The 288,358-nt window shown below is 47.1% G+C and overlaps 5 protein-coding genes and 1 non-coding gene across 19 annotated transcripts in view; 4 read left to right on the top strand and 2 right to left on the bottom strand.

Moving 5' to 3' along the window:
* The first annotated feature begins 4,379 nt into the window (after positions 1–4,379).
* Positions 4,380–39,275, top strand: ARFGAP2 (ADP ribosylation factor GTPase activating protein 2). Of its 2 annotated transcripts, XM_029582802.1 has the most exons (17): positions 4,380–4,528; positions 10,019–10,137; positions 10,661–10,733; positions 10,936–11,067; positions 11,557–11,637; positions 18,111–18,216; positions 18,586–18,642; positions 26,149–26,193; positions 27,019–27,071; positions 27,356–27,486; positions 28,440–28,571; positions 28,781–28,906; positions 29,879–30,019; positions 33,056–33,182; positions 34,866–34,956; positions 35,160–35,278; positions 35,459–39,275. In XM_029582802.1, the coding sequence occupies exons 1-17, from the start codon at positions 4,457–4,459 to the stop codon at positions 35,477–35,479; spliced, it is 1,626 nt and encodes a 541-aa protein (XP_029438662.1). In that variant the 5' UTR covers positions 4,380–4,456; the 3' UTR covers positions 35,480–39,275. The 2 variants fall into 2 exon arrangements, with proteins under 2 accessions (XP_029438662.1, XP_029438663.1); XM_029582803.1 differs by lacking the exon at positions 26,149–26,193.
* Positions 39,276–40,111: 836 nt separating this feature from the next.
* Positions 40,112–66,702, bottom strand: LOC115079332 (para-nitrobenzyl esterase-like). The gene is made up of 9 exons (XM_029582801.1): positions 66,514–66,702; positions 57,883–58,558; positions 51,056–51,163; positions 42,622–42,818; positions 42,103–42,302; positions 41,673–41,731; positions 41,418–41,585; positions 40,876–41,097; positions 40,112–40,258 (listed from the first exon to the last, which is right to left on the bottom strand). Exons 1-9 carry the CDS (start codon positions 66,517–66,519, stop codon positions 40,116–40,118), a joined length of 1,779 nt encoding a protein of 592 aa, XP_029438661.1. The 5' UTR covers positions 66,520–66,702; the 3' UTR covers positions 40,112–40,115.
* A 9,010-nt stretch (positions 66,703–75,712) lies between these two features.
* On the bottom strand, positions 75,713–142,106 carry C17H11orf49 (chromosome 17 C11orf49 homolog). The gene is made up of 9 exons (XM_029582588.1): positions 141,846–142,106; positions 128,414–128,516; positions 109,586–109,716; positions 94,761–94,845; positions 86,591–86,676; positions 86,180–86,375; positions 84,902–85,011; positions 79,904–79,967; positions 75,713–77,941 (listed from the first exon to the last, which is right to left on the bottom strand). Exons 1-9 carry the CDS (start codon positions 141,886–141,888, stop codon positions 77,770–77,772), a joined length of 990 nt encoding a protein of 329 aa, XP_029438448.1. The 5' UTR covers positions 141,889–142,106; the 3' UTR covers positions 75,713–77,769.
* TRNAS-AGA lies at positions 100,586–100,667 on the top strand. The gene has a single exon. It is a non-coding gene; the product is annotated as a tRNA-Ser (tRNA).
* Positions 142,107–142,130: 24 nt separating the features above from the next.
* On the top strand, positions 142,131–266,378 carry LRP4 (LDL receptor related protein 4). Of its 11 annotated transcripts, none has more exons than XM_029582582.1 (39): positions 162,935–163,326; positions 209,227–209,373; positions 214,490–214,606; positions 214,943–215,056; positions 216,087–216,203; positions 217,759–217,887; positions 218,280–218,399; positions 218,922–219,047; positions 219,174–219,299; positions 219,801–219,935; positions 221,690–221,815; positions 222,243–222,473; positions 224,955–225,111; positions 225,458–225,675; positions 227,145–227,321; positions 228,044–228,169; positions 228,722–228,930; positions 229,072–229,153; positions 230,952–231,057; positions 231,302–231,503; positions 231,662–231,851; positions 232,599–232,730; positions 232,904–233,044; positions 234,271–234,357; positions 236,442–236,613; positions 246,459–246,621; positions 248,430–248,655; positions 248,838–249,141; positions 251,482–251,700; positions 252,958–253,092; positions 253,364–253,472; positions 253,755–253,899; positions 254,380–254,493; positions 255,545–255,650; positions 257,470–257,537; positions 257,699–257,786; positions 262,849–262,987; positions 263,755–263,829; positions 264,368–264,503. In XM_029582582.1, exons 1-38 carry the CDS (start codon positions 163,263–163,265, stop codon positions 263,797–263,799), a joined length of 5,412 nt encoding a protein of 1,803 aa, XP_029438442.1. In that variant the 5' UTR covers positions 162,935–163,262; the 3' UTR covers positions 263,800–263,829; positions 264,368–264,503. The 11 variants fall into 11 exon arrangements, 8 of the variants coding, with proteins under 8 accessions (XP_029438441.1, XP_029438442.1, XP_029438444.1 ...); XM_029582584.1 differs by having other exon boundaries at positions 162,936–163,326; positions 263,758–263,829; XM_029582581.1 differs by lacking the exons at positions 162,935–163,326; positions 263,755–263,829 and adding an exon at positions 142,131–142,278 and having other exon boundaries at positions 264,368–266,378.
* Positions 266,379–282,927: 16,549 nt separating this feature from the next.
* Positions 282,928–288,358, top strand: part of SYT9 (synaptotagmin 9) — a 50,975-nt gene continuing 45,544 nt past the window's right edge. The window contains exon 1 of one of the 3 annotated variants that reach the window (XM_029582587.1): positions 282,928–283,364. In XM_029582587.1, the coding sequence (XP_029438447.1) occupies positions 283,217–283,364 (148 nt within the window). In that variant the 5' untranslated portion in view covers positions 282,928–283,216. Of the gene's footprint in view, positions 283,365–285,322; positions 285,797–288,358 lie in introns of those variants that run through there. The other 2 variants (XR_003853239.1, XM_029582586.1) reach the window with 2 other exon arrangements.

Here is a 288,358-nt window from a genome sequence, read left to right as displayed (position 1 = left end):
CTACTGGAGCCACTCCCATGATGCAATAAGGTTCTTACCTTCTGATTTTTCTTTCCTTGAGTCCTGAGAGACTGTACTGGAGTACAGTCTGGGTAAAACAAATAAACATGGGTGTAGCTTGCTTATTGCGGCGGTTACTACCCCTACTACCCCTAACTAATCAAGCTTGATATTTCACTTGGTTGCAGCTCCATCACTGCTCTCTACATTAATGGTGGGGGTGGAAGGGAAATAGAACCAAAGAGCTAAGAGAAACAGATAAGTATGAGAAAAAAATGTGAAGCTTGCTGGGCAGACTGGATGGGCCGTTTGGTCTTCTTCTGCCGTCATTTCTATGTTTCTATAAGTCCAGCCAAGTGCGATTTATCACCCCCCACGCCAGCAGATGGAGGCAGAATGCAAGCGCTTTGTCCTGATGTCCCTCCCTATATAGCAGGGGTGGCCAATTCTGGTCCTCGAGAACCACAAACAGGCCAATTTGTCAGGATATCTACAATGAATATCCATGAGACTGAGTTGCTTACAATGGAGGCTGTGCATGCAGTTCTAGCTCATGCATGTTCATATTGGATATTCTGAAAAGCAGGCCTGTTTGTGTCACTTGAGGACAGGAGTTGGCCACCCCTTGTAGATAGGCTGGGACGGTATGAAGGGCAGCAGTAGGCCTGCCTAAGCTGATCTGTAAATTCCAAACTGGCTTTTCCCCTCTTTTTTTTTTTGTAACTCCAAGCTCTCAGTGGTGTGGTGTCTGGACTGGTCTATCAGGAAAGAAAATTAGCAGGTATAACCTAATTGTATCTTGCCTCTCATCCTGCCAGAGTAGTCCGGGTAAGAGTAATGTATCTAAGCCTTGCAGTTGTCGACTGGTGCTACTGCCCTATATTCTGACCTGTATTCCCTCGTGCACTGTGTCCTTAATCCCGGCGGTACTGGCCTACCTTTCATCAAGTAGGCTGTTGCTATTGCTTCTTTAATTTAGCAATGGATGCCTTAGAAGCCGCTTCTTTTCAACCAACTGTAAATAATATGAATATCCAACTTCTGGAACTTATCTGTAACCTTCAAGTATCTCAATAATGCCCTTTGGTCATCCAGGAATTGTAGCTTCTTCTCTTCCCTACACAGGAAGTCGCCTGATTCAGGTGAAATACTGATACAATCTGGTAAAAATGATGGTTACCTAATAGTTGGCCTTCTCTTTTGAAAAGGATAGGTAGGAATTTCTCCAAGACAAGGCTTGCAACTCTGCCATTCTTGCTGAATAGATTGCCACTAACAGAACCATTTTTTGTGTCTGATCCTTTATCGTGATCTGCCCAAGGGGCTCAAACAGAGTCCTAGCTAATGACTTCAGAACCAAATTTAGGTCCCATGGAGGGACTAGCGGCTTTACTGGTGGATGTACATGTCTTGCGCTCCCCCCGCCCACCAAGAAGTGGACTACATCCGGCTGTGCTGCTATAGAGGACCTTTTCACTTACCATATAATGAGAAATAGCTAATGCTTGGACCCTTATGGAATTTACTGCTAGGCCCTTGTCCAGCCCATTCTGGAGAAATTGCAGAACAGTGGCTACCTCTGCTTTGAGTGGTAGCACCTTCCTCTATTTACCATCCCTCCAATGTTCTCCGGATTCTGATGTGTTAGTGAGACCTCAGCTTCTTCCTCGCAGTAGCCAAGCCGTAAGACAGAACCGTGCTGGATGTTCTCTCACAACCTACTACCAGATCAAATGGTGCCTTCTGTCTGGCCAGGTCCGCATGCCATGGATATCTTGGCCAATCTGGCTTAAGCAGGATCACTAGCCCTGCATAGTCCGTGATTCTCCTCTGCAGCTTTGCTACCATTGGCGGTGGTACAACGTGTTTTTGGGGGGGCACCTTTGAGAGAGTGCATCTCTCCTCTTGCTTCTCCATACTCTTTGTTGCAATGCTGCTGATAGTGCTTTAAGCATCTGTCTCTTCAACTCCCCGGCTCAAGCAAGGCAGGAAACGTGGCTGGTGAGAGAACGCGCTGATCTGAGGAGGCTGCACCACCTCCCTCTACTTCCAACGCGGCTCCACACCTGCCACAATTTCATCCCCTTTCCATACCTGCTGCTCAGACGATGCTCTGGGGAACGATATGAGCCAAGCCTGCATTTAGGGCCTACTGTCTTGCTGGTGACTCTGCAGCCCTGCTATGTACAACTTCCCTTTCTCTCCTTTTTTTTTTTTTTTTTAAGATAGAGCTCCTTTTCTGAAGAGGGAAGTGCAAGCAGTCTCAAGCCTGATTGCTCTGGGGAAGGAAGATCAGCCCATTCTAGGCCTGTGAAGGGTCCACCTTGCCCAGCCCTGGCTAACACTTGCTGCACCAGCTGACTCCTGCCATCTGCTGGAGGTAGAGAATTGGCACCTCTACTGATGTACCAATCTATATAGGAAGGGACGTCAGGACAAAGCAGTTACACTCTGCCTCCATCTACTGGTGGGGGGAGACAAATCCCCTTTGGCTGGACTGGGCTGACAGGAAGATGAGTAACTGAGGAATTCTTCCACAATGGTTTTCCTTTTCTATCCACTGAGGCTGGAAATGGTAACATGCCCTTAGTGGATGGACTCTGCTTTTCTGTTCCTTTTTCGGTTCCTCCGACTTAATATCGTTGCGATATTTAAATCGGAGGAACCGAAATAGGAGAATTCAAAAAAAAGAAAAGTGTGCAGCTGGTCAGGATAGGAAAAGAGATGCTCAATTAACAAGAATCCATTTTCCTAACACGTGGCTGTGCACAGGTTAGGAAAACGAATGCTAATAAAACTGAGCGTTCATTTTCCTAAACTGACCACCACCTCTCCTGGATGCCCACTGCCGCGGAGGCACTAGGGGCGCACAATTTCCCCTAGTGCCTCCTTTTTATTTTGGCACCTTATTTAAATATTAAATAGGGTGCCTGGGAGAGGTGGATTGGCGCATGTTAAGGCAGTGGGTGTCCATTTAATGCGCTCCAAAATTGAATCAGCCTGTTTCTGTAGCTGGGTTGAAAAAAGGTTTGGATAAGTTCCTGCCCGAAAAGTCTATAAACTGTTATTTACATAGACCTGGGGAAAGCTGCTGCTGATCCCTGCCTGTAAACTGCATGGACTCTAGCTCGTAGTTGGGATTCTGCTAAGTACTTGTGAGCTGGATTAGCCATCGTTAGAAACAGCTTACTAGGCTAGAGGGCCCCTTGGTCTAACCCAGTATGGCGGTATTTTAAATTTATGGCTGTACCTCTTTTGAACTGCCACGGGTCATATGATAGTGTGATATATAAAAATCTTAAATAAATATGTACTATGATTATTGGCCCCTTCTGAATAGCAGACATGGTTCTTGCACATGGGAGGTGCCACTGGTTATTTTATTTAAAAGATTTTATATACCGTCATTCATGGTTACATCACAACAATTCACAAGGTATTAACATCTAGAAACACAACATTTTCAATAATCACAATAAAATACAATTGTAAAAACATAAAAAATTAATAAAAGAGAGAGAAAAATAACAGTAAGTATAATACTCAAAAGGCGTAAGCTCAAGATGTATAGGCTTGCTAAAAAAGCCACGTCTTTAGACCTTTCTTACAATCCCTTTCGAGCCGTAGTTCAGTTGGTTATCAGCAGAGTTAGTCATAGATCTGGGCTTTGCATGCGGTATCCTTGCTAGAGCCATGCTGTACGGCAGGGCATGGCGATGGCTGTGCATAGCAGCTAAATCAGGGAGCCTAGTGCAATCTGGCATTTCCATAGAATTAACATCTCAAGGACCGAGGTACTTGGTGTTATTAACATTGATATGGGAGTAGAGACATTTCTGAATGCTAAGGGGTTTTTGGAAACGCAAAAGAAGGGGAGCATGAGAACCGAAATAAAACATCCTGATGGATTCTAAAAAATAAGGGACCTGTTCGGCACCAGAATTCATAACCCAGGGGTAATTTATAATGTCATATGAACCTAAAGGGAGGGACGCTCAAAAGAAAGGTGAGAATACTTTTAATTAGAACACTAATGCTGCTATAGCAGGCTCCAGGTATCTATCCTATTGCCCTTGGGCTTCTAGTTCCAGCCATTGCCCCCTGCATGCTGTGCTGCTGCCCCCGGCTCCCGTTCGGGTCATTTAAGAGTAGACATTCCATCAGGTTCTAAGCAGTAGAGAGGATGAGAAAAGAGCCCCACACACGCTTCATGGTCATACAACTTTCTCCATCCATCCATCCTTCTTACCCCTCTTCTGCCTCCGCCTTCTTTTTACGCCCCCCCAGGGGGGGGGGTGTGTGTTTCTCAGTGGGGGAGCAAGCAGCTCGTGCAGCAACGAAAGTTTGAGCCTGCCTCCCACCCGTACCTGGAAGTCCCGCCCTAACCGGTCGCTGCTGCTCTCTGATTGGTCGAAGCGGGCCTGGCTGCCCAGCTGCTTGCCGGGAAGGAGAGGAGATGGCGGCGGAGCCCACCAAGACGGAGATTCAGACGATATTCCGGCGGCTGCGCGGGGTCCCGGCCAACCGAGTGAGAGAAGGGGGGTAGAGGGTCGGGTAGCGGGGGAGGAAGAGCAGCGCCAGGCGATCTGCGAAGGCTGGGAAGCGAGAATCGCGCCTTGGAGGCAGCGATCAGGTGGTAGGAGGCAGCGTCCGTATGGGAGACCGGGGGGAGAGGGTGAAGCATCACCCAAAAAAACCTGGACCCGGATGCTATTTCCTCTGGTCTTCTGAGTTCTCGTAGGTCTTTTGCAGCTTTGAGAGAGGAGGCTGATTTTTGTTCTTGGTGTTATTAACATTGATATGGGAGTAGAGACATTTCTGAATGCTAAGGGGGTTTTGGAAACGCAAAAGAAGGGGAGCATGAGAACCGAAATAAAACATCCTGATGGATTCTAAAAAATAAGGGACCTGTTCGGCACCAGAATTCATGACACAGGGGTAATTTATAATGTGGAATAGCAAGGGTTTGCCAGCCTTAATGTAATTCTTGAAAATTAGTCTTGCAAGCATAAGGCTCAATGTGGGATTTATGTTTTTATTTTATTTATTTTATTTTATTTAAAAAACTTTTATATACCGGTATTAGTATGCATACATCATACCGGTTTACAATGTAACTTTAAAGGTAGAAATTACAATGAACAGGGAGGGCGAACAAGGAGGAGTATACAAAGAGCAGGAGGTGGAGGAATTAAAGCAATAAATAAAAACTGCAACGGACTATTTACAGGAATATACACTTTTACGGGCCCATGTTATGCAACATTTTATAAGCCAAAGGTAGTGACTGGATTCCAGCGGGAGCTTAGCCAGGGCTGGAGAGAGAAGTTCTCTTCAATTCGCAATCAAGCAGCTGAACACTGAGAATCTTCTTCAGTATCCCAAGGAGCAAATTTGTAGTGACCATGACCTAAAATTGTTGTGATAGGAAACTCTACCATTTACACCTCAACCTCCAAGCGCATACCATAATCTATCCCCTTTTTAGCAAAAAAAAAAAAAAAAAGCCTATTTAAAAACTACTCTGGCTATTTACTCCCCTCACCTAAATTCTGTAGCTCATAGAACCTAACACCACAAGAACTCTCAAAACACCCATAAATTGAAACAAGCATATATAAAGTAAAACAAGTGCAGGCATCAGTGACAAGGCACAGAACCCCAAAATACTTGCCCTCCTCGTATTTTGAATCTGACATCTGAAGAAGGATCTTAGGAGGTCTGGAAGGTTAACATAATATAACATGTAAGTTTTCCTAGCGTGTAACCAGATGGACTCAGGACCAATGGGTTTATGCTCCCCTGCCAGCAGATGAAGATGAAGTCAGGTTTCAAAGCTGACATCACCCTAGCTACACCCCTGCGGTGACCTCAGCTCTTCAGTATTTCTCTGTCTCCAGCAGATGTAGACATGCTTTCCCTATGGGGATCGCTGTACCTTTTGGAAGAAGAAATTCTACTTTTAAATTGGAGAAATGATTGAGCCCCACTCCTGCTGTGATACCTAAAAGTCCCTTCCCCAGTTGAGAATTCCTGAGGTGATTTCCGAGATCCCTCAGAGGTGTGCCTTGGTCCAGTAGATGGTTTCCGGCATGGACTTTGCTGCTCAAGCAGCTGAAAGGCAGTGGGTACAGGAAGCTGAGCACAGCGGTGTCAGCCAAAGCCCTCTCCCTTGCAGCCTGAGACCATCTCTGTACTCAGCCGGTAAGCGCTGAGCCCAAGTAAGTTTAAAAAAAAAAAAAGAGAGAATATTTATTTACCTTCAGAGAAGAGGGGTTTTGGTTGGACTTCCTCCAGTGTCCTTGTCCGTTGTGCTGTACCGACGTCATTCCCGATCCTGTTGAGGCATAGGGAAGTGGGCTTTCGAACGGGTTGGGGATATATTCATGATGTTTCCTTGCCACTCCCAGGACAAAAAGCAGGCAGTGATTACTCTTTTAAGGCTCCTGAGGACGAGGGCTGTAATCCCAGTACCTATGCCCCAGGAAACTATGGGGTGTTTATCCATCTATTTCATCATACCCAAGAAGGAAGTTTCCTTTCGCCCCATCCTGGACCTCAAAAGTGTCAACCACCTACAAGAGAGTAATTTCCGCATGGAACCCTTATGTTTCGTTTTAATGGCCTTACAAATGGGAGAGTTCCTAACCTCCCTGCACCTATCCGAGGCTTACCTACATATTCTAATCCATAAGAATACCAATGCTTCCTACATTTTCCCATACTTGGTCGCCATTATCAGTTCTGGGCACTGCCCTTTGGTCTAGCCACCCCCCCAAGAACATTTTCCAAGATTATGGTGGTCGTAGTGGCAGTGTTGAGAAGGAATCCTGGTACACCCATACTTGGGCGACTGGTTGATCTGAGCCAAGTCCATGGCAGAAAGACTCCGGGTGACTTTCTTGCTTCAGGAACTCGGTTGAGTAGTAAACCTGGACAAAAGCAGTCTCAAGCCTTCCCAGTCGTTGGGATATCTTGAGTCTGGTTCCCGACCACACGGATACGGAAGTTGATGTCCCAGGTGCATCAGTTGATGAACACGATACGCCTGTCGGTGTGGAGCTATCTTCAAGTTCTCGGTTTGATGGCAGCAACCTTGAAAGTAGTGCTGAGGGCAAGAGCACACATGCGCCCACTTCAGCGCGAGCTGAAGTGGGCGCATGTGTGCTCTTGCTATCACGTTGGAACCCATAGTCTCAAGACTATTCAATTCAACTCCACTTACCAATGGGAGTCTGCTCTCACCTCAAGTAGTGGTTGCAGGAGGGAGGGGTGTCCCTGTCCTTCCCAAATTGGCTGGTTCTTACAACGGATGCAAGTCTCCGGGGCTTGGGAGCTCACTGTTAGGAACTCGCAGCCCAGGGATATTGGTCGGAGGAAAAGGCCTTCTGGAACATCACTCACCTGGAAGCCCTGGCATGCTTGCAATTCAGCCACAGAATCCAGGGTCCAGCAGTCAGCATAATGTCGGACAATGCCACGATGGTGGCCTACATCACCCGCCAGGGAGGAACCAAGAGACAGCAGATGTTTCGGAGATAGATTTCCTTATGGAATGGGTGGAAATACATTTACTGATGATCTCAGCCTCATACATTGCAGGAAAAGACAATGTCAGAGCAGACTTTCTAAGCAAGGAGAGTCTGGATCTAGGAGAGTGGATGTCAGCTGAAGCCTTTCAACTGATGATAGATTGCTGGGAGCCTCCATCCATCAACCTGCTGGCTGCATCTCACGATGCGAAGATTCCCCGGTTCTTCAGTCGCAGAAGAGATCCATGGTCCCTGGGGATTGACGCTCTCGTTCAGACCTGGCCAGAAGAAGAGCTGCTATACGCTTTCCCTCCATGGCCCCTGCTGGGCAGGATCATTCACAGAATCGAGCATCACAGGGGGACTAGTCCTACTAGTAGCTCCATATTGGCCCAGGTGTCCATGGTGTGCACATGCGGAGACTCCTATTGGAGACCCCCCTATGCCTCCCACCGCACAGGGACCTCAATTCTGTGTTAGGGTCTGGCCCTTGAGAGGGCTCGCCTGATGAAGCATGGATATTCTGTAGTGGTAATTGCCAGCTTACTCTGCGCTCGGAAGTTCTCTATCTGCGGGTCTGGAGGGTATTTGAGCCCTGGTGCGAGGAACGCAATATCCCCCCTTGGGCAGTCAAAATCCCACTTATTCTGCAAATTTTGCAGGATGTCTTGAATAAAGGTTTGGCCCTTTTCTCCTTGAATGTTCAGGTAGCAGATCTCTCCTGTTTCAGGGGCGTGGTGAACGGAACCTTCCTGTCGGCTCAACCGGATGTGGCCCATTTTCTGAAAGAGGTAAATCACCTTTGGCCACCCTTTCAGTGGCCGGTTCCCTTGTGGAATCGTAATCTAGTATTGGAATTTTTGGCAGGGCCTTCCTTTCGGCCGCTGCTTGGTCTTTCCTTGCGTTTATTAACCTTGAAAATAGTGTTCCTGGTGGCTGTATGCTCGGCATGTTGCATTTCTGAACTGCAGGCATTGTCGTGTTGGGAACTGTTCCTCTGGATGACTTCAAGAGCATTACAACTTCTTACCGTTCCATCCTCCTAGTCTCGGAGTTTCTTCTTACCGTTCCATCCTCCTAGTCTCGGAGTTTCATTTGAATCAGTCTGTTTCGTTGCTATCCCTAGATAAGCACAGGGGCGTTGAGGAATACTGCCGCCTCCGTCACTTGAATGTCAATAGACTTTTGGTGCGGTATCTGGTTCTGGAAGTTTCAGAACAGGTCCGAAAGACCTGTTTGTACTTCACGGTGGAAAGACAAAGGGCGAACCAGCTTTGTGGGCTACCATAGCTCGCTGGATTAAGGAGGTGGTCACAGGAGCCTATGTGGAGGCAGTAAACCCATTACCTTCTCAGGTTAAAGCTCATTTCACAAGGGCTCAGGCAGTCTCATGGGTGGAAGTTAGACTGCTGTCACCCGTTGATATCTGCTGAGCGGCGATGTGGTCCTCCTTGCATATCTCCAGGTTCTTTTGCCTGAACGTTTAGGCCCGAGAAGATGCAGCCTTTGCAAGGGCGGTATTCACCGGACCGCGGGCAGCCTCCAGTCCCAATTGGGAGTAGCTTTTGTACATCCCATTGGTCCTGAGTCCAACTGTCTACACACTAGGAAATGGTGAAATTACTTACCTTATAATTTCGTTTTCCTTAGTGTAGACAGATGGACTCAGGATCCCACCCTTGGCTGCCCAAGAACGGTGCCAAGTATTTGCCCGTGGAGTGGAGATCGAATCTAAGAGATTTCGGGTAAGCCATCATCCAGTCCCTTGATCAGGGCATCTATAATCTTACTGGGGTTTAGTGTTTGTTTGTTTGAGTTCAGTTACAGTTATCCATTTTAATCAAGTTTTCTCGATAGTATGTCCACATTGGCTTTTGAAGAGAATACTGATGGACTGAGGTCACTGCAGGGGTGCATCTAAGGTGACGTCAGCTTTGAAATCTAAGTCTGTCTCCATCTGCTGGCAGGGGAGCAAACCATTGGTCCTGAGTCCATCTGTCTAAGGAAAAAGAAATTATGAGGTAAGTATTTTCTCCAATAATGTCTATTGTTGGTGCAATAAGATACTTCTAGAAGTTGTGGTAAGAGGGGAGTGATGCACATGTAGGAGGGAAGAAGCTGGATGGCTCTCCTTCCTTGTAAGCAGTCAGATGCAGCTTTCACTTACTCAGGACAAGAAGGGTTTTGTGTTTCCCGTCGATGCATTCCCCAGCCCACCTTCCACTATCATTGGGATGCAACAATGAGATAGCAGTTACCAAAAACACATTAATTACTGGAGACAGGAGGAAACAAATGATTGTATCCAGTGTTCCCCAAACGGTGCATTATATTCTCTGCATGACTAGTGTTTTACTTAGTTAACAGCTGAAAAAAGAATTTTGAAACCGCTCTGCTGTTAGATCTTATGCTTTGTATTGGCAGTGTTGCTTACTGATGTCCTGTGGCTTCTTGCTTTCCCCTTCCTTCCATCTGTTTTTCACCAGTCCTGTTTTGACTGTGGTGCGAAGAACCCCAGCTGGGCCAGTATTTCTTATGGCGTCTTTTTATGTATTGACTGCTCTGGAATCCATCGGTCCTTGGGTGTTCATCTCAGCTTCATCAGGTTGGTAGATGTTGGCTTGGGGATTGCTTGAGCTCAGACCTGAGCCTTTGTGTGAAGGGATGTCTGCAAAGAATAGACAGCAGGACTTCAAGAAGAGTATATAGCATGGCGGATAGATTCGGGGACCTATATTAAGAATTCATCGCGCACTTGTCATTCCAAAGCCTTGTTGCTGTCAAGTGTAAAGACAGTTGCAGGTCCTGCCAGAAAAAATAATTTCTGAAATCAAAAGCCTAAGTTTTTATGCATGGTCTGGTTGTGATAAAACTGAAATGCCTTTGAGTTTGTTCTGTCAGGTGGAGGTAGCAGTGACTCTTCATGTTTCTCACTGTGGCACTATCATGCCACAGAATGTCACCAAGTCAAAGGACGCTTTGGGTTTGACCTTTTGAGGCTTGTCTTGTTGCTTGAATGGTCCAGAATGAATGGCACTTCCCCATTTCTAGCAGAAATGTGTTTTACGCACCTCGCCCTCCGGGTACTGCTCTGCACCCAGCTTGCTCTGTTTCCTTTCTTTGTACAGGTCCACGGAGTTGGATTGCAACTGGAGTTGGTTTCAGTTGAGGTGCATGCAGGTGGGAGGTAATGCCATTGCGGTAAGTGTGAACCTGCAGCCAAGCTGGTAGTTCAGGCTGCTCCCAGCTTGTGACTAAACTCCTGCTAGGAGAGAGATCGTCTTGGGCTGCGTGAGAAGCGTGCTTGGGTGTACGTGTGCTTCTTTCCATGCCGGCTGTAGGGGAGAGAGGAATGAGGGCATGTTCCCTCCCCTCAGATTAAATTTGCCCCATTTTCTGCTAGACTGCCTTCTTCCGCCAACACGGCTGCACAACCAGCGATGCCAACGCGAAGTACACGAGCCAGGCAGCCCAGCTGTATCGGGAGAGGATCAGGGAACAGGCCAGCACAGCCACCTCCAAGCATGGGACCGAGGCGAGTACTGCCCCCCCCCCCCCCCCCCGGCTTCTGAGGGGTGGACGGGAAGGGGATAGTAGGCGAGTTGGCTCTGCAGGAGGGGAGAGAGAATCTGGGAGACATTGGGGGGGGGAGAGGAAGGATAGACAATGGGACGAGCTATGTGGTGGAGGGTGGATGAGAGGGTAGTAGGAGTCTGCATAGGGGCCATCTGTTTGAGGAAGGAGGGGAACGTCTTTAGAGCCAAAGTCCTGGGACATAGAGAAAATGAATATTAGATTGTAAGCTCTACTGAGCAGGGACTGTCTCTTTTTTTGTGTTTGTGTTTCTACAGCGCTGTGCTATAAAAATATTTAGTAGTAGAAGAGATTTGAGAGGAAGAGGCTTTCTGACCTCCTGTGTCTGTTGGCCCCATTAGCTCTAGGTGAGGGTTTGGGAGGGGCAGCTGGCAGAGTCCAGGGTGACACCTGTATGACCTGAGGGTCTTCCATGTATATCACCTTACAGTTATGGATAGATGGCATGAATGGCTCCACTGTGCATATGCTGGAGAAGAAAGAGTCCGACTTCTTCAGGGAGATCACCCAGGTAACAGCTGCAGGCGTCGGGGGGTGTGTGTGTATATACACAGACATCTTGATGAATAGCCATTGCTGATATCTTCAGACCCAGACTCGCTGGCAGCCCCTGAAGGCTGGGCATGAATACTCCAGCCCTAGTGTACAAGCACCCCCCCTCACTCATCACAGTACACGTGTATGCATGCTCACTCACCTGTATGTGCTCCACCACTTGCCTGGATACACATCCTTCACCCACCATTCACTTGTCCCAGCCTGAACAGCTCCTGTGTGTGTGCATGTATGTATATATCATGCAGAAAAAAATGTTTGGTTCCCTGTACGTACCAGGATCAGTCCAGGACACCTGGGTTGTGACTCCGCACCAGTAGATGGAGACAGACTAAAACTTGTGGGCTGAGCCATATAGGACCCTGTGCCAATCACAGCCCCTCAGTCTTACTCTGTCTCCAGTAGATGGTGCAGGTGCAGTCACAGCCCCTGCCTGGCATGATTCTGTTAGTCGGTCAGGTCCGGTTAGTTTTTATGTAACTTGGTGTTTTTGAGGTAAGCTTCGGTGAGCTTCTCAAAGTAGGTGTTTTCTTTTGGTTAGTAAAGCTGTCTGCCCTGCCTCCCAGGGGGGTTGAGAGGTCCTGAGGGGACTACCCCCCCCTGGTCGAGGCCGCTGCTAGGGTCGAGGACCCGGCTTACCTAGTAGCAGCGTCAGGGGTGACACCGGGGAGCCCGGTTCACTCACCCCTGCAGGAAAAGGGCTCCAGAACCAAGGACAGCTGCAAGCTTTGTAAAAAAAAAAAAAAAAAAAAAAAAAGGGTTTTTTGTTTTCGTTGTGCCGGCTCTCCGTTTTCCTCGCGTCTCCGCTCCGTGTTTAGGGGGGGGGGGGCGCCGGTAGCAGGAGGGAGGTCGCCGGTTTTGAGTTTTTAATTTTATTTGGAATTTCGCCGCGTTTCCCGCCCGTTTTGCGCCGCGATCGCCAGCATGCCTCGAGGGTCGGCCTGCGGCTCGGCACGTTAAAAAAAAAAAAAAAAAAAAAAAAAAATCGCGGCAACGTCTCCACAGCTCCTGGCTCACGGGCGGAGAAGGAGTGTCCGGATCGCCTCGGGGGGCCCGGTCCTGAACCGCGCGATCACCGCCGCGCGGGGGGGGGGGAGGCTCGGCTGATAGGCCCAAGAATTTTTCCCGCGCTGTGCGAGTGCGGCGGCCATTTTAGATTCCAGCCACAATTTTGCTCGGTTCACAGCAGGGGATACAGCTCCGCCCCCTGCGTTTTCGCTGCAGCGGGGTCCGGCGGGGGGGGGGTCCCCACGGAGGGGCCTCGATCCCCGGTGGCTACCGCGGATGTTTCTTCAGATTCGGGTTCTTTTTTCATCTGTTTTGCGCTTCTGTTGTGCAGGGTTTTCAAATATAAGCATAGTAAGCGCAGCCGGAGGGGCGTCGCGGGGGGGGCCACCCGCTGGTCTGCTCCAAAGAAGAAGAACACTATGGATGTTGCGGAGGGCTCTCGGGAGCCCTCGCGGTGGAAGCATCCGCCGCGTGCCGTCCCTCAGGAGTCTGAGAAGGAATCTTCATCGGCCGTTGACTCAGAGTCTCCAGAGGAGCCCCTGATGGGGGCCTAGGAGGCGGCTGCGGACGGCCCCGTCCAGCCCAGCGCGGGCAAGTGGACACTAGCCATGGAGGGGGATGACCCCAAGGTGGTGCGGCTATTTCGCAGGGAAAGCACTGTCCCCGCTGCTTCCAGCAATCCTTCAAGAATTGGCAATAGAGGCTCCGCCGGTGGTGGCACGTCCAGAGACAAGCATGGATCCGGTGCTCTTAGGTCTCACGGGGCCAGCAGTAGCATTTCCTTTTCACTTTTCATCGACAGATATCCTGTTCAGTGAATGGGATACGCCGGAGTTACGCTTGCAGGTCAGTAAGGCCATGGACAAGCTTTACCCGCTACCCGAGGATGCGCTGGAACTCCTTCGACTGCCGCAGGTGGATTCCGCAGTCCCTGCGGTGATGAAGAGGTCGACCATTCCGGTTACGGGAGCCACGGCTCTCCGGGATCTACAGGATAGGAAGCTGGAAGTGCAACTCCAGAAGATTTGTGAAGTGTCTGCCCTGGGTGTGCGGGCTGCCATCTGTACCGTCTTCGCTATCCGAGTGAGTCTGCGCTGGGCCCAAGTTCTTCAGGCGAACGCAGGTCTGTCGGCGGCAGAAGCATCTCAGGCAGATAGGTGGAGGCAGCAATTGCGTATGGGGCAGATGCTCTCCACGGTTTTCTGCGCTCATCCGCTAGGTCCGGGATGGCGGCTGTATCGGCGCGTCGCCTGCTGTGGCTGCGCAACTGGGCGGCAGATGGTTCGTCCACACCGGCTGCCCGAGGGCAGATTCAGGGCGCGCTCCTCCTTTTCGGCATCCCGTTTCCGAGGGCCCAGGAATTCGCGTCCTCAAAGGTCTGCCGGTCCTTCTTATGGGTCAGCTTCCTCCCGAATCCCTCAATGGCAGCAGTCTTTTCGGGGTACACGCTTCGGTGGACAGGGAGGAGCCCAAGTCTTCACAATGTTACGCGGCCGGCCCATCCCTCACCTCAGCCCCAGCACGTCGTTTCCAATGTAGGGGCGCGGTTAACCTTGTTGGTCGAGGAAGGGGCCAGGATAACGTCGGGCCAGTGGGTCCTCAACGTGATAAAGCAAGGCTACGCATTAGATTTTGTTCGTTCCCCAGCAGTCAAATTCCTGGTCTCGCCGTGCAAGGCTCCCGAAAAGAAGGCAGCAGTGCTAGACACCATCCGGCGCTTGGAAAATCTGGGAGTCATTTTCCCTGTTCCGATCTGTCAGCACGGCAAAGGGCGTTACTCCAATTACTTCATTGTTCCAAAGAAAGACGGCTCTTCAAGACCAATCCTGGAACTAAAAGGGGTGAACGGAGGCCTGCGGGTGCCTCACTTCAAAATGGAAAGTATTTGGTCGGTGATCGCCTCGGTGCGTACAGGAGAGTTCCTGGCCTCACTAGATCTCACGAAGGCGTACCTTCACGTAGGCATTCAACTGTCGTTTCAGCGATCCCTACGGTTCTGCGTCCTAGGGCGGCTTTCTCTATTCAGGGCTCTCCCGTTTGGGCTCGCAACTACGCCGGGAGGGTTTCTGGTTCAACCTTACCTGGACGATTGGTTGATTGGTTCATCCTTACCTGGACGATTGGTTGATTCGGGCGAAGTCCGAGGATCAGTGTCGGCTGGCGGTGGCCAGGGGCCTACAACTCTTGCAGTCTCTAGGCTGGGTAGTCAATTTCAACAAGAGTCAAGTGGTACCCACGCAGACCTTGGAATACCTTCGACGACACGGTGCTGCGTGTTCCTATCGCAGGAACGAAGGTGCAAACTGCAGTCTCAAGTGAGGCGCTTGCTGTTGCTACGCCTACCACGGGTCGGCGATTACCTGATGGTCCTGGGTACTATGGCCTCCACTCTCGCGTTGGTCCCCTGGTCGTTCACTCATCTACGGCCATTGCGGTCGTCCTTACTATCCCGCTGGAAGCCGTTTTCGGGGGAATTCTACCGTCCACTTCCACTTGTAGGCCGGGCGAGATCCAGCCTGTCCTGGTGGCTTGATTCCAGTCATCTGACCTCTGGAGTGTCCCTCCTAGTGCCCAACTGGACAGTGGTGACCATGGACGCCAGTCTCTCCGGATAGGGAGCAGTCTGTCTAGGAAAGTCAGTTCAAGGCCTATGGTCAGCGTATCAGGCCCAATGGGCTATCTATCAACTGACTGGAGAACAGAGCGGTCCGTTTGACGCTGCACTCGTTCCTACCTCTGCTGAGGGGACGGGCAGTCCGTGTTTTGTCGGACAACGCAACCACAGTGGCCTACATCATTCTCCAAGGTGGGACGAGAAGCCCACGTCAATCGCCAAGGCGGGACGAGAAGTCCACAGGTAGCAGAGGAGGCGCGGCTCTTGATGGCTTGGTCGGAACTAATTCTCGACAACGTCGCAGCCTCTCACATCGACGGGGTCGACGACTTCCAGGCGGATTTCTCAGCCGTCATCGTCAGGATCCCGGGGAATGGGAGCTGGCGGACGAAGCGGTTCGCCTCATCGGCAAGACGTGGGGTATCCCCATATGGACTGGATGGCCGGAGGCCACAATGCGTAGGTTCCGCGATTCTTCAATTCGCTTCGAGAAAGGGGAGCAGAAGGAGTCGACGCATTGGTGCTTCCCTGGCCGACGGATGTCCGACTGTACGTTTTTTCCTCCGTGGTCGATGTTCGGCAAGATTCTGCGCCGCATAGAATTGCACCCGTTCAACGTGATCATGGTGGCTTCGGAATGGCCTCGCCGTCCGTGGTTCACGGACCTCATTCAGTTGGCCGGGGACGGCTACCATGCGTCCCATGCGTCTCCAGGGGCTCGCGGGGCTCCTCCGTCAGGGCCCCGTCTGGTTGGCGGATGCGGATCCCTCCTGTCTCGCGGCATGGCGTTTGAGAGGACTCGGCTACAGAGGAAATGTTACTCTGCCACGGTGATGGCTATGCTGCTGAGGTCCGGGAAGCAGTCTACGTCCTTGGCGTACGTCCGGGTCTCCGTAGTCTTTGAGGAATGGTGCGTGCAGCGGAGGGTGGTTTCTGCTGGTCTGGCCAAAGGCTTGGCATGCAGTTCCCTGCGGGTCCAGGTGGCGGCGCTTGGTTGCTGGCGGGTCCTGTTGTCTCCCGTTTTCTCTGAGGGGGCTAAGCATTTCCGTCCTCCATTGCGTTTCCCCTGCCCGTCCCGGAACCTTAATTGGGTTTTTTTTTCCACCTTGTGCACGGCACCGTTTGAACCTTGAATCGTACGAATCTTAAGGTTTTCACATTGTAGACTGTATTCTTGGTGGCGATTGCCTCAGCGCGGCACTTCTCCGAGTTGCAGGCTCTCTCCTGTAGAGATCCCTTTTTGCGTATTTCCGCCTCGGGGGTATCCTTGCGGTCGATCCCTTCCTCTCTACCTAAGGTCGTTTTTTCTTCTGAATCAGTCAGTTGAGCTGTCCGCTTTGCGGCCGGGAGCTCCTCTGATCCCCTAGTGAGGGACTTAAAGAGGCTTGCTGTGCGAAGATCCCTTCTATCACGAATTCTTTCGGATAGCAAATCTTTTGTTTGTTTCCTTTTCGGGTCCAAAGAACAGGGGCCGCAGCATTCCACACGACGATTGCCCGTTTGGCTAAAAGAAACCATTGGTTTGGCATACCTCGTGTGGGGAAAACCGGTTCCTGGGGGCCTCCTCAGGGCTCACTCGACACGGTCTCCAGCTGCGTCTGGGGCGGAGTCTTCGCATGTGTCGCCTCCGGAGATTTGCAGGGCGGCTACCTGGAAGTTGTTCCATACCTTCATTAGACATTACCGGTTGGAGGTTCAGGCTACTGATTCTGGGGGTTTTGGAGAGTAGGTACTCCGAGCGGGACTCTCTGCTCTGCTCCCACCCTTGGTAATTTAGCTCTGGTACATCCCAGGTGTCCTGGACTGATCCTGGTACGTACAGGGAAAGGAAAATTAGTTTCTTACCTGATAATTTTCGTTCCTGTAGTACCAAGGATCAGTCCAGGATCCCGCCCGCAGCACTGCGTAGTAGTATTAGAGAGTCCGCTCAGTGTTTTCTTAGCTAACCTGGTCGCTTGTTTGCGCTCTGCTGGTTGCGGAGTCCAGTTCGGAAGGGGTTTGCGTTATGTTCGGTTTCCTTAAAGGTAGTTGGTAGCTAGTTCTAGTTGCATTTCTACTTTGACATTACGTAAGACTGAGGGGCTGTGATTGGCACAGGGTCCTATATGGCTCAGCCCACAAGTTTTAGTCTGTCTCCATCTACTGGTGCGGAGTCACAACCCAGGTGTCCTGGACTGATCCTTGGTACTACAGGAACGAAAATTATCAGGTAAGAAACTAATTTTCCTTTATAAATGTGAACAGACGATGGATAGTTATTGGAAAGCTGGGGGCTCACTTTTGCCATCCAAAACACTATAAGCACTCAGAGGATGCGCTCTGAGGCACGTGAGCCAAGGCAATGGCTCAGAGTTACCATAAAAGCCACACTAACATCTGAGTCAGAAATAAATGAGAAATATATTGTTAACATGTGGCTGAAAATTGAAAACAGGAGGGTAGTCGTTGCTGTATAACTGCATAAGTATGAAGGTCTCCATTGAATGAAATCTTAATGTACCACTTGTGGGTTGTGCTGTTTCTTTTAGAGTTTAAAAAGTGATAGGATTTGCAGAGCAAACCTCTGCTATTCAACTGTCTATTGGTAGTAATAAGGCAATATTTTTTAAAATACCAACTGACCTTTATTTAAAAAAAACAAAACCCAAAGAAAAGAGCGAGAGTGTAAGAGATACCCTTTGGGCATCTGACTTTAACAGCCCTCTCTCCGAAGCAGCAAAGATAACAGCACCGGTCTCTTTAGACAAAACAGCGAACAGACTGCCCTCCGTGTTTGCAGCGCTGTGATTTCAAAGTTTGCTTTTAAGCCCTCAGGTGTCTGGGACACGACGTCTGGTACTGCTGAGGCCTCGGAGCTCTGCCCTTCACAGTTACAGGCCCCGGTGAAGCTCTCTGACGGCAAAGAGCCTTCGGGTGAGTACCCAGGGCACGGGATAGAATGAGGGAGATCCCGGCAGGCTGTGCACCTAGTGAGGGGGAGGCGTCATGCATGCTGCAGAGGGCAGGGGAGTAGAGAAGGTGGTGATGTGATGGAGAAAGGACTGACCTAGGTCCTTGCACACATGGTGAGGAGCTGGTAGGGAGGTGGTTATTGTTTAATAGATTAAATGTGCTTACTGTAACCTGCTTTGGAGGTGAGAGGGTAATGAAATGTAAAGAAGGTGTTAATGAGGAGGAGGGACAGGTCCTTGCACACACTCTAGGGAAGGTGTTAATGAGCCAGGTCACAGTATTCTTCCTATTTTTGTGCATTGTTTGACTGACTGCTTTTTATGCTCACAGAACCAGAACTAGGTCCCACCATAGATAGCCTCAGTACCTCTCCCAAAGCTGTTTTAGGTAAGTTGATTTTGTTTCTTCATGTGCTCATAGTCGGTGCAACTGATACAGTAAATGATGATCACACGCCAGATCAGTACTTGGCAGTGAGGGGCATGGAAACAAATGGTGCAAATGATGACGCACACGGCATTTAGGCTGGTGTGCTTGACTGGTAAATGTAGGGCTATGGTGGTTGGTTAGGGGAGGGAGGGAATTTTGAGACTGTGTGGTGAGGATGACTGTCAGACAGCCTTTGCTGAAGCCTAAAATAATTTTTCTGAAACATACAGCTTTGGAACACCTCACACGTACATACACACAGCTGCTACATGCCCCACATACTCAGAGACCATCACTATGTTTACCTCTCTCACACAGCATCTTAACACCCCATCCGTGCACGCACACAGCCTCTGTATGCAACTCATGCTTTCCTACCTTGTAGCCAGATGGACTCAGGACCTATGGGTTTATGATCCCCTGCCAGCAGATGGAGACAGGTTTCAAAGCTGACGTCACCCTAGATACACCCCTCCAGTGAAGTCAGCCCTTCAGTTATCTCTCCGTCTCCTAGCAGATGTGGATGTGCTTTCCCTATTGGGATTGCCGTACCTTTTAGAAGAAGAAATGTTACTTTTAAATTGGAGAAAGATTGAGCCCCGCTCTCCTGCGGTGATACCTAAAGGTCTCTCCCCAGCTGAGAATTCCTGAGGTGATTTCCGAGATCCCTCAGAGATGTAGCTGGTTCCTGGCATAGACTTTGCTGCTGAAGTAGATGAAAGGCAGCGGGTACAGAAAGCCGAGCGCAGCGGTGATGGACAAACACCTCTCACCCAGCTGCTGGAAGACCGTCTCTGTACTCAGCCGGTAAGCGCTGAGCCCAGGTAAGTAAAAAGAAAAAAAAAGATTTCCTCCCGATTCAGAGATGATGGAGGAGTTTCGGTAACTTCCTCTGGTCTCCTTGCTCAGCGCGCCGTACTGAATTCGTTCCCGATCCCGTTGGGGTAAGGGGAAGTGGGCTTTCGAGTGGGTTGAGCGGCCCCCTGGTGGACTAGGCCCCGCTTCAGGCTTGGTCGGCACACCGCGTGGTAGGCTGGCGGCGCCATCTTGCGCACGTTTTTGTGCCTGTATTGCCCACCATAGAGCTTTGGTACACGCTGTGTGCATAACGTTGCGCACATCCATCACACACAACTTAGTAGGCGCAGACTACAAGTAAAGCCGGGCGCTCAAGCTGTGCATGCACCTCTCTGCAGCCCGCATAGGCACCCGAAATCTGTGTGCATACAATTTTAAGCACGAGCTGTCTGAATATGCAGTTATCATCGCCAATGGCTCCGGCAGCAAAGAAACATAAGCGCCTTTCTCTCTGCACTGCTTGTCATATTGGGGCTGCACAATCTAATCTGGATTCTTGCTTATGTCTGCACTGTGGGGAAGCCTAGGGAGAGTTGGACTCCCCGGACTTTGCTAAGCCCAGCTCCTCCCATTCAGAGGATGGGTCAGCCACAGCCTTAACTGGATCTGAGGTAACCCCGGGACTGGGTCATCCATGCGAGAGGGAAATTTAGCTGCACCTATCCCAGTACCTCCTCGGCTAGGCATGGACCCGGCTGCCTTCTCTTGGGTGGAATTCTTTCAAGGCTTCAAGCCTTCTTACAGGCACAGTCTGCTATCTCACTTGTTCCTATCTGGATGGAACCTCAGCCAGTAAGCCCTCCCTCTCGCGGTTTGGCAGACCTCAAGACATGCCTCCACTCACCAAGGGTATCCCTGGCAGGGACCCGAACGGCATGGCCGAAGAAAAGGATCCAGATTCCTTGGAAGATGGGAAAATCCCCCCTGGTTTAGAATCGTATTGGACCATGTTTCGGTTTTTCCATAGAGACGAATTGCAGGCCTTGGTTTCCCAAACCCTGAAGATGCTGGGAGAGCCTGGGGCAGACTCTTATGACGGAACCAATGACGAATCCCATTCTGATTTCAAGCCTCTTGCTACTTTCCAGTACTGGAAGCCATCCAGGAGTTGATTCACCTGGAATGGGATGCCCCAGAAGCAAGTTTTAAAGATGGATGAGCTTTAGAAGCTCTATACCCACTGGATCCAGCAGCGAGAGAATGTTTACTTTTCCCTAAAGTGGATGCGCTGGGAGGAGCGGCCTTAAAGGATGCACAGGATAGGCGGATGGAGTCCATCCTTAAACAGGCCTTTGAAGCAATAGCAATGACCTTACAGATTGCTTCTTGTGCTTGCTCCTCTCTCAGGAAGTGGATGACTCAGGGAGTGAATTCCAGAGCGGTTATGGAACCTGCCACCGCCTTTTTAGCTGATGTGGGCTCAGACTTAGTTATACTTTGGCCAGAGAAGTGGCCTCAGTGGTGGCAGCCAGAAGACAGTTAAGGCTGTGGAATTGGTCAGCAAACACAACCTCTATGGCAAATCTCACAAAGTCCCTTTAAAGGATCATTCCTCTTCAGAAGCAAATTGGAAAAGCTGGCCAGTAAATGGGGTGAATCTCCAGTACCCCGACTACCAGAAGATGAGAGAGCAATTACAGCGCCTCTCGCCCATGAGGAGTCAATCCAGGGGCTTCCAATGCTTTCGCCCTTACAAAAACTCGACATTTCAGAGGTCTCTGCCCTTTTGGAGTCGGCAGCCCAAGAGAGGGTCAGCCTCGGGTTCAGGTTCTCCCCGAATCCCTCAATGACGTTTTGACAACCCACCCTCGGAATGAGGAGATAAGGGGTCGACTGTCTCTCTTCTACCAATGGTGTGTCGAGATCACTTTGAACAAATGGATACTGGAGGTCATATGAGAAGGATATGCACTAGAATTTCGCAGTGCTCATCGGGAAACATACATTGTATCTCCTCGCCACTCCCAGCACAAGAAGCAGGCAGTGGAGTCTACCCTGTTAAGGCTCCTCAGAATGAAGGCTATAATCCCAGTACCTGCACCCCAAGAAAATACGGAGTGTTATTCCATCTATTTCAGCGTACCCAAGAATGAAGGTTCCTTTCGCCCCATCATGGATCTCAAGAGCATCAACAGACATCTACGAGTGATTCATTTCTGTCCATGATAATGAACATACAATCAGGAGAAATCTTAACCTCCCTGGACGTATCCAAGGCCACCTACGTATTCCAATCCGGCAAGAACATAGTTTCCTGTGCTTTGCGATACTGAGTTGCCATTATCATTTCCGGGCACTGCCCTTTGGCCTCACCACTGCTCTCAGGACATTTTCCAAGATCATGTTGTCATTGCGGCAGCATTGAGAAAGAGGGAATCCTGGTGCACTCGTACTTGGACGAGTGGCTGATCTGAGCAAAGTCTGTGGATGAAAGTCTCCAGGTGACCAAGAGGGTGACCTCCTTGCTTCAGGAACTCTGGTCTTAAACCTGGACAAAAGCAGTCTCAAACACTCCCAGTCCTTGGAATATCTGGGAATCCAGTTTGACACCAAACAGGGAAGGTCTTCCAACCGACCACGCGGATAAGGAAGTTGATGTCTCAAGTGCGTCTGTTGATGAACACGATAGCTCCACGCCATTGGGTGTATCTTGAAGTCCTCGTTTTGATTGTGGCAACCCTGGAGATAGTGCCATGGGCAACGGCACACATGAGACCACTTCAGCGCTTCCTGCTGTCACGTTGGAACCCACTATCTCAAGACTATTCGATTCGCCTCCACTTACTGATGGAAGTATGCTCTCAGCTCCAGTTGTGGCTACAGGAAGCTCATCTGGGCAAGGGTGTACCCCGTCCCCTCCGAACTGGCTGGTCCTCACAACAGATGTGAGCCTCAAGGGCTGGGGAGCTCACTGTGAGGAACTGACTGCCCAGGGGTGTTGGACCAAGGAAGAGGCCTTCTGGAACCCCAGGCAGTCAGATTGGTGTGTCTGCAATTCAGCCACATACTTCAGGGTCAAGCGGGTCCACAAAATATCGGACTACACAACAACAGTAGCCTATATCAACCACCAAGGTGGAACGAAAGCCAGCAAGTGTCACAGGAGATAGATCTCCTTGTGGAATGGGTGGAAATACACCTACAGATGATCTCAGCCTCCCACATCGCAGGAAAAGACAGTCAGTGTGGAATTTCTAAGCAGGGAGAGTCTGGATCCAGGAGAGTGGGCGTTGTTGGCCAAAGCATTTCAGCTGGTAGTAGATCGCTGGGGTTTCCTGTCCATCAACCTGCTGGCCACATCGCACAGTGCGAAGGTTCCCCGATGTTTCAGTTGCAGAAGAGATGAGTTGCCCCTGGGGATTGCTCTCATTCAGACCTGGCCGGAAGAGTAGCTGCTATACACCTTGCCTCCTTGGTCCCTCCTGGGCAGGGTCATTTGCAGAATTGAGCGCCACAGGGATTAGTCCTACTAGTAGCTCCAGATTGGCCCAGGCATCCGGATTTGCAGACATGTGGAGACTCCTGGTGTACATTGCCTGTCCATTTTTAATCAAGTTTTTTGAATAATACGTCCACAGTGGCTTTTGAAGAGAATACTGAAGGGCTGAGGTCACCTCAGGGGTGTATCTAGGTGATGTCAGCTTTGAAACCTGACTCTGTCTCCAGCTGCTGGCAGGGGAGCATATAACCCATTGGTCCTGAGTCCATCTGTCTACACTAAGGAAAACAAAATTATCAGGTAAGTAATTTCTCCATTCTTGCACTTACTTTTACCTGAGTAAGGACTGGATAAGTTCGCAAATGGCTAATTTATCCTAGTAAATAGTGTTTGAAAATGTGCTTCCCTGTGCACACAAGGCTCACTATTGCGCACCTAAGATGTGCGCACACAGCCTCTGTACACCTCTGTCATGGGCACATACACAGCCTACCATGGTATACTTTTCTTGTACTTCCTACACTTTTGCAACCCTCTACTATATACACATCTTCCTGATACACAGCTCAGCATTGTACACCTCTTAAATGCACACACAACCTCTTAATTCACAACCTACCATTGTACACTTCTCATGCACACATATTGCTGTTATTTGGAGGTATGATGAGAAAATGCAAACATAAGAAGTGCCGTTCTGGGTCAGAACAATGGCTCATCGAGCCACTGTGGCCAGACTGGGTCACTTGGAAGTATCTGGCAGTACCGAATGGGGAAGCCCATTTTTTTATTGCTTACTGACAGAGGTGAAGAATGGGGATTCCCCGGGTCTGCCTGGCTAATAATTAATGAATCTGTCCTTTGGAAACTTGTCAAAACCTTTTTAAAATCCTGTTCTGCTGTTATTCTTGACTACATCTTCAAGCAGCAAGTTCCACAGTTTAATTGTGCATTGACTGAAACAATACTTCCTTTGGTTTGTTTTAAATCTGCTTTTCCAGTTGGTGTTCCCTAGGCTAAACAGCAGTTCCACACCACTTATGCTTATATAAACTTCCATCATATCTTCTCTGTCGTCTTTATTCATAAGGGAGCTGCCCCATCTCCTTTTATCATTTGTGTTGTCATTGTGTTGCTCTTCTCTGAACCTTTTCTAGTTCTTCCATATCTTTTTTTGAGATGAAGTTATCCAGAAGTGCACACGGTATGCTAGGTGTGGTCCACCATAGGTTTATATCCTCACTTTTCCTAGCGTGTAGCCAGATGGACTCAGTACCACTGGGTCATGTGCTCCCCCGTCCAAATAATCCCTAGTATTGTTTGCTTTTTTGGTCGCTGCTGCATATTGATCTGACGTTTTCAATGTATTGTTCACACTGATTCCAAGGTCTTTTTTTTCCCTGGGTGGTGACTCCCTAATACGGAGCCCACCAGTGTGTACATTTATTTATAATTTTTTCCTATGTGGCATCACTTTTCACTTGTGCAGGTTAAATTTCATCTGGCATTTAGATGCCCAGTTTCTTCAGTCTGTGTGTGTTTTAATAACTGATCACCTCTTTTCCAGATCATAGAAAAATGAGTCTGAATATGTTGAACAGCACAGGTCCCAGTACAGATCCTTGGGGCACTCCACTACTTACCTCTCACCACTAGGAAATCTAACTACACTTTGCTTCCTGTCCTTAATCAGCTACTAGTCCACAGTGAGACACTGATGCCTATCTCATAACTTTTTAAATTTCCCATGAGGGACTTTATCAAATGCTTTCTGAAAATCTAAATACACTCTGGGGGCAATTTTCAAAACGATGCAGGTACTCGCAAAGTCCACAGTTATTTTAATCCGCAGACTTTGCATCAGTTCTCAAAGGGAATGTGCATGAATGGCCTGGAGGAAAAGTCTCCGCATACATTTGCACCTGCTTTTTCTGCAAATGCATTTTCCCTTCCAAACAATGTGCATAGTTTGGAAAATGCAAAGCTACGTGCCTTTTAGCATTCACCCCCCTCCCTCGAAGATCGCTGCCACTTAATGTGGATAAACGTGCATGTATTGTGGTACATTGCATGTACTTTTTCAGATCTCTGATTTACATGGGTAAATAGCTTTTAAAAATTGCCCTGCCTGTCAGCCAGCTCACCCTTACCTGCATGTTTTATGTAGACCATCAAAAAATTGTACTAAATTGGTAAGACATGATTGCTCTCTGCTGAATCCATTTTGGCTCTTTCTCATTATGTCGTGTTTATCCATATGCTCAGTAATAATGTTCGTAACAATAGCGTCTACCATTTTACCTGGTATCCATGTCAGGCTTGCTGGTGTTTTTAATTTCCTGGATCTCCAGAAGTCTGGAGTGAATACCATCAGGTGCTGGTGATTTGCTACTTTTTATGTTATTAGTCTGCTCTAATGCTTCTTCCAGCTTCACAGCAATGATTTGCTTAGGTTCCTCTGAATCACCTATGAAGGATGGTGCCGATGTAGATCTTGTCCCAGCATCCTCTGCCATGAAGATCAAAACAAAGAATTTATATAGTTTTCCTGCTATGGCTTTATTTTCTCTGAGCGCCCCTTTGCCCCTAGTCATCTAATGATCCAGCTGACTCCCTCACAGGCTTCTTATTTTATTTTCAGTGTTTGCCTCTTTGGCAGTTCTCTCCTGGGCCACCTTATTAGTATTGAACATCCCATCTGCCAGTGCTTATGTTCATTCCCATGCCTTTTTTGGCTTTAATAGCATTTCGCAGTACCATTTAGCCATGTTGGAAGAGATTTTGTCGTCTTTTAACCTTTAACTTGTGGTATATATTTTATTTGATAGTATTTTTAAACAATCTCCATGCTTCATGCAGACTTATAACCCTTCTAGCTACTTTTCTCATAGTCTCCCCTTTTAAAGTAAAATGCTCCGCAGTAGTTTTATTTCTTTTTCCCTCTAATGCTCATGTCAGATTTGATTGTATTATGATCACTGTTACCAAGTAGCTCCATCGCCATTGCCCCTAGCATCAGGTCCTTGTGGATTTTTCTTCTGAAGTGACTTGAAAGTATCCCCAGTTTGGGATGGTCCTGAAATCCCCAGCCCCCAAAAACTGTCTGCTCAGCTGTCCCGTCTCTCTACCTTGTGACAGGAATAAAGCAGTGTCTGTCTCTTTCTCAGAGGAGTCCATGCGCCTGTCTGCCCAGGAGTCTGCACCTCACACAGGTGACTGGGAAACCGTGAGCTCTCCGCTTCAGGTGGCTGATAGTTTCTGTTCTGTGCTTGCCTGACTCCTTTCGAACCTTCCTGCCGCAGGTTCACGTTAATCACATTCCCAGCTTGAACGTGCGAGAGTCTTGATTCTAGCTGAGAGCTCGGACCCTGCTGTTTTGGAAAACAGAGTGCTCAAGCATGTGTTTGACACAATGTGGCTACGCTGTTGCTGTACCAAGAAACCTCAAACTACTCTGCGGCTTCCATCTGTTTCTCTTCGACCCTCTCCTGCCTTCTTTTCTTGTCTTTTTCTAGCCCTGCTTGGTTTTTATATCGTGTGTGTGTGTGTGTGAGGTGGATAGAATGTTAATTGGTATCCTTTGCTATTAACCTACTATTCCTTATTTTAACATGGCTGCAGTGCTTCTCTGTGCTATGGCTGGGTTTGGTGAACATGCTACAGCGGCATGATCTGCACTGAAGCGACTAAGTGCCGGAGGGCCAGCGGGCCTGGCAGGAGTAGCACTGGAGGCCCTGGCTGCCTCGCATCACCCCGATGCGGGAAGCGTTTAGGCTGTGGGTGGGGTAGCCCTGGCTGCTTAGCGTAGCCCGGATGTGGGGAATTTCAGAGCTCCAGGCTGTCTGGCTGGCACTGCCCTGATGCAAGCGGCGTCAGGGGCCCTGGCGTTGTCGTGAGGGGGCGTTCTCGTCAGAAGGCCTGGCATTGAGGCTTCAGTGGCCTGGCACTGTCCTAAGAGGAGCGCCTTCTGAATGCTGTCACCTGTTCTTTCCTGGTTTCATCTTTCTCAGTCTAATGCTTCTTTCTCCCTGTTACAGACCCGAAACCTTCCATTATTGGGAAGAGGAGGCTGACTGCTGCCAAGAAAGGGGTACATTCCGTAGGACCCGTTTGTTTTGGGGGATGGGGGTGCAAAGAGGGTTTCGGAGCTTCTCTGAGACAGGGGACGAGGAGACCCTGCAGCTAATGCGTGGGCTTCTCTTTCAGCCGGGAGTTCAGGTTCGGACGCTTGAGTATGAGAGAGTGGGGAGTTCCTGGGAAGGAGGTCAAGTTTTAGGCTGCAGCGAGCCGAAGGCAGATCAGCCGAGTTCTGTCGGGGAGCCATTGGTAGGCTGATCCCTGTTTTTTGGTTTTTTTTTTTTCTTCTCTCACTAGTTGGGTTCAAAGAGGGGGCTTGGAGCTCAGAAGGTGAGCAGCCAGAGGTTCAGCGAGATTGAGCATCGGGCCCAAGCCGCTGAAAAACTGCGAGAACAGCAGGCAGCCAGGAGTGAATCGGACGAGTCGCTGTGAGTGCTGGAAGGTTGCCTTCCCTCCTGTCTCTGTGCGGGCCGCTCTGTCTTGTTTGGGCTGAGCTGCGGCGTAGAGGCCTGGAGGCTCAGTGTCATGCAGCCTCTGGGAGGAGGGGGTCGCTGTCATCGCACAGATTGATAGTCCACGATTGCTGCATAGGCTGTCACTGGGATGCCTGGACTGGCTGAGTTGGGAAGGGGAGATAAAAAATCCCTGGGGTGTTGTAGTAAGGGCTCCCGGTGCCTGGCCTCAGCTCTGCTTCCAGGTAGGCTGGAAGCCTAAAGATACATAAATGAGGGAGAGTGATGAAGAGAGGCAGGAGAGGAGGAGGTAGTGTGAGAGGCTGAAGGGACCAAGGGATAGAAGGGAGGGAGTTAGGAAAGAGACTAGCGATGGATGAATGGATAGCGGAAGCAGTGCAAGGTAAGGGAGAGAGGGCCGCTATGAATAGAGGATGGGAGACGAGCAGGACCTTGTCATGCAAACCCCAAACACCCACTGACCAGACCCACCTGCACGTGTGCCCCTACACTGGGTTCCTGCTTTCCTCTGGGCAGATTCCCCGCCTGTAAGCCATCTCCTGCTGGCTTCCAGGGACACAGATCCCACACAAACCAGGAGGGTCACAAGTCCTAGAAATACCCAAGATGAGTTTTACTAACACAAAGCAGGAAGAATGAATGGAAAAAGATTTAAAAGTAAAGCAACAGGTATTAAACATTTTCCGCACTACTTATCCTAGTGCCTGGGGAGGTCAGGAGAAGTCCAGTCCTATTCTCTGTCTGAAGGGCCAGTCGGCACAGATTTACTAGCATTAGCTCTCTGACCAATGGCCTTTTGACTAGCAGTAGTGACTAACGGCACTGCAGGATGTTTCAGTAAGTAAACCACAGTGCATGCAAAATTCCTGTTTTGCCACACGTGTTCCTGATTTTAGCTTTCTCTTTAGAGTGTCAGCTATGAGGCTGGCCTATCAGGAGCTGCAGATTGATCGCAAAAAGGACGAGAAGAGGCTGCAAACCCTCGATGGGCAGAAGCTGCAGCAAGCGGAGAGGCTGGGCATGGGTTTGGCAGCCCGGAGGTGCGACGTTCTAGATCAGGGCCTCTGGAAAGAAGGGTGCATGAGAGAATTTAGGGCATAGCCGCTGAAGAGGGAGGGGAGGTGCAAAAGCAGCTGTACTGTTTGATGGGACATAGCAGACTGCTCACTAAGCGATGCCTTTAAGATGTCTGAACCTCTTCTACCGCGCTCTAACCCCCTGCCTCTTTGTCTCACGCTGTCTCTTGTAGCTCAGTATCACACTCTGTGCTTTCAGAGATGCACGTTATTGAACAAGAAACTCCGGTCGCCGTAAAGTCATCTCGCACTCATCTCGACCTCTTTGAAGACTCGAGCTTCACATCTGGGCCACCTAAGTAACACAGTCTTGAGAGATTTTCTTTTCTGGTGCCATAAATTTACACTGCTGCATAGGGTATCCCACAGGTATCCCACAAATAGGAAACCCAAACTGCTGGCCTTTGGGTCTGGCACAACAGCAGTGCTAGGTGCTGGCAGAGGATGGGGGACCCTCCAGAGGCAGCGCCCTCGGCTCCTGGAGCAGGGGTGACATAATGTAGTGAAGGTTGGTGGAGAGAGACTTCAGTCTGCCCTGTCTGTGTTCCTCTTCTCTGGTTCTCTACCACTTTGGGTAGAGGAGCAGAGAAGTTCCCGTGGTTAAACCAACACCAGCTCTCCCCATGTCTTTTATTCAACCTCTCAACCATGTTTCTACCACTGGTCGGTTCTTTCAGGTATTATCTTCCTCTTTGATTCTCACAAGACCAGTACTTAATCCAGCATCCATTTCCCATACTCTGACATACAACCAAGTTTCATAACCATCCACGCATAAATTTGTGACTGGCGTCCAAAAACAGCTCGACTTTGCCGTGCTCCTTGATGTTTGGGTTTAATCATGGCCACTCTGTGTGGGCTGTAACTGCTGCCTCGTGCAGGTTACCCCAGTGCTGTTATCGTTCTGATCCAGCCTGATGCAGTTGCCCTCTGAAGTTTCAGATGATTGAGCATTTGGAAATAAAGATCAAAGAAGTTGTAGATGATCCCTTTTTATTGTACAAACTCATATCTGTGACTAGCTTCTGAGAGCGCTACCTTCCTGCAGCCGATCAAGGAATAACCCTGCAGCATGACATTTAGAAGAGAGATGCATAGACCATGGGGCTGAGCCAGTGCCCTGCTGAACTGTGCTTACGAAAGGAATAAAATCTGTCCCGAACCTATACCACTGAATGGGGGTGGCTGGCCTGCTGCACTGTACCTGGGGTGGGGGAAAAGCACGTAGTTAAGCCCACTATGTGTGATATAACACTGCCTTCCCTCTGCAGGTACAAGGATAACCCTTTCACACTGGGAGATAGCTATGGCTCTCGGTGGGATGCAGGCAGCTCCTCGTGGGAGACTGTAGAGAAAGGGGAGCAGGAGGAGACGGAGGTCACAATCTCTAATGTTCAGCCAGTCAGAGACAGGTAATGTCTGTATTCATGCAGTGGCAAATGTGGGAGGCAGAGAGATACAGGACTGGAAAGATGGCCAAGAAGTCAAGGCCATCCCTTCCACTGTATTTGAACCATCCCAAATAGATGTTATTTAATCTGTTCTTCCTTGTCATCCCACCACACCAGTCCAGACGCTTGGGTTTTGTACAGGGTGCCATGCCACCTGCAGTCTTCTCCAGCAGATGGTAGAGGTGCAAGACTGTTCTCCTGGGGCTTTTGGGCCTAGTGGTTGGCCTGCCAGTCAAGTAGGGCCGAGCAGGGTCAGTGTCGCCTAACTGTTCTGGTCAGGGTATGGGGAGCAGATAAAGACAGTTTTCAAAGCTGACATCACCCTGAATCCACCCTTGCAGTGACCTCAACCCCCGTCAGTATTTCTCAGTCTCCAACAGATGCAGACTTTCTTTCCCTATGGGGATTGCTGTAGCTTTTGGAAGAAGAAATTCTACTTTTAAAATTGGAGAAATAATTGAGCCCCGTTTCCTGCAGTGATACCTAAAGGTCCCTCCCCCAGCTGAGAATTCCTCAGGTGATTTCCGAGATCCCTCAGAGGTGTGCCTTGGTCATGTTGGAATCCGATGTCTCAAGGCTATTTGGTTCATCTTCAATTACCGAAGGAAGTATGCTCTCTGCTCCAGAGGTGACTGCAGAAATATGGGAAAGGGTGTAACCGTGCCCCCTGCCGAACTGGCTGGTCCTCACAACAGACGGGAGCTTCCGGGGCTGGGGAGCTTACTGTCAGGAACTGACGGCCCGGGGGCATTGGGCCAAGGAAAGAGGCCCTCTGGAACATAAACCGCCTGGAAGCCCGGGCAATCAGATTGGCGTGTCTACAGGTCAGCCACATACTCCAGGGTCAGGTGGTCCTCGTGATGTCGGACAATGCAACAACGGTAGCCTACATTAACCGCTAGGGGGGGAACCAAGAGCCAGCAAGTGTCACAGGAGATAGATCTCCTTATGGAATGGGCAGAAACACATCTACAGATGATCTCGGCCTCCCACATTGCAGGAAAAGAGGAAAAGACAATGTCAGAGCAGACTTTCAAAGCAGGGAGAGTCTGGATGCAGGAGCGTGGGCGTTGTTGGCCAAAACCTTTCAGCTGGTGGTAGATCGCTGGGGCCTCCCGTCCATCGACTTGCTGGCCGCATCTCACAATGCGAAGGTTCCCTGATTCTTCAGTCGCAGAAGAGATCAGCGGTCCCTGGAGAGAGACGCTCTTGTTCAGACCTGGTGGGAAGAGAACTTGCTATACAACTTCCCTGGGCAGGGTCATTCGCAGAATCGAGCGCCACAGGGAGGGGTTAGTTCTCTTAGTAGCTCCACATTGGCCCAGGCATCTGTGGTATGCGGACAGACGGAGACTCCTGGTGGAGACCCTGTGCCTCCTACCACACAGGGACCTGCTTCAGCAGGGACCAGTCCTTCACGAGGATCCAACTCGATTCTGTCTTACGGTTTGGCCCTTGAGAGCACTCGCCTGATGAAGCGTGACTATTCGGTGGCTGTAATTGCCACCTTACTCCGCGAATGGAAGTTCTCTATGTCCTTATCATGTGTGTGGGTCTGGAGAGTATTCGAGGCCTGCTATGAGGAACACGGTTTCCCCTCAAAGTCAACATACCACTAATTCTGGAATTTTTACAGGATGGCTTGAATAAAGGGCTGACCCTTAACTCCTTGAAGGTCCAGGCAGCTGCTCTCCGGTTTCAGGGGCGAGGTGAACGGAACCCACCTGTCGGCTCATCCGGACATGGCCCGTTTTCTGAAATGGGTGGAGCAACTCTGGCTACTCCTACGGTGGCTGCTTCCTTGGTGGAATCTTAATCTAGTATTGGAGTTTTTGGCAGGACCCTCCTTTCAGCCGCTTCGCAGTTTCTTCTTGTGTTTATTAACCATGAATATGGTATTCCTTGTGGCTATATGATGGGCACATCACATCTCTGAACTAAAGGCATTGTCGTATCGGGAACCGTTCCTCCAGGAGCATTACAACTTAGTATCATTCCATCCTTCTTGCCCAAAGTAGTCTTGGAGTTTCATTTGAATCAGTCCATTTCGTCACCATCCCTAGATAGGCACAAGGACGTGGAAGAATACAGTCTCCTTCATCATTTAAACATCAGTAGGCTTTTGGTACGCTTTCTGGACGTTTCAGAACTGGTGCGCAAGACGGACCGCTTGTTTGTTCTTCACGGTGGAAGGAGACAGGGCAAACCAGCTTTGTGAGATGCCGTAGCTCGCTGGATCAAGGAGGTGGAAAGCCATTATCTTTTCAGGTTAAAACCCATTCCATTAGGGCTCAGGCAGTATCCTGGGACGAAGCTAAACTGCTGTCGCCTGTCGACATCTGCCGAGCTGTGAGGGTGGTCCTCCTTACACACCTTCCCCAGATTCTGTCGCCTGGACGTTCAGGCCCAAGAGGACGCAGCCTTTGCAAGGGCGGGTGCTAACAGGCTACGGCCAGCTTCCTGCCCTGATCGGCGTAGCTTTTGTACATCCCATTAGTCCTGAGTCCATCTGGCTACGTGCTAGGAAATGGAGAAATTACTTACCTGATAATTTTGTTTTCCTTAGTGTGGACAGGTGGACTCGGCGTCCTGCCCAGGGCTGCCCAAGAATGTTGCCAAGGAATCGTCCATGAAGTGAATATCGATTCCAAGTAGTTATGGGTAAGCCGTCGCCCAAGCCCTAGATCATCAGGGCATTTATAATCTTGCTGGGATTCAGCATTTGGTTGAGTACACTTATGGTTATCCGTTTTTAGTCAAGTTGATTTTAATCAAGCTTTTTCAATAGTATGTCCGCATGGCTTTTGAAGAGAGTACTGAAGGGCTGAGGTCACTGCAGGGGTGTATCTAGGATGACAGCTTTGATCCTGACTCTGTCTCCATCTGCTGGCAAGGGAGCATATAACCCATTGATCCTGAGTCCATCTGTCTACACTAAGGAAAATGAAATTATTAGATAAGTAATTTCTCCGTTTCTCCTCACTGCCTCCTTCCCAGGCCCACAAACAGAAGGAAGCTAGAGAGCAGCTCATCCGTCGCAGAATCGAATGAAGCTCGGCAGAAGTTTGCCAGTGCTAAAGCTATCTCATCAGACATGTTCTTTGGGAGGGAGGCAGATGCAGAGGTGAGTGTGCGTTGTGTAACGGTCTTTTCGTCCTCTTCACGCTGACCCCTCTATGCCCCCTTTAGCACCGCTGATCACTTTCTGGGTTGTGTTTACCCTGTGACTGCTTGAGTACCCGCTGTTTTACAGCCGGCCTGGTACACTGCCGCGTGGAAGATCTGGCCTTGATTGCCAGCTTGGGTCTTCCATTCTCATCCCATAGCGGGAGAGAGTGCCAGTGCCCATGCAGTAGGGATCAGATCTGGGGCCTGTGATTGCAGGGCAGCTGGCCATGACGGTCATTGACATAATTGGCCTTGGTACGCAGGGAGGGGGGAAAAGCCCCAGGTATCTGCGAGCGGAGGCTCCTGGTGCTGGATTCCCAGCCTTGGTTCTGATTGAGATGGAAACTCCAAGAAGCAGGAGGAGGTTGTCAGTCATTTCCCCCCCCACTGATTACCAATAAACATTTATTCCCTGTTTCATAATAGACTTACAGACTAAAGTGTCATGAAACGAAAAGCAGCCTTCATGGAAACGTCCTCCGTAGCACCCGTTTGGATGGTGAATTCCCAGTGCAACCATCTGTTTCCTTGCTGCTGGGTTCCCTCCTCTTTCGTTGCAAATCCATTGTAGTCACAGCCCCTGGTTTGCTCCATTAAGGGCTGCAGAATTTGGTGTCTTGCATGGAATCATGGGAAAAGCAGTAAGCCAAAGAGCTGGCCAGGAGAGGAAGGAGCCGGGCTTGGGGGCCCACGAGGGCCGCACATGGATCCTTGCTCTACCTTCTATCCTGCCCCCACTTCCCTCATCCCCTGCCAGTCTCCCTCTCACCGGCAGCACTTCAGGCCTCCCCAGCCCAGACTCAAGCCCGGGCTATCTGAGGCCCCTCCCTGTAATAAAAATAAAAAATGACATAATATATTAGCAAATGCCCATGCATCAGTTTACAGCACGACTGGCTCAGGAGGCGGCAGCTATGAAAGGGAGGGGGAGGGGAGGATTGGGTGGAGTAAGGAAGACGATTGGGAGACAGGAAAGAGAATGGAGGAGAGAAAGTAAGGGAGGAGGCGAGAATTGAGGAATGGAAGACCAGGGTGTGGAGAAAAAGGGAGTCGAGGCGGTGGGAAGAGATGCCCAGGGCGGGAGAGAGATTGGGTGGTATGGGCTGCACGGGGGTCTGCAACTGGGAGACCCAGGGGTGAGAGCCTGGAAGGAGGGAAAAACAGTAGAACCAGGGGGAAGAAGAGAGAATGGAGGTGTGGAGAGGGAGAGAGAAGGGGAGAAGTCAAAAAGGAGACAATATCCAGGCATAAAGGTTGGAAACTATTTCTATAACGTGCCCTATACATTTTATGCAGTTTTATGCCAGATACACTGCAGAATTTCAAAAACTTTGCCAGAAAATGTTCCAAATCCTAGCACAGGAAACCCAAGGCCCTGCTTATAGTCACTTACCGCAGAGGTTTACCGGCCTTGGTAAATAATTGGATGTTCCTGTTTCCCAAGTGTAAGTCCCTGAACTTGTCTAATTAGGGTGTTCTTGATTGGTAGCAACTTGTCCTCAAGGCCCTGCCTTTCCTTCATTACCTCTGAACCTCTCCCCGGGTCCTGTTCTCTCTCTCAGCAATGCCCGGCCCTAGATTCAGCATGTGTGGCTGTGCTGTGGAGACGCTCCCACAAACCTCCTAATCTCTCTTGCAGTATGAAGCCAGGTCACTCCTTCAGCAGTTATCGGGCAGTAACGCCATCAGCTCTGCCGATCTGTTTGGAGACATGGATCCAGCACACTCGGGTTGGTATACTGGAGGGCACTGGGGCCTGTGCGAGGGGGAAACGGCTGGGTATGCACAGGGGGCTGTATGCAGGAGGGGGGAGACAGAGCGGGCACAAAGCTGTTTGTTGCATTGGGAGATAACTGGGCATGCAGAAGGTTGTGCGCTGGTAGAGCAAGATGATGGCATTCCAGTTTGATGCCCTTACCTTTGTCTCTTCCAGCTGGAGTGTCCCTTGGGAATGTGCTGCCTACTCCAGATATTGCTCAGTTCAAGCAGGGGGTGAAATCTGTAGCTGGTAAAATGGCTGTTCTCGCCAACGGAGTCATGAACTCTCTTCAGGTGAGCAGATTGGGAGAAGTAACTGCTGTGAAGGATGGGCCTGCATCCTAGGGCGAGTGCAGAGATCCTGACCCCAGGCTGCAGCCCTCTTGAGATTACACTGAATGGTCAGAGCAATAGCCATCCACAATCCTGAATGATTCTCTACTTTATTCGTCTCTGCTGCCTTTCTTTCCGCAGGATCGATATGGGTCTTACTGAGAAGCTTCTCGATGTGGAATTGAGCACGTGAGGAGAGGTGCGGGAGCCCTAAGATGCTTGTCACCCGTTTGCAGTGTTATCAGATGCTGGAGGACTGATTGTTTTTGACAATTTTGTGGGTGAGACTGGTGCAGGATGTGTGCAGTCCTGTTGATTACCTGGTCTTCCTGTGGCTTGGCTGTCTTTGCATTTCTCAGCCTTGCTGAGGGACTGGATGCTTTTTTCCTTATGTGGTGTTCTTTGCTCACCTCCTGCTACTGAAGATACCCAATGGATGCTGTATGCTTAGGGATTTTATTTCTCCCTAATTTGTGACATTAATACTGGTTTTAAGTATTAGAAATGTGGATGGGACAGGGGAATAGTGAGCGCCCCAAAAGGCGTATGTAGAAAGGACTCCAGGCTTGTGAGGTTTAACACGCACTCTCCTGATATAAATCCCCCCTCTTGTTCTCGTCCTCAGCATGCTGTATATTCTCTCCGCCACATTTGTTCCCAAACCTGTCCTGCATGCAAATATATTTCATGCATATTCATTGGTTTAAGACTGAAAATCCAGCCAGCTTGGGGGATAAGTTTGTGAACTGTCACTTCTACTGTGTTCTCTCATGAGACTGCTGTGTTTCTCTATTGCACTATTTTCCTCCTCTTGAGACTTCTTCATACTCTTCTGGGCTTTCACAAGTCTGCTGCTTGATTTCTCCTGCTCTCTCTCTCCAAAAATACTGTTTCTTGCACCCGCCCCCCCCCCCAAGATCACTGCATATTCTTCTTCTGCAATCTCTCCTGACTGCTATTTTCTTCCTGCACTCTACAGCGACTGCTGCATAATAGAAAAATTGGTTCTTACCTGCTAATTTTCATTCCTGTAGTACCACAGATCAGTCCAGATTCGTAGGTTTTGCCTCCCTGCCATCAGGAGACAGAGAACGTTTTTCTGACACTATCCATAACCCAGTGTGCAACCTGTAGTCCCTTAGTATTGACCTGTACCCAAGCCAAGATGATGAGCACTCTAGCCAACTTCAACAACCAAAACTCCCCCGCATGAACAAGAGGATGGTGACAAAATCCACTGTAAAAGTCGATCCAAAATTTAAAGGCAAGAAATAGAGTAGAATTTAACCCCCTGGCAACTCTGCTTTACGCACAAACCATCAGAACGAGCGGCTGACTCTCCAACCCTAAACAGGCAACTTCCTGGACTAATCTGTGATACTACAGGAATGAAAATTAGCAAGTTGGAACCAATTTTCCTTTCCAGTACGTACCCAGATCAGTCCAGACTCCTGGGATGTACTTAAGCACCTCTAGCCTGTGTGGGATTCCTGCTTGCAGAACATTCTCACCAAAATCCATGGAGGTTGGAGCCTCTACATCCAAACAATAGCGTCTGGCGAAAGTGTGCAGCGCCTTCCAAGTTGTCACCCTGCAAATCTCCAGTGGAGAAACTTGCTGAGCCTTGGCCAAAGAGAAGATGCCTGAGCCCACGTCGAATATACTCTCAATCCTTCAGGCACTACTCGACCCTTGCAGATAGATGTGGACCCAATCGCTTCTTTAAGCCAACAAGCGATTGAAGCTTTTGACACTTGACAACCCTTCTTTGGACCGCTCCCCAGAACAAAAAGGTGATCTGACTTCCAGAACTCATTAGTAACGTTCAGATACCTCCATAGGGCTCGCCTTACTTCCAGAAGCCTAAACTCCCTTGCATGAGGTGTGGAAGAGTCCAAATCTGGAAAGGCCAGAAGTTCCACTGACTGGTTGATATGGAACGCTGAAACCACCTTAGGTAAAAAGAAAAAAGAAGGCACTACACAAAGAGACTACTGACTCCAAAATCTGCAAAAATGGATCCCAACATGATTGCCTGGAGATTTGAAATCCTTCCAGCCGAACAGATAGGAAAACCACCTTAAGAGTCAAATCTCTTAGGGTTGCTCTTCTCAGAAGTTCGGTTGGAGTCTCACACAAACCTTTAAGCACCAGATTCAGATTCCAAGACTGGCAGGTCTTCTGTACTGGAGGCTGCAAATTCTTTGCCGCCCCTGGAGAAAGCATACGACATTTGGATGACCCAACAGAGAAGAACCCTGTACCTTTCCAAGGAGACTGCCCAGGGCTGCTACTTGCACCCTAAGAGAGTTTAAAGCCATACCTTTGACCAAACCCTCCTGAAGAAAAGTTAAAATATGTGGCATAGAAACCTGAAGAGACTGTATCCTGTTGGCAACACACCAGGAATCAAACACCTTCCAAACTCGGACACACGCCAAAGTCGTGGAAGTTCGTCTGGCCTGTTCAAGGTAGTAATAACTGCTTCAGGATATCCTCTCTTCCTTACCCATCTCCTCTCAAAAACCTTACATCAAACAAGGTTACAGGAACTGGGATCAAAAAATGACATATGTATGGTATGGGCTTCCTGTTATAGATCAGCCTTACATTAAACAAGTATAAAGGACCTGCGGTCAGGTCTAAACATATAAATACTCTGATATTAAGATACTTGAATTAAAAAAAAAAAAAATTCACCTGGTCTAGGGTGGGCTCTACTTAGTTATTTAGGCAAACATGTGAAATTGACGTAAGAGATATTTTGGTTCCAGGTCACATGATGGACTTCTGAAGGGTTGGCTTGACGTGCTTTTGGGAGCTGTTGAAACATGCGCTGAACAGAAAACTCACAAGGGTTTCAGACATGTAATCTGTGGGCCTGTTTTGAAAAAAAATTCCCCTGAGCCAATATTTTCTTACAATCCACCCCTGCAGCCTGGGTTATGTATAGCATTAGTAAAACTTTGTCTCCATCTGCTGGCAGGGGTGCAAAATGTAGATGTCTGGACTGACCTGGGTATGTACTAGAATCACTTATACTCCTCCTGTCCTCTCCTCTGAGCCCCATCTGATTTATCTCATAAGAACATAAGAAATTGCCATGCTGGGTCAGACCAAGGGTCCATCAAGCCCAGCATCCTGTTTCCAACAGAGGCCAAACCAGGCCACAAGAACCTGGCAATTACCCAAACATTAAGAAGATCCCATGCTACTGATGCAATTAATAGCAGTGGCTATTCCCTAAGTAAAATTGATTAATAGCCATTAATGGACTTCTTCTTGGCAGATGGCTTGTTCCAAGTCTGTTTTCTGCTGGAACTGTCTGTAGTGTGGGATAGTACAAATCCTATCATGCTGTCTCTTTCTTTATATCTGGAAGAGAGTCTTAGCTGTTTATTTCTAGGTCCATCACCTACTGATGGTCTGTGCTTAATATTAGAGTGTACTCTGTTACAAAAATAACTCTACAAATCAAGAATGACTTGAAAGAGAGCATTTTTAAAGATTTGACAGTATTTTATTTATTTTGGATGCTGTACAGTTGTGTTTGGAAGGGGACAGTAAGAGGACATTTTGAATATAGAGCTGTACTGGTCACCATCTCTCTAGCAATGAGAGCCTGGAACAAGTTCATCCTCTCACTATGTTCTCTTACCTTAGACTCAAACTAAAGCAGTAATCTGGTGGCAGGGTAAGAAAAGCAATTCTGCAGACATTTCCTAAGTTTGTGAAAGCATGGCTCACAGTGACTCTGTTCCCCTCTGGCGTATGGATAGGGCTCCAGCCTCATCTGCTCCTGGTTCTCTCGCTTTGTGCCCGTGAGAGGACAGTGCCATGGGGGTGCGGAATGCCTTGTGATCTTGATTCCATAGGAGTTTGAAAAATTGTCTCTTTTTCTTCTGTACAATTTAAGAAAGATAATGTGTTAATAAAAAAATAAAAGTTGAACAGCTGGTTTGTTTTAGTGACAGAGTGGGATACTTGATGTCTCTTTCCAAGAGGAAAGGTAGGGCCCCTGCCAAGCCTATCTGCTCTTGTTCATCAGGGATGGGGAAGGTGCACATGTGTATAAGTAGGCAGCAGTATACAACATCTGGCTGCTCGATTCTTTGGTTGCCACTGGTCACCTGCAGGTGACTCCATTAACAGTACTGGAGCTGTTGCAGTTTACCTATGAGGTCAGTGTGTAGTTGCAGCCTCAGGTTTACCAAGAACAGACCCCCCCCCCCCCCCCCCCCCTATACAGCCACATGCATTTCTATATAGTTATGCATTTTCTGCCACTGCTGAGGTGGTACATTTCGGACAGTAGCAGGACCAAACTCAGAATACTGGCCGTCTGGTGTCGGGCTGGGACTATATGGCCATGATGTCAGCTTTTGGTTCATCTCTATCTATCTGCTGGCAGAGGTGCATAACCCACCCTAAGGGAAAGCCACCATACAGAAGGAGCTGGAGGCAGAGCAGTAGCGAGGTAATGAAAACAGGAGTTAAGCCAGGGCACCTTCCCTGCATTGGTGGCTAATAGCTAATGCCTTCATTAGCATGGAATTTGAATGCAAGGACGTTAACCAATGCAACAAGTGTGGGTTTGATTAAGTACTCTGCCATGCGCACCTTAAGACATCAGGCCCTAAGAATCTGATTCCCTAAGCTTTTTTTCCCCCACCATAGACACAAGTGTCCAAAGATGTGGCCATGAGCTGAGTATGCAGCCTCCCTGAGCAATGTTCTCCCTGCATGCCCCCTAGACTTCTCACACCAACCTCTGCCCCTTTGACTCCATGTCACCTGTTTAATTGATCCAGGCATAGTCAAAGAGCCCATTGTCTTTCCACAGTGCACAGCGGTCCGAGGAGTAGTTGGTAACAACAGACAAGGGACTGGATAGCATGGCAATCCCCTCTGGGTAGCGTGGCCACGACTCTGGCATCTCACCTGCAGGAATACAAATTTGCTTCAGTTTATATATAGCAAGGAGATTATTTTTCCTGGAGCTCCTTGCACGGCTCTTATTTGTGCACCTGAAACTAACCTTGTCCACGGCCAGACCGTACTATTGGAATCTCCTTCCCCCGGAACTTCGACAGGATCAAGGCCCGCTTTCTTTCAGAAAGAAATTAAAAACGTGGCTGTTCACCCAAGCCTTCCCTGAATGGACACCATCCGAACAGCACAGCTATGCAATCCATTCTCACAGATCCCCTCCCTCCCCCGCGCCGGCAACTTTATAGACCTAAAGACTAATCTATTGTCTAAGCCTGCTACATTCGTTTATATGTTAAACTCCGTTATTTTAAACTTAGTGATGCATAACTTCTTATACTAATCGTGTGCTTTCGCTCTCTACTCTCCCATCCTGTAAACCCCTTGTTCTTTGTAACTTTATTTTCATAGTTAATTGGTTACCCCTTGTTTCAGTGTAAAGCGGTATGATAAGACACCAGTCTTGAGTGTCGGTATATCAAAAGTATTTAAATAAAATAAATACACAGGACCCAGCTTGTGAGAAACAGACCAGTATGGAGCCTTTAAGGAGACGCTGCAGGACTTACCGTGGTTTGCAAAATATACTAGGTGCTTCTGCATCAGCCTCTCAAAGTCTCGATCAGCCTTGGTGGTGGCTCCCAAGACAAAGTCCAGGCTTCCAAAGAAACCAAATATGTCCAGCATGTGAAATGCAAACCAGCTGTCATAGGGCAAGAGGTCAGAAATCAAGGCAGGTCGAGAGGCCGTGTAATTTACCACGTAGCGATACACTGGGCTGGACAATGCCTCTGTGCAAACAGAAAACAAAGCAATCTGACATGTTTAGTGCAGAACCACCCATTCCCCTAGGACCAGAGCAGCAGTCCCAGTGGCCTGAGTGATGACCTTGGGATCCCACTGCCCACACTAACACCAGAGCAGTACCCCCTGCCCGTGACTGACCTAGAACTACAGCAACACCCAAGTAATGCCCCAGTGACTCACCCTATCCTCTGGCCGACATAACTGGAAAGAGGCATGGGGGAAACAAGGTGGGCCCCAGAGAGACTACAGGCTCCTCCTTTTAAACAGTTGTCATGGAAACAGATCCATGGTCCCGTCACTGTACCTGAGGCAGCTTTGGCTAGCTCGTTGTTGGGACAGGTGACCCTCAAGTCTGACACCATTGTCATGTAAGCCTTCTCCACGCAGCGCTCCGAGCGGTCGCAGAACTTGGAGACGGGGTAGAGGTGAAGGGCATCGTGAGCGAGGGTGCCCCCAAACGTAGCCAGGTTGCCTGCAGAGGAAGCAGACGCTGCAGGATGAGCAGGGCCTTGAATGGCTCAGCCTGCAGAGGGGCAGGGGTAGGGGAGAAGCTGCTTACTTTTCACCCGCCACTCGTAGTCCTCTTCGGTCCAGGACGAGATGTTGGGATACAGGGGGCTGGAAAAAGAGAAAGTTCAGGTTTCCAAAGCTGGATTCATTTTTTTTCAGGCTCTTAAATTCAGAACGCGAAGCATGCTCCATGTCGTCCCCAAGCCTAGGGCAGGCGTGAGCTTCCGCTTATGCAGAAACTTTCAAGAATCTGGCAGATCCTAACGTGCGCATCACTGTCCCCTCTCCCCACACAGCCAGGATGAGCAGCACTCCCCATCCCACTCCATGACACGACTTGTGTCTGTCACCCCTCCTCGCACCCAAGGATCCCGATTCCCTGTCTGTCACGGAGAAGCCAGCTGTCGAGCCCCCCATTCTCGTTAGGATAATCTGATAGTACCAGGTTATCTGTTTTCCCCCAGCCCCGTATCCCTCACCTAAACTCTGCCTCCTGCATGGTTGTTCCAATCATCAAGGGAACGTCACTGTAACCAGTCCTCTCCTTCCACATCTCCAGTGGTGGTTCGGGCACCACGTACCCATCCACCACAGCCACAGCTCCATTCAGCCTGCCCTTAACAGGGAGGTCAGTGAGGTCGTCAGCGGCCCAGTATGGGAATTCAAACCATGGGACGCTCTGTAGGGGATAAAGGAAGGGGGAATAGGTGCAATGTGAATCTGTACCATAAGCAACACATTTCCTCCCCAAATCCGTTCCACAATGGTATCACTCTGCCTATGGGCATCACCTATAGTACTGTCTTTGTGGGGGTTACCTGTTGGATTTTTCTCTCTGCAAGGTTACCTGTAGGATAGTCACTGACGGGATTACCTGTGGTTCTGCCTATATGCAGGTCATCTGTAGGGTTCTCTCTTTGCAGGGATTACCTATCAGATTCTCTCTCTGTGGGACTGTCCCTGCAGGAGGTACCTGTTAGACTTTCTGAGGAGGTTACCTTTAGGAGTGTCTCTACAGGAAGTTCTTGTAGACACTTAATGTCTTTGCAGCTTGTCTTTTCCAAGAACACAAGGTTGTCATGCTCCGCCTCTGGCAGTCGTTTGGTATAAACATAAGAGCCACTCATGTCAATTGCTCGGTGGAAATGATTTTTTGCAAGTGGTGACATCATCAGAGTCCAGACCGAAGTTCCTCCTGAATTAAACAGCAGAGACAACAGTGGAAATGGCAATTGAGTTCTGCTAACTCACACTCACCCATATGTGCTTCCAAATCACGCCAACTGTCACAGGAGTCCCAATCAGAGCCCGACTCGCAGCTAACCTCCACTCCATTCACTCTCAGACAATGATTCACACACCCTGACACACTCACACCAACCCCCTTCTGATTCTCGCGCACACCCTCGTATGTGCTAAGGCACTTGTACCTAGTCCCACACAATTGCAAACAATCACATGCTGACTCACTAACTCCCATACACACTCATTACTTCCCTCAAGATGACTCACATTCACACTCGCAAACTGGCACACAATTAAAATGATACACATACACAGACTCCCACTAACACACATGCAAATTGACACTTATTGACAGACTTACACCAACACACACAGACACATTCACATTAACACACTGGCACACTTACACTGATTAAAACACAGTGACAAACACTCGCAAAGATTCACACTGGCATCATGGCACACAGTGATACATTCACAGACATAATTCACATGCAACATATTCATTTATTCTAACATGTTCATACTGACTTGCACTGAAACAATCATTCACACTCATTCACTCATGCGTTCACACATTCATTCACCTACTGATTCACTCATGCTGAGATAGGAAAATTTGGTTCTTACCTGCTAATTTTCGTTCCATACCACAAATCAGTCCAGACTCCTGAGTTTTGCCTCCCCTCCAGCAGGTGGAGACAGAGAAATTTTTACTGCCACTGCCACACAACACGAGGTGCCCATCTGCAGTCCCTCGGTATTGATCTGTACCCAAGCCAAAAACAGAACAACTACCAATACAATACGTAACTAACACCCCATGAACGAGCAGTGAGAAGTGGCAAACCTGGAACAGATAACGGCTCCCACACACAAAACCCATGTTAGGACTGTACCATTCTTCAGAGTAATTACAATAACAGATCGAGCAGACTCTCCAAATTTCCCTTTCCTCCAGTGGATGGGACTCTGGACTAATCTGTGGTACTACAGGAACGAAAATTAGCAGGTAAGAACCAATTTTCCATTCCCTGTACGTACCCAGAGCAATCCAGACTCCTGGGATGTACCAAAGCTTCTCTAAATGGGGTGGGCCCGTGAAAGTCCCGCTGGAAGTACACTCTCACCAAAACCCATGGCCTCTGGGGCCTGGACATCCAAACTGTAACGCATGGCAAAAGTGTACAAAGATTTCCAAGTAGCCGCCCTACAGATTTCTTGCAGTGAAACTTGCTGACACTTGGCCCAGGTGGCCACCTGAGAATGGGTAGAATGAGCCCTTAAGCCCTCCGGGACAGGGCAACCCTGACAGATGTACACGGGGTCAATAGCCTGTTTCAACCACCGTGAGATTGTGGCTTTTGACACCTTATGACCCTTTTTTGTACCACTCCATAGCTCAAAAGATGATCTGACAAGCGGAAGCTGTTAGTGATTGTAAGGTACTGCAACAATGCACGCTTCACATCCAAACACCGCAACTCTTTGGCCTGAGGCGCTGTAGGATCCAAACTGGGAAGGACGGGAGCTCCAGTGACTGATTTAAGTGGAACGATGATACTACCTTCAGCAGAGAAGGAACCATCCTCAAGGAGACCCCAGAATCCAAAAACCTTAAAAAAGGTTCTCTGCATGACAAGGCCTGAAGCTCCGAAATCCGACTTGCCAAACAAATTGCCACCAAGAAAACCACCTTCAAAGTGAGGTCTTTCATAGTAACCCATTTCAAAGGTTCAAACGGAGCTGTACACATGCTCTGAAGGACTACATTAAAGCTCCAAGAAGGACAAGTTTTCTGAACTAGAGAACGAAAATGCTTTGCTCCCTGGAGAAAATGCACAACATCCGGTTGTGCAGCTAGAGACGCTCCTCGAACCTTCCCTCGAAGACAGCCCAAAGTCGCCACCTGAACCCTGAGGGAATTAAAGGATAAACCCTTTACCAGACCATTTTGCAGAAAGGCCAGAACGTGTGCAACTGAAGCCTGCATAGGATCAACACCTTGCTCCATACACCAGGCCTCAAAAACTCTCCATACCCTCACACAGGCCAAAAGAGGTAGAAGTCTTTCTAGACTGCAAAGGAGTAGCGATGACCCCCTCAGAATAACCCTTATTCCTTAATCGCTTCCTCTCAAAAGCCAAGCCGCTAGACAAAAGCGAGTCGCCTGATCTGAAAATATGGGTCTTTGACATAGTAGATTACGCAGATGAGCTAGCCTCAATGAACCGTCCACTGCTAGGTTGATCAAGTCTGCAAACCAAGGATGCCTCAGCCACTCCGGCGCTACGAGGATCATGTTGCCTGGATGGACCTCTATGCAACGCAAGACTTTGCTCACTAGTGGCCAAGGCAGAAACACATTCAGCAGGACATCTTTCGGCCAAAGCAGAACTAGGGCATTGACTCCTTCTGCTCCTTGTTCTCTTCTTTGACTGAAGAACCACAGGGCCTTGGCATTACAGAAAGTTGCCATCAGATCCATGTAAGGCCCGCCCCATCTGTGACTGATGAGACGTATCGCTTCCTTTGTCAGTTCCCATTCTCCAGAATCCAGCTGCTGCCGGCTCAGAAAATCCACCTGCATGTTGTCTGTGCTGGCTATGTAAGAGGCCGTTAACAGCAGTAGATGCTGCTCTGCCCAGCTGATTAATTCCTGGGCTTCCTGCTCAACTCTTGGTGCCTCCTTGTCAATTGATGTAAGCTACCATCGTTATATCGTCCAACAAGACTCTCACTGGCTTCCCCCTCAACAGGGTCAGAAATGCCTGTAGTGTCTCTAAGCGACTGAGGGACCACGAGGCTTCCTCCATTGACCACTGCCCCTTTTCGGACTGGTCTTAACACCATGCTCCCCCCCATCCAGAAAGACTGGCATCGGTGGTAATGATTGTCCAGACCGGGACCTCTAGGTCCACCCCTCGTCTCAACTTGTCAGGAATGAGCTACCATGATAAACTGGACCTGGAAAACTCTGTAAAAGGAAGTGGCAGGTGAAACTGCTCTGACAATGGGTCTCAGCAAGATAGTAAAACAGACTGTAGAGGGCTCAACACCCATGGAACCAACTCCAAAATGGAAGCCATAGATCCAAGAACCTGCAAATAATCCCAAACCTTGGGCACCTGCTTCTTCAACAATCTGCGAACTTGAGCTTGTAATTTGGAAATCTGCTCTTCAGTGAGAAAAATCTTCCCCACCTTGGTATCGAAATGCGCCCTCAGAAATTCCAAAACCTGTGAAGGGGAAAGATGACTTTTGGACAGATTGAATATCCATCCCAACCATCTTAGACACCAGAGGACTAAGTCCACTGCCGCCAACAAAGGAACTCTGACCACTTGAATCAGCCAGTCATCCAGATAGGAGTGAACCAAGACCCCGTCTCTCCGGAGAACCGCAGCCACCACAACCATCACCCTTGGTGAAGGTCCTGGGCACTGTCGCCAGACCAAAGGGCAGGGTAAAAAATTGAAAATGCTCTCCCATAAATCTTAAATAGTTGGGCTGGATTCCTATGTGCAAGTACGCTTTGATCAAATCCAGAGACACCAGGTATTCATTGAACACAGAGTTTCCATCCAAAACCGAGGAACCTTCAGAACCACGTTCACTCTTTTTAGATTGAGTATTGGGCAGAATGTGCCCTCCTTTTTTGGGGACTATGAAATAAATGGAATAGTGACCTGTCCCCTGTTCCATCCAGAGAACAGGAACAATGGCTCCCATCATACAGAGACGACAGACGGTTTCCCACACTGCTAACTTCTTTTCTTTGTAAGTACACGGGGAGACCATGAACAAATCTTAGTGGCCGAGCAAATTCTAAAGCGTAACCTTGTTTTATCACGCTTAAGACCCACTGAGCTGATGTGATCTTGGTCCACTCCTCATAGAACAGAGCCAATCGACCCCCTATTACTGGAACCGAGGAGTGGACCGGCTTCGTCTCATTGGGCAGATTTGGCTCCACCGCCACCCTGGGAGGAGCCATCCCTGCCCGGTTTTCACCCTCGAAAGGACTGGTTCCAGGATGGTTGCTTTCCCAAGGACTGTCTCTGGGTACCCCAAAGCTCTGAGAGGCTGAAACTGCCTATTCCCTCTGAAGCAGGAACATGGAGGGAAGGACCCTTTCCCTTTCAGCTTATCTTTATTTATTTATTTTTAATTTATTTATTTAAGGCTTTTCTTTACCGACATTCGTCAGGGACATCATGCCGGTTTACATTGCAACAGGGAGAACAACATAGAGAAATCAGGCAATTTGTGACCCTTATTCTTCCCGAGAAGCTTGATCATCTCCTCCAAGTCCTGACCAAATAGCAACTTCCCTTTGAAGGGTAAGGCCCCCAACTGAGACTTGGATGAAACATTCGCCAACCAGTTCCTCAACCAGAGGAGCCTTTGGGCTGAAACCGCCGACATAATGGTCCTGGACGAGGTCATATAATGTATCAGCCCATAACAGCTTCCAGCCACTCTGCCTGCTTCGCCTCAGAGTCAGATAAGGACTTCTCCGCGTGCAACTGCTGCACCCAGCGCAGGCCCGCCCTCAGCATAAAACTGCTACACACAGCCACTTGAATGCCGACACCTCAAAGATCTTCCTAAGGTGACCTTCCAGCTTCCTATCCTGATGGTCTTTCAGAGCTGTAGAACTGGCCATTGGAATTGTCATTTTCTTAGTAACGGACCGAAACAGATGCACCCACTTTTAGGACTTTTAGGAGCTCAAGGGTATCCTCTGATAACAGATACAATTTATCTATGGCTCTGCCAACCTTCAAGCCAGTCTTGGGAGTATCCTATTCCCCAAAAACCAACTTGATGACCAATTTGTGGAACAGAAAGGATCTAGTTAGACCCTGAAGTCCGTCGATGAGCAGGTCCACTTCTTCATGATCTGATTCCTCTTGTGGATCTTTATACCCGGTTCTTCCAGAATCGTGGGTATCAGGGGATCCAGTTTCTCCTTGTGAAACAACTGTACCACCTTGGGATCATCTCCTTCCACAGCTGGGATCTTCGCCCACGCCTGGTCCAAATCCTGGTCTGACAATACTGGATCCGACTCTGGGTCCTGTGCCTGCAGATTCTCCGCTCCTGAACCGTCAGAGGAGCTCTCCACTGCGGTCGTTGGTGACAGGGCCCCTCTGGACCCTCATAGCACCCATTGCCCAAGAAGGTTTAGCCCTTTTTACTGGCCTTTGGCGCGCCAAAGTCTTCTGTTCAGATTTACGCCGCCCCGCAGCTTTCCTGGCCTTGTCACGATTTGAAGCTCCAGGGAGGAAGATTCAGAACCAATGTCAGGAAGTATTTCTTCACGGAGAGGGTGGTGGATGCCTGGAATGCCCTTCCGGAGGATGTGGTGAAGACCAGAACTGTGAAGGACTTCAAAGTGGCGTGGGATAAACACTGTGGATCCATAAAGTTAAGAGGCTGCCAATGAAGAGTGGGTGACTCGCCAGAATGATGGCTACTGCCTGGAGTCAATACCCTTATTAAATAAACATACACAGGCTTACGGTGACTCCAACATCGCTCTAAGCTTCAACAGCAAGAGGAAATGTGGAAAAAGGATTCACACTCACAAAGAGGGGAGTAGCTGGCTTGTTACGGCGGTTACTACCCCAAATCAAATAAGCCTGATACTTCACTTTCAATGCATATACAGCAAAGTTCTCTGATTCAACGGCAGGGGAGAAGAAAAACTGATACTTCACACATCCAGCAGAGCTCTCTGCTTCAACGGCAGGGGAGAAGAAAAGAGGGTTCGCACTCACAAAGCGGGGAGTAGCTGGCTTGTTACGGCGGTTACTACCCCAAACCAAATGTGCCTGATACTTCACTTTCGATGCACATCCAGCATGGCTCTCTGCTTCAACGGCATGGGAGAAGACTTATACGTCACACATATCCAGCATAGCTCCCTGCTTCAACGGCAGGGGAGAAGAAAAACAACCAATAAGGGCTAATAACATAGTCTGGGTAAAACAAATAAGCATGGGTGCAGCTTGCTTATTGCGGCGGCTACTACCCCTAACGAATCAAGCTAGATATTTCACTTGGATGCAGCTCCATCACTGCTCTCTACATTAAAGGTGGGGGTGGAAGGGAAATAGAACCAAGAGCTAAGAGAAACAGATAAGTATGAGAGAAAATATGTGTGAAGCTTGCTGGGCAGACTAGATGGGCCATTTGGTCTTCTTCTGCCGTCATTTCTATGTAAGCCCTGTGCAACAGAACAAAATTGGAAGAAAATGTGGAGGAGGCAACCAAGTCCTCCAGATCCTCCTCACCCCCTGAGAGAGGGCCCTCAGCATCCTGACCTCCCCCAGAGTTCCTAACTACTGGGGATAAAGGAGGAGGGAAATCCCCCTCCCCCTCCATGGCCTGCAATGCAGCCACGAATGTAGACAAAATGGTCACCGTTCCCGCGCTTAGTGGGAAGGGGTCATCTACAGGCTGTGTCGCCGGAGAGAGCCTCCCAAGCTCCCAGCACAAGGTTGAGATCGCTGTGAACGTCCCTGAAGAGCCCTCTCCGCCGGGAATGCACCGGGAACATCGGACGTTGCACGCGTGCCTCTGCACGCTTTGCAGCACCACCCTTGTGGCATCAAAAACGGGTGCCGAGCCTTGCAACTAAAAAGCCACAGATAAATATACAAAGGAAATCCAGAGCCGCCCAATCAGAGAAGTACAGCAAGGGTAAGGTGAAGCAAGGTTTGCCACTCCACAGCAAAGCCCTAACTGATTTATACTTTTCTCTTCTCTTCTTTTTTTTTTTTTTTTTTAATAAACTTCAATCAGGCCACACAAATTACTTCCCTGAAGAAGAGTGGCATCAGGCTCCGTCCGTCCGTCCTTCAGGGCGAGGGACTGGCACCACCAGTTTTCTGCCCTGTCTGGCGTTAAAGGACCAAGTGATTAAGGGTCCCCAACCCCTGCTCGTCCACCACAAAAACCAGGGGGGGGTGGCCCCACCAGGACCTACCAACCCCCCCTGGGAGGCAATCCCTCCTTCTCTTTAAATCTCTATGTTTTGGTTTTTCTTTCAATCTCAGACTGCAGGCTTTGCACCTCCACCATCTGCTGGAGACAGAGAAATGCTGCGGGACTGCAGGTGGCAGCTCATGTTATGTGGCAGTGGCAGTAAAACTTTCTCTGTCTCTATCTGCTGACAGGAAGGCAAAACCCAGAAGTCTGGACTGATCTGGGTACTGAGGGACTGCAGGTGGCACCTCATGTTATGTGGCAGTGGCAGTAAAACTTTCTCTGTCTCCATCTGCTGGCAGGAAGGCAAAACCCAGAAGTCTGGACTGATCTGGGTACTGAGGGACTGCAGGTGGCAGCTCATGTTATGTGGCAGTGGCAGTAAAACTTTCTCTGTCTCCATCTGCTGACAGGAAGGCAAAACCCAGAAGTCTGGACTGATCTGGGTACTGAGGGACTGCAGGTGGCACCTCATGTTATGTGGCAGTGGCAGTAAAACTTTCTCTGTCTCCATCTGCTGACAGGAAGGCAAAACCCAGAAGTCTGGACTGATCTGGGTACTGAGGGACTGCAGGTGGCACCTCATGTTATGTGGCAGTGGCAGTAAAACTTTCTCTGTCTCCATCTGCTGACAGGAAGGCAAAACCCAGAAGTCTGGACTGATCTGGGTACGTACAGGGAAACACATTTACATTCACGGGCGGACATTGACTGCTTCAGTATTTATGGTGATAATGTCATAGCCCAGCAAAGGTCTGAGTGATGTGTGCATGCACGTTCATGCGTAAAGGGGATTTGTGTGTGAATGCATACGTGAGTAGGAGTTTGTCTGTGCACACGTGTGTATATGTATAATAATAGTGTATCTGTATACGAATGCATGTATTCTGCATGTGAATATGTTATGGGGTGTATCTGTATGTGTTTAGGTAACAGCTGCATGAGTGTATATGCAGAGGTGCATTTGTATGTAAGCTTAAATAAGGTGCAGATGTATGCACAAGTGCATATAGGGCCGAATCTATGTGGAAGGGCGTAGCTGTGTAAGTTTGTCTATAAGTGTACAGGTGTATTTGTCTATGTGTGTATTTAAGACTCTGTGTGCATGAGTGGAAATTTGCATAGAAAGAGAGCTAGATCTGTGTGCACGCTCCTGCGCAGGTGGGTCAGCTGTGGTGGCCTGGAAGTTACCTGAGCTCTGGCCATAGATGGTGACTTTTTCAGGATCGCCTCCAAAGGACTGAATGTTGTTCTTGACCCACTGTAAGGCGGCAATTTGATCCAGGAAGCCATAGTTACCTAAGAAAGAATCAAAACGTGAAAAAGAAAAAAGGGGATCAGAGCTCTCTTTCCCTCTGCAAGAGGGCAGGAAGAGGGAGAAGTGGAGAATCTCACTAAGACAGGAGCTGCCAGCTTTCCACAGACTGGAAAGGACATTCTGTCATGAGGCTCCAACCCCTCCATGCCTCAGCCCCTCTAGATCAGGCAGATGCACCTGAGGGGGACAAACACCTCATGGCCTGCATCCCTGCCAGTCAGGAGTTTAGGACAGAAACTCTGCACAAACCATATCTGAATGCAAGCAGCCAGAGGCTGTGTTAGAGGCGTCTGTTGCATTTGAGACCGTGGAGCTTGAGCTGCTGCTAGAAAGGCTATCAGAAGTAGGGTTTAAAGGGCCAGTTTTCAGACGGTTTGACTCCTTCCTGAGTGGTCAGACCCATCAGGTATTCTGGGGTTTGGAAAAATCTACAAGTAGGCAATTGCCCTGTGGAATTCCAGAAGGATCAGTTCTGTCAATATTCACTTTTTTTTTTTTTTTTTATAAACACTTATGTACCGCATAATTTGTCGAAAGACAGCCAAAGTGGTTCACACGGTTTCACATACATAATTTCCAGAAAACCCCAAGTAATACAAACAATTAAATTAATATAACAAAATACAATTAGATAATAATGAAAACTGATAGGTCACCGCCGCTCCCCTCCTATGCATGGGAATAAATGCGCTTTCTGAATTTCAGGTCATTACCCTCATTCCTGATTGTCATAGGAGGCCATTCCATAGCAGTGGGGGCCGCGGACACGAAAGCTCTGTTGATGTAAACTTGAAAGCTTGGTATTTCTTTGCGATGGGAATGGTTCCATTTGCCTTGACGTGAGACAGTTGGGGGTAAATAGGGGAGGAGGGTTCAGGGGCGGGGGCAGTAGCTCCCGATGCACTTGAGCAGGGTCCACCCCTCTTAAAGGAACGTGTCTGACACTGGAAGGGGACAGAGGGTTAAGGCTGGCTTTGGGGGGTCAGCTGCTTTGACTGGCGAGAGAACTGAATTCAAAGCCCATTCAGTGCTGTGAGACGGTGACATGGGTGGGAACCTTAACAGATGTAGTTTCATTGCTTAGACAGAATAAGGAGCAAGGGACTAAAATTCACCTCCTGGAAGGTAGGAAGGGTCAACTCGGCAATGAAAAGTGCCTTGAGGAATCAATCTTCAGACTCGGTGCCTTTGGAGGGGACATCTGAATGAGAGCGAACACATAAAATCAAAGCACTGGGGAGGGGGAAGATGTGCATTTTGCTTTGGCATTCACCAGAGTTGCCATTTTAATTCCTAAAATTTACCTCTGGATGTCAGGCAGGAAATTAAGGATTCGGGGGTGGGGGGAATAATGTCTGATCTTGACAGCCGAGCTGTTCCACCCACCAATAATTTTATGTAATTTATAGGGCCCTGATACTTAGGATCATTCTTTTTTTTTTTTCTTTGCCAAAATCAGGAAGGTGGTGATTAATCGTATGAATGATTGCCTGGCAGTAGGGGGGGGGGATGGGGTCACATTGACAGCATCCATGCTCCTCCTTTGGATGAATCTAGCAGCCCACCTTCACGGCATGAATGCCAAGAAAGGGATTCCTGCTCTGAATGATAATTTGCATCCTTTTCAAAATGATTTTACGCATCTGCCTAGAGCTCATTCTGCTTTCTCTGGAATTATATACCGAGCACTTTTTCTAATCTTGTTCACAGTTTTCTTTCATTTCTATCTGGCCGCGTTGGCACAGCTTATTCGGGGTTTTGATGTCAGTGTTGCTACTGATAATTTCCTGCAGCAATGTTTGTGAACTATGCCCAATTAATAGTTTATATGTATAACAATCGGTCCTCAACAATTCCTAACTTGAACTCCTATTTAAGAGCAGTAGCTAAATGGTTACAGGCTCATAAACTCAAAAGTGAACCCAGGAAAATCAGAGAGGTTATGGGTCAGTACAACAAGTAAATAATGACATCGCTTCCTCTGCTTATAGGAGCAGAGCTCTTAAGAAAAGATGTAATGCATAGTTTAGGTGTTTTATTAGATTCCAAACTGTCAATGTAGAATTAAGTTGTCGGTGATACTGCAACGTGCACTAGACCAGTGGTTCTCAATCTTTATTCTATCAGGACACACCTGAGAGACGACGCTCACATGCGCGACACCAGGAGCGGATTCCCGATGATGACTGGCCTGCGGATTCGCCGTCCAGGCCGGCCCAAAGGATACCATGTGGTCTGCCGAGCGAGGCTCTATCACAGCTGCGCTCAGCAGACCACGTGACTAGAGCGACCGGCCCACTGGGGGATGCCCGATCCCCCCGATAGGGCAATCCGCCCCTGCGTGACACACTGACCAACCTGGCACTAAATATAAACCTATACACTGCATCCACAGGAATCCCCTGCTTCCTAACAATGAGTGCAGGGCAGAACTAAGACATTTCCCTGTACAACTCGCCATACAAAAAGATGCTCCGATTCTGGTGTCATCTCAATAACAGCACCACAAACTCCCTCTACTGCCAGGTGCACTGTAAAATAATACAAACAAACCCCACTCTGTACGTCTATCAAACCTGCTGTACTGAAGCAGCACTAACTCCCAGAAATGAAACAGCAATAGCCCTGCCATGAAAGGCAGCAGTTCACCACCAGTGCAATATAATATTGAGAAAATACAACAAATAAGGCTGATACAAACCTTTAGTAAAGTCCCTCATCTCAGTCACATACACACAGGACACAGACAGACCTGCCTTGCCTTCCCCTAATATAGAATAAAAGACCACAAATTAGAAATGTGGAAATAAAACTTGGAATGGAAACTCCAAGACCTTCTGCATGCAGTGCAAACCTGGAGACTAGAAACAGAAATCTATTTCCTCCTACACCAAGCAAAGTTCAAGAGAGTAGAAATGCCTCTCCTCAAAACTGACACAGGATGATCCATGTACCCACTCACTCCCCTCCATGCCCCCATCACCCCTCACTTCTCCCAACTACCCAATCATCCCTTCACCTGCTCATATCCCTGTCCAACATTCCCGACACCCCCCCACCCCTCATCCTATTCCCCTCTCCCCTGCTCAACTTTCTGCCCTTCTCTCTCCCTTTCCCTACCCAAAATACATCTGACCACCTCTTTCCTACCCCGTCCTGCTCAGCAGCCCCTCACCTCCATCTCTTCCACTTCCATCTCTCTTCCCTACCCAGCAGCCCCAATCCCTCCCTCCATCACCTCTCCCTACCCAGCAACCCCAATCATTCTGACTCCCTATCTTCCTACGCCTTCCTGACCAGCACATTTCCTCCTCCTAGCTCCCAGCCAGCAGAAAAGACTTCAGTCCAGTCCAGAATCTCCTTCCCTCTTTATCAGCAGCAGATGAGAGAGAGAGAAGCGTTGAGGAGAGGAAGATGAGGCAGAAGCAGCAGTGGATCTACAGAGCACGCACATTTCTCCCTCATGCTCCTGCTTTCACACCCAGGTCCCATGGGGTGAAGCGAGCATCAGCAGCCTCACTGCCAGGCCAGGCAGCGGAAGATAAAGTTTTGGTGTCCTGCCGGGCCCATATGAACAGGAGTTAGTGATATCGCACTCTGATCTGGGTGAAGGAGGAGGGTACAACCTCCCACTGGCCAGGCAGAGGAGAAGGAAGCAAGAGCAGTGTCCTGTCATACCCAGTAAAAGAGAAGTCAGCCAACTCCCGCCCAGACAGACGAGGAAAGGTCGGTTTTCTGCTGGCTCTGCGACGCACGTCCCGGGACTTCACGACACACTAGGTCCTGACACATCTGTTCAGAATAACTGCCCTAGAACACCAATACACCTCCTATAGGGAGAAGCAAACTGGAAAACAGAACAAACTGAACTGCTACAGATCCCTACACACGTTAGCAGAATTACCTTACCATGGTCACATGCAAAACACAGACAGAGACCCTCACCAAATACAGAATAAGTAATCACAGAATATAAATAGAAAGAGGCAGACAAAAACTAAACTGGAAACTCCTAGAAGACAGATTCTATATGTAGTGCAACACTGGAGAAATAGAAAGAGAAATGCATTTCCTCCTGAGCTGTGCAAAATATAGAGATCAGAGATGCACATTTCCCAAGACTGACAGACAAAAATCCAAAAGAATAAGCTAGAAAAACTCTGTATAATCCTGAGGGAAGAGGAGAAAAAGTGGCTACAGCAGCAAAATATATGGGTATCCTGCCACCAGGCCAGAAGTGAAACCTGACCAGGGCCGATACGGGGCAGCACCAGACCCTGAGGCCTGCCCCTGATGCTGGACTTTGCTTAACTGATTACCATTTTGCAATTTTTCCCTTCTTTTCCTACCTTTTTTTAAATCATTCTGCATATTACTTTGGCGACACATGCAAAATTGCCCTGTCGATAAAGTTATCTGAATCTGATAACTTTTTTTTTTTAATCGGAGGAGCTTTAAAAAGAGTTATCCTCGCTTCATCAGGCCTGTGAAGGAACAATGAGCTCAAACTGGATTTAAATAGCACAGAGTCATCTAGGTCTTAAGTTTCCTGCAGGTGTTATTAAATCTCGGTAAGGGACAGGGAGGAGGTGGGACTTGATAGAGGTGACAAGACAGTAAAACTTTACAGTTGAAAGAGCTTTCATCTGATAATGGGTGAGAAAGCCAAGGTCTTTATTAAGTCCTTTTGTGTTTGCTCATCCCAGTTTCTGGGATTATAACTGTATTAAATTAGTCCAATAAAAAGGAATCACCTTACTCTTGTTTGTTGACCTTTAATTCCACATAACCAACTAGACTAACAAGGCAAGCCCAACTCTTTGCTGGAACTGTCAGTGCAGTTTCACGCGTCCTCTTTGGTTTGCCTTGTTTTCCTGTTTGCATGTGTTATATCAATTGCAAAACCGTTTGGAAGCTTTTGAAATCTGATTTTACAGGACCTGATTGTGGCCAGACTGGATTACTGTGATGCTCGCTAGCAGGGCTTTGCCGGTTCAGATTCCCGAGATTGCAAAGGATACAAAACACGACAGCTCGACTGTTGTTAAGACCCGAAACAAAGAAGATCAATTTATTAAAAAAAAAAAAAAATGTATAAACCACTAACCTCAACTCTGTTGTGCTAAGCGGTGATCATGTTACTTCTGCATTAAGCTTGCTTCAGGGATTGTCAGCAGCAGAGCATGTTAAATTCAAGCTGCCGTTGACGATGTTTGTCATCCATGGGCAGAGGCCTAACTATCTTTCTGATCGGTTAGATCTCCACACCCCCTGCCAAAGACCTAAGTTACCTTTTGAGAATTCCATCCTTACACGATGTAGATCGGCTTTCAAATGTATCCCTCCTTTGTGGTGGCACAAGCTTCCCATAGAGGTGAAGTGAGAAAGTGAGAAAGTAATAAAGTAATAGAGGCATTCACGGAGCGGGATGCCAGTGGCCAGTGGTAGGTGTCCACCTTCACGGAGCGGAAGGATGGAGGGCTGTCATCTCCCAATTAAATAAATAATAATTAAAAAAAAAACAGGGATGGGATCCATCAGTTCTAGAGGACGCATATAAAGAACAGGTAGTAAAACACTGCATGGAGCGGCAGTAGCCACAGAGGCATTCACGGAGCGGGATGCCAGTGGCCAGTGGTAGGTGTCCACCTTCACAGAGTAGAAGGATGAAGGGCATCCATCTCCCAATTAAAAAAAAAAGAAAAAAAGAAAAAAACAGGGATGGGTTCATGGGCTATAGGTATTACCAATTATTAGGCTTTTCAATATTTGATGATAGTTAATGTGACTTTCAAGGCATGCTTCACTTTCGGTGCATGTCCGGCATGACTCCCTGCTTCAATGACAGGGGAAAAGAAAAACTGATACTTCACACATTTCCAGCATTGCCCTCTGCTTCATGGCAGAGAGTTATGCTGCCGCTTACCCAACTAATCAAACTTAATATTTCACTTGGAAGCAGCTCCATCACTGCTCTCTACATTAATAGTGGGGGTGAAAGGGAATTAGAACATAAGGTCACTAAGAGCCAAGAGAAACAGATAAGTATGAGAAAAAATAAGTGTGAAGCTTGCTGGGCAGACTGGATGGACCAGTTGGTCTTCTTCTGCCGTCATTTCTATGTTTCTATTTCTATAATTATATAAAGTTCTAGAAACAAACAAAATCTTGTCTATTTATTGAGGCTTTTGACAATCTGGATGGGTTGAGTTTGCTGTTCCTGTAATGCTTGATGATGGTAAACAGGATGGGTTGCAATGTATTAGGCTTCATACATGAGAGCCAATATATTGGGTTGGCCATATATTTTGAATAGGATTGGTGGATTAGTGGGAGTTTTATTTTAAACCACCCCGTGAGAAATTTGGATTGGGCAGTATATCAAGTTTTATAAATAAATACAGCAGAATGGGAAGGGGTGCAGAGTTGGAATGGAGACCCTCAGAAATCAGTGAGGGGGGGGGGGGTGGAGAGGAGAGGATTATAGAACCTGTTCTGGGAGATATTTCCTGGCTGTATCCCCGGGACAGGGAGTCCTTCCGCTCCTGATTGTATCCCCAGCACAGAGAGTCTTTGAATTATCAGCTATGAGAGACTCCCTGTGACAGGGATACAGGCAGAGAGCTGGAAAAGTCCCTGTTGAGGGGGAGGAGGGGGGGGGGGGAGGGCAGAATCAGGGAGATGCAAGACTGTTCCCTACCAGAGGTATTTGAAGGTGAATCCTCTCGGAGTATGTTCAGGGCCATGAAACCTAAGACGTTGAGGCGATAGTTAAAGCTGACATGGACGACTTGCGTTTTATCTGCCAGGCTCTCGGTGGGGCGGTAACCAGTCTCCGAGCCACTGAACACGTGTAAATACCCTCCGTGGATCCAGACCATCACCGGTAACTTGGCATCCTGCTCAATGGTCGGTGTAAAAACGTTTAGGTGCAAGCAATCCTCTGAGCCCATGACTGTCCCGTTGTCGCCGAGTGGGCGCAGCTGAGGGCACATGGACTTGAACTCCGTGGCCAGAAGTGTCCCATTCCAGGAAGTGCGCTGGGGAGGCTTCCACCTCAAGGCTCCCACAGGAGGCCTGGCATAGGGAATACCTTTAAATGAATAGGCGATGCTGCTGTGGGAGCCACGCACCACCCCACAGTTTGTGGTCACGTCCACCAACGAGCTGCTGGAGACGCCCGACATGTATGCAATCGCAGCCACTAGGCAACAGAACCCCAGGGTGCCACAGCCAATGAAAGCCATCGTCCGAGCGTTTAAAGTTAGGAAGGGTTTCTCTGCTTCTGTCCTCCTCCTAACACGAGCCCTTCGCCCATCTTCCTCCTCCTCCTCGTCCTCCTCCTCCGGCTGCACCAAGTGCTGATATTCAACGCCCTGAAGTGAAAGAGAAAAATGGGTCACTCCTGGCCACGAGCAGCTCATTACCTGGACAAAAGGATGCAGCAGGAAACAACTGAAGTAAGTTAGGTGCAAGGACTTGATGACTTTCTCCTGGATTCATTCTCCCCTTTGTTTACCCAGCTCCCTTGGGGCCCTCTGTTTCCCCCTCCCCCCCCCCCCTCATACCTGCAAAGCAGCAGCACCGGTGGCAGCACTGGCACCAGCTCTCTGAGTGTCTGAGCGCTCCCAGGATTGTGAATCAGGAGCTGAGGGCTCCATGCTGCAGGCATGGGAGGGAGAGGGGCAGGCAATGAAGAGGTGCTTTCGTCTCCAGGCTACTGCTCCCGCCTCTCCTGGCGGCCCATTGGCTATGGAACGTCTGACCGATGGGCTTTGAGGAGGGCAGGCACTGCCAGTCTGCCTGAAATGCTCCCTGTTCCACGCGCAGGTCACCAGAGGCAGGCAGAGCTCCGGAGTCTCAATGCGTGGATGAGACGATGGTGCAAGGAAGAGGGATTCAGTTTTGTTAGGAACTGGGGAACCTTTTGGGGAAGGGGGAGTCTCTTCCGAAGGGATGGGCTCCACCTTAACCAGGATGGAACCAGACTGCTGGCGCTAACCCTTAAAAAGGAGATAGAGCAGCTTTTAAACTAGAACAAAGGGGAAAGCCGACAGTCGCTCAGCAGCGCATGGTTCGGAGAGATGTATCTTTAAAGGATACTAATGATGCACTAGAATTAGGGCATCCCGACAGTGAGGTTCCAATAATTAGAAAAGTAGTCCAAATGCCTGTAACTAAAAACTCACCTGAGCTAAAAAATTCTAACTTATCCCTATCAATTAAAAAGCAGAATAAAAATACAATCAAAAAACAAACTTTGAAATGTTTGTATGCTAATGCCAGAAGTCTAAGAAGTAAGATGGGAGAATTAGAATGTATAGCAGTAAATGATGACATAGACTTAATTGGCATCTCAGAGACATGGTGGAAAGAGGATAACCAATGGGACAGTGCTATACCGGGGTACAAATTATATCGCAATGACAGAGAGGAGCAGTCGGGAGGAGGTGTGGCGCTTTATGTCCGGGATGGCATAGAGTCCAACAGGATAAACATCCTGCATGAGACTAAATACAAAATTGAATCTTTATGGGTAGAAATCCCTTGTGTATCAGGGAAGACTACAGTGATAGGGGTATACTACCGTCCACCTGGTCAAGATGGTGAGATGGACAGTGAAATGCTAAGAGAAATTAGGGAAGCCAACCAAATTGGTAGTGCAGTAATAATGGGAGACTTCAATTACCCCAATATAGACTGGGTAAATGTATCATCGGGTCACGCTAGAGAGATAACGTTCCTGGATGGAATAAATGATAGCTTTATGGAGCAAATGGTTCAGGAACCGACGAGAGAGGGAGCAATTTTAGATCTAATTCTCAGTGGAGCACAGGACTTGGTGAGAGAGGTAACGGTGGTGGGGCCGCTTGGCAATAGTGATCATAATATGATCAGATTTGATTTAATGACTGGAAAAGGAACAGTGTGCAAATCCAAAGCTCTCGTGCTAAACTTTCAAAAGGGAAACTTTGATAAAATGAGAAAAATTGTTAGAAAAAACTGAAAGGAGCAGCTACAAAAGTAAAAAATGTCCAAGAGGCGTGGTCATTGTTAAAAAATACCATTCTAGAAGCACAGTCCAGATGTATTCCACACATTAAGAAAGGTGGAAAGAAGGCAAAACGATTACCGGCATGGTTAAAAGGGGAGGTGAAAGAAGCTATTTTAGCCAAAAGATCTTCATTCAAAAAATTGGAAGAAGGATCCAACAGAAGAAAATAGGATAAAGCATAAACATTGGCAAGTTAAATGTAAGACATTGATAAGACAGGCTAAGAGAGAATTTGAAAAGAAGTTGGCTGTAGAGGCAAAAACTCACAGTAAAAACTTTTTTAAATATATCCGAAGCAGAAAGCCTGTGAGGGAGTCAGTTGGACCTTTAGATGATCGAGGGGTTAAAGGGGCACTTAGAGAAGATAAGGCCATCGCGGAAAGATTAAATGATTTCTTTGCTTCGGTGTTTACTGAAGAGGATGTTGGGGAGGTACCCGTAATGGAGAAGGTTTTCATGGGTAATGATTCAGATGGACTGAATCAAATCACGGTGAACCTAGAAGATGTGGTAGGCCTGATTGACAAACTGAAGAGTAGTAAATCACCTGGACCGGATGGTATACACCCCAGAGTTCTGAAGGAACTAAAAAATGAAATTTCAGACCTATTAGTAAAAATTTGTAACTTATCATTAAAATCATCCATTGTACCTGAAGACTGGAGGATAGCAAATGTAACCCCAATATTTAAAAAGGGCTCCAGGGGCGATCCGGGAAACTACAGACCGGTTAGCCTGACTTCAGTGCCAGGAAAAATAGTGGAAAGTGTTCTAAACATCAAAATCACAGAACATATAGAAAGACATGGTTTAATGGAACAAAGTCAGCATGGCTTTACCCAGGGCAAGTCTTGCCTCACAAATCTGCTTCACTTTTTTGAAGGAGTTAATAAACATGTGGATAAAGGTGAACCGGGTAGATATAGTATACTTGGATTTTCAGAAGGCGTTTGACAAAGTTCCTCATGAGAGGCTTCTAGGAAAAGTAAAAAGTCATGGGATAGGTGGCGATGTCCTTTCGTGGATTGCAAACTGGCTAAAAGACAGGAAACAGAGAGTAGGATTAAATGGGCAATTTTCTCAGTGGAAGGGAGTGGACAGTGGAGTGCCTCAGGGATCTGTATTGGGACCCTTACTGTTCAATATATTTATAAATGATCTGGAAAGAAATACGACGAGTGAGATAATCAAATTTGCAGATGACACAAAATTGTGCAGAGTAGTTAAATCACAAGCAGATTGTGATAAATTGCAGGAAGACCTTGTGAGACTGGAAATTGGGCATCCAAATGGCAGATGAAATTTAATGTGGAAAAGTGCAAGGTGATGCATATAGGGAAAAATAACCCATGCTATAATTACACGATGTTGGGTTCCATATTAGGTGCTACAACCCAAGAAAGAGATCTAGGTGTCATAGTGGATAACACATTGAAATCGTCGGTTCAGTGTGCTGCGGCAGTCAAAAAAGCAAACAGAATGTTGGGAATTATTAGAAAAGGAATGATGAATAAAACGGAAAATGTCATAATGCCTCTGTATCGCTCCATGGTGAGACCGCACCTTGAATACTGTGTACAATTCTGGTCGCCGCATCTCAAAAAAGATATAATTGCGATGGAGAAGGTACAGAGAAGGGCTACCAAAATGATAAGGGGAATGGAACAACTCCCCTATGAGGAAAGACTAAAGAGATTAGGACTTTTCAGCTTGGAGAAGAGACGACTGAGGGGGGATATGATAGAGGTGTTTAAAATCATGAGAGGTCTAGAACGGGTAGATGTGAATCGGTTATTTACTCTTTCAGATAGTAGAAGGACTAGGGGACACTCCATGAAGTTAGCATGGGGCACATTTAAAACTAATCGGAGAAAGTTCTTTTTTACTCAACGCACAATTAAACTCTGGAATTTGTTGCCAGAGAATGTGGTTCGTGCAGGTAGTATAGCTGTGTTTAAAAAAGGATTGGATAAGTTCTTGGAGGAGAAGTCCATTACCTGCTATTAGGTTCACTTAGAGAATAGCCACTGCCATTAGCAATGGTTACATGGAATAGACTTAGTTTTTGGGTACTTGCCAGGTTCTTATGGCCTGGATTGGCCACTGTTGGAAACAGGATGCTGGGCTTGATGGACCCTTGGTCTGACCCAGTATGGCATTTTCTTATGTTCTTATGTTCTTATGGGCTACCATTTCCCCCTGCTGACTATGGAATGTCTGACACTTGGAGGACCAGAGAGGGTAGCACAGTGGAGAGGAGGAGAGCTGCTGCTGACAGAAGGGACAGAAATGGAAAGAGGGACAGGGTGAGAGAGGCATACCCGGGAACTTCTGATTTCCAGTCACCCTGAGGACGTGGCGGATTAGTGTGTGTGTGAGCGGCGCCCGCACAAGCTCTCACATACACACACACATAGCACACCGACATGTTCACTCTCACTCTTTCACACGCACATACATGCTCGTCCTCCTACTCTCGCACCTCGCATTCACTCACAGGCACACACGTGCTCACTCAGTTCTCCCATACACAGCACTCCCCTCAGTAACAGCAAACCAAACACCCTCCACTGCCAAGCGCTTTGTGAATTGCTCTGGAGATATACTTGCACACAGTGGAGGCAGTGCAGGCAAATCTCATGCATACTCATTGTGGAGAACCTGAGGACTAGATTTGTTTCTGGCTCCTGAGGACCAGCGTTGGCTGTCCCTGTTGTATGATGTTAGGCCTACAATAACACTCACTGGGTATGGGCAGGCCCTCAGAAAGCCATGAGTAAACTCAAATAGTAAGCATCCTGTACCAAACTGGCACGACCTGCGGGCAGTCAGGCTCGCTCAGGTGCTGGCACTCACACGTACGCTCACTGACATGAGGGAAAAAAATAACATGTTTTTACTTACATTGGTGGTTGTGGGAGGTGGGGGCCCCGGGAGAACATGGACTGGGTGGGCTGCCAGTTAATGCTCCAGGAGAAAGTGTTCTTTAGCTCTGAAAGGGGCCGGGCTGCAAGGCCCCTATAATGTTTGTTTATTTATTTATTTATTTTTACAGCCTGAGGATGAGGGGGACCAACATCACTCCCCTCACTCTCTCTCCCCCATCCCACCTCAGCATCTCCCTGGATTGTTTCCACCCCACCCACTCTCTCCCCTTACGCTCCCCCTCATCCAGCCCAGCCTCCCCCTGCACTGTCTCGCCCCCCCCCCCTCACCCTCGTTCAGCCCAGTATCTCCCCTGACTCTCTCTCACCTCAGCATCTCCCCAGGTTTCCCCCCCTCTTTCATTCCCGGGGGGGGGGGGGAGGTCTTCCTCACCTGATTTGACTCGTTTTATCCAGGGGGGGGGGAGTTTGTTAAACACGGCTTGTAGAGTGATTTGAAAGCAACCGCGGGGCCCAGCCGTGAGCCTGCAGCACTAAAGCCAACCCCATCCTCTCCTGTCGCAGGGGTTTCCGGTTACCGTGGCAACCTGTGAGAGGGGCGGGGCTTACCCACAGGACCTTAGCGCTGCTGGCTCACAGCCTCCCGCGCTTACTTAAAAATGTCTGGTGTTTCAAGCCATGGATTGGCGTGGTAGGGAGTGCCCAGCGTCCTCTCTCTACGTGACCCAGAATCCTCTCTCTCTCTTTCTTCACCCCACTCTCGCCTGCCCAGCTCTCGCTATCTCTCGCTATCTCTCGCTCTCCACCCACCCAGTATTTTCTTGCCAAAACTCCCCCATTCACCGAGCTTCCTCTTCACCCCCCCCCCCCCAATCTACCCAGCATCTGTTACCTTCTCTCTTGTGGTGCCATGTCTTACAAGTGGGTAGGCGGTACCTGGAGGTTTTTTGCCATCCACCAAAATTTTGGTACCCTAGGTGACCACCTAATGAGAGAACCAGCCCTGTTTCTCAGTGCAGGGAGGGCACGGAGAGTGCCCTGGGAGTACTGCTGTGGGTAGGAACAGCACTGAGAGTCCCTCAGGGAATGTGGTTGTGTGCAGGGACAGCACCGAGAGTCCTCCAGGTGAAATGTTGCTGTGTGCAGAGGTGGAACCTGGATTACGAGAAACGGAATAGAAATAGTTCAATCTGCATTGATACAAACAAGTTCTCTGCAGGCATCAAATAGGAGCCTGTAGCTTTAAGGCCTTACCCGGGAACTCTCCGAATTTCCCCCAGAGACTCTGGAATTCTACAGGAATTGCTGAGTCTCCAGGCCAACATCAGAGCAATCTGGGCGGGCTACAGAAGTGGACCCACACTGCCCCAGAAGTCTTCACCTGGGCTATGCAGGAAGGAAGGAGGCAAAGAGTCAGCTGCCCAGCTGGAAGGAGGAGGAAAGTCAGCTGCGTGACCAGAAGGAAGAAGAGTGTCCGGTTGCACGACAGAAACAAAAGAAGCTGGTCGCCCGTTGGCCTGCATGGACCTGACCTAAGAAGGAGGGCTTCTGTTGGTCACACAGGCTCAAAGAAGATGGAGGCTGCTGCTACCACCCCCAGGACCCAAAGAAAAAGAAAGAGGAGGAGGAAGTTGGTGGGTTTAAGGTGGGGGGAGAATGAGTTAGTAAATGTGTGCGTGTGTAAATGGGAGATAGACAAAAGTAAGAGTGAGTAAGCATGAGTGTAAGAGAGAGGTGACTGTGCACGGACATGTGAGAGTGAGTGGTTATATGTAAGTGTGTGTGGAAGAGGGAAAGAAGTGAGTGAGCATGTGTGTGAGTGTGTCTATGTGGCAGAATGAGCAGGAATGTGAGTGAGAATGAGCATGCGAGTGTGTGTGTGGGAGAATGAGCATGTATGTGTATGAGAGTGAACATATGAGTGTGTGGGAGAATGAGCATGTATGTGTATGAGAGTGAACATATGAGTGTGTGTGTGGGAGAATGAGCATGTATGTGTATGAGAGTGAACATATGAGTGTGTGTGTGTGTGTGTGAGGGAGAATGAACATGTATGTGTATGAGAGTGAACATATGAGTGTGTGTGTGTGTGGGAGAATGAGCATGTATGTGAATGAGAGTGAACATATGAGTGTGTGTGTGTGTGTGTGTGTGTGTGTGCACATGCACCCACCCCGCTAATCCACGACAATCTCAGGGGTCAGCTACATGCGCCCACTGCTGATGACTTGAGGGCAGAGGCCGGGGTACTGCTGGATCTGTGACTGAACTGTTGCTGCCCTTGCTCTGGGCGTAGCTCACTGCACTTGCCAGGAATGACAGGGTGCAGTATCACTCCCTGCACTCGCTAGATTTGGTTTATGTTAAACAAGAAGCCAGAGTGTGGGTTTACTTTAATGCGTACATGCCCTTGTTGGCTTCTGCTGCTGCTGCTGCTGCTGTGGCTCTTTCCTGACAGATTCCTCCCTCCTTGCAAGGTTTCTGTGCTTTTGCTGAGGATTAATTAATAAAGGGTAAATTGTGCTTTAGCTTTTGCAGCAGATGTGAATACCAAACTAGGGCATAGCAGAAGAGGGCACTGAGTGTTGGCTTTCTTTTCTGTACTGACTCCCGGGTGGTTCAGGGCATGTCCCAGAATTCTGCTTGGCACTTGGAATATCTTTATTTCTGTCTGCTGCCAATTGTAAGAGGTCAGCACCCTGTATAACTCACTGCTCCACAGGACAGAGTCCCTCCCCGCTGAGCTCTGACAGTCCCATCAATGAGTGCTGCTGTGTGCAGGAATAGCTCCCGATACCTGCTCTGCATCTCACTTTAGGGGACCCCCCTCACTCTGACACTCACCGATACCCTCAGGGGATCTCCCTCAGCCTGGCACCTCACCCATCCCCTCAGGGGACCCCCTCACCCTGGCACCTCACTGATACCCTCAGGGGCCCCCCCTCACCCTGGCACCTCACCCATCCCCTCAGGGGACCCCCTCACCCTGGCACCTCACTGATACCCTCAGGGGACCCCCTCACCCTGGTACCTCACTGATTCCCTCAGGGGATCCCCCTCACTCTGACACTCACTGATACCCTCAGGGGACCCCCCTCACCCTGGCACCTCACTGATACCCTCAGGGGACCCCCTCACCCTGGTACCTCACTGATACCCTCAGGGGATCCCCCTCACTCTGACACTCACTGATACCCTCAGGGGACCCCCTCACCCTGGCACCTCACCCATCCCCTCAGGGGACCCCCTCACCCTGGCACCTCACTGATACCCTCAGGGCCCCCCCCCCCTCACTCTGACACTCACTGATACCCTCAGGGGATCCCCCTCACCCGGGCACTTTCTCTGTTTTACTGAATGAAGCAGACAGAAATCATTTCACACGTCCTACCTTCATTGGTTGGAGAGTGGAGCTTCCTACCAGAAAAGCTGAAAGGACGTAGACTGGAGGAGGATTAATCCAGCAGCGCCAGTGCTGAACAGTCTCGGGAGAGGAGAAGAGCAGAGGCTTTTCTGAAAAATCTTTCACCCCAAAAGGCTAGAAACTCATAGACATGTGACCTGCTGTGTACGAGAAAGGGAGTGTCCCAGCAAAGAATGCGTTGAGGAAGCAGCCAGGGCTCTGCTCACCTTTGTCCTGTGCAGCAGGGGAAGCTGGGGCATGACTCACTCCCAGCCAGAGAGCAAAGACCTAGAGGAGGGGGTTACAGGTCTGGCATTAGGAACACGGAGCCCAGGGCAGAAATCAGGGATTAGGACCCCCACCCCATAACAGGAAAGAGCCTTTCACACCTGCGTCGACCACCTCCATTGGGGAGGTTCAGTCCTGCAGATGGACTGATCCAGCAAGGCTATAGGGGGCGCGGCGCGGTTCTGGTCGCAAGACTGAGCCCTACCAGCAGAGGGGGCTGATGTGCTCTGAAGCACTGCTGTTCTCCTGCCTGCTGGGGAGGAGTAGGGGAAAGAGGGAAAAGAAGGCAGGAGAAGCAGCAGCAGAGGGAAAGGGGAGAGGAGGCAGGAAAAGCAGAAGCAGAGCTGAGCAGCTGCATTGGGTGGGATGGTGGTAGATATCCCCCTGGGAGCTCTGGGATTTCACCCCAAAACTCAGGGAATTTGCAGCCTCTGGGAAAACTTTAGAAAGCTTGGGGCTTCTCTGTTTACAGCTCCAGCCCCTCCCTTTCCTCACGTAGCCTGCAGGCAACAGGAGGGCAGGTAGCATGCGGGGAGAAACTGGAAAGGGGCTGCAACACTCACAGCTCAGTCTGCGATTCCAGCACAAGTCAGGAGGAGCTGTGAGCAAAGAGAGAGAGCTGAGGTCAGAAAGAGAGGAAGGGGAAGAATGCTGGCATGTCATCCCTGGAGGGGGGAAATAGTGGTGGTGGGGCAGAGAGACAAAGAGTGGATAAGTGGGGGGTGATGCTTGAAGACAGCTGATAGACATTATTCCTTCCCACCTTTCCCTGCTAATAGGGGGACCACAACTCAAAAGCTGGCAGGTAGGGTGGCAGATAAGAGCTGAGTGGCAGCAATAGTGGGAGAGAAGGCAGATGGAGATTTCGTACTGATTGTAGGTATTTCAGTGTGATTGCCCTCTCCTTTATGAGGGATGTACCAAAAGACCAATTCGTACTCATTTAATTGAACATCGGAGCTGTGCAGTATTAAGAAGACTCAAGCAATTTAAAGATATTTTATAGCCTTCCCCTGCTTTGTATGGGTAATTTATAGTATCTTCTTTTTCAAATGCTCAGCCAGCTGCTTAGGAGAAAGCCATAGCTGCTAACAGTACAGGCCGATACAGTAAAGTGCAGCCGCAGTTACCCTGTTTTTAACCCGCTTTGTACCCAACATTTTGGACGTGTATGTCTAACCCGCGATTCAGTATCCGGTTTTACGCGTCCTTACCGCTTACTGAAATCGACGCGTATCCCTTTCTGCCCGCCGCACGTATATGATATGTTAATGATCGGATTTAGCTATTCCCTCCGATACAGTAACGTGCGCCCAGATTATCGCCTTTTTAACCAGCTCTTTTGCCGTGTCTTTAACCTGCAAATTTACCGCCTACCCTGACCCTGGCGTTAGTGTGGTGTTCAGTCAGCTTCCCGCTGCCTTGAGCGCCCGGCTGAAGCCCAGCAGCAGTTCTCTGAATCTGAATCCGTTCTGTCGCGCTGCAGTTTATGCCACCGCTGGCTCCGGCCGAAGAGTCATCACTGACTGCTGGTTGAGTTGCCCGCAGCAAAGAAAAAAAAAGCACCACATGCCAGCAACAAAGAGGACTGCTAGAACTTAGCTGCCCAGTCCCAAACCAACCCAATCCACAGAAAAAAAATGCTTCTCGCACAAGGGGGGGAAAAAAGTAACCCAACCTGGCACCACCGCGCTTAACGTCAGAGTACTTCGGTTCCGTAGGGAACAACGGACACCGTTTCCGGGGGCTCCTCTGGCTTTCTCGTGGGTCTGGGCTCCTTGTCGCCGCTGACTTGCAGTGGGCACCAGCTCCTGTATCAGGCCCTATCCCAACACACCCTACGCCGTGACCTCGGACGTCCAGCCGGGCGCTCAGGTCGCGGCGTGCGTTCACGCACCTTCCCGCTGCCTTGAGCGCCCAACTTGGATGAGCAGGCGGGCGCTCAAGGCAGTGGGAAGGTGTGTAAGGATAGGGCCTGACTCGTTAGGTTTTCAATCAACCTTTGGGGCCTTATTCACAATTTTTTTTTTTTAATGTAGTAATGAATCAACTGGAAGGGTGTCCAAACGTTTGCACATGCCAAATTTATTTTTAAAAAGTGATTTTCAAGCTGCTAAAATCAGCCAATAACAATTTTGCATTAAAAATTGCAGAAAGCTGTCATGTTTACCTGTGTACCAGGTAGAGGGTGTCAGGATTCAATGAAACATATAATTTGACTAAGGATGCCTAAACCAGGGGTGAGCAAACTTTTTCAGCCTCGGTGCTCCCCTCCCTTTCCATCCATAATATTTGTTGCGCCCTCCCCACCTACCAAAGTCAGGTTACATTGTGTAATTATTACTCAGTTCTGTAATATGTTTTGATTAATCTATAAACCTAGTTCATAAATGATATCATCTACGTTTAGCAACCATATGAACCGTTTTGGAAACGCTGTTAAACATCATAACTTTGTAAACCATTGTGATGGTGAAACCGAACGACGGTATATAAAAAAATAAAATCGATAAATAAATAATAAAGAAATATATCAATAACATATGTGATACAGAACACTAATGAAAATATTAAAGACAAAAATGAATGAAAACATTATTTGTAATATAATCATTGAAAAGATGTTGATCATTAAAAAGCAACCACAATAAAGAATAAAGTTTACATCAATAATGAATATTGTACAGAAAATTCACAAATGTGACACACAAGAATACATGAAATTATACCCAAACTATTATTAATGAATGAAAATGTGTTATAAAAATGTCTTTTATAATTCCTTATAAACCAGTGGGATTATATGCAGACCAGTGGGCTTCTGTATAATCCAATCAGTTTGTATACAACTTCAAACAAAATGGAATCCCATTGGAGTCAAGAAGCAATCACAGAAGATTAAAGCCCCGCACATGGAACCCTTGACAAAAGGCCTTATGTTTCGCCAAACAAGGCTTCTTCAGGGGGCATCTGCAGCTTTTGGTGAGACAAATATAGATTCAAATACAAAAAGCATAATTGTCACGGAAAGCCCGAAAACAGGATGAGAGTTTAAATTGAAACACAGTTCACATAGACATCTTATCTGAGCCTTCCTACTGCTGTCACGAGTGCAGGAACCAAAAGCAAGGTTGCTTTTTAATGATCAACATTTTTTCAATTTTTATATTTTATATATAAAAAATTGTTCATTAGTTTTTGTCTTTAATATTTTCATTAGTGTTCTGTATCACATATGTTATCATTTTTTGGAACACTTTATTCTTTGAGTGCCTGTCTTTCCATTTTCACACACATATATGTATGCATGTGTGTGTATATATACATACATACATACATCTTTGTAATGCTCTTTGCAACCTTTGTTTCACTGTAAACCAATATGATATGTAATCTACCACATGAATGTCAGTATATAAAAATCCTAAATAAATAAACGTGTGTGTGTATATATATATATATATATATATATATATATACACATACACACACACACACAGCCAGAAGCTCAAAATTCTAGTTTTCATTCTCTTCAGGTTGCTCATAGGAGCAATTAGATACACACAAACACAGAGAGGCAAATACCACACCACATCCAGACAGGCACCTTACATTAACAGCAGCACAAACTCCTTCCACAAAAGCCTACAAAAAGAGACACTCAAAATCTATGAAGCAAACATTACGAAACATAAAAGAATACATATTTCAAAACTATTGACAAATAGAATGTCTATTAAAGTCATATACATTTTTTTAAATTTTCCATTCACCCATAAAATATTTCAAAACAGCACACATCAAATAACACCCAATAATGAAAACTAATGAGGATTAAAAAAAGCCCCTGCTGTCTATATCTGGGAACTTGATTTCTAGTCACTCTGAGATTGTAAAGGATTAGGGGGCCACTCAAACTTTATCCTCTTTTGCTCACACACACACACTCGCATGTTCATTCTCTCACATACACATACATACAAGCTTTCATACATACACACACACTCTCATACACAGGCTCTAAGTCCCTCCCCATGCACACAAAAACTCTTACTCCCCAATTCCCTCACACACACACACACACACACACACACCAACAGGCAGGCATCCATTCTCTCTCACACACAGATCCCAGGCAGGTATCCATTCTCTCACACTCACCCACACACACAGACCCTAGGCAGACACCTGCGACTGGCCAAACACATCTCTTCTAAAACTGCTTCTGCTAAAGACGTGCATATTGCCCTTTAGCGTGTATGTTTACGGACTCCAAAACATTCTTATGCACAATCTTGTATGCTTCAAAAAATGCAGCTTTTCTGTTTTAATCTCTGTTTTTCCCTGACAGCATGCCTGGGTTACATGTGCCCTTGCTGGCCAAGAAGGCTGGAGGGACATCGCCTCTGAGACTTACCTCAGTACTGGCTGGCAGCGGTCACTGCAGTAGTGATGGCATCTTCTGTCCACGGGTCGGTCCCACTGTGTTCAAATCAGAGGCAGTGGCAACACCTTTTTGGTTTGGGGGAGCAAATAAGCTAACCTGCACTCCTGACCCCCAAATGCCAATCCCATGTGGGGCAAAACATTGGTAGGGATGTGGCTCTGGTGTCCCACCCTATTCTTTGCTGGCCATTTCAGAAAAGGGACTCAGACACAGACTCCATATACAGGTCTGTAGTACCATCTCAAGACGGATGATTTTAATATACGGAATACTTCAAATAATCCAAACATTTGCTTTGTCTTGCAAAACTGCCATTTTTCTAACCACGTAACACTTCAGTGCTCTCCTGGCCTGCAAACCCCTTTTGAGTTCTTAGTAGGAGGCCATAGCACAGGTAAAAAGGCTCGAGAAGCAGAGAGAGGCGGTCTCTCTCCTAAGAGCGTCCATTAGCAGTGTAACTGCTAATAAGGGATAACTGGTGACATTGCCCACCCCATATGTCCCCGTGCACATTAAATGATATGTATGTATGGAAAGTGTCCGAGAGACTTTGATGTCTGTCTTTAGCAGTTTCACTGTACTTTAACAGTAGTGTTCTTGAGCTTGTAACATCTTTAATTAATTCCCTGAGGCGGGGTGGGAATATGACAGCAGAGTAGGAGATGATATAATTAAGCTTCTTTACCTGGATTCACATCAATAAGTTTTTATTCAGTTCTGTGCCATCTCAGATTTTAATCACTTGTTTATATATGTGGGAAAGGATTTAAAAAAAAAAAAAATATATATATATATATATATAAATAAAAAGTTCCACCCAATGCAATTAACTTAGACAAACTGGTTCCACAGCAGCCTCGCTTCAGCCCACTAGCTAGAGCGACTGCAACAAATATGTACCTGGAATGTGAGCCACCGCCCTTCCAGAAATACTGCAGAGGGATCTGCAGCCCAACGCAGCAGTGTCAGAACCCATGCTCCCAACTTCGGAGCACAGGATTTATACAGCAGCGCATCAGGAGCAGGCTTCACAGGCCCATGCACACCAGCACTTATTTATTTAAAAAATATAGAAACTGCTTTAGCCCACGTTCAAGGCTCTTAAAGTAAAAAAAACACAAAAACTTAATTCCTTCTCCATACCATTACATGTTTGTTGAATTGGTTTTGCGATTTTTTTTGTGCTTGGGTACAGGTCAATACTGAGGAACTGCAGGTGGCACCAGCGATTATGTGGCAGGGGTCAGTAAAACTTTCTCTGTCTCTATCTGCTGGCAGGGAGGCATAAACCCAGGAGTCTGGACTGATCCGGGTCCGTACAGGGAAAGAGGGAGAGATCCTGACCCTCCCAACTATTGGCAATGGAGGAATGCAGGCCACCATTTCATGCAAATGGAGAATGTGGAATCTGCTCAATCACCTAAGGACAAGAGAAGAGTTTTAGCTATTTGGGAAGTCTATATTCACTCACTCTCACCTCGAGCCAGTAGGTAAAGGTCTAATTTGTGTATGGAAGGTTGAGTTATACTTTACAGATGTATTCAAGTTTTGTTTAGAGTGTTTTTTGGGTGGAGGCTATGATCCTCTCTCTAGAATTTTTACTGTTATATTTTGGGTGGCTGATGGGACTGGTTTCTACATGTCTATATTTTATATTTAGGATTCTTTGAGGGTTAAAGATTGCAATGTACACACAGCTGTTTGTATTTTGCTTTGGTGTACACAAGGAAAAAGGCACACCAGTCGTACGTAATTTCCCCATCTTCTAATTTTAATAACTTGTTTAAACATTAAATAACACTCCCTTAAGTGAGGGGAAAACCAAAAGAAAACTCATCCAAGAGTGCACTGCTCGCCCATGGCCAGCTTTATACAAAAACTTAAAAATCAAGCATAACATTTTAAAGTAAATATGGCAACCAACCAGCCAATGGAACGGCTTTAAAACAGGACACAATCTGTCCCCATATTTAGTGCCCATAATGACATGCATTTCAGCATTTTGAACCAATTGTAAACATAGTAACGCAGTAAATGACGGTAGAAAAAGACAGAGATGGCCCATCCAGACTGGCGAACAAGGTTTTTAGGGCCGTAATTGCCGCAGTATGCAGTGTGCTTTCTGTTAAGGGTTGTAACTGCCGCTCCATGCAGGTTACCCCCGTGCTTTCTGTTTAGGATTGTAACTGCCGCTCCATGCAAGTTACACCTAGGGTTGTAACTGCCGCTCCATGCAGGTTACCCCCATGCTTTCTGTTTAGGATTGTAACTGCCGCTCCATGCAAGTTACCCCTGTACTGTTTAGGGTTGTAACTGCCGCTCCATGCGGGTTACCCCCGTGCTTTCTGTTTAGGGTTGTAATTGCCGCTCCATGCGGATTACCCCTGTGCTTTCTGTTTAGGGTTGTAACTGCCACTCCATGCAGGTTACTCCCGTGCTTTCTGTTTAGGGTTGTAACTGCCGCTCCATGCAAGTTACCCCTATACTGTTTAGGGTTGTAACTGCCGCTCCATGCAGGTTACCCCCGTGCTTTCTGTTTAGGGTTGTAACCTTCGCTCTTGCTTGGAAACACAATACAACAGTATGCATGCTGATTCACAGTGAGGCAGCTGGGTTTAGTTCTGATGAATTATACCTAATACATTTCCAGGTACAATTCTAAAGGCCAAAGACAATTCTCGTAAACTAGTTTCTGTGAACCGAGATGGATTATTATAAAATGGTAATGCTAGTGAAAAAGCTACAATCAACATATTTGCTGAAAGTGCTGTGAGCATGCAGACATTGCAAGGCCACTCTCCTGTTATTCCTGTTTTACCAAAAGAATTGCAGATACATCTCTTTTCAAAGCCACAACAATAAATTCAGGGTGGAAGTCTCAGAAACTCTTGTCAGAGTGCAAGCAACATGAGCCATGATTGATGGGTAACATCATCTGCACACTGCTGAAAAGAAATGAACTAAGACAAAGGAACTTTGCAGATATCATCATCATCATCATGGGCGCAGATCTCCCCACCCATCTTATCTACAAGAAGCAGTTTTGGCCACACTGCCAGAGGGAGTCCTACTGTATTGTAAAGATAATTTAGCAGAACATAATCTGCTTACAAATTCAGAGATCCCAAGCAAATATGTACATTTCTGCAGATAATTTTATTGCTATTGTAATTGTAATAAAATATTAGGTGATTTGGGTGACTTTCTGGTCTCCAAGAATTATTTGCTTTTAGTATTTTCTATTTTCGACAGTTCCCATTGTTCTCGTTATTTTGCCTGCTAAATTGGTAACAGAATTTTCTAGAATACTGTTTACAGAAAACTATGTTAATACTAAGAAGCATTAGGAACAGTGTCCTTCTGCGTAGTAGCAGTTTTATTTTTAGCTCATGGTACATTTTTTTTTGTTTGGCTATTTTGAAAATGGTTTCCTCTATTCTTTCCACATCCTGCCCTGTCACAGTGCAATGGCATTGGCAGAGAACTCGGTGTTCTACAAAAAGCATGCCCCAGTAAGAAGACTGCTCTTTCACTGTTAATGTTATTATTTGTCCGCCATCTACTGGTGCGGAGTCACAACCCAGGTGTCCTGGACTGATCCTGGTACGTAGAGGGAATGTTATTATTTGTCCGCCAGGTAAAACTCCCTTGGAGAAGGTTTGTTTTTTTTCCCCTGACGATTTTGGAGCTGGACAGCAGGTGGCAGCATAACAATGCAGTGCTCCACTGTCACCAGCAACTGAGGCTGAATCCCAGACTTCCGCCGAAGTCCAACACTCAACAGGTAGACTGCTGCAATAATCACAACGCGTTAATACAAGAGCCAGGGTTACAGCAGTCAGAAAAGATCCTGCCTGCCTAATAAGATGGGGATACATAAAATGAGATTTACAAATAGATTTTTAATCTAAGGGATCATATCTGGAGGAGTAGCCTAGTGGGTTCGAGTCCTGCTGTTGCTCCTTGTGACCTTGGGCAAATCACTTTACCCTTCATTGCCTTAAGTACAAACTTAGATTGTGAGCCTTCTGGGGATAGGGAAATGCCTGCAGTACCTGAATGTGCTGAATATAAATCTAAATAAATCACACCAGTGACATGTGCAAGCGGCACCGTTGCCACCTTCCTCCTGCTTGCACAAGTGAGCACGCTGCTAGGATTTCTCTCTTGCCCTCCCTCACATAGGGAGGGCACTTTGCCCAAGGCATTTCAGTGGATGAAGCAGTGCTTGTTCTACAGACGCCCGCCCGATATGCAGGGAAAGTTACGAGCGCCATGTCCTGTGTGCGCGGACGTTTACCCGACTAAGCAGAGGCGCGCCCGCTTTGCACGTCTCCTGGAAAGGTTTCCGTGCGCACGTTAGCAGGTGTACACTTATGGGCAGGTAGTTTTTCATCTGATGGTTTTTAAAGGAAGCACAAGTTTGTTTTCGCGAGCCCCTTACTGGCTGTCTTGAGGTCTTCTGAGATATCACACAGAGATCTCTTTTTTTTTTTTTGTCAGTTTTCAGCCCTTCTCCTGACTGACATGTGGCAAATAGATGTTTGTGCTCCAGACGCACAAATTTTACCCTCCGTAACAGTGAAGCGTATTTTCCAAACCCTTCAGCCACTCTTCCAGTTTTTAACAGTCCTCTTTCATCTCTGCCACACTGTAACAGGATTTCGTGTCATGGGTTTTCACCTCACCTGTCTCTGCAGTTTTACCAAGGAAGAGAACGAAAAGAGCCAATCTCAGTACGGAGCACCAGAGAGAACTCCACCCCTCTCTGCAAGTAGTTCCTCACTCAATGCGCTCCACACCATCCAGCCTGTTAACCAGTCTTCCTTGCAAAACTGGTGTCCGAAGCCTTACTGCACCTTCCTGATCCAGCACTTTTAATACGTCATGAAAGAAAGCAACCAAGTCTGTCCGACAGGATCTCTGTGTCTGCTGTCCTGTAAGCTACATGGTTCAAAGTGTTGCTTTTGCTTTAATATTCTTTCCACAGTTTTGCCCACTAGAGATGCTAGATGAAAACGTCTATAGTTTCCCAACTCCTCCCTGGTCCCACTTCTGCGCACCAGGCCTATATCTACTCTTCTCCAGCCCCCCACAGCCTTCCCCCATCTTCAAGGACAGGTGCAACCCAGTCAGAAGGGGCTCTGTAAGCACATGCTTGAGCTCCACCAGTATCATGGGGTGCGTGCCGTTGCCACTCTCATTTGTGTAAGGTCTCTGCAATTTGGTTTACAGTAATGTCACATTTATCAGTGCCATGTCCCACCTTCTTTAAATACCGAGCAAAAGAATTTATTGAAGATTTTTGCCTTTTGCAATTCCTCCCTCTTGCCTATTGCCCCTTTGGTTTTTCACTTCTCCCTTATAGCTTTAACCTCCTCCTCCTGGTGAGGGGGCAGCTTTCTTTTCTATTGAGGACTTTGCTCGTCTAATCAGATCTCCTGCCTCCCTTTGCTTTTCCTGATAATTCTGCCTGCCTTCTTCTGCTCGTTTTTTGGGGTTTTTTTTACATTTTTTGAATGCTAATTCTCTGCTCTTACCTTTTCTGATAACTCCTCAGAGAACTGTATGGGTCTTATTCTCTGTTGTTAACCTGCCTTCTTTAGCAAGATGCTCCTCTAATTTTAATTCAATTTTCAATTTCATTTTACACTTTGTCTGCCTATTCAACATTTGGCTATAGTTTCTACTTTTTCCGTGCCTAAGCTTTCCAGTGTCACCTTTAAATGCAGCCTTCGCCCGGAGCTCTGCGCTGACGTGGCCTGAATACCTACCGCACGGTGGCTAAAGTGAATCTTAACTTTCCCCCTTCCTAGACGCTGGAGGACTTGCATTTTGCTGCCAGCAGAGGGCACCAGAGCACTGTCCGTGGCAGGAGGTCTGCTTTTTCACAGCAGTGCAATGGAACTTGCTCTAAGAACTTTTTCTCTATCTGTCAGGCCGATACAGTTAAGTTCTGCGGGAAAAACGGGTGCTCAGTGTTGAGCGCCCGCTCTCCCACCGTGCGACCCTGTATTTAAATGAGGGGGTTGCGCCACAAGGAGGCGCTAGGGACGATCATGCGCCCCTAACGCCTCCTTGGTCCAGGAGAGATGGGCTGTCAGCGGGTTCAGAAAACAGATGCTGACAGCCATGGGTTAGGAAAACGGGATGCAGGTGAAACTGAGTGTCCATGCTAACTGGCCGGCACACTTTACAGAATCGGCCTGTTTGAGAGGGTGATAACTGTGATCTTTATTATACCACATTCACTATTCACATTGCAGCGTAAGATAATTCACGCGGTTACCAGATCTCTCCCCCCAAAGAGCTTTCCATTTAATGATGCGATTTTCTCTTCACTAACAGAATAGTTGCAGAGCACAAGCAGCAGACTTTACCCAAACTCCTGCCGAATGCAATATGAATGTGTGTATATCTGTGAGAGTGAGTATTTACATGTGTGTGTGTGTGTGCATGCGCTATGAATATGGACACACACACACACGCATGGAGGGGGCAGATTATGTTTAGTTTTCAGAGGAATCCGTTTCTTCAGGGGAACCATCGCTCTCGAGGTCCGTTCTTGGCCGGTGGTGGAGAGATTTCCGAGCGGAGCTGATGCGTGGCAGCTCTCGAGGCTGAACGGTCAGCGGGCCCGCTGCAGGACCGGAGATGGAGTTCTCAGACATCTGAGCAACGCTGAGAGATAAAAGTAAGAAAAAAAAAAAAAGAACAGCGGTCGGGTTATGGAACTGAGGAAGAGCCGGGGCTTGTGCATGCAGGAGAAGCAGCAGACGCATCTCTGTTCCCAGCCCCCGAGAGACCTATGTTCTGCCAATGAATGAGAGAACCCAGGCCTGGATTTAGGCATCGGCAACATACCTGGGGTGCCAAATATCCAGGCCAGAGGAACCAGCTTGTTTGTTTTAGATCCATGTGCCAGCACAGCTGCAAAGGGGTGAGGCCTTTGCCTATGGGTGCCCAAATCTTAAATCTGGCCCTGAGATCACCCAGAGAGCATCTTCATCCTACAGTCAGTACACATTGCACGTTTACCTCAGAGAGTATGTGTCACACTTCCAGCTTCCCTGGCACCGCTGTCAGGACAGGACAGGACACTCCTCACCCTAGCCCACCCTGCACATCCCTCCCCAGACCTTACAATATGTTGCTGGTAGTCTAGTGGGGCCTGGAGCGTCCCTCAGGCTCTGGGCCAGTTGGCACCATTTTCCAAAATGGTGTTGGCCGAACTTGATAGGGGCAAAAGGTCAGCTGGTGCCACTTTGGAAAATGGCAGCGACCAGCCCGGAGCTTAGACTACCAGGGACATATTGTAAGGTATGGGGAGGGGGTGGGGAGGGGGTGGGGAGGGGTGTCATCGTGTGATTGTATCCATTTTTTTTTATTTTTGAGACGCTTCTAGAGGCAGTGGGGGTGGGTAGCCAGGGGTCTTTTACACATTGGGGGGAGGGGGGACCCTTTAAAATCTCAGCACGGAGGCACTGGGATGCGCATTAAGAGTTCCAAAGCCTCTGAGCAAAGCTAGCGACAACTCCTGAGTTGCAGCTAATGCTTGTGGCGTGCACTATACGAGGCTAGTCCTGTGATTTTCTTTGCATTAGATTCCATATGCAGGAGCTGCTCTGCATGCACTTGCCAATGTCATGCATGCAAAGCAGCTCATTTAAATACAGGGCAGGGTTTGTGCTTGGGAAAATATTGCGCGATAAATGCCGTTTTTACTACTTAACGTTTCTATAGTGCTACTCGATGTTAAACGCTCATCGCAGCTGACTAAATCTATCCCTAAGTTAGCTAATATTCAGCCAGGTAACTCTGCTGCAGAGTTAAATACTAACACTGAGCAATGCTGAAGGTGGGTATGGCAGTCCCGCGCTCTCGGCTGGGGGGGTGGGCGGCCTCAGGGCCCACGCGCCCACTGCGTTTTCTTTGGTGGACTGGGTGGCGTGGGGGGAACCGAGCGCCTTGCCTGCACTTATTTTAAAGTGTTTTGGGGCAGGGGGCTGGAGAATTGGTTCTGAAGTCCCCAAAGAGTTTTTTTTGCTTTGTTTTATTTTGCGGCCACTTAAACCGGTTACATTGTGAATGTAGCTGGCCGTTTATACTGAAGCATGGCCTGCCATATTAGAACAGTAACCAGCTACAGGATTATCTATCCCCTTCTCGCACGACTGCTTAATCAGCTCCACACTGGACCATTCGCTCTTCTGCACTGATGCCACTCCATCTCATGTGTGTGGAAGTGTAACATACGGTGTGACATGCAACCCTTAGCAAACCTACGTAAATCACCCAATAACCCTGTACCCCCGCCGAGTACCGTGGGACTGGATCCTTCAAACAACTAACTAAAGGCAGGACATTTATGCAGCTGAATCCTTGTAATAACTTTAGCCGGATAACTTGCCCCCTCATTGCTTTCTGAATCTTGTTATGCTTGTTACATATGTTTACACATATATAACAAGATATGTGTATATGTATATACCTGTTGCTAATTTATTGTTTCACTGTAAACCAAGGTGATGTATAGCTATACGTACCACGGTATAGAAGAATCTATAAATAAATAAATATATATATATATACACACACACATACAGTTTCTTCCATGTCTCGGTCAGAGAAAGTCACACTTACATATTTTCCAGTGCCTTGTCCATAGTTGTGTCCTCCAGTAATTTCCCCTTCTCTGGCAAAGCTCCTGAAAGGGTCGACAGCAGGGATTGACATCAGCACAGACACATAAACAAGACAAGCTTACACGCACGCACACACAGAGTTAGGTTCGAGCACAGGCAGCATGGGAACGTGCCCAGGGTGCCAAATTCTGAAGGCGTCCAAAAACTGGGACTCTCTGATTTCTGGGGGCAAAAGCTCCCAGCACATGTCCTCTACCTATAGGTGCCATAAACTTAAATCCAGCCTTGAACAATCACACATGGCCTGGTTTGGCCTCTGTTGGAAACAGGATGCTGGGCTTGATGGACCCTTGGTCTGACCCAGTATGGCAGGTTCTTATGTTCCTACACACACACACAGACACACTAAACAGGCTACATCACACACATACATATTTATCAATTCATTTCTTTACCCATACTTAATTATCCACCTTTCGATTAAACATCAAAGCAGAATACAACCAAAATCAAGACCCATTTTGTTAGTCCATCATAACAATTACTAACTCATTTGATTGTAAATTAAAACTGCCCCACTGAAAACAAGATTTTATATATTTGTAAATACTTGCTCACATGCAATCTTGCACATATATACAAATCAGACATATACAAATATCTTAATGTGCAACTTCACATGAGTGCGCATGCCTGTGTACAACTGTGCAACTAGCTTACACGTGCAATCACACATGCAAAGAATCACCCACATACAATTACACAGAAACAAATCTCACATGCACACACACATTTACAAATAAATACTGGCATGTGTACATGGTAAATTTCTTAAAGGCACACACAAATGCGAGTTACAAAGTCTTACCCACATGCTCAGTCACACAGAGATATGCACACTTACACTCGTATCACATAGTCTGAAACAGTCTTGCAGGAAGACTGTTAGGCTCATGAAATTTCATAAATTGGCATTCACATGCACACACACACACACACAGAATACAGTGTAACACACACACATGCAACATGACATGATCTGGCAGTCTTCTACACACGTGCACTGTTACACATGCATTATTACAATCTGGCACACACATACTTTGTCACTCAAGCAGTATAACACAATCTGGCACAGTCTTGCACACGCATGTACTGTTACACTCACGCAACACTACAAACATACAGCTGTAGGGGACAGACTATAGTTTGCATTTATGAAATATTTGAAATGTCATCACTATGCAAACAAATAAAAAACAGATTAAATCAATAATTATTTGACCTAACAGACAATATAAAATACATTTTCAACAACGTGTGTAAGCCAGCACTTACACGTCTAAGTGTGTGCACATAAAGTTACGCCTGGATTTTATAAACTGTAGGGAGGAGCTGCAGAGTTTATAAAATACTGCGTATCTCGGTCACAAAAGTATGTGCATGTGTGTCAGTACACAGTGTACTCTAATGCAGGGAGCTGCGTACTTCCTATACATATTTTATAATACACCCACATTTTGTGTGTGCAATAATTGTAACACGTGCCTGCATTTCCCATGGTTTATGCACACAGGCCGATACTGCATATAGTATGCACATACTCTGCTTATGAAAATACTTACTTGTGCATGTACTGAACTTTTATAATCACCAGTTCACTGACCACCTCCACCACTTCATCCTCACCGGCCCCCCCACCAATGAACCCAGACCTCTCACCCAAAAACTGCAGGCAAGGGCGATTTCACTTCCGTGACTCGTTTGGCAGGTGCATGCGCTCAGTAATGTTTGCACGAACACTGACTTGTGAGCCAACTCCCAACCCCCTTCCCCCGAATGCTCCTACACTGCCCCTTCTTTTTCAGCTACATTTACGCCCAACATCGCTGGCACGCGGAGCTTTCACAAAATACCACTTGTGGTACACGCAGGTGCAACTTCCAATTTTAAGCACTGAAACCCTTTGAAAACTGACCCACTAAATACAAAGACAGGGAACGCTGATTCCCACCGACAGCTCCCTGAAAATTTCTGTGCCTCACTAATGCCTCTTGGTCTCACCTCTCCTGTCTTATCCCTCTCTCTCCTTTTCTTGCTCCTCTCTTTCTTTCTTCTACCCCACTGACTTCGGTCCAGCCCAGAATCTCTCCTCCTTTACCTTCTCCCAACATCACCTTTCAGGGTCCCCCTTGCACTAATGGGTGCAACGCTGGGCCTTTCTTGCACTTGTGGAAGACAGCGAGCACGTTGAAGTAGTCGCCCTAACACTAAGCGAGCAAAGGCGCGTGCGCGTGTGGAACTTGGCGAGTATAATCGTTAAGGGCGAGCGAGCAGAGCCAGGCACCCCAAAATCAAGCAAAGCGCCCTAAACCATTCATCCCAGAACGAAGCGAGCAGAGCGAAGCGAGCAAGAGCAACTACCGGGGGGGGGGGGGGGGGAAAGGAGCAGGCAGCACGGCGCCTCCCCCAGATACGGAATGGGCTGGGGGGAGAACGAGGTACAGCGGAAGCCGAGTGTGGGCGCCCGACAGGAGCGGGATTTAAACTTGCGGCGTGCTGCAGGATTGCCCTCTCACATCCCGCGGGAGGGAAATGGCCGGGCTAGCCCTCCTCTTCCGCCCCCTTCCCCCGCTTCTGCACCTACGTGCGCCTGTGAGGGGCCTGGCGGCCTGCCAGAGAGACAAACCTGGCAAAGAATGACACTGGCGTGGAGGCTGCGCTCTGCTCCAGCTGCTTCCTCTGCTCTTCGGGGCATGGCTACGTTAGAAAGCTTCACAGAAAAGCTCGTCATGTGCCTCAGCTACGGGGGCCCTTTTCATATTCTTTGCTCCACTCCTAAGCCTGTTTGCCAAAGGAATTCTCTTGCCTTTCATTTCTATCCCTTTGATATATTATCTTTATGGCTGCTGGGTAAACAGCCCTGCCCTAACCCAGTCATGCTGGGGCTTTAATAGACCACAGGGAGGCTGAGGCTTTGAAAAGGAGGTAAGACAGAGGAAGAGAGAGTGAGGATGGAGAGCTCGTCTCTGTGAGGGAGGAAGAAAGCGAGGGTAGGAAAGGAAGAGTCGATTAGAGGCAGCCTGGGTGTGATGGCAACAGGCGGCGAGAGTGCAGGAAAGGCAGCGGGCATGTTGCACAATAAACAGTACCGGGTCAGGGCCAGCAGCAGCCTTTTTCCCCCCAATAGAGTAAGTTCAGAAAGGCTGCAGGTCTGTAACCTGGCGGAAGATCGCCACGAGGGAAAGGAGAGGCATTCGGTTTATGCTCCTGTGAGGGAATAGCCTGACGTTATACACGAGTCCAGAGCTGCTTTATAGTGCACACAGCCAACGTAAGAGGGCCACACCTGCAATCTTGTCTTCATTTAGAGCGTAAGCCCTTTGGTTTAGGAACCTATAAGCATCCTTCGGCAAGGCTGACTCTGGTGTCACCTTTGATGCGGCAAAGCCAAGGCTTAACCCAGAGGGGGCTTTAGTTCCAGCATTTGCACCAACACAACAGGGAGCCTGAGTCCTGCATAAAGATCCCTGGAGCAACCAGTGGCCCGGACACAGACGTACCTGCATCCACACCCAATGCCAAGACACCTAAGGCACCACCTTGAGGCCAGCTCAGCTGATGCAAAGAGGTTGTTGGGACAGTGGACTTCTTCAAAATCTGGATGTCAGAACTAGGAGTTTGGAGCGGCTCAAACTGCCGAGGAAGTAGTGGTTGCTTTAGGGTGTGGAAAACTGGCACCACAACTGAGCTCTTTGAACTGTGCAACAAAGGGATTTGGATGCCAAGGCCTTGCTTGGCACCTTCACCCCTTGTGCACCGAGTACTTCTAGTCCTTTGAAGCACTCAGTTGCATAGAAGGAGACAAGCCCTCACCTCACATTAAAATGCAGAAACGACTGAGCAGTGCTTAGACTGCCAATCAGTTGTGTCACATTAGCCCAGGCCATTTTCCCAGGCTTAAGGGACATCTTAGAGCTGGGCTTACCCTAATCAGAAAGGACCCCGAGAACTGCAGGCCCTATCCCCCCATCGAGATGCGTCATAGCCTGCTCCCAGGGCCTGCTGCAGATGCCGTCATATCAACATGGGATATCTGGCCTGCTCAGCAGTAGCAGGTTTTGAGGCTACTGACCCATTTTGATGCCTTGCTGCTATGTCCATGAAAAGCAGTGAGAGCAAAATAAAAATCTTTAGCGAAATGTGTCAACAAGAAACCGTATGCAATCACTTGATGCTCTCAGCACGTCTAGACACAAATGACCTGTGGAGGAGTCAATGTAAACAAACTCTATTATAATAGAAATTAAACTTTATAGGACAACAAGACCTAACTGAACAAAACTAACAAAGCCTGGCGAGATTAAGAGGTAAGAGAAAAGAACAGCGAAGACAACAACAGTCAAACAGGAAGATTGAGCTCATGAACTTCAAGGCATTTCTAGAGCTTAGGAGAAGCTCTGTCTGGCCACGAATACAAGAAGTTCCAGGATCCATCAGTGTTTCTAGGACACGCTTATGTTTGGACAGCAAATACACAGAAAGTCTAATTTATTTAAAATAATTTGTAACCCGCACCCTGCACACAAAGGAGAGCTATCATACCATCCAAGCCATAAGCATACGACACATAGAGACACACACACACACACACACACACACACACACACACACACGTTGATTTTCAAAGGCCTTCTCTGGGTAACTTTTGGAATTAGTCAGACATAAACCAAGAGTTGAAAAATGTGAACTTTGATTCCTGCCCAAAATGTACCCAGCCTCAGAGGGTGCTGGGGATGTTCCCGGGCCATGGTTTCACTTAGTCCACGTAGCACTGATGTTCAGCACCACCCAAAGTTAGTCTGGAAATTCTGGTGAGAAAAGTACCTGAGAACTTTAGGGGTAGATTGAGTGGAACTGGAAAAGTTACCGGCCTGAGGAATATTGACCTCCTAGTCCTTCTGGGCTGTATCACATGCTTCCAGTCTTTTCTTACCAATGGTTTTGTTGAGTCCCTGATGCTTTGAAAGGATCATGAGAAACCCATAGAAGGTCAGTCTGTGAACACCGGTCAGAACCTCTCCAATGAGAGCTGGAGGAGGGCAGCTGTGGAGAGAGAATTATTTTCATTAAGAGGGTGGTGACTTGCCTCTCAGGTCTCATCCTCCTTCTCTACTCCAACCCTGGCTCTTGTCCTCTTTACTGCCTTTTCTCTGCATTGTATGGGCACTAATACTGCCCCCATGCCCTTCTCCGAATCATTCAGAAATGCAAAGCAGCAGGAACCTGGCATATTAGGAGGGAATGCGTGTTCATACACCGGTCCAGCTCCTGGAAAGGAAACCTACCGGACAATGAATTCTCCAGCAGCAGTAAACAGCTGCCATGTGGTGTGTGGACTTTAACTGCACCCGGGTTAAAGTGCTGTAAATCCAGCTTGTTTCCTAACCAAGGACTGTAACTGCTCCCTGTCCCTACATACGTACATGCTCCCTGGACAAACAGACACACAGCCCCGCACCATACCTCCATATACACACGGGCAACCTGTCTTCTACTACATCCGCATTTAATCTGCCTCTACAGGCAGACTTGATGGGCCTTTTAGTCTTTTATCGGTCATCATGTTCTATGTTTACACTTAAACTCCATCTTCCCCACACATAAAACATAATCCAGCTCCCATATGAATCCGCCACACTCTCCCCTAAACAGCCACACGTGATCCTTTCCCACAAACACAACCAGCCTTCCACACGTATGTATACAATCAATGCTATATATAAAAGCTATGAATAACCCGCTCTTGATACAGTCTGCTGTGCGTATTTGGAAGCCAGGTGCAGCCTGGAAGGCAGAGGTGGTTGCTAGAATTGTGGCTGCGTGAGCGAGATGCACAGAACTCGTACACAGAAAGGACACCTCCCATCTTTCATTCTATCACGTCATACATTCATCTAAGCCATAAGCATGCCACGCTTATACCAAGTGATGATAAGGGAGCAAAGACGGGAACAGGAGCCGACCCGTCTCAGGCACATTTAACAAGCAAGCTCAGGTCTTCAAAGAATGCTTTCAGTACAGAGCCAATAAAAACATGTTTTCCTCTTACTTTTGTCTCCCAAGACACAAAGTTGATCTGTTCATGTATGGCAGTTAACACTTAATTAAAACAAAAGCAATCAGCAAGGCGGCCAACCTTGTCATCACTAACAGCAGAGTCCTGTGCCCCAGTGCTTCCCCAAGACAAGGAAACCGTCCCTCCCTGGCTCACCTCTGTTTGTACCTATCGCACAGGCTCTCTAAGCACTGGTAGAACAATGGAGTCTCCACGCCATCGTGCGGGCTGCACTCATTCAGGGCTGACCGCTGGCGGTGCTGCCCAGAGGAGGACGTTGGCACCACTACGGTGTTAGGGTTTTTGCCGTTCAGTAGATCTTGATAAATGGCAGCTGCGCTCTCCAAGAATTCTGCAAAAACAAAAAAAAAAGGGACGGGACGTGGTGATGGTGAAAATGAGAACTTAAGATGGGAGTACAGGAGATTTACCAGTAACAATCAGATCGCATGCAATGACCCATCTGGACAAGCAGCCAGCAAGAGTCCAGTGCACCAAATCCATAACAGGAGGAGGGAAGGAGAGAGAGCCTGTTTCTCCAGTGACCACAGCCTCTCCTGTACTCACCGGAGTAGTAAAACTGAAGCTGAAAGGCGAAGAGGAAGTCTGCGAAGGACATTAAGCAGTCCATAGCATCATCCATCAGGACAATCCTAAGGAGGCAGAGAGAGAAGGGACACCTGAATCAGCAGAGAGCACTTCCACCACAGCCAGACGTCTCCCGGACTTTTATGTTTATGCAAAGGGCCTGATTTATGAAGCTTTATCTTCCCATTGACACATAATGGAATTATATTTATGACATAGTTTAGAAATAATACAAGGATTATATACAGAACGCAAAGTCTAAATTCTGTCCAGATGCAATGCAATACTTATCCCCACTATAGAGGCTGGAATAGCCCATGCACAGGTTGGTGTTTGAGCTGGATAGGCCCATAAAGGATGAAGGTTCAAGTAAAACTGGAACAGTAAGGATTTAGAGGCGATTTTCAGCAGCCTGGTGACAACAGTCTTTGCTGACTTTGCCACCTTCTTTTTCTGCGCAGAAGAAAGCGGGGAAAAGTCCATGGACAGATTTCAAAACTTCCATTACTGCCCCTGTCTACCGGCTCTGCCAGAAAGGCCCCTTTTAAACATGGTTAAAAGTGCACCCGTTGGGAGCCCGGGTACTTTTAGCCATTCCGAGAAGGGCGGTGTTCAGACGGGTCGGTCCGCCCAGGCACAAGGCTTTGAAAATCGCCCTCCACGTGAAAACGTCCCGCAATACTGACCCCTAGCATCAAAACACAGCTGTGCCAGATTTTTAAAAAGAAGATATTTGGAAGCACGTTTGCCCTTTATTTTAAAGAGCTGAGCATGTGATTATTAGAGAAGAAATTAAACTATCTATTTTAGAACGAGTAGAATAAAATCCCAGATCGTGCTGGCCCATGACTGCCCATTTAATGAGCATTTTGTCAGTGTCACATTGCTTTTGCCATACGTGTTGGTGTGAACCATCCCATTTTTGAAGATTGCCTATTTGCTTAGAAGTTGCTTATTTGCTACTTAGCTGGATAAGACTTACCTGGCAACTTTTGGGGGGACACTCAGAAGCATTACCATGACGCTGAGTATCCTGTGAGAGTTAACCGGAGAAATCTTTTCCGGCTAACTCACCCAACCAGATGTGCTTGAATGTAATACAGCCTTTGAACTGTATTTGAAATCAGGGAGGCATAAGGTCAACCCCTTCAGCCCGTTTCCAATCAGCAATCATAGCTGGCAGCAATGGGAACCAAGTCTGGTAGCCAAATCCAACCAGCTGACCGTTTCGTCCATCTACCCCTGCACCCCAAAACAAAGCCAGAAGCAGAGGGAAGTTTATTCCTCTTCACACTGCCAGCCAGAAAGCACGACCCCCTGCAGGATTCTCTCTCTCCTTATATCCCATCCTGGCTAGAGAGGAGCATACAAGATCCCCCTCCTTCCCAAATCTTTGCAATAATCTAAACGGTGATCAAAACTAGTGAGGCTGTTGCCTGAACATCCAGCGTCTTCGGCTCCTGTGGCTGTGCTGGATGGCACAGACCCATGTAGTTTCTGGGACGTTGGAGTCTGCAGTACCAGGTCAGCTGCCCTACGGCCTGTGGTGTTGCTAGCCTGGGTTTCTTGTTTTCGTGTTCCCATCTTGCTGCACAGTACCTGGCCAGGGGCCACCACCAGTCTGCTGGCACGGACCCGGGTTGGTTTCTGGGGCGTTGTAGCCTGCTGGTACCAAGCTGGTCACTCCATGGCTTGCTCTGCCATATTTTGTGTTCCTTGTTTTCTTTGCGTCGCCTTGCTGGACAATGCTCAGCCACCACCAATCTGCTGACGCTAACCTGTTTGGCCTCCTTTATCTGCCCTTTGCATTCTCTTATTGCCTCTTCCCAAGGAACTGCAGGGTAGGCTGGTGGTTTCCTATAATGTGACAGCGCTGTGGTCTTAAGATCCGGGTGGTGTCACTTGTCTTGGATTAAGCCGATGTGCACCTGTAGGCAATGGGGGCAGGGGGAGTTTTCCTCCCCCTCCTAGGATGTGATCTCTCCACCCTGCTCCCCCCTCACCATGCAGTTGTGGCACCAATTCCGATGGCAGCAGGAACAAAATATGAGAAAGCAGGGCAGCCTGGGGCCTTCCGTAGCCCTTTCGTGCGGACGGGACCCTGCAGTACTCCCAGCCCTCCTCCTGTTACCAGGGAAGCCCGTGCGAGGGGTGCACTGCCGCAGGGTCCCGTCAGCACGAAAGGGCTACGGAAGGCCCCAGGCTGCCCTGCTTTCTCATATTTTGTTCCTGCTGCCCTCGGAGTCGGTGCTGAAAGAGAAGCGCAGCAGCGGAGTTCAGTTTAGACGTAGGCAGCGGTGGTAACACTTTGGCACCTAGAAAAAGGTTGGGCCTACATTACCCTAAATCCCAGGCCTGACGAGGACTCGTTCACAAGGGCCAACCTTCAGTTGTTTTAAGGAGAAGGAAGGGCTAAGGATAATAAGAGGTAAACAGGAAGCAAAGTCAGACACCTCGCCTTCCTACTAGTCTTTGACTTTTACAGCCCACCTCAAAGATGAGAGGTGGGAGGAGATCCTGTGAAAATGGGGCTGGACAAGACACAAGTGGTGGTGAAAGACAGGGTGGAGTGGCAGGACCAAGACGATCGATATGAGTTGTCCATGGATTTCTGTCTCAAACTATCCATGCGTTCCAGTGGGCTCAGCTTATTCCAGGACAGTCGAATGCGTAAGTAAATGCGGTCCCTTATTCTTTGCCTCCGTTGGCGCGGACGGAGGCGGTGGATGGCGGGGTGCCCAGCTGAAGACCCCTGCACTGCCCGGTTCAGAGGAGCTCTCACCTCTGCAGCACAGCGCGTCCCAGCTCTGCTCGCTGCTCGGGTCAGCTTGTCCCGCTTTCACCGTACGTCTCCCTTCCACAAGATGCATGCACACCCCTGGACCTTACGTTCCGTTCTTTAATAAACAGAAGCCAGCAATTCCCTTTTCAGTACTAAATCACCACTTCTCTCCCTGGTCCGCAGGGCACTGCCTTGGCAGCACGAGTGGGAGAATGAAAGGGTTACACTAGCACATGGACCGCACCTGTACTTGCTGCACTATCGCCTGAATGGGGGGGTACAAATGGCTTTCAGGGGCCTATCTGTTTATTGGGAGAGGCGGCTGGTGGGGGGTGGGGTGAGGGCACTGAATTCTTTGCAATGAGATGCTTTTCAGCACACAGATCTGATCAGCAAATCCCTTCCCTTTGCGAGACACCACTCAGGAGCAAAACAAACACAGCTGAAACAAACCAGGAGGAAAACAGACAAAAGGGATTTTTTTTTCTTTTTTTGTGGGTTTTACAAGCATTTTTCTTTGTGTTAGAAACTAAGGATGGGACATCAAAGACAGGCCCAGGCCCGGGCTCCCTCTCCCCCCTCATCTGGCTATGTGTTTCCTCTTTTTCTGAGTTTCTCTATCTCTCTCTGCATAAAGCAGTGTGGCTGCCATGTTAACCTTTATTTCCCTGCATTCAAGTGGACTAACAAATAAAATTTAAAACACATATATAATCAAACGATGCCTTTTTATTGGACGTTTCTTGATGAGCTTTCGAGAGCTAATATGCCTGTCTTCAGGTCGTAACAGAATCTAGTTCCCGACAGCTCATCAAGAAATGTATTGCCCAATAAAAAGATATCACCTGACATATGTTAAGTTGCTCTGCATGCACGGCTATCTGCCCACATCTCACAGGATTACCTCTTCCCTCTGTCTCCCTCAGTCTGTTTGTGGGACTGTCTCGGTCTCTTTCTCGCTGTGTTTATCCCGCTCTGTTTTGGGTGTATGCCTGTCTCTATCTCGCCAGTAAGGCATATTTCAGCCTATTTCTAGAACAGGCAAACACAGAAGGGCAAGAAGAAGGTCAGGGATATGAAACAGCTTTCATAGGAGGAGAAACTAACAAAAAAGACCCTTTAGCTTGGAGGGGAAATACGAGAGATCTAGAGAGAGGCAGGGCACTTCACAATGGGATTTACCTGGGGAAGCAGAGAACTGGGTAAATCCCTGGGGCTGAAATTACGTCCCTCGACCATCCTCCAGAGGCTAAAGTGAGCCAGCGCGTTTAGCTGCAGGAAAAAGGGGTGACCCTGTGGGGTAAGAGGCCATTGAAGAAGGGACGGTCTGTGCGGGGCTTTGATTCAAATTCCTGTGACGACACGGATGATGCCAGCAGTTAAAAGTATCCGTGGCCCTTTCCAAAGTGAATTTTCAAAGAGAACCCCCCCTTGGGTCCTGCCAAAGTACCTGCAGACAACCCAGGCTTTGAAAACTGCCCCCAGGAAATCATGAAAGGTGAAGAGAAAGTAAATATTCTTCAACCTGCTTCATAACAGAAGAGGGTGGCTGGTGAGAGTATCAGGCCGCGGGTATAAAACAAACAAAAAAAAGAGTTAACATTTCTACAGGACATGTAGAGGCAGATGGTACCACTGGCTTCAAAAAGGGATTAGATGGGTTTTGGCAAGCTATGTGAAATCACCTGGGACTGATCTAACAGTCAGGGATCTCCTCCCGGGTCCCTAGAAACCGGAAGGGTATGATGGCAGACGAGTGAATACCTCTGTGCTGACCTCCTCCAAGCACCTGTGCTGTATGTATGAACCTCTGTTCTCGCCTAGTTAGGCAAGTCCCTTCTCCTTTCACTGCTTTATTGACAAGGTAATTAGCAACAATTACAACACTGGGCGACCAAATACCACAAGTTTCAAGAACCCTGTTTAAACCATTCACACAGCAGCTTCTCAAACACTCCCAGCAGCTAAGGCCTAAGTCTGACCATTCTTGTGTTTAGGTTTATCCCTTCCTGTCCCGCTCTTTGGCTCCGCATCCGCCTCTCCACTCCTTCGTTTTATGTCTGCCCTCCCACTCCCTAGCTGGGAATTGGACCCATATCCTACTGCATTAGTTCAGGTCGCTAGGGAAGGACTTTTGAGTCTAGAGAACGTGGTTAATGCCTCGTTATCTGAGGCAATTTTTCCTGATGATCTCAAGAGAGCACCGATCAGCCCAGAGGTTCACAAGCAATGCGCCACAAACTTCTGGCCGCCTGCAGAGGAGACACAGGGGGTATCACAGGTTACAGCCACCACTGCCAGCCGCAACGTTTTGCTCTCTCTTCCCCCCTGCCAGTCCCCTCCGCCATGGCCTCTCGCCGGCAGGAGGAGTCAGTGAGCAGCGCTGCTTACGTGCTGCTGCCGCCGCCGCCTCCTCTGCAGTCAGATCTGCGCAGGGCCTCGTATTCTCGCAAGACCTGTTGGCCCGACTTCGCTCCAGATTCAGAGGGAGGCCGGCAGAGGATTCAGCGGCAGCAAGGAAGAAGCGCTGCTCGCCCCATTCCTCTTGCTAGCTGGAGGCTATCCAGAGGGGGGGAGGGAAGGGAAGAAGGTGGTAACTCCAGGGAGGGTAAGGAGGAAGAAAGGAAGATGGTAGGGATGCTAAGGGTGTGGGGGAAGGAAGGAAGGAAAGAAGGAAAGGTGGTGATGCCAGGGATAATGGGGGGGGGGGGGGGGGGAAGGTGGTGATGTCAGGGGCCTGGGAGAGTAGGAAGATAGCGCGGATGCCAAAAGGTTGGGAAGGAGGGAAGAGAAGATAAAGTGAGGGAAGGAAGGAAGGAAGGAAGGTATACTGGTGATGAGAGCGGGCTTGGAGGGAAAGGAACATTGTACTGATAGCAGGGCATAGGAAGGAAGGGAAGAGGTGAGAGCAGGAGAATGGGAGGGATGGTGAGGAGGAGGGAGTGGGAAGCTGACTGTGTGCCCTAAAAAAGGCCCTTGTTAAAAAAGAATGACTACACGCCGGTTTCAAACTTGCATGAGGCATGTCAGTTAAGATTATCTGGATGATGCCTAACTAACTGAAAAAGTATCAGCCAGGGTTCAGAAAGCCCTTCAGTACAGAGCCGACTGGTACCAGGAGAAGACAGTGGGACTCAGAGGAATACTGTGGTGGCTTTTCTTGAATTTGGCCGCTGCCTTTGAAACCAGATGACCCGAGGTGTAGAAGGCTCAATCTGAACTGGAGGCCTTTCACATGGCCCTCTCTCTGTTTCCTGCTCTCGTTCATGCCTCCAAAAAGAACTCTTCTCTTTGAAGGCAAAGGTTTATATTACATTTACTTTACTTACTTACATGTTTTTATATACCGACTTTCCTCAAAAAAGCCTTCAGCAGCTCTGAAAAAACTGCCTGAATAGCAAAGCAGAAGGAAACAGGACCAGAGAGCGGAGGGTAAGAAAAGGAGAGAGAATGGCGGGGAAAGTAAGGAGGTGAGAGAGAATAAGGGGAAAGAATAAAGAGAGCAGAGGAGAAATGTGATGGGGATATAAAAGGAAGAGAGCGAGGAGAGGCCTTTTGGTGATATAATCCCCATCAGAAACTTGACGCCACTGACAGCGCTGTGCTTTTATCTTCGTAACACCTGCTGCACCGAGCCTAGCGCTATCACTCAGGCAGACCGCAGGGCCGCCATTTCACATCAGGCCCCTGGATTAGAGTCTGTCAGACACACAGCTTGACATAGTTATACTCTTTAAAGCAGGATTTCCAGGCACAGCCTCTAAGTGCCCTTCCTTTTACTCTGAACAGCACATAAACCAATGCCCAGGGAGCATCGTGTAGCCTACGGGAGGGATATAGCGTGGTGTTCTCTCTCTGCCATTTTATTGTTGGAAACGTGGAAATCAGAGGCACATGCCATTCTCTCCAGCTAACTCTAGTCTTGCCGTAGAGTAGTCCTAAAAACAGGCAGATATCTGACTATCTTAAGATAGCCACCTATAGTCAATAGTGTTCCTGCACCACTGAACATCCTTCTAAAACTAGCCAGATACTCTTTTCTGCCTAATTTGCAATCCAGCCAGTGATTGAATATTACCCCCTGAATAATTAGGTGGGATTTACTTGAGGACAAGTCCCATTTAATCTAAGTAAAGCGACAAGAAATCGGGACACTGTCTCACAAATAATCTATACAAATATTCCAGTGCTGTGTAGCTAATAGATTATGCCTCCACATTAATTTAACACATGGCATGTGCTTTTAAACAGTAGGAGCCCGACACAGACACAGAATATGGTAGCAGACCTTCCACCACATCCACTGGAGAAGCTGTTCCACGATTCCATCACCCTTTCTACGACAAAACGTTTTCATAACTGGAACTTTAAAAGTGTTGAGACTGTGAAGATCTAGGCAGATGTATGTAGAGTTTATTCCAGAAATACGGAATCTGATGATCACAGACAAAGACCGCCAGGGCCATGCAATCTGTCCAGTTTCCCTACTGGCTGCAATATTGCAGACGCCACCTGATCTCAGACTTCACAATTGCTTCCTGCCTCTCCCCACTAAGTAGCCTCTGTGCCTTTCCTATGTGCCCAGACACTTCCAGTAAAGGCTGTTCCACAGAGATGTGCATGTTACACGTATAACTCCCAGGCTTTATAGTACCCACATAAAAAGTGGATAGTGCGTGCATAATTCCAGTTATTAAAAGTGCGTGCATACTATTCATTATGCATGCACTTAACTCCAAAACAAATTAAACAAGTGCACATCCCTGTTGTTCCGTGCATTCCCCATCTCTTCCGTGAAGAAATATTTCTTGACGATACTTGCTTATATCCTCATCTTTCAACCCTAGAGTCACCTCCCGGACCTTATGATGCAGACTCTGCACCATGTTTCTTCTAAAACCTGTAAAGGTTAATTTTCAATACATTGCTGGAATGGAAGAAATGAATCACTTGTGCCAGCAGTGTTGGGTCTAACCAGAATAATGAGGCCTATGCAAGAGAAACAAACTCCCCTAATGCCTCCATTCTCTTCGAGCTTCCTCTTTCCCTTCATTGTCCTCCACCCTCCTCACCTCAGCGACGGCGGGCCTGGGTGGCTCTAGCACCCTTCGCCGGTATGAGAGCTGGAGAGGCGCCTCTTCAGTGCTAATTATTGGCCATCCCTAAATTTCAGCACATCGCCTTTGTGGCATGCCCAAACCTGAGCTGACCCGAAACTGGATCCCTCGTGCTCTAGCGCTGAGGCCTAAGCCATGGGACTGGAGCAATGCTCACATTGTTTTCTATTCCTATAGGCAGATCTGTCCAGTGCCCAACAAGAACTGACCCTTCTACCCATCAATGGGTGGTGGGCAGATTGTGACCCACCTTGCTGCCTTCTGAGTAAGATCCATTGGAAAGTCGGGGCACAGCATTTGCAGCAAGCAATGATACTCCTTCACCGTCAGCAAATCTAGAAGACACAAAGAGCAGAAAGAGGGTTTTCAGAGACTTTCAGAACGGATAAAAAAAAGAGATGTTCATGATTTCTTGGGGAGTTCCCTCTCACCCGGCCATTTTTTTTTTTTTACAAGTAGCCTCATTAAAGATATATTTAGGGCCTCATCAAACTGTTTCCTTTTTCACAAGCCGGATCAGGTCCAGTTTTGACCTCAGTGGCCTGGCATGCTGCATTCACAGTTAGAAAACCTTTTGCCGTCGTGCCCTCACATTGCATTATCTTGGTTAGTTTAACTTTGGCTGCAGGACCCTGGTATTATTTCCCTCATGAATGGAAGAGCTTTGACTGCAGCATTCAAACATTGTACACTTGTGGTTCATGGTAGCTTTCAACCAGCCCGGCAGGGTGCAATAACTGAGACTATAGCTTTGGCTGCAGCAAACTGGCTTTTTGTGCTTAGTGCAGTTTGGCAAGTACCACAGGCAGGACTTGTAAAGCAGAAGGGAATTTCAGGCGGCTCTAATATGAAGGTACTGCATCTCAGTAGGCAGCACTGCTAAAGAGACAGAGGACTAAAGGTAGGACTGGTAAGAACAGTGCTAAGCGGAGTGCCACAAGGATTGGTAGGGAGACTGGTTCTGTTCAATATCTTTGTGAGTGACATTGCGGAAGGGATAGAAGGTAAAGTTTGTCTATTTGCGCATGATACTAAGATCTGCGATAGAGTGGACACGCCAGAAGGAGTAGAGAGAATGAGACGTGATTTAAGGAAGCTTGAACTGTGGTCGATGAAATGGCAGCTGGGATTCAATGCCAAGAAGTGCAGAGTCATGCATCTGGGGTGCGATAATCCAAAAAAACTGTATGTCATGGGAGGTGAAGGTCTATTGTGCAGGGAGCAAAGAGAGGGACCTTGGGGTGATAGTGTCTAGCGATCTGAAGACGGTGAAGCAATGTGACATGGTGTAAGCTAAAGCCAGAACAATACTGGGCTGCATAGAGAGAGCACTAACTAGTAAGAAAAAGGAAGTGATGATCCCCTTGTACAGGTCCTTGGTGAGGCCTCACCTGGAGTATTGTGTTCAGTTCTGGAGACCGTATCTCAAAAGGGACAGAGATAGGATGGAAGCGGTCCAGAGAAGGGCAACCAAAATGGTGTGGAGTCTCCATCAAATGACTTATGAGGAGAGGAGAGGAGGTGCAGGGGAGATAGGATACAGACCTATGATGCCCAATTGACAAACCTTTTCCGATGGAAAGAAATCAGCAGAACTAGGGGTCACTCAGGGAGGACGACTCAAAACCACCATCAGTAAATATTTCTTCACGGAGAGGGTGGTGGATGCCTGGAATGCCCTTCCAGAGGAGGTGTGAAGACAAAAACAGTGAAAGATTTCAAAGGGGCATGGGATAAACACTGTGGATCCCTAAAGGTTAGAGGATGGGAATGAAGAAAAGAGTGCATGGGAGTAACTTGCTCGTGTGGCGGTTACTACCCTTAACTAATAAGCCTTCACATTGTTGATGCAACTCCATCATTGCTCTTTGCTTCAATGGAGGGGGAAAAGAGGAAAAGGGGAATTAGATTCAGACAGCAACCAACAAGGACATTGGATTTTATGATCTGGGAAAACAAATAAGCATGGGGGTTACTTTTACAAATAAGCATGGGGGATACTTTTGAAACAACTCTAACATTGCTCTCTGCTTCAACAGCAAGAGGTAACAGGGACTTAGACTCAAACAGCAACCAACAAGGGCCCTGACTTTGACAGTTTGGGAACTGATAAATATGGGGATGACTTGTATGGTGCAGGAGATACTACCATAAGCTTGCTGGGCAGACTGGATGGTCCTTTTCTGCCGTCATTTCTATGTTATGTTTTACGTTTCTGTGTTGGGCACAGTAAGCAATGGTAAGTAGGCAGGAGATCGCAGTCAGGTAAGACTGATACATAGACTGGGGGGAGGGTTGTAGGCAGCACTGATAAGAAGTAAGGGTTACAGACAGCACAGGTAAAGAAGCAAGGGATCATATGCAGACAACACTAGTACAGAGGCAAAGGCTAAGAAGATAGGCATCCCAGGGAGACAATACCGGTAAAGACGTAAGGATCAACGGCAGCACTGGTAAGAGCAAGGGATGACATGCAAACAGCACAGGAGACAGGGATCACAGCAGCCAATACTGGTAAAGAGGCAAGGGATCATGGGCAGACAGCACTGGTAGGGAGGCAAGGGGTAAGGAGATGTGAATCACAAGTAGACGATACTGGTAAGGAGGCAGGAAACTGAAGGCAGTACTGGTAATGAGGCTTGGGGCTGCCGGCAGGAGACTTGAACAAGCAGCACTATTAAGAAGGCCAAGGCTCAAGGTCAGCACTGTTAAGAAAACAGGGGGTAACAACAGGCAGCACATTTGTTTAACTTGTGTAAAAATATTTGCAAAAGGGCATAATTTGAAAGCTGGTTCTCTTTATGGAAATCACTGACTATTTAGCATTTACCACAACATGTCTCTAAACCAACCTCATAATATTTAGCAGTAGTTACCAAAGGCTTATGCTGTTTGCACAGGGGTTACTATGAAAAACACCGCCACTGGTCTAGCATTAGTTAAAGGGCCAGCGTCACGGTACAGAGTCGGGACATGAGGAAGCACAGGACAGAGACAGCAGGAAAAGTTGCTAGCATTTATGGAATGGATTTAGGACAGGAAGATTAGTTCTACATGGCTTCTACAACTGGAAAAAAGAGGAACCCAAGGGAGGTGCTTTCTGGCTAACTGTAAAATTCATTGTAAACAAATTAAAAGGAAAGAGAACCTGAGGACCCTATACTGTTTTCCAATTTAAGGGCTAGCGAAGAAAGGAGAGAGAGAGAGAGAGAGAGAGAAAACGCAGAGAGGCTATGGGGACTGGGAGGTTAATAAGTTTACCCCATACTCATTCTGATCACATCAGACACAAATTATGTCTTTACCTTACAAAAAATAGAAGCATCCCATGTATCGGAATGTTTTTCTAGAGTTTCAGATGTGGGTAGGGAGAACTATGTCATTGCAGTTATAAATACAAGATCAACAAACACTGAACGCTGCGACAGCAGAACGTCTGCACTGGAGAGGACCATTGCTGAGCTTGCTCCCAGGGTACCCTGGGTATGATCTCAATCCAGCAATGCATCTGAAAGACTGAGATTTACGGGCGAGACTGATGCCTGCCATGGCAAGATTTCTCTGTTCTTGCTCGTGAAATTCCATTTCCTGACAACAAGGGGCTACAACTCTGTATCGCAGGCACAGGGAAACGGTATGAAAACTCCCCATCACTGAATGTGGCCCTCAGGAGACACGCGGATAGAGCAGGAGCACAAAACAGAGCACTGAAGCCTCCTCTGACCAGGAGAGCTGCATTACTAGTTTCTGGTTATTGGGATTGGTGGAGAACGGGAAGCAGGATAATTGCCTGACTCTGGTTGGAGTGAGTCACTGCAAATCAGTTCATGCCTAAATTGTGGTGCCCAGGCATGCGTAAGTAAGGATGCCAGCTCAGAATGGTTACTTTACATCTACACCCACATGCACAACAGTGACCCAGGAGGCCTTCAGGGGGCATCCACAGGTCAGTTACTGCTCTCTCTCTCCCTGCTAAAAAGGGTCAGTGAGGTCCGTATGGAAAATGACACATGTCCAAGCAACAGCCCAGCCTGCCAGCAGCTGCTGGAATAAACATGGGTATGACCACAACACTCCTTCCTGTCTCCAGGGCCACTAGGGCTCCAGTCCAGACCACACTTGAGCAAATAAAGTGCTTTAGTGTGGTAGAGCAGGAGAGGCGGGGGGAGCATGGACTCTGGAAATAATGGGGCAAGAAGTTCTGCTTACTTGAGTGAGGTAAGAAGGAAGAGAGAGAGAGAGGAGCAAGGGGTGCTAGGGCGGAAGAATGTATACGGCACGAGAAGCAAGATTCTGGAGAACAGACTAAATCCCTTAGGTTAGGGAGCTGAGGAGGAGAGGGGACTGCAATCATGGTACATGCGTCCTATGGAGGACCAAGGTGAGTGGTAAGCCAGAGTCACAGAGCAGGCGAATAAAGAGAGAGATTCAAGGTGAGGACAGGAAGGAATGGGACTGAAGCAGCAGGGTGAGCAAGCCATTCTGGATAATTTAGTTGCCTTTTATCAGAACAAATGGATCCATTTTCCAAAGATTTACCCGGATAACTAGGAACGTAGCTGGGTTAAACCCTTCACTTTGACAATTTTCCCCACTGACCAGCTACATTTATCCATCCAGATTCATGGGGCACACAACTTTAGCCGGTCAGAAAAGGGGCAGCTCTAGAGGTGTTCCTGGAGTGGGTATCAGCACAGATTTTAAGCATCTGCCGGCTAAACTTCGTAGTTCTGAGGCCTGCATTTTACAACACTCAACGTGTTTATCTGTTGACTTGGTTGCTTCTCATTTGGATATTGTTCCCCTGCCTCTCATCTTTTTTTTGTTGTAATATCTTTTACACTCTGACGTTTGGGATAAAAGACGTACGTCTTTCATCAGGGTCACACACGCTGTTTGACAAGAAGTCTCAGTAGAGTTCACCTTGGAGTTGTTTGTATGCTGTGTATGCGTTCCAAGTGCCTACGTGATGGCTGTGTGAAGCACTAATGAGGATCAGTACGGAAATACCCGGTTTCTTTAGATTCATAATGGTGGGAATAGCTAAGCAGGAGAAGGTTTCAGAAACATTGACGTCCATATTCAAAAGTGGCAAAACCGGCATATTAAAAGGCTTATGTGCCTAAAGTGCAGCCAGATAACTAAATATGCGGCTCAAATTTAGACACATACGTTGCCAGCGGTCCAGGGGCAGGCAGAAGATGTTTCGGGGAGGAGCAGAGTTAGCCACATATTCAGAGCTAACCCTGGTCAGAACACTGATCTGTCCTAAAGTTAACCTTAAGATAGCCGGATACGTTCAGGGGTGCAAACTCGCTTCTGAATATAGAAACATAGACACACAGAAATGACGGCAGAAAAGGACCAAATGGTCCATCCAGTCTGCCCAGCAAGCTTATGGAAGCATCAGCTGCTCCATACAGGTCCCCCCCCCCCCCCATAATGGTAGCATCTGCCGCGCCATACAGGTCACCCCCATACTTAGTATCCCAAACTGTCAAAGTCAGGGCCCCTTGTCGGTTGCTGTCCGAGTCCAATTCCCTGTTACCTCTTGCCACTGAAGCAGAGAGCAATGTTGGAGTTGCATCAAAAGTATCAGGCTTAATGGTTAAGGGTAGAAACAGCAACATCAGCAAGTTACCCCCATGCTTATTTGTTTTCCCAAACCATAAAATTCAATGTCCTTGTTGGCTCCTGTCTGAATCTAATTCCCGTTTTCCCCCTGTCATTCAATAGATGCAAAGAGCAATGATGGAGTTGCATCAACAATATGAAGGCTTATTGGTAAAAGAGTAGTAAGTGCCACACCACAGCAGGTTATCCCCATGCACTCTTTTCTTCATTTCCATCCTCTAGCCTTTAGGGATCCACAGTGTTTATCCCATGCCCCTTTGAGGGCCAGCGAGTGAAAGCCTTGCTGGCCCAAGGGCTGGGAGCTGGGTTAGTAACGTTGAGGCTGTGGGTTCGAAGCCCCACCAGCTCAGTAACACCCTGGATTGTAACATCCTCTCCGCGACAGAGGATGTTACTGATCACAAGGACTAGAAAGGGGTAGTTTTTTCTTTTACAGAGAATGTAGTTGTGGCCGAGTGATTAAGGCGGTGGACTAGAAATCCACAGGGGGCTCCCCGCGCAGGTTCGAGTCCTGCTGACTACGTATCTTCATCCCATACCCAGATTTACAGTTGAATACATACTTTTAAACAAATAAGTATGGGTGTAGCTTGCTTATTGCGGCGGTTACTACCCCTAACTAATTAAGCTAGATATTTCACTTAGATGCAGCTCCAACACTGCTCTTTGCATTAATGGTGGGGGTGGAAGGGAAATAGAACCAAAAGGTTACTAAGAGCCAAGAGTAACAGATAAGGATGAGAAAAAAAAAAAAATGCGAAGCTTGCTGGGCAGACTGGATGGGCCGTTTGGTCTTCTTCTGCCGTCATTTCTATGTTTCTATATGAAATCTTTCACCGTTTTGTCTTCACCACCTCCTCTGGAAGGGCATTCCAGGCATCCACCACCCTCTCCATGAAGAAATATTTCCTGACATTGGTTCTGAGTCATCCTCCCTGGAGTTTTATTTCATGACCCCTAGTTCTACTGATTTCTTTCCAACGGAGAAGGTTTGTCGATGACTGTGCATCATTAAACCCTTTCAGGTATCTGAAGGTCTGTGTCATATCTCCCCTGCACCTTCTCTCCTCCAGGGTATACATATTTAGGTCATTCAACCTCTCCTCATACGTCATTTTGGTCGCCCTTCTCTGGACCATCTCCATCCTGTCTCTGACCCGAACACAGTGCTCCGGGTGAGAATATACTCTGCTAGTTAGCTGGTTAGGTTTATCCGGCTAACTAGCCGAGCTGCTCAGCAGCTGAATTTTTCCCCCTTTAAATACAAGTCACTTCTTAGGAATTAAATACAATTCGAGTAAAGAAGGAAAATCTGTTAAAAGAAATCCAAAAAGTAGCTCTGTTTTAAAGAATCAGAGTAGTACTTCTGTTGAATGGAAGAAATGAGAGAGAGGAGGACGACTGGATTAATAAACAAACAGAAAGAGAAAAGCAAAGGGATCATGTGTGTAAATGGCAGACCGAACTAGGTAGTTGCTCTATAAATGGCACAAAGAACCTTTGCATCCTTAAACCTCAAAGAAACCAAGGTAAAGTGGAGAGGAGAGCAAAGGAGGATATGACAGGCATTCAAACTAAAAATGAAGCTCCAGAGCAAGAGATCATGGCATGAGGCTAGACTTGGGAGTAACTGGAAATGTTCATAAAAGGGGCAGTGGATGTATGGAGCAGCCTCCCAGTGCAGGCGAAGGAGGCAAAAATGGTATCAGAGACAAGCACAGAGGGTAAAGAGATCCTTGAGCAGGATCTGCAGTTCTGGCAGACCAAACAGGTCTTGTCTGCAGTCACAGCTTGGTTTTCAATGCAAAAAAGGTTAGCAATGTTTGAAAAATGTTAAAGCTATAAGTTGTCCCCTCTACAACTGAGTTATTACATTTCTATTTTTTTTTTTTTTTTATTACGGCTCTGATAAGAGATTGTTTAAATAGAAATCTACATGAAAATAAACTGGAAGGATTATTTCCCGGGCATGTGGAGCTCCTTCTTGGCCTCACAGAAAATTAGAAACCCATTCTTTCTGCTGGAAAGTCCTGACAGGAGGAGCTGCTCTGATTTTGAAAAAGGATCTCATTTGCCTGCTGCACTGCCTGAAGGATGCAGGCTTTATCCCATAAATAATGGCTGATGACAGCACTCAGCGTGCCTGATCTATTTTAATTAAGTTGTTTTTTTTAACTTCCATACCTAGAACTGGGGGAATCCATGCAGATTCTCAGTCTTCTACCTTCTCAGGAGCTCCATTAATACAAAGATTGTTCCTCCTGTTCTGGTTCTGTGCATCAGTGTGGCTCGCCAAGAAAGGAACTGGTTTTCTTTCTAGGGTCTCAAGTCTTTGACTGTTTACTGTTGAGGTGTTTACCATCTCTCCAGTACATCCTTAGGCCTCATCCAGCCTCTCAAATACTCATGGAAGGAAGGCACAAGTTGCAACACGTTGCCCATTACAGTCTGAGGTTTGGAGGCCAGGCTGGGAGTTGCTTTGGTAGTCAGCTCATCCAAAACAAGAGGAATTGATTTGGCTGCATCTGATATTTCTACTCAGCCTTTGTCGCTTGAGTCAGGGTCATCTGCCAGGCTTGCGTTCCCAGCCACCGTATTTCTTCCCTTGCTCTGCTAACACTGACAGATTAGCTTTTTTTGTCTAGGTCCTTGGACACTGTAGCAAATTCTTGATTAAAAAAATCAGCTAAAAATTAGAAACAAGCTAGGTAGGAAGCAGAAGCTTCATGGCAACCGCCTGTAACTGTTTATTTTTTCATCTCTAAATTCTTTCCTTCAGCAATGGCTTTTCCGCAGCTCTTGGCCTTGGTGGAGCACTTAAGAATTTCCCTCTGGTATCTGCAGTATTGCTGTCCTGCTGCCTGACGACCTTGAAGACTATTCTCGGGGGGGTCTTTTGAGGCTGAGGTGTCGGTCTTCCTCTAAGCCAGACTAGAGCATGTAGAAGTTCTTTTCCAGTCCCACAGTGCGCTCTCATCTTTAAAGGCTCTTCCAACAGGCGGTAGCTTTTTCAAAATGTCTGCCGGCCATAGAGACCACAACATCTGCAAATCTGGAAAGCAACTTTGCTAAACAGCCCTGGGGCTCCCTTTGATTTTTCCTGCTCTCAGTGAGTTTCCCTTCGTTGCTGTTGCCTTGTGCTGACCTCAAGAACATGACTGTGGTATAGTACCAAAGTTAAACTTTATCATCATTTTCTTTGCTTTTCTTTTCTTGGGCTCTCAAAATAACATTTAAGGATTAAACAACCACATCAGTGTGGACATGCTTTAGAGCTTTTTCATGTTAGTATAGTTAGCTAAAGTGAGCTCTCCCCAACCTCTTAGAAGTGTCCTCTCCCTGTCCCTCACCCCACCCACCTCCTAACCCTTTGCTCCACAGGCACTAATTGTCCAAAATATGTATTTAAATCTACAGGCACAACTCTCCTGTAATGGATTTTGCTTTCTTTAATTAAAACTGAGCACCTCCCCCAGGGACCTGGGGTGTATGACTGTGTGAACCACACGGTCTCTCCACAGCCAATGTGTGATGACATAGCACCACTGCAATTAAAGATGAATCAGGACAAACTGATCCAAGTTACATTTAAAAAGGTCAATTAGAGGCACACACAGCACATTCTGAATTAGCATTCATAACATCCAAGGAATCTCATCCAGCAGGGCAATGGAGGGAGTATCTGGGGAAACTGAAAGGGGGAGGGAAAGCAATCAGGAGGGCAAAGTTTTGCGAGTGGAAGAAAAAATAGCTAAAAAGGTGACGAGACCTTTTCCAAGCACGTCAGTAAGAATAGGAGGAGACATGGAGAATTGTGTAGAGAGGGATAAGGAAGGAGGATTGGAGATGGACCACTGATTATTGACAAAGGTGTGTATTTTAGTGGGCTAGATGTGTCTCAAGTGTTACGGAAGAGAGGGTCTGTGTGGAGCTTAAAATCTAGAACCGGACAAAACCACGAGGACAGATGGGATACGTCCTATAATATTAATGGAGGTCAGAGAGCTTCAGTAAGTTTGCTAAAGGACGGGTTCACGAGATCTTTGGAGATGGGGGAATGCACCTCCTCTTTAGAAAAGTGGTAATAGGAAGGCTGGAAATTACAGACTGGTCAGTCTGACCAGTGGTGAAAAAATTCATGAAAACTGAAGGAAACACAGGGAAGCACCTTGAAACGGATGGCTTGCAGGATCCAGGGGAGATCATGCCAATCAAATCTGATTGATTTCTCCAATTGGGTGACCAGAGAATTAGATCAGAAGCTGGTGCTGGGTGTGGGATTCTCAGATGTCAGTAAAACCTTTGATAGTGTCCCACAGAGGAGGCTCTTACACTGAGTGGTCTAGGGATGGGATTTAAGGTGGTAGACTGAATTAGAAACTGGTTGAAGGATAAAAAGCAGATCATGGTGGAGTCCCTCAGAGATTGGACTTGGGGCCAGTTCTGTTCAATATCATTATGAGCGAAATTGTGGCAGAATTAAAAGGAAAAGGGTTTTTTGTTTTTTTTTTGCAGATAACGCTAAGATCTTCAGGACCTGAAGGAGTAAATGGAATGAGAAGAGACCTATGAAAGCTCAAGGACTGCTTGACAGCTAAGTTCCAAGATTAAAAAATACAGATACGCATCTGGAGTGCAGAAATGCAAGGGAGCAGAACGCAGTGGGAGACAGTCACTGAAAACCTCGTGGAGACTGTATCCCGTGATTTCAAGGGCGCAGAAAAGTGTGAAAAGGAAATGACTAGTGTCAGAGGGATGCTAGATTGCATAGGGAGGTGCATAAAGAGTTAAAAAAAAAAAGAAAAGATAGCAATTATGCTGCCACACTTACATGGAGTACTGTGTCCAGTTCTGGAGGCCATCCAGAGAAGGACTACCAAAATGATGTATTTATTTCTTCAGTTTATATTCTGCCTTTCAGACATTGCAAAGCAGATTACATTCAAGTACTGTAGGTATGGGATATGATGTCTGCACTAAAAGGCCTTTGAGATGAGACTTAAGGATCTAAATAGTATAGCTATCATATCTTCCTTCTCTTTTTTCCCTTCAGGGAAAACATAAGAAGATAAGAACCTGCCATACTGAGTCAGATCAAGGCTCCATCAAGCCCAGTACCCTGTTTCCAACAGTGGCCAATCCAAGTCACAACTACTTGGCAAGTACCCAAACATTAGATAAATCACAAGCTACTATTGCTAATTAATTACAGTAATAGCAGTTTAAGGATTTTTCCTCTAGGTACTTATTCAAACATTTTTTAAACCCAGTTACACTAACTGCTGTAACCACATCCTCTGGTAATGAATTCCAGAGCTTAACTATGCGCTGAGTGAAAAAGAAGTTTCTCCGATTAGTTTTAAATGAGCTACTTGCTAACTACATGGAGTGCCCCCTGGTCCTTTTTATTACCTGAGAGAGTAAATAACCGATTTACATTAAATTGTTCAAGTCCTTTCATGATTTTGTAGACTTCTATCATATCCCACTTCAGTCATCTCATCTCCAAACTGAACAGCCCTAACTTCTTCCGCCTTTCCTCACAGGGCAGCCATTCCATGCCCCTTATCATTTTGGTCACCCTTCTCTGCACTGCTATATCCTTTTTGAGATGTGGTGACCAGAACTGCACACAAAATATTCAAGGTGCAGTCTCACCATGGAGCGATATAGAGGCATTATGACATCCTCCGTTTTATTTTCCATTCCCCTCCTAATAATTCCTAACATTGTTTGCTTTTCTAAATGCTGCAGCACACTGGGCCAACGATTTCAATGTATTATGCACTATGACGCCTAGATCTCTTTCCTGAGTGGTAATTCCTAAGATAGAACCTAACATCGTGTAACTACAGCAAGAGTTATTTTTCCCTATATGCATCACCTGTACTTGTCCACATTAAATTTAATCTGCTATTTGGAAGCCCAAATAGGGGAATGGAACAGCTCCCCTATGAGGAAAGACTAAAGAGGTTAGGACTTTTCAGCTTGGAGAAGAGACGGTTGAGGGGGGATATGATAAAGGTGTTTAAAATCATGAGAGGTCTAGAATGGGTAGCTGTGAATCGGTTGTTTAGTCTTTCAGATAATAGAAAGACTAGGGGGCACTCCATGAAGTTAGCAAGTAGCACATTTAAAACTAATCGGAGAAAGTTCTTCTTCACTCAATGCACAATTAAACTTTGGAATTTGTTGCCAGAGGATGTGGTTAGTGCAGTTAGTATAGCTGTGTTTAAAAAAGAATTGGATAAGTTCTTGGAGGAGAAGTCCATTACCTGCTATTAAGTTCACTTAGAGAATAGCCACAGCCATTAGCAATGGTAACATGGAATAGACTTAATTTTTGGGTACTTGCCAGGTTCTTGTGGCCTGGATTGGCCACTGTTGGAAACAGGGTGCTGGGCTTGATGGACCCTTGGTCTGACCCAGTATGGCACGTTCTTATGTTCTAATCTTCCAGTCTCGCAAGGTCCTCCAATTCATCACAATCCGCTTGAGGTTTAACTACTCTGCATAATTTTGTATCATCTGAAAACGTGATCTCCTCACTCGTCGTACCCTTTTGCAGATCATTTATAAATATATTAAAAAGTACAGATCCCGGAGGCACTCCACTGTTTACATTTGTCTGCCCTACCAGCCTTATATAATTTTTGTAGCCCTTCTCTGAATAGCTTACATCCGCTCAATGTATTTGAGAATGGATGGCCTCCAGAAATGAACACAAAACACAAGAGGAGACTCTCAGCAGTAATTTATACAAAGACAATATCACCACCTTTTTTCCTGCTGATGATACCTCTGCTTAAGTAACTGAACATAATGTTAGCTTTCTCTGTTGCTTTATTATATTTACTGGCTATGTTCAGGTCACCTGGAATTATTACTCCACGATCTCTTTCTTGTTTAACAGTTTCGAATTGCTGTCATTCTAAATAATAGACAGCTAGTGGAATTTTGTTCACAATTTTATGCTTCTTTACATTGAAACTCATTTTCCAAACTCTTGACTACTTTTCCAGTGGCTAACTTTAGGTCAGCTCTTTGACTCTGAATATTGCAGTGAGCCGGCTAACCCAAGTCGTCCCAGTTATGTCCCTGCACTTCCCCTAACTTATCCATCTAAATTCTAGCCACCTAACTTATTAGCCGGCTGGAATTTAGCCAGATAAGGGCTTAAAATAGCCGGGTAAGCCATTTGGATGGATAACTATTACGTTATCTATCTGAATGGCTTTTGAGTACGGACCTCCCAATGACTAATGAACAGGAGGTGGGCCTTTTCCAACAGAAAAGAGGCTCTGGAACAAGGGGTCATGGAATGAGGGGAGAATGGAAATGCTTCTTCATGGAAAGGGTGATGGCTGCACGGAGGAGGTACAGTACTGAAATTCAATAAAGCACGGGACGAGCAGAGAGGAAGGAATGGAAAGCTGAACAACTGGCTGCATGGTCTTAGCCATCATGTTGCATGTTATATATTTCTATAAGACACAGTGGGAGAGAGAGAGAGAGAGAAAACGGGAGAGACTGAGGTTCTTAGTCCAATTATTTGACCATGACCTTGAAAAAATAGTTACAGGCTGCAACTCTTCCAAGAAGAGCAAAGAACACTTCTGAGATTCAAGACATTTTATGGTGAAATCTGGTATTTATTTTATTTAAAAAGATTTATAGCCTGCTCACTCCAGAGTTCGTGGCGAGGTAGAAAAATAAACACGCATAAAATCACTGAATACAAAAACAGCTAAAACATGGCACCGGCATGCATTTGTGTAAATATGTGGTTTATTCTGGGGTAATTGCTCAAATCCAAATACCTCTGGGAGGTTTCTGCCCTATGGAAGGGGATAGGCTATAGCACGCACCCTTAGAAAAACCTTTTTAAATAAGCAACTTGTCCTGCTGAACACAAATCCCAGCTAGAAAACTCCTTTAACACCCCCAATCAAAGAAAGGGTGGTTGGCAAAGAGAGTTCTTGCCACAGACCTGCCGGAAGACAGCATCCTAACGAAGGCACAGATTGCAGAGAATCAGTCCTAAAACATCCTGCATGAGGTAGGGGGCTTTGGGGAGAGGCTCCAGCCTCAGGATGAGAGCAGGTAAACAGCAAAAACGGTTTGAAGATGCTTTCAACTCGTATTTTTTCTCTGCTACAAGTTGGAGCAAGACAAAGAACTGGCACTAATTATAGGAGAATTTGATGAATATAAACTGTATTATGAAAGCAGAACATTGGAAATGTGTGTGTTTGTCAGAGGGGTGGCTGCGTGCTTTTACAGTAAGCTGGAGGGGTGACACATTGGCAGCACTCTACCTTTCTCACTTACCGTGAGTGATCACAATTTTGAGCAGCTAACAGAACTGATTGCTTTCTGTCAAAGTCATTATTTTTGATTACTTTTGTTTAGTCTTCCAGAAGGAAACAGAATAGCCAACTCGTTCGTTCTTTCTGAAAGGGGGACCGAACCGGCAGCAGGGACATGCGTGTTAGAAGGGCACTCTGTGGTACTGCCCACTGATAGCAGAACTTTAGAAAACCTCTCCATGGGGCCTGGCTGCTTCTGACTTCCAGCATCACACATCCGCTTCCTCCTGCCTCCCTCCTGGTAGGATGCTAAAACATGGTTACGGCACTGGAATCCAGCGAGGGCAGTGACTCTAGAACCCACAGTCAGACCCTACAGAGGTTTTAACTGCTGCATGCTAGATTTCTTAGAAATCAGTTTTTAGTTTAAGGTATTACTGGGCAGTCCTCGGCTTATACGCTTATAAAGGACAGTCAGATGCAATATTTTTTAAACGAGGCATGTAAATATTTATTTGTAGAGTTTTATATACCGTTATTCGGTAGAGCCATCATAACAGTTTACAAAATATGCAAATTATCATACAATCAAATGGAGTTAACATAGTAGTTGGGGACAGTAGAGTTTTGTGAACGGTAAACATTTTTCTTAGTAGTTGAATAACAGAATAGTGAGGAGAACATTTTCAAAGAACTTAACGAATCAAGTGAGAGAGCAGGGAGGGGTGAAAAAGGAGGGTACATCAGGAGAGCATGAAGAGGAGGATTATGCTTGCGAGTTCTGTTGAGGGCTGGGATGATCAGGTGTCAGATAGTTAGAACAGAGTTTGTGGAATAAAATATGAAGAGCTCCTGTTAACAACCAATACATGTTCTTCTTAGCTTTGAAAAGAGCCTTTAGACAATCTAGCATGTTTGTCAGAAGCAGAGTGCCAGCAGTAATTTTATTCTTATTTATAAATGTGCTGCAATGATATATCCCCCAGAGTGTGAAAAAAAACTAAAAAAAAGTACTGACTAGTTGTTGTGCTTTTTAGATAAGTCCATCTAGTTACTTAACGCTGTAGGAGAATTTCCCCTCCCAGCAGGGAGCACACGCTCACTCACAGCGAGGACCGGACTATTTTCTTACCTCCGTTTTTGCCAATGGTTCGGAAGCACTTCCAGAAGGTGCGCAGGAAGGACGTCCGATTGTGTGGGGTGGCCTGGATGAAGCTAATCTCTCGGAACAGGATGTGAGTTCCCTGATGCACTCTTGTAAAGCTGACAAAAAAAAAAAGAGAGAAAGGACCCTATCAGGCACCAGCCAAGGGAATAAGAACCTGAACTTAAAGCTGCTTTATCTCCCTGGTCCTCATCCTCGTCCAAGCTCTGCCAAAGATACTCTCTCTGCAGGTTATATCTATCATGGCTCTTTTCATTTGGTATGGAAACACCTACGGACTTTTCAGCAGGAAAAATCAGGATGCACACAGAGGACCACAGAAGAGATGGAGACTTCAAGGAACAATGTGGGCTTAGGAACTCCCAGCAGCAGCACAATGGCAATGAATATTCATTATTTGATGGGTGATCTCTTACTCCACACCTCTGCTTTGTGCCTAATAGATATTCATTGCAAGACAAGAACTCCAAGTCTACCCAGACACTTGGGCGCTCTGTGAGGCATCCACTAATATGGTGAGCTACTGGGAACGTAGGTTGTGAGAACTTTGACCTCTTGCTCATTCACAGCACTTTCTCTGTTCTACTGCACTCTTACCCCTAGGCTGGACCATAGGTTAAACATAAAACTCCATTCTCAGACAGCTGTCGACGTGCTTTGCAGTGACACCAGTGACGACTCTTGTAAGAGGAGTTTGCTTTGCTGGACATCTTCTTTCTTACGTTGTAAAAAAGGCTAATGGCAATTCTGGTCGTTTATGCTGAGCCTGTGACCTGCTGAGACTCCTAGGCTGCACGCAGCACATGCTTGTAACTATCCCCCCTCAGGCAACATGGTAGTCTTACTTAATATAGTTTTAAAAAAAAGTCTGTAATGGCGCCAACATTTTATCAACTTTTCAGCATAGTTTTAAATCTCTGGGGCAGAATGAGGCCCGCAAGTCTTATGGTACCACAGAGATCAATGATGAACTGGACGGGAACAAAGAGCCTTGCTGATGTCATCATGCCGTAATTATTAGTGCCCTATTGCCAAGATCAGAACGGACCTGTCTGTATCTATAACTCAATATAAGGCAAAGAAAATGCCTAGACCTCTTAATTACACCCCCCTCCCCATAAGTGCTCATTGCTGCAGGAGTTAAAAGAAGAGGAACGGTTAGTGAGGAAAAGTTCCATCAGTAAAGCACAAGTGGTCATTTAAGCCTTTCAAATGAGGAAGTGTATAAGCAATTGCTAATGTCTGCAGAAAAGCTACATATTTTGGAGCAGCAGCTGATAAAGCATTAAAAATGAGTGTATATGCTTGAACCTGATAACTGAGCCCAGCAAAAGGACAGAAGCTGATGTGATCTTATGGGGTATTCCTGTTCTCATAGAAGACTGAGCAGCTGCCTAGCTGAAATACAGATATTTTATCCACTAACAAAACAAAAGGTTTCCTATCTCTTCTTTGTCTTCTGGAGTAAGAATTTGCTCTTTCCACGAGTTCTCATCCTATTAACGCTCACCCTGGTCTGCAACATGGGCCGAGTAGTGCTTGTGGCCTAGCACACCAAGAACCTGTGCAAGCTCACGGTGCTCACTGTTCGCTCACCCCTATTTCCAGCCCCAAACCGAGACTCAATAAGGTTCACGGGTGAGTGGGCCCGAGCTAGGTGCGCGGCAAGTAAGGTTGCAGCCAAGCAGGTCAAGTCCAGGGTCAGAAAGCAGGACCAAAGTTTTGTGACAAGGAGATGGACGGCCTTCAAGCTACTGGGAATGTTTTCTTGCCCCCAGTAACTTATTTCACTGGCCCTCCAACCAGTCTGGTTCTTGGGGGAGGGGAGGGGAGGGGCATGGTTTTGGAAGGTATACCTGCGGTTGTTTTCCCTAGGGAGAAGGTCTTTTTCTGAGTTTTCAGGTGCCTCTCAACTGAACTGTCCACATTTCAAAGCCCACTGCAACCAAATCTCACATTACCACACATTAGCCTTTCTACTTCTTTTATTTATTTATTTATAGATATTCGATAGGCTGCCTTTTTCCACAAGCAGCCTCGAGGCAGAACAAAATAAGCTTTAACTAACAGTTGCAGTACATTGGTTGCAGGTCATTAATCACAGTTGCATCGTATTTACAATGGCCAGCATAACTTACAGCCCTTACCTGACGGTTCAGGAAGATGGAGTGTCTCTGCCAGGGGACTCGAAGGGAAGGTGTGGCCAAAGAGCTACGCCTAGATTTTTTTCTTCAAAAGTAAGGTAGCATGGCTTCGGGCGTAAGGGTAGCAGTAGCTTGTTCCAGATCTTTGGAGCATAACAACTGAAGGCACAGGATAAGACTCGCCAAAGCTCGAGGAAGGAAGGAGAGAAGAACCAGTTGGACAAATCAGAGTTCCCTAGTGGGAATGTAGGGGGAAAAGAAATTGGGAGAGACACTCAGGGGCTTATTTATTCATGCAATTGTACAGAAAAAAAAAAAAAAGAGGGTTTTGAAATGTAATCTGCCAGTGTGTCCTGTATAGGATAGGAATACATCCTATGCACACATGGGATGGTCGCCCTGATTCTTACTGCTATAAGAGGAAATAGAACAGGAATGGACAATAAGGATAATTCCTTTTCTACTACATTCACCAGCAGTCAGAATGTATGGGTCGTACCTAAGGTTTCTGTTTTAAGGTTTTAATCAATCAAGTCTTCTGATGCAAAAAAATGGAGCTGGGGTTTATCAGATAAATATATGAAAAAAAAAAACCCCCCCACTGCCTCCCTCCCCAGCACTCTCTCAACTCCCTGTACCTGTCTTAGTTCTGCCTTTTCCATGCTGGCAGCTCCTCAATTGAACGCATTCTTATCGGCCAAATAGCCTCCCATCAGCTCCGCTCTTCAGCTGTTTCAGATGTCAGAGTGTGGGGTAAGGAGAGGTGTTTGAAGGAGTAGTGGAGATGAGGGAAGATTATTGAGAATGGGCTGGGGGAAGAGAGAGTAGAAGGGACAAGAGGGTGGGGTGGAAAATCCCAAAACACTCCAGATTTTATATATCTGTATTAAACTCTAAAACAGCTAAAAAGTAAAACCCTGAAATTTTGTAAATGATAAACACATAAAAACAGAAGCCCTAGATGTAATGTAGTACTACCTGAAATGATAGTGTGGTGGCAGGTACGTGCACCCTTGCTGTTGCGGCGTAGATGATGCATCCTCGAGAACAGACCTCCAAGACCTACGCCGGTAGCAGGCGACAGTCTGGAGCTTCGCCTTTACCAGCCACCTCCCCCACAGGTTGGGCCCTTGGGTTCTGGTGGCCGGCAGGACTTAGGTGGCTCCCTAGGGCGATGAAGATAACAGAAGTCCAAAAGCACACCAGGGTCAGGGCAGGCTGCAGACTAACAAAGACAGGCCAAGGTCGGAGCAGGCTGCTAGAAGAGTGGTCAGATCTAGGTGCAGACAATTGGAGTCAGGTCCAGGCAAGGGGTCAAGATCAAAAGAATCAGGCTAAGGGTGAACGAAGACACACTGAAGACAATGGACAAGATGAATAGGATGAGATTAGCTGGACAAAGAAAGCTGAAGAAGGCAAGGCTGGAAGGCAAGGTTGGAGAAGGCAAGGCTGGATGAGGCAAGGCTCTAGAAGACGAGGTAAGGCTGGATGAGGCAAGGAATCAGGAATGCCAGGCAACATGCACTAAAAGACAGAAGACCCATTGCTGAGGCGAGATAGGGAGCACGGCTGGGGGTTACATACCCAGCCATGTGATGTTATCAAGGCATGCCGGCGGGTCTGTTTCCCGCATGCCTAGGAGGCCCCAGGATCTGGCGAGGTTCGCAGCACAGTGGCGGCATCCTTGCCACTGAAGACAGGACCGGCGGCGTCTGGGGGTGAGTGAGGCTGGACACGGTAACATTCCGCAGCCAGCCAAATGGAACAGATGGAATTCATAGCATCTTTAAGAACTAGTTAAATAGAATCCCATGTCACTACTCTGCATCGCTTTCTAAACCCTCTCCATATGAGAAGGAGAAACTGCTCTTATAAAGTGTACTCTGGAGTTTTATGGGCCTTCTTGTATAAAGCAGTGATACAAGGTCTGATCAATCCATCTTGAGAGAGATCTTAGAAGCTGCTAATCATTTCTTCCCAGTTCTTGAAAAGTTTTACTTGGAAAAGATAAAGTTTAAGTGCCCTCTTGAGATCCAGAGAGTCAAGTTTGCCTTTTTAGGATTAGGGTGACAAATGTAGACAAAATATGGTGCTGGTTAACGTGAAACTAAAAATTAATCTCTGGAATAAAACTTGGAACAGTTGTTAACGCTACCAAGAAATTCCAGGCCTCCGGGACATTACTTACAGCTTTGCAGCTTGTACAAATGGTTCCAAGATGATGCCTGCAGGGCCCTGGCACAGTCTAACCAGGGCTCAAAGCTGCTATTTTCATTTCTTGAAGAACCGAAACCCCAGCTTCATAGGAGCTACTGCTGGGAAGGTTGTTTCGTGCCCGTGACCAGAAGAAGCCTGGGCAGCACTGCAGCCGAGGAAGAGGAAGTGACAGAGGATGTGCTTTGATGCAGCCAATGTGGCTACTGGCCACAATTCCACTCCCAAAGCAGTAGCAACCCACAGGTTCAGACTGCTGGGAAGTACAACAGAATAGCGTATTGTCTCAGATAGGTCATGTGATGTATGTAAGAACAGGAAAAATAAGTGCCCTTGTTAAGTTTAAAGCCAAGACATTACAATTAATGAGAATCATCATATCTTCATGCTCCCACATTGGAGTCCATGCAACCAGATTCCAAGGGAGAGACCAGGAAGTGAGGGTATTGGTGACTCTTTTGCACTGAGAAGCCCTGGAATAGGGGGAGTTTGTGGCTTTATAACACAGGGCAAACCCTAGCCTGGGAGAGGCTTATGGTTCTATAACAAAAGGGAGAGCTGGCAGCTCTGTGGGTATTACTAGCCTTTTGATATAGGCATTGAGAGATTGATGCTCACTACGTGCACAGAGATCTTTCACTCAGTAGTGGTAAGGAATTCTGCCTCATGTTAGAAGTATTTTCAGAGAAGACAGCACTCAAGAGAGCTTCTATATTTGTGAAAATTTTACATTGGCGCTGCAGTGGTTCAAAACTATTCATCATAAATTTGGGGCAAAATGCTTCCACCAAGCAGTTTTAAGACCTGGTACACACTAGTAAAACCCAGTAAAATCACCAGTACACCTCAGAGGCAATATCGTACACTGCCATGCAGGAGACCTGAGTTCAATGCCTGATACTGGGATCAGCTGGGACTGGGAATGCTACAGAGACAGTGTTCACATCCCTAAAGAAGAAGGCATCACAGTCATTGCTGAGTGGGCACAGTCAGGGTGCCTGCATAAAGGGTTCCCAGCACAACCATGGTCTATTACCCCGCCCTGGACTAGGTGGGAGGGGAAGAGGAAGAAAAATCCCAGGAAGTTACAAATAAAAAGTCATGACGCTATAGCCCAGTGGAGGCCAGTCCATCTCACTGGGAACCCAAAGGAGCAGAAGTAAACTGCTGTGCATGTAACTCTCTCATGGGTGCAGGGGAACCAGCTGGATATCTGTGTCTCAAAGCTGAGGGCGTAAACGGTTCAGTCTCCACCCGGGAAGAGGTAAAGCACAGGACAAACCCTGCTTCATATCACTCTTGCAACCCAAGTATCTGAGAGGACGTCTCTCTCAGCTCCTTGACTGGGTCCATATCACTTGGTCAATCTCTAGGGATGGGAAGAGTAATAAGCAAGGATTATGCACAAGAAGACAGCGCTGTACACTGCTCCTACCCAGAAGGGCAGCAGCTGTCAAAGGGCTCCTTGTTTTGTCCTGTGTTGGGCATCCAGCCAGAGCTAAGAAAAGGTCAAGCACACACACCATAAAATGTCCCAGCACACCATGGGGACCCTGCACTGCAAAGCCTTCTCCTGTTATTCTCTTTTGATTGCGAGAAACTCATCTGTAAGATCTCAACCACAGATATCACTTGTAAGGAGAAGCCTTAAGGTCTTAAAGCAAACCCTGTCTGAGATACAGGCAGTTGCCCCCACTGAAAGGTCAGGGGCAAGGTTTCAAATGGTCTCTACTACAGAAGCTGTCATATTAATTTCTCACACTCAACTGATTTCTTGTGTTTTGGACCCATTCCCTTTGTAGTTGGTGAGAACTAGCAAGGTGTCTTTGGTTAAAAAAGAGTGACTAGGATCATCAGTGCTTCTTTGGTTTAAAGGGTGTTTCCAGGCCCAGTGCTAAAGCAACCTTAGCTGGACGTCCATCACCCTTCAGGTTATCGCCTAATATCAAATCTCCCCTATTTAGTGAAACTGCTTGAGCGAGCAGTATTACTGCAATTACAGGAGTTTTGAGAGGACAACTGTGTCCTTGACCCATTTCACTGTGGATTTTGTAGGGGGCAAAGCTCAGAGACTTTAGATTTCCTGCAATGGGAGTGAGAGAGAGAGAGAAAGAGTTATATTGATGATCCTGATACCTTCAATCATGCAATCTTGCTGAATTGACTGAAAGCCTCGGGTCTCAGTGCAACTGTTTTGCAGTGGTTTGAGTCATAGCTGTTAGGTAGATTACAATAGCGCTGTATAGGGAAGACCTTCTCTTCCTGGAGACCTCTTGCATGGTTCGGCTTTATCTGCTATATTGATTAATATCTACCTCCAGCCATTGGGAAAGTACAGATTTTAGGCAGATGACATCCTCCTGCTGCTCCTGTCTTTGCAGCCCAATACTGAACGAGCTTTACTTATCATAACCTCGGATAAAACTGGGAATGTTACATCATCTAACTTTATCTGCAAGTGAATAATGAATAATAAATTCACTTTTAATCTGAAAACAAGCCAAAACCAGAAGCTATTTAGATTAGCTGAAATTCAGCCCTTAAAAAGACCCTGCAGAGAAAGTTGGATGATATAACATTCTCACTTTTATCTGAGATTAGGCATTTGGATATAATAATTGACACCAAACTCATGAAGAAGAACTAGATTAGAGCTGCAGCTAAATCTGCTTTTTACAAGCTCCAGTTGGTTAGGAGACTAAAATAGATGATCTCCAAACAGTATCATAGTCATTGGTATTATCTACTATTGACTGGTGTAATTAGGTCTACCTGGGTCTTCCCACTCTCTTACTGCAAGTTTTGCAACTAAATACAGAATGCTGCTGCTTGCACCATAACAGGCAATTCGATTATCCCGAAATTGCAGAGTCCTCATTGGCTTTCCAATGGATGAAGAATAATAAGTTCCTTATCTTGGTCTAACAGTCAGTAAAAGATGAGGGCCCTAAGTATTTGAAAGCGGTTCTGGAGAGCTATGCTACCTTTCATCTATTATGGTCCCTTCGCCAAAGGTAGTCCATTTAATGAAAGCGTCTCGCCCAGCAATCTGGAATTCCCTACTGCTTCAGCTTTGTGAGTAGGTAGATTATTTCATTTTTCAGAAGACGATAAAGGCTTATTACTTTATGCAGGCATTTCGTTTTCACATCTGATATGATATGTGAACGCATGGTTTGTGGAAGTCCGGACCAGATTCTTGTAGTTGCTTAGATTATTCATTTTTCCGTTGTTATTTATTTGCATTTACCAGATGTTTTATCATGTTTTGTTTTATGTGGATTTGAATTCTATGTTTATTTAATTGTACTCCGCCAAGAACAAGGTTAGATGGATATGCAAAATAAACATTTTTAAAATAAATAATAAGAGCCCCCTCTATATCAAAAGAATGAAAACTTAGCAAAAGATTACAAAAAAGGAAGGATTTACAAATATTATGTAAACTAGTAGAAGAGTATGCTTCCAGTGTAACAAAGTAAGCACATTTTATAGTTGTCTTGTGTTTTAAGTGCTGGTTTATATTCTGTAATCTGTTGTGGGCAATACATGCTCCTAAATAAATAAATTCAGGATGACCCTGCTCTTTTAGCACATCTTTTGGGTTCTCTCCCTGGAAGGATCTGGCTGGAGTGCTGGAGGCCTTCTTACAAAATTTCAGTGAAATTCATCCAAGGAGAGAACCCCCAATATATGCATAAAAATGCAAGGGCAGATGTGGCAACAGCAACTGGTGGTCTGTACTGATAAAATGCACCTAAAAAGAAACATCAGGACACCATGATCCTGCTTTTTAAAACTTTCTCGACCCATGGAACCAACTCCAACAGTATCTTCTTAAATAAATGGTGCCCTTAAATCTGCACTATAATGAGTACTTATCTGAAAGTCGGCCAGGGTGATATACTTATCCCATAAAATGCAGGAATGGCAAGACAGAATTACTTTTTTTTTTTAACCAGAATTATTTTCTCTTTAATTTTGAGGGACAATACACAGAGAAACTACGCTTTGTCCCTAGCAACACACTGCCCTCCTGAAGGGCTTCACAAGGGACGATGCCATTCATGGAAAAATACCACTCCTACAGCTTTTGTTCTGCACCATTAACCTGATACACCATGCAACTTTTATTCCTAGAGGCTTAGTTTTGATTTATTTGGAAAGAAATCATTTATCCCTGGAGCTTATTTAATTTATTGGGATATAAATCCTTAATTCCAAGAGTTATTCTAAGCAGATGAAAACTAAGAAGTCCATTTTCAGCTGCTGTGCGGCTCGGCTACTTAGCCAGATAACTTTTTCCAGCTAACTTGCAGGATATATTGAGAAATGCAGTTGCACTGCTAAATATACCCAGCTATCTTAAAGATAACTGACTAAGTTTATTTGTCTATCTTTAGGACAGATCTGTGGCCCAACCAGAGTCAGCAGGATAAGTTATCTGGTTAATGCTGAATATCGGTTGTGATCCCTTGTTGCTGTGGCGGTTGATGCTGCCTCTTAGGTGAACGTAAGAGACCTATGCCAACAACTGGCGAATGTGCCCTGTAGCAAGTCAGGCTGGAGCTTCACCTATACTAGCCAACTCACCTGCAGGTTGAGCCCTTGGTTTCTGGCAGCCAGCAGGGCTTAGGTGGGTCCCCTAAGGCTGTCAGGTGACCAAGAATCCATGCCAAGGTCAGGACAGGCAACAGACTAGAGGAGCTGGGGCAGGCCAAGGTCGGGGCAGGCTGCAGACAAGCGTGGTCAGGTCCAAAGCTAAAAGTCAGATCCAGGCAGCAGGCAAAGAAGGTCAGGAACGAAGCAAGAGGTCAATACCAGGATATCAGGCCAAGGATGGACGAAGACATACAGAACACAATGGAACAAAGGGGTGAGGCTGGATGACACAAGGCTTGAAAAGGCAAGCTGGACGAGGAAGCCAGACAGGAATACAACAAGCACCAGGAATGCAGGAGCAACACAGACTGCAGAAATGCAGGAGACGTCTTGCATCTGGGGCAGCCTTACATAGGGAAGTAGCACTGATGTCAACATAGGGTGCCGCTGTCCCTGTGCGTGAATAAGGAAGGTTGGCAGGAGCGGCCGGCATTTCAATGAAGGCTGGATGCTGGGCGTGGAAGGAGGCCGGCTGCGTCAGGGGTGACAGAGGTAGCTTGTGGGGCCGTCCCGCAAGCCGTCGGATGCAACATCAGCGTTAGCCAGATAAGTTATTCGGTTAACGACACTCCTGCCTGGAACACCTCCCACTCGCCCCCGGAATGCCCTCCACTTATCCGGCTAGAATTTAGCTGGATAAGTCACTGAATATGCCAGTTTTGCCATTTAGATGGATAACGTTTAAGTTATCTGTCTAAACAGCTTTTGAATATCAACCTCTTTATGACTAGAAATTTCAGGGAAAGCAGAACTGCAAATAAAGAAAAATAAAAAAATGATGATTAAATTTTTGAATAAATCAAAATTCCTGGCAATTGATAAGAGAGGGAGAAACCGTGGTGGAATCTTTAAAAAGCCGGAGGACTTTAAATGAACGATCAGCTGGAAGATCCTGTGCAGAGGGCCCGTCCCTCAGGGTTCTATCAGCTGATGCCCAATCTCGGAGGGAACGCACTGATGCGCAGGGCACTTCTCGGAGCGCTCTGAGTACTGAGGCATGTCTTGCGTGACGAGCTTCCCACCTCTCTTATATGAAGGGCAGACATCAGAGTCCTGAGGAACTGCCCAATTCTACTCTTATAGGGAGGATCTTTCTTCCAGAGTCCCATATGCTGATCCAGCTCAGCTCTCTGAGGGTTTTGTGTGTGTGGAGAGGTTTCCTGATCCTGCACTTGTGTGGAAAGTATTTCTCTGAGAGTTGTGTCTTGAGTCTTCTTTAGCATGAACAGCAGTTTGCTGAGGGTTGCCATATTGGGTCAGACCAAGGGTCCATCAACTGTCTCCAACAGCGGCCAAGTCAGGTTGCATGTACCTGCCAAGTACCCAGACATTAAGCTGATCCCATGCTACTGATGCCAGTAACAGCAGTGGCTATTCCCCAAGTCAGCTTGATTAATAGCACTTTCTGGACTTCTCAAGGTCCTGCCTGCAGAGGAACCTCCGAGTCCTGCTCTTGCATGAAGATTAGTTCTCCGAGGCTTCTGAGAGCTGGAAGAACGTCCTGATGCCTCGGTCTTCTAAGGAGGCCACTTCTCTGAGGGCTCGGTCTGCTGAAGAGCTGCCTTAACCCTACTCCACCCTGGAGGGCAGCTGGACAGGAAAGGGCTACAGTGCCGTGAATAGCGGGGACGCTGAGAGTTAACAAAATCAGTTGTGCAGCTAAGTTAGGCCCTTTATTACCCAGAACGCTTTTATCTGTGTCCAGAGACCCTTGGGTTTTCTTCTGCTGAGTTGGTAATTTAACACTTTCTCCTTTTCTATTCAAAGCCTGTAGTGACCTTGCTATGGTGAATTATTAGGCCAGTATATAAAAAAAAGGGAACGAGAAATAACAGAGGTCTTTTGATGAGAGCAGTGCACCACAGCTTAGTGTAACTCAAGCTTGTCATTCTTCTCCAGTACCTCTAAGGACTCTCCCCCTGCTGAGCAAGGCTCTATTAAAGACAACAGCAGTTTGAAAAGGCTAAGCAAGCTGATATGGCTATAATAGCCCACATACAGGGTGTCTCTCGCTCTTTTTTTTTTTTACTCCCAGAGAAAGCTTGGTCAAAGTTATGAGCTGGGAAATCCAGTGTTCAGGTGGGGGAGGATAATCACGGAGGGTGTAGCCATGTGGAAATTCTTCAGGGGGCTGGGGGGGGGGGGGTATTGAGCCCACATGAGAAGGGGAGGCAGCAGTGCGGTGTGCATGCTGATCAGCTGAGATACAGTTTGCAGCTAACCTTTCCCTCTGCACAGGCATGGGAGCTCCTCCTCCACTAAACCTGACCTCACAATCAAAGGGAAGCAAAGCCCAAAAGTCTGCCTTCTGGAGAGGTATAGCATGTTAACGAACTGGCAAGAAATACTCTTTATCAGAGTGATGTCATGCCTCCAAACTGTTCCGTCTGCATCGTGCTTCTTTCAGGATGGACAGAAAATGGATCTCACTCACGAGACACGCACAGGTACAGGGAACCTCTGGAGTTAGATAAACAACAAATAAGGTGCTGGATCCCTTCTGAGAGAGCAATCAAACATCTTCCTCATATCGTACCTGGGAGCATGAATGAGGAAACCTCTTCTGTCTGCTCTTTTATCACCCACTGGCATAATACAGACACTGCATTAAGACTAACATTTTCCTTCAGAATTTAAGAAAGTCTTGAAAATGAGCTACCAGGATTGGCGAGAATGTCAGAAATGACAGCATACATTGATTCCATTACCCCATGAAATCTGTGATGTCATCACATACACTGAAACCCATGACAGGGAGACAGCCTGGCTACAACAGAATTCTATTTCTGAAAAACAGCAGAGAATAGATCAAACCAATGAGATTCTCTGCTTCGAAGGTCAGTCTCTGTATGCCTTGCAGGGCTTTCAAGTTTTTAAAAATAGTTCTTTTTGAGAAAGGCAGATCATCTGCTGAAAAAGGGTCATGGTAGGTTTTTTTTTTGTTTTTTTTTAATAAATTGTTCCTTCATTTTGGGTTTTTCATTTTTATGAGTTGTATTTTATGAGATTTAGGGGGAAATATTCAGTCAATGGCCAGCTTGCAAAGTTAGCCGGATAAACTTTGTCTGGCTAACTTTAGGACTACTCTATGGTATGACTAAAGTTAGCTGGATAAGTTAGCAGACTAACTCTGAGTATCGGAAATAGCCAGATAACTTATCTAACTAACTGGTGAATAAAATGGAGAATGTTATAATGCCTCTGTATCGCTCCATGGTGAGACTGACCTGGAATACTATGGACAATTCTGGTCGCCGCATCTCAAAAAAGATATAGCTGAATTGGAGAAGGTACAGAGAAGGGCAACCAAAATGATAAAGGCCATAGAACGGCTTTCATATGAGAAAAAGCTAAATAAGTTAGGGCTGTTCAACTTGGAGAAGAGATGGGTGAGGAGGGATATGATAGAGGTCTATAAAATCATGATAAATATGAATCTGTTATTTACTCTTTCAAAGTGGATTGCCACTATTGGAAATAGAATACTGGGCTTGATGGACCTTTGGTCTGACCCAGTATGGCAAGTCAAAAAAAAAAAAAGATTATACAAGGACTAGTACACATCATGAAGTTAGCAAGAAGCACATTTAAAAGAAATCAGAGAAAATTATTTTTCACTCAGTGCACAAATAAGCTCTGGAATTTATTGTCAGAGGATGTGGTTAAGGCAGTTAGTGTAGCTGGGTTTTAAAAGATTTGGATAAGTTCCTGGGGGAGAAGGGCATAAACTGCTATGAATCATGTTGTCTTAGGGAATAGATACTGCTTATTACTGGCATCAGTAACATGGGATCTAGTTAATGTTTGGGCACTTGCCAGGTACTTGCAACCTGGATTGGCCACTGTTGGAAACAGGATGCTTGGCTTGATGGACCCTTGGTCTGACCCAGTAAGGCAACTTCTTATTTTCTTAATTTAACTCTGCCCTGGAACACCTCTATGTTATCTGGATACATTTTAACTGGATAACTTAGCCACATAAATGGCAGAAATATTCAAAAGTCAGCATTTAACCAGATAACCCACAAGTTACCTAGTGAAGATCCATTGAATATGGATCCCTTAATGTTTTAGAACTTTAAATAAAGCATAACTCTGCCTTTTTTGGTGCCTGGAAGTAATCAGAGCTCACAGTGCAAATTTATGAAGAAGTGACTTTAGAAGCAGAAAATATTCATTACCCTATGCAATCTGTAATATCATCACACAAACTCACAGTACCCAGTGCTAACTGTGATGCCTCTATGGCACTATTAACCCTGCCTCCAGAAAAGTGCTCATTTTTACACAGTGTGTTAGCAATGTCTATACAGAGTAGGTGGAGGCACATGTGAAGATTACATCTCCGGGAATTAATTGGCTTGACAAAGGTGGCTGCCAGTTGTGCGGTACAACACTGAACAATGCCGTAAGTCAGGAATGTCTTTGTCTAGGATTACAATGAGATCATCTTCCAGCCCAGTCTCTCCCAAACTCTGGAAGATGGAGTTGAGCAAAGAAAGCCTCCTCCTACCTGCCTCAGAGTCAAGCACGGTACACGTGAAGGACAGAATGACAGAAACTGAAACAGGTGACAAAGAAATGCACTAATGTTATACATTCAAATCTATTCGATCAGAAAAGGGATTTTTGTCTTGACGTCAAGTTCACCACTGCGTTATTTCTACGAGGTTTAGCCTTCTTGGCAAGGGGAAAAGTAGAGGAAGCAAGGCCGGTAATTAAAAAGTGACACAGCTGGGTCCCCCTGCTCTCTTCTTCTTCTGCTGCTGTAATGGATACCGTACACCCCCCCCGAGGCTTGATGCTGCCGTTCCCGCAGGACCTCCAGCTCCTCTTCTCTCCCTCCACGCCCTGACTGCTCACACCAGCTTGGATTTATTGATTATATTACGCACATAACTGCAAAGGGAGGCACTGAGAAACCACCACCGGGCTCTATGCCTCATTGGCACCCTGAGGCTGCCAGTCCAGAGGACCCATGTGAGCCCCGTCTGACAGACCGTTGCCATCACTGCACCGGGCATATCAGGGAGCTTTCTCATGCTCTTCACTCAGTATAAGCCAGCTCACTACATCCTGAATATCAGGCAGGGGGGAACCTCTGGTCCCAGAGGGCCACAAACCCTAATGAATATGCATGAGAAAGTAAGTATGCTCACTGTCTCAACCGAATGCACATCTGTTTTATGCATATTCATGCGAGACACCCTGAAACCTTGCCTGGTTTGCAGCTGTCGGGGTCCAGAGGTTCCCTACCCCTGCACTAAAAGATTCAGTTGGGGGATCAACCAAGCTCAGTAAGTCATGAAGGAAGCATTCTCTGCAGGAGAGAGCCAGCGTGTCAGAAAAAGCAAATGGTCCCCAGTGTGCCCCGCTGGGCCTAGAGGAGGTGCAGATACTCCATCAGAAGCCAGAGGCCCCAGGAGTTGCATGTGAGCCAACAAGGCTGGAGGAGCCGGCAGCTGTGCATGGGGAAGAAGGGTGATTTGCACGGCCCACTAAGGCTGATGGAGCTGGATCTCTGCTTGGCCCATTGAGGGTGGAGGAGCTTGGAACTACACAAATGGGAGATACCTGGCGCTTCAGCAAAGCTGGATGAGCTCAGCACTGAATACGGCCCAGCACAGCCAGAGATGCCAGGAGTTCCATGTTCCCCGACAAGTTTGGAGAAGCAGGGAGCCTGCATGGGCCCACTGCAGCCTGGCGTAGCCAGCAGCTGCACACGTCCCAGTGGATGGCAGCAGTACCATTTGCAGTGCGGAGGGGAGGAGGGCTCAGGTGCATGTCCCAAGCTGCAGGTGGCCTATGGGGCTGGAGGAACCAAGAGTTGTGCCTGTCCCAGAAGGGAAGAACAGCTGAGTCCATCCCGATGGCTGCAATACAGAAGACAAAAGAAGACCAGGCAAAAAAACAGGGACAAGCAGGAGAGGGAGGCAGCAGAGGAGGGTGGGCAGAGATGGAGAAAGAATTAAAAACGGATAAGAGAGAGACAGAAGAATGGAGGAATCTTTTTTCGCTTTTGCATTGAAATGCATTAGCTGTATTTATGGAAACAAACTGATTTTGCTCGTACGAACATTTTCCCCTTAGCAGATCTGAGTGCCATACTCATTCTACAGAGCACACGGTCAGCTGAAAGCACCCGTTATTACCCTGAGGGAGTTACTTTAAGTGCAGAGTCTGCGGGACTTTGCATTCATTTTCAAAGCAAAGCTATATGCACACTTTTACGCTGAACACTGCCCAGGAGCAGTACCCGCACCTTCTAAACTGTGGGATACTTTTCTTTGCGCATAATCGGTAAAAGTAGACGTGCAGAGGTCCTATACGCATACTTTTACCTGAATATGGGGCAGGCCATTTTCTAAAAGCCTACTTTACATACCTCTAGGAGGTGTACTTTCGTTTTTGCATTACTGTTCGCATACTTTCCCCTCTGTGTTAAATTGCATCTCATTAATACCAGAGCTTACTGTCTCTGCCCATATATACTCCTCAGTGTCTTGCCCTGTGTGACCTGCAGGGTCTCCCTCCATCCCATGCATTTGCTGTGTCCCTTGCAGTGTCTCCGGAATCGGTGCTCTTCATTATGCAGGAAGCAATTTCACAGTTCACTGCATCCAGTCCTCTTCCTCCAGGCATATGGTCAGAGGTTAGACAGTTAATGAATGAACACAGAACTCTTGTAATGGGTATAATGGCTGCTGAGAGTCCCCTCATCTTCTACCTTTCTCATATCAGCTCCGTGCTGAGGAGCCTAGACTACAAGGCAGTAGCAGGAACAGGACAGGTAGCAGGTCCCCTCTACGAGAACGATGCTGTCTCCAAGATCCGTAATCCTTAATGCATATTTGCAGCAAGCTCTAGCAAGGACGAGACAACAAACCCAAATACTGCAAGTGTTGGCCTGGCCAGGTCTGCTTGTTATGCAAACAGGGCTTCCGAGGCTTGTTTTGGGGGGGCACTTTCTCCATCGCACCCCCACTTTTCTTTTCCAACCTGCACTTCTCCCCTCCTCCTCTATAGTCAGGTGAGCCCCAGGAGTGGAACTGGGGATCCTGAGAGAGGCAGTAAATCCTGCAGCAGTTTCTCAAGGGCTCAATGCCGACTGCCTCCTAAGCATCGGGCAGCTCTTTGAAGACTGTTCATTAACTCTAGCTAAGGCCAGCAAAGTAAGCGTGCAGAAGTTCCGTCTTCAGGAAGAACTGGGGAATGATTAGCAATCCCCACAAAGTGCATCCTTCTTACAGAAATCTTTACTTAAGAGGCGAATTGTAAAAGCCATATCCGCAGGTAAAACAGTGCTCAACATGGCTGCATTGTATTTTGCGCACTTTAATAGGTTATATTTTGCTGCACTAACAGGTATGCTTTTGCATCTCATTTTGCATTAACACTCATGCAAGCTAGTTTACACGCACTGATCACCTGTGTTAGATAATACAGGCATTTAACAGGTGCTACAATCAGCAGGACGTGAACCCTGACTTCCCCGGGTCTCAGTCTGCTGCTTGAACTCCTCCACTTCTCTAACACACAGCACACATCCCTGTCTTTATGTATCCCCCAGGACCTTAGGGATATCAGAGTACACATACAGTGCCAATGTATACCTCTCAGCTACATTAGCAAATAGGACTCATTCATATAAACAATTCATAACACTAAGTAGCATTTAAATATCAATATAGACTTCGACTTACAGTTCACTTTTATCTCTTATTTATTTATTTGTGGTTTTTTTATATACCGACAATCGTTTGGAACACCTAATCGGTTTACATCGAAACAGCAAATTCAGCAACAAGCTTTACATATAACCATAAACCTGCACTTCTTGGTAGAAGACCATAAACCATATGGTCTTCTACCATAAACAGCACAACACCAAACAAATAATGCAAAAACTGACAGCACATAATGAATATATTTTTCTGAACACTAGCTGAAAGAATAAACCTACTTCTTTAACTCTGTCTGAAACCTAACAAACAATATTTAAACACTTTCCCCTATTTTTCAACAATGGCTTGTTTCCTATTTAAAGTTGCTTTTAAAGTGCCGGTATCATTTTTCCTGTCATGGCACTCAATTTTTTTGAAAATGGTGTTGGCCTATCCTAGTGCCTATGTTGTCTTAGGCAACATTCGCAAAATCTCTCTTACTCTAATCTAACTCTGCATTCCTTCACCCTGCAAGAAAAAGACCAAGAGCTTGATATTTGTTTTCTGGTTTGAAAATAAATGTTTTATATTGTTAATTTTGAATATTAAAATTGCTACCTTGACATTACTCCTATATAACATTGCTGATAAGGAGCACAAAAATTGCCAAACTGAGTCAAACCAAAACTCAGTTCAGCCCAGTGTCTGACAGTGGCAGATGCCTTATTTCTTATTCACTTCCTGTAAGCATTTATAGTGCGGTCCATCCCTTGTTTTACTCACTCCATGTATATCAAAATGTTACAAGACTGCTTGGGAAATTAAGAACAATTTTTATTTGATTATAATAAAAAGGAAAGGCTTGCATAGCTGCTCGGGCGTAGTAGCACACCAGTCTTGAGCTGGAGTAAATATGTTTGGGGCAAATAATAAGGTCTATAGTTGGGTAAATGGCTGTTTGTGGGGAAATGCATAGACAACATGAAGGGCCTTAAGGCAGCATCTGTGCTCTGCTTACAGTTTTTTTGGGCATTGTCAGATATCACCCTTTTTTGCCAAATAAATCCGCAATATCTGCTATTATGACCTTTCACGTTTGTTCCACTGTTCACTGATCCTGGGAGAACCGAGTGCACAGTGGTGTGGGTGGGGGGATGCACTGGAAGGACACCCAGCACCGGGAGCAGGAAGAGAGCCCGGTGTACAGTTCTGCAGAAGGTGAAGACCAAGAGAAGAACAACACCTTTCGAAACAGTGTGGGCAGGTGACAAGTCTGCGGGCACTAGTCTAGCATGCGCTAGTTCTCAAAGAGGAAGCACGAGCACGCATTCCTCTTGGAGAACTGCCCCAGGGAAAAGGACCCGCAGAGATCCAACCAAAACAATGCACAGAGGTTTGAACACTGAAACGTCATGAATTGTCTTCTCCCCCTTACCTGGGAACACTTTCACTACAACTCAGGTAAAGCTCTGTGCCTTACGTACTCTCATACAGGATGGGCAAGTAATTTACCAAAGTCAGTGGCTTCTGAAGGTTGCTTTCTTACTATGTACAGACTGAGAGGCTGATATTAAAAAGAAAAAAACAGGAACTTAAGAGCTCTATGTACTAAGCATTTTCCCCCAGACACACACAATGGGAGAAAACCTTTAGTAAATGACCCCCTTTAAGGGTGCCTATTTTCAGTACGCTGAAAATTCACCTAAATTTTGGATCCTAAAACTTAGGTCTTCTATTCATTTTTCTAGATTTAGGTGCCGAGAGCTGAAAATCAGTGTTAAGCAACTCAATCCACCTCCATAGCCACCCACATTTTAGGTGCTCAGCCCTAGTACATTTCTAAAAGGGCCCATTTACAAGCCTAACTCTCAAAGTTGCATCCAAACTCTTTGAAAATGGACCTCTACGTGATTGTGTGGCCGAAAATCTTCTTTAGCTTTAATGTTTGAGCAACCTACAGTTATCTGCTCAGAATGCAGAAGTGCCCTGAATTAAGCACATCGTGTGACTGCTCTGCTCCTAAAGAGAAAACCTCTCTGTGCCAGTTCATGAGTCAGACTTTTCTAGGTTACCTCTCTCATTTCCAGCCAGGCATGGCCAGAGGTACTTACTATTCTGTAAAGAACCTGGCAATGCCATACTGACAGACCTCCTCTTTGTTCTCCAGCAGCTGGCTCACTGCATCCTCTATGTACGTCAAGACATGCCTTTGAGCTGCAAGGAACACAGAGAAGGAGAGATGAACACACACAGAACTGCTGACAGAAGAAACTTGGAGAATGTTTGCCACAATTAACCTATGAATCCACCAAGAGCACATGCTATCACCAGCATTACAGCCATGTAATGAGGAAAGGCAAGAATATCATGTGAGGGACAGATATCCTACAGGTGGCCTTACTCTATGGCTGGCAGCTGGGAAATATCCTTGGCAGTAAGGACAGGAATAGCTGGACAAACTGAATGTATCAGTTGGTCTTTTTTTTTTTTTTTTTTTTTTGCTATCATCTACTATGTTACCATGTAACACTTCTTCCTAATACAGCAGAAACAAAATTCATCATTTCAGTAATTTCATTCTGTATAAAACCTCTTGCTTTTGTGCTTTCGGAGACCTCACCTTCAAAGGATATAAGCCAAATAGAGTTGATCCAGGGAAGCTACTAAAATGGTTAACAGTCTTCCTCATAAAACATATGGGTCAAACTTAACAATCTAAACATTTATACCCTGCTGGAAAGGAGGGAAAGAGGAGAAATGATAGAGACATTTAGATACACCCAAGGAATAATTGCACAGGCAGCGGGGCTCTTTCAACAGAGAGGAGGCTCTGGAAAGAGTGGTCATGAGATGAGGGTGAAAGGTTAGGGTTAATAAGAGCCTGGGAATGTGGACAGGTGCCTGCAGGTGAGACAGCATAGGGTTAATGAAAGCGAAGGCCACTTTCTAACAGCATGCTGTAAATAATGAAATGCAATGATCCAAACAGTATTATTATTTCTTATTGCGTTATCATTTTATTCAGTCTATTTATTGGTATTTTACTTTATGCATTCTTACCCCACCTTGATTACAACCATAGGAAAGGATATTATACAAATCACTTAAACAAATAAAGTATGGGATAACCAATTTTCAGTTTATTTTATTTATTTACAAATTCTTATAATTTACATCTTCAGTGTTATGTCCAGCGCAGATTACAATATAAACACAATTATAGAGAGACAAACAAATTAAAACAAAATTAAGCAAATAAACATACAACATAAATTCATACAGCATCTTTATTCTGTTCCTAACTGAATGTTCAGATAAAAGATGATAATCCCAATATTACTTTGTCCTCCTGGCTTCTAGTTCATTTCTGAAGCAAAACAGGTGTGCAAAGTTTTTTCAAAATCCCCCTTTGCTCTATAAGTTTCAGCACTAGGGTAGATCAAAGTGAGGAAAGAGGGATATGTAATTTTATCTGACTGTCATCTTAGTCAGTGATCACTAGACCATGTCATCTGTCTTGGTTGCTCTTGAAGAAGCCTGCTTTGTTCTGTCCTTGTTATATGAATATGGATTTGCTGTTTGATTTTTTTGAACTATGATCAATTACGAACACAGTTTATCAGTTCTGGGTGAGCTGTTATCTTAAAACTTGTTGAATCTTCTCAGTTAGCCTACTCCCGATAAGCTCTGCTCGGAACCGAAGTGCTTTCTTTTGATGATGAAGCCAAGAATGACTAACCTCAGAGAACTGTACCCAGCAATGTGCCCTCGCTGTCTACAGCATGGAGACCTGACCCAGAGCCCTCTACAACAGGAGGAGGCACCTGTAGTCCTCAAGTGCCACAAACAAATCTGGTTTTCAAGATATGCACAATGACTATTCAGGAGATGTATTTGCCTACAGTAGAGGAAGTGCATGCAAATATATCTCATGCATATTCATTATGGATACCCCTGAAAACCAAACCCGTTTTTGGAACTCAAGAACTGGAGTTGCTTACCCCTGCTGTACCAAATATAAATGACTCACCTACGGACGTGGTTGTAAATATGTGCTTAAACAAACAAATGCATGTTGCTTCATGACCATCATATAGAAATGCTTGAGTAACTCAATGGCAGAGATAACTGGTCTCCAAGAGGACTTATAATCATTGGTCACACAAAAGTCCATTTTTATAGTAAATGCTTTTTTATAATGCAAGTAAAATCACTTAACTTCACGTTCGCGGCTCAAATCTTGTAGCCATGAGTACTGCCCGACACTGTACCAGCGTTTTGTTTTATCCGGATAGCAAATCTCTCATTCCTGTCAACGGACAGTGTTAACCCTGCTGGATGGTATGGTGCTCTAACTCGGAGTCATCTCCAAAATACTGCCGTAACTGGCACAGGGTCCTTTCCAAACTGGGAACCTAACTGGAATGGAATTCTCTCCAGTATGGTGCATTAAATGAGTCTCTGAACTAATAGAACTGTTCAATAAATAACCAAATACATTTACAGCACCTAAAGAAAGAACCCAAGGATGCGGACAGAACTGAGGTTTTGACATCCACGAGTGCTGTTGGGCTTCTGATCATGGTCAAATGGAAAGGCAAGCCCCAGACTTTACCCGCAGCCTTGGAAAGGGACAGCGCCTCTGGCCCAATAGACGCACTTGTGGTCAAGACTCCTTTACCAAGTACTCCTGGAGCATCTTCCTTGGGGATGCCGTCGGCGGAGATAGAAGCAACAGTTTCTTCAGATTTAGACCATTCTCTAGGACTGGAGAATCGGGCTCCCCCCTCTGCTGCTTGTTTGCAAAGGGTTTCTTGGCGATTTGAGGCTAGAGGTGTCCACGGATGAGGTCAGACATTGCGGTGAAGCAGGATTAGAGCTTGCTGAGATGATTGCAGGAACACCAGGCTGCAATCGCTAGCAAAAGGAGGAGGTAGACGCACCAAAGGGGAAAATAAATTGATGGAAGAACGTACAGGAGCTACACAGGAAGAACTCTGTCCCCCAGTGACTGGAAAGACTGTTGGTTTGGTAAGACATCATGTTATCAGTTTGGAGGGGATCTGGGAAGCCATAGTGGCTTTGAAGATGTCATTGACTGGACAGTTACAGGCATTATTCACCCAATTTCAAGAAATCCCTGGCAAGGTTAAGGAATTAGAAAATGCATTTATTGAACAAAAGAAATCTATAGAGACTATGGGATCTGATATAGGAAAAATTCAAGATAATAAGGATAAGTTACTGATTCAAAATAAAATGGAAAAACTGGAAAACATTAATAGGAGTAGGACTTTGCAGTTCATAATTTTCCTAAAGTTGCAATGACTTCACCAATGACTTGGCTTAAGCGATATTTCATAGAAATTCTTAAGATACCTGAAAATGCTTGTCCACCAATTGCTAGAGCATCCTAGATTCCTCCTTTTATTAAAACAAATAGTCAGCCTGAAGCTTCACAAACGTCTTTCGATTTCTTTAAGAACATAAGAACATAAGAATATGCCATACTGGGTCAGACCAAGGGTCCATCAAGCCCAGCATCCTGTTTCCAACAGTGGCCAATCCAGGCCATAAGAACCTGGCAATTACCCAAAAACTAAGTCTATTCCATGTTACCATTGCTAATAATAGCGGTGGTTATTATATAAGTCAACTTAATTAATAGCAGGTAATGGACTTCTCATCCAAGAACTTATCCAATCCTTTTTTAAACACAGCTATACTAACTGCACTAACCACATCCTCTGGCAACAAATTCCAGAGTTTAATTGTGCGTTGAGTGAAAAAGAACATTCTCCGATTAGTTTTAAATGTGCCACATACTAACTTCATGGAGGGCCCCTAGTCTTTCTATTATCCGAAAGAGTAAATAGCCGATTCACATCTACTCATTCAAGACCTCTCATGATTTTAAAGACCTCTATCATATCCCCCCTCAGCCGTCTCTTCTCCAAGCTGAAAAGTCCTAACCTCTTTCGTTTTTCCTCATAGGGGAGCTGTTCCATTCCCCTTATCATTTGGTCACCCTTCTCTGTACCTTCTCCATCACAATTATATCTTTTTTGAGATGCGGCGACCAGAATTGTACACAATATTCAAAGTTCTTTGATGGTAGCTTCATCCTCTGGAAAAAGCAGAGGATGAAGCTACATTGTTCTCCATCTTGTTTGTGAAATGTGTGCTTGAATCAAACAGGGACTGCTTTATGACATGGTTTTTTTGGAACAGAGTTGTTGTTTTTTCTAATTCTAAAATTTGTGACTTTCCAAACGTGGCTAGGGCTACACAAAAGAAAAGAAGAAATATATTTAGCAGTTGAACAGAACTGACGTGCTAACACTAATGAGGAAAAGCCATGTGGCCACAGTATTCAGGATTGGAAACAGGGAGCTGCTGGGATTCCCATATGTGACATGCCTATTAATCTTGGCATCCTGCTGTACAGGAGCTCCAGTCCAGCTGCAGCTGTTGTTCAGGCGCTCCTGCTGTATCTTTTCCATGCTGGAAGGGAGGCCAAGCACTGACCTCTAAGTGCAGGACCTGGAGAGCATCCTCTGCTAGTCTTTCAGAAGGACGTCCCAGTGAATCCAGGTATCGAAGCAGCCAGAAGCATGTTGCTTACCCTCTGGGCCCAATGTAATCAAATGTGAGACAAATTTTAGCTCACATTTTCTTTACTCACATAGTAAAAATGGAGTTAACTCCCCATGCAGTAAGCTAATGGTACAGAGAGAGAGTTTAAAGAAATGCATGAACCCAATAATGTGCACAGAAGACATGGTCATCACACGTAAAATAAGACCAATGCACATAAACTGTAAGTCCGCACATGGAATGGTCGAACTCACAAATTTTCACAGTGGGCTTATGCATATAAGTTGCTTAGAAAATTCAGACTAAAGTCTGCAAATACTAAGTACCCTAGGTGGGCACTGCTCTACACGCCACTGAATCCTCCCGCGATCTTAAAGTTAGCTAACTTTAGAACAGCCCTACAGCCTGACCAGAGAAAACCGTAGAAGGCAACCAGCTAACTCCGGTCCTCCCCAGAACCGGCGAACTCTGCTCCTCTCAGAATGCTTCCTGCTCGCCCCTGGAATACCATTTTATCTGGCTAAAGTCTACCCGGCTAGACTTTAGTTGGATAAGGGCTGAATATAGCTGGGTAAGCCATTTAGATAGATAACTATTATGTTATGCCTTTTGAATATGGACCTCGATTTATTTTCTGCTTTTCAGCACTTACAAAGCAGATCACAATCAGGTACTGTGGGTACCCACAGAAATGACTTTGAACTTGCCCTCTACAAAACTAACTCCAAATGTTTTCACTTTCCATAAAAACATTTAATCTCTTCTCAAAAACGCTCACCGAATGCATCTCCACGATGTTCTTATGTAACTGGATCCAAAGCTTTTTTTGCTGTTCCTGAAACAAAACAAATAAACAACTTCTCCAAACTGCAGGAGTCTGAGTCTGCTTCCAAAGGCATGCGGACTAAGGTTTTCTAGATGTGAGCTTTGAAATATGAGATCTGGATCTCCCATTGTGAGACAGAGCACCTCACCAGGGATTGGTAAAACAAGTCATCAGATTCTTGGGCTGAAGTCTTGGTAACAGGTTTGCTTATCCCTATGCTGACTCCTCATGTCATTCTGAAGGAAATGCCATCCAGTGCAAAGTTATTTTTAACAACCAGAACACATGCAGTGCACTAGGAGTAAACATTCTAAATTGGGAATCAAAATGCATTTTGGGGTCCTCTGAGAAAGTGACAAGCTTCTGGATGAGAGCAGGCTCTAAACACAGGACAGGCAGGAGAGATTAACTTGAGGTTACACTGGGGACCAGAGCTTTTAAATCCCTTTAAGAATCATCACCTAAAGATAAGGAATCTGAAGCCAGGTCTTCCTGACTAAGAAAAACAAGCCGGAGCTTTGTTTCTGAGTGATAGCTTTTGTGCCTCTTCAGATGGGTTGCTGTTGGCTGAGGTGTCCTGTCAGTTCCCAGAGCTCTCAGCATGTCCAGGGCTGAGGAATGCGGACCAGGACACAGATTCCGCTACATAAGAACTGTAAAGAAACGATCACAGCGGGACAGTGCTATCCATGAGAGCTTTGTGTCTCGGTTCCAGCACTCAGGTCTCCAAAATAGTTCTGAGTAATTACCAATAGGATAAGACTAAGTCTGTGGAAGACAAAAGGGATTTATATACACGCTAGTTAATCCAGCTTCCAGGGTGGGTTTATAATATATGACTGATGGGTAATCAGGCTGCTACGCTGCACATAACCCTGGCTGCTCTATCTGAAGATTTCCCAGAAGGAAAGTGAGCTCACCAACTGAAATGGCTTAAGCAGATCCATCTGTACGAAAAGCACCTGTCACATGGCTTCAAATAGGCACAGAGAGTTAACACAAATTCAATCTCGTCATGAGCACTCTGACATGCTGCACTTATCAACACTCATAAAGGGAAAAAAGAACTTATGTTTCTTTAAAAAAAGCATTCTCTCTTCTTGTTCTGGTCTAAAGGCAGTATAATTGTCTTGTGATCCCTTAAGAAATAAAAACATAAGAAATTGCCTACTGGGTCAGACCAAGGGTCCATCAAGCCCAGCATCCTGTTTCCAACAGTGGCCCAAAAACTAAGTCTATCCCATGCTACTGATGCCAGTAATAGCAGTGACTATTTTCTAAGTCAACTTAATTAATAGCAGGTAATGGACTTCTCCTCCAAGAACTTATCCAATCCTTTTTTAAGCCTACACTCACTGCATTAACCACATCCCCTGGCAACAAATTCCAGAGTTTAATTGTGCGTTGAGTAAAAAAGAACTTTCTCCGATTAGTTTTAAATGTGCCCCATGCTAACTTCATGGAGTGCCCCCTAGTTCTTCTATTATCTGAAAGAGTAAATAACCGATTCACATTTACCCATTCTAGACCTCTCATTATTTTATAGACCTCTATCATATCCCCCCTCAGCCGAATCTTCTTCAAGCTGAACAGCCCTAACCTCTTTAGTCTTTCCTCATAGGGGGCTGTTCCATCCCCTTTATCATTTTGGTTGCCCTTCAAGCACTGTTGAAAGTTTCTATTCTATTGGCTAGCACAACAAACAGATAGGCCAATAAACTGAAAATGTACAATGCAGGAATAATTGCGTTTCTGCATGTGCATTGCTTAGTAATAAACACACCAAGAACACATTACATGCTGGTATGCAACTGAGACTAGGGAGAGAAAACCCAGAGCAGGGATTACATTTACAATCTCAGAGAATCTAGAATTTTTCTCTCCCTGGTCATCACATCCTGGCAATGTTACAGCTTTTTTTTCCTGCTGGCCCTCAGAATTTCAACACAGTACAAGAGGAAATGCAATGCACTTCTGTTTCTGCTATATTGCCCTGCATGCAGAGTCTGGCTTCTTGAGTACTGCGTTTCAACTTTCCTTTTCTGGTCCCTAATTCTGCATTTGGTGAGGATCTGTGACTGTCACCTGGTTTTCTGCATTTCTGTCTCTGTGCAGGTCAGCTCTCTTCCTACCACAGGCCAAGTAGTGCTCTCACCCCTCGCTCGGAAGCCAATTTCATGGCTTGTTTGGAAGGTCTAGACAGGATGGACACTATTGGTGCCCCAATTTTGTACGTTTCACTTATGGAGCATTTTTATAATGTCATTACATGTCTGTGGCTGGCACAAAAGCAAGTCAATTGCTTGCTGCAGGGAAAAAAAAAATGTACAAACAAAATTGCTAAATATACTTGGGTTTTCTGATGATTTTACAGGACCAGGATGAGGGAAGTTTCATTGTTATGAATTAACAAGGAGGACTTCATATTCAAATGCTGAAGGCTTGAATTTACCAATGATATGAGGCATGTGTGGCTCAGCCCCTCCTGGGGTATTTTAACACTGCATTTCTTTTAAAAACGAGAGGATTTTTTTTTAAGCCATGTCTCGCTCAAAAGCTGCCAGCAGCACTGAGCATTTGAGAGCAAACGTCCAGCAGAAATGTGAATTACAGTGCACTTCCAGTCAATTTCTAAAGTCAATTCATGCCGAATTATCATGTGCATTTCCCACAAATACAGTTCTCACTACTTCTACCTTCCCCACACTGAAATTAAACTTTAGCACCAAATCCCGGGATCCCAATTAGGAAGAAACCAGTGCCTACCTTAGGATATCACAGCAGTTAAGGAATATAAAACCAAAGCTATTATGAAGTAAATCAAAGTCCGATACTACTAGCACTGCAACATTCAGAAAATTCGAACACAGGCCACCACATGTGCTCCTAAAGCAGCCTGGGAGTGCAGGGTCCTGGGCCTCTCTGGGCCAGCAGCACCACTGACTATTGAGATGTGCCAGCAGAAGAGGGCTCAGCTGCAGGGCCTCTGACACTGCTTCTGGCCCTTTAGCATTTTGTTGGCAGCCCACAAAAAGCAGTGGCATAGGAACAGAAATTAGTGCTAGGGCCCCAGTCACTTGCCTGGTGCACAGAGAACATCTACGGGCCTCCACTTAAAAGTTCCACCTGGGGCAGAGAAAGCTTAAGATCTGAGAGAAGAGAGGGAGGGAGCAGACTCAGCTCGGAGTCTCTTCAAAGAACACCTGATCTGCTCGCCCGGGGCAGCGTGCAGACTTCTGAATGAGATTACAGAAACGGCCATTGTACTTCACCACAATTACCTGCGATCTTGCTGCAAGATAGTGCTGTTAAACAAGGCCTTGAGCCACACAAAGGTGCAGCTGGGAAAAGGCTCTTATTCTTCAGAGAAAGAATGACGCTTTCAAAAAAAGGTTTCAATGCAAAAAGATCTATATATGTTCAAAAAAAAAAATTCCCTGGGCAAACAATGTTTACTTTCCTTGGGTGCTTTCATTCAGTTTACATTCAGGATGGTGCATGACATGATTTCAGCAAAACCTCCTTTGTGCAAAAATACAGTACTCAAAATGGAGGAGAGCTGAATGAGATCAGGAAACAAGTCCAAAGCTGCAAACACAACACAATCAACTGCTAACCATTAATGCTGCCAAATGTGAAGCAGCCCTGCATGACCAGCCTCAATGCGCACCATAGCATAACACTTTACACAGAAAGTATGAAAAAGACAAAAGCAGCTTTTACAATTCTTACTGCCAGCTCCTTTCATCCTTTTCATGTTGGGATCAGTCAAAGTAATGCAGTCTTAAGGCATGCTCCTCCAAAAGGCATCTGCATCTAGAGACCCATGGCTAATGAGAGCTATAAAAATTCTGCTTCATGGGGAAATAATAAGCCTGGAAGACAAAGATTTTCTGCTGCTGTGCTCTGCAAAAAAGGAAGCATTCAGAAGCAGGGGTGTCCAGTTCCTCCTCCTCCAAGAGCGTGACGGGTCCCCACAACAAGGGGAATTTCATGCCACACACAGATGCATGACTGAGGATAGTGTGTACAATGTGGGGGTATCTGCGATTTACTCCCAACACTAGGAGTGCTCCCTTCCCCAAGGTATGTAATATGAGGAGTCTTCATACTGAGTGCGCCACTTCTTTCTCTGGCAACACGATATCCTCACAGTGGGGGTGCCCCACCTGTTTACCAGAAGTAGGACATGTTCGTTCTCATACGCACTCTCACATACACGTGCTCTCTCATTCACATAGGTACACACGCTCACTCTCATATGCTGATACACACATACACGTTTGCTCACACACTAACTCACTCTCTTTTGCTCACTGTCACACGCTCTCACTCTCACACATATTCTCACTTTAACACACACGCTCGCTCACTCATCTTCCCCTTCGTATCACATAAGCCGCAGCAGCAGCCCTCCTCCTATGGCCCACACAGCTGATGGCCCTCCTCCTTTTCCTTCCAGCCATGTTCCTTTCTTCTGGCTGCACAGGCTGACGCTGCTTTGCCTCCCGTTCCTTTCTTTCAGTTGTGCAGCTTGCTTCTGACTCCTTCTCCTTTACGCTGTGGCATTTGTGCCTCCTTCTTACTGCCTGCATGGGCCCATGTGGCCTGACTTCCTCTTCCAGGTCTCCACGGGTAGGAAGTACAAAGAGGGGCAATCGCCGTGGTCCTGCCACTGCCAAAACTGTAGGGCTCTAGGTAGCCACCGAGTCTGCCCAGGGCTTCCACTGGCCCTGAAAAGAAAAGCATCCTTCCTGTGGGATGGGTCCTCATTTCTAGGGAAGGCTAGAGGCACAAATAGTGCAGAGGACGTGTCACATGTGTGCATTAGAAAGTGTGTGCATATACAGAATTACAGCCTGAATGCATAGTCTTGATTCTCATGTACTGCCTGCCTGCCCATAGCCTATTGCTGGAAAGCCACACCTTGTCTGGATCATTGCAAAAACATATTGGCAGAGATGGCAGCCATGAAACAAATTATGTACCTTTTGAAAGATAATATGGAACGTTATGACCAAATTTGGGGATTTTATTGGGCTTGGCAGAGGGCGAACTGTTTAATTTACCCGGGGTCAAAATATGGGAGTAGACTACCCGCTGGTCAGCATCATTCTTTTTGAGTACTTGCTGAATGTTTTATGCCGTGGTTGAGCTGTCGTTTCTTTATGTATGGGCATGTTTACATCTCCTTCACATTTTAAAAATTAAAAAATGTAAAATTAAAAAAAAAGAGAGTGTGTGCCTATGGGAAAGAAAGGAGAAAATCTGTGAGTGCCCATCGTCACTACCTCATCCCCATTAATTCATAATAATCTCATAGGCCGATGCAGTAAGCTGGGTGCTAAGAAAATGCGCGCTGTTTTGAGTGCACATTTTTAGTGCTCAGATTTTTTATTTTGTAAATTCCAGATGCAGCAAGCTAATGCTATTCTAATGCTTCAGGAGTTTAAAAATGTGCCTAAACTTTAAAATATGCACTCAGCACAGGCCAAATGCACATTTTAACTTGGGAAGGGAGGAGGCATCCTGACAGGCTACCGCCACTGCTACCTAGATGGATAAATACATGATTTAGTTCGAGTCCCCACCTTCAAAGAAATTGTTTACGAGGGCACCCATGAAATGTCTTTTGCTTTTCTGGCCCCTCTCACAATGCAACTTGAGAAACAGTATTTTAGATTTAGAAAACTTTTGAAGACCTTTCTGTTTGCAAGGCCTTTCCTGTTTGAGTTCCTTATCTTTTTATTAAATGTTTATCCTGTTGAGTATCATTTAATGTGTATTTTACAGTGTACTGTTGATTAGTTTTCTATTTTTAAGTTCTATGTTTTAATTAGTGTTTTTATGACTGTTGTTTTATTGTTTAGCTCAATTTGATTTTATTCTAAATCACTGATTTTTCTTAAGAAAAGAGATTCATCAATGCAATAAATTAATCAGTGGTTATCCGGCTTTCTGGCATGGGTTACCACTACTTAGCCAGATAAGTACTTTATCAGGAGGCGAGGAGGAAAGGAGAGCCATTTGGGAAGATCGGAATGATCTTGTGGGAGTATAAGAGATATTATGAGATCTGTTTATTCACACATTTGTAGATAAAGCAGAGGATTTTAAATTTAATCCTGCTTTCAATTAGAATCTAGTACAACTGATGTAGGATTGGTCTTATTTGTCAATTGCTTTGGACCCTACCAAAATTATGATGGCGGTGTTCTGTAAGAGTTAGAGGCATTTCAGGCTATATTGAGAAATGCCATTGAATAGAAATTTGCAGAAGTCAATTTGATTAGTGATTAGCGCATGTACTATGAAAGCAAGGTTGTGTTGACCAAGGTAGTTGTGAAGTTGGTGAATCTGGTGAAGATATGTGAAGAAAGTCTTCACCATCTTTGAGATATGGGATTCCATTATAATGTTATGATCAAGTTGAAACCCTAGGCTACATACTTAAGATGTAAGGAAGAAGCTGACAGAGAAGGTAGACAATGTAGGGGATGGCCTTTATGGCTCACTCCTAGGAGTTCCAATTTGGAGGGGTTTAATTTGAATTTGTGGTTGCTAAGCCATTGGGTTACTGCTGTAAGACAATTATTTAGACTGGCAATGGATCTGGTTTGGTCAGATCCCATTTTGATGCAGAGCTGGATGTCACTGGCAAATAATTGGTGTTCGGTGTTGAAAGATTGATTAAGATTGCAGATTGAATGAATGTAAATGTTAAAAAGGATCAGGGAGAGGACTGAGCCCTGAAGTATTCCACAACTGTATTGAAATATTTATTCATTAGGATGGTTTTACTATTATTATTGATGTTTTATATTTCTTGCGTTTATTGTTTGATGTTTTATGAGAAATGTTACCGTTTTTCCATTGTTGTACGGCATAGCTTGTTGTGGTTTTCAGTTCAGTTTTTGTGTGCATATTTCTGTTTCTACTTTATGGTCACTTTACTCTGTATTTGGTGAAGGTCTGTCTGTATTCCACATATGTGACTGAGGTGAGGTATTCTGCTAGCATGTACAGGGATCTATAGCAGCCTGATTTGTTCTGTTTTCCTAATACGAGGTATATTGGTGTTTTAGGGCCTGGTGTAATATTTTCAGTGTTGCATTTTCATAGGTAGGTTTTACTGTTTGAATGCTGGCAGTTAATGGTGTTTTGGTATGGGAGGCTTACTACACTGTAATTGTAATTTAGTTTACTTATGGCTTTTTGAGGGCTAAGCCCACACCCAAAACATGATACAGTAGGCCAAATGACAAATATCATATGAGTTCCAAATGTATTTTTCGCAAGGTTTTCTGATTGGCACCATAGCAATGCATGTAAATATAATACATATAAGCTGTTGAAAGTGATCTTTTTACCTCAGAAGCCTTTACTTTGAATGCTTTTTCATGTAAAATGTTATTATAAATGCATACATTTTCAATTCTGTGAGAGGAGATTGAAAGGCTGTAAGGTTTGCCTAGAATGCCTAATATCTTTGTGCTGCCCTGTTTCTTTCCCCATGACTGTCACACATCTTCATCAAGCATACCCCAATCGTTTCCCTAGGAATATAATACAGCCTTACTCCACCCCCAGGACCACCTTACTGTGCTCCACATCCCCATATCAGGTGCACCCTATCCATTCTCCAGAAATGCAATATCTCCACGTTACGAGCACACCGTCCCTTTCCCCACAGCAGGTGCACGCTAGCTGTTCTCCAGAAGTGCGACATCTCCACATCAGGCGCACCCCGTTCCTTTCCCGAGGTTTGTAACATCCCCATATTAGGTGCACCCGCTCCCTTTCCCCAGAACATCCCTGCATTAGGTGCATCCTGCCTCCTTCTTCAAGACTGTAACATCCCCACATTAGGTCTGTTCCCCAGGAATGGGATATCGCCAGTGCCACCATATCAGGAGCACCTCATCCCTTCCGCAGGAATACGATACACCCCCATGATCCAATGACAGTAAAAAAAATAAAAAAATATATATATATAAATATATATATATATATCATTATCATTATTACTAATCTTCATGCTATTTGTAAGCAATACCGCGCCTGCAGTAGCAGAACCCCGGAGAGAAAGGAACGGGCTGGGCCCGGAACTCGCGCCTCACCCAGATACTGCTCTCCAGGCAGGGACAGCCGATCAGGGCTCATGACCGCCTCCAAGGGCCGGGAATCCGCTTCCCCGCTGCGGCAGGAATCCTAGACCGTGAAGCACCGCCGCTGCGCCGGCCGCCGGACGCGTCCGTTTCCATGACGCCTGTCAGAAGTACCGCAGGGAGTGGTCCGGCCGGAAACAAGAGCAAGGCGCTCAGAGGTTCCGGGCTTGCTGCGGAATCTGTGCTTGGGCTGCGGACGCCCCCCACCCTTTCCACCTCCGCGGGGGGAGTTCCTATATCATCCTGAGTCAACCGAACAGACCGGGAGTTGATTGATGCGGTGGCCGGGCTGAGGACGGCTGCCGAAGGGGGCCTTGATCGCTGCTGTGGAGACCCGGCGGGGGTGTAGGGGAATCACTTCACCGTTGATCAATCAACCGAACGGGTGAGCTAGACTTGGTTTTGCCCCATTGCATGCATGGATCTGTAGTTTTGTTTTTTCTCAGAGAAAATCAATGGCAAAAAAAAAAATAATCAAACCTACATCTTCATGAATGGTGCAAAATAAGAAACGAATCAGTCTGCTGGCTTGACTTAAGAGGTCAACCTTCTACTGGTGGGTGAGCTAGGGATATCTGCTCAGGGATTGTTAGTACAATGGCTGGGCTAGGGATGCCACCTGTGTTGGTACGGTAGCCAGGCTGGGAATACTTAGCTGGTCTGGGCGGGGTGGGTGGTGTTGATGCAGGAGCTGGGCCAGAGTCCTGCCGCTACTCTCCTGACCGTGCTGCGTGCAGGGTTTCTATTTGGGATCGACCTTACCCCCTGTTTTACACGAGCACCTGAAAGCTCTTGGGCTGGCTGTACACTCTCCCTGTATTACCCACCACAAGCTTGTGCCTATGCGAGTCTCCTCTTTGGACCAGGTTTGAGAGGGACCCAGATCCTGGAACTCCACTCTTGCAGTATCTTGGCCTCTCCCACAGAGACAAACCAGGTACTTCCAGATTTTTTCCCCTGTGTATGTATTTAGCTTGGAGAACTAGTCCAGTGGTTAGAGAACGAGGGAAGCTAGGGTTCAAATCCTGCCCATCCTCCTTGTGATGTTGAGCAAATCACTTCAGCCTCTATTGCCTCTGGTATAAATTTAGGGCCTGATTTGCTAAGGCTTTTCTCCCATACTGTGTCTATGGAAAAAATGCTTAGTAAATGAGGCCCTCTGGGGATAGGAAAATACCTACAGTACCTGAATGTAATCTGCTTTGAAGTATCATAAAAAGATGGAATTTAAATAATTGATTTAATGCTGCATATGCAAATTAAATTTTAATTTATATATATATTATATATTGTAAACTGTCATGATGCCAGTGAGCAATGCAATAAATCAAGATCATAGATACACTGTTTTACAACTAGTCAGAAAACTTTACAAAAATTATGCAAATTTTAGGCTGTTTAAAAACCTATATGATATTCTGTGTTTTGTAGGAAGCAAGTACTCATGAGCTGTCTTGACGTTATTAATTCACGACTGTTATTTGTTTAATTTTACTGAATTCAGTGTTTATGTGAGGTGGCAAAGACAGTACTGGACATTTAAAATCTTCCATTTAAAATCCTCTGTATTAAAAACTGTTCCAGCACAGGGGACCTGCAACAGTTTTTGTATAGTGTGGGGTGTGGAAAACTGTTTTTAACCTTGTGTAATAAAAGCCCTTAATCTTAGGGGTGCTCTTGCACCCCTAGTTCCACCATTTATGAGTAGTGGTAGTGCCAACTTCCTGCACTGCCCTGCCAATGAGTTTCAGCCCTGTTATGGAGAGGCCAACTCTATTTATTTATTTATTTATTTATTTATTTATTTACTTACTTACTTACTTACTTACTTACTTACTTACTAACTAACTTTTATATACAGACGAACGTTGGGAACATCTCGTCGGTTTACACAGAACAGAACTTAGCAACAGGCTTTACAATTATTACATAATTATATAAGGAACATCTAAGGCAGGGAGGGCAATTCAGTTTCCATGTGTGCGCAGTCTTTGGCCACTGCTGAAACTACAAACAGTGGTGCCACTTAGTTTCAAATCATGATGGTTGTTTTAGTGACTCTCTGAGAATTGGACTGAGATCAACAAATTTGATATGGGCCTTCAGACAGCTATCACATGGTTGTTACCTTTGTGTGTTACTGACCTAAACTGGACTGAACAATTGACCAACCAGTCAAAGTGGGAGTTGGGAGGAGGTTAGCAATCACAAGCCAGTTAACCTTACCTCCATGCTAAAGGACAGGATTGCAGAGTATCTTGAATCCAGTAGACTATAGTATTAGAGGCAATATAATTTCACTAAAGGAAGATCATGTCAAATAAATATGATTAATTTCTTTGACCGGGTACCCTTAGATTTCAGTAAAGTCTGTAGCGTTACTCCATGCAGAAAGCTCATTAACAAACTGAGTAGTTTGGAGATGGGTTCTAAGGTGGTAAACTGGGTAAGAAAAGAGACTGGTGGTCTCTTAGAAGAAAGGGAGGTTACCAGTGGAATGACATAGGGATGAGTTCACAATTCAATTCTATTCAATATTTTGATAGGTGATATTATGGTGGGGCTAGCTGGAAACATATGTATTTTTCCACATAACACTAAGAACTGTAACAAGAGTGACATTCCAGAGAAAACTGGAAAAATTAGAAGTTGTCTACAAAATCTTGGAAAGTAGTTTAAAATTTGGCAACTGAGGTTTAAGTCAAAAATTGTAGTCTTGCATCTGGGATGCAGAAACCAAAGAAAACAGTATTTGATGGGGGAAGTATTGATGAGTGCCAAAAGGAAAGGCATCTGGAAATGATCATATTTGATAATCTTAAAGTTGTCAAACAGTGCAACAAGGTAGTAAGGAGAGCCAGGGGAACACTGATGTGCTTTAGAGTAAGGTATAACCAATGCAAAAAGAAGGGGTTAATGCCTCTGTACAAACCATTGGTAAAAACACACCTAGTACAAGGGTGACCAACTCTGGTCCTCAAGCGCCACAAACAGGATATCCACAATGAGTATGCATGAGGGAGATTAGCATGCACCGCCTCTGTTGTATGCAGATATATATCATGCATATTCGTTATGGGTATCCTGAAAATCAGGCCTGTTTGAGGCTCTTGAAGACCCCTGATCTAGTTCATTCTCTGTGCCTTAAGAAGGAGCTACTTAACAAAGGTGCATCTAGCTTGCCCTTAAGGTCCTCCAGTGACAGAGATTCCCCTGGGTAACTCCAAAACCTGACTATCCTTCTAGTTAGAAAACTCTTCCTAATGTCTAACCTGCAGTTTAAATCCTTGTCTCAGTTAAGAAGAAGAACTGATGTTTGTGGTCCTTTGCTCCCCTGTATGTACTCAAGGACTGTAATAAGGTCATGCCCCAACCTGCTCTTTTTCATGCTAAAGAAAGCCAGCTCCTTCACCTAATCTCAGAGGTCCTATTCTCTAGGGAACCAAGAGGCTGATATTCAAGAGATGGAGGGGTTATGTGCCTAGATCTGGCAAACTGAGCATTCTCCCTGAATTCCTAAATGTAAGTGTCTAAAAGTGAGCGGGGCCAGGACAGGGGTGAAGTCAGTGGAATGAAATTAAAAGCTCAGGGCTAGAAGCCTGACTTAGGCACCTAAAGTCAGACACATGAATAGCAGACCTAAATTTAGGTCCCTAAAACTGAAGCAGCTAAAGTTAGATCCCTAAGTTTGACTGAAATTAAGGGGTCAGTCTTCAAAGGGTCTAGGCTCCTAACTTTTGGAGTTACTCTCGCTTAAATTTTCCATTTTGAAACTTTACTAGGGATGAGTCCCTAAATTTAGGCTCCTAGATTCACTAGGCTCCTGAATTTAGGAGTATAAAGAGTGGATGGCTACAAGGGCAGAGTTAGCTCAGGGAAACAATGTCAGGAACTCAGCTCTGATTTTCAGAACTAGGCACCTCACTTAGGAGCCTATATCTAGGCAAATGAACAGCAGGCTTACATTTAGGGCCCTAAATGTTCTGGATGTGAATTTTTAGCTGACAACTTAGGCTTCTAAGTTTGGATGAAAATAGGTGCTAAACTTAAGCACCTAACATGAGAGTCTAAATTTAGGGACTCAGCTCTATGAATTCTGGCCTCTTAAGTATTTTCATTCTTCTCTCCTGGATTTTGTCCAGTTTTTCTGCACGCTTCTTGAAGTGTGGTGCGCAGAATCGGACGTATTGTTCAGCAGATTGGCTAAACGAGTTCTCATGTCGTGCATAGAATACTCTTGCTAACACCTCCCGCTCCAGTCTTTGCTTTTTTTGTTTTTTAACTGTACTACTTGTTCATTTCTGACCTATGTTCTCTTTGTGGGCAACAATTTCCTCCCGATTCTTCTCTGTGCCACTCATTCCATTTTGTATTTGGAATCAAGCCTCGCTGGACGTTTTAAGATTCCTCATCCGTTTCTTCCTTTAAACCTAAACTAAAGGAGAAAAAAGCTCTCTCTCTCTCTCTTTTTGTCTGGCCTCATAAAACTGATTCACCTTGTGTGCAATCTTGCTTTTGTGAGGATAAGGATGTAGTATAAAAAAAATAAGAATAATATACACATTTGATTATTGTTTCCTAAGTGTGTCCTTGTTTTGTTAATTTATAAAATACTTTATTGAGCTGTAGATAATGATTAACGTGGCTATTGCTTTTTTATCAGGTACATTCCTTGCACTGTTGCCCAATGTCCTATTGCTATATGTAGTGATCTAACGTCTGCTGAGCTTGAATCTTAGCAGGATCATGTATTGTGGAAAAGATTAAAACCTCATCAAGGAGCTCCCTTAATTCTTTACGAGACCAAAGTGCAATATTATGACGAGAATAAAGCATGCCCCTCGGGGTGTTCAGCATTGCAAGCACGTTTTAGGATTTCTTAGGAGTGCTGCTGGTTTGTTGGCGACCCAGACAGATTAGATTGATTCTCAAGTGCTGCAGATGCCAGAGGCCTGGAGAGTCCGATAAAGGTTTCATAACACAAAAGATGAAAATCTTCAGGAATAAAAGAGGATTTACTTTCTAGTTTGGCAGCATCTCTCGAATTAAGAGATAAAGAGAAATGGATATAAGGGATGGGGTAGAAAGAATAGATTTGGACTTTTTTGAGCAGGCATTTGATGGAATACAGATAAACTGGAACCTGGTTGGGGCATAAGTAGAAATGGACCAGTTTTGGGTCATGAAAATCTAAACCCCCCTCCAGATTGCAGGGGAGATGCAAAGGGGCAGTAAGAAAGGAAAGTCCTAAATTTTAAGACCCAAGCAGTGGGAGCTTCAGATAATGGAAGGCTGATTTTTCTCATGAGGCAAAACAGTAAACCTGGAGGCTGCAGGTTTATTCCACTCTTGTAGGAATCCTAAGAGCAGGAGGAGGGTGTCCAGAGGGATGGCCGAAGCGGTATGGAGACAGTTCTTCTGTTCTCCGGGCTGACCAGAAATGGAGATTCTGCAGAGGCCGTGTCCACATCCCCTGGGGGGAAGGGAGTGGTCACACTTAGGGTCCACAATTGCAGAACTAAGGAAGAAACCCTGGGGCATGGTCCCTGGTCAAGGATCTTCAGTGCAATGATGGGGGGTGGGTGAGTTGGGAGGTGGTTGTGGATGAAGGCTCATGGTGCCATTTCCCAATGGAGGCCAGTTCTGGTAGCCCAAAGGAACAGAAAAAACTGCCAGGCCATTAAACACGAATGTGCTTTCTGCTTTCCAGAAAATGGAACTTTTTAGCTTGATTTGTGAGTGTTTCTAGAAACTTAATTGTGAATCCCATGCTAAGCACCTGTAGGCTTGGCCTCCCTGTAATGCAGCAAATCTTCAATAGATGTTGAGAAGGTGTAGAATGTCCTGAATTAGCTGAGACAGAGAGTCATAAATGGAAAATGTACTTTACTGTCCAACCCTTTTGTTCTCAGGTGGCATGAGGCAGGCTCTCCGATGTGGTTGTCCATAGAGGGGAAGCACAGGTTCCAAGATCCTACAGGTGGAAACACTGCAATATCACTTTAAGAATCTGGCCACCCACAGTCTTGTGGTTCCCATGCTGTGTCTTTACTTTAAAAAAAAATCAAAGCAGAGGATCACAGTCTTCAGCAAAATCACAGTTCTTATGCACTCCTTTCAAAACACAGGCAGAAATCTTCACCACAAGTGACTTCTTACAGATGATTAAGACTGAATAAGCGCAAAGTAGGTCTTAGGTCCAAAGGAAAATTTAGAGAGCCCCTCTCCTGGTACCGAGCAGTTTCCATCTCTTTTTCCAATCCAAGATGTCAAATTAATAAACTGGTTACCTGGACATCCATGCAGCACCCATGGGTGGGTTTCTTGATCCCATAATGAGCAGAACTGCAGGACTATCAGGATTTTGAGATTCAGATGGGAATCATCCCCAAAGGTCCCATATCCTGGAACCTATCTCCAATAACTGGGCTAATCCTGTAGTCACCAGAACTGAACCAAAAGAGAGTTCAGATTATTGGATCAGTACGTTCTCCTGAAACAATCTTCTGCAGCTCTTTCACTGTTTCATTTGATTTCAGGGAGCCTGGAAAGAAACCTTCTAACCCTTAAAACAGCTCTCTAGATCTCTCTGGACTAGCGGTCCTCTTACCATCTGGCAGGTAAATATCAACACAGGGGTACATAGAACAGGGTGAGCCCACCTCTGAATCAGAGCATGGATGGATCAAGAGCAATTTGAATAAGTGACCCGAGAGACCTTACAAGTGTAAATACAGAGGTCCGTATTCAAAAGTCACTTAGATGGATAATGTAATAGTTATCTATTGAGATGACTTACCTGGCTATATTCATCCCTTATCTGGCCGGCTAATAAGTTAAGCAGCTAGAATATATCTGGAGAAGTTAGGGGCATAACTGGGAGGAGTTGAATTAGCCAGCTAAGTTAACTGACTAACTCCGATATTCAGAGTCAAAGAGCTGTCCTAAAGTTAGCCAGCTATAGTTAGCTAACTAAGATAGCCAGCTACATTCAATAGTGTGGCTGCACTGTTGAATATGCCTCCACAGTTAGCTGGATAAGTTTATCTGCCTAACTTTGCTATCCAGACAGTGTCTGAATACAGAGCTCATAATTACTTACAAACAGAACTAAGATAGATTACTGCATCTGATCCTGGGAAGGAAGGCTGTGACAGATCCAAAATGGACATGAGGATCTTGAAAGACCGTCAACTCAAAGTGACACCAGAGTCCTCTGGAAGCTGGGAAGACATTGTTTTGGCCTTTGTTCCGGAAGGTGCCATTATTACAAGTTACAGTAAGTGGTGGAAAGTCAATGTAGGACGCTGTAGCAGGATCAAGAAAAATTAAACCATGGTGAGGAAGACATATATTACTGAGAGAAAGCTAAAAGGGGGAAAAAAAGGTTTTGGTTGTGAGGGCAGCAGGCAAAGCTCCTGTGCTTGCAATAGAGATGAGAACAGCCCTAAATGTGGGCAAGAACCCGAGCAGATCCATCAATAGTTACAAATATAATAAAAGAAATAAATACGTCTGCTGCATTTCCACACTATCACACTGAAGAGGGAGTGTGAGAAGGAGAGCACCAGGAATCACTAAGTTCAGAAAAGGCCCGATGAGGAATTGTCAACAAAGGCAGAGCAAGAGATTACTAGTAATTACCAACAACGTCCTAGAAGAGAAGTCCCTGAAATCATCACCAAAGAAACTGCAGAAGGGCAACACCAGGGATCAACAATAAGCCAGAGGAAGGGCAACACCAGGATTTACTGATAAGGCCAGTGAAGGGGAGCATCAAGGATCCCTTGGAATAAAGGAGTCATCTGTGACGACGAGGGCAGCCAATGGGATACCGACGACAGGCTGCCCGCCTCCCGTCAGGCATGACCAGTGTCTGTGGCCTGTGCACCCCCAGCAGAGGCTTCATCCTGTGGGCTTGCAGGGTCGGGGACGGCCGCACTCCTAGCACAAGCTGCGTCTGGCAAGAGGAGGCGGGGGAGTAAGAGTGTCGGGAGTTCCACCGCGCAGAGATGTTCCACAGCCTAAGGGATGCAATTATTCAGAAGCCAAAAACGAAAGCATCCCCTATGCCAGACTAGGCCAGGCTGTGGTGACTTCTGTGAGGTCTTAAGGTTTTTTTTTCCTCAGATGTCTCTCTGTAACTTATCCCTGCTCTTGTCACTTCCCAGAACCAGGAGCCTTTTAAGTCCTTGTATTTGTCTTTTTTTTTTTTTCTTGCTGCATTCCTGAATTTCTCCACTTCAGCCTGGGATTTCTAAGCCTGTTGCATATTTCTCTCCCAGCTCGGAGAAATGATTGCTCTTTCTTGGACCCTCCTGCTGCCTGTGGTTGTAATAATGATAAGTTGTTGCTGTGGTGGCGCCAGCCTCACAGTGACTCAAAGAAACTTGAATAAAAAGAAGCTGTCAGCACCGCATCCACTGAGCATGAAAAGAGAGTGCTCTGCCCTCTTAGGAGAATGTCACGCATGTCCCTATTCCGATCTCACTTTTTATTGTGCGTCGTGTGTGGGGAGAGCAGCTTTCAGCTTTAATTTTAGGGGATGTTTTGGCTTTTGTAGAGATAAGTCATAAAGATCCCAGGCAAGGCATAGGACTGGATAACTGTTTTCCAGGAATTTTTATTTTTCTTTTTACCAGAAAGATGGACTATCCCTTCCAAAACAAGAGAGAGGCCACCACCTGATAGCAGGTGTATCATTTTGTGTTGCTTTGTGTTTGTTTGTGTGTGTCAGTGCTGTTTATCTCATGATCTGTAATTGTGTGTATCATTCTTGTGTGTAGAAATATGTTTCATTGTCTTTGCAAGTGTGTGTATATGTCAAAGTGTTTGTGTCTCATGCTTGTGTGGAAGGAATTGTGTTTTTCAAAGCACATGTGTTTTTATGAAAACTAAATGAATTTTTTGCTTCTGTCTTTATTGAGGAGGATGTTTGGGTTCATACCCACATTGGAAACACATTTTGTTGGTGATGACTCTGAAAGACTAAATTAAATCTCTGTGAAACTGGAGGATGTAACAAATCAAACTGACAGACTAAAGAATAACAAATCACCGGGACTGGATGGCATTCATCCCAGAGTTCTAAAGGAACTCAAACATGAAATTGCAGACCTGTTTCTGGTGATCTGCAACCTATCATTTAAAACAGCCACAGTACCTGAAGACTTGAGGGTAACCATTGTGATGCCAATTTTAAAAACGGGCTCCAGAGATGATCTGGGAAACTATAGATCATTGAGTCTGACATCCATGCTGGGCAAAATGGTAGAAGCTATTCTTAAAAACAAAATTACTGACCACATACACATGGTTTAATGGGGGAGAGTCAATATAGTTTTTGCAAAGGGAAGTCTTGCCTTACCAATTTACTAGATTTTTTTGAAGGTGTAAATAAACATGGATAAAGGTGAGCCAGTTGATATAGTGTATTTGGATTTTCAAAAGGCATTTGACAAAGTCCTTCTTGAGAGATTCCTCAGGAAATTGGGAGGTCATGGGATAGGAGGCAATTTCCTATTGTGGACTGATAACTGGATAAAAGACAGGAAACAGTAGGTAAGACTAAATGGTCATTTTTTTCAAATAGAGTACCCCAGGAGTTGATATTGGAATCTGTGGTATTTGGCATATTCATAAATGATCTGGAGAAAGGAACAACGAGTGAGGTGACCGGATTTGCAGATGACACAAAATTGTTTTGAGTCGTTAAAACAATAGTACATTGTGAGGAACTGGCGAAGGACCTTTTGAGACTAAGCTATAGGCATCTAAATGGCAGATGCAATTTAATGTGGACAAGTGCAAAGTAATGCATGTAAGGACAAATTATCCCAACTAAAGACGCATTATGCTGGGTTCCCTGTTAAAGGACCTTGGAGTACTTATGGACAATATCTTTAAATCTTTGAGTTAGTAGGTAAGCAGCAGTCAAAAAAGCAAATAGAATATTGGGACTTATTTGGAAAGGAATAGAGAGCAAAACTAAGGATATCATAGAGCAACCACAGCTGGAGTATTGTGTGCAGTTCTAGTCATCCCCCATCTCAAAAAAGACCTAGGTGACCAAGAAAAGATACAGAGAAGGGCGACCCAAAATGATAAGGGGATGTAAAAGCTCCCTTGTGGAGAGGCTAAACAGATTAGGGCTCTTTAGCCTGGAAAAGAGATGACTGAGAGGGGATATGTTTGAGATTTATAAAATTATGAGTGTGGTGGTATGGGTAAATAGGGAAGCGTTATTTACCCTTTCAGACAACACTAGGACTGGGGGGCACTCCTTGAAACTAGCAAATCATAGGAAGTATTTTTATCACTCAGCGCACAATCAAGCTATGGAATCTGTTGCCAGAGAATGTAGTCGTCAACTAACTTACGGGCCGATTCAGTAAAGTCCGCGGGAGAGCGGGCGAATGTCCGCTCTCCCGGCGCACGCACAGGCCACTTGCCTGTGCGCGCGATTCAGTATTTAAATGAGGCCCGGCGGTAGATACGGGCAAAAGGAGGCGCTAGGGACACTAGCGCGTCCCTAGCACCTCCTTTTGGCCTGGAGCGGCAGCTGTCAGCGAGGTTGACAGCTGACGCTCAATTTTCCCGGCGTCGGTTCTCAAGCCCCCTGACAGCCATGGGCTCGGAAACCGGACGCCGGTAAAATTGAGCATCCGGTTTTCGACCCGACAGCCGCTGGCCGACTTCAAATTTTTTTTTTTTTACCCTTCGGGACCTCCGACTTAATATCGCTATGATATTTAGTCGGAGGGTGCCCGAAGAAATTAGCACCTACCTTTTGGGTAGGCGCTAAATCGCGCGGGAATACCTAATAGGGCGCTATTAGGTTCGGCAGGTTGGACGCGCATTTTCGGTCCCTTACTGAATAAGGGGTAAGGGAAAACGCGTGTCCAATGGCAGGTTAACAGTGCGCTCCGTTAGAGCGCACTGTACTGTATCAGCCCGTTAGTAGGGTTCAAAAGAGGTTTGGAAAAGTTCCTGAAGGAAAAGCCCATAAACAGTTATTAGCCAAAGGGGATCTACTGGGAACTTGTGTCTAGATTGGCCATTGTCAGAGACTGGATGCTGGGCTTGATGGACCTTGGTCTGATCTAGCATGTTACTACTTATATTCTTATGTCACTGTATGCAGATTTATAAAATTATAGTTTCTTGAAAGTCAAGGCCATGATCACTGAATCTTCCCACCATCTTCTGGTTAAGAGTATACCATGAAAGTGGATGAGCCATCACAGATTCCTTTATTGTAGTTAAGTACCTTCTATCATCTGGAGCAATACTGTTACAGTACAATGAGATGGAGCCGACAATTCTCATGTGTGGCACTCTTTCATATGGTGGAAGTGCTATAGTGAGCCACAAGACGCCAGATGGAACTAAGTTAGATATTGACATCCGTAGAGAAAATATACATGCACAAATGGGTTTCAAAGCAGTAGGTACCATTTCAGGAGTTAAAATAATCCATAGTTAGATATATATCTGATGATGAGGTGAAGATCCAAATATATCACAAGCTGCTGTTACAACTTCTAGCCAAGAACAAGCCCGTGATATGTCTCTTATTGCTGTGGTGGAGTTTTTGTTGGCTGCAGTGGACTATAATAGTCTACTGCCCTAAAAAATAAATTGTGAATACTGATGCTGCAAGTCGATTGCCAATGAAGTTTTACGCATTTGAGATTCCACCAGTTCCTAAAGTTCTGATGCTGAAGCATGCAAATTATATCACAAGGATGAGAACAAACGAGTAGGGTTTGTCCCATGTCCTCAAATGGGAGTGAAGGGGTTGGCCAATTGAGATGCTGTAGGAGGAATTTTAAGCCTTTCTTGCTTCTCCAGATTAATTTCCAGTATACAAAGGTTGTCTTTTTGTGAGAAAATCACATCATCCTACTAAGAAAAGATCATGTATCTCAGAAGTCCTGCACACCATGTATCCAAGCACTGTGCATATGAATTATAGTCAGTCATGTCTTTTAGTAAAGGATGATAATTCACCAAAACAAACCAAAAGTCACTGAGGTGAACACCAAACATAAAATAAAAAAAACAAGGTTAACTCAATGATTGGACAACACGCCTAAAGAGAGACACTTTTACCATGGAGCTAAACAGCTCTTCTGTATTTAAACACATGGAATGCTAAGCATAAATAATTGCTCCCCAGTCTTTAATCATAGGTCTCATGTAATTTTTTTGTTATCAAAAATGTGCCCATATAAAATGTGTACTCAATAAAATTGAAAAGTCTTTCCACTTAGCATAATCAAACTTTTGTCCAAAATGTGAAACGAAATGTCTGCATTTCATCTCTTCTCATTGTCCCTGCTATGCTTGTAAAGATCACAGTCTTTTTTGATTGCATGAAAGGACGGTGAGTTGTGGAGCACCTCTACACTTTTTGAACTGGACCATTTAAATATTCCAATCTACTCCCTATGCCCCTGAAGAAGAATTGAAACAGGCAGCGTGTCGGGCTTTTGGGCTTCTGTTTGGAATTTCCAGTGACCTTATTGGCACACAAAAAGGCTGCGATCTTTACCAGCATAGCAGGGACCACCAGGGATTGGGGATGAAACTTGTGAGAGACCATTGGGGAGGAGGGAATAAGAATCATGGGGGCCTGGGCATGGAGAACCAAGATCACCAGGGCAGACAGAAGAAGAAGGGTAGAGAGAGAGGACCCCATTCTCTCTACCCTCCTCCTCCTTACCCCAGGATTCCTCCATCACCAGTCCCACCAGTACTCCATCCCAACCATTCTTCTACCACCCTCGAGTACTGGAGGACAAAGGACAGTGGGGGTTGAACGTAAGGAATGAAGGATCACTAGGATAAGGAGGAGTTAGAATTTGTATTTATGTGTGAAAGACAGTTTACCTCTGGCCCTGACCCCGCCCCCTCACACAGGTCATGCCTGGTCATGCCCCCTCCCCCCCCATTCTACAGCTCCACTTCCATCTTGCCTATGAAACTCCCCCTCCCAGAGAAAGGGGTAAGATAAAGCATGCCACCATTGAAATAAATGTCAATAAGAAGAGGCAGAGTGATACAAGCTGCTAGTCTGGGAGTCACCACCAGGTGGAAAAAGTGATCACGACCTCTGTCATGAAGGCTGTCAGACCACTATTGTGTAGGTGTGAATCAAAGTTTTAGATTGGGGATTTCTATATGACAATCCCATGACTCTTACTGCTGACTTATAATCAAATATCACTTCACAAACATAATAGAAATGTTCTAAATTGTAAAACAATGACAAAAAGAGAAATTAGTGTTTGGAAATGTATTGAAAGACGTCTTATCAAACAAACAGATCCTCACCTTGAATGTAAGGAGGGGTCAAAACCCTTGGGTATCTGAGTTTTAGAGTAGGTAAAAAGACCACGTAGAATGGGAGAGTTTGCATGGTTTCTTTATGTCTTATCTGTATCTTACAAACAAATACCCCCTATGATCGACCTCTAGATTGTCTTATGAGATGGGAATCAATATAATATCTAGAATGTATCTATAAATCCCCACACCTCTGTTGTTAACATTCATCAGCGCATTCACTTCGTGACACGGCAATGTGGGATTGGTCACATTGCTATGGACCATCGGTTTTGGAGAGACTCGGGCTGTAACAACAATATACAAAGAACCAATTCAATTTCAAGATAAGTATCGAGAAGACTGTTCAAGAGGACAGTTAATTTATATTGGATGAGTTTAATGCTCAGAGCACTTGAGCACGGAAAAATTTTAAAAAAAGAGAGTAACATGGACTGACCAATGATTACACATAAGGCTGAGTGAAAAAATGGTATGGATTGCCACACAGTGAAGCCTATTATGAAGGTCATTATCTGTATCTTAGCCATGTAGCTAAGAGAAGAGATTTTTCCAGTTGGATTTACCTAAGCTGTACGCTCAGTAATGGGGAAATAATGATCTTAGCTTAGCTATAAATTCTAGCAACAGAAACCATTTTCAGTGAGAGAGAACGTCTCAGGATGTTGATTAGGCAGAAGTAGAGCTGGGTCCCCCAGGAGGGTGTGGACCCCAGTGGTTGATCAGGAGGTAGAGTTAGCTTTCCCTGGAGAGTGTGGACTCTAACCACTGAGATGGAGGTGGATCCCCCCCATCCCCAGGAGTTGGATCCCTCATGAGGGCATAACCCCAGTGGTAGATCAGAGGAGATGGTAGCAACAGTCTGGATACAAACGATCCCACCCCCTCCCTCATATGACTGGCAGTACCCACTGGCCCAGTTGCTTTTCTTCAAATGGGGGAGACTTGGGATACAGTGAGAAGGAAAAAGGGGAAGGGTGACTGTATTGGATCAAAGGGAAGCATGTTTTATCTATTAAAAACAGTATAGAAAAACGTTTAATAAATACATCGGAGGTTCTTCCTTTTCTATATGATGGTATCCTGTGGGAACTAATGTCCCGAGTAGTTAAATGTGCTGCTTGATGTCTTGTAGAAATATATATGGTCATGCAGTCTAATAAAACCTATACATACAGCCCTGTTTACAGTCCCATCTTTTTTTTTGGGGGGGGGGGGTGAAGGGGGGGAAATCCCACCCCCTAACACCTTCCCCAGCTGGAGGTACCAGGAGCCAAGCACACAAGCACCGGTGGAGTCCTCCCAAGGGAGGCTCCTGCTGACTTGGTCCTGGGCCCAGGAGACCCCTGTATTATAACTATAAATGAAGCCCTGCCCTCTCCAACCCTTAGCTACCCCACAGACCCCCCTCTCCTTCCCTTCTGATTCTCTTTCTCACCCTCCCCCTGCAACCTGCATGATCCCTTCTCTCCCCCACCCCTGCACCCTATAATCCTCTCTCCCCTCCTCTGCATAGCCCTCTTTCTCCTCCTCTCCCTTTTGCACCCTACACAATCCTCTCCACCTCTGCATGCTTTTCTCTCTTTCCCCCTCCACCAAATCCTGTGCAGACCTCTCTGTCCCTCAGGCCCCTCATCATCCTCTGCCAGCTGGGTTCTGTTCGCAGCTTGCGTGCCCGCTGCCAGCGAGTCACACAGATCTTCGGGGCTTTATGCAATCAAACCGCTGGAGTAAAGCCCCAGCCATCAGAGGGGGCAGGTGCAGGTCTGCACTGCCGCTCCCCTCCTGCTAACCGATCACTTGGGGGAGAGAGAGAGTATGAGAAAACAAGGATCACACTGGGAGAAGGGGGGATATATTTACCAGAGCTCTGCTCTGAATTTAAGCCCTGGTCACCACTGATGCTGGTCATTACTCACTAAGGGCCTGATTTTAAAAAGCATTTACACGCTTAAAACTGGGTTTTACACATGGAAATGCATTTTGCTTGTGTAAGTGGGCTTTTTGAAAATTGCTACAATAGATGCTTTTGAATTGTCCATAGGATATTTATGTGTAAGTGCACTTTATATGCGTAAATGGCTTTTGAAAATTGTTAAAAATTAAAAAAAAAACAAACAAAAAAGTGCTTTAAAGAAGAACCATTATACTAAGCACTACTGGTGAAAATCGAGCACCTTCATTGCTTTATGTGTAATCATCGGTCTGCTGTCTACTTCTTTTGTTTTTATATATTTCTTCTGCAAATAAAGTCCTTCCTTAAAGCACTTTTTTAAAGTTTTTGTTGGTTTATCCGATATCGTTGACACTGGGTTCAACTTAATTTGAAAACTGCTACCATACAGGCTGATGCATTCTAAACGGGCGCTCGTATTGAGTGCCGATTTCCCTAACGCACGCCCAGCCACCTCTCCTGGGCGTGCGATGAAATGTGCTAATGAACGGCAGTATTAAAAACTACGCAGTAAGGGAAATTGTGCGTCCCTAGCGGGCCCAGGAGAGGTGGCTGTGTGCAGGTTAGAAAACGGACGCTTAATAGGAGCATCTGTTTTATCCCGTGGCAGCTAATTGACCGACACAATATACACGGCCTGGAGCGTGTGTATTGTGGGCTCCAAATTGTATCTCTTATTTTTTTTTTTAAGGCAAGCCGTTTTAATTTTGCTTGGTGCCGCTTTCTGCGGTTCCTCCTACTTAGTATCACAATGATACTAAGTAGGTGGAACCACAGAAAAGCTGTACTTCTTGCGATTTTTTTTTTTTTTTTTTTTTTTTTTTTAAATCGAGAGTAATAACTAATAGCCTCATCTACCTGGCATTTTTAGTGACGCGCTAATCCCATTACTGCTTCAGGAGTTATTCTAGCGCGTCCAAAAAACGTATGTCCAACCGTGCATCAGGCTGTGCGCCAGGCTGCGTGCACAAGCACTGCATTGCATCAGCCCCATAGTATGTTACATTTACATGTGCAACTCCTTTTAAAATTAAAATTGCCTCCTTAATGCACAAGACTGCACTGACTACTTTACATTCAAGTTCAGCTCCCAATGTCTGAACAACTACATCACTTAGGAATAGGGGTTGTTATGTATTCTCCCAGCTTCTTCAAGTTTTCTGCAGACACTAGTGGCAAGCAAGTAGATTCTAACTGGCTGTACACTGTCTTTGCTGTACTGCAGAACCTATATGTGTAAAAGCAACGTTTTGCAGGCCTTGAGCACCATTTTAATCTGGCCTCTGCCTCTCTGCACTCGCTTTGGATGATGACAGTGGTATATATTATCACGGGAGGCTCATGAATAAACTGAGTATCCTGGGGCTAGGTCCTAGAATGGTAAACTGGGTTAGAAATTGCCTGATAGGCAACAGCAGAGAGTGCTTAATGGAATTCAGGCCAAGGAGAAGGGGGGGTTACCAGTGGAGTCCAATTGTGTTATGTTCAGTATTTGTATAAGTGATACGGCAGAGGAGGTAAAAGGAAAGATTTATCTATTGGAAGACATTACAAAGTTAAGAACATAAGAAATGCCAAGCTGGGTCAAACCAAGGTCCATGGAGCCCAGCATCCTGTCTCCAACAATGGCCAGTCTGGGTCACAAGAATCTGGCAAATCCCAAAAAGTAGATCTGTTTCTTGTTACTAACTCCAAGGGGAAAATGATGGCTTTGCCTAGTCTGCCTGGCTAATAATGTTCTATGGCTTTTTCCTCCAGGAGCTTGTCCAAATCTCTCTTAAATTGCACTATGCTAGTCGCCTTGACCACGTCCTCCGGCAACAGATTCCACAGCTTGATCATGTGCTAAGTGAGAAAGTACTTTCTACAACTTGTTTTAAATCTGCTGCTTGTTAGTTTTATGGAGTGTCCCCTTGTTTGATTTATTTTGAAAGAGCAAATAACTGTCTTTTATCTAACCATTCCACCCTACTCATGATTTTATAAACTTTTTATCATGTCCTCTCTGAGCAATCACTTTTCCACTGACGAGCCCTAACCTGTGTAGCCTCTCCTCATAGAGGAACATAAAAAATTGCCATGCTGGGTCAGACCAAGGGTCCATCAAGCCCAGCATCCTGTTTCCAACAGAGGCCAAACCAGGCCACAAAAACCTGGCAATTACACAAACACTAAGAAGATACCATACTACTGATGCAATTAATAGCAGTGGCTATTCCCTAAGAAAAATTGAATAGCAGTTCATGGACTTCTCCTCCAAGAACTTATCCAAACCTTTTTTGAATCCAGCTACACTAACTGCACTAACCACACCCTCTGGCAATAAATTCCAGAGCTTTACTGTGCATTGAGTGAAATAATTTTCTCCGATTAGTCTTAAATGTGTTACTTGCTAACTTCATGGAATGCCCCCTAGTCCTTCTATTATTCGAAAGTGTAAATAACCGATTCACATCTACTCGTTCAAGACCTCTATCATATCCCCCCTCAGCTGTCTCTTCTCCAAGCTGAGCAGCCCTAACCTCTTCAGCCTTTCCTTATAGGGGAGCTGTTCCATCCCCCTTATCATTTTGGTTGCCCTTCTCTGTAACTTCTCCATTGCAACTATATCTTTTTTGAGATGCAGCGATCAGAATTGTACACAGAATTCAAGGTGCAGTCTCACCATGGAGCGAAATAGAGGCATTATGACATTTTTCCATTTTATTAATAATTCCTAATATTCTGTTTGCTTTTCTGACTGCTGCAGCACAGTTAGCCAACAATTTTAAAGTATTATCCACTATGATGCCTAGATCTTTTTCCTGGGTGATAGCTCCTAATATGGAACCTAACATTGTGTAACTACAGCAAGGGTTATTTTTCCCTAAATGCAACACCTTGAACTTGTCCACATTAAATTTCATCTGCCATTTGGATGCCCAATCTTCCAGTCTTGCAAGGTCCTCCTGTAATGTATCGTAATCCGCTTGTGAATTAACTACTCTGAATAACTTTGTATCATCCACAAAAAAGCACAGGTCCAAGTACAGATCCCTGAGGCACTCCACTGTTTACCCTTTTCCACTGAGAAAATTGACCATTTAATCCTACTCTCTGTTTCCTGTCTTTTAACCAGTTTCTAATCCACGAAAGGGCATCGCCTCCTGTCCCATGACTTTTTAGTTTTCTTAGAAGCCTCTCATGAGGGACTTTGTCAAACGCCTTCTGAAAATCCAAATACACTACATCTACTGGTTCACCTTTATCCACATGTTTATTAACTCCTTCAAAAAAATGAAGCAGATTTGTTAGGCAAGACTTCCCTTGGGTAAATCCATGCTGACTGTGTCCCATTAAACCATCTCTTTCTATATGCTCTACGATTTTGATCTTGAGAATAGTTTCCACTATTTTTCCTGGCACTGAAGCCAGGCTCACTGGTCTATAGTTACCTGGATCGCCATCACTTTTTTATTGCTTTTCTCTGTACCTTTTGTAGTTCCACTTTGTCTTCTTTGAGATGAGATGCACCATGGCTTGATACGGAGACAATATGACATTCTGTTTTATTTTCCATTCTTTTTTTGGATCGTTCCGAACAGTCTATTTGCTTTTTTGACTGCCGCTACACATTGAGTTGAGGATTTCAATATATTGTCCACAAGCATGCCAAGGTCCTTTTTCCTGGTTGGTGACTTCTAATATGATACTCTGTAGTTTGGGATTATTTTTCCCTATGTGCATCACTTTGCACTTGTCCACCTTAAACTTCATCTGCTGTTTAGATGCCCAGTCTTCCAGTCTCACAAGGTCCTTCTGCAGTCCTTCACAATCTATTGCTGTTTTAACAACTTTGCATAATTTAGTATCATCTGCATGTTTGATCATACACTATGTCAACTGGCTCACTTTTACACCTTGCAAAAAATCTCAATAGCTGGGAATAGAAAAACGGGGCGTGATTTAAGAAAGCTCAAGAAACAGTTAAGAATTTGGCAGCAAAGATTTAATGAAAAAAAGTTTTTAGAGCCAAGCATTTAGGACACAAATCTCCAAGAGAGCAGTACCTGATGGGGGGGGGGGGGGGGGGGGATGAGCTCCTGGTCTGTGATCTGGATATTGCATGATCTCAATGTAACAAAAAGTGCAACAAGGTAGTGATTAGGCACTAGAAGAATGCTAAAGCAGGTGCTAATGCTTCTGTGCAGGTCATTGGCGAGACTTCACCCGGCATATTGTGCCCAGTTCTTTAGGTCATACCTCCAAAAGGATATGGATGAAGCAGAGTTAGTTAAGAGAAGGGAGGTACCAAAACTGATGCAGAGCCTGCACCCTAGCTCTTGTGCACAGAGACACAGAGTCGTAAATATGTGCGCCTATGATAGAGACATTCAAATGCCACAAAGGGCAAGGTATAAATAATGTACAAGAACCAAGCATATTCCAGTGGAGAGCAAGTTCTACAAGAAGAGGGCATGATATGGGGGGGAGGAGAAACTCAGGAGTAACCTAAAGAAATAATGATCTCAGAGGATCCTTAAGTGGGGAGGGTGTGAGGGGAGATCAGGCAGACTCTGTGCTATTGTATCCCTGGCTACAGTCTAGATGGACCTTGGGATCCCTCTCTGCTTTCATAGTCCCATGTTTTGTAGCAGGTCCTGTAGGCGTGTGTGTGGGGTGGGTTTCAGAGATGCAGCTTGGGTCCTATTTGCAGATTTTAAGGATTAATCTTTTTTTTTTAAGGATTTCTATGATGGTGTACATTGTTGTTTTTTTTGTTATGCCCCACTTTCCCCTGACGAAATGTCTGTGGGCACCTGTGACTGTAGGCGCACTTTACGTGATTACATTGGACAGTACTGTATTGAGACACTAGGTATGTGCAGCAGCCTTCATTCATTCATTTATTTGATTTATATTTGAGCTTTCAGGTGCTTCAAAAGCAGATTAGGGTCGGGTGCTGTAGGTATTTCCCTGCCCCTAGATGGCTCACAATCTAAATTTGTATCTGAGGTAATGGAGGGTGAAGGTCACCAGGAGCAGCAGTGCCATTTGAGCCCTGGTTTTCCATGGTTCACAGCCCCTTTGCTCTAAGCACTAGGCTACTCCTCCATTGCAAGGTCCAATCTTCCCCAAATGCCCAGAGCAGTACAGAGGAGCCTACGGGCCAGCAGGTGCCCCAGGTAGGGAAAGCTGCAGCTTTCTCCTCCACTTTCACAAGTTTGGAGAGAGACTGGAGCCATAAAACCTCCTCTGGCCGGTACCAGTGCGACCCGGGGGGGGAGGGGAAGCGGCGCTCTCCTTTCCCGGGCCTCGGCCTCCCCCGCCCGCAGGCTGGTGGCCCACGCCCCCTCTCCCTCCCTCCCTCCCCCCCCCCCCGGGGGCGGGTGACTCCTCCCGCGGGTGGGGGTGCGTGCGGAGGCCGCGCCGTCGCTCCCCCCCCCCCTGCAGGCTGCGCGCAGTAGTTTCGTCCAGGAGCTGCTTGGGAGGCGGTGGGAGGAAGCGCTGGGGCTTAGTTAAGCCGAGGCTGGCGGGGAAGGCGCTCGGTACTGCGGGAGGGGAGGGGGCTCGCGCTGTGCCCGGGGTGCCCTGCGATCGGGGCTCGCGCTGTGCCCTGCCATCCGGGGAGGAGGAGGAGGAGGGGGTCCGGGCTCGCGCTGTGCCCTGCGATCGCGGGGGAGGGGAGGGGAGAAGTCGGGGCTTCTGCAGTGCCCCGGCGATCGGGCTTGGGGGGTTCGGGGCCTGTGCTGTCCCCCTGCAGCCCCGGGGTGGGAGCTGGTGTGGTGCCCGCTAAGGGCTGCGACTCTCCTAGTGCCCGGGGGTGGGGGGGGGTGTCTTGTGGCACTTGTTGTGCCTGTCGGACGGGCGCTGGGGCTCTTGCCCTGCCAAGGGGGTAGATTCGGACTCTTGGGGGTGCCAGGTGGGCGGGTGCCGGGGCTTTTGCTATGCCTGGGGGTAAGCTTGGACACGTGAGGTGCCCGCCGGGCGGGCAGTGGGGCTGTTAGTGTGCCCTCGGTTGCCCGCACTCGGCTCCGGATCCGGCTGCTGCTGCTTTCCTCTTGGAGTGGAGGTCGCCGGGGGACATGCGGCTGCCCGGCCTGCGACCCCTGGCAGCGGCTGTGCTGCTCGTGCTGCTCGGCGCCGGAGGTAAGGAAGGGGTTGGCACCCTCTGGCTCCTCTTTCTCTTTCTGGTCCCCTTGGTGCCGGGAGGGGTTGGTGCTTTGGGGTCTCCCATGTCTGCCTGCCTCGTGACTCTGCCTCCTCACTTCTCATCTCCAAACTCAGCCCAGGCACCGCGCTAATAATACTCTTTGCTACTTTTGTTCAGGACTAAATTAACCACAGGGGGGTGGGTTTCATTCATGAATGTGATTTATGGCAGGGACTATGGCAGTATATGTGGAATATGTTGAGGATGCATTGAATGCCTGTGCAGTGCCAGGGCAGTCTGATTGTTGTGTTTATTGGAAGATACCACCGTCTTGCAAGTGATGTGTATGTTGCAGAATGCCAGGATCGAGCTGTATAGTGGCAGTGCAGTATGATTAGTACGTATATTAGACATAGAGGATGCTGGGGATTGATTGTGCAATGCCAAGGAATCGTGATTGGAGGGGGAGTGCCAGGGGTTGGCTGTGTAGTTCCAATGTAGTGTGTATGTGCAATGGAGGATGCCAGGATGGTGTGACTGGTAGGTGCCAGAGAGCATCAGTGTGCAGGCAATGTGGTTGTTATGTGTTGTGGGTACCTGAACTGGCTGCGCAGTGCCAGGGCAGTGTGATTCTTATGTGGTGGGGGTACCTGAGCTGGCTGCGCAGTGCCAGGGCAGTGTGATTCTTGTATGGTGGGGGGGTTCCTGAGCTGGCTGCACAGTACCAGGGCAGTGTGATTCTCATGTGGTGGGGGGTTCCTGAGCTGGCTGTGCAGTGCCAGGGCAGTGTGATTCTTGTATGGTGGGAGTGCCTGGCTGGCTGGCTGCGCAGTGCCAGGGCAGTGTGATTCTTGTATGGTGGGAGTGCCTGGCTGGCTGGCTGCGCAGTGCCAGGGCAGTGTGATTCTTGTATGGTGGGAGTGCCTGGCTGGCTGGCTGCGCAGTGCCAGGGCAGTGTGATTCTTGTATGGTGGGAGTGCCTGGCTGGCTGGCTGCGCAGTGCCAGGGCAGTGTGATTCTTGTATGGTGGGAGTGCCTGGCTGGCTGGCTGCGCAGTGCCAGGGCAGTGTGATTCTTGTATGGTGGGAGTGCCTGGCTGGCTGGCTGCGCAGTGCCAGGGCAGTGTGATTCTTGTATGGTGAGAGTGCCTGGCTGGCTGGCTGCGCAGTGCCAGGGCAGTGTGCTTCTTGTATGGTGGGGGTACCTGAGCTGGCTGCGCAGTGCCAGGGCAGTGTGCTTCTTGTAAGGTGGGGGTTCCTGAGCTGGCTGCGCAGTGCCAGGGCAGTGTGCTTCTTGTATGGTGGGGGTACCTGGGCTGGCTGCGCAGTGCCAGGGCAGTGTGCTTCTTGTATAGTGGGGGTACCTGGGCTGGCTGCGCAGTGCCAGGGCAGTGTGCTTCTTGTGTGGTGGGGGTACCTGGCTGGCTGCGCACTGCACAGTGATTCATATGTGTGTGTTGTGGTATGCTTGTTAGGAAGCTGGAGTTTCAGCATGGACAGCTAGGAAGAGGAGTGTTTTGGGCACATAGGAAACCCTGCAGAGAAATTTAGCTCTGTAACTTGTAGGGCAGGAAAGGGAGCAGTGACTAGATCTTCTACAACTGGTTTTCCTGTCAGTGAAAGTTCTACCCCTTGCTGAAGTCTCTTTTGCAAAGACTGTTGCCTACCTCCTTTTGACCACTTTTGTAGCCTGTGTTGTCAGGAAGGTGTAAAACTGACTTGTTTGGGCTTTGATTTGTTTTGCCGCACCTCCTTTTTTGTGCTTTGAAGAAGCAAGGCCTTGCTTCTGTGTTCTCATGTCTGCTCTATCCTGCTCGTGTGAATGAGGGGCTTTGTGCTATCCGGGGACTCCTGCCTGTGCCCTGTGTGGGCAGTGTGTGTGTGTGGGAGCTGGGTAGGGACTCCCTCCTATGTCCTCTCCTCGGGGCTGTGTTTCCTCAACTCCAAATGAGGAATGAACCTCATTCGTAAACTATGATCTCAGTCTCTGAAATTTACTGCTGATGCCCTTCTTATGCTTGTATTGTGCCAAAGAGAGAGCCTCCGTCTGGAGCGGGACTCCTTCCTGTGTGCTGTGTGAGGACTTCATCCTGTGCTTTTCTGAGGGCTGTGTACGTGTGTGTGTGTGTGTATCTGCTGTGTGGGGACTCCCTGTGGGCAGCGTGCGAGTGTTTGCTGTGTGATGATTCCATCCCATGCTTTTTCGGAGGTCAGTGTGTGTGTGTGTGTGTTTGTGTCTGCATGCCGTGTGGGGACTCCCTCCTGCGTGCTCCTTGAAGGTGTGTGTGTGCTGTGCGGAGACTTCCTTCTGTATGCTCCTGAAGGGGGTGTGTGTGTGCGCCTGTGCGTGCTGTGTGTGTGTATTTACTCCTGTGTATTTTCTGAGGGCTGTGTACGTGTGTGTGTGTGTGTGTACATGTTATATGGGGACTCCCTCTTGTGATACCCAGAAAACGAGAGAGAGAGAGCTCTGTGTGACACCAAGCAAAAACAAGAGAGAGCCCTGCTGAGAGACCCTCTCGTGTGACACTCAGAAGAGAGATTGTGCCTTCCTGAAAGCCCCTGGGTGTGACACCCAGTGAGAGAGAGCCCTGCTTGACTGCCTCTGTGAGAAGCACTCGGAAAAGAGAGAGACCTCCTGAATATATGCACTAAACTGGGTGGGAGGGATATCTGCGAGTGGGGCCCGGGCCAGGGGGTCTCTGGCTTCAAGATGGGAGACTTGGGTAGCCCAACACCTTGCTCGTGGTTCCTATTAGGCTTGCACTTTTGGGTTAGAGTGAGAATGAAAGTTGACTCGTATTTCTGGGGCAAGTGTTAGCCTCTGTGCTCTGCCTCCTTTCTTTCTTTATCTTGGCTGCAGAGGTCCATCCTGGACCCAGGAGCCACCCACCCGAGAGCTCCAGGTCTGGCCTATGGCTGGCATAGCACCGTGGACAAACACCGGCCCCAGAAACGATGAATCAATGTTACTCCAGCTTTGAGTGAGGAGTTTCCAGGATCACAAAAAGCGTGTTAAGCCTCCGGGGGTTTAATGCACTTCCCTGCAGTGTGAATGCCTTCCTTAACGTGGGATTTGCGAGGAGCACTCATTTTTACTCCCATTTGCGCACACGTTCTTTTGTGCACTAAAATCCTTATTAAATCGTGAATAAAGTTACATGCAAAAAAAACAAAAATGTGCGCAGAAATGGGAAGAAACCTGTGCACTCAGCCTGCACCTGATCACATCAACCTCCAAGCGTGAGAGCCGCATGGAGAGAGAACTGCGAGTGACAGCCAGCCAGAGAAAGAGAGACCCTTGGTGTGTGAGACACCCAGTGAGAAAGAGAGAGCACCTCTGAGCAAGAGAGAAAGCCCCTATTTGTGAGCCAGTGCGAGAGAGCTCGTCCCGTTGAGAGCTCCTTTGTGTGATACCCATTGAGAAAGTGAGCTCTGCTGAAGCCCTTATGTGATACCCAGAGAGAGCAAGAGAGCCCTGCTGAGAGCCCTTCTATGCTTTCTTTCACTTGCTTGCTTGCTATATGTGAAACCCAGTGAGAGAGTGAGAGCCCCTGTGCCACCCATCAAGACAGAGAGCCCTTCTGAGAGCACCTGTGTGTAACAGCCAGCAAGAAAGACAGACACCAGTGTGTGACAGCCAACAAGAAGGAGAGAAAGCCCTTGTGTGTGACAGCTATGAGAGAGTGAGCCCTTGTGTGTGACAGCCAGCAAGAGAGCAAGCATCTGTATGAGACAGCCATCAAGAAAGAGAGAAAGCTCCCTTGGGTGCCAGCCAGCAAAAAGAGAGAGCCACATTTTGTGACAACCAGTGAAAGACAGCAGTCCCTTATGTGCAACAGTCGGCAAGAGAGAAAGGGAGAGCCGAGTCCCTGTGTGTGACAGCTAGCAAGAGAAAGGGAGCTTGCTGAGAGACCCTTTGTATGATACCCAGCAAGAGAAGAGAGCCTTTTGAGCGACCCTATTTGTGACACCCAGTGAGAAAGCCTTGGCGTGTTACAGCCAGTGAGAGAGAGCCTGCTGATAGACCCTTTGTGTGACAGCTAGTGAGAGAGGCCCTTGCCTGGGACAGCCAGTGAGAGAGAGAGCCTGCTAATAGACCCTTTGTGTGACAGTGAGAGAGCCCTTGCATGTAACAGCCAGTGAGAGAGAGAGCCTGCTGATAGACAGTGATAGAGAGCCAGTGAGAGAGCCTTTGCATGTGACAGCCAGTGAGAGTGCCTGCTGATAGACCCTTTGTGTGACAGCCAGTGAGAGTGCCTGCTGATAGACCCTTTATGTGGTATCCAGTGAGAGAGAGCCTGCTGATAGACCCTTTGTGTGAGACCCAGTGAGAGAGCCCTTGCATGTGATAGCCAGTGAGAGAGAGCCTGCTGATAGACCCTTTGTGTGAGAGAGCCTGCTGATAGACAGTGATAGAGAGCCAGTGAGAGAGGCCCTTGCGTGTGACAGCCAGTGAGAGAGAGAGAGAGAGCCTGCTGATAGACCCTTTGTGTGACAGCCAGTGAGAGAGGCCCTGCGTATGACAGCCAGCGAGAGAGAGAGCCCCTGTGTGTAGGTTATTTCCAGCTTCTCTGGCATGTTGGGACAGCAGTCCATGCAGGGCAGGAATGCAGAGCCTCATCCCATTCCACAGCCCCTCAAAGGCATTGCTGCTGCTTTTGGAGTGGATCCAAACCTTTGCTTCCTCCTTTACCCTGGCCGCTCTGATGAAGCTCCAGAAGTGACGGGGAGAACATGTAAGGAAGTGGGGGGGAAAAAAAAAAAAGACCTCAAAAGTACAAACCTGTAAGGAGCCTTTGATTAGCAGCCGGTGCTGGCCCCAGGGCTTGGGGTGGGCACTGCCATGTGCTGGGATCTCCGGCCTACCTGCCGGCTGCAGCAGAGCCCCCTGGGCATGGCCCCTGGAGGGCAGTCCTGGGTGCGCTCACTGCCTCCTTGGCATGGCCAGGGTAGCAGGGCTCTGCGGCACTGGATAATTCCTTGGCAGGGGACGTGTGAGTGCTCTGCGGCATTAGACAGTGCCCCTCTCGCTCAGCACCTTCGCTCACTTTCCCGCCGCGCTTCTCCGCCAGGCTCTGCCACTCCTCCTCCTCCCCTCTTTGCCCCCCCAAGCTCTTTGTCTCCCTTTTTTTTTTTTTTTCTGAGCCCTCGGTGCTTTTCGCTTGTCCTCCCTTGTGCCCCTTCTTCCCCCGCTCCTCATCGTCCTGGCTGCCCCCAGCTGGCTTCTCTTCCTGCCCGAGGCTGGGAGCCTGGGTTGTGTGCCAGGCCCCTGGCTGCTGCGCGCTGTGGCTGGGCCTCTGCATCCTCTGCCCCCGGCTGCTTTTTGGGGGTGGGAGCACCTCTATTCTTCATTGTCTGCGTTGGAGCCAGACCTCTCCCTCGTGCCCTTAGGGGGGCTCTCTCTCTAGCCCTGTTCGGCCAGCTCCCGCTGATAAATCCCTCGCCTCGTTCACAGTTTGCCGGAAGTCATGTGCTACCTCGGGGGGGGTCCGATGCAATAAAGGTGCGTTTGGCAGAGCTCACGGTTCTGCTCGCACGTTTGCTTTGTGTGCACATGTTACTCCCCATGCAGCGAGGTTTGCAGACACCATATATATATGTGTAAAACCATGCATCCTGCTTGGCGCCCTTGCATGGAAATCCCTTGCTAACGAAGGCATTAAACGTTACCCCCAGTGTGGAGCGGTTTAACTTGCATTTTTCTTGGCGCTGGAAATTTTACTCTGGGTCAGAGGTGCTAATGTCGGGTTATGGGCGGACGCTGGAGTCCCGGCACCGGTTCCTTCAATCGGGACATGCTTTGTACACCCACGCCGTGTCTGAGGGACCGCTGCACTCCTGAGATAAAATGCGCGCGCTTTTCTTTTAACTCCCGATGCATTATCTTACCGGCAGCTAAGATTTATTTGAAACCCGTGCGCTCGGAAGCTGTTTGCCGAGTGTCAGCCTGCACCTTATCCCCGCTGGGAGCGGTTTAATGGGACAAGGACAAGGCTGGGGTGATGGAGGGGGAAGGAATCTGCCAAGTCAAGCCCTGCATGGTGACAGTAGCCCCAGAAAAAAAAAAAAAAAAAGCGCCCTAAGTGAAGGTGAATTGCAGAGAACCGCTTCGACCTGCTGCCGGTCTGAGCAGGGCAGGCTGCATTGTTTGCTGCAAGGTCCCACAGGCTTCTCGGTCAAAGCAGCTGACAGCAGGACACACGCGTAAGTGCATGATGCATTTAAATGGCCAACAACGTCAGGTGTCAGATATGGGTGTGCAGCGCTTGTAAAGAGGCTGAGATCCCTGCTGGATAAGCTCCGAGCCGGGCCTGATATGGGAAGGGCAGCCAGACCCAGTGCAGTAAAGCTTCTCTCTCATTTCAGTAACTGAGCAGTGCCAGTGTTTGGGCTAACAGGAGGGACAGGCTGGCCCGGGGGAGTGACTAGGGAGGTGTGTTAATCCCCTGTCACCCTAATTTGCAGCTTCAGTCAGTTGCCACCCCCTTGAAAGCAATCTTAAGTACTGAGGGGACGCCATGCAGCATCCGTCCAGTTCCTCAGGGAAGCTGAAGAGGTGGGGTCAGGCAGGGTCAGCTGTCAGAGATGCAACAGTTAGGAACGTTTGAAGGGTGGGCAGCATATTACAGTGTGGGGGCAGGAGAGCATAGATCAGGATATCAAGGTGGGATAGTGGGCCAGGCTGTCATGGGAACGGACTGAAGAGAGACTCGGAACATGGGCTGGGATGTCACCAGGAAGGGGGGAACCTGGAGCTTGGGTCAGGATATCGCTGGAAAGGGAGGAGCCTGGAGCTTGGACTGGCATATCAGTTGGGAGGATGGGGGAACCTGGAGTAGGGTCCAGGATATCACTGGGCGGGGGAGAGCCTGGAACTTGGCCCTGATGGTAGGGGGAGCCTGGCCTGAGGGTTGGGATGTGGCTGGGAGGGAAGAGGCTATAACTGAGGGAGGGTTGGGGGAATCCCTGGAAAGGATTCCACTGGGGAGGGGAGAGCGTGGGCCAGGACCTCTCCTGACCTCAGTAACCAGGGGTTATCCGAGCATTCTCTGCCAGTTTCAGAAGGAGAAACCGGATCAGGGACCTGATGGGAGCCAGCGGGGATAGTCCTGATCCTGGGGCTACTTTACACTGACCTGGATGGTGGTCAGGTGCGTGTCCTAGTGGAAGTCAGGCAGGGAGATAGAAGCAATCCAGAGATTCACCTGGTATGGTAGAGAGGGATTTTGCAGGGATGCCTTGAATACTTCTGTGAGACTGAACATGCTTTGTGCTTTATTACAAGGCAAGATTCCTTGCATCTCTGCAACCGTCCAGTAAAGGGAGCTGAATTCTGTTCTCCTTTGGGGGGTGTGGGTGGGTGGGTGAGAAATGCGGCTAGTAAGCACAGCAACCCCTCAGAACCGTGTGCGCACCCTCCTGGCATCGGAGGGATGATAATGCGGCAGTGCAGTTGACTCTTATCCCCATGGATGGATCTTGGCTTCAGATCATAGGCTGGGTGCAGTGAGGAGAACTGCAGTCCAGTTTCTCACTCCCCTCCCAAGCGCTGCAGGTTTCTGGGCTTTTTACAAAGCCGGTGTAATCACAGTGAGCTCTTCTGCGTCTGAGCTGGCCTAAGTGGAGCAAACTTTTATGTGATTGGGACTTGCCTCTGAGCAGAGGCCTTTATTCTGCTACCTGGTCTGCAAGGCATAACACACACCTCTCACCCGTCTGCGCTCTCAATTCTGTTTTGTTCTTCGTGGTTTACTTATTTAAACAAAGCCATAAAGCACTGGTACGCGGTGTACAAAACAACATGCACAAAAATGTAAAACAGAGAATGAAGGCAACGATAATAAAACAGCACAATCCAAAACAAAATCAAGCTACCAGGAATCTTATACAACTGTTCAGCAGCCTGGCAAAGATCTCCGGATGTTAGCATGGTCCGGCAAATCTCCTTACAAACAGCAGGGTTTATTTATTTTATTTAACATGTTTTGTATACCGTCATCACGACACGAAGGTTTACAGGAAAAATATATACGAGGACAAATTAGCATTAGGGAGAAACTACATTAAAATTAAATTAAAATTAGGGAGAAAACCCAGTAGGAGAAACTAAGACATTTATTCGCCTGGTGAAACAAAGGTGTTTCTTAAAGGTGGTCTGCATACCTCGAGTGCTGAGGAGCAGCGTCTTGGGTTGTCCTGGGGTTGGTGCCGGGTGGAGACGAGAGGCAGCACCCTAGCCCTTATCCTGGTTTCCAGGCTGCATGCAGACGCGAGTTCGAGGGCATTGGGGATGCTGCAGCTGCTTTCACCTGCTCTGTGCTCCTCTGTATGATAGTGCATCGGGTGCAGGGGAAAACAGGAGAGAGCCCTGTGGCACCATCACAGCTTTTAGAGCCCAGAGTGAGAACAGAAATGCCTCCGCTGAGTCTTCCCTTCTGTGGGTGGGGTATGGAAGGCAAGGTTAGTAAGGGCATTCCGCATACAGGAGCAATGGGGAGGGGGGGGGGGTGCTTTTACCCTCCGTTGGGTTGGTGCTGGTTGAACACAGGATCAGCCCTTTGATGATGGGGGGAAGGACTCAGTGGGAGTTGCAGTCATGCAAATAATTGTTCCACACTACTCAACATGGATAAGGCCATTGTGCCATTTTGGGCTTCACACTTCAGGAGTGATGTTAGGAACAGCACAGAGGCCTGCTCTGTAGCATGAGCTATGAGGATAGGTTTAAAAAGCTTGAGGGGCAACTCTATAATGAGATGATCAGTTCTGTGTATACCCCCCTTCATCCTCTTGCACTTAAAATAGCCAATCAGATCCCCTCTTCCTGTTTACATTTTCTCCCCATTGTACAAGGCTATTCTTACAGTGCCTTGCAGAAGTCCTCACACCCTTGTGCAGTTTTCACATTCTGCTGTCTAAAATACACAAACCAAAATGCATTAAAGTAGGAGTTTGTTTCGCTGGTCTACACAACATACTCTACACTTTCATCATGAAAGAATAATTATAAAAATATTCCAAATGTATTTAAGAATAAAAAAGTCTTGATTGCATAAGTCTTCACACCCCTTGACTCAATATATGGTGGACGCCCCTTTTACAGCAATAACAGCCATGGTTTATTTAGGATAAGTATCTACCAACTTTGCACAGTGGGGTGGTGCAGTTTTTGCTGATTCTTCTTGGCAGAAAATGTCAGACGGGTTCAAATTCGGCTGGGGGGGTCTTCTGTGGACTGCAGCCTTCATCTTGCCAGAGATTTTCTATTGGATTAACATCTGGGTTTGACTGGGCCACTTCAGGGCATTCACTTTCCGTTGGCGGAGCCTCTCCCTTCTTGCTGTTGCTTTGTGCTTAGCCCTTTCGGCAGGGCAATGATCCTATCTTCTCCTTGATCCCAGACCTATGGAACAGGATTTCCTCCAGGATCTGCCTGTACTTTCCATCTTTCCCTCTGTCTTCACAAGGACCCCTGTCCCGGCTTCTGCCAAGCATCCCACAACATCATGCTGCCACCACCATGCCTTACTGGAGGGAATAGGGAAGGTATTGGCAGGGGAATGTTAAGATGGGGGGGGGGGGGGGGGTACCTCAAGGAGTCATTAACTGGATGTGATACGATAGGGGGAGCGGAAGAACAATGGGCAAAACTAAAAGGAGATATTGTAAGGGCAGTAGACCTTTTTGGTAAGAAAATAAATAAAAGTACAATGCCTTTGTAATAACTTGGGTATAGCAGCTGGAAACAGCCAGAGAAATAAGGAGGCAGATTCTGGATGTTCCTTAGGTGCAGTTTATTTACAGTGGGGGGGAAAAAAGCAAAATCAAAACAATCAATGCAGCTCACCTTAACTTCAGGTAACACACAGTCCTTGAACGTCACAGGTCTTGGCATGTGATGGGTCTCTCCTTGGGGCCTGAGTAACCCTTCTAGGCCCTGAGTTCTTATACTCTGGTGGGGGGTTCCTCCCGTCACCCAGGATTCCCTGTGGGTCTGGATATAAGGAGACAGCTGTGCCCGGTCCCTTCAGGGTAGTCTGAGGGAGTTTCCTGTAGACTCTCTCACAGCCTGATAAGTCTTTGCACCCTTGTACATATGTCACAGCCAGCAGAGCACATCACCTTGCTAACACCATCCCTACAGTAATTCTAGAGCCGTCTCTTCGCTTCCTTTGGAGGCCAAGATCTTGCAGTTTGCTGTGCTACGGCAGCTGAATGACTTCCTTGATACCCACTGCATTTTGGAGCCTTACCTATTTATTTATTTAAATCCTTTTCTATACCGTCGTTAAGGTGGGTACCGTCACAACGGTTTACATAAAGGCACATAAAGTAATGCTATTGTAATCTTACATTTTACATGGGTGCCATACGGTTCGGTAACAGTTTTAAGCAAGATTAATTATTAAATGAGGTTGAAAAAGCATGTCTAGTTCAATTCTATAGCAGTTTGAGTACAGGACTCATTCTCTAATTGTAGCTTTATCCTTTGCTGCAGAGTTCACTTAAACTACACACTTAGTGATTACTGTTGTGTGGTTGGGTGTTTCTTGTTCGTACCATGCACTTCCCTGGTTTCATTCTCCCTTCTCTTTTTGAAAAGCTTGTTTAAAGAGCCAGGTTTCTAGGTTTTTCCTAAATGTTTTGTTTTTTCTTTGTAATCTTAACTCCAAGGGCATGGAGTTCCATAGTATGGGAACTGCTAATGATAATGCTCTCTCTCTTACCTGTGTTAGTCTCGCTGTTTTGACTGATGGAATGGTTAGTAGTGCTTTGGGTTTCACAAAGCTCCTGGGACTGAAATTCTGTTGAATTCTACAATTGACACAATTCAAAGAGGGCTTTATAATGGTCAAAAATATTTCTTGGTTCTTCTAGATCTATTGTCAGCATTTGACACTTTGGACCATCAGGTTCTACCATTTCAGGCTGTGCACTCAGTTGGTTCGAGTCCCATCTATCACATCATTCTCACCAGTTCTCAAGGGCATGCTTTGTCTTCCCTGTTTTTTTAACATATATTTATCACCCATTGGCATAGGAACATAAGAAATTGCCATGCTGGGTCAGACCAAGGGTCCATCAAGCCCTGTTTCCAGCAGAGGCCAAACCAGGCCACAAGAACCTGGCAATTATCCAAACACCAAGAAGATCCCATGCTACTGATGCAATTAATAGCAGTGGCTATTCCCCAAGTAAACTTGTGGAGCTGTCTGTGTTGGGTCTTGTGGAGCTGTCTGTGTTGGGTATGATATTTATGCTGACGACATTCAGTTCTACATCCATCTGCAGCCCTCCTAGTCTGAAACCTCAGCTGTTTTATCTTTGTGTTTCAACTATCAGATTCTGGACGTTGCATAGTAATAAATTATCTCTGTTTGAATATGACTGAACTCTTAGCCCTGCCTCAGTCTTCTTGTACCAAGGTTCTTATCTCCGTGCAGTGTGATGTCAAGTTGTCCATCTCTTCTCATGTCAGAAGTCTTGGTATATGGATTGCATAGACTCCAAGCTGTCCTTCCAGCAGCAAATCAAGCCAGTATTTAGATCTGGCATTTTTAAGCTGCCAGTCCTCCGCGGGCTCAAATCTTTGCTCAGCCAGAATGATGTTTGTTTGGTAGGTCCAAGCCTTTATCTTGCTGTTGCTTGATTTCTGGAATGTTGTCTACCTGGGCCTTCCTGCCTAGGATTTAAAGGCCTTGCACCATGGCATTCTGGAGGAGATGTATCTTATTACTGGCACCCATGTAAGAGAACATCTCACCTCAACATCAACTAGCAATGGTAACATGGAATAGACTTAGTTTTTGGGTACTTGCCAGGTTCTTATGGCCTGGATTGGCCACTGTTGGAAACAGGATGCTGGGCTTGATGGACTCTTGGCCTGACCCAGTGTGGCATGTTCTTATGTGTGGGCTGCATTGGCTTCCGATCAATGGAGACGAAGCAACAACTGCTTGCAACATGACTGTTTTCCTTGGGCCAACGCTCTTCAGAGGATTTACCTTCTTACCCATAACCTATGTTCTCTTAAGAGGGGCGTGTTGGAGATTGCCTCACACAAATTGACATGAGAAAGGACACCCTCTGTTGCAGCCCCAGAGTTCTAGAAATACCTTTGCCCATCAATTTACGACTGGAGACAGACACCAAAAGTTTAAAGTTGAGTTAAAGACTCATCTATTTTAAATGAGCATTTATATGACTCTCAGCATTGGTAACTTTTGCGTGTTCTTTTTTTCCTGGCTGGATACATTTTTTTGTTAGAATTATGAACTTGTGTTTGTATTTTACTCGCGTGTCTATATCATGCAGTTTTGTACGCTCCTTGGTAAATCACTTAGAGCCTTTGTGCGCCAGCCAATTCATAAATGTTATTAAAGTCTAGTGGTGGCAGCATTCTGTAACGTGCTGTGAGCGCTCCTGTTGGAAAGGCATGTCATATGTAGATGATTGACTTGACTTAACAAGTATTGGTTTTCAATTTCAGCAGGGGTGATTTATGTTTAACTTTAGGAAGAACTTTCTAGCTGTGAGGGTAGTCAAGCATCGGAATAAGTTACATGGGGGTGGGGGAATCTCTGTTGATAGGTTTTTGTTTTTTTTTTTTAACAGCAAGTTAGAAAAGCTTATGTTTGTAGGGTTGCTGACCGACTGGCTCCACATTTTCAGGACAGGCTGATCCAAGCCTGGTTTTACCCCACTGCATACGGAGATTGTAATAGGAAAGTCAGAACTTCTAGTCTCAACATGCAGTGGGGTAAAGCCAGGAGTGGATCAACCCGTCCTGAAAATCCAGAGCCAGTTGATTTGGGGTGGTGTAGATTCATATAGTGGATTCTGCCAGGAATTAGGGGATGAACTTAATGACCTCCAGAGATTCTCCCTGGGCCAATTTTGCTATTATTTTTTTTAAATAGAATTTAACCTCATTTACAGTAGTAAACCACAAATAAAAAGGCATCTTTCATAGAGGATTAGGGCATGCCTCAGTCTTCAGAAGGGATGAGAAGGGTGGGGGTAGCAGTGGCAAGGTGCATTACAGAAATGAATGAGATTAAGCTGCGTTGTGGGGGAATGAGGTGGGGTCCAGGCCCGTGCAACACCCCCAGCAGGCTCACGAATCCAACCCAAATCTCCTGCATGGATTCTGTCTCTCCTGGGGATAAATCCCACCTTTCATCTAGGCAGTATTCAAACTCAAAATCCTCTAGGGAATTGCTCCTGCCTCTGTCATCTTTTTTGATCTATTGCTGGCCCTCTTCTTTCCTGGCAAATAATCTGGCCACAGCTGCTGCCAGATTGGCTATCCTGCCCCTTCTGTCTGAAGGTGGTATTTTCTCGGTCTCTCAAGAGTCCCCTAATCTCACATGCCCCTTCAGTGCTAACCTTAGGCTGATCCATAGTAATGTAGTTCTGGAACATATTTTGCATTTGAATCAACCATGTACTTATACAATATCTGAATGCGTGAACAAGATGATATAGGCATCCTATTCCATTCTGACTGGTTAGAAAAGGAAACCCAATGGGATGAGGAGGAGAGCCGGATGATGGAGCAGCTACACCCAGTCTGGTCTTTGGGTAGGCGTTCATTTCTGAGAGTAGAATGTGTGACTTGGCTGCACATTTTACTTTCTGTATCGCGCGGGAATGACTAATAGGCTCATCAACATGCATTTGCATGTTGTGGGCACTATTAGTTCCGGGGGGGGGGGGGGGGGGGTTGTTGGCCGGGCATTTTCAACATGCTGTTACCCCGAGCGCACCATACTGAATCGGCCCGATTAGTTTTTGGCAAGGATTCTCCTGATCTTCGGCTCAAAACCTTTTGAAGAAATTACTGTGCATCCTTCCCCAAATTAAAGATTAAGATCTTGTCGGCACGTTGACCCTTAATTGTCAGGCTACAACATAGCATAGGGGACCCCCTTCCTCCCAAAAGATATTCTTGTTTTCATTTTTGCAAATCTGCCAAGTTGTCCTGAAATATAAAGATAAGATGCCCTGAAAGCTAAGCCTTCCGGATAGCCTCCACGATTCTATATTTATCACCATAGTTCTGAAGGTGAACAATAACTGCTCTGGGTCGGCCATTTTCCTTCGGCCCCTGCGCAATGAATCTTTGAGCCCGGTCTGTCTTTACCCTTACGTTTTAAAATGTTTGTCAAGAAGGTTTGGGAGCCAGGTAGTGAAAGTGCCAACAGGGTCAGTACCCTGTGTTTTTTGTTTTGTTTTTTTTCTCTGGGTTGCCCACAATTCGCAGATTGTTATTATGGTTCCTATCTTCTAGATCATCTTGTCTCTCCAGCGCTTGTCTACATGAATGTTCCAGGACCTCCAATTTTTGCCACGTGGCTGTAAGGGACATCTTCAACCCGTTTGGTCACGTTGTCTAGCCTAGTCGTGGTTTCGCCAACAGTGGAGACTGAGATACGTTATCCTCTACGGATCCCAACTTTAGCATCCAAGCTGATATCTCTTGTCTTCCCAAGTTGGCTCATAACAACTTTTACAGCCTCGTTCTCCTTCTCTGATAAATGCTCCTCCGAGCTCACTGGCTTCTCTACCTTGGTTTTGCAGCCTGATTGCATAAAAGTGAATTTTCAAAACGTTGCCCATGTAAAAAAAAAAAACCCAAAATAAAAAACACACACGCTCCTCTACTTCCATATTCCCTATTTTCTCTCTTCCAGCCCCTTAACTCTTGTCTCGTCTGAGAGCAGCAAGTTCTCTGTGTATGGTTTTTTTTTTATTGAAATAAAGAGATGGTTTTGGACTCGCTAGGCCCTTTCTCCCCCTCTCCGTGCCCGGCCAGGCATTGTGGGAGAATCCTCACTCTGCAGGGGATTGTGGGAACGGCTCAAGTCACTGACAAGTGGCGGGGGGAGCCCGGCCTGGTGCCGGAAAGCAGTGGGAGATGGCTCGGCGGAATGAAAGCTCCTCACACTCTGACTTGTCACTCTGAACTGGGCCCTGGGGGGGAAACCCTTTCTTCTTTTCTCTCTTCCTTTTATAGAACATGAAGGAAATAAAAAAAAAAAAAAAAACCAAAAAAATGTGGGTTTCAGTTTGTCTTTGGGATGGGGCTGGAGAGAGAGAGAGTGGCGGCTGTTTTGGGGTTATTTTCGGTTTCCTATTGAGGGTTTTCCTTTCTCTCACAATGGCCGGCCAGTGCCTGCTGAGGGCCTGACAATGCCCAACTGAGCAGTCCCTTTCCTTGGGGGGGCTCCCTGCCGTTCCTTACACTGCCTGCTCGGAGTGTGAATTCTCACTGACAATGCCGCTTGTCCCATAAACAGCTTCCTGCTTTGGGCAAATATTTCTACAGCTTTCCTTAATCAGCCTTTTAAATATTTGGGATGGGGGGGGGGGAGATGGAGGGGGGGAAAAAGAGAGCTCTGTGTGGGAGAGAGAAAAAGGGGGAAGGGGCAGGAGCAGCAGCTGTGTCCCCATTGTCTTGTCCTCCTTGTAATAAAAAGTGTGAGAGGGATGGAAATGTCCCAATGTCTGGAGAGCAGCCATAGATAATGTAATGCACAGGATGCACCGGGGAACAAGGGTCAGGCTGAATTACACAGAGACTCATTTATCTGAGGAATAGGTAGAGTATGGACTGCAGCCGTGCAAACTCCCTCACACACTACCCCAGTACTGAACAGGCAGCAGATCAAACTCCCTCACACACTGTCCCAGTACTGAACAGACAGCGGCAATGCAAACTCCATCTCACGCTGTCCCAGTTCTGAACAGGTAGCACAGGAGGCAGAAGAGCAGACTCCCTCACACACTGTCCCAGTACTGAACAGGCAGCACAGACAGCGGCAGTGCAAACTCCCTCACACACTGTCCCAGTACTGAACAGACAGCGGCAATGCAAACTCCATCTCACGCTGTCCCAGTTCTGAACAGGTAGCACAGGAGGCAGCAGTGGAAACTCTCCTAGTGCAGAACAGGTAGCACAGGAGGCAGAAGAGCAGACTCCCTCACACACTGTCCCAGTACTGAACAGGCAGCACAGGCAGCGGCAGTGCAAGCTTGCCCCACAGACATGCTCCATCGCAGGTTAGACCTCGGGGTATTTGGGGACTACAACTCCCCTCACAGCCAGCGCTCTTACACCATCCCTTACAGCGCCCCTCACAGCCTGCGCTTGCTCCTGTGATCCTCCACCGCTCCCTAATTTAGGAGTGTACTGCAAGACAGAGTCATAGATCAGGGCTCAAGAATGTCACACTGGGCAGCTGATGTTAAATTGTGTGTGCGCTGTGTGTTTCCTATAAATTGGTCTGCAGATTGATGCTTTTTCCTGGAGTGACCGATGCCTCTTCACCTAGTAGTTTTTTTAAAACTAATCTTAGGAAACATGTGCATCTGTGCTCCGGCAAGGTGTGAGGCAGGAATTTGAGCTCTCGCCCAGTGCAAATAGCAGAGAAAAGTTTCCTGTGCTGGGAAACAGGTCAAGCGGTCCTCTTGTTTGAGGCCCTAAAACTACTGTATGTCTGTTTTCTTATTCCCTTCTGCCTCTAATTAATTAAAAGCAAAAGTGAGGCCAATGCAGTGGCAGTGGGACGGGGATTCATAGTAACAGTAAACAGCGGCAGATAAAAATCAAAATGGGCCATCCAGTCAGCACAGCGAGATGTTTAGGATTGTAATGCCTGCTGCGTAAGGGGTAAGGAGACCTCATCTAAGTTGTAAATTTTTTATTTATTTTATTTATTTAACAGCTTTTAATATACCGGTGTTCGTGCAAGCACATCACGCCGGTTTACAATAAACTTGAGAAAGGAGGAAATTACAAAAAACAGGGAGTGTGGGGAGTGGAGCAGGAGCGAAAAGAGGGGGGGGGGAGGAAGGGGGGGGGGAAGAGAGTAAGGAGGAAAGACAGCAGCTGAGAAAGGTACAAGGAACATATCAGTATTTACAGGATAGGTTGCTTAATGAGGTTAGAACAAGGTTGATTTTTACAGGGTTAATGAGGCATAAATAGATTATATAATGATATATATTAAAGCTTAATTACAGCAGTTATGTTGGATTATATAGATAACTTATTAAACAATTAAACACATATATATAAAGTATTAGCTTATTTACAGCAGTTACAGCAGGTAATAACGGAGTCTTGATTTCGACATATAGGTTGTAAGTTTTAACTGGGTTACAGTGGAGCACGGTGGGAGGGTGGCGGGGGTATAGGGAAAGGGTAAGGGGAGGGAGGGGGGGGGGATGGGGGGGTTGACGGTGAGGCTCGGGTGGATTCAGGGTGGTGAGGGCAGGGGAGAGACAGGGGGGAGCGATTGGGGGGGTTTCAGGGGGGTAGACTATAAGGGGCCGGGGCAGATTTAGGGGGGTGGACTACGAGGGGCTGGAGCAGTGGTAAGCCTGTCGGAAGAGCCAGGTCTTAATGCCTTTTTTGAAGATGGTTAGGGAGGGTTCAAGACGGAGGTATGTGGGGAGGGAATTCCAGAGGGCGGGGCCTGCGATGGTAAAGGCTCTTTCTCTGGTGGTGGATAGGCGGGCAGTTTTGAGGGGGGGGAGTGTGGAGGGTGCCTGTGGAGGTGGATCTAGTCTGGCGGGTGGAGAGGTGGAAGTGGGGCATTTCTTTAAGCCAGGGGGAGTTGTTATTGTAGAGGGTGTTGTGAAGAATAGTAAGGGTTTTGTATTGGGAGCGGAACTGGATGGGCAGCCAATGTAGGTCTACTAAGATGGGTGTGATATGCTCTCTTTTACGTGTGTTAGTAATCAGGTAATGGCCAGATCCTCTCTCCCCCAGCCTTGTTTATTCATTCCTTCTTGCTGTGCACAGAGGGCCTGTCCCGCACGCACGAGAGTGAACTGCCCCTGCCCTACCGCAATCACGAGTGGACTGGATTGAACGTTGATTAAGTAATAAGCTAAACCATACATGAACTGTAAGGTGTGTCCAGCTGGATCCTTTGAATGCACCACCGGCTGGTTGTAACTGCCGCTCTGTGCAGGTTACTCCCATGCAAAAATATTTCATCAAACGTTGCCCTAAGGTTACCCTGACTCTTCCTGTCCATCACCTGGCCGACAGGGAAACCTCTGTGTTAATCCTACGCCCTTTTGAATTCCGTTACTGTTCTCGTCTTCACCACCTCTTCTGGGGAGGGGGGCCATCCACCACCCTCTCCTGATGCTGTTCCTTTGTCTTCTGTTCCCCGGTCCAGCTGGGGATGCTGCAAAGGCCCCCCCGAGGGGAAGAGAATCCATCATCGCCGAATGACAACGGCAACTGGATGGATTTAAGGCCCTTGACTGCAGGGGTCCAGCAAGAGCCCTGGTGCTGGGCCTCCAAACCCCATCCCCTCGCCCACATCCCCACAGTGACGGAGTTAAAACTAAGATGAGAGCAGATAGAAAACAGGCTGGAAGACCCCAGGAAGGTGTGAAGGAAGGCGCTCTGGCTAAGCTGGAAAGCCAAAATGAGCAGGACGAAAACCTCCTGGTCCATGCAAAAAAATGAAAGCAAATGTTATTTACTTGGTTGCATTAGATGAAAGGCCCGAGGGAGGGTGAAACGGCAGGGGAAGGACTGCAGTGGCACCAGGCTTTGTTCACTTTAATGACTGAACAGCATCATAGGGAAATGTTCACAGGCCATATTCGGACATCCTGCTGGGGCAGGCCAGAGAAGGGCATCTCCATCGTTGGGGGAGGTAAAGCTAAATAGACTTTCTCAGACTGAATGAAGAGACACAAAGAGAGGTGTAGGGGGGGGGGGGGGGGGGGGGGGAGAGAGCTGCAACTTGTCATGCCAATAAAGTTTCTTGAATTGATAAAAGACCTGGAGGAGGAAGAGGAGCAAAGTGAGAACCCGACTACAGGACGAGTGATTGAGAGAGGCCAAAAGCGCTCAGCAGCACTTGGTATCAAGATTTAAATTCTGCCAAAGAACTCTGGGAATGAGTGTTAGAGTGAGGGTCCCCCCTAACTGCTTTAGTTGAAACTGAATAGAATATGGAGTGGGGAGTCCTGTTCTTGACACTTTCGTTTATAATAAAATATTTCTTTATAACAAGAATTTGCAAGGATCGTTCTAGAAACTGACTCTAAAAGTCCAGTCCTGCCGAGTATGTTGCAATGGGTCTTGCAGGCGCCGGAACAGGGTGGGTCACCCGGACCCTGGCCTGTAGAACCTTTTGAAGCGCCGGCACTGTGCGGCCCTCTGCGTTCTGTCAGCAGTGGACAGAGCTGCTCTTCTAGGCTGGGGGAGGCAGGATGGTTGGGGGGTGGTGGGGTCTGAGGCTGGAAGTAGGCTGACTGGTCCAGGAGAATGAGGGGGGTGGGGGAGGTTGGTTAGGCTAGAGACTGGCTGCTGGCTAGGGATGGCTGAGACTGACTGGCTGGTTGTGGAAGGAGGTCTGAGATGGTGGGCTGGCTGGCTGCTGTGCATGGGTGTTAGGTAACAAAATACCGCCCCTCATTCCTAGGGAATTGCTGATTTTGTAAATTTGTTAATTTTTTATTCTCAGTTTTTTAACACAGTTCCTATCAATTTCTCTCTCCCCTAGCACTTCACTACCTTTCTCCTTCCCGCAACTTCTGCGCTTACTGTCACCTGACCCCCATCCTCTCCTTTTTCCTTCACTGCTCCACCTCCCCCCTCCCTGTTATTTGTAATTTCCTCTTCCTCCTTTGCAATGTTGATTGTGAACCGGCATGATGTGTCCTATGAATGTCGGTATATTTTAAAAGCATTTAAATAAATAAATAAATAAATAAATAAAAATTCTCCAGTGACAGGAGCTCACCAGGTCCAACATAACCCGCCCCACATGAATGACTAGGGGGGCTTGGCTTAAGCTTAGAAGGAAATCTGTATTTGGTGAAGGTCTGTCTGTGTTCTGCAAGGGTGACCAAGCTGAGTGTTCTGCCAGCAGAATGTTCATTGTGTTTTTCCAAAAGGAGGCATATTGGTGCTCTAGGGCTTAAGTGTAATATTTGCAGTGCTGCCTTTACATGGGTAGGGTTATTGCTGTTGGAGTCCTATGAGTTGTGATATGGCAGGTTTGCTACATCTGTTGAGTCGGATTTGTTTTCCACAATTTATTTAACTTGAAATATTGCCTAATATAAAATCTTATTAGGCCTGGTAGTGGATGGACACTTATTAGGCCTGGTAGTGGATGGACACTGGATGACACTAGATTTGAATTTTTATTTTAATATCCTGCTCTGACCCTATTGTTGGAGAGGTGTGTATGTGTGTGCACACAGAGTATGTATTCATGGGACTGGCGGTACAAGGCTTATATTGGGCTTGTCTTGCACAGACAGTGACAAGAATGAACTTCTCTTAAATCAGGATATATTGGGTCTCATCTCAACCTCTCAGATTTACTGCTAGTGTTCTTATTAATACTTGCATGGTACCAAACAGCTTCTTTCTGAATATGTACAGTCCATGTATGGTGCCCAAACAATTAGAACTGTTTCTGTAACTTTAGGTTACATTATCTTGATCTCTGATTTACATCTCTGTCTTCATATCGAATAGTCACAGGGGTGGTCAACTCAGTCCTCGAGAGCCTCAAAGAAGGCTGGTTTTCAGGATATCCACAATGAATATGCATGAGAGAGATCTGCATGCACTGTTTGTTGTATGCAAATCTCCCTCTTGCATATTCATTGTGGATATGCTGAGAACCAGGCCAGTTTGTGGCTCTCGAGGACCAGAGTTGGCCAACCCCCATAAGAGGCTACAGCAAGTTCTCGCATGACAGACGACTAGTGTCCCAACAAAATGATCCTACCGTGCTGCTGATGGTGGGGGAAGTCCTACTGCTGCTTCAGCTGATACCTACAGTGCCTGAATATAAGCCGCTTCGAAGGGACTGACCGGTCCAAAAATTAAATTAAACGGGCACCCTGGAAAATCCAAGCTCCAATGGCAGAAGAAATCCTCCTCCTTCTCTGGCACCAGGCAAACTGAAGGCCTCACGGTGCATTAAATCTCCATTACAAATGATAACTTTTGGGCATTGCCCCGACGCGGATTCCCTCCTGCCTGTGTATGCTCCCTGCTAACCTACAGATTATAGAGAAATGGCACTCGGCTTGCAGCCCTGTAGTGTCATGAATAACTCATTTCACATAATTTCATTGCCTTTTTACTAAAGGTAAAGGCTAAAATTGCTTTTCTAAGCTCCATTTTTCTGCCTTCGATTCTGTTTTTCATACAAGTGGTGTTCAAAATGCTTGCCAACTACATTCAGTTCTCTCATAAAAATAGCACCCTACAGCATTCCTAGATCATTAATCTTTTAACGGGTCAGGATTAGAATTATCACATTTCATACACTCTGATCCAAAAGCATCTTCTGGTTGGACTCATTCCCCATTAGCATTCACACTACAAAGTGTATTAATACCGCATTAACTAATCCTTCTCTGGGAGGCAGTTTCACTCCTGGATGACTTATTCCCATATCAAAGGTACCTGAATGGCATTTTGTTGTTCTTTCCAGACTGAATTTGAACGGAAATAGAAACAATTCCACATTTAACCCTAGACTGGTACCATGGTATTTAAAAAAAAAAAAAAAAAAGGAATGAAGCTAGAGATTATCAGTGCAGAACTGACTACATAGCCAGGACTATAGGGGTCTGCAAAACGTAGTGGACAGCAGGAAAGAGAGGAATCTGGTGCTGGGGATTGGAAGAGAAGGAGAGATTTGATGAAGTGAGAAAGATGCTTTTCCATAATTTCACCCAGAGGGTTTGGTCACACTCAAACATCCAAATGTGAGTAGCGGTGTGGTGGTTTATTGAAAAGACAAGCATTAGGGTGTGAAAGGATGACTAGAAGTGAGGTTACGGAGGGGACAAGTGCACGTCCAAGAAGAATTTGAAAGAGGAGTGCAATTTTGACCTTGATTCCAAAAGAAAGATCTGGAAGCCGTAGGATTCCGTGTCCGGGATCTTGGTATGGTGGCTCCTTTCTTACAGGAATGAGCAGCATTCTGTACATGCTGAAGATATGGGGTTTGAGACTTGGGGACGCCAGAGAAAAGAGGTGCATTAATCAAGACAATTGCGAAGGAGGATGTTAGCAATAACCATCAAGAAAACATTGAGAAAAAGCAATCTTGTGCAAGTGCTTAAAGGCAAATATGCAGATACTGGGAAAGTGAGACGTCCGAGATAGCTCTGTGTGAAGGTTTGCATCAAGGTTTATGGACACAAGTGAGAAGTCGGAGTCAGGAAGGGAGATGGAGGAAGAGGAGCTGTGTTTGAGGAAGGCCTGGATTGCTAGGTGGAGACCTTTGGTCTTAGAGTAAGGCATAAGAAATTGAGGCGAAGGCATACGTTTATTTACTCAGTGCAAGGGGGTAGGACATGATAGGCAGGCTCTCTAAACGAAGCAAAAGCGTCGACATTTGCAAAGAGTAGCTAAGGCTAAAAGATGAAAAGGGCTGGTCGTGTAGTGGGGGAAGAAGGAAGGTGCAAGTCACAGATCTAGGACAGAATGATGGAGAGGAGGGGAGTCAGAGATCCCAGTCGGACAGATTTGTTAACTTGTTATGATTTCGTGTTGGACATACTGAATGCACACTGGCTAAATTGTTAATCTCTCTCATGCACATTCGTTAGGGATGGCCTTTATGTTTAAACAATTTTATTAGGTTTTTGTATAGAAAAAGAACATCGCAAGAGAGAGTGTAGTCAGATCTCTCTCCTGAGCAACAAACCCAACATGAAATCACTGTAACCCCCACAGAGAACCATACCCTACCCCCCTCCCCCTTCCCCCCCCTTCCCCCCCCCCCAATAACAGATACAATAATGAGGAATCGTGTGTGAAACCTAGGTGCAGTCCGCTAGAGGGATCAGACAGTCAGTGAGCAGAAAATGGTCAATCATTCAGAACCATACTCCTCGCACGATGGGGTAATGATTGCAGGTAGGGACCCCAGATGGATGCGAAGCGTCGTCGTCGATGGGGAGAGCCTCGTGCCGCCATACTTTCCATGGTCATCATCTCATGTAGCTGATTTCGCCAAGTCCAGAAGGAGCAGGGATGGCCTTTAAACCTGACTGGTTGGTGGGCCTCAAGGATTGGTATTGCCCATCCCCTGTTCTAGAGCATTCTTTCCTTTTGAAAAAGGCTTGTTTCTTGTGTATTATCGAAACCTTTGAGGTATGTGTCATATGTCTCTCCTCTTCTCTAAGGTAGACATATTTAGGTGCTTAAGACCTGCATCTCCGGACAGACTTCACCCCATCTATATTTATGTGGAGGTACAGCCTTCAGAACTGGGCGCAATATTCTAGGGGAGGTCTCACTACCGACCTCTACAGAGGCACTATCGCCACTTTTATTCTACCCGTTATGTCTCTCGCTATGCACCCCGAGCATCCACCTTACCACACTGTTTTGTTACCTTCAGATTGTCAGGTCCAATCAAACCTGAGGTCTTGTTCTTAGTTAATGCACGTCAGTATCGCAGCCCCATGATTTATTTGTTTATTTGCATTTATATGTTGCAGCATTTTCCAAAGCAGACCATAAATAACAAAAAAATTAATAAACCAACATCAATTCATAGCAGCATTCAAACTGAAATAAATAACATAATAGGAAAATTAAAATGTAATAAATGTAACAACAATAATTACAACTGCATAATATTCAAAATCATATCAACAAATATACAATAAAATTACAATTGAAATAAAAAGAGATAACTATAGCATGACTTCAAATCAGCAATAACTGGTCCTTTAGATTTCTACAGTCCAAATGCAGACTGTCTCCAGAGGAATAAATTAACAAATCTAAATTCATAGCTATGTTGTCACTAACAGAGCCCACTACCAGGATTCATCCCACAGATGACCTGATAAAGACTTGGAAAAAATCGTTCTGGAATGCACCAGACTTAGTGGCCCCACTGAAACCTAGAAAGGCACCAGCCAAAGCCACCTCACCATGGTACCCTGAGTAACTGAAAATCCTAAAAAGGGCTGCTGGCAACTAGAATGCACCTAGTGAGCCTTGGGTGAGAGGGAAGTCAGAATCATCTGGGCACTTAAGTTTAAAATATACAGAAAAGAAATCCAAAAGGCAAAAAAAGAAAAAAAAAATATATATCTTACCAAAACCATCATTGGAGCTAATAGCTCAAAAGAAGCATTTCAGATAACCAGAAACTATCTAAGGGGCACATCTGAGAGAACAGCTCCAGAGGTAAACGTGCCAGACTGTGATGCACTGGCAAACATGTTTGTGAAAAAAGTAGTCAAAATATCAGACAAGACATAGCCAACTCATTCATCACTGTCGCTGACGAGGCCCTAAACTACTACAACATGCAACAATTTTAGAGAAGACACTGCTCTCGAGGTCAAAGCCATGGTAACCAAATTTAGTCAGAGCACACATGACCTTGACCCGTTCCCAGCATGGCTTCTCAGAAACTCTAACAAGACAATGCTAATATGATTTGAAAAACATCATCAGCAACTCCTTAAATTCCGAATATTTTTTCGCTTGTTTCAAAGCGGCCACTCTGCCCAGTTTTAATAAAGGCTTTCCTGGACTTCACATTCTGTGAAAACTTCATGCCAGTTGCCAGTCTGCCATTTGTAACTAAGGTAATTGAACACTGAGTCACGAACTTTCTCATAACGAAAGTCCTTCTAGATCTGCACAATTTGTGTTCCGGAAAAGCTTCAGCACTGAGATGGTCCTCACCGTGCTTCCTGATGACCTTCATCTACTGAGGGATAAAGAAGGCACTGGGCCAACTGGGACCTATCCTCAGCATTCAACCTAGTAGACTACCCACTACTGCAAAACAGACTCAGCAACATGGGGATAAAATATACTGTATCAAACTGGTTTGCCTCCTTTCTAAAGGATAGGACCAATGCCCATTCCTCTAAACATTGGTTGACTTCCCTTCAGAGTGCCCCAGGGATCAACCCATAAATCTTTAACATCTTTATCCAGCCAGTAGGTGCAGTTCTAAAATGTCTGTGCCTTAACTGTTACACTTTACACCGGCATTATACAGATGCCTCTGAAATACTCCTATAAAAGGCACTCCTATTAGATTAATGCTTCATAGTCCTTGGTTCATGGATGTGATAGAACTCAGACAAGACCAAGGTGATCGGGGTTAGGGATGGCCTGTCCTCAATGCATCCCCAGTGGTGGATGGTCCAGTTCTAACCACTCAATGCAAATCTAGGAGGCTTCTTGACTCTCTGCATTCTGTGAAGGCTTCGGTAGGCTCCATAGTTAGAAAAGCCTTCCTGAGCTTGTGCTTAGTGATACAACTGTGCCCCTACTTACATCAAAGTGAGTTAAGAACTGTCATGCAAGCAGTGGTGGTATTTATTTATAGACATTTGATATTCTGCCTTTTTTCCAAGAATGGCCTCAAGGCAGATCACAGTCAGTTTAGATCAGACAGACTGCAACTGAAATAATGTACAGTGGTGGTTATATTTATTGTGGAATAGGATTGGGAAGCACAGGGAGTTTTTAATCTTGCCTGGACTACTGTAGCATCGTTTACACAGGACTCCCAAAGATAAACCTTTCCAGACTCCAGGTGGTGCAAAATACCATGGCCAAAGTAGTCGTCGGATACCACAGATGAGACAAGGCCTCATCCTTACACACATTTCCATGCACTGGCTGCCACTGAGCTGATATATTGTCTTTAAGGCCCTGAGTCTGGCCTTTAAGGTCATGAGATGTTTTAGTCCAGAATATCATTGACTATCCTGATAGGCCCCAGAAAGCCAGCTAAGATCCCGTCAGGAAGCTCAGCTGAAGGATCTTCCACTCAAAGGAATGAAACAGGTGAAATTACTCCCTTGGTATTTGACCCCAGTGGAATGGAGGTGTGAATCAGACTCTCTGCAAAGGCCTAAAAGTCTATCCCTCAATTCAATGAGACAGGCTTACAACCAACATCTACCTGCCCGAGCTCTCCACTTTGGTTCTCAGGGTGATAGTTGTGTTTGTGGAGTCTAGCACTACTCAGAAGACCTGTTTCTATCTAGCCCTTAACATGCTCCACCAAGCTGTTTCTGTCTCACTTGTATCCTTGCTCCTCCTTACCCACCTTTAGAAAGGTGAGCTCTACATCTCAAATGTAATTTAAATGCAGGATTCTGTACTTTTTTTTTTTACATTGAATCTTAACTTCCTATCACTCGCTCGTTCTGCCTGCTCCTTCAGGGCTGTCCACTGTGTTACAGATCTTATTGTCATCTGCAAAAAAAAAAAAGGCAAACTTTTCCTTCTAACCCCTTTGCAATATTGCTGAGGAGGAAGGAGAGAAGCAGGGAATGTAAGAAGGGAGCAGGATAGGTGAGAATAGTGCAGCCGCGGAGGCAGTGGCCTGTATTTAAGGGGGTTATGGCCTTTGGCATGCCTGGATGGAAACAGCAGGGAAGTCCCCTGATTACTGGAACCAGGTATTCAACTATTGACTGCCAAACAAGTAATCCTCCTCCTTGTTATTAATAAGAGGAAGTGCCCCAGACTGCCAGACATAGACACTGAATGCTAAGTCATCCTCTTCCCACCCCTTCTAATCACTGCGTATCCTCCTCACAACCCCTGGCTGGGAACTCTCCTCCTGCCTTCCCAACACCTGCCCGGGCATCCTTGAGAAGGGCAGGCCGACTCCCCAGCTGCTCGGTGATGACTCAAGGGCCATGTGCATGCTCCGGTTTCTCTGTCCTGTCTTCATTATTGCTTTCTCTTTCCATGTGTCGTTGCCGCCTCCTCCTCCTCTTCCGCCTTCATGCCATGCCGCTTCTGTGTGAGGTGCTCTTCTGTTTACATTTGACAAGTCCCCCCCTTTCTTGCCCTTATTTCTTTTGGCCGTAGATCAATGCAGCCGCCTTCGTTCCAAAAGTAATTCTGGACTCTGAGCAGCAGTAGCATTGCACCGCGGGCAGGAATCCAGCCAGAGAGAGACTGAATGTGAAACAGTAAGAGATGGAGAGCTAGAGAGAGCGATGGGACGTGAAGCAGGGGAAAAGCAAGAGAGAGAGAGACACACACACACAGAGGAGGGCTGTGCCTCTGAGTGTGTGTGCTTAAGTACTCCAGCTCTGAGTAAGGGGCTGCACACTCAGCCAGGAGCAAGGATGTTTTCCATAGCTGCTGCAATGGCTTGTGTGGAAGAGTTTTCTCGTTGAGATCAAGCAAGAGATGAATCTTTTGGCCTTTTAGCCAAAAGGGAAAAAAAACTCTGGTCTTGTCTGCAGTTCCCTAGGAATCTCCCGATTTGTTGTGCTTTAGCTTGTCTGGCAGAGGATAAAGAAAATGCAGTGGGCTGTGGACTTCTGTGTGACTAGGCGTGGTCCGTGATTAGTTTTAATTTGGTGTTTCGCCCATATTAATCAACTGTCTGAAAGTTGCTATCCTGTAATGGGGCTGGAAGACCTCATGGCGTTGCACAATGGACAGACTGATGGCTGCCTTGACAGGGGGAGTTTCTGGGGAATCGAAAAGGAGTTTTCAAATCCCTATTGAGAAGGGGGGGGGGGCAGGGAGAAGAAACTCGCACAGGGGGGTGGCAGTTACAACCCTAAGCAGAAGGCATGGGGGTTAACGTGCATGAGGTGGCAGCTTCGACCCTAAAGAAGGTGAGGGGGAGAAACCCACACAAAACGGCCGTTACAAGTCTAACGAAGGTGAGGGGGTGGCCTGCACAGTGCAGTACTTTCAACCCTAAACAGAAGGCATGGGGGGGGGGGGGGGGGAGAGGGGAATAACCTGCCTGGGGTGACAGTGAAAACCCTGAAATCCAGGTGAGAGGGTGACCTGCCTGGAACATCAGTTACGACCCTAAAGAAGGCGAGGAGTAACCTTCATGAGCATCAGTTATAACCGTAAAAGCAAATGAGGGGGTAACCTGCCAGGAGAGGCCATTCGCAACCCTACGCACCTTGCTGGGCAGAGTGGATGGGCCATTTGGGTCTTTATTCATAGAAATGACGGCAGAAAAGGACCAAATGGTCCATCCAGTCTGCCCAGCAAGCTTATGCCTCTAGCTGCTGCGCCGTGTAGGTTACCCCACTGCTTATCAGTTTCCCAGGCCGTAAAAGTCAGGGCCTTCAGTTGCTGTTTGAATCCAATTCCCCCCGTTACGCCTTGTAAAGCAGCAACTGCCAGACTCACTAAGTCTTTATTTACAAAAAAATCCCCCAAAAACCTTGGGGCCTGACTCATCAAAGTATTTTCCCATAGAGACCGAATTGGAGAAAAGATGTAGTGAATCAGGCAGTTGGTGCTTTACATAGGTGATTTTGTGTTATTTTCATTCTAAAATACATCGTCTTTTACCTTTTTTTTTTTTTTTTTTTTTCCTTTCTTCAAATTGCACCTCCAGGAAAGGAGGAGAATTGCAAACCTTCTGTCCATCCTTGCAGAAAGCATGGTGAGGGCTCTTGAATAAGAGTTTCCTGCCCTTTGAGACGAGAATTGCATGCTTTTAAATTTCAGACTCTAAATGCTCAACCAACAAACTCCCACAGGACCCATTGGAAGAAAAAAAAAATGTAAAAATGCTGATTTCCTAGTCTCTGGGGCCAACTGTATGTAAATTTAAGTGCATGTTTTACTATTGTTCCTTATCGTCTATGGGGTGCCAATAATGTACACGGTACTTTACAAAGAGGCAAAAAAAAGAAACAGTTTGTAGCACGAGTAGAAAAAAGAAAGGGCTGAAGGGAATGAATGTGTCCTTGCCCCAAAGGTATTCCAGGTGAGGTGACATGCGATAACATCAGATGGGTTATGTCTGAGGGGGGGGGAAGAGTTTGCTGTGATTGGGCTGGGGGCTTCAGAGAAGCCAGATGCACTCGTGAAGAGCAAAGAAGTTTGGCAAACAGAAAAAAGATCACTGATTGGGGGGAGGCAATTATCAAAAGCATTTACCGAGTAAATTGATATTCCCTGTACGGACCCGAATCAATCCAGACTCCTGGGCTTTGCCTCCCCTCCAGCAGATGGAGACAGAGATGTTTTGGACAGACTCTGCCCTATACCCTGAGGTGCCACCCACAGTCCATCAGTATTTCTCTGTCTCCAGCAGATGGTGGAGGGGCAAAACTCACAGTCTGTATGGGTTTACTTAGTTGGCTTTGAAGGATTTAGCTAGAGAGGTTTGTTGCAAAAAAAAAAAAAAAAAAGGTGAAAATCTCTTCAGCAGTGAAGGATCCTTTAGCCTCCCAGGGGGGTTGTCTGGTCCTGTGAGTACTATCCCCCCTGGTATTGGCTGGGGGTTGAGGACCCTATCGTCTTTATACTGCAGCACCTGGGGTGATACCGGGGAGCCCGGCTCACTCACCCCAGGAGGGACCAGGACCCGGAGGAGGCAAGTTGGTTTAAAAAAAAAAAAAAAAAGTAAATTTAGTTTCTCAGCGCTCGAGGTGCTAGTACTCATTGTTAATTCTTGTGCTGATATCAAAAGCATTTACCAAGTCAATTTGATATTTACCAGGGTAATAAATGTGACTGAAAATGTGCTCTATTCCAGTGTGGCTAAGAGCACAGCATGGTCCCCGCAGTACACATTTATTTATCGGGTTTTATATACAGTCCTTCGAATTCATCATTCTAAATCCATCCTATCGGTTTACATACCTTTTAGCAGTGCTGAAGGAGGACGTGTTTAGATCTAGGAGGAGAATAGCACGTGTAAGTTCAGTTTTAATATGTACCTATGCTATCCGCTCTCCTCCCCCTTGGCTGTTTGCACTAATGGCAGGTGCAGAGTTTGTAGCTGCTTTTAGTAATGGGTTCCTTTCACTTACTGGTTTTTAAAGGGATATCCCCCATTCAAAATTTGCATAAAGCATATGATTTAAAAGTGCCCGTGAGGTTTGTAAATGCATAGGCAGTTTTGAAAATTGCATTCGTAAATCCTGCTCTTTCGTCCTAAATGAATGTGAATGAAGAGGGGAAACCTCCGACCCAGGCAGCAGACTGAAGCAATAGTTTTATGTCCAGCAATTGCCATCTGATTGCAGTGTGTCTCAGTCTAAAGAAGGTTAATAAAATATCAGTTATAGGAGATTAAAGCCTGCTTGTGCTGTAACCCCATCTCCCCTGGACGGATTTCAGCATATTTTATTCCTCTGCGCCTAGCCCCTTGCCATAACCCCCTTTTCCTGTGGGAGACGTCTTGGTCGGTTTATCCCCCATGCATCTGAACCTTTGCCATTATTTATTCCCCATCTCTCTTATTTGTTTTTACATTTTTGGCAAGTGGTTAAGAGTTATTTTTTTGCTTTCCATTCAACTCTGAGGGTGGCGGTGATATCACTGTGGCATTGTGGTCCATCCCCTGTGCCAGCCATGACCTGCCTGCTCACAGCCAACACAGGCTGCATAGAGAGGAGTCTCTTTTTTTTTTTTTTTTATTTCTATTTCTTCTCTTGCTCTTCCCGTGGGACTCTGGTGAGAATGCCCCTCCCCCCCCGTCTCCTCCTCCTTTCCTGTGGTGCTTGTGTTTGATGTATTTTGTGGTCTGCAGGAGAGGAGAAATGGAACTTGCCTTTCCTAACCACAAAACCCACATTCACGGTCCCCTCCCAGCCTTTGGGATTCTTCTGCTTTGACGCCAGCGAGGAGGCCCCTGCGCGCGGCCCTGCTTTCCTTTTTCGAGGAAGGCAAAATTCGCACACCCTCCCAAAGTGCCACCTGGAGGAGAGGCTATTTCTGCAAAGCTGCTGTTTTGGGGGAGGGGCCTCGACGTTCACACAGCCCTAGGGCAACCTGTGGGCTGTCTAACCCCCAGGACATGTAGCTGCCCACGGTGACTCAGTGAGAGAGAGAGAGTGGCTTCAAAGTTGCCCTACACCATGGGCTCTTTTGGTAGAATGATGATTATATGCTGCAGTTGGGGAGGAGCTTTCAAGTTGACGGAAGCCACTAAGGGAACACAAGAAGCTCATCAGTGGGGGAAAAGCGTGGCAGAGCAGCGATGCACCAACAAATAGGCCAGACCGTGCAGTTAAAAGTCACTAGAAAGGGGACAGTAAAAGGCATGCTGTCTTTCAGGAGTTACCTGCTTACGTCCCTCACACCGATTTGTAACTTTTGAGGTCTCTCCCGTTTACTCTCTCCCTTCCTCAGGCATTTGTTCCCACTTTTCAGTCTTTCGTACCAATGGGGTGTCTCCTGCATTTGGAAGGGAAGGAGATGACCTGTTTATGCGTCTCCCTAATAATGTTTGTGTCTGGTGTCCTGTCCACGCCAGGCTTTCATCAGAAGATGCTGGGTCAGAGCAAGGTCCATCGAGCCCAGCATCCTGTCTCCGAAAGTGGCCAATCCAGGTCACAAGAACCTGGCAAAGCAGATCTAATTCCTGTTAACTCATTGCCAGGGGAGACTAGAGGATTCTGACAGCAGTGACGAGATTTTTATTTATAGTTTTTCAAACATATATATGTAAACATAAGAGGGAATGAGTACAATACATATATCAACAGAGCATGACAAGCCATCAACTCCAATATACACTCCTCCTCCTGTAGAGTACAATTCAGCAGGAGGGTAGTCCACCCGAAAGAGAAGGAGTGCACTTAGTCACTTACAGAATTCTCTAAATAACAATAATATGGACCCCATATGGCTCCATACTTAAACTGTTTATGTCAATATTTGCAATTTGGTGGACCTAGCATTCCAATATTCAAGACTTGGGTTCCTCTTCCAAAATGTAGCAATAGAAAAACGGGCTGCCAAAAGCAAATGACCCACTAGGCATCTAAATTTCCTGGGGACTAGGGAACCATCCCGCCTCCCTAGCAGACCCGTAAGGGGGAGCTAAATATATGGGAACACCAATAATATCAGCGATGACAGTGGCCGCAGCCCGACAAAACTGTCTTAATAGCCACACAGTGCCACCACAATGTATATATGTGCCGCGTTCCCCACAGCCCCGCCAACGACTCTGATTATAATCAGAAAACATATTAGAAAAGCTAACAAGTGTTCTATAAGTTCTAATCAGTAGCCAGACCATTAATTCAACTCTGCGTTGACAGAAAGGACTACGGTGAGCATTAAGACAGATATTTTTCCATATCCATATCCATATAGTACGAGAGATACCCAGGTCCTCATTCCACTGGCAAATCAAACCGCAAGAAGTGCCAGTACCAAATTTCCCTTGGAACACTCCCCCTACCCCTCCCCCATAAACCAATGTTGTGCTCTCAGCCAAGGGGCCAGGATCAGAGAAATAGCACGGCGTCCCATTCAGCTTTGGAAGAGGAGCCAGTAAATCGAACAGTTGAGATAAGGCATCTAGGAGCTGCAAATAATTAGCATGTATGTGAGTGGGGAGGTTATAATCTGAACTCAGGGATTCGAAAGTTAGAAACCTCCCATCTTTCCAGAGCTGTGCTAAGCTAACCAAAAGACAAAAATAGAAGGGAATTAATCAACTTAAAGTGGAATATCTTTTATTACATATCAATTACCTTAAACATTTTTCAACACCAGAGAGTTAAACAAAATCCAAATGGATACTAGAACCCTCACTGCCCAAAATTGACAAATTATAAAGAAAAACAGTTAAGACACATCACACACACACACACACACACACACACACACACACACACACACACACACACACACACGTACCGTGCATTAAATTTTAGCACACCTCAATCACACAGAAAGATAAAAGGACATTGCAGCTGCCTATAGATCCAGTGTATATAAATTCTCTTAATCCTATTTGTAAATAGAAAGTGTACACAGATACAATGTTTCATATACATTGTATCTGTGTACACTTTCATATATAGATACATTGTATATGAAAAAGTACCCCAACAGAGGCCACTGTTTCACTGAAACAGCTTCATCAGGGGGATTTGTAGTATATGTGTGTTTCAATCATATCTTTGAAGCATGTCCTGCAAAGTTTCACAAAGGGCTCGAATAAGGGTTCTTTTAATAGTTTTTAATAGTTTCACTTGCAGATCCACTCTTAGGGTAAAATAATTCTTTCAAGTTTAATGCCAGAATATCACTATGATGCACTAATGAAAAGGGGAAAAAAATGGAAAAATTTAAAAGGGAGATGTTAGAAATATAAAAAGAAAAGATGGTAAGTATGTATCAAAACATTTTTTCATTTTTTTTTTAAACCCAAGACTGCTTTATAAATTGATTTACTTACTTTGGAGTAAATTGGAACGTGCCAATTTTTTAATTGCATGTTGTAGACCCATATAGTTTTATATCTAGAGATGTCTATGAAAAAGTAGAGAAACTCATAATAAGAATCCAAAAGGATATTAAATAGAACAGTTAAATTCCAACACAAGTAAGCATTCAGAGCATGTTTTAATGAACTTACCTGATAAATTTGGGTGTGAACAGAGTAAGCTCCAAAGCACAACATTTTAACTGGAATGTTTTAAAATATATCTTTACCCTTGTAGAATGTCTGGAAGCGATTTACAAACAGGAATTTATGAAAAACGTGTTTAATCGCCACAGAGGGGTTCAGGACCTATTGTCAGAGGGATTAAGCAAAAGCTCCAAAGAACTATGATCAGAAATGGTACAAGGTAGGATGGTACAATCATGTGTCTTAGCAAGAAAATTAGGTGCACATAAAAAGGAATCCAGCCTGCTGTAAGATTTGTGCGGGGGAGTGTATAATCCCTGTCCATAGCATGATCGTGTCGCCAAATATCTATTAAGGACAAGGAGGAAACGAGATTGCATAAGAACATAAGAAAATGCCATACTGGGTCAGACCAAGGGTCCATCGAGCCCAGCATCCTGTTTCCAATAGAGGCCAAACCAGGCCACAAGAACCTGGAAAGTACCCAAAAACTAAGTCTATTCCATGTAACCATTGCTAATGGCAGTGGCTATTCTCTAAGTGAACTTAATAGCAGGTAATGGACTTCTCCTCCAAGAACTTATCCAATCCTTTTTTAAACACAGCTATACTAACTGCACTAACCACATCCTCTGGCAACAAATTCCAGAGTTTAATTGTGCGTTGAGTAAAAAAGAACTTTCTCCGATTAGTTTTAAATGTGCCCCATGCTAACTTCATGGAGTGCCCCCTAGTCTTTCTACTATCCAAAAGAGTAAATAACCAATTCACATCTACCCATTCTAGACCTCTCATGATTTTAAACATCTCTATCATATCCCCTCTCAGCCGTCTCTTCTCCAATCTGAAAAGTCCTAACCTCTTTAGTCTTTCCTCATAGGGGAGCTGTTCCATTCCCCTTATCATTTTGGTAGCCCGTACCTTCTCCATCGCAATTATATCTTTTTTGAGATGCGGTGACCAGAATTGTACACCGTATTCAAGGTGTGGTCTCACCATGGAGCGATAGAGGCATTATGACATTTTCCGTTTTATGCACTCTTCCCTTTCTAATAATTCCCAACATTCTGTTTGCTTTTTTGACTGCCGCAGCACACTGAACCGAGGATTTCAATGTGTTATCCACTATGATGCCTAGATCTCTTTCTTGGGTTGTAGCACCTAATATGCAATCAAACTGATATTGAGACAGTTTGATCCATCCAACAAGGGTTTCATGCAAACATTCCAGTCTCCTCCCCCCCCAGACACAATTTATCATAGCCAAAGGCAACATTGATGTCCAACAATCTCTTACAGAAAATGTCCTGGTCATGGTTGGGGGCCATACACATTCACTAAAACAAATTTATCATATCGAGAGCAGTCAAGAATAACGTATCTAACTTATGGATCACATAGCGACTTATGGACTGTCAATGGTAGGTTTTTTACTAAGCAACACACAAACTCCCCGACTATGAGAGTTAAAGGATGAGTAATAAACACTTCCCTCCCAACCATTTTTTTATTTCTCGTAATCAGCATTGGACAAGTGGGTTTCCTGCAAGAACAGAATGTGGACACTATTGTGGCTCTCCCATTGCAATATTCATTTCCTTTTTATGAGGGATGAGATACCCTTAACATTCAAGGACATAAGCTCAAAGGCAGACATTAAATGAGATGAGAAATGGCAGGCTTAGCAAGGGGGCTCTGACCCAAGAAAGAGAGAGAGACAAAATAAAAGAGCTTCCTCAGTCCAAGGTCCAAACCAAAGAGAAAGGGGAAAATAGAGGCCAGGGAAGATGCCCCTCCAGCAGTGACCAAGTACAGGAGTGCAAAAATAGCTTAGCAATGGAATCCATAGAGTGTGATAGCCCCAAGATCCTGGAGTAAAGTAGTGAAAACCCTCTAACTGCCATGGGATTTAGAAAACAATGATAACCCAACAAATCCAAAAGACACAAAACTGGAGCCCACCCCTGTGGGAAACTAATTGAGGCCGGGGCAACCGCCTCCCCCACCCAACCCTTATCAAAAAAACCCCAACAGACCACCCCTGCAACCGTGATGAAGCATCTAGAAGTGTAATGATCTGTACTGTCTCCCAATAGTGCTGCATTGACTGAATCATATAACAAGTGTCAATGCCAGCACGATCACGAGGAACAGGCAGCACCTGAGTTAGACTTGTCACTCGCTGAAACGAAAGAAGACAATAGCTGGAAAAAAGCACAAAAAAATAAGTGCTTTGCAGCTAGGAGTATTGGCAAGCCTAAAATAGATTGCAAAAGACTGGGTGCATCGTGCCGAGGGGACCAAAATAACCGGACCCGCTCTCTCAAAAGCGTGTGCTAAAAATAAAGGGAAAAACAAAAAGCACATCAGTAAAGAATATGAGAGAGAGGGTCCAAATGAACAATCAGGAGCAGACATAGCATCATAGACACCAGAAATAGGCAGGAAACAGCAGGGTAACTGTATTAAAAGCTTAGCAAGAACATGAACAACTGAAATAAAAAAAGAGAACTCTGGTAGACGACAATTCAGTTCCAGTGAGCTTCCCCATGTCCCTTCTGCAGGGCGCTGCAGAACGGTGGAAACCAAGCCACATGCCCCCAACACGATCATGTCGCGGCTGGCGGGTTATTGCAGTGTTTCACTTCAGCCAGTAACCGTTCCACTCCTTGCAGAGCTGAACAAATGACCACTTTGTTATAGAAGGTAATCTTGAGTTTGGCGGGGCAGATCATCGCATAGGGCAGGCCGAAATTGCCAAATTCCTGCTTCACTGTGTCAAAGGTCTGCCGATTTCTCGCCAGAGCTGCAGAAATGGCGCCAAAGATCATTATCTTTGCTCCTGCATATGACACAGATTCTGCTTCTCTAGCTGCAGTAAGAATGCGTTGCTTATCTCGAAAATTGTGTAAGTCACTATCAAGGCCCTCGGCGAACCTCTCCGAACTGGCATGTGCTTGATCAATTTTAAGTGTGCCATCTTTACTTGGGATGTTAAGAACCGGGGGAAGCCAGCGCACCACAAAGACTTATGGCATCGTGTCCCTCAGTTTTTTCCGGGAGGCCTATTATTCGAATGTTGTTCCGTCTCAACCGGTTTTCTAAATTGGCCAGTTTTTGGAGCACAAAGACCTGCTGATGCTCCATCTTTTCCACCTACACACTCAATGATGTCAGTGAGTCTTCCAGGTCGGAGATACAAGTTTCGGCCTCCTCGAGCCATCCCAAATGATCCTGCACAGTGTCCACAAGTTGGGCAATTTTATCCACTGCTACACCCAGCCAGTTGTCCAGGCTCAAGGTGATTTTTGCTGTAAAGGTCTCCAAAAGGCCCTTGATCTTATCTGGGCCAACCCCGTAGTCATAGGGGTCTCGTCCAACTCCTCATTGAGTATGGGCGCCATCGGCTCATTTTCCTGCTCTGGTGATTTACCCCACTTTTTTGTTTTTTTGAGCATTTTGCTTTCTTCTCAGCCCACAATGCCAGTAAGGGGCCTTGAGAAGACCCCTTGCTCATTGTTTCAAACAAAAAAATTAGTGAGCGATGACAGGATTTAAATAAAAAGAAATTGGAGTAGGCCCTGTGGGAGCTCAGCAACACGTCTCTGCACTGTTCAGAGCATAACCAGAAGTCCCCTGGATTTTTTTTTTTGATCTGTACATGTACGTGCCCCAAGGCCAGTCCCACAGCCCGGAAAGTAGTTTCCCGTAGTTCTGGCTGGAACCTCTTTGTTCTGTTGTCGGCCTTTCATTCTCGCTGCCTTTTGTATCGCGCCTCTGTACCCCCAGCATGCAGCGCAGGTATAGTTTTTGTAGCACTTCCTTGTTAAGTCAGATTGATTTCTACTGGTTTGGCTGTTTTTGAAGTTTTGGTTTTCTTGAAATGTGCCGCATGCAATTTCTTTCCCAACCTTTATTGCTCTGCCAGCTTTTCATAAAATCGAGTTCAGTAATTGTAAAGCATGAGCACAAAAAATGTTTGGTTTTCCATGGTTCAGAAGATGTTTTTGCATTTATGTAACTCCAAAAACACCAGGAATTAAAAAAACAAACCTGAATTAGCTAGCTGTTGGGGGAAACTAAGGCAGGTATTTTTTTTTTTCTTGTATTTGAAATAGAGAGAAATGCCAAAACAACAGGAATGATGCAGGGAATTACAGATACCAAGATAATAATATTCATAAATCATCTTCTCTTCATGTATGTTATGTTAGGCATCTCACTTTTGTTCAGAGAGTTAATCTTACAAATGAATTTCCAAAGCTTGATCAGATTCACCCCTCTGTTATTACCAAAAATAGCAAACTATGGATTTTAGACTAGAACTAGGCCAAAATATAACAAGCATATATTGTTAAATGTAACAAACATTGTCCAGATTTTCTAATATTTAACATTTTTATGGTGCTATTGAATGTATGCAGAGCTATACAATAAGTCCCTGCCCTCAAAAGGTTATAATCTAAGAGGATACCTGAGGCAATAGGAGATACAGTGACTTGCCCATGGTTACAAAGAGTGTCTGTCAGTGAGAGGGGTGGGATTTGAATTCTGGTTTCACTGCTGCTTAGCCCATTGTTAAGCACTAGGCCACGTCTTTCTCAGAGGCATCCCTTGCATATATATTTTGCCATTACATATTTATATCAAGCAGTTGATGAAGCTAGGTTGTTATATTTTTTTTAAGAAGATCAACTTCTGCAATTTTCGAATGTCTTAAAATAATTCTTTGGGGAGGATATGACGTCACTCCTAAACAAGAGCTCCTCACCTCACCGGGTTAACTACATTAATATCTCGGGCATCGCTGAACAGATTTCCTCCTACCTTACCAGTTTGGTTTGCAACAACTTGCAGATGTCTGTTAAAAGGAAATCAGTCGATTTTCCAAAACGTTTCATACCAAAAATTGCATAGCATCTGGACGGTCCAAGCTGGAGAAGATGGCGATGGACGATGGCACTGACTCTCTGATCCAGGTCAGGAAGAAGTCTCTCCTTTTCAGGTCTCTGAGCTACCCACCCATGCTGAGTTTTGCAACTGGTTCCGCCACCTCTGCCAAGACATCAAAAATTTATAAAAAAAGGAAATTATGGACCTAATGAAAGAAGAGCTATCTGAGATGGGCTGGCGACTTTACGATTTCGAGATCGCCAGTGAATCCCAGGCCACAGAGATTCGCCGCCTGCAAAGTGACTACAAGTCGCTGCAAACAGAACATAGCTCACAATCGGCTAAGATTGAGGATCTGGAAAACAGATCACACCGGGCGAATTAGAGGTTTTGCAGGGTACCGGAGACCCCGGTACCCTGCAAAACCTGGACTGTACGGCATTAGGGACACATCTGTCAGGGAGTTTTGGCTATGGGGGCTTCTCCGGAGAGCTCGGCCTCCGTGCAGCAGGCTCACATCACAATCGAGAGGGCCCATTGCGCTCTGGGTCCCAAAATAGCGAACCGGTCAAGTGATATTATAGCATGCTTTCACGGCCATGCTCTCAAGGAAAAAATATTTATTCAAGCAAGAAAACAATCGCATGTGCAGTGGGAAGGTCAAGAAATTTGGATCTTTGACCTTTTGCCCAACACGCTCCAGCAATGACGAGATATGAGGCCTATCACCAGCATTCTTCACAAGGAAGAACATTCAACAGCGCTGGCTCCATCCTTTCGGGCTCTGGTTTTCCATACGGGGCTTATCTCACTCCCTGGTGGATGCTGCTGAGATTCTGCAAGAAGCTGGTTACACGGTGCAGGCCAATGTCCAGCAGCTTCCGAATGTGGCTCAACAGAAGGATGAAGGGCCACGCTGGCAGCGAGTTGGGGATGGGCGCACAAACTCCGAAGAATCCATTCCTGATACAGATAACTCCTGACTTTGTTGCATTTGTTGGTTGTTTTTTTTTATTATTATTCATCATTTATATTTTTATATTTAATATTTATTGATTTACGTTCTTTTGTTCAATACTCTGTTTATTGTTTAATGTAACGCCTTACCGGCAACAGTTTTGTTCTATGGAAACCGACTTGATTTGATATGTATATCGAGAATGTCGGTATATAAAAACCCTAAATAAATAAATAAATTTCACTTCTTAAGATTCAGCATAAATGGTTGGGCTTTCTCATTGCCTGAGAACCTGATTCAAAGCCAATTTCTATAATGGTTTTTTTATTACTTGGTTTTGTTATTCTATGTAATGGCTAATGGTTATCAGTTTTAGCAGCCTGGTAAGTTGGGAGTCTGGAGACTTCTATGGCTACTTCTCCTATCTTATATATGGAATTGCAGGGTTTTTTTTAGTTGGTTTCATATGGGGAGGGGAAGGTGTGTGTGTGGGGGGGGGGGGGGGGGAGAGGTCAAAGCTTGGTGTGAGATTAGTAAGGGGAGTATTTTTGAATGGAGTCTACAAGGAGGGAAATGACCACGATCACGAACTGGGGAATTTGGGACTAGCTTTGCATACGATAGGGAATCCTGATATCGCAGTCCTCATACTCTCATTAAAAGTTTTTCTGTATTATACACTACGTCATGACCTCCTTTAAAATGTTATCGTTAAATGTTAAAGGACTCCATTCCCATCGTAAGAGTCTGTTTTTATTTTCTGAAGTAAATAGAATGCAGGGCTCAATAGCGCTGGTGCAAGAGACCCACTTAAGATCTAGCAATGAACGCTTATTGCGTTCAGACAAGAATCCTTCTCCATTCTGGGCAGAGTGCTCTAGCGCAGTGGTCCCCAACCCTGTCCTGGGGTAACCAGTCAGTTGGGTTTTCAGGATATCCACAATTGAATATGCATGAGAGAAAATTTGCATGTTATGAATGGCTGGTGGCTGGTGGGCTCCCAGGACAGGGTTGGGGACCACTGCTCTAGCACAGCCAAATATTTGGGCGTAGGGGTCCTTTTCAGAAGGGAGGGGAGAAAGATGGAGGGCTGGGTAGGGATTTAAAATCGGAGAACTACACAAGTTGTGCTTTTTTGTTATTTATAGCTTGTTTACTGATGTTAGCCTGATTTCTTAAGTGAAATGATATATCAAAGGATCATGATAAATAATGTTGTTTTGCTTGGGTCTCTGTGTACTATATCCTCATTCTCCGCTTTGGGGCTATCGTTGAGTTAGAGACTAGTTATAACGTGTTCGGTATTTGTATATTGTGGTTTCTAATAAAATTCTAATTATAAAAAAAAAAAAATTCTTTGGGCCATAGTATTGCTCTGTAACACCATTTTCCCAAATATTTTCACCTGATCAACATATTTAGGGGCAGACCTGGTAAAGCTAATGTGGGAGTTTGGGGAATTTGGATTTCAGTGACAGATGAAATAGTTTAAAACTTTTTTCCTAAATTATTTGATTGGTGGACAATGCCAGAACGTATGTCAGGGAGGTATCTTGGATAATTTCGTATTTTTTGAGTTTTAGCATGTTTGAGAAATTCAAGGTTAAAAATCAGTCTTAGCTTAAGCCTAATAGGGAAAAAAAAGCACCCAAAATGGTAAATCTATCATGTTATAGCATATTGAGTTATTCCACTGTGAGGACAGCTTGGATAGAATCGCTATATGGACAGACGCTGCTCCTTACTGTTTTTCATACTGATACAGCAGTCACCACGGAGACGGATGCTGCTCCTTAATGCTGTTCATAGAGATGCAGCATCATCACGGAGACAGATGCTGTTCATAGTGATACAGCATCACTACGGAGACAGATGCTGCTCCTTAATGCTGCTCTTAGTGATACAGCATCACCATGGGGACAGATGCTTCTTAGCGCTGTTAATACAGTGTTGCTGTGGGGACAGACCCTGCTCTTTCATGATGGTGATCATAGAGATTTTTGTTCATTTGTGGGAACCCTAAAACAGCTTTTGGTTTCTTTTATGTTCCTTTTCCATCTGTTGCTGGATAAAATGGTGTGGCTGCCGTGTTAGGCCATTTGAATGAATGGAGAAAAAGGTTAACAAAACTCCCCCCCATATGAAGAGATATCTTGTTATTGGACTTTTGTATTAAGTTAGTACAATAAAAAGGTATCAGCTTCTGTATTTTTGAGTTTTTTTAAATTCTATTTGTTTACCTTTATTCCTATGCATTTGTCTCTGTGTGTTTCTTGTATGCTTGTCTGTCTTTCTGTCCTTCCTATCCAGCTGTAGGAAGTGATTGTAGCTGGAAAAAAATAAAATAAACCCAAACCTTAAAAATGCCACAGAAACAGATAACAACTTGAATGAACTTCAACCCCACCTCATCACTGGAAATTAAAAAAAAATCATCAAACACATGAATCCAGGAAACCATCCCATCGACAGTATTCCCATACCAATAATTAAACTGATTGAAAGCACAATAACAGACATAGTCAACCTCTCACTCATAGAAGGAATCTACCCAGAATGCCTAAAATCAGCAATCATTAAACCCCTAATTAAAAAGAACAACCTGGACCCGGAGAACCTTCAAAACTACTGTCCCATATCCAATCTACCGTTCATTGCAAAAATCATAGAAAAAATCGTCCACTCCCGACTCTCGGACTACCTGGAAATAAACAGCATACTTCACTCTTCACAATTCGGCTTCAGGAAAAACGTAAACACTGAATCACTACTTCTAGCACTAAATTAATCCATACTCAGAGGATTCGACAAGGGACAAGGCTATCTTTTAATCCTCCTAGATTTATTGGCTGCCTTTGACACAGTCAACCATACCATCCTTCTCGACAGACTAAATGAAATAGGAACCACAGGCATAACCCTACAATGGTTTTCATCCTACCTATCCCGCAGAAATTTCCAAGTACTATTCAACAACACCCTCTCAAACAAAGTCAACCTCAACACAGGAGTTCCCCAAGGATATGCTCTATCAGCAACACTTTTCAATATCTACCTTCTCCCAATTTGTCACACATTAGAACGTCTTGGTTTAACCCACTTCCTATACACCGATATACAGATACTGATCCCCATACTGAATACATTAGAAGAAACCTACAAAAAACTAAACACTTATCTTATAGAAATCAAACAATGTTTATCCGACCTACAACTCATAATAAACCTTGACAAATCTGAAATAATCATATTTGATAGAACAACCCTTCCCCCATGCAACCACTCAAAATGGAAAACTCAAAAACATCAATCTCTCCTGTCACGCATGCTAGAAATCTAGGAGTCACCATAGATCACAAACTATCATTCAAATTCCACATAACTAACAAGATCAAGGAAGGATACCATAAACTACTTACCCTCAGACGTTTTAAACCTTTTCTGTCTCAGAATGATTTCAGAACGGTCCTGCAACTTCTCATCTTCGCCAACCTTGACTACTGCAATGCCCTACTATTGGGCCTACCACTCAATACTATTCGTCCACTCCAAATCCTACAAAACACAGCGCCAGAATCCTTACTTGAACAAAAAAACATGATCACATCACTCCAACTCTTACATCACTACATTGGCTCCCAATAAAATATCGAATAGAGTACAAAGTACTAATAATTCTGCATAAACTAATAACAGGGCAACAATCCAACTGGCTAAGCAAAGCCATAGAACTACATGCTCCAAAATGGAACTTACACTCAAAGAATAAAGGCTTCCTCAAAATCCCTCCCACCAGAACCTCACAACTAAACACAACCCGTGAGAGAGCTATATCCATCGCCAGCCCCTCACTATGGAACTCACTCCCAATCAAATTAAGAACTCAACCCAACTTAAAAACCTTCAAAAAAGAACTGAAAACCTGACTGTTCACCAAATCCTATGCAAACACACACTATCAGCCGCACTGCCAGACACCTACGCACACCAGCAGCAAGAAGCAACCGTCCATCCCATGAGTGACATCATATCAACGTACACTCAAATCTCGAAGACCTTGTTTTGCTTTGAACTAGCCTAAAATGCTTATCCAACCGCTTCCTATCTATATTCTCAACCTTGGAAACCTGTTTCACTAACCACCAAACTGACCCATCCTAGTTCCTTCCCTACCCAAGTACCTCACCCTGTAACCCTTCCCCCCCCCCCCCCCACCATGTACTAGCACATGTTACAACAAATAACTATAACAATGCACAAAACTATAAAACCAATGTATTTAACTAACCGATTTAAACTGATATATTTAATTAACATATGTACCAAATGCTGTAAACGGTTCTGATGGCGAAACCGAATGACGGTATACAACGCACAATATAAATAAATAAATAACGAGGAGCACCTTTTCACAACCTGTGATTCCTTCCATCTCCCTGGGTCTTGCTTCTAATCCCAGCTCAGTGATCTTGACCAAGTCACTTTATCCCCTCTCTGTAATTTTGTCCTCATCCTAATTCTTCCACTGATTCTGTGGCTTGCAAGGGTTCGAGTTTGAGGCCCCTCTGGCTTTGGGCTAGTTGCCCTTTCCTTCATTCGTAGTCTCTCCTTTGCCCCGCAGGCTCTCCTGGAAGAGGTGTGTTACTGCTGGTATGATGTAATAGCTGTTTGTGTTAATCTTTTGCTGTACATCGCTTTGGATTATGAATGGATCCCTGATGGTATTTACTGCTGAAAAATTTTATATATGGGAATGTAGAAAGGCAACTGTCCCAGAGCACTGGGGCCTCTTTTGGGGAGAGGAGCCATCTTTGCTGGCTATGACAGAGGAGAGGAGGAGTGGAAGTTGTGGAAAGGAAGTGGATGTTTTATAATGTGTGTTGAGGAATTGCTGAGCAATGGTTATAGGCAAGAGAGATACCTACTGGGGGGCAGGAGCAGATTTTATAACTCAAAGACACCAGCTGGGAGAGGGGGAGGTTTTAGCAAAATGTAATCAGAGAGGGAACTGATTAATCCTCTCTCCTTTTCGGGGAGACCTGCCAGTCTGTCATCTGCAGTTCTAAATCTTTCGGCAAAGAACCTGCCAGCTCTGCTTGTGCGGGGGGGGGGGGAGGGGATCGCAGGGCTGGTTCCGGGATTCTGTAGGGAGGGGGGAGGGACTGTGGAACTAGAGAGGGGGCCAGAAATAGAAGGCAGATTTCTAATAACGCTGTATATCAGGTCTAAGACTTTAGCTCACATTCGTACATGGTTAAAAGAAAGAGGGATATATATATATCGGACGTCAACGCGCAATGGAAAGCAGTTTTTCATGGGCCCGTGGCAATGAGCTCATAAGCATGCCAGCCATATTAGGGAGGCTTAACATCTGCAGAGCTGTTAAAAGTAAAAGTTCAGAAAAAGTAGTACGGGCAGCAAGCAAAAGAAGCAGTTTATGGGGTGCACTGGGACATCTTTCTCGTGAAAAGTATTTAAATTCTAGCCTCAGAATCAGGAGTTCCTTTCGGCTGTCGCTACTGTAGCAACCCCCAAGTCTCGGAGGAGATGGCCCTCTTGGCTGTGCCGTCTGGGGTTGGGAGCGTATAAAAAAAAAGAGAGATTTAAAAACATTTACTAAATGAGTTTCCTGCAATTTAAGGACCACATTTTTAAAGGTCACATACCATAAAATCCCACAGCTCATCAAAGACTTGAGGGCAGGAGGGACAATCCCTCCGTTTGTATCATGCGTCTAACGAGCATTTTGCTCTGTCCCGAAGAATAAACCCTAATCAGGGGGGCCTGAAAATGTGGTGTCCTTGCCCCAGACATTCCAGATGGCCATCAGGAGAGGAGCTGGAAACCACCACCCAGCAACGCGGTCATTTAAACAATCAAATAAAATCCCTTTTCCGACCTTAGCGCCTCTGACTTTGACGTCTGCTTTGTTCTGTTCTGATGCATTTGTTTTTGTTTTTTTTTACTAGCTGCAGTTTCCTCCGCAGTCTTCTCATTTTACTTTTCATGTTTTTGGTTTTCTTTGTGCACTCTCTTGGTTGTGTTTTTCTGTGTGCTGCTCCTGGTTTGTCTCTTCCAGGCTTTCTCTCTTCCAAGCCTCTTCTCTTTCTTCTCTCACCAAAATTTCCTCAGATTCAGTCCTGTCTTTTTACTCTCTCCAGTCTTCTTTACAACTCTCTCTACTAGCCCTGGCTCTCTTTGCTCTCACCTCAGGCCTGTGGCCTTTCTTCTTTCACTGATCTCTCTGCCCTGTATCCCAATTTCTTTTCCCCTTCCCTAAACCAGTCAACGTCTCTCTTCAGTTTTCACACCTTCCTCAGAATATTTTTTTTAATTTATTTTTTTTACCCCAGCCTAGTCTTTCCTCCCTCCCACCTATCTCTCCCTCCTCAGCCCAGTCTGGCTCTTCATCCTCTAACGATATCTGACTCTCCTCCCTCTCAACTTGGCTTCCATGCTACAAGCCAGGTATTGGCCTATCTCTCCTCTTCCCAACCTCTCTGGCGTTCTCTCCCCAGCGTCCCCTGCCTCTCCTTAAACTCTCCCCATCTCCACTCTCTGATCAGCCACCCTCTACTCTCTTTGCTCGCCCTACCCAGCCTGTGTTTTCTCTGTCTCTGGAGGATGGATGGTTGTGATCCTTCTCTTATCATCTTGCAGGTACAGCGAGCAGTGCGGTGTGTGCCTGTGGCCGCAGCCACTTTACCTGTGCGGTTAGTGCCTTTGGAGAGTGCACCTGCATCCCCGCTCAGTGGCAGTGCGACGGTGACAACGACTGCGGCGACCACAGCGATGAAGATGGCTGCAGTAAGGAGCTCCAGTGAAAGTGGGGAGGGCCGCCGGTCTCTTTGTGTCGCTCTCTGTCTCTTGTGTGTGTATCTGCGTGTTCTCATGAGAAGGGAGAGTGAGTGCATTACTTTTTTTTTTTTTTGGAGGGGGTGGAGAGGATTTTGACCTTTGGAGGGATGAAGGTAACAAAATTGTTTATTGAAGGCTGTACAGGTGCTTGCACAAGATCGACCCAAACGCTATCTGTGTTGGGTTTCATGGTTTATGTGATGATGCTGTGCCATCCATCTGGCCCAGACTCTGTGTGTGAGGGTTTGGGGATTTAAGATGGGTTTATACGATGTCCCCTGTTACATGGCTGATCCTGTCTGCGATTAGGTTTCAGGGTTTATACGATGGTGCCGTGTTGTGTGTTTGATACTGACTCTGCATGTGGGCTTCAGAGCCTATGCAAGAGAGGCGCGTCATGTAATTGTGCACGAGGATGGAGACCACTGGCCATCAGCTGGGAGCATCATCCTTCGCGGTATTAGTGAAACTCCTTTCAGCCTTGATCCCTCACTGCCTCTCCATGAAGGTCAGAGTGGATCCTCCTAACCCTTCCTGGCGGGCACAATGGTGCGCTGTATTCCAGATCTAAGCCTATGGAAAAACACATCCAAGATGCAGCACGGAGCCTTCCAACTGCACTGTCCTGTGGTCGGAGAGGGGAGACGGTCACTGCTGAAAGGCCTCTTTGTGTTGGGCTCTGAGAAGGTGCGTGTGTGCCTATTACCAGATGTCTGCCTCTCGGGAGCTGTGCCCAGTGGATCTGCCCTTCTCAGCGACAACAGATGTCCAAGTTAAACATTTTCTTAATGTTCTTTCTACTTTAGGCTGCTTTGTCAGACAACTTGTCATTGGCCCAGTGTATCTCTCTCTCTTTTTTTTTTTTTTTTTTTTTTTTTTTTTAACTTTCTATTTATTGAAGTTTTTGCAGCGTAGATTACAAACATATACCATAAGACTATAAAATACAGCATCTGATCATTAAGAGAAAAAAAAAGGAACACCTGTAAAAGATAGGTTAAAGGGATCCACGAAACGTGAGAAAAGGCAAGGTCCAAAGATAGTGACAAGAAAGGTCCTGGATACAAACAAGCCATCGGAAAAGGACAGAAACCCCGCCATTTACAGCAAGCGATTCCTAAAGCTTATCTGAGCCCATTCAGGAGTCTGGGTGGTGGCCATCGGGAGACTTGCAATAAACGTAAAATCAGAAAGCTGCCTTGGCTCCCCAAAAAATTGTATATTCAGCGTTTTTCTATGAAATACAACACTTTAGTTGGGGGTATTTTGGAGCAAAGGTGGCCCTCTGCTTTGATTCTTCAGCAGCCAGGAAGTACCATGGCAGATAGTTCAGGTCCTGCCCGGGGGAAGGGGGAGGCCACTCCCATTGATTTGCCCTGGGTCCTGCACACCCTCTAGGGTCAGTCCTGTGTTGTTATGAAGTGATAATGTCCTACTTTTGAAAATAGAAAAATATTCTTCAGAAACCATCTTGGGTAGTAGGTAAGTGTACAGTGCATGACCCTCCATTTAAGTCATATCCAGTGCCCCTCTCTTCCCACTTCTAACTACAAGCTCTATAGTAATCCTAATGGCCATCAACATCAGCTTGGCTGGAAAGCAGAGTATCGGTCTGCTTTCCAGACCGATACTCTACCACTACCAGCCTGCTGTGCTGTACTAACCACGACTGGTATTTGTAAATGTAACAATTGTCAGTGGTAATCATTATAATCACGTCACATCCCATTTCTGCCTGCAGTGTTCAGGACCCACTTTTATGATTCGTCATCGTTCTGGATTGTACATGGTCCAAGTCCAGACAGACCCAGCTGCAGTCAGCCTGCCAGAAAAGATCTGGCCAGCCCTCTAATTTGTAGATTACCAACCGTTCTATGCAGTGTGCCAGACAGACCTGGCTGGTAGCCTGCTAGACCAACCCTACTGCTACCCTTTTTTTCTTTTTATACGGGTATCTGAGGAATGTGGGCAATTGCAAAAGTAAACCAGGCTGGATAGGCTGCAGGGTCCTTATCTACCAGATTTCATGCGTCTGCAGCAGATTCTCTCACTCTCTCTCGTCTGCTCCAATGGACAATTCTGACCATGAGGTCCCAAACTCGTTTGGTGTTTGAGACGCCAGAAACAGCAGCTAAAAAGCATTCTGCTAATTTCCCTACACTTTGTTTCTTCTGTATTTGGCTTAACAGATTTTTTTTGATCTCTTCTGCCTGAGAAATGGTGGACAGGTTTACCATCAGCATCCCTAGCAACAACCGGTGGACTTTAATCATTAGCATTAATGGTAAAATGCTTTTTTCATACAGTTAGCTGTAATGAAGCTTTCTGACAATGCTTTCTGAAAAAGCAGAAAACTTCCAAACAGAATGTTACACTAGCATTCAGCGTCACCGATTTTCTTTCTGTTGATATGGTTTGCTAGAATACTTTTGAGGGGAAACAAACTGTGCTGCCATCAAAGGATGGGGCTTAATTTTCCCCCAAATTTGATGTATATTTCATGCAGTTCCCCTCAAAATTCACTGAATTATCCACAGTGCATGCTTTCCCACATGGAAGAGGTTTTCCGCTTTCTGTCCCATAGAGAATTTTGCTGGCCATCAAACAGGTCAAATTATTCAGAATTATACTACAGCAAAAATGTTATCTTGTATAGAGTTCAAAAGAGCAGAGGCTTGTGAACTGAAGCCCATATTGCAGAACACTGGCAATTTTATTTCTGATTGGTAGCTTTCTCTCTGACTTTTTTAAAATGACCTTGAAGTCTGGGGCAAAGCTGTAAACAGGATGTCTGCTGCTGGCCATTTAAATGGATAGCGCCGTGTTGTCTAGCATTTGGTAGACTTAGGTAACTGGCTACAATTCTTTATCATTGTCTGATGTCTCTGCTGCTCATTATTAAGAAGGCCACTGGTCACATGACTCCATGACGGCATCACAATGGTCCCGTTAGCCAAGATGGCTACCATCACTTGACCCAGTGATCCGATGGCATTGGCCCTGTCTTTGGATGGCAGTCTGCCTCTGCAGGCTCTTGGCTACACTGTAGTTCTGTTTTTATCTGAAAAAGTAAACTAAAGGGGGTCCATACTCAAGGCGTTTAGTCAGGTAACCTGTGAATTATGTGGCTAAATGTTGACCTTTGAATATTTTGGGTACTTATCCAGCTAAAATTTAGCTGGATAATGTAGGGGCATTCTGGTGGAGTTCCAGGGTGGAAAGTTAGCCGTATAATTTATCCGACTAGCTCTGATATTCAGAGTTAGCCAGGTAACTGGTCATGCAGTGGAATAGTCCTAAAGTTTTCCGAATAAATGTATCCAGCTAACTTTAAGATAATTGGGTATATTCAGTGGTTTGCCTGTGCTGCTGAATATCCTGCAAGCCAGACAGTGGCAGAAAATGGACCCTTAAGAGCCCAGAGACACTTAAAGATCATGAAGAAAGAACATGATGGCAGGGGATGGTAGAGACGATTGGGGGGGGGGGGGGGGGGGGGGGTGAGGAGGCTGAGATCCAGAGAAGGGAGCAGCAATGGAGGGGACAGTAGTGCTTAGCGCACCACCAGCAGCAGCCACTGACTTTTTAAATCTTCGGCCCGCCATAGCCACTCACACAACTCGATGCCGCTGCCTTTCAGCCAGAGTCTCCCCCTCCCCCAGACAATGCGTGATGGGCCAGGTGAGACCCCCAAATCAGGCCCGCTGCCACAGGAAGAGGCTTAAAGGGGAGATGAGCGCCGGGACCCGCTCCTCTGTAAAGCGGCAGCGCCCCGGTGGGTACCTTCTGGGTCAGGCTCTTGAGTTCACGGAAGGCTGAGAGAGTTTCGAGGAAACCCGGTGAACTAAAGAAGACTGGATGCAGCCTATGAAAAGAAAGCAAATCCCAGACCATGACCGGGAAATTACAGAGCAGAAGAGTGGGCAGACAAAGCAACGGGTCGCTGTAAAGCGAGCACAAGCAAAAGGAAAAAAAAAGAGAGAGTCGAAACGAGAGCCCAAAAAAAGCACCCACACAACCACAGTCAGCGCAGAGGCTTAATTTCATATACAAGAGAGTTTACACAAAGTTTCTGGGGACAAACAAATGCTTGACGTAGAAGCTAAAAATGCATCTCACTACAAAAGTGGAGAGAAAATCCAGCGCTGCCGTAGCCTGCCAAGTGATCTTCAGCAGCCTCATCAAAGTGCTGTCATGTACCCCCCCCCGAGTCTGGAAAAGACGCAGGGAGGGGCAGGGCTCAGCGGGTGCTGGAAACTGGAAAGCAGCCGGCAAAATCCGAGAGCCGGATTGCAGGAAAAGCAGCGGAAACGGAACCCGGCCTGGCAGTCGGGACGCGGGGGCCTGGAGGTTTAAGCGACAAAAGGGGGTGGGTGTTTGAAGGGCAGAGTTAGTGTCCCGTTCCCCCCCCCCCCCCCCCCGAGAAAAGCTGAGGAAAAAAAATAAAGCACCTGCGAGGAAGAGCTCCAGGCCGGAAGGGGCCTCTTCCAAAGCTCAAAGAGCGCGAAGTGATTTCGGAGGAATGGGAATCCGCGCTCTGTCACTGCCCGAGTGCCGCCGGCCGCAGAGAAGGCCATCCCTCTCCAACAAGAAGGTGCTCCTCTGCAAAGCGAGAGGAATAAGAAATAAAATGAACCCCCCCTCCCCCAGTGGCGGCAGCACCGTCGGCAAAGGCTGGGGAGGCCACCCTCCGTTATACTGGAAACGGGAGAAAGCGTGAAGGTGTCCCCATGGCGTCAGGAGAAGAGAAGAGGCTTGGGAGGGTCCTTGGAGATACGGTGACGGTCTCTCGAACGGGAGGAATAGCAGGGGTGAGAGATCGGGGACCCCTTTTTTTAGGATGGTAGCCGACGGGAGCTTGCAGTGGTGTCTGTGGGATGGGAAGACTGGAGGGGGAGGGGGGAGCTCACGGTGCTTGTGGTGTGGGAGGAATGGAAGGGTCCTGCTGATGGAAGAAGAGGGGAGAGGGAGGCTTGTAGTGATCTCTGAGGGTTGGGGCAGCGGGGGAGAGCTTGTGGTGGTCTCCGTACGTCAGGTACCTCTCTCCCCTTTTTGTCTGCTTCAGTGCTGCCCACCTGTGCCCCCCTTGACTTCCACTGTGATAACGGGAAGTGCATTCGGCGCTCGTGGATCTGCGACGGGGACAACGACTGCGAAGATGATTCGGATGAACAGGACTGCCGTGAGTGCCGGCTGCGTGACACTTTGGCGGGGGGGGGGGGGGGGGAGGGGTCTCACCACGTTCCTGCCTTGAGGGCAGCGTGTGAGGTTTTTTGTCCACGGGGCTTTACCGACTGGTAACGCCTTTCACCGTCCTCGTTCCTCTGTCTGCCGGAGCCTCGTAGCCCTTTGTACCGCTCCCCGCACGGCGCCCTCGGGAGGGAAGGGGCACGGCCTGGCCCTCCTCCCTGCGTTCGGCGTGGAACGGCATTGCCCGTCCCCCCCTCCCCCTTCCGTGGCAGCTCGGCCTCCGAACCTTGACATTTCCTGCGCTCTTGTCCGTTTTCTTCCCCTGCAGCCCCCCGGGAGTGCGAGGAGGATGAGTTTCCCTGCCAGAACGGCTACTGCATCCGCAGCCTGTGGCACTGCGACGGGGAAAACGACTGTGGCGACAACAGCGACGAGCAGTGCGGTGGGTAACCGGGGGGGGGGGGGCCGGCTTGCGCCCGTCGTGGCACCTCTCGGCGCTTCGTAAGTGGGGGGGCCTGCTGGTACCGAGGGCCCGAGCGCTGAGTGCACGGGAGTGGGGGGGCCCCCAACGTGCAGCGCCCTGGCAGAAAACAGCCCGGCAGGGCCGGCCTGGCTCCCTCTTGTGCTGCGTTCTGGGCAGTATAACGTGTGCCGGGGGGGGGGGGGGGGCACGCGTCGCCGCAGCCTCTGTGCCCCCTGAGGTCCGCGTTACCGGACCCCTCGCCGCGTGCCGGGAGCCTGGGATTACTGGGAAACCTGCCCTGTACTTTGCCTAGCACAGTTTCGTTATGGGTGGACGGCAAATGCTTATAGAAATACTTGGTGGCGGGCTCGCCGATCGTAAGCTGCAAGCCGACAGCCTTAAAACGACAGCTGCGTTTCTTTAATCCACCTCCGATTTGACTTGGAAGGCGGCCGCTTAAACCGTGCTGCGCGTAAGCTCTTTAGATGGGCGGATAAGGGCAGGAATTATCTGCTGCGCTGGCGTGCGTGTGGATGCTGCTGTCAGCTGATCGTGTTTCCTTAGCTTGTAATTCCGCTTCTGCGTACCCGGGAGGGAGCTCGGGCTGTGAGCTTTGAGCCACCTGAAAAAGAGGGCTGCAGGTCCAGTCGGTGAGAAATAAATAAAATAAACGTTCCCAAGACCCAGGCATGTGAGCTAGGTCGTCTTCTCTCTTCTCGTGCATTTCTTAAACGCTGCGTTTTCTTTACTGAGGTGGGTGCTCTCCTGATTTCAGTGCTCTCTCAGGAGGTGTCCTCCCTGGGGATCCTGACTCGCAGAATGCCCTCCTCCGCTAGGCTTCGCACCCTTAACCCCTACCCCACAGGCGCGGGTTGGGTTTCGAGATACGGCGCGGAGGGGGTGGAGGAGCCGCAGCGCGGCACCATAAGTTCGGGCTGTAATATAATGCGCCCCCCCCCCGCCTCTCTCTCTCTCTCTCTCTCTCTCCCTCTCCCTCTCCCCCCTGCAGACGCGAAGAAGTGCTCGGAGAAGGAGTTTCGCTGCAGCGACGGCAGCTGCGTAGCCGAGCACTGGTTCTGCGACGGCGACACCGACTGCAAGGACGGCTCGGACGAGGAAGGCTGCCGTAAGTGCTCACCTGGGAGTCCCAAGAGAAAGCTGCGAAAGCTTTACCTCCTCCTGCGTCCCCCAGTCCCGTGGGGGGGGGGGATGCAGGAGGAGGCCGAGCATGAGATGCTCCCCGCTTCAGAAGTGGTAGCTGGACAGGGCACCAGTAACAGAGGATGACTGGCGGAGCTGGGCCTCTCAGTTAATCAGCGGGGTCTCCGCGCCATCGCTGTGGGGTCCAGGCTCGGCCGGCAGCCGCTGGACAAAGTTTCCGGGACATCTCGGTCCAGATATTCCGCTGGAATCTGCGCCGCAGGACCATCTGCTCTAAAGCTTTTACCCAGGTAACGTCAGGGCAGCTCCTTCTCCGGAGTTACCTAACGGTTTCTGGGTCCAGATTAAAACCGCGCCCTGCGAATGCGATTGAAAGCGGCTGAGTTTGTCCGGCTATCAGGGAGGAGAGAGCAAGGGAAGCCCAGACTTCAATAGCCACTCACTTTAGTTTTTTTTTCCATTTTCCCTAATCCCTCCTGTTGCCTTCCCCCCTTCCCTTTATTCTCTCTTTTCCTCTTCCCCCCCCCGTGACCTCATGCTTGGTTCTCTTCTCCCCCATCTCTGTCTGATCTCCTGCTCCCTCTGTCTCTAAGCTTTTCCTTTCTGTTCCCTTCTCTCTCTCTCTCTCTCTAATCTTCCCTCTCTTTCTCCATCCTCACCTCCTTGCCTCGCTAGGAGAAATATCTGGGCGCTGCACCAGTGACTCTCGTGCTTCTCCCCCCTCCTCGCTCTGCTCGCTCTAGGTGGATAATGTTTGCTTCTTACCCCACAGATGAAACCAACTAGGCAGGTTCGTTTCTAGCTTGAAAGAGAGCCACCTCTGATTATATTTTTACATTGTAAACAAGACTGTTCTGGCTGCTTTCCTGCCATCTAGAGGATGGCTGATGGTTACTGCTCACTTGGTGCCCTGGTTCTAGAGCTGAAGGGTTATAAATTTGAGAGGTTTCTGTTTCTCGGTGCCAATTAGTGATTGGGGACATTTTCCGAACGAGCGTGGAATAAGAAATGGCTTGGAAGCTGCCCAGGGAGGCAGGAGGAGGGGGAATGCGCTCGGCGGCCATGCCTCGCTTGGCCGGTTGTGCAGCTCCACCTAGTGCTAAGCCAGGGGTGGGGGGCCTGCTCCAGGTCATCGGCGGTAGGTTGAGTCAGTCCCAGCGATGCCTTCATCTGCCCGTGCACTTGTGAGTTCCAAGTTGCGTAAGAAAAGCAGGACCACAACTCCCAGCATGCAGTGGTGCAGACCTGGAGCGGCTTAACTTTTTTTTACGTGATGGGGCTGTCTCGTAAACCTGGGTGGGCTCACCGCAAACATGCCCGGGCTCACATTTTATTTGAACAGGCTCATGCTCACGTGGCGAGATGGGGGAGATAGGCAGGCGGACGGGAAGAGAACGCAGCAGGGAGAGGAGGAACACTCGATCCTGTAATGTTACGGAGGGAGGAAGTGATGGGCTGCTTCCCAACAGCAAAGCTCCCTGGGCTCAGGGCGCTCTCTCTCTCTATCTCTCCATCTACAGCGTCCGATGTGCCGGCGGTGACTTGCAACCTGGAAGAGTTTCAGTGCGCATACGGACGATGTATCCTGGACATCTATCACTGTGACGGTGACGACGATTGTGGTGACTGGTCCGATGAGTCCGACTGCTGTAAGTTACCCGTTCTAACTGGGGCAGGGAGGGGCTGAGGCTGAGGACGGGGGGGGGGAGCTGGCGCCGACGGCCAGGAAGAGGGGAAGCCAACCCAGTGGCAGCCCCGCGTGGCTGGAGATTGTGATGGAAGCTCCCGTTGCTCGGTGGCATGGATGAAGTGCTTCTCGGTGTCCCGTGATTCTGAGGCTGTTGGCGAGCTGCTTAGGAAGGTGACGCCTTGGATGTAGGAAGGGGGAGATTGCTTTGGCAGATGGGAGAGATGTGTGCTCTTGGATGGGGGGGATTTACTTTCTCTCTGTCTGCCGTTGTGTCTCTACTTATGGCCTCTTTCTACTTTTGTCTTGGTCTGTCTTCGTGTGTCTTGCTTACCTGTCTGTCTCTCTTCCCAGCTTCGCACCAGCCCTGTCGCTCCGGTGAGTTCATGTGCAGCAACGGTCTCTGCATCAATGCTGGCTGGCGCTGTGACGGTGACTTGGATTGTGACGACCAGTCGGACGAGAAGAACTGCAGTGAGTGCTTTCCCGTATTTTGCTCCTGACGGGGCCCCGGTGGCTGAGTTCTGCCGCCTCGGACCCGAGGGCCACACGTAGAGCTCGGATGCAGCGGCTCCTCCTCTGCAGGGGGTGCCGTTTCCCGAGCCTTCATGGCCTCCTGCACCCTCTCTCTGTGGCGTCCTCCCTGTGCCCCTCCCCCGAACGCTGGTCATACAGGCCAGGTGCAGCAAGGGTTTAAGGATGAGGAAGGGGGAGAGCCCGGCATGGGGCACGGATTTAAGACGTTGCTAGGTGTGTTAGGGTAGGGTGTACGTGAAATAACGCTATGGAACAGGGTATGATGATAGCATAGCAAACGATGGCAGATAAAGTCGGAGGGAGGAGGAGGAGCCATGACAATGTGACATTTGGAGCAGGGCGCGGCCCACAGGGCACTGTGTGGTGTCGTGGGGGTGGGAGTGGGAGGCCTGATGTGGTAGGGTGGGCTTCTGGTTTCACAGGACCCCCTCCCCCCCACCCTCCTTTTCTTCTCTTCAGCCACATCGGTGTGCACGGCTGATCAGTTCCGCTGCGTTTCAGGCCGCTGCGTCCATCTGTCCTGGCGCTGCGATGGCGAGGATGACTGCACGGATAACAGCGATGAGGAAGGCTGTGAGAAGACTGGTGAGAAGTGTTCTGGCATGGGGGATCCAGCGGGCAGGGCTACCTTGTATCCTTTTCCATTGTTCCACCAGCTCTCTTGCCTCTACCTCTCTCCCCCCCTCTTCCCCCCCCCCCCCCCCGCCACAGGGACCCCTCAGTGTGCCCCCGACCAGTTTCTGTGCGGCAGCGGCCGATGCATCGGGCAAAGGAAAGTGTGCAACAGCGTGAATGACTGCGAGGACGGCAGCGATGAGAGCCCCCACCAGAACTGCCGTAAGTAATCCCGGCGCGGAAGCAGCCAGGCTTCCTCTGGCTACTGTCAGCGTCTCCTGGTGGTCTCTCTTTCTCTCCCGCCGTTGCCTCTTCCTTCCCTTGCACCCATCCCAGTTTGTCTGTCTGTCTCTCTCTCTCTCCCGCCATTGCCTCTTCCTTCCCTTGCACCCATCCCGGTCTCTCTGTCTGTCTGTCTGTCTGTCTGTCTCTCTCTCTCTCTCTCTCTCTCTCTCTCTCTCTCTCTCTCTCTCCCGCTGTTGCCTCTTCCTTCCCTTGCACCCATCCCGGTCTCTTTCTCTCTCTGTCCTTGAATCTTGCTGCATCCTTCTGGACAAACCCCTCGCTGCTGGTGAAATGAACCTTGGCGGGTTTCTACCTGGGGTCGGCCCCTGCGGTTCTGGCCATTCAGTGTGGAAGGAGATTGGGGGGGGGGGAAGGGTCTTTGGCCGTTGGTCTCTCTGCCTGCGCCCTTCCTGTCCACACTCTGCTTCTCGTACACAGGTCCGCGGACAGGCGACGAGAACTGCAACGTTAACAACGGGGGCTGCGCTCAGAAGTGCCACATGGCGCGGGGGTTGGCGCAGTGCAGCTGCCATACGGGGTACCGGCTGATGGAGGATGGCAGGTCCTGCCAAGGTGAGACAGCAAGGGGGGGTGCAGGTTGGGAAGCGAGAGAAAATCCTCCTCCTGGATTACTGAGTGGCTGATACTTGGGAAAACAAAAAAAAACAGAGCGCTAAATTTAGGCACCCAAGTTAGGTCCTATTTTAATTTGAACTTAGGTGCTTAAGTTTTCAGCCAAATATTTAGGGACTTAAATTAGGCCCCTAAATTTAAATCTGCTATTCATTTGCCTAGATTTAGGAACCTAAGTTAGGGGCCTAGTCCAGGGCAGGCAAACTAGGTGGTCACCTAGAATGCCCTAAATTTGGGGGTGGAAAAATCCCACCAGAATGAAGCCCAGAGGAATTCTTTACCAGTGCCAATAGCACGGAGGGAGGGAGTGCTGTGCTGGAGCCACTGCTAGGAGGGAGCCTTGTGCTGGAGCCACTGCCACTGGGTGGGAGGGAGCGCGGTGCTGGAGCCACTGCCACTGGGTGGGAGGGAGCGCGGTGCTGGAGCCACTGCCACTGGGTGGGAGGGAGCGCGGTGCTGGAGCCACTGCCACTGGGTGGGAGGGAGCGCGGTGCTGGAGCCACTGCCACTGGTGGGAGGGAGCGCGCGGTGCTGGAGCCACTGCCACTGCTGGGAGGGAGCGCTGTGCTGGAGCCACTGCTAGGAGGGAGCCTTGTGCTGGAGCCACTGCCACTGGTGGGAGGGAGCGCGGTGCTGGAGCCACTGCCACTGGTGGGAGGGAGCGCGGTGCTGGAGCCACTGCCACTGGTGGGAGGGAGCGCAGTGCTGGAGGTCATTTGTCATGGGGGTGAGGGGTGAGGGGTGAAATGACAGAAGATTTGCCTAGGGTGCCAAATATACTCTTGAATCAGCCCAGGCCCTGAAAATCAGTGCTGAGCTCCTAACTTTGTTTCCCTGCCCTAATTCTGCCCCTGTAGCCATCCACTCTTTATACTCCTAAATTTAGGGGCCTAGAGAATCTAGGAGCCTAAATTTAGGGACTCATCCCTAGTAAAGTTCTTAAAAGGGCCAATTTAGGTGCCTAACTTTGAAAATTGAGCTTTCAGCTTAATTGAAACTGCAATCATTAATACCTGTGAGGATTTGAAACTCTTGATTGCACTCATGAAAGCAGAGAATGCTTGCCCTATCCCTGTGTGGGTGAGAGAAAGTGAAGCTCCAAGCTTTAACGGTGAGGTGAGAGACCCAGAGCTTTGCCAGTAGACAAGTCCAGAGCTTTATTTGTGCAGGTAAACAACACAGTTGGGAACTCAGCACTTTCCCTGTGGAAACCTTGATATGTTGCCTGCATGCCTTGCACCGCATGATCTCCAGAAGGAAGCCATGTTTGGCACAGTGCAAGTGTTCACTAGCAGAGACTCCTGAGAGACTGAGATTGTGCTCCGCATACCTTGCACTGAGAAAGAGGTTCATGCCCATCTGGAGACCCTAACCGGAGAGAGATCCACGAGAAGCCAAGAGCTTTCCTTGTGCGAGCGATTGATTCAGAATCCCCAAGCTTGCCCTCTGCGAGTGACTGACTTAGGAAGAATGTCTCAAACGGCTTCCTTTTCTTGCCATCTCTCCCCGGCGATACGAAGGCCCAGAGCTCCATTCTCAGTCCTGGGCAGTGCAGTGTTAATATGCGCACGTGACGAATGACGTGAGAGGGATAGCATTGATAATACCTGGGTAAAGAAAATGGACATCGGGCAGGGCTCCTTCCTAAGCTGAGCATGTGGGGGGCATCACCTCTGACTTTCTCCTTATCCTAGACCTGAATGAGTGCGCAGAGGACGGATACTGTAGCCAGGGCTGCTCCAACTCGGAGGGGGGATTCCAGTGCTGGTGTGTGCAGGGCTACGAGCTTCGTCCGGACAAGCGGAGCTGTAAGGCTTTGGGTAAGAAATGGCATGGGGGGGAGTGCCCCAGATTCCATGGTGTTTCCTCCACGTGGCCACTGAATCCCCTGGCTGTTTTCTGTGGTTTCTGTCATTTGTGGGCATTGAACTTTTGGGTGTGTTCTGTGGTTTTTTCACTCCTTGTGGGCACTGAATTCCTTGGTATGTTTCATGGCTTTTCTTTCTCCTGCGCACTGAATGCATGCTCGTTCCCATGGCTTTTCCTCCCTGGTGGCGCTGAATCCCTGTACTTCCTAAGCATTGAATCCCTTGGTGTGTTCAGCTGTGGGATCTGTCTTATGGGACACCGATTTTCCCTGGTTATGTTCAGTGGCCCTGGTGGTGCTTAACCCCCTGCATGTGTTGCGTAACTTCTGTGCTTATTGGATGCCCAATTCTCTGGCTTCGTCTCACATCTCTCTTCCAGGTCCGGAACCTGTGCTCCTCTTTGCCAATCGGATCGATATCCGTCAGGTCCTGCCGCACCGTTCCGAGTATACCCTGCTGCTGAATAACCTGGAGAACGCCATCGCCCTGGACTTCCACCACAATAGGGAGCTGGTCTTCTGGTCTGACGTCACCCTCGACCGCATCATGCGTGCCAACCTGAATGGCAGCAATGTGGAGGAGGTGGTCTCAACGGGGCTGGAGAGTCCAGGTACGAGACCCCCTTCCTATCCCCAGGATAAGAACACTGTCCTAATGTCATGTATGTGATTGCGGCGAGATCGTATGTAAAGGAAACATAAGAACATGGAATATGACGTCAACTAATGACCACAGGTCTTAGATAGTCTGCCTGTTGTTCTCTCCTTTGTGTCACTGCCTCTGGTTCTGTAACTTCCTTTCCACCAAAAATGTTTGCCTCTTGTACCTTATTTAAACCTTTCAGATATTTGAATGCCTAAGTTTCTTCTCATAAGTTTTATGATGCAGCATTTGCACCACGTTGATAGCCCTTCTCTGGGCTGCCTCTACGCGCTCTACAGTATATCTGTTTGGAGATGTGATTTCCAGAATTGGACTTGATACTTTAGATGAGGTCTCTCCAATGACTCGTACAGAGATGTTATCGCTCCAGTTTTTCTACTGGTTCTACCTCTCCTTCAGGCCGATGCAATACCAGGCGCTCAGACTAACGCCCCCGTTAACCCGCGGAAGGATGCGCGTCCATAACCCCTTCTGCAATAAGGGGATTAGCGCGTCCAAAACACGTTGCTCTTTGCCAGATGCATTTGAATCTGTATAATCGCAGGTTCCCTGTATGTGCCCAGATCAGGCCAGACTCCTGGGGTTTTGCACCCCTGCCAGCAGATGGAGACAGATACAAGTTTTGTTGAAACTGTTATGTAGTGTAGAGTGCCACCTGCAGTTCCTCAGTATTTTTCTTTCTCCTGGCAGATAGTGCAAAACGGAAAGAACATTTCAAAGGGAACCTCCTGGGGAGTTGTAAGGTCCTGGTGGGGCTGTCCTCCCTGGGTCATGGTGGAAGAGCAGGGGGTGGGTGACTCTCCTTTTAGCTCACTCCAGATACCGCGGGGCTGACTTCTGGTGATCCAGATCTCTCAGCCCCCACGAGGCAGCGATGTGACCTGATGCCGATCCTGTCCACTCCACCAAGGATGCAGCGGATGTTTGATCCAAGTTGTGGCTTGGGGTCCTTCCTTTTAAAGGAAAAGCTGTTGTTTGGAGAAGACTTGGCGCACATTATGAAGCATCTGGGTGAGTCCAAGGTGCACAAGTTGCAAGAGGGCAAGCCTTAAGCGTAGAAAGTTTGTGCTGGCGCGGGCTAGGTTTCATCAGTCCAAGAGTTCTGGAGGTCCGCAGTGGCAGGTTTCTCACCAGGGCTTCGTCCTGGGGTCAGTCGCCCCAGGCCGGCCTTCTGCCCCGCCGAAAGAATTCTGGTACCGGTTCAGGAAGCACAAAACCGTGACATTGGAAGTTGCTGTACACTATTGTTTGGATGTCGGGGTGGTGAGAGTGTTCTGCGAGCGGGAGTCTGCAGGTCCCACCCGAGTCAAGGGGTACATCCCGCTTAGGTATATCCCAGGAGTCTGGCCTGATTTGGTACATCCCAGGAGTCTGGCCTGATTTGGGCACATACAGGGAAAGGAAAATTTGGTTCTTACCTGCTAATTTTCATTCCTGTAGTACCAAGGATCAGTCCAGAGTCCGGCTCATGGAATGAGGGGTGAGAATCGTCTGTTCGATTTGTAGTTCTTGCAGAGTTGTTAGTTGGTCACTATGCTGTTTTCACTGTACTCGAGTTTCTTTCCCAGAATGTTATAGTGTCATCACCCTCCTATTCGTGGGGGAATCGGGTGGGCTGTTAAACTTAGTTGCTTGCTTTGGCATCTTGGTTTGGACCCAGATCCACACTGAGGGGTCTGCAGGTGGCACACACTGTTATATAGCAGTTTCAATAAAACTTGTATCTGTCTCCATCTGCTGGCAGGGGTATAAAACCCAGGAGTTTGGACTGATCTGTGGTACTACAAGATCAAAACTTAGCAGGTAAGAACCAGTTTTCTTATAGAATGGTTGGCGGCCTGTCTGTTTTGAGAATCGATTTTAAAAGCTTGGGATCACTTTAATGAGTGAAGAAGGTGAGAAGTAGGCTGTTTAATTATGTATGTATTTCTTGTACCCTGCCTAAGGTGTAATAGTGGATAGTGCAGGCCAGATGTTTAACAAAATAAAGAAACATTTAGAGCCCGATTATTCAAATGCTACGTAGCCAAATAAGTCTGACTCATCCGGCTAAGTGGCGGCGGCCGACTATCTAGGCTATGTTCAGCAGCTGCCACTTAACCGGATAAGTGACTTAAGCCAGCTAAGTATCTAGCCAGGTAAGATGTGGGCGGGTAGGTTGGTGCTATTTATCCAACTAAGTGGGTATAACTTATCCGGCTGAGTAGCACCAAATACAGGGGTATTCAGCAGCATAGCCGTGCTGCTGAATATCCCAAGTAAGTTAGCCAGATAAGTTTTGTTTTAAATAGTGACCTTTTCTAGGGTAAGTTAGAGGTACAGGGAAGAAATATCTTGGGGTTTATTCCCCCAGGTCTGGGTGGGATAGGGGGTACACTGTAAAGTTTGTTTCTCTCTTACTTGGACCTTTTGATTCCTGGTGCCGTAGGTGGACTGGCCATCGATTGGATCCATGACAAACTCTTCTGGACAGACTCGGGAACATCCCGAATTGAAGTTGCTAACGTAGATGGGACCCACAGGAAGGTGCTCCTATGGCAGAACCTTGAGAAACCCCGTGCCATAGCCTTGCATCCCATGGAAGGGTAAGGGAGCAGAAAAGGTCAAAGTTCATCCTTTCTTATTGTGCTGTATCCCATAGAGCCCTGGGAGGGGGGGTCATCTCTTATTGTAGCAAATCATTCCATGGGTGGCATAAGAGAGCTTGAGAGAGAAGGCGGGGAAGATTGTTGGTCATACCATGCTATAGCCCTGCATTCCATAGAGAGGTAAAATCTAGGGGTGGCCATCTCGCGCCATTGCCCTGGGAAGGGAAGTGTTGTTTTATGGTTCTGCATCCCAAGAGGGGAGTGTAAGAGAGTTTGCAAGGGGTCTTGTGCTCTTCCGTGTGTTGCAGAAATACCATCAGCCGTTCATAACATTGCTTTTTAGCACCATCTACTGGACAGACTGGGGTAACCAACCCCGCATTGAATATGCTAGCATGGATGGTTCTAACCGACGAATCATTGCCGATACCCACCTCTTCTGGCCCAATGGGTTGACAATTGATTATGCTGGACACAGAATGTATTGGGTGGATGCCAAGCACCATGTCATAGAGAGAGCAGACCTGGATGGCAAGAACCGGAGAGCTGTTATCAGTCAAGGTTAGTATGTGGATCCATAATAATTGATGGCAGAAGAAGACCAAATTGGACTATCCACTCCTCTCAGTAGAGTTTCTTCCACTTTGAGTAGACAAGCACACACATTATTATACTCAACCCAACAACAGCTCCCCATGCCCCATAGCAAGGGCAGAGACAGGCATGATAATAACATGGGCTGTCCGGTGATAACAAGGTGGGAGCTCAGTGATATGGGGAGTTGGAAAATATTCCATGTTCTGTGCTATCTCAGGATCATTTGCTTCTGATGATGGAGTTATTTCAGGTTGTGTGGTCTTTAGGACAGAAGCATCATTTCTGGTAAGAATTCTCTTAAGCTTTCACATTTGAGGGAGATGCTCAGTGTGAGGTGCATCTAGATGGGGGGGTGGAGGTGACCACTAGAGGGATTTGATTATTTTTTTTCTGGCTATATTGGCAAACAGGAAACTGACCTAAGAGTAAGCATCTCTGATGCCCTGAAGGTGATAAGAGGAGGCAGGTATGACGGGTGCTTAAAGAGAGGTATTGTGAATAGTATTAAAAAAAAGTAATAAATGTCTTTGTACGGGTCACTAGTGAGTTCCCTGAAAACAACTGTTCAGTTCTGTAGGCTACACCTCTGATTGGATGGAAGCAGGACAAAGGAGGGCCTGCAGTGCCAACCCGACAGAGGAAGACTTGAGGAACTTAAAAATGCACTCTGGCTAGAAGTGGCACGACCAAAATATTCAAAACTCTAGCAGGCTTTAGTAAAGTCCAAGGAGGTAACAGATTACCTTAGAAAAGAGCAGCTGAGTGACCAAGGGCTACGGTATGAAGCTGGAAGGCTTCGCTTGACTGAGAGGTGATGGATGCCTGGAATGGCCACCAAGAATGACAGAACTCAAGCATGCTGGGGAGAGAAAGAGAGGGGGGGAGTGGTAAGGGCCAGGGATGGAGATGGCAGGAGCCCGAGTAGGGTCTCAGTAGGCTGGGAAAACTGGCCACACTAGGGGCGTCAAGAACTCCCTCCTCCTTTGGCAACAACTGCTGGGTTACTGTGTTGGAGATGAAGGGAGGTAGTGTGGAATTGTTTTGGAAGTCGGAAGGTAGTTTGAAGATTTAACGCTGGTCCTTTCACTGGCAGTGTCTGTTAAGAGAGGTTCAGGCCATCTTTGGTCTTCTGCAGCATTTACCTCGTCCCTCTGGCCTTTCCCTTTGCTCCAGTGGTAGCTGTTTTGGTTTGTTTTCTTTCTCTGGTCGATGTAGATGACCTTCCTCACTGGAGCTAAAGAAGCATGATAAAGCTTTTATATCCACTCCCCAACCTAGCAGCGGCAGTTCCAGTAACATCTCTTCACTTCTCCCCTGGGGGGCGGGGGGGTGCATGCGATGGTTTAGATGATTGGGTGTGGTCAGCCAGTGCTTGGTTTAGTGTTTGACAAGAACCTGATCAATAGCATGTGACCTCTGAACCGTCCCTGCAGGTCTGCCCCATCCTTTTGCCATCACGGTATTTGAAGATAGCTTGTACTGGACAGACTGGCACACAAAGAGCATCAACAGTGCCAACAAATTCACTGGCAAGAACCAAGAGATAATCCGGAACAAACTGCACTTCCCCATGGACATTCACACCCTGCACCCACAGCGCCAGCCAGCAGGTGAGTCCAGAGAGGACTAGGAGCATCTACACTTAGAACGAATGGGTCAGGGTAAGCGGACACTTAGAACGAATGGGTCAGGGTAAGCAGAATGTAAGAATTTTAAAATTAAAAAAAAAAATACTAATGAATACTCTTCAGGCCCTCACTAAATAAAGACCTTCTTTCATAGCCTCCCAGAACCAAAGTCTGCTTCTCTAGTTCTCTCCTCCTGTACCTCACTGGGTTAATAACCAACTTGCTGTATGTCTAACAAAGTGGTGGCAGAAAAAGACCGAGATGGCCCATCCAGTTTGCCTAGCAATGGATGGGCCATTTCAGTCTCTTTCTGTCAGGCTGATGCCCTGCTTGTTCTCTTTTGGAGTAAAGCCAGGCTGTGTCCGACCAGGGTCCATTGAGCCCCAGCATCCTGTCTCCCACAGTGGCCAATCCAGGTCGCAAGTACCTGACAGGAGATCCGGGAGATCTATTTCCAAGTCCCTCAGAAGGGTCAGAGTTCCTGGAGGGGGGAGGAAGGAGCAGATGGATATTAGCTGTGGTTTCCTGAACAATTCATTTTGGCATTTCTCATCTGTGTGTGAGGTCTGACCCATGTACTGGAAGAGGTCCCTTTTGGTGCCCGGTGCTGATGTTGCCTCCTTTTTTTTTTTTTTTTTTCCTCCTCCCGTCTCATGTGCGGCGCTCTCTTTTTTTTTTTTTTTTTTTTGGTTTTGCTATTTGAGCAGGGAGAAACCGTTGTGGCAGGGGCAACGGGGGCTGCTCGCACCTCTGCCTCCCAAACGCCAAGAACTACACCTGTGCCTGCCCCACCGGCTTCCGCAAGATCAGCAGCCAGACCTGCGCTGAAAGTAAGTGCCAGCGCGCGCATCCCCCCCAGCGTTCATCGGCGTGGCTGTGACGTGTCTCTCCTGGATTGTGGCGGTGTCTTCTGGGCCCCACTGGTGGCGCTTGAGGGATTGTGGCTCCCTTTGTAACTCCGTTTCCTAAAACTCTACTGGCTCTGTGTTTATGGGGCACCCGGGCAGGATAGGTCTCTCCCGGCGTCCGCTGTGGGCTCTCGATCTGGCTTGGGCTTGCGTCGGGGCCTCACCTGTGAGATTCGGTTTCCAGTCTGGACATTTATTCATTTTCAGCTCGTGGCTTGGTTTTTCTGTCAGAGTTGGCCAGCAGGGAATCCTGCCATTTGGATCAGCTCCTCTGGGTTTGGAGCTGGCGTCAAGGTAGATGGGAGTCCCATGAGGTGGAGATAGATGGTGGAGTTTTTTGCCCGTGGATGGGACCTTCTCCTCTTCCAGGAGCTCCCTCACCCACCCCTGTTGCTTTTGATAAATTGTCTGTGTCTGTAACTTGGTTGTTGCTCTTTAGAAGAATTAAAAGGAGCCCTTTCGACCTTTGATCAGGTCTTGACAAGTTCCTGCTTTTTGCTCGAAGGACGGACATCCGTCGGATCAGCTTCGACACCGAGGACCTGTCTGATAAAGTCATTCCTGTGTCCAATGTGCGCAGCGCCGTGGCACTGGACTGGGATGCCAAGGACGACTTTGTGTACTGGACGGATGTCAGCACCAACTCCATTAACAGAGCAAAGTGGGATGGGAGTGGACAGGAGGTACGTGAAAGGATCTCACTATCTGATAGGGAGCTGGAGGGATGGCTGATATGTGTGACAGAAGCAGGCAAGAAGAAAGAAGTCATTTGGGGTGGCTCTGACTTTTTTTTTTTTTTTTTTTTAACTCTTTCACTTTCCTAGGTTGTGGTAGATACCAGTTTGGAGAGTCCCGCTGGGCTGGCTATTGACTGGGTCACTAACAAACTGTACTGGACCGATGCAGGTGAGCGCTCAGAAACTGCATTGATGTGGGGATGGAGTAATCTCCCCATTACCCGCATGACTTTTGTTCTTGTGTTGTCAGTATGGGCTGAGAGTGTTGTACTGAGGGAGTTGGAGTGTGTGTGTGTGTGGGAACAGGGCCAGAGACTGTGAGCATCGTACTTCTGACATCACCAGGCCCACTCCCTCCATGACCTCAAGGTGCTTCTTCTCTCCGTCCTCCCACCCCAGGACCTCATAACATCCAGTCGCGCTCTCTCTCTTTCTCCCGTGACCTAATGGCTCCCACTCTTTCTTTCCATCCTCCAGAGCTCCTGAAGCTCGGAGGCAGTTCCAATGCCAGGGACAACAGGTTAGTTAGTGCATAGACTCTCTGAGCCCCCCCATGAGACCTGTGCAAGATAAAAATCCTGTAAATAAATAAATAAACACATGCACAGGCTCAGGGAGTGCACACACACACTGCTCTTCCCTGAGGGAGCCTGAGGTCTGCCATCGGTAGGGACAGGGGCGATCTGCACAGGTGCGAGGGGAGAGGGTGGGGTAGGCATGGTCCTTTGGCCCTCACTCTTCCAATGTTACTGGCTGGAGGAAAGATTATTCTGATAGCCCCATGAAGCAGGTAAAGCAGTGCATAAGGAGATAAAGCGACTCACCAGAAATCACACAGTCTGCGTCAGAGGTGGGATTAGAACCGAGGCATTGCAAAATCACGCTAAGGTCCGTGGCAGAGCGGGGATTAGAACCGAGGCCGGTAAGTGCTGGAGTTCAGCCTGAGCAGTTCTTCTGAGCTTGGGGGGGGAAACTGGCGTCTGTGCGGGCTGCACGACCTTTGGGTTGAACAAGAGTAAGAATTATCCCAAGGACCCTGGTGCAGTCTAACTTTGTGGACGGCACCAAGCACCTGTGTGGTTTTGAAAACACAGCTACCCCGTCGTCTTTGGATCATTCTTACGCCGGCTCAGTAGAAGTTATCTCAGTCCAGTAGGTAATGCAATAACCATGAGACCATTCCCTTGTACCACAGGGTTTCTCTATCTGCGTGGCGGTTGGAGTCTCTTGTTGGGGAAGGGGCTACTTGTCACGCTGCCAGGCAGGTTCCCTCCCACTCTGCTAATGTGGAGGAAAGGGGTTGGGTGAAACAGACCTTTTAATTGATTAAGGCTCGGAAGCCCAGGAACCTCGTTTTACAAAACCCTCAGTGACAGTTTGCTAATTTAGTTCTCTTATTGGCCGCAGGCTTTGTAGGATGTGATATCATTCTGTTGTGCCATCTTCTTCGAGGTGTCACAGAGGGCAGAAATGCCGCTTTTCTCTGTGATCAATATGGCAGCTGGGACAATGCACCACTCCTCTAATCCAGTGGGTCTCAACCTCTGTTCTAATCCCACCTCTGACGCAGGCTGTGTGACACCTAGCCAGGCAGGTTCTTCAGGATATCCACACTGAATGTGCATGAGATCGGTTTGCATGCACTGCCTCCATTGTATCCTGAAAACCTGCCTGGCCAGATGCATCCTGAGGCCTGGGTTGAGACCCCCTGCTGTAATCAGCTGAGTGACATTTTGTGCTAATGAGGTAACTGAGCATTTTCTGTACATTGAGCTAAGTTTCACTCTGTGTACAGAAGTGCTACTTCAGTTTCCCTCTCTGACACGGTCCTCTGTTTTCTCTCTCCCCCATCTCTCTCTTCCTCCCCTTCTTTCTTCTCTATCCCTTTCCTCTCCATCTCTCTCTCTCTCCCTCTCACTCCATTCAATTCTATTTCTCGTCTCTCTCATATCTATCTCCCCTCCCAGGCACAGACCGGATTGAAGTCTCACACAGCGATGGGACAATGCGTACGGTGCTGATCTGGGAGAACCTGGATAGGCCGCGGGACATTGTGGTGGATCCCATTGGAGGGTGAGAAACTCGGGCGCTAAGCATCTCTGCTAAGAGAGATAGCGGAACAATATTTATTAGGTAGATGTTTACCGTGCGGAGAAGGGGAAGGTAGACACTTGTCCACCACCAGACTTGTGTGTATGGTAAAGGGAGGGAGGGGGGAACAGCCACTCACTTATTGGGCTCTTATGGAGGAAGTTGAGGGGAGAGTCGATAGGGTACTGAGCACCAGTTTCCTCTGAGCAGCTGCTGGTTTCTGCAGGTTCATGTACTGGACAGACTGGGGAGAGAGGCCGAAGATTGAGCGTGCTGGCATGGATGCCTCGGGACGCATGGTCCTCATCTCTTCCAACCTGACCTGGCCCAATGGGCTGGCCATCGACTATGAGTCTGAGCGGTTATACTGGGCTGACGCCGGGATGAAAACCATCGAATTTGCCAATCTGGATGGCTCAGACAGGAAGGTGAGTGCCTCCGGTACCAGAAGAAAATGGGATCTGGATCAGACAAATTAAAACTTCACGTGGACAGTCCCAGAGGAGCTCCTGATGACCTCTGTTGCCATAGAGTGTAATTTGAGTAGGTTGACGGCACTCTCTGCATCTTGCTTTGGTGCTGATAGGTGCTCATTGGAAGCCAGCTGCCCCATCCTTTTGGACTGACCCTGTATGGTGATAGACTCTATTGGACAGACTGGCAGTCAAAGAGCATTGAAAGCGCTGACAGAAGGACTGGCTTGGAACGGAGAACCTTGCGCGAGAACCTGGAGAACCTCATGGACATTCACGTCTTCCATCGGCATCGATCTCCGGGTAAGAGCCACCACCGCTGGATGATATATCATGGGCAAGGTTGGACGGCATGTATGTAGCCATGATGATATAGGTCATATGAAGCCATGTTTAAGGTTTATATATATATTGAGCACCAGGATCGGAAACTTGGCCTCTGGTTTACAGTGAATTGTGCATGTGAGCTTACTAATGAAATCTGTTTCTGTTGGAGTGTACATGGGATGCTGTTTATATCAGCATTTATAATACCATTTTAAACCAGGGAAAATGCATTACATGCAGGCATGGATCCCTGTCCCAAAGGGCTTACAGTCTAAGTGGGAAGCTGAAGCAATGGGAGATGAAGGGGGGAGGATTTTCAAAGGGATTACCTGTGGTGTGGGTAAAGGGGCAGTTCTTTTCAATGATATCCCTGAGGCAGGCAGAGGTTCTGAAACCTGACCATTTGGGGATATTTAATGCATCCAGATGTTTTACTCTCTTAATTTGATTCAGTAATTTGATTAAATTACACAGTTGTCTAATAACCTTACATTTTTTTTTACCTTAATTTATTGGTTGCTTTTATTTCACCTAAGGTGAAATGTGAGTGCTCTCAGTCTGGTTGTTGGCTGTCCTCATTAGGCCAGCGTTCTGCCGTGCAGGTTAACGTGTGGCTGGCCACAGCCTCTCTTCTCTGCTACCCCATAATGAACAGATGCCCATGGATAGAGGGAGGCTTTCTCCACCAGGACTGATGCTTGGTTTCTTCTCCTGTTCTCTCAGTGGATGCCCCGTGCCAAGAAAACAATGCTGGCTGCAGCCATCTCTGCCTCCTGGCTCCACTTCCCACAGGCCACAGCTGCACCTGCCCCACGGGTATCAATCTCCTGGAAGATGGGAGGACCTGTTCCTCAGGTACGCGAGAATGTGCGGAATAAAAGGCTATTGGGTTTCTCTGCCCTGCTTGCTCACTAACTGAGGAGCTCCGTTTGGGTCCCCTTCTCACAGATGACCGCTGTAGGTCCCGTTTGGACTCTGCTGTTCTGGACTGATGATCGCTGCTCTATGATTCTCTCTCTCTCTGCCAGGGATGACGAGCTTCCTGATCTTTGCCAGAAGAACAGACATTCGCATTCTCTCCCTGGATATCCCATATTTTGCTGATGTTGTGGTTCCAATCAATGTCACCATGAAGAACACGATAGCTATTGATGTGGACCCACAGGAGGGTAGGTAATGACTGAGTAACACTAATTTAAGCCTTGCCTGAAATATCTTCAATGAAAGCCAGTGTCCCATGCACTGGGAGCAACCAAGACTGCATTCAGTGAAACTATAACTCCCTCACTGCCCGCACTCCTACACGAGTCTCTAAAACTCCTACCATAGCCATTGCACCTCTACAATTCCCCCACCATAGCCGGCACTCCTCCACCACTCTCTACAGCTCCCCCCCCACCATAGCCGGCACTCCTCCACCACTCTCTACAGCCCCCCCCCCACCATAGCCGGCACTCCTCCACCACTCTCTACAGCCCCCCCCCCCCACCATAGCCGGCACTCCTCCACCACTCTCTACAGCCCCCCCCCCCACCATAGCCGGCACTCCTCCACCACTCTCTACAGCTCCTCCCCCACCATAGCCGGCACTCCTCCACCACTCTCTACAGCCCTCCCCCCCCCCCTCCCACCATAGCCAGCACTCCTCCACCATTCCCTATAACTCCTCCCATACCCAGCACTCCTCCACCATTCCCTATAACTCCTCCCATAGCCATTGCACCTCTACAGCCCTCCCCCACCATAGCCGGCACTCCTCCACCATTCTCTACAGCCCACCCCCACCATAGCCGGCACTCCTCCACCACTCTCTACAGCCCTCCTCCACCACTCTCTACAACCCCCCCCCCCCCACCATAGCCGGCACTCCTCCACCATTCCCTATAACTCCTCCCATAGCCAGCACTCCTCCACCATTCCCTACAGCCCCCCCCACTATAGCCGGCACTCCTCCACCATTCTCTACAGCCCACCCCCACCATAGCCGGCACTCCTCCACCATTCTCTACAGCCCACCCCCACCATAGCCGGCACTCCTCCACCACTCTCTACAGCCCTCCTCCACCACTCTCTACAGCCCCCCCCCCACCATAGCCAGCACTCCTCCACCATTCCCTATAACTCCTCCCATAGCCATTGCACCTCTACAATTCCCCCACCATAGCCAGCACTCCTCCACCATTCCCTACAGCCCCCCCCACTATAGCTGGCACTCCTCCACCATTCTCTACAGCTCACCCCCACCATAGCCGGCACTCCTCCACCATTCCCTATAGCTCCTCCCATAGCCGGCACTCCTCAACTATTTCCTACTATTCTTCAGCTGCTCCATTGTGGTACCTGGGCTTTTCACCTAGTCTGAATAAGTCTCAAACCACTCCTGTTCCTCCTGCAGGGAAGGTTTATTGGGCGGACAGCACTGTGCGGAAGGTCAGCAGAGCAAACCTGAATGGCTCTGAGCACGAGGACCTCATTTCCACAGGTAGGAGGCTCTTGCAGGGGAAGACACACTGGTGGACAGCCTGGGCAGCCGAAACCTGTCGGTCGCAATGGGTTTTGTAACTGGCTGGTGCTTGTCGTGATTCTGTCTGGCGTCCTGTGAGAAAGCAGGCGCTAGGGCAGGCTCGGGCCTAGACTGTGCTTGGACGGGAGCCCTCCCAGGAATGTGGGGGTTGGTGGCTCCCCTTGGTGGGAGGGGGGTGCCCTTGTATTATGATTAGTTCAGAGGCGAGGGGCATGGTGTAGGGGGAGAACTCTTTCCTTTCAGACAACATGGATCCGGTTGCCTGGGATGGTTTTAGGGGATTTTGTACTGCTGTCTTTTGGAAGAAACATTACAATCTTTTCCTGCCTACTTTGATGATAAAGATTCCAGGATAAAGCAGAAAGGGATGTCAGGATTAAGCTTCCATCCATTGTACAATGTGTTACCTGAAGGAAACTTCATTACAAAAATATTCGTTCACCCCTTTAAGTTGTTCCTGTTGAGGGCCTAATTGAAAGCCATGGGTAATAAAAAGGGTTTTGCCCACGGAAATGGGGGCTTTGGATACTGCCCGACCTGACTGCGGGTGAAAGCATTCGTGTCCTTCGGCCGCACACGTGTTTGTATCCAGCGGAGACGTTCCCAGGGCTTGCGAGGGAGTGGAGAGAGAGAGAGAGGGCAGTGCACGTAGGTTTCATCATCCAGACCTAGGCATGTTGTGTTGTGCCAAAGAATTGCCTGCAAGCACAAAACCCTGAGGGTCATTTTTTTTTTTTTTGAAATTAATACTTTTATTAACTTTCATTGTAACAAAGTTATTACAATAGCAAGATGAATACATAATACAGAATACTTCCCCAATTCCCCCCCTCCCTCCCCAACCCCACCTATGTAGGGGAGCTCTAATCGTTCTGTTACAGAATCCCCCAAGGTAAATGATGAGTGCTTATTCACACCCCCGAATACTCTCATACCCTATATGAATATTTGTAAAGAATAATCCACTCCCACCCCAGTTATCCAGGAACAGTTAAGCTCTTAATCAAACAACAGATTACATGCAAGAAATATATTCCACAAACGATTTCCATGAGGCACGAAAGGCGGCCATTCTCCCGTATTTGGTAGCTGTTAATGAAGCCAAACGATAATATAAATGTAATTTATCTATGACCTCCGGCACCTTCGGTACCTGTTCTGTTTTCCACTTTACTGCTATCAAATTGCGAGCAGCTATAAAAGTATGAGAACAGAAGCGCTGCTGGGTTTTATGAAGGACATCTGGAAACACATGCAGTAAAGCCATCAGGGCTGACGCTTGAAGAGGCACATGAAATAGGTCACTCAACCAGGCAAATAGAAGTTCCCAAAAGATTTGAAGTTTTGGACAGTCCCACCATATATGGAAATAAGTACCTCTACTTCCACAGTTGCGCCAGCAGGAGTCCAAAGCATTCGGATATATCCTGTGGATTTTATCTGGGGTGAGGTACCATCTGTATATCATTTTATAACAATTTTCACGCAGGCCTGCGGAAATGGAGCACTTCCTAGCAAAATATAATATGGCCTCCCAAAATTGTGGGCTTAATTGCTCCCCCAAGTCCAACGCCCATTGCCTCTCAAATGTACTAATTTCCTTACTAGCTGGAAAAAGTGCTTGATATATTTTAGAAATGATACCCTTCAGTCTGTCACTATTTTGCACCAATGACTCAAACAGCGATCGACTGGGTCTTAACTCTTTAGCACGGTGAATAGTCTGAAGAAAATGAGCTGCTTGAGCCCTGAGGGTCATTTTGAGTTGGGCAACGGAGCAAAAGTCGCCAGGTGCTATTGCGTTTGATCACGGTGCAGAACCCTGCAGAATTTGCACCTAAGGTGCCTAGTTCTGATTATTTACCTCCTCATTTGTCAGATAAACCTCGCGGCTTTCCTGATGAAGTATCTTGAGCTCCCATGGTTCTGGTTTTCATAAGGGCAGTCTATTGCTCAGCTCTTCTCTGTCTCTCTCTTTCGCACATCCTTAGCCCTCCGGGGTTTCTGGCTAACCTCCCCTCTTCCCTCTTTGATTTTCTTAGGATTGATGACCACAGATGGTATTGCAGTGGATGCCATTGGCCGGAAGCTGTACTGGACAGACACCGGAACTAATCGGATCGAAGTTGGCAACCTGGATGGATCTATGCGGAAAGTTTTGGTATGGCAGAACCTGGACAGTCCCAGGGCAATCGCCTTGTACCATGAGATGGGGTAGGTACAGACCGCCATGGGAGGGGATTGGGGTAATAAAATGCGGGGAATAGGTCTCCTTGCCTAACTGAGAGGAAGGGAAGCAGACATGAGATGAGTGGGAATAGTCTCCCAGTGATGATGGTGAGGATAAAAACATAGTGAAATCTTTAACTGTTATTAATAACTCAAATAATTCTAATTATAACACAGATGATTGTAATAAAATAGCTTGTCATTTTCAAAACAAAATTGAAAATATTTCAAAAGAATTCCAACATTTGCCAATTCCAACTTTTAAAGACCCCCCAATGCAATTATCTTGGATGGAATTTGATTCTATTTCAGATTCAACTATTCTGAAAATAATTCAGAAACAAAAAGTCACCATTCCCTGTACGTACCTGGATCAGTCCAGACAGTGGGTTATGTCCCCAATCCAGCAGATGGAGTCAGCCAAAGCTTCGAGGGGGCGTCACCATAAGTACTACTACCCCCTCTGCAGGAGTTCAGTATCTTCTGACTCCAGCAGATGCGAGTAGTAGAATCTGGGTTGCTCCAGATTGCCTGAAACCATTTCTTACAGTGATTACTTGTCTTCTCTGTTTTTCTCTCACTGTTTCTGTTGGATCAAGTTTGCTTTATTTAAAAAAAAAAAAAAAAAAAAAAAAAAAAGTTAAAGAGGGTTCAATTTGGGACGGCGTGACTTCCCTCTGCGTTGTCTCTCACTCTCTTTCTCGGTGCTAGCTGTAACTTGTGAACCGGGGTAAGTGCATTCTTCTGTGTTTCTCTTTGCAGCTGATTTTGCTCGCGGCTGCTTCGGCTTCGCCGCGTTTTTCTCCCTCACCAGCAGCCATTTTGCCGGTTCCTCGTGGGCTGCGGAGGTGAGCGGGGAGATCTTCGTTGGCGGGTTGTGAGGCCAGGAGGGCCCCCCCGCGGCACCGTTCATCGGCGGGCAGTGCAGGCCGCTCGGGCCCCCCCGCGACACCGTTCTTCATCGGCGGGCAGTGCAGGCCGCTCGGGCCCCCCCGCGGCACCGTTCTTCATCGGCGGGCAGTGCAGGCCGCTCGGGCCCCCCCGCGCCGGCGTTTTTCCTTCGCGGCCCCCCCCGAGGCATTTCGTTTATTTTGCCTGTCTCCTCCGTTGCCAGCAGTGCTCACGATGCCGCGGCCAGCACGTTGCTCGACCTGCGGTGAGCCGAGATCGCGGATTGCCCGTGAAGGGATCTGTGCCCGGTGCCTCCCCGGGGGGGAGGGCCCATCGCAGTTCCTTAGCGAATTTTCGGTTTTGACAGGCATGCCCGGGCGGCGCGGGCCGGCCCCTCCCCCATTACTGGCGGGAACGGCGGCCATTTTACATGCCCAGCGCTCTGAGGGGACTCAGGCAGCGCTGGATGACAGGGACTCCCCCGAGGTTTCTCCACCGAATTGGCTGCCGGACAACAGCCTGACGGGCCAGGGTCCCACGGGGTCCCCCCCCTCCGGGGCTAGGCCGGGATTCTCCCCGGACTTTGTACTGTTAATGCCCACTGCGTATCTGCAGGGCCTCGTCGCTCCCGCAGCACCGTCTCCAGCCAAGGTCCCGCGGCTCTCGCCTCCCTCTCAGGCCCCCCCCGTCCCAGCGGGTGTGGGGGCCACCCTGCCTCCCGCCCGCACCTGGATTCCTGCGGGCTCTGAGGGAGCAGTGACAGGCCCGGCGTCTCCTGGGCCGGACCTGGGAGAAGGGGGCCAAGGGGATTCCACCACAGGGAGAAGAGCTGGACGAACTTATTCCAAGTGGGTCTTGGATCCAGGAGCTGAATCTCGATCCGCCGCCGGACCCGCCCGCTCCAGTAGCGCCCGCCGTCGTCACGTCGCCCAAGAAGGGAGATCCGGGGCTGGCAGCCCTCCGGCCGAGGGCTCGGGCGTTTCCCATCCATGATTCCTTCCTGCAGCTTCTTACTAGGGAGTGGGACGCCCCGGAAGCTTCCCTTAAGGTCAGTCGGGCCATGGAGAAGCTGTATCCGCTACCAGAGGATTTCCTGGATCTCATCAAGGTTCCGAAAGTGGACTCCGCGGTGTCGGCGGTCACGAAGAGGACGACCATACCAGTGACGGGTGGCGCGGCCTTACGGGATACGCAGGATCACAAGTTGGAAGTCTTCCTCAAGCGGGTCTTCGAGGTCTCCGCAGAGGGCGAGTCTTCTCTGGGTGCAACAACTTCTCACCTCTCAGGTTCTGCCGGCCGAGAAGGCCGCCCAAGCGGATAGGCTGGAAGCTGCGGTGGCTTACGGGGCTGACGCCTCCTATGACCTGCTTCTATGACCTGCTTCGGGTCCTGGCCCGATCCATGGTCTCGGTAGTGGCGGCGCGTCGCCTTCTATGGCTTCGCAACTGGGCGACGGACACTTCCTCCAAGTCGAGCCTGGGTTCCCTGCCATTCAGGGGTAAGTTCCTGTTCGGAGAGGATTTGGACCAGATCATCAAGTCACTGGGGGAAAGCGCAGTCCATCGCCTGCCGGAGGACAGGTACAGGCCCTCCAGGGCGTTTTCGTCCTCCCACACCAGATCCAGGCCGCAACGGCGCTATAGGAACTACAGACCGGCGGTCTCCAGGCCCTCTGCCCCCAGGTCGCAGCCCTGGTCCCGCTCCCTTCGCGGGTGTAGGCCTGGGCGTCCCGCCTCGGGAACGGGACAACCCTCTCCCACGTCCTCCCAATGATGTTCGGCTCGCCCACTCCACCGTCCCCCGGATTGGGGGACGGCTGGCATTCTTCTACAAGGAGTGGGCGCGGATCACCTCGGACCAGTGGGTCTTGGACACCATAGAATACGGCTACGCGTTGGAATTTGTCCGCGCTCCAAAGGGACGGTTCATCTTCTCCCCCTGCGGATCGGTCTCCAAGCGAAGGGAGGTACAGTTGACACTGGACAGGCTTCGGGAGATTGGCGCCACTGCGCCCGTGCCCTCCAGAGAGGTGAGCTTGGGCCATTATTCCATCTACTTCGTGGTACCCAAGGGCGGCTCCTACCGGCCCACCCTGGACTTGAGGGAAGTCAACAAATCCCTCCGGGTGGTTCGGTTTCGGATGGAAACGCTGCGCTCGGTGATTGCGGCGGTGCATCGAGGGGAGTTCCTAGCCTCCTTGGACCTGACGGAGGCCTACCTTCACATCCCCATCCACCGGGAGCATCATCGTCTTCTCCGGTTTAAGATCCTGGAACAACATTTCCAGTTTGTGGCGCTCCCGTTCGGGTTGGCGACGGCACCGCGCACTTTCACCAAGATCATGGTAGTCGGGGCGGCGGCTCTTCGGAAAGAGGGTATTTTAGTTCCTCCTTACCTGGACGGTTGGCTCATCCGAGCGAAGTTTTTCCTGGACGAGGCGCACGCCCTGCGAGAACACATACAGCGGTTCTCTGCATTACCAGTTCCCACCTCCTGGGATTACCTGCAGCTCCTGGGGGTGATGGGCTCCACCATCGACATGGTTCCTTGGGCGTTTGCGCACCTCCGGCCCCTACGAAGAGCACTTCTCTCCCGTTGGAAACCGCTGTCGCAGGACTACCAGATGCTCCTCCCCCTGCCGCAGTTTGCCAGGATCAGCCTGGGCTGGTGGCTGGATCCGAAGAATCTGGCTCGTGGCGTGTCCCTCGACCTGCCAGATTGGGTGGTGGTCACCACCGATGCCAGCCTCGTCGGCTGGGGAGCGGTCTGCGGCCGCGGCGCCACGCAGGGGACGTGGTCCGCGGAGGAGACAAAGTGGTCCATCAATCGCCTGGAGACCAGAGCGGTCAGACTAGCTCTGCGACACTTCTTGCCACTCCTTCGGATTCGGGAGGTTCGGATCTTATCGGACAACGAGGCCACGGTGGCCTATATCAATCGCCAAGGCGGCACTCGCAGCCCGCAAGTCGCGCTCGAGGCAGCGATGCTGATGCAGTGGGCGGAACGTCATCTGGTCCGCCTGGCGGCCTCGCACATCGCAGGCGTGGACAACGTCCAGGCGGATTTCCTCAGTCGCCAGCTCCTGGATCCCGGAGGATGGTCCCTCTCCGACGAGGCGATGCAACTTCTGGTCCAGCGGTGGGGAACTCCCCACACGGATCTGATGGTGTCCGCACAAAACACCAAGGCTCCCCGTTTCTTCAGTCGCAGAAGAGAGCGAGGAGCGGAGGGAGTGGATGCCCTAGTGCTCCCGTGGCCGACAAATCTCCTCCTATACGCGTTCCCGCCTTGGCCACTGGTGGGAAGACTACTCCGCAGAATAGAGGCTCATCAGGGGACTGTGATCTTCGTCGCCCCAGAGTGGCCAAGACGGCCCTGGGCTGCGGACCTTCTCCACCTGGTGATCATCGGACCCATCCGACTGGGACATCTCCCCCGCCTCCTGCACCAGGACCCGGTATTTTTCGATCAGGCAGAACTCTTCTGTCTTGCGGCCTGGCTTTTGAGAGGCACCGTCTTCGGCGCCAGGGCTACCAGGAGGCGGTAGTGTCCACGCGGTTGCGTTCCCGACAGCCTTCGACGGCCGTGGCCTATGCTCGGGTCTGGAAGGTTTTCGAGCTGTGGTGTACTGACCAGAACACGAGACCTGCTTCGGCTTCTGTTCTCCAGATCCTTCAGTTTCTACAAGCGGGGGTGAACAAGGGGCTCGCCTGCAACTCGCTCCGGGTTCAGGTGGCCGCCCTTGGTTCGCTCCTGCGCGACGGGGGCTCTCTGCTGCAACACCCGGACATTGGAGTCTCAACCTTGTGCTCCGTGCCATGTCGGGGCCCCCGTTCGAGCCACTGCGGAAGGTGACGATCAAGGACCTCACCCTCAAGACTGTGTTTCTGGTGGCCATCTGCTCCGCTCGACGCATCTCGGAGCTGCAGGCCCTGTCGTATAGAGAGCCTTATCTCCGTTTCTCCGACTCTGGAGTTTCTCTTCGCACTGTTCCTTCCTTCCTTCCGAAGGTGCTGTCTACGTTTCACGTCAATCAGACGGTGGGACTGCCGTCCTTCTCCTCCTCTGAGCCGAGGGCTCTCCGACTCCTGGATGTCAAGCGCACACTGCTCCTCTACCTGGAGGCTACGAATGACCTCCGGACTTCTGACCATCTCTTCGTACTTTGGTCCGGCCCTAGGACAGGATCTCAGGCCTCGAAGACGACCATGGCTGAAGGCCGGCATTGCCGTTTGCTACGTTGGGGTGGGGCGGACTCTCCCGCCCGGCATTGTAGCGTACTCTACACGCTCTCAGGCGGCTCCCTGGGCAGAAGCTCGCTCGGTTTCCTCTCCAGAAATCTGTAGCGCAGCCACCTGGAAATCGTTACACACGTTCTCGAGGCACTATCGTCTGCACCTCGCCTCTTCTGTCTCTGGACACTTTGGCGAACAGGTTCTACGTGCAGGCCTCGCAGGACCCCACCCGAGTTAGGGAAGCTTGGGTACATCCCACTGTCTGGACTGATCCAGGTACGTACAGGGAAAAGAAAATTATTACTTACCTGCTAATTTTCGTTCCTGTAGTACCATGGATCAGTCCAGACGCCCACCGCGTTTGGGTTCTAATCCTGCTTGGCTGTTGTTCTAAGATACAGTCGTGTTTTCTGTCTTTCACGATTTCTCAGTTTTCACTGTTTGTCACAGTGCCCTGTTGGGTTGACACGCTGTATTCATCACCTCCTACCCGTTGGTGGGACGGTTGCAGTTCTTTACTTAGGTTAAGCGGCTTATTGTTGCCGTTTACTTTCAACTTGATCCAATACGGGGGTTTGTTTACTCGGGCTTTGATATACTCGATACTGAACTCCTGCAGAGGGGGTAGTAGTACTTATGGTGACGCCCCCTCGAAGCTTTGGCTGACTCCATCTGCTGGATTGGGGACATAACCCACTGTCTGGACTGATCCATGGTACTACAGGAACGAAAATTAGCAGGTAAGTAATAATTTTCTTATTCTCCTCTCAATCCCTGTTCAGGAAAATTATTTAAAGCCATTGCTCCCTATACATGTCAGTTTCTAAGTAATTTAGTTAACCAATCCCTATCTTCTGGTATTTTCCCTGACAATCTAAAAAAAATTGCCATTCTCCCTATTCAGAAAAATAAATCGAAGGATCCCCTAGATCTTAGTAATTTGAGGCCAATAGCATTGATTCCTTCATTGGCTAAACTTATAGAATCAGCAGTTTTAAAACAACTTTCTAATTTCCTGAGTGACAATGATATTTTGCATGCAGGCCAGCACGGGTTTAGGAAAGGCCATTCAACAGAAACCCTACTATTATCTTGTTTTGATACAGTTTTTCGAGGTTTTGACGCTTATACAGATTACATTCTTATTTCTTTGGATATTTCCGCCGCATTCGATACCCTCAATCACCATATACTATTAGCAGGTCTACAGTCTATAGGTATTCAATCCACTGTTTTGTCCTGGTTTCAATCTTTTCTAACAAATCGTTCTTTATATGTACATGTTAATAACCATTGTTCAGATTCATTCAATTCTTTATCTGGGGTTCCACAGGGTTCGTCATTGTCTCCATTACTCTTTAATATATATTTGCTTCCTCTTTGCCATATTCTCACAACGTTAAATGTATACTTCCGAATATATGCTGACGATATTCAGTTACTCTTTCCTTTAAAAAATTCTTGGTCTGAAACTTTTTCTTTAATATCTTTGGTCCTTACTACGATCAATACATGGTTAGAACACAACCGCTTAAAATTGAACCCTTCAAAAACTATGATTACACATCTTTCATCCATTTCAGAATCTTCTATAGGCCCTCCTTCTCATCTAAACTTTAAAGGTATTTCAATTCCTGTCAGTACTTCATCTATTAGTTTAGGTATTACAATCAATTCCAATCTTTCTATGGTTAATCATATTTCCAACATTACAAAAAAATCTTTCTATAAATTACATTTATTGAAGAGAATCTGACCTCTTCTTTTCTTTAAAGATTATCGTACAATATTACAGTCTCTGATTTTTTCAGGTATGGATTACTGCAACGCCTTATTCCTAGGTTTATCTGATTCTGTTTTATATCCTTTACAAATGATACACAACTCTGCTGCTCGGGTACTAGTAGGTATTTCACGTCGAACTCATATCACACCAGTTTTACTTTCACTTCATTGGCTACCAATTAAATATCGAATTCAATTTAAAGTATTATCAATCATTCATTCTCTCATCTATAACACTTCTTCTACTTGGCTATGTACCAATCTTCGCATATATAAACCTACCAGACATCTCAGATCTTTTTCAAAAAACTTATTAGATATTCCTACTGTCAAATTGGCAAAATTTGAACTAACTAGAAAAAGAGCATTCTCAGTGGCAGGTCCTGTTTTATGGAATTCACTTCCAGATTACCTTCGTCTTACTTCATCAATACAACAGTTCAAAAAACTATTGAAAACTTATCTATTTCAGAAAGCATATACCTTAACCACTAATTCATAAAACAACTTCCATTTATTCCAACTGCTTTCTTTCAATTTATACATATTCACATGACTTAATATTTCCGTTTGTTAATTTATTTGAAAATTGCTGGATATGAATGTATACTGCGCTATGTTAGCTTTTTATTTGTTTTATTTTGATTTATTTTTGTCTAGTTTATTTATTGTGTATGTGTTTTTTTTTGTAAACAGTTTTGATTAATTCTTTGAATTGTAAAAGCGGTATATAAACATTTTTAAATAAATAAATAAATATCAGAATTTAAGGTTATATGGGACAAGCACAGAGTATAACAGTGCTGGTGAAACGAGGTTAAAACCGGAGATCAAACCAGGGTCTAGGGTATTGCAGCAGGTAGAAAGAATAGGCAGATTAGATTGCCTTATCTGCCAATAAGAAGAAATAGTCCACAAAAAAGAAACGTTTGACCCAGAAAGCCACAGATAAACTGGATAATGACAGCGAAAATCCAGGGCAGCATAAGTGGATCAATTAACACAAACCCAAAATCACAGTTACAGGTAGAGCCCTGAACACGTATGTTAGAGGCATTTCATGTTGATCTCTTACAGCAGCAGTCACCTGGATAATAAAGTTTCAATAAGAAGAATGGTCTGTAATAAGGGTAGAGCAATTAGCGTCATCCATGCCATCTTGACCATTAATCATTTTTTGCTATGGAAATGGCTTTTACTACTCAGCCTGAACAGGAAGGAGAGGGTGGGATGAACCCTGAACGTTGAATAGACTCGTCACTGAACTATGTATTCGCAATCGAAAATGTCTCTCCAGTAAAAGATTTCACAAAAAAAAACCAAAAACGAGGTTAATCATTAACTTCTAACTGGGCATTAGCAAACTGTATACTGACATGAACTGGGTCAGTCAGCAAAGGAGTTAAATGCATGGATGCAAGATCCCACTAGGGCAGTGATGGCAAACTCCAGTCCTCGAGTGTCACAAACAGGCCCGGTTTTCAGGATATCCATAATGAATATGCATGAGATAGATTTGCATACAAAGAAAACCTGGCCTGTTTGTGGCACTCGAGGACTGGAGTTTGCCATCACTGATCTAGGGCAACCTTTCGGACCCATGAACCATTTTATTATCTGTTCGATGGCTGTTCTAAAGACCACATTTAAACATCTCTAAGGTGTTTTCACTTTATGCCTGCAAGTGATTTTGTGTTTGGATTAACTGGGCCTTTTATGATAACCCCAGGTTTTTTGATCTTTATCAGATTTAAAGTTGCTTTTGCCACAGACTGTGTTTCTCATTTACAGTATCAAGGTGCCCACGATTGTTTGTTTGTTTAATTAATCATATTTATAGATTGCAGTTTGTTAGCTCAAGATAGTGAACAACAAATTACATGTAAACAATTTAAACATCCACAAATCATGGAATAACAATTAATACACAAACAATTAAAAAAAAAAAAAATCAAAATATGTAACTAAACCCGAACTCCTCCAAAATATAAATAATAGCGAAATAAAACACGAATATAAAATAAGCTCCAGGCTAATAAAGAAACCTTAAAATAAACATGAAATAGTTACCAAATTTTTACAAAATCATCATCCGTATAAAACACAAATCTGTTAATGATCTTAATATTACAAACCACAGCTCAAACTCATAACGCCATTAAGCATGAGGCTGTGCCAGATGCCAGGTCTTCACCGTCTTTTTAAACACTGCAGGGCCCTCAGCCATATGAGTCACTCGCAAGGAGTGTGGGCCACAGTCTTGGGGTAGCCCTGGAGAAGACCTTTAGCTGCGTGCCCACTGATCTTAGCTCCTAGGGTGAGGGGGAGAGAGAGTAACCTCTCCCGAGCAAATCTTACATTATGAGTGGGGTACATGCCAGTCAGAAACATTTGCCTTCACGCACCTCAAAGTTTTGGACCAGGACCTTGAACTGCGCCTGGTAACGTGCTGGAAGCCAGGGTTGGCGGTCCAAATCCCGGCAGCCACATTTTTGGACTAATTGCAACTTCTGTAAATTCCCCAGTGGTAAAACCCCGCACATTAAGGAATTGTAACAGGTCCAGTCTTGCAGCGATAAAGGGTCGTGAATCGCAGTCTCCAAATCCCAAATGAGCAGGATGATTTGTGTGACTTAACACAACTGAGCAAAACAACTCTTTGCTGCCGCTGTGATCTGGCTTTCCATTGACAAAAGCACTCCTAAATTTTGAAAATGTTTGAATGGACGCGCAGCCTTATCCGAAGTCAGCTGCCGATTTTTCCTGAGTGGGTGAGAAATCTCCCACTCGTTAGCCCGGGATCTGCTCGGATTGCTTGGTGAGGGGCATGCTGGGAGTGGTTATATATATATATATATATTTTTTTTTTTTTTCCGTTCATCGATGGAATTCTTCAGTGAGCCAATCTCCTCTCCACAGGTTCATGTACTGGTCGGACTGGGGCGACAATGCAAAGCTGGAGCGCTCTGGCATGGATGGCTCCGACCGACTCGTTCTGATTAGCAATAATCTGGGCTGGCCAAACGGGCTGGCAGTGGACAAGGCTGGCTCCCGGCTCCTCTGGGCTGACGCCCACACCGAGGTAAGGAGCAATTCAGGAAATCTCAAGCCACGTAGAATGTGCTCTATGTTATGCTAAACTATTGACCTCATTTAATAAAGCAATCAAAGCGGAACATAGGTAATTGAAGTGTAAAAGACCACAATTGTGCAAAGGACATGGTTACTTTGATATGTGTACAGTATCCTAAACCATCCAAAAAATGTGCATATGGGTGCAATGAATCCCTGCCCTGTAGAATTTATAATCTAAGGTGGTACCTGAAGCAACAGAAGATAAAAAGACTTTCCAGAAGATCACCACGTGTGCACAGAGTTTAGTGCTGGGGCTGGGGTGAGCCAGAGTTTAGTGCTGGGGCTGGTGTGTGCACGGAGCTGGGGCGAGCCAGAGTTTAGTGCTGGAGCTGGGGCGAGCCAGAGTTTAGTGCTGGGGCTGGTGTGTGCACGGAGCTGGGGCGAGCCAGAGTTTAGTGCTGGAGCTGGGGCGAGCCAGAGTTTAGTGCTGGGGCTGGTGTGTGCACGGAGCTGGGGCGAGCCAGAGTTTAGTGCTGGGGCTGGCGTGTGCACGGAGCTGGGGCGAGCCAGAGTTTAGTGCTGGGGCTGGTGTGTGCACGGAGCTGGGGCGAGCCAGAGTTTAGTGCTGGGGCTGGGGTGAGCCAGAGTTTAGTGCTGGGGCTGGTGTGTGCACGGAGCTGGGGCGAGCCAGAGTTTAGTGCTGGAACTGGGGCAAGCCAGAGTTTAGTGCTGGGGCTGGCGTGTGCACGGAGCTGGGGTGAGCCAGAGTTTAGTGCTGGGGCTGGTGTGTGCACGGAGCTGGGGCGAGCCAGAGTTTAGTGCTGGGGCTGGTGTGTGCACGGAGCTGGGGCGAGCCAGAGTTTAGTGCTGGAGCTGGGGCGAGCCAGAGTTTAGTGCTGGGGCGAGCCAGAGTTTAGTGCTGGGGCTGGCGTGTGCACGGAGCTGGGGCAAGCCAGAGTTTAGTGCTGGGCTGGTGTGTGCACAGAGCTGGGGCGAGCCAGAGTTTAGTGCTGGGCTGGCGTGTGCACAGAGCTGGGGCGAGCCAGAGTTTAGTGCTGGGGCTGGCGTGTGCACGGAGCTGGGGCGAGCCAGAGTTTAGTGCTGGGGCTGGCGTGTGCACGGAGCTGGGGCGAGCCAGAGTTTAGTGCTGGGGCTGGCGTGTGCACGGAGCTGGGGCGAGCCAGAGTTTAGTGCTGGGGCTGGTGTGTGCACGGAGCTGGGGCGAGCCAGAGTTTAGTGCTGGGGCTGGTGTGTGCACGGAGCTGGGGCGAGCCAGAGTTTAGTGCTGGGGCTGGTGTGTGCACGGAGCTGGGGTGAGCCAGAGTTTAGTGCTGGAGCTGGGGCAAGCCAGAGTTTAGTGCTGGAGCTGGGGCAAGCCAGAGTTTAGTGCTGGGGCGAGCCCGAGTTTAGTGCTGGGGCTGGTGTGTGCACGGAGCTGGGGCGAGCCAGAGTTTAGTGCTGGGGCGAGCCAGAGTTTAGTGCTGGGGCTGGCGTGTGCACGGAGCTGGGGCGAGCCAGAGTTTAGTGCTGGGGCTGGCGTGTGCACGGAGCTGGGGCGAGCCAGAGTTTAGTGCTGGGGCTGGCGTGTGAATGGCGCTGAGGTGTGCCAGGGTTATCCGTGTTGAGGATGCAGCGTAAATGGAGTGAGGGGTGAGGAGTAGAGTGACATATACGGATTGTGGCAGGAGCAGACAGGCCAGTTCCCGGGATGGAGTGCGATGGATGCTGCGGCTTTGGACCTGCTCGGGCTGCCTGTTTGCTTTCGCGCGGTTAGATTTGGGTGAGGATGTACTGACATGCCTCTCTCTCCCCTAGCGCATTGAGGCTGCAGACCTCCACGGTGGTCATCGGCGTACACTGGTGTCGCCCGTGCAGCACCCCTATGGCCTGACTCTGTTGGACTCCCATATATACTGGACCGACTGGCAAACTCGGAGTATTCAGAGAGCTGATAAGGACACCGGCACCAATGTAATAGTGGTTAGGTCCAACCTTCCAGGGCTCATGGATGTCCAGGCAGTGGACAGATCCAGCGCACTTGGTGAGTGTTTGAAGCTCTTGCAGCTTTCTGTCGGTATCTGCCTCTCCGTCAGTCTCTTGATCTTTCTCTGTGTTTCACTCCTGTTTTCCCTCTTCCGCATGCTTTCTGCCTAGAGAAGGGGAGTGTAAGGCAGAGTTTCAATGAGCCTTTAGGACTGAAGTCCTTCTTTCTTGATCCCAAAGGCGTGAACAAGTGCGGCACGGGGAACGGCGGCTGCTCACACCTATGCCTCCCGCGGCCCTCCGGCACCTCCTGCGCCTGTCCCACCGGGATTCAGCTGAAGGAGGACGGACGGAGCTGCGACCCTTCCCCAGAGAGCTACCTGCTGTTCTCCAACCGCGCGTCCATTCGCAGGATTTCCCTGGACACCGACGACTTCACCGATGTTTACGTCCCCATCCCTGAGCTCAGCAATGTCATCTCGCTGGACTATGACAGTGTGGACGGCAAGATCTACTACACAGACGTCTTCCTGGATGTCATCAGGTGGGCAGCCACACCTTCCCCCCCCCCCCCCCCCCCCCCGTGATGCACTCGCTAATTTTAACTTCCATTAACGTATCACACTTGTGGTTCCGATAAGTTTGTCTTTAAAAATCATTTCCTGCACATTCACAGTTAAAAAGTGAGGTAGGGAGGGGGAGGCCTGACTGGGGATTTAAAAAAAAAAAAAAAAAAAAGGCAGATGAGAATGACAGGGCAAGGGCGATGCCTAATGACTGCCTGGTGAGAAGAGACTCTGTGCATGAGAGCAAGTGGTATGATGACTCCTTACTTGAGGGCTGGATGAGCAGGAGAGAGGCTTATGCATGCTAACTCCCTGGAGAGGGCTGGATGAGGAGAGAAGAGGTGTGGTGCATGCTGACTGGTGACAGCTGCAATTTGCTTTCCTGTTCGTACCCCAGATCTGTCCGGATGAGTGGGTTTCTGCCTCCCCACCAGCAGAATTAGGCAGAGAAGAAAACCTTTTGAGGCACTGCTGTATAACCGAGGGTGGCCACCTGCAGTCCCTCAGTATTTCTCGGCCTCCAGCAGATGGTAGAGGTGCAAACCTGCAGTCTTGCATTTAAATAAAATAAAAATAAAAAATAAAGGAAGACAGAAGATTCCTGGAAGGTTCCCCCCGAGGTGTTAGGTTCCTTCGTGGGCCGTCCCTTGGGTTCAGCAGAGCGAGCGGGGGGGTTGGTGACCCCTGAGCTAGCTCAACCCTTATCGGTCAGGGGAGGTGAAAGCCAGGAGTCCTGGTTCCCTCACCCCGCTCTGAGTCCTCACCTCCAGAGTCTGCTCCCTCTGCATCTAGAAGCAGGGAAGTAGCCCTTTTCTTTGTGATTTCCTTGTTTGCTGAATATTTCCTTTATTCGGTGTCTGTGCCTTAAAAAAAAAAAAAAAAAAAGAAGATTATGACGCTGTGAAGGGAGCTGTTCAGGTGCTGATTGGCCGAACTGCCGGGTGAGTGAGGGCAGAAACCTCCCGATCGCCGGGCCGGGGGCTCGCTTAGCATCGGGGATGCGCCGCCGGCGGGGTTGGCTCAGCGGCAGGGGCTATTTTTAGGCCCGACCACAATTCAGGCCGATGCCCGCTTAGTGCCGGAAAGGTTTGCTGCAGCTGCGGTCCGAGACTCTGTGCAACCGCATTGTGTGCGGAGGGTTCCTCGAGAGGGGGCTGGGACCTCCGCAGACCCATCGGGGGGCGGTCGGACCGTGAGGCCGGCTGGGCCGGTGCTGCAGGCCCGGGGGGGGGGGGGGGTCAGAGGCACCAGCAGCCATTTTGAGAGCACATGGCAGGAGCTAAGAGGCTGCTTCAGAGCCTCGGGACTCCCCTCCCCTGCTGGTGGCAGGGAAGGGAGGGGGGAGGCAGGGGGATGATGGGCAGGATCGCTCCTCTTCAGATTTGAGCGGTTTTCGGCGGATCTTGTCCTGCTTCTTCACAAGGCCTATTTGGCTGAGAAGGAGGCAGGAACCAGGCGTCCGCTCCCAGGAAAGCCCTTGTGACTAAAAAGCCTGGGGGGGGGGTGGGGAGGGGGCACTATTGCAGGATGGCTGAAAGAGATGACCGCTTCGGCTCATATCTGTAAGGGCCTGTCCGTGCCGGAGGGGTTGAGAGCACATTCCACTAGGGCGCAAGCAACCTCGTGGGAGAGGGGTGTCAGCTGCTTTCTGTGCAGGAGATTTGTTTCGCGGTGACTTGGTCTTCGCCTCACACTTTTACCAAACATTGCCGCTTGGATGTGCGGGCGCCGGAGGAGGTGTCTTTTGGGGAAAAAGTGTGTTGCGCGCGGGCCTTTCGAGTTCCCTTCCAGAATAGAGGGGCTTGGGTACATCCCACTTGTCTGGACTGATCCGGGGTACAAAGAGGAAAGGAAAATTGGTTCTTACCTGCTAATTTTCACTCCTGAAGGACCGCGGATCAGTCCAAAGATCCATCTCCATCTTCCGAAAGACTTCCTCGCTTCTGGACGTTGCTGAGCCGATATGTGATATATTCAGAGTAATGGGAAGTGTGCATAGTTTCAGATGTGTGTTCTGTCAGGGTAAGAGGGCCTGGTGTTTTTCAAGGGGCTCCAACCTTTAAGTATCTGTTCGCCCCAGATTTATTGGAGTTTAAGGTAGACATCTTGGCTTGGATACAGCTCAATACTTTATGGACTGCGGGTGGCACTGTCGGCTATGTAGCAGTGCCTCAAAGTTGTTGTTCTCTGCCTCCATCTGCTGGTGAGGAGGCATAAACCCACTTGTCTGGACTGATCCATGATACCTCGAACGAAAACTAGCAGGTAAGAACCAATTTTTCCATTGTGCGATTCCTATTTTCTCTTGATTTGTGCAGGCGCTCCGACCTGAATGGCAGCGGCATGGAAACCGTGATTGGCCAGGGTCTGAAAACCACAGACGGCCTGGCAGTGGACTGGGTTGCAAGGAACCTGTACTGGACAGACACTGGTCGAAACACCATTGAGGTGGCCAGACTGGACGGCAGCTGCAGAAAGGTGCTGATTAATAACAGCTTGGACGAGCCACGAGCCATTGCCGTCTTTCCCCGTAAAGGGTATGTATGGCAAAAGGGACCCCGTGCATAGGAATGGGGGTGAGCATGTTGTAGGTATCACACTATGGGATCAACAGAAGATTTATGCAGTATAAATTAGCTTTTAACCACATAATTATAACGGATTAAGTATGTCCACAAAAATTGCTGCATGCACAGTGTTTCTAATTGTTTCTACAGAGATCGGATAGGGATGAGAAGCTTCCTTTTTACTTTTCTACTTTTCTACCTTCTTTGCTTACTAAATAAAAAAATCATATGGTTGGAATAGAATAAGATTGCTTTCCTTTAAGTTAGGTGAAATATTCACAGTAGTTTCCTACTTCACTTAGTAATGAAACAGTATCCGGTGGCCATCTCTGTCTTCCCATGTGATTAGATTTAAAGATGAATCAAATTTTCTTTGTACGTGAGACTTTATTTCTCTATTTTAACAAGATGTTTGCTCTGCTAGATGTGGGTGTGTAAAGTGTTTTGTTCATAAATAAACTATAGATTGAAGGGTGAAGTAAAATATGAAGATTGTTGTTTTACTGGAGCCGTTAGCCCCACCTTCAGGAATTTACTCCTCTTTGAAGCAGAGAAAAAAACAAACCATGCGTAGGGAAGTTGTTTTTAAAATGAACTGAAGGAGCTCTACTTTTGTAAAAGTTTTTGTTTGCTTGACACTGTAAATTGTTTGATGTTCAGGGTACGTTAGTGGATGGAGTGAATTATGGTAGGGTAATGTGTAAGGGAAGAAAATAGATTAAGGATATGAGTTATTTAATTAAACAGACGTAAAATAATATATATATAGCTGGACCCAGGGTGTTCAGATTTTGGTGGTAAACATGATATTTAGTGCCAATTGGGATAAATTTGTCCCCCAAGTGCAGTTACACAAGGTTTAACAAAATACTCGGCCTCAGCTTTAATCTGTTAACTGCGGCTGAATACCCTGATACAATCAACCAGTTAATGTCACTGTTCAGCAGCTCTTTTTTTTTTTTTTTTTTAAATAAATTCATATTTTAAAATCTCACACAACAGAATTTGGGTTCACGATACATCGGATTTCAAGCACCGTCAAATACAAAACAGACAAGACTGAGATATTATTATTCTCAGCAGCTCTTTGCAGGGTTGTAAGGTGCAATGAAAATAGGAGCACGTAATGCGCAGCTGGGAGTGTGTAGGGGGAGGGAGGAGATCGAAGACACCCTGCCCCCTCTCCTCAGGCCTGTTATAACCCTTCTTGGTCCTCTGGTTTCCCAGCTACCTCTTCTGGACGGACTGGGGCCACGTTGCTAAGATTGAACGCGCGTATCTGGACGGGTCCGACCGGAAGGTTCTCATCAACACGGACCTGGGCTGGCCCAATGGACTTACCCTGGACTATGACACCCGCAGGTTAGTGTGAGTAGAGCAGGCTTATGCTAACGCCGGTGGCGGGGGTGTTGTCTGCCTGATCCCCCTAACCCGTTTACAGATGCTGGCCGAATCCCGCTGCGGGGAGTGGGCGCGGCTGCCCTGGGACTGCTCGCTGCGTTGGCCGCAGCCTGACCTCTTGCCCCCTCTGCCCGTTGCATCATCTGCGAGAGGGCGGGGGCCCCCATCTTCTCCTTCCCGTTGCCCCACCTCCATTCTGATTTTTTTTTTTTTTTTTTTCCTTTCTCTGCAGGATTTTTTGGGTGGACGCACACTTGGACCGAATAGAAAGTGCTGATTTGAACGGGAAGCTGCGGCAGGTTCTCATCAGTCACGTGTCGCACCCCTTCGCCCTCACTCAGGTGAACACCTCCTGCCCTGCAGCGCAGCCCCCCCTCGGGGAAACGTGGGTCGGAAGAGGACACGCCGGGGTGGGGGTCCTGGGGGTCAGGCTGTGGCCGCTGCAGCCCCTGGAGGACCCAAGCAGATTGCAGCACCTGGGACCAGAGTGCGCAGCTCGCGGGGGGGTCCCCAGGCTGAAGCAGGGTGCCCTTAGGTGGGTGCTAGAATTAAAGGCTTGCGGCTACGCGTTGATTCACGCTTCCCTTTTAAGTCTCGGAACCTTCTTTTCCATCCGGGAGCAGCAGGACCGCTGGATCTACTGGACGGACTGGCAAACCAAGTCTATTCAACGGGTGGACAAATATTCCGGGCGGAACAAGGAGACGGTGCTGGCAAACGTAGAGGACCTGATGGACATCATCGTGGTGTCTCCCCAGAGACAGACAGGTAATGGAGCAGCCTTGCACCCGGAGCCCATCTCTGCCAGGTTTCAGAGCTGGTTTGATAGGAAGAAGGCACAAAAAGCCGGCAATAACAATACGAGGAGGACACCTTTAGGGGACTCTCTTACAGATTTAAAGATATAATTCAGAAATTCTTTTCCCAGGGTTTATAATCATTGGTCTCTGATTTTAAGTGCCCAGTAAAGTGCTGCTGTTAGTGTGAAATCTAACCAAATAAGATACATTTCCAAGTGATAATACCGAGGCAGTCCTCATAGGGCACTTGGCATGGCCCACGTTTTTGGCGCGATCCGTCTGCTTCAGGAAAATGATTTGCGTCGCAGCGTTACGGGCAGCAAAGTAAATTGAAGATTCTGTTCCCAAAATAATTCCTTGAGGTGCAACCCGCCCGCGGCTTCCTGTGAGATGCAGCGTATGGTTACGTTCAGTACAGGATGTGTGTGTGTGTGTGTGTCCTCTGCAGGTAGTAACGCCTGTGGCGTGAATAACGGAGGCTGTTCACACCTCTGCCTGGCCAGGACCTCCGACTTCATCTGCGCCTGCCCTGATGACCTGGAAGGACAACCCTGCTCCATCAGTGAGTTCAAGATGAGCAACAAAGGCTGACCTATCGCCCTGTTACCAACCAGAGTCTGCCATCACCTATCCCGCACTCCCTGCAGCTCCCCCCCCCCTACAGCCCGTACTCCTCCACGATTCCCCCACCATTTCCCCTTAGTCAGTCCCCCGCAGCTAGAGGTCCTTCACCACTGCTTATAACTCCCCCCTTCCATCGTTTCTTAAAGCTTCCCTACAGTCGGTGCTTCCCCGCCATTCCCTGCAGGGCCCTCACAGCCAGTGCTCCTCCACCATTCTCCTCAGCTCTCACCATAGCTGGTGCTCCTCCACCATTCTCCTCAGCTCTCACCATAGCTGGTGCTCCTCCACCATTCTCCTCAGCTCTCACCATAGCTGGTGCTCCTCCACCATTCTCCTCGGCTCTCACCATAGCTGGTGCTCCTCCACCATTCTCCTCAGCTCTCACCATAGCTGGTGATCCTCCACCATTCTCCTCGGCTCTCACCATAGCTGGTGCTCCTCCACCATTCTCCTCGGCTCTCACCATAGCTGGTGCTCCTCCACCATTCTCCTCGGCTCTCACCATAGCTGGTGCTCCTCCACCATTCTCCTCGGCTCTCACCATAGCTGGTGATCCTCCACCATTCTCCTCGGCTCTCACCATAGCTGGTGATCCTCCACCATTCTCCTCGGCTCTCACCATAGCTGGTGATCCTTCACCATTCTCCTCGGCTCTCACCATAGCTGGTGATCCTTCACCATTCTCCTCAGCTCTCACCATAGCTGGTGCTCCTCCACCATTCTCCTCGGCTCTCACCATAGCTGGTGCTCCTCCACCATTCTCCTCGGCTCTCACCATAGCTGGTGCTCCTCCACCATTCTCCTCGGCTCTCACCATAGCTGGTGATCCTTCACCATTCTTTCCTCGTCAGCAGGGCTGGACTCGGAAGTTGTATGAACTTTCTCTGTATGTGTCAGAGTAGCCCTTGGTCAACCGTGCTGAGGGGATTTTGTACTGAGCATGCCCCTCCTACCTAAATTTAGACTCCTGTTTTTTTTTGCTTTTGCAGGCCCAGGGTTTGTTCCGGTTATTCCTGAAAGCACCAGCAGCAGTGGGAGGAGTCCTATAGTACAGACAGCTGAACATCTCACCCCTCTGGAGGCAACTGTCAGGATGTATGTGAGGAGGTTCAGGGGTGTGACGGGTGCGAAGGGCCCAGCGTTCAGGCCTGGATTTACCAATAAGGCACACTGTCCCCTCCCCCCTTCCAGGCTCTGTGCAGGGAAACAAAAATGCAGGGGGCAGGGCTGGCGGGGGAAAGAACAGAGCAAAGAAGGAATTGCTCTGCCCCCTCATCCAGCTCCTCCCCTTTCCTCTGAGACCGTGCCAAGAACAGGAAGGGAGGGGGTGAGGCTTGAGGGAGCAGAGCAAAAAGGACTGCTCTGCTCTCTAACCCAGCGCCTCCAGTCCTGTTGCTGCCGTTGCTGCCCTCTTCCCGCTGACCCGGATCCAATGTGTCGTTGTGCTTCAGAATTTGCTGTTCGTGCTGCAGAATCTACCCCGCTGAGCTGCTGCAGGAAACTGTGGGGCTGTACCTTAGATCCTTTGCCCTCTGTTGTCTGATTTCCATGGGGGGAGAAAGACAACAGCTCCGTCTGTGCCTAGAGGTGGCGAAACCGAAATCCATCACCATCGGTGCTGCCGTATGCCACTGTTTCTTTTCCAGCTGGGGGTCTGGGGCTTTTTACTTCAGACACAGGGGACTTTACTGAGCAACTGAAGAAAACCTGATCTACTTGAATCTGCTTGTTGTTGTGATGACTTCTGTTATCACTCGGGAGATCTCACAGGGGCTTACAAAGGGATGTGTGGGTGGTAAATTCTTTGATGGGTATTTGAATCCCTTCCACCTCCAAGAATAAAATAAAAACAACCCCATACGCAGCCACAATCTGAAATGTTCAAAAAATAATTGTTAGACGCGCTGCTAGAGCCTGGGATGTCTCTGTTCTGACTCGCGTTAGGAGAATTTCAAATCCAGCACTTTACTTTTTTGTTAAGGGGTTTCTCCTGCAAACTTTGGCTTTCTGAGTCCCAGCAGGGCAGTAAAAGTGAAATGGGGATCCCTAGAGGAGGGAAAGGAAGGAATGGGGTAACCAATGGAAACTTCTGCATGGGAGTAACCTGCCTGGAACGGCACTAAGCTACTTACCGGGCAGCCTGGATAAGGGACCCATTGGGGGTTTTATTTGCCGTCCCATACTGTGTTACTATCAGGACTTCCTTCCAATGTGCTGGTGGAGCTGGAGTGTCTTTTCTCGAGCTCACACGCATGATGTGCGCTTGGGTAGAGAGAGGGTGAGCAAATCTTGGGTGCTCGCGAGATCTGCATTAAGAACATAAGAGGTGCAATGCTGAGTCAGACCGAAGGCCTATTGAGCCCGACATCCTGTCTCTGACAGTGGCCAGTCCGGGTCACAGGTACCCAGCAGATCCCAAAAAGAGCTCCTTTTAAACCCTGCTACGCTGGGTGCCTTGACCACAACCTCCGGCAACAAATTCCACAGCTTAATTGTGCATCGAGTGAAAGGGTACTTTCTCCAGTTGGCTCTAAACCTGCTAGTTTCCTGGCACATCCCCTTGTCTCGGTGCTATCTGAAAGGGTCATTAACCTTTCCTTACCTGTTCCACCCCACTCATGGTTTCTTGACCCTCCATCATGTCCCCTCTCAGCAGCAGTCCCAGTAGAGATCTGTGCAAGACCGAGAAATGCACTCCCCATAGAGTCGCTAAATCTGTTGCATGAGCAGGAAGAACTGAGGCTCCAGTCCTAAAGGCAGCCTCCATTTTCAGGCTGGACCTGAATCCCGGTGCCTGGCGGATGGCAGCTCCAGGCGGGTGGACAGGGGAGGCGGGGCTCGCGCTGCTGAATTGTCAGTAATACTGCCAGTTTACCCAGCTTCTCACTGTTTTATATGTTCTTTTTGCCCAAAGCTGTTCAGAAACAGACGCCAGCCAAGGTCTGTGCACACAGCAAAACGGAGCCGTACCAGCGGCCACAGGTAGGAACGCTCTCTCTCTGCCTCCCTTTCCTCCCATGCCGGTTGTAGGAAGGGCTTGAGCACCGTCACCCACCTCCTCTTCCCAGCCAGAAGCCGCCTTGCACCTCTGCCCGGGCCTCCCTGGCCTCGCTGCTCACCTGTTCTTACTTTCTGCTCTGCAGGGGAAGGGCTGCACATCAGTTACATTATTGGAGGCCTCCTCAGCACCCTGGTTCTCCTCCTGCTGCTTGCGGCGCTGATCATCTACAGGTAACGAGCCTCTGATGAGCCAGCCTTTCACAGCATCCATCCCCATGCTCCCCCTGTTTTTTTTTTTTCCCAAAGAACGTCAGCTGAATGGCTCAGTCCACCCCGTCCCGAGGCATGCACAGGTGCACGCAGACGTGCACAGGGAGACACGTTCATTCACGGTGCGCAGTGGTGCAGCTACACAGAAACACCACGCTCACAGGAGCAGCATTGCTGATAGAAGTGTCAGCACCAGGTGACTATTCTGACCATCAAGGACTTAGCGATACAATCAGAGATCAGGAAAATGTGGCGGAAAGATACGGACGGTCCAGTTACACCTGAACAGCAGTTGCAGTGTTTTTCTGGATAAACTTATCCAGCTAACTTTGGCGGTATATTCAGTAGTGCAGCTGGCTATCATAAAGTTAGCTGGCTAAGTCATCCGACTAACTCTGAATATCTGAGATATTTGGCTAACTTACAGGGTCATTCATCAAAAAGCGTTAGGGCCCTAATGCCTGCGATAATGCGTGCATTATTTTTCGCATCACAAGATATGTAAGCAAATTTTCAAAATTTAGTCAAAGGGGAGGAGTTATTTATTATTTATTTAGCATTTTATATACTGAACATTTGTTTGTACTTCACATCAGTGTACAATAAAGTGAGGACTAGGCATTAATCCTTGCCCTGTAAAACATATAAAAACACAGTACTGTAGATGTAATTAAATTAAATTAAAATGCCCATTTTTTTACTTAACTGTAAATTTAAGACCAAAAAGATAAAAATAAAAGATAAAAAATTACAAAATAATAAAATAAAATTTTTTTTTATACAAAACAAATAATAACAATTTGAGATACCTTATTATGCTACTTATCAAATCATAAAAGGGAGAGTCAATAATATAATGCTTAACCTGGAAGGGCATAGGCCTGCTCGAACAACCATGTTTTTAACATTTTTTTAAATGCTTCTATATTTACTTCTTGTCGTATATCTAATGGGAGAGAGTTCCAGAGTTTTGGTCCTGCGAGTGAAAAGGCTCTTTCCCTAACTAAGTTTAAGTGAGCTGATTTTGGTGAGGGAATAGAAAGAAGAGCCTTGCCAGAGGATCTTAAATTACGTGCGGGGGTGTGTATCCGGAGAGATGCGTTTAACCAGTCTGTGTATTCGCCATGTACTGTTTTGTGGATTAAAGTTAAACATTTGTACTGGATTCGAGCTTGAATTGGTAACCAACGGACAGAGTTTATGAAAATGAGGGGTGTTTGATATTGCGTGCGATAGCGTAACGCACGTTGTCACATGTTTTAACTCCGAAAATAACTACACCTTTATTTCTAGCATTATGCTGTGTGATATGCCTTATCGCAAATCCCGTTTCGGGCAGGAGAGGGGAGAGTGTGTGGAGTGGAGCAGAGGTAGAGAGAGAGCAAGAAAGCCTCTGGGGTGACACACATATTGGTCAACTCATTATACCACTGTAGGAGGGTCAACTAGTAACTCAGGGTGAGGTTTTGGTGGTGGTCTAAGGTTTGGAGGGCAGTTTTACATGCACAATCAGAGGTACGACCAGCGCAGTACACATCAGTGAAGATTTGATGTGATTTGGAGTGAGGAAAGGGACACAAAGATGAGATTTGTGCACTGTACTCTCATCCTAGTTTGATAGCAGCTAGGTAAAGAGTTCATCAAACTAGGGTGCGAATACAATGTACAAATCTCATCTTTGTGTCCCTTTCCTCACTCCAAATCATATCAAATCTTCACTGATGTGTACTGGGCTGTTTGTACCTCTGTGCATATAAAACTGCCCCCAAACCCTAGACCACCACCACTGTAGGGGGGTCAACTAGTAATTCCTCACCTCGAATTACTAGTTGACCCTCCTACAGTGGTATAAATAGTTTACTTACATGAGATTCTTATAAAGTGTCTGTCTATCTGTTTCTCTCAGCCCAAAACCTATGCAAGCGATAAAATAGCATATGTTACGGTATTTCAGAAATTACCCTAACCACACCCATTTTTTAATCATGGGCATTATTCATGCGAAATTTATAGCAAAATGATGAATCTAACTCAGTTCCTCCCAGTTATGCCCCTGGAATGCTCCTAACTTATCTGGCTAAATTCTAGCCATCTAACTAATTAGCTGGCTAGAATTTAACCGTATACGTGCCCAAATATTCATTTAGCCAGCTAACTTCTGAATTGGTAGGCTAAATGCTTTTGAATATGGACCTCGTTCCTTATCAGCAAGGAGAGTGCCCTGCCCTCCCCAGCACCCTTCCTGCAGCTGGTGGCTCTAGCCAGTGAGATGGTAGAAGCAGTTCATTAGGAATTTGAGGTTTGGTTTTGAACTGGATCACATCTTTTGTTTTTACAGACATGTTTTTCTCAGTGTCTCTGTCAATGGGGCTAGCTCGGATTCCATGCTGCTGAGTCTTCAGTCTCCACTTCTCTTCAGTGTATGCGCCCACTCGGCGAGTTGATCCATTTTTAAGGGTTTACAATGCAACTGGTAGTGCCCAGGATAGGGAGTACCCCAGGAGTTCTGGATCATTTTGTTTTTAAAAACTATTTTCAAATTTGGATATTAAGTACAGTGTGTCTTAATGGACAGAAGACATTGTTTTTATAGATCAAACACTACGTTGTCAAGGATTTCCCCCTCGATAATCCTGAATGAGATTCTTGTTTCTTGTGCCCCTCTGTTCTCTGATTGGGCATTAAACTGGATGTTTCTTTTACTTTGGAGTCCTATGTTTCTCAAATAATTTGGAACACACGTCTCAAGCTAAGGCAAATTTGTAAGAAAGGATCTTGGATGCATGTGTCATTTTTTACTTGGGCTATTGTAATGAGTGATTTTCAGGTCTCCCTGAAAGACTTACTCATAGGTTTCAAAGAATTTAAAATAATGGCAGCTAGAATCACTCTGCACCAACCAACAAGGGTGTAGTGCAACTCCAATCCCTGTACGTACCCGGATCAGTCCAGTCTCCTGGGTTTATGCCTCCCTGCCAGCAGATGGCGACAGAGAAACTTTTACTGACACTGCTACATAATCCCTGGTACCACCTGCAGTTCCTCAGTATTTCTCTGTCTCCTGCAGATGGTGGTTGGTGCAAAATCTGCAGTCTGGAGAGATTTTTTTTTACATTTTTGTGAGCCTTCCTCCCAGGGGGTTTTTTGGGTCCTGGTGGATCCTTCCCTGTTTGGTTGAGGTGGACGAGCTAGAGGTCGGGGACTTTTTTGTATGCTCGCTTCGTTGTCTCGTGGGGTATAAATCTGGTGGTCCAGATTGCAGCTTCCCTCTCCTTTATAAATTTTGCTGATCTTGTGCTGGACAGCTTTGTTTCCCATCCTGAGGGAGGAGGTTTGCCAGTTTTGAAAAAGAAAGAAAGAAAAATAGTAAAGGAGGCCAATGTGTGAGGTAAGACACAGGTGATTTCAGGTCTCTGGCTGATGGCTCTCCCCCCTCCGGTCATCGGGAGTGATGGGAGAAGGGTTTCTTTCACCTCTCCCGCTCGTTGTTGTATTTTGGGCTCTGCGGGGGGGGGGGGGGGGGTGCCATTTTCCCGCCAGGTAGACTATGGTACGTGGTTCAGTGTGCTGCGCATCTGAGCTGCCTAGGCCGCTGTGCGGCTTGCGTATCTGAGGAGAGGGGCCGTCAGAGCCCCCGGCAGCCGCGACATGGAGGAAGCGAGGGGCAGGCTCTCCCACTGTGCCTGTTATTGCGCGCTGGAGGTCGTTGGCACGTTGGGCCCTTGGCCTCCATTGGCCTGGGAACGATGGCCGTTTTGGATGCTCATGCAGTGCTGACCACACCGATGGAGGAGGAGGAGGAGGGGGATTTTCCCCTGAGGCATTCCCTGGTCTGCTTGAGCTCCGTGGAAGGGCAGAGGGGAGCAGATGGAGGGGGCTGGCTCAAATCTGCCTATGTCTGAGTCCACGCATTTTTCGGTAGCTCCTCACCCTTTCTTGGCTGATTTCGTCCTGCTTTTTCATGAAACTTATTTGGCTAAGCTGTCAGGACTGGGGACAGTCTCAGCCTCCCGTGGTTCTGGGCTTGGCTTCTAGGCCTGAGCAGTCCCGAGGTATGAGGCCTTCCTATCATTTGCTGGGTCCTGTTCAGGCTGGTGATGACTCGGATGACCCAGTCGAGTCACAGGGAACTCCTGGGGCTGCAGGGGCATTGTTGTCGCTGGCCCAGGGTGTTTCCCAGACTGGAGTTAAGACTGAGTCAAGGGGAAGAGTTTTGGGTGTTACAGTGTTTTGAGTTTGGGCCTTTTTTCTTTTGACTCCAATACTTTGGAACTCTCTGCCAGATGAAATTAGTTTGGAGAAGAATTTCTTTGTTAAAAAGACAAGACGTTGCTAGGTAATTAGCCTGGGAGCTTAGTGGTTTATGGTCTGCTTGAGATGCAATGGGAGGGGAGGATAGTAAGGGGCCATTTGGTTTGATGGGTTCTGGCGGGGTTGGGAAGGAGGATGACTTGTGTAGCTGTTGCTGGGGTAGGAAGAATACGATATGTGGTTAGATGATTACGGTGTCTAGAAGCTGTTTGCTGATTGTTCTTCTAGGGAATATTTTTTTATTGTTGTTTTACTCGTGGTATATGTGTTTGTTGGTTGTTTGCATTTTGTGTTATGAATTGCTTTATTTTTAATCTGTAAACTGTTGTGGGCAACTTGTTTCAAGCCAGGGAAGTGGTCTATAAAAATACTAACTGATCTTAGGTTCCACAGGCCTGAGTTATATTGCACCTTACGAGCTCCAAGAGGAATATAAAATAAATATTAAGAAGGATCTTGGCAATAAATGTGAGAGACTGAGATCTTACCCAGCATGCCCTGGCTTAAGAGTGCGGTTCATTCCTCTTGTGGCATGCACAAACCAAGCCCATCTGAAGACCTAACCCTGAGAGAAACCCGTACACACTCTCTCCGTTTTTATCTCGTTTTGCCCCTCAGTACTGTGATCTTTCTCTCTCTTCTGACTGGTTGCTGGAATCGCATGGAACTCTCTGGCTGGAATAAGCCGTCTTCCTGCTTCGTCCTTCTGCAGGCACAAGAGATCCAAGTTCCCAGACGCGGTCATAGGGAACCTGACCTACAGTAACCCCTCCTACCGAACATCAACGCAGGAAGTGAAACTCGAGGCAACCCCGAGTCCCGCCGTGTACAACCAGCTGCGCTATAAGGAGGTGAGGCTTCCTGGGATGTATCCTGCGCCCCATCGCATGCAGAATTTTATACAAGAAATTAAACTGGGGGAGACACACGCCTAATCTCCCAAAATAGCCCTTGAGCACAGATCTGACTTCTGAATGTTCAGATCAATGCAATCTTTTAAAAAATATCTTGAAATCCCCCAGCAACTTCAAATAATAAAATTATATCTTCTAGTGGCAGTAATCTTCTCTGAGCAGAGCATCAACTGCCAGTAAAGATGCCAGGCCTTGGGATTGTGGGATAGGTTTAAGCCTTGGGGGTATACTTGCCAGTGAGACAGCTTGCTGAGGATTTAAACTACCTTGCCTTTGTCTCTTGCCATCCCTTCATCCTCCACTAACCACTGCTGCTCCCTGTCCTCTTACCTGACTCTCCATTTGTCCTACTCCCCTCCCTGTCCACTGCCACCGCCTTCTCCCCCATATGCAGCTTGTTACTCCTCCCTGTCCATTGTGCCTTTTTTCCCCATCATCCCCAACTCAAGCCAGCGTCTGCTCCAGGCCCGGAGAGTGGGGAATCTCACACTTTGTGAAGCCTGCCTGGGCCCAGTCCTGGGTTTACTGGCTTTTTTTTTTTTTTGTCTGCGCAGCAGAACGAAGGGATCTTCTGGGAATGGGCAGGGACAGGAATATTCTAAAACGTGAGAGCTTGCAGTGAAACGTATCTTCATCCCCCCCCCCCTCTGGAACCCGCACTAGTGTGCCCTGCCCCCTGACGGTTTCTTGTGTTCTCTTCCTAGCAGCACTCTGTCCCTCCTGACAGTCTCTCACCTTTTCTGTTCTGACTCCTGGTCGCAGCAGTGGTTTCCGTTCAGGTACCCACAGCTGCATGCATTGGAATGGAAATGACTTAACCTTCTGTTCTGGGACGTTTGCTAGTACTAACCCAGCAAGAGCCGGAAAACATCCCTCCAGAGAGCGGCGATGTAGCCATCCAAACGAGGGGGGGTCTGATGTGCATGCAGAGGGTGGAGAAGTGATCTGTCTGCAGAAGGCATCCTGGGAGAGGGATCAGAAAGGGGGTGGAGGTTGTGCACACAGCTGGATACACCTAATGACCTGGGCCTATTTGTTTGGACATAAGGACTCCACTGAAGTGCAGGAAATGTAAAACTAGGAGCCCCCCAGGAAAGAGGCATGTGTGATGGAAGAAGAGGGATCATTTGCAGAACAGGGCTGGAGTGCATTGGGAAGTCTGGAGAAGAAAGGGTGTGGGTTTTGAGTTGTGGACAGGATTCCAGGATGGTTTGTTGCACGGAGTCCCCGATTCCATGAAAGTCCCCTTGCACGAGAAATCTAACACCCACCCCCCTTGTGTTTTCCTCTCTTGTCGCCTTTCCTCTTGGTCTCCAGGCACCATCCGACAACAGCTTCACAAAGGAAAAGATGATGATCGTGGAGGGGATTTACCTGCTGTCCAGGGACGGAGGCGAGTGGGACGACCTGAAGCAGCTGAAGCCCTCCCGAGGCAGCATTCTGCGGGACCACGTCTGCATGAAGACGGACACCGTGTCCCTCCGGGCCAGCACAGGCTCCCTCGACGACACCGAGACGGAGCAGCTGCTGCAGGAGGAGCAGTCGGAGAGCAGCAGCGTGAATCTGGCGCCCACGCCGGAGCACCACGCCTCGCTGCCGGACACGGGCTGGAAGCGTGTCCCCGAGCCTGCCACTGAAAGCCAGGTCTGAGCTGCAAAGGGAGCTCCAAACTGAAAATAACTTTTTCAAACGAGTACACCTACCCATACACACACACACACACACACACACACACACACACACACAAAGCCTAGGAATGGGGAGATTTCAGAGAGGGTGGCCTCCGTGCAGCCTTCGTGAGGAGAACCTTACCGGCTGGTCCTGCTTTTCTTTTACGCTCTGTGAGATGTAGCAGCAGGCCTGAATCCGGTCTGTGATGCCCCCAGCCCAGGTGTTAAAACTCGGCAGCCTGCTCTCCGGCGCAGCCCGCCGCACCTGACTTCTGGCCCCTCGGCGAACGCCAGGCCCGCAACAAAGCAGAGCCGGGACGCAAATTCTCAGCCAAAACCCTGTAAGCCCCGGAAATGGATGAGGGCCACGAGGCTTGTGCGCCGGGCCTGGATTGAGCGTGGCCCGCTCAGCGCCGGCTGGGTGACTTTTTTTTTTTTTTTTTCTCTTCAGCTGGGACTGTGGACGAAGGCAGGAACTGTCGGGAACTCTGTGCTGAGAGAAGAAGAAGCATAACCCAGGAATGAGGTTCTCCCCCCATCTCCCTCCCCAGCTGTCCCTTCATCGCGCCCTTCTTATCGTTGGTGGGCGTTTTTGTGACCACCGGCAGCTCTTCTGGAGAAATTCCCTTTCCTTCTGGATATGTCTGTGACATTTTTTAAAACCCTGCTCTTGATGGTTCCCGCCCTCGCCAGTAATAATTCTGTGCTGTGCATAGTTGTAACGAACGAGGCCTCGAAGCTCCTAGCGATGTGGTTCCTTGCACTCCGTCCATTCACGGAGCAAGACTGGCCAAGCAGTGGCAGTGCGCTAGTGCCGGGGAAAACCCCCCTCTGACCCCCCCAAAAATCAGAGGGCACCAGAGACGGCGACGAATTCACCCTCTGTTTTAAGAACTCCCAGCCCGATGCAAAGACCAATTGTGTCCCATCTTTAAGAGAAGCTTCTCTCGCTCCACCCGCGTCCCTGCCATCGTGCAGTCCCATCCCCCGGTCTCGGCGCACTGCCGCGGGGGAGGGGTCTCGCTCGCGCCTCCTGGGGAGCTCAGAGTCTCTTCCTCCACTATGGAAGGGACTTGTCAGCTGAGAGATGAGTGGAGTAAGTCTGGGATAGAGGAGCGGGATCAAGGTTAGACTACAGGAGAGCTTTTTTTCCCCAGAGATAAGTTACCCCCGTGTAATTCTTGCCCCAGTGGCTCTCCCTCCATGTGATTTCTTCTCTCCCAGCAATTGGTTGCCTACTCGCCGTAGTGACTCGTTTCCCCCCGCTGCCAGAGATCTTCATACGGAGGTCGCTGGGGATGTGTCCAGAGTGATCGGGGCCAGGCGACCTCGCCGAAATCCCCGCCCATGTCGCCGTGTGAGGTCCCTGCTCGGCTCCCATACCTGTGCTGCACAGAGCTACAGAAGTGTTTGAAATATCTGAGCACTGATTTATTACAGAAAAATAAAAGGATTAAAAAAAAAAAATAAAACAAATCTAATTTTTGTACTAAGCTCAAGACTTGCCAGCTGTCTGTGAACTCGTGTGTAATGTTTTTAACAATGTTTCCCGTTGCTGGGAGTTTGGCCTTTCGGAAATTTTTTTTTTATTTAACCACTAAGACTATTGTTCAGTATTTTAGGATTGTGATGATAATTTAATATAAAATTTAGCTTTTCTTAATCATTTAGTCTGGCTTTGGTTCATTACTAAGCTGGGGAGAGGTGCAGAGAAAACTGAAGGTGGGAAGGGCAGGACTGGGGCTTGGGAGAGGAGAGGAGAGGAGAAGAGCAGTGCGGTGGTGGGTGAGGGGCAGAGCTGGGCCTAGATGGGAGAGAACTAAGAGTGGAGTTGAGAGGGTGGGAGGCAAAGAGGGTTCACCCAGGGTCTGGGAGTCGGGATGAGCAGGACCGAGAAAATGAAGGAAGAAGAGGAGAATGGGGTGACGAGGAGGATTTGGGGAACGAGGCAGAAGCATGCACAGGCCACGTGAGGCTGGCAGGAATGGCAAGGAATAGAAAAAATAAAAAAATGCGAGCAACCATGAAGGGATGGCAGGAGCGGAATGGGGCAGAAGCGCTCGCACTCAGGTTGGGGTGGCAGGAGTGGCTGAATTTCTGCCACCTGAGGCAGACCAAAATTTACAGCCACTCCCACCACAGACCTCTGCTCCCTTGGTATCTGCTAAACAGTTTTTTACAAACGTCAGTAAGTGAGCATGGAGACGGTCAGCTGGTACTGCTCCCCCCCTAACACTTCCTGTTTGGGTAGAAACCGTGCACCAGAGGAGAGGAAGTCACCAGGAGGACCGTGTGTGCATATACGGGCTAGCAACCCCTTCTCAGACACCCCCCCCCCCTTCCCCAATGAGCGGTGCTGCTGCCAGAAGCCGAACCAAAACGGCCAGCTCAAAGCCTAATGTACTTCCTATTCTGGCTGCACCATCCTAGGCGCTTGCCCATTTTCCCCTGAGCCACGAGGAAGCACTGAGGGCAGATCAGGGCTGGAGCTTCAATTAGGCAAAAGCAGGTCGTTGCCTAGGGCGCCAAGATTTTTGGGTTGGCGAAATCCTGCCGGTGTGGTGTAGAGGGGGCGCCGTACCAGAGCCAATATCATCAAAGAAGGGAGTGCTGTGCTGGAGCAATTGCCATCAGTAATTAAGGTGGGACGGGGGGTGGTGGTGGTGGTGAATGACCGAAGGTTCACCTAGGGCACCGGACGTTGCTTGCACCAGCTCTGGGGCAGATGTGCATGCAGTCTCATGGGGCGGGACTGATGAGAGTGGAACAGGATGAAGTGTGCACAGCCGCGGGGGGGCTTGTAAATGAGGAATGAGTACAGAACGCAGTCGGGTCGGCAGGGTCCAAGCATGGGGCGACCTGATGGGCTCAGCCGTCTGTCCATTCAACCCCTGTCCATTCAACCCCATAACGTACTCCAAGCGCAGCTATCGGAGGGGGGTGGGGGATGGGGTGGTACTTAAATAAGAAAAATGGCAAGAAAACATTACCGGACCTATGATTTATTTATTTATTTATTTATAATTTTTATATACCGACATTCTTACATTAAAATGCAAATCATACCGGTTTACATAAAACAGAAAAAGCAGGAAAAAATATTTCCATAGTCAAATATGATGTGGGTTTTTATTGCTCAGCGATTTATCGTCTGAGGTCTGGGCATAGGAACATGATTGAGCCTCATGCTTTCGGTCCGAAACCCCGGAAGGCCTTGGCACGGGCCCAGGGTTTAGCTAAACCTGTCTCTGGTCCACCCGCCCTCGATTTGTCAGTGGTGCTGATTGTGATTCAGGAGCACGAGGACAAAAATCCAAGCGGCAGCCTGGGTCAGTCCCTAGCATGCAAAGTGCAGGGGGAAGGGGGAGCTTATTCTGTCAGTGAATCAAATGGGCATCTGCTAGGCCCAGAAAGTAACATCCCAGGTTAGAAGGGGACTGCACCCCGGCCTTCTCTGTCAGGCTTTTGCTGGGAGATATCATACGTGAACGTACTTCTCTGCTTTGTCTCCATCTCCCTTTCTTGGGAGGTTTCTACCTGTTGGCTCCTGCTCCCCGGAGAACCACCCAAATCAACCCATGAGAGCACGATATCCCAAAACTCTGATGATCGGAGCGCAAGCCTGGTGTGAAGAAACCACTGATCATCCTTCAGAATGTGATCACAGCAGGCACGAGGAGGGGATTTTGCTTAGAGCACCACATCTGGATCTGAAGCTTCAGCTGTTGAGCTTTTGTGAATTTTTGCAACTGGGCAGGGGAAAATCTAAGGGGTTGGCTTAGTTTCCCCTTTGGGTAAGTGTTCTGGGGTCTAGGGAGGGTGGGACTTACTAATGAGGTCAGAGTCTTTCTTTCATTTAAAAAATATTGTGGCAGAGAAATTAGGAAAATATATTAAGACATACAATAAAAAAACAAGTCCATTATTTTTGTACCCATGCTAATTTATCATGTGGATGTTTTACAGGGTGCAAGGGGATTGTCTATCTAATGTTTACAGTATGTAAAGGGGTGCAAATCTTGTTTACAAGGAGCAAGGGGTGTATATCAGATTTACAGGGTGTATAGGTATGTATCAAGAAAAGCTTGCTAGTGTTGTAGATTATTAGGTGCTACAACCCAAGATCTAGGTGTCATAGTGGATAACACATTGAAATCGTCGGTTCAGTGTGCTGCGGCAGTCAAAAAAGCAAACAGAATGTTGGAAATTATTAGAAAAGGAATGATGAATAAAACGGAAAATGTCATAATGCCTCTATATCGCTCCATGGTGAGACCGCACCTTGAATACTGTGTACAATTCTGGTCGCCGCATCTCAAAAAAGATATAATTGCGATGGAGAAGGTACAGAGAAGGGCTACCAAAATGATAAGGGGAATGGAACAACTCCCCTATGAGGAAAGACTAAAGAGGTTAGGACTTTTCAGCTTGGAGAAGAGACGACTGAGGGGGGATATGATAGAGGTGTTTAAAATCATGAGAGGTCTAGAACAGGTAGATGTGAATCGGTTATTTACTCTTTCGGATAGTAGAAGGACTAGGGGACACTCCATGAAGTTAGCATGGGGCACATTTAAAACTAATCGGAGAAAGTTCTTTTTACTCAACGCACAATTAAACTCTGGAATTTGTTGCCAGAGAATGTGGTTCGTGCAGTTAGTATAGCTGTGTTTAAAAAAGGATTGGATAAGTTCTTGGAGGAGAAGTCCATTACCTGCTATTAAGTTCACTTAGAGAATAGCCACTGCCATTAGCAATGGTTACATGGAATAGACTTAGTTTTTGGGTACTTGCCAGGTTCTTATGGCCTGGATTGGCCACTGTTGGAAACAGGATGCTGGGCTTGATGGACCCTTGGTCTGACCCAGTATGGCATTTTCTTATGTTCTTATGTTCTTATTTTGCGTTGGTTTCACTCAAAAATTATTTATTTGAAAAACTGTGGACAACTATCTAACTTTAAAAAAAAAAATCAAACTTTTATTCCAAATTTGTTTAAATTATTTTTAAAATTTTTAATCTTTTATTATTCTTAATATTTTTAATCTTTTTAAATCTTTTTCTTATCCTTCTAAATTAAAAGAGAAAAAAATTTTCTTAAGAGAGGAAAAGATCTCAGCATTGGTTTAGACCTTTTTTCTTCAAGTCAATACCAGTTGTTGTAATCATGGGTCCAAAAAACTTTTTTTATTTTTTATTATTGGAATCCTTTTTTAATTCTGTATATTAAAAGTCCTTTTACATCCTCTCTCTCCTCTCACATCTTAAAAAACCTCTTCTCCACAATGCAGTTGAACCAATCACTACATAAAGCAACAATTCGCCCGATGGAAAAACAAACATTGTGGTGATTTTTTATTTATTTACCTCTTTTTCTATACCGACATTCATGAACAATATCATATCATATATTGGTTTACACGGAATGAGGGGGTATAACTTAAAAAACCATTTAACTAAAGGCAAAGTTACAATAAACAAGGTGAGATGAACTTGGGGGCTAAGATAGCCGGAGCGAAAGACAGAAGAGATAGATAAAGCATAACAATATAAGTGCCTAACTTTAATCCATAAAGCAATCTATGGCACGAATTCGGAATGGCTGAATGCCTCTCTACGTATCCATGTCCCATCACGAAATTTGAGGTCCCTTGGGCAGGCCTTGTTGACCATCCCATCGCCCAAACTGGCTCACCTTAGTTCAGTGAGGGAGAGGTCTTTATCTTTAGCAGGGCCAAAAATGTGGAATTCCCTACCCACTGAGATTCGGACAGAGGAGGACATTAATAGCTTTAGGAAGCAGATAAAAACCTGGCTATTCGAACAGGCTTTCAGCCTAAATAGTTGATCCTGTTCATCATAGTAATACAGAGACACTAGGGGAGGAAGGAGATGAGAGTTGAAGAGGGAGGGAGGGGAGATGGGTGGGTGGGGGGGAGGAGGGTGGAGGGAAGGGGGTAACCTGAGAAGATGTGGCAGAATTGTTGGGATTTGAAAGAGCTTAGTTTTAATGTATTTTAGTCAGCTAGCCTTTAGTTTTAATGTATTTTAGCCATGTATTATGTTTAATGATATGTTTTTTTTTAGTATATATGTGCTTGAAGGTTGCTTCTGCAATTTCAATCAATGTAAACCGCCTTGAAATGAATTTGAAAGCCGGTATATAAGGTTGAACAAATAAATAACAATCTGTAGGTAGGCAGAGCGCTTGGCTGAGTAAAGCGAAGTCTGACTAGGTGGCAGTTGCATGGTTTAGAAGTTAATGTACTTATCTTAATGTTGTCCATTGACTTTTCTGTCGATTCTTCTTAACAAATATCTGACCATGTTTGCTGTCTAGTGTTTATTCCAAACTCTCAAGATATTCTCCGACGCACCTTTTGAATGGCTGCTTTCTATCCGAGCTGCGTCAGCGCGATCAACTCGATTTATTTTGCTGAAATAAAGAAACAATCTTTTCGTATTCTGTGCTTTGGAGAATATCTTGAGAGTTTGGAATAAACACTAGAGAGTGAACATTTTAGCCACCTATTTGATTAAATTACAGCTGGATAACTAGTTAACCGCTATAATTTAGCTGGATAAAAAAGGCGGGTGTTCCTGGGAGGGGTTGATTTATCCAGCTAACTTAACCAATTTACAGGTTCAGCTTCACAGCAGTCCTAACGTTATCCGGCCTTGTGCGTCTGCATAACCCTGATATCTTAAAAAAATATGCAGGTAAGTAGGACACCTTTAAAAAAAAAAAAAAAAAATTACCCCCACCACAAGTCGCAACCTCCCCCTTTTGGTCAAGAGCCCCTCCCGAACCCCGAGAAACTTTATTTTACCACCAAAAATATCACCCTAATCTGTCTTGCGCCACCCCCCACCCTGAACTCGGTCGCAGCCCCTACTCCTACTGTGTGCCACCCCCCCTAAATTTAAATAAATGGTGCGACGGGGTGGGGGGCTAAAGCCTGAATGCATGGCCGAAGAGGCATTACTACTTTCCAGGAATGTTGTTAGCTGGTTCTGCACAACCTTTTCCAGAACTTTTTCTTAAAAAAAAAAAAAAAAAAGGCAAATTTGATATTGGCCTGTAACTTTCACGCACACACAGTGGTATCAAGATGGGATTTATGTTTAAACGTTTTTTATTGTTTAAAATAAACAGATCTTAACAACACTGAGGGGGCTGGTTCCTGAACCCTCCTCAGAACCACGCTTAACACACTTATCACCCATGTCAAGATAGGATTTATTCAGAATTGTCCTCACCATTGAAGTTTTCAAACAAGCTGGAAAACTCTCAAACAACAAGGATGCATTAACTATGTCGGAGATCTAGCTCATCTGCTTATGCGATATCTTTTTAGCCAAATAAGGAGGACAAAAATCGAAGGGCACACGTCTTCCACTGTTTTCTGCATACCCACTCCCTAGAAGATTCATTTTCTTCTTGAATATTAACGTCCTGCTCAGTAATTCCATCTTGGCCCATCTCCAGCAGGTTTTGTCGTAGGCACTTAACTTTCCTATCAAAAAAAAAGTTGGAAAAACTAACACAGTCGGGCATTCCTACCAGCTCAGGTTGTTTACTTTTAGGAAAGCAAGGAATCAACAATTCTAAAAATCTCCTTAGCTGGACATTCTGCTGATTTTTATAGATATAGAGAGAAAACGTTTCTTCTTTCTGAAGTAGACCTCTATATAAATCTGCTTCCCCCCCCCCAGCGGTCATGTGCATGAATGGTCCGCTTTTTCTGCCATTTAATTGCCTAACTTCCATAAACAGATTTCTAAGCTCCTCTGTCCGAGGAATGAAAGAAGGAACTCTGGGTGGCAATCCACTTTGCAGGAGCCAGGAGACCTATTGCCAAGGCAAACGCTGGAAGCAGGGCCCAGCCTTATATAGTCCCCAGGTGGTGATGTCATCAGGAAGGACCAGTGGCGCTTTCCCGCCGTGGGCCCTTTCAATAGCAGAGAGAGGCAGGCACGCGCTTGGGAGGACGCTCAGAGCAGGAGGAAGTGAGCGGCATCCCAGCCGTGGAGGAGAGGTCAGCAGCGTCGGCCTGGCGGCTCGGGCCCGCTGAATTCACGCCGTCGAGCAGATCTAATGTGTGACACCCTCCCCCGTTATGAATTGCACCTAAAACTAACGGGTACGGTGTACAATACTGTAAAAAGGCAGCAAAACTTAACACCTTAGGGTTAGACTTTTCATCAGGATGCAAATTAAAACAGCCAATTATTACTAAAGATTGATATCTCACATTTAATTCCAAAATCATTTCAGAAGTATCATCCCAAACCAGCACTTTCAATGCAGGGGGACAATTTAATGGTAAAATGACAGCAGGCTCCTGAAAATCCAATTTCCAGACTAAATCTTCACTTTCAGCACAATATGACCTAGATTACAGTAATTCAGTCTGTCTGGGTTCACCCCAGTCCATCCTAAGAGCCCTACAGGTAATCAGGCCTGGATTTCTCTATAGGCACACACTAGGCCTGTGCCTAGGGCAGCAGGCCGGCGGAAGATTTGCTGCCTTCCAACTAAAATAATATAAAATATACTAATAAATATGGCGGGAAAATGACTTTAGTTTCATAATGTAATGGGAAAGATGGAAATGTTTGCCCATTTACTTCAGAATGTTTACATCTTTGAACACAGGATCTACACCTGAGCTGCTTCAGGAAGCTGAGGGGCTGTGCCTTAGACTTTACTGCCTCCTGGTTATCCAACCTGGGGGGGGGGAGAGACACCAAAATCCTAAATCCGTCACTGCAGGTAATTCCGAATTCTGCAGCACGGATTCTTATGGGAACCACCAAGATTTCTCCCCAAGCCCACTTCTGGTCCTCCTATTTCTCTAGATAACACTGTAATCTTCACAGCCTGTAAACTGGAGTCCTCTTCCACTCCTCTCTCTCCTTCTCTACACTTATCCAAACCACTGCTAAAGTGTGTTCTTTCTTTCTCTGTAACATCAGCAAATCTATCCCTTCCTTCCTGGGCACACTACCACAACCCTTATCCACTCTCTCATCTCCTCCCACTTAAGATGATTGCATCCTGCTCCTCACAGGTCTCCCGGCGAGCCATCTCGCTCTACTACAATCTTACTTATCTTTCACCAAAGTTGCTACACCCGTATAACCCTTCTTCCCAAGGCACAACATTGGCTCCCTACCTGTTTTCCAATATAGTTCAAGCTCCTCTTACTCACCTACAAGAGCCTTCACTCTGCAGCTCCTCACTACCTTCCCTTATCTCTCTCTACCACTCTGCTCATCGGACAAGTCACTCCTATCTGTGCCCTTCTCCTCTACTGCCAATTTCCCGACGTCGTGCTTTCCAGCTGGCTGCACCGTGTGCTTGGAATAGACTTCTTGAGTTGGTGTGTAATGCTCTTTCTCTGGCCTTATTTAAATCCCATCTAAAAGCTCGCCTTTTTTGAGACTGCTTTTAATTCTTAGTCCCACTTACAGCCTCATTAACGTTTAATTGTTATCTTAATAAATTCAGTTTCCAAGTCTCTTTTGCCCTGTATGTTTGTCTTGATTGAGACTGTCTTTTATGGTTTTTGTACAGCGCTGCATGCGTCAAGTAGTGCTATAAAATTGTTAAGTAGCAGTAGGAGTACTAGTACAAGTAGTAATGATAACTTTAACCTCTAACCCTAACCTGAACTTAAATCCCTAAACCTTAATCCCTAACACTAATATTGAGCCTTGTGATTTTCAGACTATGTTCCAATCATTAGTAATATCTGACCTAGATTACAGTAATTCCGTCTATCTAGGTTGACCCTTACAGGTAATTTAGGATTCTGCGGCCCAGATTCTTATGGGAACCCATCTCACCAGTATGATATTCTTTACACTGGCTGCCAGTCAAATGGAGAGTGCAATTTAAGGTTCTATTGATGATTCACAAAGCTTTAAGTAATGAGGCTCCTACGTGTATTAGTTCCTTATTAAAAAAAAAATCTACGGACCCTCCAGAAATTTGTAGTTGGTGGGTCATTGTTTACAAGACCCTGCCAGCAAATGTTCGGGAATCCAGGGATAGGCTTTTTGCTGTAACAGGAGCAATCTCATGGAACTGACTCCCTTTCATGCACGGAAAAGAAGCTGTTGTAAAACTTTTGAGAAGCATTTGAAGGCTCATTTATGTAGGGAGGCTTTTAAAACAACAGAATAGTCCTGAATTTATTTTTTTTTTGATAATTTAAAATCATCTGACAAGGTAATTTATTTTAAGCTTCTGCATTATCTTACTATCAGCAACTGTGATTGCTACTTGTTTGTCAGTGTCGGATATTATTTAGTGCTATTTACTATGCTCTGTTATTTTAATTTATACTTGTATGATTTTATTGTAAGCAGCTTAGGAACTCGGATAACATGGCCTATACATTTTTTAAATAAATAAATAACCCTAGGCCTTAACTCGACCTTAACCCTACCCCAACCCTGATCCAAAACGTAACTCTACACCCTAATCTTCTGCCTAACCCTAACCTTAACCTAATTCTACCCTAACCCCTAAATACTAACACTGAACTCCTGACACTAAACCCTGAACTTGACCCCCAACCCTAATTCCTAAACTCTTGCATTCGTGGACTCTTTGGCCGAGGCAGGATTGACACAACCTGCAGGGAGGAGCCCTGCAGGTTCCCACCGGCAGCAGATGGACCTGGACAAAGCAGAGACCTAGCTGGAGCTTCGTCTATACCAGCCCTCGTTTCCCTCAGGTTGATGCTTTGGGTGCTGGGGTCAGCAGGTCATAGATGGGGTCTCTGCTGTGAGCTGGAGAGGAGGTCCTTGGAAGGCAGGGTCGTAGGCAGGCAGCGATTCAGCGTGTTGGGAAGCAGGCAGAGGTCCAGGGCAAGTGGCGATCAAGCATGACCTGAAACAAGCAGTGGGCAAAACAAGATCCAAGAACAGGCCAAGGTCAATCCATATATCTGGCCTAAGGGAAGAAGGGATGGATAGAGAGGTAGATCAGGCGAGGAGAGGCACAGAAGGCAAGGAACACTAAAGACAAGCTGGACTGAAAACAGATGCTGAAGCAACACGTTCTATGGTGAGACCCCACCTTGAATACCGTGTACAATTCTGGTCGCCACATCTCAAAAAAGATATAATTGCGATGGAGAAGGTACAGAGAAGGGAGACCAAAATGATAAAGGGAATGGAACAGCTCCCCTATGAGGAAAGACTAAAGAGGTTAGGACTTTTCAGCTTGGAGAAGAGACGGCTGAGGGGGGATATGATAGAGGTCTTTAAGATCATGAGAGGTCTAGAACGGGTAGATGTGAATCGGTTATTTACTCTTTCGGATAGTAGAAAGACTAGGGGGCACTCCATGAAGTTAGCATGGGGCACATTTAAAACTAATCGGAGAATGTTCTTTTTTACTCAACGCACAATTAAACTCTGGAATTTGTTGCTAGAGGATGTGGTTAGTGCAGTTAGTGTAGCTGTGTTTAAAAAAGGATTGGATAAGTTCTTGGAGAAGTCCATTACCTGCTATTAATTGAGTTGACTTAGAAAATAGCCACTGCTATTACTAGCAATGGTAACATGGAATAGACTTAGTTTTTGGGTACTTGCCAGATTCCTATGGCCTGCATTGGCCACTGTTGGAAACAGGATGCTGGGCTTGATGAACCCTTGGTCTGACCCAGTATGGCATGTTCTTATGTACTCTAGGTAGTCGGACCTGTTACTGAGGCATTGCCCTTAAATAGGGCTCTATTACTGATGTCATCAAGAGGGGCCTTAGGGATTTTCCCACCGCAGTCCCTTTAAGCAAGGAGAGGTGACTCATGCATGCCTAAGGAGGACATGTCCTGCCGGGGGTCTGTCGGTGGTGTCCCTGCCACATGTGCTGGTTTGTAGTGTTGGAATGGAGTGGAAGTAAGAGCAGCGGTCCATGGAGGTAGCCTGCTGACCACAGAGTGTAACATAAATCTTACTGTAAACCCTAAACCTAACCCCCAAACCCATACCCTAATTATAACCCAAACACTATCCCAAAACTTAACCCCCAATCCTTAACCTAACCTCTCCCCCCTAATTCTAACCTCTTAACACCCTAATCGTATCCCTAACCATATATCTATCCTTAAATCTAACCCTAACAACCACTATTAACCCCTATCCCCTTATACTAAATCTGACCCCTAACCCTAGCCTCTAAAACCCAATCTAAACCCTAATCACTAAACCGTACCACTGCCATAAGCCTATCTAACCCTAAATCAATCCTTTTCCCCAACTCTCTCTCTAACCCTTAACCGATTTGAAAATCAAAATGAAATAAATGTTTGCAAGCTCCAATCAATTAGTATGCAATTAAAAGAATAATCTTTATTGCAGCATTGATGTACTTTTACCTACATTTGTGTAGCGATGTTCTTGGAGGAGGATTAGGTTAGCCAACGGAATAACATCCATGATTTCTCTATCTTCAAGAACTATTTTCTTTGGTTTATGTGGGAGAAAGCTATCCACTGAAAAGGCTGGTGCACATCTCTATGGGTAGTTTTTTCCTTGTCTAATTTTGAAAGCTTAAATACTTCCTTACTTTCTTTTTAAAAATTCATGCAACATTTTCCTCTAAATGCTCCTGAAACTTTCCACTTTCCTGCAGTTTTGAAAATTGCCTCATTTCTCACCGAGCAGAACCAATTGTATCTTATCTTTTCTTATTAAAATATGAGTAGCTTTGATTCAGAATTGCTAAATGTGTAAAGACATTATTGCTTTCATCACTCTCTCTGCACAGAAGGGAACAGAAAATCATTGCAAATGGTAAATGCCTTTGTCAGTGTCTGGGTAGTAAACCCTTGGGAAATATTTAATTGTTTATAATAGAATACAGGCAAAACCCTTTTTTTTTTCTTTTGGTTTCCATGGATAGAATTAGCATGCATCTCTTTTCCCTAAGAAGTGTCTCGCAGTCATATCACATGCAGCTTAAAATAAAACAAAGCATTTAATAGTGGCAAGCTGGCTTATTGCATTACTTAGAATTGTATGTAGTATGTGAGGGAGCAGACATCCTAAATTGGAAAGTGCAAGCATTAGAATTCTATCTGCCCAGGGAGTCTCAAGGTTCTGCGCTACCTTTTTTTTTTTTTTTTTTTTTTTTAATATTGTTTTCCTAGCTCTGCCCACAGCTGAAGTTACACTAATTAGATGTGTAATTGTTCGTTTTTCCTTGCTCTTCCTTGTGGAATAGGGACAGCACTCCTCCAGTAGTTGTGGCAATTTTCAAAGGCAAAGGATGCCTGTATTTTCCTTTTGAAAATTACCATAGATGAGGGGGAGGCTGGAGGCAACCTGCGGCCAGGGATGAGAAGGCGCCCCCCATTTCCACACACACCTATACATACATACATACACACACTCACTTCTTTCCTTCTTCCATACACACACACACACTCTCTCTCTCTCTCATATACACACACAAACACACACACTCTCTCTCTCTCTCTCATATACACACAAACACACACACTCTCTCTCATACACACACACACAAACACACACTCTCTCTCTCATACACACACATACGAACACACAAACACACACTCTCTCTCTCTCATATACACATACGAACACACAAACACACACTCTCTCTCATATACACATACGAACACACAAACACACACTCTCTCTCTCTCATATACACATACGAACACACACACTCTCTCTCATACACACATACGAATACACATACGAACACACACACTCTCTCTCATACACACATACGAACACACAAACACACACACTCTCTCATACACACATACGAACACACAAACACACACACACTCTCTCATACACACATACGAACACACAAACACACACACACTCTCTCTCTCATACACACACATACGAACACACAAACACACTCTCTCTCATACACACACACACTCTCTCTCTCATACACACACATACGAACACACACACACACACTCTCTCTCTCATACACACATACGAACACACAAACACACACACACTCTCTCTCTCATACACACACATACGAACACACAAACACACTCTCTCTCATACACACACACACTCTCTCTCTCATACACACACATACGAACACACACACACACACTCTCTCTCTCATACACACACATACGAACACACACACACTCTCTCTCTCATACACACATACGAACACACACACACACACTCTCTCTCTCTCATACACACACACGAACACACACACACACTCTCACTCTCTCATACACACACACGAACACACACACACACACACACACACGAACACACACACACACACACACTCACTCTCTCATACACACACATACGAACACACACACACACACTCTCACTCTCTCATACACACACATACGAACACACACTCACTCTCTCATACACACACGTACGAACACACACACACTCTCATACACACACGAACACACACACACTCTCTCTCTCATATATATATATATATATATACATACACACGAACACACACACTCTCTCATATATACACACACACATGCACACACCCTCTCATACAGAGACCCATACACACCCCCTTTCATACATACACAAACCCACGCATACACACTCACCCCCACACACTCTTTCATCCAGACACTCCCCATCCCTCTCATACATACATACACACACGCCCCCACCTTCTCATATGTTTACACACTCCTTTCATACACACACATCCACGTCACCTTCTCCTATGTATACACACACTCACAATCTGTATCCCCGCCCCTCCAAGCTAGCCAGCATCCTGAGCACTGATGGCGGCCCACTGCCTCCTTTAAATTGCCCGCTGCTGCCGGTCTGGGATCTGGCAGCGGGCCGTGGTCTCCTTTCTCTTTTTTGGCCACTGGCGGCCTGCTGTCTCTCTGCTCTTTGGCTCCAAGCTGCTAGCACTGCAGGTTTTCCTGCCTGCAGAGTTGTTTCCCTGAATGAAGGGGGAGGCGACTGTGACAGGAACGTTGCAGGGGCCAATTTCGCTGCCTCAAAATCTTGCCACCTGAAGCGGCCGGCTCACCCTTCCTCATTATAGAACCGCCCCTGGCTATAGATAACAAGTACCTTCAGGCTCTTATATCTGCTCTGCCTGTGGGGATGTGCAATGGCCAAAAACAAAATTTGCTGGAACACCCGTATTTTATCGGGCTGAACTTTAGCCAGCTAAGTGCACAAAATATTCAAAAGCTGGCATTTGGTCCGATAACTCACAAGTTATCTGGTTAAATGCCACTGAATATGGGCCTCTCTGTATTATAGGGAGAGTTTAACACTGCAAAACTTATGCGGATTAAAACAAGCTGTTTTAGGGCCTGATTTACTGAGTTCCACCCCCCCCCCTACAGATGAGAAGGACGATTTCACAAAGGTAAAGTCCATTGGGAAATTATCCTCCTCTTAACGGGGAGATTGTGCATTAGCCATTTTAACCTGGGGCGGATTATGGCAAAACGAGGGGACTGGAGTTATACTACCCCCTCCCCTCTCCCTCCAGAGGAGGTGGAGATGATCTTGCTTGCCCAAATCCCCTCCCTCCCTCCAAGGCATGGCACCTTAAGATGCTTGAGAAAAGCAGCGTGAGGCCTTCAGCAGCCCTCGTGCACTGCCTGACAGACCCTGCAGCTCCCCCCCCCCTCGCACGGGTTTCCGTGATAACGGAAAGCCTGTGCGGGAGGAAGGGGGGGGGGGGCAGGACCCGACAGGCTCCATCAGTAGGTGAGGGCTGCTGAAGGCCCTGCCGCTGCTTTATCATCATCGTCGGAGGCTGTGGGAAGAGAGCAGCAGTGCCATGGCTGCAGGCGACGAGGGGCGTGGCCACGGCGTGATGCTCTGGCGCCTGAGGGAGTTTCCTAGGGTGCTTATGCCTAAATCCAGCCCTGCTGTGACTACCATTGACCAGAGCCATTCCCAGGGAAGGAGTTAGTGCGGGCAACGTAACAACCCACATAGTTTGGTATTTTCAAAACTATTGGTGTTGTATTCTTTAGAAAAAGTACCTGAATTCAAAAACAGGTAAAATTAGCTGCATATATTTGGTCTCAGCACAATTTTCAAAGGGAAAGTATGCTCCTATTTACCCTTTGTTTACTAGTGCAAAACCCATGATTAAAATAGCTGCAGGCTTTGCACCAGAATGCACCGTTTTTCAAGCTTTCCCTCTGCATGGGGAAAAAGCTTTTGTAAATGAATGCATGCTGAGGGATCACCCTGTGGCTGAAAGTAGCAGCGCCATCTGTCCCTGGGTCTGCTCATGCACTCCACTGGGTCCATCGTGCAACACCATACATCCTTACAATCTTACACACAGCAACGCTGTAGGCCCACCGCACAAATCCAGCCTCACCCATTTGGTGACGATGTCACTGGAGCTGATGCATCATGCTTTAGATTTTGGAACTGTGAACGCAACAGGGAGCTAATTTTGCTATCTGAAGACAATTCAGCTACAACTCTAGCACCTTTCTCCCAGCTCTAAAGTTTTTCCATCGAGCTTGCTAGTTATTATGGAGCAGGTCTGGAGGCAGAAAAATGCAAGAGAGCGAGAATGCCTCTGGTTAGAGGGCCGTGTAGGCTGGTCCTGCCCTCTTTCCTCTCACCACTGGCAGCAAGTGCAAGAACTTTACAGGGTGACGCTGTTAAGTCATTGCAGAGGAGAGGGTCCCTCGCTTACTGAGTTCATGAGCAGTAGTAGAAGCAATCAAAACCTACTCCCCAGACATCCTGCCCTCCGGATCTGGGATGCCTCATTCCAAGGTCTCCGTCATGTCCATAATCCCCAACCTGCGGCGTACCCCAGATCCCTGGCCTGAGATCTGCAAACCACAGATTTGGGACTCCACGTGGAGGGACTCATTGTAGGATTCTTTGGCCTCCATTCATCCCCAGGCCATGACGAAGGAGTTGGCTCTCGTACCTTTTTCCTGGTTGTAGTCCAGCAGTACTGCGTTGGTGCCTCCTAGGCAAATGCTAAGAATTTGGCTGAAGGTTCTCTTCACTGCTAGGAGGGGTTAGGACACACGACTCAAAGCAGGAAGGAGATTAAGAGGCCCCTCCTTCCTCTTCACCTGTTGACGGACGGCAAGCTAGGGTTGTCCAGGTCCCGGGGCCAGAATGGGCAGTGTGGTGGTAATCTTCGGCACGTGCTGCCCTACATCCTGGAGATGCATCCAGCACAAGGGTGCCTACTGCCTAATCCGCTGCGGTCAGGGGCTGAGTGCAGATGGGGTGTGATCCCCAGGGACCTTAATGCTCAGTGAAGGGGGGGGGGGGGTGTCATATATTTATATCCAGAAGGAAGTTGTGTGATATTCAGTGGGGGGAGAATGGGGACAGCCACAGGTGGGGGGCAATTGATGGTCATCAGGGTCCAGTGTGGGGGTGTGGAGTTGATTGTTGGTGGAGTGGCATGGCCTGAATAAAGGGAGAGAGATCGATGTTCGATGGGGGGGGGGGGGGGGATGAGAAGGGAAATGTCCATTGCTGAGCAGTAAGGGGGAGTGGGATCAATGGGGGGGGGGGGGCTAAAGGATTTGGGGGAGGGTTGAAAGCAGGTGTGTGCGGCTACCTCTGATTTTGTGCACAGCAGTATTAGTTTAAACTTATTATGGGTTAGTGGTAAAAAAAAAATATCTCTATGGCCCTCAAAGTCACTGCTCTCTCTCCCCTGCTTTCCTCCTCTCTGACCTCCTGCATTTTGGCAGGGAGGGAAGGGGTGTGGGTGGTGTCATCTTTTCACACCGCGCGGGTCTGGTTGCCTAATTGCTGAAGTTAGGTGGCCAGACCTCTCTGGAAATCTTATCCATTAATTATCCGTTTGCAATTAGAGTGAGTAGTAGCTTATAGTTTAACGATGCACCGAGATACTGGCACGAATGGGCTTAACTATACGCGTTTACTTCATTGAATGTGACCGAACGAGTTTATGCACGCGCCTTCTCTTCAACCCACAAGAACTAAGAATAAATAAAATCCCACTACGTTTGATTGCGCGCCCTGAAGCCCTCCTTTCTCCTTTGTACAGTCATCCATCAATGAATTCTCCATTTACAGTAAACAAGCAAATTAGGGCGTGCTGGAGGCAGCGGGAGCCGCACCAATGAAACTCCGGGGAAGAGCTGCTGACAGGCAGGGCTGACGCTAATTAGCGGCCGCTTCGCAAAGCCCCGGACCATCGCCCGCAAAAAAAAAAAAAGAAAAACACGAAATGCCACCACTGAGCGCGGTTTCCCCTCCGCCCTCCCCGGCAGATTTTCAGCAACTGCGCGGCTGCAAATGAAGCCCCGGGCGACGGCAGCAACCGGTGGCGAGCGAAGTCGCCGATCGGGGAGTGGGCCCCCCCGGAGCGCGCTGAGCGGAGGCCCCCGGCGCTGCTGCGCTAAGTTCTAGCGCGCTCCCGGGGGGGGGGGGGGGGGGCGGAGCGAGAGCGCGCGCGCGGCTTCATTCAGAAGGATGGTGACGGGAAATGCCTGCAGACGGCAAGGAGGAGATCTGTCTGAAGGCGCTGGAGCTGCTGGCGGAGCTGTGCGCCAACGGGACCCTGGAGCATGAGAGCTGCCGCGATTTCCTGTACTTTCTGCGGGATCGAGCCGGCCCCCGGCTTCCCCCTTCAGGTACTCGCGGTAGAGCCAGAGCCCTGGGCATGGGGCGCTGTCTAGAACCCGCTCCGGCGGCAGAGGAACAATGGGGGCGCGGATTTGTAGCGCGATCGTTATTATGATGATGATGATGATGATTATTTGTACTGTCTTACAACTGCACTCAAACTTAACGCTGGCCAGGCTGAAAACAATACTGAAATATTTATCATGCTGCAACAAAAGAAAAAGAATGCTAGTTTTACCTTTTCTGCCCTTCCCCCTTTTTAACTTCCAGAAAAAAAAAACCCCGAAGTCTCTTGTTGTTTTAGACGTTTATTTCCTAAAGTAGTAAAACTTTCGGTTTCTGTTAAGAACAACAACAAAAAAAAATATCATGTTTTATTACATTCCAAACATTTGGTAGTTTGAGGCTTGACAACCGAGTATATGATAGCAGCAAACAGCACTTTGCTGGTTTATTCAGGTCTTACTGAGATCTGAATTTTAAATATAAACAAAAAAAATGTACCTAAACAAATATTTAGCTGCTGTACTAAAGCAGGTTTTTCACTTACGAAAAAAAAAACAAAAAACTAAAGTAAACTAAATATCATTGATCTCAAACTGCTGAACAGTCCCCCTTCACTGTTTTCTATAGTTGCAACTACATTGAAAACATGTAATTCCATTTGCTATCATGTTAAATTATTTTGTTAACAGAAAAAGTTTTATGTAACACATGACAAGAACTACTCTGATACATCAGATTCCCCTGGTTATAGTATGACTTTCCTGTATTATTAAAATCACATGTGGGGACTGGCTACTTATTTAATACATTTATCTATCACTTAGACCAAGCTCAATGTGGCTTACAAAACGACATACATAAAGCAAAATAGCAAATAAAATACTCATAAAACATAAAATAGCAATAAGAACAACTATGTATCATACTCCTAAAATAAAACAAGAAAAACAGCCATCTCAAAATCCCCACCCTGCTCAGTACTGGTGGACAAAACAGCACTGACTTAAGCTTCCTCAAGATTGATGCTAACTGAAATAAAAACACTTGCAATAGTTTTTAAAATCTTTTTGGACACAGCGTTAGCGGTAAATATTCTGGCAGACTGTTGCAGTATGGTGGACCTGCCATTGTAAATGCTTTCTCCCTGGTCTTATCCAAATACTCCGCCTTTATTGAAGGTACTTCCAACAGCCGAGGTTGAGATGAACGTGGAGGATGATAAATCTTAAATGAGGCACTAATCCAAGGAGTCTGAGCATTTTCTAGTAGTTTGTGAATTAAAGTAGCTACTGTACTTAATTTCTATTCTGTGGTAATGCTTCAGTAACTTTTCCTTTCACGCTACCATTTTAAACTGTTAAAGTCATGAGATTACTGGAAAAATGTTATGACTTCAAAATCCTAATCCAAATATATTGTTCTCATTTCTTTAATGCTATAAGCCTAATGGCATATGTTTAATTGACAAACTCAGCCTTTCTGTGCTACTTGGTACTTCTGACTCTCTGGATTAAATGACAATTTAGAACCAAGTCACTAAATAGCAACCTTGCCACTAATGATTTATCATCACTAAAAACCTGTGCTAAATCAGAAATACACCTGCTAAAAACTAATAATCAGGTGCATGCAAAATAGGCAAGTAAGGTGTTAAGAAGTTCATTACCTATCATCACCCTATTCACTAACCCTTTCTAAATTTAGCTTCACTTAAGGGCTGGCTTTTAAATCTTAGTGTGCCACTAAGGGGGGGGGGGGGGGGTCTAGGCTATGGGATCCCGGTGCTGGGGAAACCAGGTCCTGGGGTCCAGATGAAGGATACTGCCAGTGGGGGGGGGGCAATCACCAGCAGGGTGGGGCCTGATTTACCAGGAGAGTGATGGCCGGTGGGGGAAGTGGCCCGGTTGTCCACTAGTGGGCATGATCACTGGGGTGATGGTGTGGTCTGAGCACTGGGGCAGAGGAGGGATGTCATCACTGGCAGGAGGTGTCCAATTGCGGGCAGGGGCAATACATTGTGCGGGAGTGGGGATTGATCGCCGCTGGGGAGATGCACAATTGCCAAACGGGGGTCGTAGCTCCCAGTTTGCTGGCATGTCCGATTTTTTTTTTAAAACGGTGGTGCTTGTTTTTAAGGCCCCTCAAGGATTTGGACATAAGGCCCTAGAGTCTGTTCTTCCTGAGTATGCAGCTGGTTGCCTTTAACACCTTGGCATTCAGGCATTGCTTGCTGCCATTTCAGCTAAAGAAGTGCGGTTAATGGACTCTGCAAATTACTCCTTTATTTTGGAACACGTTGCCCCTAGATCTCCGTGTAGAGGAAGGTTATCCTGTCTCTTTCAGCCGGCCTTTGCCAGCGTGGCGGGGGATGGGAGATATGGGATACCGGGGGCTTGGGCAGCTTTTTCTCTTTTTGTGGACCCCAGTGCTGTAGGTATGTATTGATTGTTGCTTTGTCTGTCAGTGGTTTGGCTTGTATGTTTTAATTTGTAGTTGTGATTTTAATTGCTGCTGTTTCATTTTATGTTTTATTATTAGACTCTGCCAGGAGCAAGTGGTTAGAACTGGTGAGGTAAAGATTTCCCCCAATAACATTTCCATCAGTAAATAACTAGAGGAGGCCCTGTTTGCCAGGGTGGGTAGGGGGACGCAGTCGCTGGCAAGAGGCAAGGACCGGGGTTAGACAGACTGGTGCAGAAACTTAAAGGGGTGAGCCCAGCTGAAGCTCTGCCGCCGAGATCTTGCTCTGTTTTGTCAGGGGAGTGGGGGTCCCGGGTGATTGCTCTGTTTGCTCCTTCCCCAGACCAGTCCCAAAGGAATGAATCTACCCTTGGGACATGCCATACGCTTGTGACCTACGTTGGCCATAGTCAGACACAGGATGCTGGGCTTAATCGACCCCCGCGTGGCACCTCTGATGTTCTTATGCTGTGTTTCTGCTTGGGGTGGCTAATCACCCACGTACATTTTAAAAGAAGACCTGCCAGGGTAGTTTATCAGAACTTGCGTAGGTGCAAAAGTACGTATGTGTCTTGCACCTGCTATATCCATGGGTGGAGTTACATGCCACAGAATTTAATATCCCGATCTAGACTCCATATGGCTCCATAGGGCTGTGAACCTCCGTAAGACTTTACAGACCATCCAGAAACCTATGATCTTTAAATAAGAATTTGCTCTAGGTACCTACAGTTTGGCTGGCTAGGCTAAACATCACAAGAGAAAGGGCGTTCTCATTGGCGGGCCCTATAATGTGGAACTCTCTCCCAAATAACTTGAGACAAATCTCCAGCAGTAAAGACTTTAAAAACTCACCTTTTTAAAGAAGCTTTTGCATCCATGACTCAAACCAATAACAATCAGGCAAACTAGCGAGAGTTGTATCATTTTTGCCAGGCTTTCTCGATTTTGTTTTTCTTACTTTACTTGGTTATTAAAATAAAAACATTTTTATTTTATTAGGGAGTTTAGTTATAAATGTGCCAGATGCCAGATTAGCAAGGTTTGACCACCATATTGCATTTTTCTCCGAACTTTCTATTTTTTATTTATTTTATTTAATTTATTTATATTTTATTTTTCTAGAAATATTCCGGTTTTCCGGTCTATTCTTATTTTATGATTGATTACTACAGTTTTATTTTATAGTATATGACACTAACTTACTCTTAACTTACATTGTAAACCGTTTTGATCAGTTATATAATGTTAAAGATGGTATAGAAATATTTTAAATAAAATAAATAAATAATAGACACCCCCCCCCCGCCTCGTGAGCGGCTCCTTTTTTTTTTGTACAAGTAAGTCCATTCATATTGAAATGTGCAAACACTTTTTAGCTGCTATGCATGGGGCGGATTTATGGTTGGGAGGCTTTTTCGGTGCCTCTATGAAGTCACTTGCGTAAAGCCCGACTAAGCCTTTTGTGGATTTATTCCTATGTGGATGAAGCCAGGGGGAGAACCAGAGGTGGCGCTCCAATGAGAACTAAGGGGGCAATTCTCAAACAGCCCGCCTAAAGTGCATATAACCTATTCCAGTTCTCAGAGTGGTCACGGAAAATTATCCCCCTAAATTTACAATTACACCTGCTGTCAACTGCATGGAGAAGTTTTAAGAAAGTGTGTGTGCGTAGTTTTGAAAATCTGAAACTGCACATTTCAAGTTCAAACCCCCTCCCCTTGCAAGGCCTTCGGGAATTGCTTCCACTTAGTTCAGGTAAACTTATGGGCAAACAGGAGATGTGCACTTATTTACCTACATATCAGGATGGTAAACCACTGATCTACCCATGGGAACCGCTTTTAAAATGATCCTCCCTATGGAAAGGAGCAAGGGAAAGCGAGTGTTGTGGGAGACAGGACAGCGCACGTTTCCGCACAGATCCCTGGGGACTGTCTCCGATTGGGGAAAACTCACCGTTTAGTCCTACGTTCTGTTTCCTGTCCTTTTAAGCAGTTCACGATCCGCAGTAGGGCAACGCTTCCTCTCCCATGGACTTCTCGATTTTTTTGTCGCTCCCCTACCAATTGAGGCTCCCACCAAACTCTTCCAATTGTTTAAATAATGTTCGTTTCCTCCCTGGTAAATCCAGTGCTCCTCTTTCTCCCTCCCGTCCAGTGCCTTATTCAACCCCAGGGCCCCCATTTCTAATGCCAGCACCACAGTACTTTACCTGGACTGTACTTGAAGACGTGTTTGTTTATTTTCTTGGCCGGCCTCATTACTGTTTGACAGCTGACTTGCCAATGCTTAGTGGCTCTCTCCTATTTTCCTAATTGGGGTCTGCTTTCAATGTTTGTTTTTCTTAAAGATGCCCTTTTGGCTTTGCCCATTTCAGCTCACCTTTAAACTATACTGGCGGTTTTGGTTCAGATTTTCAAAGTGTCCAGAGTCCGTGTACTTCCGGTCACCGGCTATGAAAGGGGTATCTCTGAGAGAGCTGCGCTTCGTTCTAGTTCTTGCCGCTCGGATTTGCTGACGGGTGACATTGGGC

The sequence above is a fragment of the Rhinatrema bivittatum genome, chromosome 17, assembly GCF_901001135.1.
Source record: "Rhinatrema bivittatum chromosome 17, aRhiBiv1.1, whole genome shotgun sequence".
Lineage (NCBI taxonomy): Eukaryota > Metazoa > Chordata > Amphibia > Gymnophiona > Rhinatrematidae > Rhinatrema > Rhinatrema bivittatum.
This window is presented reverse-complemented; position numbering and strand designations above follow the sequence as displayed.

Coding starts and splice junctions, on each gene's coding strand:
- ARFGAP2 (XM_029582802.1), top strand. CDS start 4,457: ATGGCGGCGGAGCCCACCAAGACGGAGATTCAGACGATATTCCGGCGG. Junction 18,217..18,585: donor TGACGGCAAAGAGCCTTCGG/GTGAGTACCCAG, acceptor TTATGCTCACAG/AACCAGAACTAGGTCCCACC. Junction 30,020..33,055: donor GTTCAGCCAGTCAGAGACAG/GTAATGTCTGTA, acceptor CCTCCTTCCCAG/GCCCACAAACAGAAGGAAGC.
- LOC115079332 (XM_029582801.1), bottom strand. Junction 42,303..42,621: donor CTGTAGAGACACTCCTAAAG/GTAACCTCCTCA, acceptor TATCCCCTACAG/AGCGTCCCATGGTTTGAATT. Junction 41,732..42,102: donor ATGCAGGAGGCAGAGTTTAG/GTGAGGGATACG, acceptor CTCTTTTTCCAG/CCCCCTGTATCCCAACATCT.
- C17H11orf49 (XM_029582588.1), bottom strand. CDS start 141,888: ATGAGCCCTGATCGGCTGTCCCTGCCTGGAGAGCAGTATCTGG. Junction 86,376..86,590: donor GCTTCAGTTTTACTACTCCG/GTGAGTACAGGA, acceptor TTGTTTTTGCAG/AATTCTTGGAGAGCGCAGCT. Junction 85,012..86,179: donor TGCGATAGGTACAAACAGAG/GTGAGCCAGGGA, acceptor CTCTCTCCACAG/CTGCCCTCCTCCAGCTCTCA.
- LRP4 (XM_029582577.1), top strand. CDS start 163,263: ATGCGGCTGCCCGGCCTGCGACCCCTGGCAGCGGCTGTGCTGCTCGTG. Junction 209,374..214,489: donor CAGCGATGAAGATGGCTGCA/GTAAGGAGCTCC, acceptor TGTCTGCTTCAG/TGCTGCCCACCTGTGCCCCC. Junction 219,048..219,173: donor GGAAGGCTGTGAGAAGACTG/GTGAGAAGTGTT, acceptor CCCCCGCCACAG/GGACCCCTCAGTGTGCCCCC.